Source organism: Corvus hawaiiensis, chromosome 11 (genome assembly GCF_020740725.1).
Source record: "Corvus hawaiiensis isolate bCorHaw1 chromosome 11, bCorHaw1.pri.cur, whole genome shotgun sequence".
In the NCBI taxonomy this organism is placed as follows: domain Eukaryota; kingdom Metazoa; phylum Chordata; class Aves; order Passeriformes; family Corvidae; genus Corvus; species Corvus hawaiiensis.
Window position 1 is genome coordinate 11693831 of NC_063223.1, and position 264748 is coordinate 11958578.

Consider the following 264748-nt stretch of genomic DNA (forward strand, 5'->3'; position numbering starts at 1 on the left):
GAGCACGTCAGACCCCCAGGTAAGGGGCAGCGCCAGCCCGAAGGGTGCTGCTCTCTACCCGGAGCAGGCTACGAAAACAATAAACCAAAATTAAAAACATCCAGAAGAAGGGCAGGGTGTCACTTTGGTGACGGAGCTGGAAGTGCAATCTCCAACGCGCCAGCTGCCTGAAGCGGGATCAGAAAGTCCTGTTTTGAAGCGGGATCAGAAAGTCCTGTTTTGAAGCGGAGAGCCTTCTGAGCGCCGGGAGCTGAGGGATTTTCCTGCCAGCAGAGGTCAGCGCTCGCAGGAACACCCGCGGCCCGCGGCGCCGCCTCCGGGGACAGGGCCCGGGAGCCGCGGCCCGGGCAGGGAGGCAGCAGCCGGACGGCTCCATGGAGGACGCCGGAGACGAGGTACGTGGGGGGCTGCGTTTGCACGGAGAGAAGGGAACCGCGTTTTCCTCACGCAGCCTCGCGGAAGAGGAAGCTGAGGCCGAGGCGTCCCCGGCGCCCAGCCCCGCGCTCCCCGTGACGCCTCAAGGGCAGCGCCGGGTTACCCCAACGCTGTGTGCCCGCCGCGTGCCCCCGAGGCTTTTCTCTCTCCAGCAAGACACCTTGGATTAAAGGCCTGAATATCAGAAAAAGCAGGAATTGATAACACATTTGCAGTGGTTTCCAGAGTTTGTATTTCTTAAAGTAATCTGATGTTTGGAAAGGGAGCAGCCTTTTTCCCTTCAAGGGAAAAATCTGATTTATTTTCTACTCACCACAGCTTTTGTTTTTACTAGTGTCCTGTGACAAATCTCACTAACACGGGCTTAGGGGTTAATGTAAAGCTGAGCCCCAAGGACAGAGGCAACACAGGCAGAGCCACCAGTGCCTGTGAGCCCTGGGCCAGAAACTCTCTTAAACATTAACACGTAGTTGTGGGATATCCCAGCATGAACTTTTCACAGAATATTGGGGACAGCCTGGGGAAAAGAAAAATATTTCATGTTTTAAAATACGTCATAAAACCTGCTGTTCGAGTTCTTTAAAGTGCCATAAATCTTGATTATCCATTGCAGTGAGGACAGCATAGTGCCTAAATATTCATGAAACCCTTGTGCAGGGTTGTATGAATACTGGCCAGCCTACCAGAACCACCCCTCACTGTGCCAACATCTCCATCAGACATCCACTGACGGGTGCCAGTGTCAGAGGAGCCCCATCCCTTTCTAGAGCAGCGCAGCCTCCGGGATGGCTCTGCTGGAGACCAGCAAGTACCCACAGGGCTCAGTGCTTGGCAGCGTGAACCCCGACCTTGCCAGCGAGAGGCAAACAGCCTCCTTCAGCGTGGAGAAGCTCACGGCCCTGCTGGATGGCGGCACGGAGCAGACGCGGATACGGAGGGCAGTGGGTGAGTGGCCTCACGAGGTCCTGGTGGGGGCTGGCACAGGCCATGCCTGTGTCCTGCTGCTCTGCTCCTCGTTTGCAGCACGGTGGGTATGTGCTCCTGGGCATTTGCTTGTTATCCATCTCTTTAAAGAGTGGGAGTGTGGAGCTGGAGTCTTCTCTTCATGTAAATCAGTACGACTCCTCCGCAACCACTCCTGCTGTCTGAAGCTTTTCCCCCTCCCTGCTCCCATTCCCTGTCTCTGTCAAGACTGGTTAAACTGGAATATAAGAACTGAGGATCGAGCATCTGTGTGTGAGGGAAATGCGTGCAGGGGCTGGTGCTGCTGTGCAGAAATGCACATCACATGTGAACCACAGCCAGCTTCCCTCCTTGGCACATTGGGCTCAGCCAGGTGGGGAATTTCTTGCGTGGGTTGACTCAACCAGGTTGAGCTGCTCTCACTCATGATGGGTGTGCCAAAAAATGACTGTATGCTCGGAAGAAACAGAGGAAAAAAACCCTCCCTGTTGTCTTTGTAACTGCATCCATGTTACACACTTAGCAAAGGAAAACAGCACAGCCACTGGGATCACCCCTTTCACAGTGCCACTGGAGTTCAGTGTAACCTTCCACATGAATAGACTCAAGGTTTTAAGGCAAAATGGACAAGGGGAGTGTTCAGGCTGACACAGAAGTAATGACTCTGTGTTGTTTTGCAGCAGTGCAATGGGCTGGTAATATCCCGAGTCAGACACCCAGCAGGCTCCGGCCATAAGCCACCCTCTGGCTAATGCAGCTCACCACAGCCCTTACTGCCCCCACAGCAATTGGAGGATTCTTGGTATCTTCTGCCAGAAGTCACCTCTCCCACCCTGACCAGGGACGGTGCCTTACCCTGCAGGGTCACCATTTCCACTGAACAGACCCCTCTCTCAGGCCCACTCCGTTCCCCTCCTGCCTCCCCAAAACCACTGCTTTGCAGAGTTATATGTGACAGCCATGGGAGCCAGAACTGGCAAAACAAAACCTGCCTGCAGGCACCCTAAAAATCACAACCTCAGTATCCATGAGTCCAGTCCTGCCTGCTCCTCCCGAGCATGGCTCGAGGCACTGCCTGCACTTTCCCAGCCCCCGGAGAAACAACTGTTCTGTGTTGCTTTGCAGTGGAAGCTATTGAATCCGACCCTGTATTTAGCAGAGAAAATCAGTATTTCCAGACCCAGAATGAGAGGTACGAATCAGCAGTCAGGAAGGCTGTTCATCTCCAGAAAAAGATGCATGAGATGGGATGGACTGAGAATGGACCTGAATATAAGTACATTTACAGGTGATTTCTTTTTTTTTTTTTTTTTTAATGTACAACTAAATTTTGTTAAAAGCTTTGTATTCCAAACAAGAATCAGCTTCAGCAAAGGCTGGGAAAGGCCAACAGCTGACAAAATAGGTTTGGATAAAAATGTACTGCAGGTTTTTACTTTAGCAGCACACTTGGGAAAAGGGAAAATGGTGGTACATGACCAGGAGCTTCTCAGAGAGCAGCACATGGGTACAGCATGATAGATCACAGCAGTTCACAGCCACAATATGGTATTTCCACTTCAGCAACCTCCTTACTTGTACTGCAGCTCTCATACCACCCCTTAGACATTTTTAAATGTATAACCAGAACTGGAAGTGGTGCTGTTTCAGTTACATTACTGACATCTAAATAAATTAAAGATTACATTTTATGTATTTAGAAAACACATATTTTATTAAGGGAAAAAAAGAAAACAAAAAAGAAAAAACTCACCTTAGTGAGTGTAGGTAAATGAGGATAAAATATTTTCACATTCCTTTCCTTTAAAAGTTTCCTTAACACTTTGTGTGGGGTTGAGCTCTACATTTCAGTTGCTTGCCCCTCCTTTCCCCCTTTGTTAAATCAATTCCTGGCTGGCTGTTGCCCAGGGCACACTGTGTTTGGTGGGGTCACGTACCCAGTAGGAAGGTCCAAGTTCAGCAGTGTCACTCAGAAGGGTAATGCCTGTCCCTTACACAGCACTGCCGACACTCAGAGCCACTTTTTGGCGTTTCATAGACTCATAGCACAGTTTGGGTTGGAAAGGACATTTAAAGGTCATCTAGTCTAGCTTTCTGCAATGAGCAAGGACATCTTCAACTACATCAGGTTGCTTGGAGCCCCATGCAGCCTGACCTGGAATGTTTGCAGGGAGGGGACATCCACCAGCTCTCCAGGCAACCTGTGCCACTGTTTCACCATGCTCATTGAAAATGAGTTCTTCATTATGTCTAGTCTAAATGTACCTTCTTGTAGTTTAAAACCATTACTGTTTCCCCTATGGTAACAGGCCCTGCTAAAAAGTTGTCCCCATCATACGAAAGATGATAATTTTTTATGCTGAGCTTTTGACTGCCTACAGCGAGTGGAACTAATGAAGGGCGAAATGTACCATGAAGAGCTCTTGGACCTGACCATTATATTTCCATTAAAAAGCAGCTCCCACTGCTCCCTCAGAACAAAAAAAATCCACCCTTTCTCCCACCCAGGTGTGCTTTTATCAGGCCCCCTAATGCCAAGGGCTGCGTCAGGGCCAGCCCTGTGCTGTCCCATTTGCTGGATTTGGAGCAGAACTGTCTGGCAGGGCAGCTCTTGCCTGATGAAAGTCCAGGTGAGCACCAAGCTCTTATGACAGAATCCTGGCTCCCAGTGCCCAGCACAGTGAATCACTCACACAATTTAAAATCCAGCTTTTCAAATAGCAGCTAAAGGAACATTATTTCTGGCCAGGCTGCCAAGGATTCATTAAGTCATTTTCTGTTAATCAAAGCAATTTCCCTTTAACGTCTTTGTTCATATTTCCCCCCCCACACTCTTTCAGCATGATTAATTCTCTCTCAGGGCTAGTATAAAAGAAAGGTCAGAGTAATTTGTTAACAATAGAAGGTATCTATGTGAAAGGAGATGCTCTCTAGAGCACTGCAGTAAAGCAATGCTAACAGCCACTCAGCTACTGAGAACAGCACAGCCACTTACTTGTACACGTACCTGTATCTGTGAGGTGATTCAGTCATGTTCTGAGGAATCCCAGGAAAAGGGATATAATCATATTCCTCAAGTTTTCTTATTATTTCTCACACACAAAAAAAGCTTACATAAATTTCTCATTTGTGCCATGGAAATCACTGTACCCAAGTTCCCATACACAGCTTCTGGAATAGAGCATTTTAGGATGTATGCAGATGGTGATGGCAAAGGACCTGACCAGACAACCAGGGGTTACTTGGATGTATTTGAATTTTTCCACAAGAAAATAACATCTCAATTCAGGCCAAATCTCTCTGAACCCTAGTATTGTTCACTAACAGCAATGGGCAGCAAACAAACAGCAAAAAGTACAGCAACAAACCCAACATACCATGGTATTTCTCCAGAATGGGAATGTTCAGGAAATCCAGGTCCCAGATACCTACCTGTGTAATTCAGTCTAATATGCCCCACAGTTGATTTGCTAGGGTTTGGGGTTTCTCAAGGAGGGTGCTGCTTTGTTTTTTCTTTTTAGTTCAGCCTGAAAATCTGACTTAAATAAAATCCTATGAAGTAAAATAAAAATACAAAATGCTCACAGAGTCTCAGGAGCTTTGGAGCTGGACTGTGCTTTTAGCTCAGCATCTGCTACTCAGAACAGATAATTCCTCCAAGACCAAGTGAAATAATGAGCGAGCAACACATAAGCAAACTCTGTTATGAAAGAAGAAACAAAAGCAGCTTGGAAGGGCATTTTTCCTGCGATGCTGTGCTGATGCTGGGTGCTGGGCAAGGTATGACAAGGCAGAAATCAAAAGGCAGCAGGTGGTACTGTCTGGTGACCGCTGCAGTGCCACTGCCTCATTCATCACATGCCTGGAACTTCATCCCCTTAGAAACGCCCCTTGTGCCTTCTCTGCAGAGCACTGGCAGGAGATGTTGCGTTCCTCCTTCACCGTGTCTTCATGAGAAGTATTTCAGTGCTGGGCTCTGACAAACAAATTGCCAAGTGGATTCCTCTCGCCACCCAGCACAAGCTCATTGGAAGCTACGCCCAGACTGAACTGGGACACGGTAAGGTTGCAGGAAAAACAGCATTTCTGTATGACACAAGGCTGCAGCCCAAATTCTCATGGGAATTTGACTCCAAACTGTCCATCCTTGACTGAGACTGGGGTGGTTGGGTTCTCATTCATGGTTCTCATCAGAAGGGTAAACCACAAAAGCCTGATAATACCCACAGCCAGCTTCCAGGGATCCTTCACTCTCTCCATCCCTGTGGTATACCAGGAGATAGGTACATAGATACATACATACATAGATCTTTTTCAAATTTCTTCTTTTAAAGGCACTTATCTTCAGGGTTTGGAAACAACAGCAGTTTTTGATACGGCTACTCAGGAGTTTATACTGAACACGCCAAAGATCTCTGCCATGAAGTGGTGGCCTGGAGACAGTAAGTACCACCAAAGTATTTTGGGTTTTGCCTCCTTCAGTTGCTCCATCTACCCTGGTTAAGCTCTGTGTTTGAGGGCCCAGGTGCTAGCAGAAGACTTCGATAAGAGAGACACATACGGACAAGCAAGTAAGAGAAAGGGGATTTTCTAAGTTCAAAGGCCACAAGGGAGCCACCATCATCTACAAAAACCCCTTGGGTTGCAGGCTGAAGAACTTCACTCAGGAAAGCTCTTGCCTCTGCAGGAATAAATCTTCTTTGTAAATAATACTCAGACAACCAAAGTGTGAAAATCTTGGCTCCCTTCAGGAAGATATTTCACAGAAACTAACTGGAGTCACTGCAACAGCCACAGCACTTCCCACTCAGCATTACATTAGCTCAAAACTGTTTATTTTTTCTCATATTCTGTTACAAAACTGTTAATCCAAGGCTCATGGGCAGCAACAGAGGCAGAATGATGGTGCAACTTGTGAGAGCTAAGAGCGAGCTGATTTATGTTTCCAGTGCACACCTGTGCTGACCCAACACATAATTAGTACTGACGTCTCTGAACGGTGTTTGTGCTCTATCTTATCTTAAGAGAATGGGGCTGTTTTTCTTCTCACAGTGGGAAGATCAGCAACCCACACAGTGGTCTTTGCTCAGCTGTATGTTCATGGGAAGTGCTATGGCATCCATCCCTTCATCGTGCAGATACGCAGCCTTCAGGACCATTCACTCTGCCCAGGTAAACGACCCCAGACACTGCATCACTTGTGCAGCTGCTCTGCCTGTTTTGCCCTTAAATGTTTTCTAAAACATTGGGCCCAGGGAGATAATATAATTGCCAAAACAAGCCAAGCCAAGCCAAGACAGATACCCAAGGTGTAGTTATCATTAAGCCCAGCCTTTTGATCTGAAGGGAAATTTAACATATCCTCAGCCATATCCAGACCAAGCCCTTGTCATAATCAGAATCCTGGGCTGCTCTGAGCACCTCAGCATTAATACCTCAGTTCTGACCCCAGCCAGCACAGATCCATCTGTCCATGGATCATGGCAACAAACTACCACTAGGCATTCGAATGCTTGTTTCATCCCTTGGGCAAGATCACCTATGCTGGGGAAGAAGCAGAGCTGATTGTGCCCTTCTTTTGAGGTCTCCATCTTGACACAAAATGGGGAGCAAAAAGTTCAAGTGGAAGTAAGCAGGCTATGTTTTCTCCTGCTGCAGGCGTAACTGCAGGAGACATCGGTCCCAAAATGAATTTTGAGCACATTGACAATGGCTACCTCCTGCTGAAGAATGTGCACATCCCCAGGGAGAACATGCTGAGCAAGTTTTGTGAGGTATGTGTGGACTCACATCACAAACTCGCCATCAGACTCTCATTCCACAGCCAGAGAGACAACAGGGACCTGTCTAAATTCAGGACAAAAGGCTTCCTTTGAGTGTCAGCAAGTCTCTGAGGTTTTATCAAGGGCAGAATGTACCTGAATCCTAAATGAAAGTCAGTGTCAAGAATTCCACATTCAGAAGCTGGGGATCATAGGGCAGGCAGAACCCACCTCTGCCAGAAACAGTAAGAATTTGTCTCTTCAAATGGGTATCTTTCATCTATCATACATAAAAGCATTGTTTGCATTCAGTGAAGGATTTTTATGTCCATTTTATTCCGTGCATAGTGATTACACAACCACAGTAGTACTGAAGAAGGCAGCATCTGACAGCTTCTCTCTACTCTAGGTTCGACCAGATGGCACCTATGTAAGACAGGGGTCACAGAAGATTAATTATTTCACAATGACAACAGTGCGCATTTCCCTCATTTCAGACGAGGTTCTGACACCCCTAATGAAGGCTTGCACCATCGCCATCCGGTACTCCGTGGTTCGCCGGCAGTCCAAGCTAAAGCCTGGGTAATACCATGCATCCCCGTGGGAAGGGGACTGTACACTGTGTTCCCCCACACCAGTTTGTATTTCTTCTCTTCATCTTATCTTTCAGCCCATCACTGGCTGATTTCCTGGCCCAGACAGGCCATGATAAACACGCTTCCCCATTATTTACATTAATGAGCTTCAGTCAAAGTACAAGAGAATGTTTACAGTTCTTTCCAAGATAAGTTTCGTACTTTTAATAGGTCAGTGGCTCACACAGACCTTATTTCTTTATAACTGGCTGTCCCCTGTAATCCCATAACTCAGCAGAATCCAGACAAAGTGAACAAGTTGCTGAATTCTTATTCCATAGAGTTTTACTAGTGGATGCAACATTAAAGTACCTTCCAACATCCAGAAATCCAATATCCACACTTTAATCACTGAATTGTATTCAGGGTTGAATCCCCATTATTTTTAAAGAGATACATTGATTTGAATGGATTACAAAGATTTCCATTTAAATCTCCTTTCAAAAGCAGAAAGATTCTAGTGAAAACATGGTTTTGTTCAAACACAAACCAAACAGAAGAGCACAGCAGCTGAACTATTGTAATAACCAATTCCATCAACTGAAGCCCTAAATGTACCAACCACAGGAGAAGTGATAAAGAACATCCAACAAAAGCTCAGAAGACTTCAAATAATTCAGAGTCAAATATTTTCAGGGAAACATTTCTATGCACCGGGCCACAAAGACTCCATTTGAAAAGCCAAAGTTTATCAGGGTGCAATGCCACTGCCTTTCCTGGAACACCTAACAACTTGCTGTCCTTGAAGGCTTCATTCTCTTCCTCTCCTGCAGTGTCTGTTCCCCTCTGTACTGACTGACCACACAGTGCCTTTTCTACACTGTTAGGCTCTTCTGGGTTTGTTTCTCCAATAGCTCAGCAAGCTGGGCAGATTTGCTGCCACACTGTCAGCTCAGTCCTGTTCACACACTGCTTCTTGGTAATGAAAAATGCCATTTCGTTCTGCAGCAGGTAAAGTAACAGTAGTTGTGACCATGTCCACACTTTCCCTGCTTCATCAGCTGTCTTCCAACAGGGAACAAGAAGCAAAAATCCTTGACTACCAGACTCAGCAAGAGAAACTGCTGCCCCAGCTGGCAGCAGCCTATGCCTTTCATTTCATCAATGACTACCTGCAGGAGCTATTGAACAGGGGGTACATAGAGATCCAGAAGAAGAACTTTGACATGCTGCCAGAGGTGAGCTGCAGCAGGATTAGCTCATTCAGCACTTTTCATCTCTAAATGTTAAAGTATTTCAGCAAACTGGACAAGCATTCCCCTCACCACTAGAGAAGTAGAGGAGGAAGCACTAAGAGCTCAAATGACATGTCCCAGGTCCACAACCAGTCAGCAACAGCATTCGCTCTACCACCCCAAACTTTTTGGTTTGGGAACCATTGCAGAGTGAAAAGTCCTTGAAAGGCATGCCCATTGGCTGAAAGCCTCGTTCCAAGTAGCTGGTGGCACAAAGTGTTATTACATAACTCCATCTACAATGCACACGCGCATACTTCTGAGCCAAAACCAAAAATGCGACTTTTTAGACAGAACAGAATATTTTGCAATTGGGTGCTTGAAATGAAAACACACTCTGAACAAAGGTGGCCAAACCCAGAACTGGCTGAGAGAAACCCAAAAATGTATAAACTGACCACAGTGTGCCTAGCAGGAGTGTGTGCAGCATTCCAGGCAGACACCAAAGGCCAGGCTCAGAGAACTGGGTGCTACCACCATGCAGGGGGAGACTTGACAGGGATTTCATGCCTAGACACTGCACAAAATTTTAAAAAATGAACTTATTCTGAGGATTCCACCAGTAACACTCTGCTTTTCCCTCTCATTTTTAATAGCTACATGCATTATCTTCAGGTTTTAAAGCTGTGATCACTCAGCACTGCACTGCAGGAGTGGAGATCTGTCTCCGGGCCTGTGGGGGCCATGGCTACTCCCTGCTGAGTGGACTTCCTTCCTTGTATACCAAAATACTTGCCTCTTGTATTTATGAAGGAGAAAACACCATTTTGCTCCTGCAAGCTGCCAGGTAACAATTCAAATATGTTAATCTAAAAGCCTGCCCCCTCATTTATTCAGCCTTTACCACTTCTCCAAAACCAGTAAAACAAGCTACTCCTTTCTCACAGCACCTTCTAAAAATACAGCTCAGGACATAAACTATTCATGTCTTCAGTCTAACAAGCATGGAAGTGTATGGGAACTGGATTATCTCTTCTGGTTTTGGTTTGGGGATGTCTGCAGGTGCTGTTCTGCATAACCTCATTTCCTCTTTGCCTGGTAGCACAGCAAAGGTGTTGCTGTGAAAGTTTTGTGGTTAATTTTTTAAGCAACCAATGTAACAATGGTATGATGTAACACAATATTGGTAAAATGAGGTCAATTCAGAGAAAGCAAAGTTGTTGGGTACTGAAAGTGGATGAGTCATGCTTCAAGAACATCACTTTCCTCCAAACACACAGACTGATGATTATCAAGAGTAGATGAAATACTGGATGAAGAAACTACAGCTGCTTGAACTTCTAATAATGTATGTTTTTACTAGAAGGAGAAAATCGGGGTACTTCCCAGGGTCAGAGCCATCACATAGCTCTATGCTGCATGCAGACATTTCTGCACTCATTACTGCTTTTTGCAAGATCAACAGCAAGGTCAAGAAAAATGCTGTACCCTTTTAATTCCAGACCTGGTCAGTCTAGCTCATAGCAGAGGTACCAAAAAACTAAGGGAGTGGGGAATGCTCCTTGTAAATTCTCTCCAAGGGTCTCATGTGTTAACATAATGTGACTGTGTGTTGGAGATCACAGAGGTGAAGACCAAATCACCATTAAAGCTCCAGAGCATTGAGACTCAGGTTGCAGAGTTGATAATGTATCTAATCACTACACTGCTGAGACTGCTAATAGCCACAGCAAGTTTCTGCTGAAAAAATTACCATTATGGATTGCTGTAGTATTAAATAAGGCAGACAAGCCACCCCTGAGACCCACCACAGGTCAGGTTATTGTGAGTAACATGCAAAACAAAAGGTCATTACTTGTTCATTCTGGGCCACTGAAGGGATGGGTCACACCTTGCTGCTGCTCACCTGAGCCCATTTACTTTTTGCATGACTGTTTGCTGTGAGGAGATCACCACCATACCCTGCTCTGACTGTTACCCTCTTCCCAGGTTCCTGATTAAGTGCTTCATGGCAGCCAGTGCTGGCCAGCCTGTGCCACCATCTGTCACTTACCTGGCTGCAGTGAAACACGGGAAGTGTCCAGCCAAGAACAAGTTGGATTTTCTCAGTCCAGATATTTACACTGAGGCCTATCAACACGTGGCAGTCAGGTCAGTACACAGGACGGGAGACAGGATTTCTCTCTTTGACATCAGAAATGTGTTAAGAGCACAGCTTTTTCCTTGCTTTAAAGGGACATAACGTAAGTTAAACAAGGATTGGCACCATCTGTTCCTGAAAAAGAAAAGGAAGGCTACACAGGATTAACAGCCATGTCAGATGTTCAGTATGAGGCTTTCACACTCAGAAGTTTTTAAGCCATGTGCTACCAAACGACTACATTTCACAAAGTTGATGGCACTATTAAAATAAATCCCAGACCACATCACTGAGTTGCCATCCAGTAAAATCTTTATTGGATGCTGAGCAATTCTATATAGAATGTTAAAATTTCACATACCTGAGAAAGTGATGTTCGTTTTCAGTTTAAACCATAGCAAGAACAGAGCCTCTCATTCTGTCTGTAGCCTTTCAACTACACATTCAGCAACTCAACACAAATTAAAATGGTACCATGAGTGGTCTCAGAATTATGTACACAGTTATGGGCTGTATAGGTGTCACCTCTGCAAATCAGGTAAAAGGACAACACTGCTGTCATTGAAACCAGTGTAAAAACAGCCACTATCCAAAAGCTTCAGTATCAATGGGAACAGGATTTGAATCCCTGTGTAGAAAAGGAGAAACGTAATGGAACAGCTGTCCAGTATTACTGTTTGTTTTGCAAACTCTCCTTACACACACACAACCCAAGAAAAGCTCAGCCAAACCCCTGGTAAACTACTCTGGAAGCTGAGAAGGCAGAAATCCTTCAGTACAAGGGTGGTCTGCATTCTTCTCACAATTTATACTTAGATTTTGCATAATCTAAGTTCACTCATACTGAGTGTAGATAACTTCAGATGTCAGAAATTCCAGTCTGCCATTCAGTCACACATCACTCCCGAGTGCAAATTCATGCATGTGGGATGCTACATTCACATACAATATACTTCATGCTTTTTCAATTTTCCAGGCTCACAAGCAGCACAGCAGAAAAGCTACAGGACTTGATTCAGTCTGGAGTCAAAAAGCACGATGCGTGGAACCAGTGCACAGTGCAGCTGGTGCAGGCTGCAAAGGTTAGCAGAATTTATCTGCATATCTGATGTTGGTCATTATGAAACAATATGCAACAGAAATGGCATGATTAGCTTAAAACCTCAGTGCTGTTTATTGTTTCCTGTTGACATCTAAGAGACACCACAAAGATTGTCACTGTGGTCTGCATGGTGGAAAAGTTGTAGTAAGAAGCAATTCCAGATCTGAAAAATTTGCTGCCTGTATAGGCCAGGTAGAAAAAGACTAGGAGAAATGAAAGGGAGAAAAAATACATTCACAGTTACGCTGCTACTACTGGCAGAATCAGACCTCCCATATCCTGCAACAAAAACCCACCATCTCCAGCCAACACTCATCTTTTTATAAGAATCCAGCATTTCTGGCTCCCAGAGAAGTCTTCCCAAAGCCACTCCACTGAAAGCTGATGGAGTCACAGCAAAGGGTGAAGCATGCCTGGTATTTCTTCCATCTGCTGGAAAGATAACTGCAGGGAAAAGCGTGAAAACCAGTGATAAGTGCAATGTTAACTACTGCTGAAAGATAAAACAAATCAAATTAATAAGAGATGCTTTCAGCTGAAGTACCTTTGGGACGGCAGCATTTGTTCCCTAAAACAAGGGTGAATTAGAGTTAAGCAGAAAAGAAAACAAGGAGATAAAAGCCCTAAATATCAATGAAAACTAAATCTGTTGATAGTTCTGTATCTCCAAAAACCAAAATTCTTTTTTTAATATGCAATTAAGTGCAATTCCTCTACAGTTGTGGTGAAGGCCTTCCTCCCTCCGTTCCTTCCTTCCTTCCTTCCTTCCTTCCTTGAGGAAAAGAAGATTTTGAAACAGGTCCATAACTTATTTTAACATCATTAACTGTTTCTGAAGAGCCTAACATATGCAGAGGGCTGGCTGTGGTATTGTCAATGCTGCTGCTAGACTCTTCAGAAAATGGGATCCACGCCCCCAAAGTTTCGTAAATATTTCAGGGACAGGAAAAAGTCACCCAAACCCCTTGAATTTTCCTCATAACTTTCAAATTTTTATATACTGCTGCCTTCTTGGGGCAATTCTCTATTTACTTCTTATTCCATACCTTCCCTGGAGATTGACCCACACATCTGGCATGGCAACTCTATGAACTGATGCCTGCCAGCTCTCAGCTGAGTGGCTCAGACACTGGGCAGACTCCACACAGGTTAATTGCTTGAGTAGCCACTCAGGGCCACTCAGCTTCTCAGGCAGGTTCTGCAGTTCACACTGGCCTCCACCTCTGCTGCTTCACCGTGCCAGCAGGAAGAGCTGCAGTGCAGGTGTGCCATGCTTACACCTACAGCTGGAGGGGAACTGTGCAGTGGGGGAGTGAACCCACACAGACCCCAGCACCACCAACCACCCACAGCAGTGTCAACGTAGCAAGAGTCACTCCAAAGACAGGTGGAGTCAGCCTAATTCATCTGCTCTGCACCTCAGCTAATATTTCTGTCATTTTTGGGTCAGACATTCTACTGGTGTCTGACCCAGAAATTACCAGTTTACTTAAAACCACAAAAGTGGGAGGTAAATTTGGTTGTTCTTCTGTGACAATGGTGTTTCTGGAGCTGAAGTCTCATAGACACTGATCCCAAAGTACCGTGAGTCTAAGGTCTTCAACAGAAGTTTTCTCCTGTTGATGTACAACCAACATTCACTTAGAACACAGCACATTCCAATGTGTTCCCTTCACATAAACTCTTAGGGAAATTCATCAGAAGTATTTAGAATAAGTACTACCATGATTTCTGAAGCAGTTTTCTGGAGTTTACAAATACCACAGTGTTGACTGTTTATACATTCTGTCTTCTGCTGTTGCTGTAAGCCAGGAATGCAAAAGGCCTGGTCACCCAGCAAACAAAGGATACAGACTGGAGAAGTGCCAGGGAAATGAAAAGGTTTTACATTCTTTGCAAGAACACTTGAGTCACTTGGCCTACTAAAAGTGTTTTGAGGTGCATTCACTGTTGATTGTATTTGTTTTCCAGGCTCACTGCCACTACATTGCAGTGAAAAACTTTGCAGAAACTGTGGAAAAACTCGAGACCAAGGCTGGCATCCAGAAGATTATGAAACATCTCTGTGACCTCTTTGCACTACATGGGATCTTCTCAAATACAGGAGCCTTCTTGCACGATGGATACACATCTCCAGCTCAAATGGACATGGTCACAGCATCCTACCTGGACCTCCTGGCTGTCATTCGGTGAGCTACTTTGGCAGTACACACACAGCTATGCAGTTTATCCCCGTGATAGATATAAAAGGGTGCTGCTGTACCTATGGCAACATCTCCACAGTCAATTCACCTCATTCAGTTTTTATTTTCATTGCCTGGCAGCACTAGAAATTGATTGAAACATCTACTCAGAGCTTGTTTCAATGGCAAAATAGACCCAAGTGTCCAGCTCCTCTGCAATCGCTAAAGTTCTGTAACATGAAATCTTAAATTATAAATGAAGAAGTCATGAACACTTTCTACCATCTGCAGTAGAGTGAAAGCAGGAAAATATGTAGTCAGAGCACACTGGCAGGAGGCAGCCACAGCAACCCATCACACATTGCAAAATCTGCTTAAGCCACAGCTAATACAGCCTACTCTGTTGCCATGGCTGAGCTGCAATTGGTACCCAAACAATCCTGCCTACAGCTACTTCAGATGCATCTGCTCAACACCATTTATCACCAACTCTCTGAATTCTGAATTATGTTAAGGTTTTCACTTACCACAACACCCATAGAGGCTTTTTGACAAAGGGTTCCGTTTTCACTACTCAGTGCTGTTTGTTTAGGACATAATAACTTATGGTGCACAGGAGTTGCTACTGTATGTAAAATTCTGCCTAAGCCACCTGGAGAGAAACAAGAACATGCTATAAGCAAGAGCTGAACAGAGCTGAGCCAAATAGCAAGGGTTTTCAGAACTGACAGCAGAATCTGAATTAAGTGATAAGTTTAACATAACATTTTCAAAAGCCTAACACACTGTCTTTGGAATTCCTTGCAATTTCTGTGTTAGTCCATGCCTTGTTAACAGGATTCAAGAATGGAGTATTTACATATTTACAGTTAGTAGAAAGGATACAACCACTTCCTGGTCTGTAGCAAAATCCCAGCCTTTCCCAAACCCTCAGACAGCTCTTCCCCAAAAGGAACTGGAAGATGCAAATGCCAACATTTGAGCAAACCACTTTGCATCCTGGTACCTCCGGTGTGAGGTACAGCCAGCACAACTTCTATGCCCAAGGTGATGGGAAGATGAGGAAAAAGAAACCATCTCCTGCTTAGGAGATGCTGCCTGTGCTGTGTCTCTCCATGCTGTCAGACTGGCCCCTGGGCTAGATGAGCCCTTGGATGGGTCAGGGTTGTTTTGCTCTTACAGACATGAACAGAAGACCTCAACACCTCGTGATGAGGTAACAGAAATACTGAAAGGTAGATGAAGGCTGGGGATCACCAAAGCAACTTCACAGCAGTCTAGTAGGAACCTTACTCCATTTTATAAGACAAACACATACAGCTTAAGAAAAATGAAAGACAAAAAGCAAAATAACAAACTGGCAGAGACTACTGAGAAAACATCTGACATGAGACTGAGTCCTGAATTAGGGATGGAGCCCAGGTGATTACAAGACCCTGCAAACACCCGCTTGGCACTGCAGACAGCTCAGGGCATTAGTAGAACATCACAGAATCACAAAATTGTTAGAGTTGAAAGGCACCTCTGGAGATCATCTAGTCCAATTTCCCTGCCAAGGCAGGGTCACCTAGAGATGCCTCTGAGGAATTAAAAGAAGCAGGATTTTCCCCCCCAGTAAAGACAAGGAGGACAACTGGCACATGTTGGGGAAGATGAAACAGGAAAGCCTTGGAAATATGATTGCCTGACAAAAGATTTTGGGAATATGAAAACTACAGGCAACATCGAAATGAAAGCCACTTTTGAAATACCAGGTCTTAGTTACTGAACAACTAGAAAACAATGGTATGGCCACTGAAGTAATCCCCTCTTGATGGAACAATACCCTCTGCTTGCAAACAGGTCCAAGGGTCAGAGCAGACCCTACTAGCTCAGCAGAAGGGGTCCAAAGAGTAGTTTTTAGAAGTTAAGATGTAACACTCTATGGTAATATAAGAACTCTTATAGGCTGTATGTAAATGCTATAGGATTTGTATCTTGTATTAGATTGGTTAGTGACAATTAGAATATTCAGTGCAGAAGATGATTTATTGTATTGTAACCAGGACTTCAGATTTTCTCATTCTCAATTCTCATTCTCACTTCTATTCATTCTCTCTTCTATTCATTCCTCTCTTCCACTTCTACTCTTGCTCCTACTCTCTCTCTCTCTCTCTCTCTCTCACCCGTTCACTCTCTTGCTCTCTTGGGCCTGCTCAGAGCTGAGTCTACCAGCTCTGAGCAGTGCCCCAATACCCACGCCCTTTACAATAAACCGGCTGTGTCCCAAGACCTGCCTATAGAGATCTCTCGTCTCCATCCGTCACCGTCTACGTCCGGCCGTCCCGACAGGACCCCAGAACCCCCGTAACCTACAGTCTGGCGCCCACCGTGATTGCCGAGCCCACACCCAGCACCTGCAGCCTGGCGCACAACGTGATTGAACGCCCGGTTCAGCCTTCTCCATCTGTAGGACTTTTCTCCATGGACGGTAACTAAAAGACCAGTTATAGCCACCTAGAACTTGTCGTGAGCACGGCATACCGATGCTGCGCATCGTAATAGCTGGAGCTCTGTAATTCTGCTGAGGCAGCCTTCGAGCACGGGGATTACCTGGAGCTCTTGGAGGCAATTGCCTGGCAGTCCTCGAGCACAGGCCGCCACTGCTGCGCAGCGGCCCCCTGGAGCTCTTTGAGGAGGTCTGCCGTATCACCCCTCGAGCACGGACACGCTGCTAAGCAGTACTGACCGGAGCTCTGTGGAGGGAAATCTGCCGCACGCCCCGAGCACAGGCGAGTAGTGCTGAGCACCGCCCGCACTGGAGCTCAGTGCGGACCCACCCGTGAGGTCCTGAGCACGGAAAGCCGTTGCCAAGCGACGACTGAAACCGGAGCTCTGGGAAAGGACCGAAAAGCGGCGTCCTGAGTGCTGAGTGGAGTGCCTGGCCAGCCCCCCACGACAGACATCTGAGTAAGGACGCTGCTCCTGCGACATCATCTAAGTGAGTATCATACTGGTCTAAAAAATGGGACAAACCCACTCTGCCCATGACAGAGATCTCTATAAGCAACTTAAGCATTTACTTATAAGCTCTGGTCCAAGTCAGTTGCCTAAACACGAGCTAAAAAATCTTTTAGAATGGACCCGACTTAATTTCCCAAATGCTGACCGTTCAGCCGTCTTTACAAGAGACTTTTGGGACACAGTTGGAGTTAAGCTCTTTAATAATATCTCCTACCGGGATATGGCAGCCGCACAGCTGCTCCCAGCTTGCAGAGCGCTGGTAGAGCTGTTTGCCGCGGTGGCGCCGCCCGCAGCAGTCACCCTGCCGAGCCCAGTTCCGGCTGCTAGTCCGCCCCTTGCCGTCGCCAGCCCGCAGCGGAGCATGGCCCCCGCCCCTCCGCCGGACCCCGCGGCTCCGATACCCGCGGTCCGGCTGACGCGCGCCGCCCCGCCCCCCGCGCTCGCGGCCCCCGTGCCCGTTACCCCGGCCCCAGCCACCCCACCGGACCCTACGGCCCCTCCCGCCATCCCCGCCATCCCGTTCCTCCCCGCTGCCCCATCCCCCGCGGCCCCCACTGCCCCATCCCCCGCGGCCCCCGCCCTCAGTGCCAGCGTCTCCGCGGCCCCCGCCCCTTGCCCCTGCCCCTCCGTGCCCCCCCCCCGGTTCCGTCACCGCGGCTCCACCCCCCCCGCTGCCGTCATTGCTACCCCACCCCCCCGCTGCTGACATCATGATGGCCCCGCCCCCCGGCGGTACCCCCGGCGGGGCCAGCGCCTACCCCCCTGCTACCTACGGGTGTTACCCCTCCCCCAGCCGCGCCGGTTATGGCCATGGCTGCCATTATAGCCGGCCCCCCCCAAAGCCAAGCGGCGACCCTTCTTCCAGCCCCCCAGGTCCCCCCCCCCCCCCCGGCGCCGATGATAGCCATTGTTCCATCCGCATCCGCCGCTGCTGCGTCTTCACAGTCCCCTGCTGCTCCCGAAACACTGGTGCCCACAGCGCCGGCCACGGCCGCGCTGCTGTCTCCGGCACCCCCTGTGCACGTTACCGCAGGAACCCTACCCCCCCACCCTGCCGTTCAAGCGCACACAGCACGCCCCGAGCGGTCCCCTGGCCCCTCGCCACAGCAGCCGCCTGTGTCTACTCCTGTCTCTGCTGCCGTTTCTGTGCGGTTCCCCGATCCCTGCACACCATCGCTTGCGCTGGGAGCGCCCCAGCTCCGCGAGCCACTTGATGCCGGTGCCGCGCTGCCTGCACGGAGGTCTGCAGTCTCCTCCGTTCCTGCCGCTGCTCCAGCCCCGCCTCCCGGCACCGCCGCCCCGCCACCACCCACCCCAGCCCAGCCTACAAGCTTCCAGCAGCAGCACGCCGCGATCCAGCCACCAGCCCTCCTGCCTCCCGCGGCCGCAGCCCCAGCCCCTGGTTCTGCAGTCCTGCCATCTCCCGCTCTGCCCGAACCGCCCGCCACACGGACTGCTGCCCTTACAGCCTACCGCGCGGACCTGATGACGCAACACGCGCATGCGCAATTGCTGCAACTCCCGGACCAGTGGTATCAGTCCGCTCAGACTTCTCCAACCTCAGCACCGCTCCCGGGACCAGCCGCGCATCCTCCCGCGACTCCGCCGCGCAGCTCCACCCTGCCTCCTCGCCCGCCGCCACCGAGATCGGCTGCACCACTCCCGAACTCTGCCGTGCCATCATCACCCCTGCGCCGCAGCCGCCCCCGCCGGGGTCCCCCGACACCGTACAGCCGTATCCCTCCGCGCAGCGCAGCCTTGCCTCAGAAGCCGCGAGCAGGGGGGGAACCGAGAGCAATAATGCAGCTCCAGTGGCAGGGGAGACGGAGAGCCCCTCTGCCGGAGCTGATGCTTTAAATCTAACACAAGTAAACTCTGAAAAGCAGCCAGATTTGTTTGCAATAAGCCCCAGAGTCCCGCCGGCAAGCGGCGGGGATCTTGCAACCCAGAAAGAGAAAACGAGTTCTGAAAGTTTGTCAGCGCTACCTTCTGAATCAAAAAATCCTCCAAAGTGCTCAGATTATTCTAAATTAACAGATTGCCATGAAATAAGACCCCAAATCTATAAAGATGAAAGTCTTAGTCTATTAACTAAGCCTGTGATAGCTAGCCAACAGCCTGACAGTCCTAAAATGTGGGCTCCCATCTCCACTCTCCAAATTAAAGAACTAAAAAGTGCTGTAAGATACAGTGGCATTTGCTCACCGTATCTTAAACAACTGCCAAAAAGTACCCTAAAAGGAACACATCAAACTTTAAAACGCATTTTAAATCAACAGAAAAGGGGAAAAGCCCAGGCTACACCTCAAAGAAGGTTGAATAAAGCCTTGTATGTTTTTAATTTCTTGAACAGCTCTGCAGAAGAGCCTGAACCCCCCATCTATAGACATTTCCTAAACAACAAAAAAGCAAAACTGAAAGAGCACCCTCCAGTTTTAATTAAGAATTTAGCATCAGGAAAAATAGAAAGACCTTATGATCTTATAATGTGGGGGAAGGGGTTTGCATGTGTTTCCACAGGTGGAGAGCTCAAGTGGGTTCCAGCAAAAAACGTGAAGCCATACCACACATCAAAACCTGCCGACGCCTCCACACCAGCCAGTGACCCTGCAAGTGGAAGCCAGGAAGCAAGCACCCAAACCTGAAGTACGCAGAATCACCAGAAGAAAGCGATCTGCCAAAAACAGCTCAAGAAAATAATGGAGCTTTCTCATCTGTGCGTGTGCATGTTGCTTTTATTCTTATGTTTTAGTTTTTATAGTGAAGCTTTACCTGTAAATCAACGAAAGACAAATGTCTGGGTTGCTTTAGCCAAATCTGCAGGCTCCGATACCATCTGTCTATCTGACTGTCTCGGTTTTGAAAGACAGGTGTCTGCTAAGGAAGGCAGAGGCCCCCCTTGAAGTGGCAGATATAACCCCTTTTCCCTCCAAGTTATTATATTTTGAAATCAAGAGCCTTTAGGCAAAGATGTGGGAAATAGGAATAACAGTTCTTTATATATATATGTATATAACCAGTCAAACAAAACAACAACAACTATGGCAGTAACAGCAATCACAAACCCAGTGCCAGCCTTCTCGGCTGTCGGGCCCTTTCCCCTCGGGTGCAGTTCCGCTCGCAGCCGGCAGGGGCGCTGGCGGCTCCCGGTGAGCAGGGCAGGTGCGATGGTTCCCCCGCGGCTGCAGGGGGCGCTCCGGAGCGAGCTCGGGAAACCCGTGGCTCTGGTGCCCTGGGATCCCGGGAAGGATGGAACAAAGGCTTCACAAACCGCTGGGCAGCTGATCCCGGACTCTCAGGAACAGCAGGCTGGAATGGCAGGGACGAACGCAAATCCCGGGTGGCAGACGAGATGTATCCAGATGGGAAAAAACCACGGAGGCCCAGGCAGGCAGGGCGAGCAGGGCTACAGCGTAGCGAAAGCTCGAAGCAGCAGCGGAGCAGGACAGCCACAGCTCGGTCTCCAGCAGGGCAGGGAAAAGCGGCTTTTGGGGTCCCGGCGTTGCTTCCAGCAGGAAGAAAGAACGGCCAAAAAGAAAGCAGCAGCAGCTCCTTTCTCTGCAGCTTCTCTCTCCGGACGCTCAGAGCGAACTGTCCCCACACCCAGGTGTAGACAAAAGAGTAGCCAGGCCCGCCCCACTCCCCTTTTTGTCTTTCTTAAGTACAGCTATTTGTCCCCTAGCAACATGCATATGGGAGAAAATTCCTTTAACAGGAAAACCTAAGACTAAACTAAAACCCCAACATTATCCACCCCGAATTTTTTCCCATACTAACATGTTACATGAAACTTAACTTTTTTTTTAACCATATAAATCTATGCATTACCCAAATTATATACAAATATACATGCTGATACTGATACAAGTACAGAGCCATGGGTAGTTCACCCTAAAACAAGGTCCTCTTGAGGTAAGCATCGGGTCTCTCCATCCTTTTGCATCACCCACCAGGTGCAACCTGGTCCCTGAGCAAAAACAACCCCACGGATGGGTTTGTCTTTGCTCAAGGCAGACTTCACCCAAACAGTTTTTCCAAGCATACCTCTCATGTGCACCACTGGAACCTTATCTCCATCTGTTGTTTGTAGGGGTTCGGATTGGGCAGGGCCTGCTCGGCTGGTGGAACCTCGAGTGTTAACTAACCAGGTGGCTCTTGCTAAATGCATCTCCCAGTTTTTGAAAGTCCCCCCACCCAGTGCCTTCAAGGTGGTTTTAAGCAGTCCATTACACGGCTCAACCTTCCCAGCTGCTGGTGCATGGTAAGGGATGTGGTACACCCACTCAATGCCATGTTCTCTAGCCCAGGTGTTTCTAAGGCTGTTCTTGAAATGAGTCCCATTGTCAGACTCGATTCTCTCAGGGGTGCCATGCCTCCAAAGGACTTGCTTTTCCAGGCCCAGGATGGTGTTCCGGGCAGTAGCATGAGGCACAGGATAGGTCTCCAGCCACCCAGTGGTAGCTTCTACCATTGTGAGCACATAGCGCTTGCCTTGGCGGGTTTGAGGCAGTGTGATGTAATCAATCTGCCAGGCCTCCCCATACTTGTATTTGGACCATCGCCCGCCATACCACAGAGGCTTCACCCGCTTGGCCTGCTTGATCGCAGCGCATATCTCACAGTCATGGATAACCTGGGAGATACTGTCCATGGTTAGATCCACCCCTCGGTCTCGTGCCCACTTATAGGTGGCATCTCTGCCCTGATGGCCTGAGGCATCATGGGCCCATCGAGCTAGGAACAGTTCTCCTTTATGTTGCCAATCCAAGTCTATCTGGGACACCTCTATTTTCGCAGCCTGATCTACCTGTTTGTTGTTACGATGTTCTTCATTAGCCCGGCTCCTGGGGATGTGAGCATCTACATGACGGACCTTCACGGATAGCTTCTCTACCCGAGTGGCAATGTCTTTCCACTCTTCAGCAGCCCAGATTGGTTTTCCTCTGCGCTGCCAGTTTGCCTTATTCCACCTTTCCAGCCAACCCCACAGAGCATTGGCTACCATCCATGAATCAGTGTAGAGGTAGAGCTTTGGCCACTTCTCTCTTTCAGCTATGTCCAGAGCTAATTGGACAGCTTTGAGCTCAGCAAATTGGCTCGATCCACCTTCTCCTTCAGTGGCCTGTGCAACTTGTCGTGTGGGGCTCCATACAGCGGCTTTCCATTTCCGGCTAGCGCCTACAATTCGGCAGGAACCATCAGTGAAGAGGGCGTATTGTCTTTCACTCTCTGGTAGCTCGTTATATGGTGGGGCTTCTTCGGCACGTGTCACCTGCTCCTCTTCTTCTTCAGAAGATAACCCAAAAGTCTCACCTTCCGGCCAGTTTGTAATTATTTCCAAGATCCCAGGGCGACTTGGGTTTCCAATTCGGGCGCGCTGCGTGATGAGGGCAATCCATTTGCTCCAAGTAGCGTTGGTGGCGTGATGCGTGGAGGGAACCTTTCCTTTGAACATCCACCCCAGCACCGGTAGTCGGGGTGCCAGGAGGAGTTGTGCCTCTGTGCTGATTACTTCTGAGGCAGCCTGGACTCCTTCATAAGCTGCCAGGATTTCCTTCTCTGTGGGAGTGTAGTTGGCTTCAGATCCTCTGTAGCTTCGGCTCCAGAATCCCAGTGGTCGGCCCCGAGTCTCACCAGGCACCTTCTGCCAGAGGCTCCAGGACAGACCATTGTTCCCGGCTGCAGAGTAGAGCACGTTCTTCACCTCTGGTCCTGTCCTGACTGGGCCAAGGGCTACGGCGTGAGCAATTTCCTGTTTGATCTGGGCGAAGGCTTGCTGCTGTTCAGGGCCCCAGTGGAAATCATTCTTCTTGCGGGTAACCAGGTAGAGAGGACTCACGATCTGGCTGTACTCGGGAATGTGCATCCTCCAGAAACCTACAGCACCTAGGAAAGCTTGTGTTTCCTTCTTGTTGGTCGGCGGAGACATTGCTGTGATCTTATTGATGACCTCAGTGGGAATCTGACGTCGTCCATCTTGCCACTTTACTCCCAGGAACTGGATCTCTCGGGCAGGTCCCTTGACCTTGCTCTTCTTGATGGCAAAACCAGCTTGCAGGAGAATTTGAATTATTCTCTCTCCTTTCTCAAACACTTCGGTTGCGGTGTTCCCCCACACAATGATGTCATCAATGTACTGCAGATGTTCTGGAGCCTCACTCTTTTCTAGTGCAGTCTGGATCAGTCCATGACAGATGGTGGGACTGTGCTTCCACCCCTGGGGCAGTCGGTTCCAGGTGTACTGCACGCCCCTCCAGGTGAAGGCAAACTGAGGCCTGCACTCTGCTGCCAGAGGAATGGAGAAGAATGCATTGGCAATGTCAATAGTGGCGTACCACTTCGCTGCTTTGGACTCCAGCTCGTACTGGAGCTCCAACATGTCTGGCACGGCAGCGCTCAACGGTGGAGTCACTTCATTCAGGGCACGATAGTCCACAGTCAATCTCCATTCCCCGTCAGACTTGCGCACAGGCCAGATGGGGCTGTTGAAGGGTGAGTGGGTCTTGCTGACCACCCCTTGACTCTCCAGCTCACGGATCATCTTGTGGATGGGGATCACAGCATCTCGATTTGTCCGATACTGCCGGCGGTGCACTGTCGAGGTGGCAATTGGCACTCGTTGCTCTTCCACTTTCAGGAGCCCAACTGCAGAAGGATTCTCAGATAGTCCAGGCAGGGTGTTCAATTGCCTAATGCCCTCTGCCTCCACAGCAGCAATCCCAAATGCCCACCTGAGTCCTTTTGGGTCTTTGTAGTAGCCATTCCGGAGGAAGTCTATGCCCAGAATACACGGGGCCTCTGGGCCGGTCACAATCGGATGCTTTTGCCACTCCTTCCCAGTCAGGCTCACCTCAGCTTCCAAAAGGGTCAACTGCTGTGATCCCCCAGTCACCCCAGCGATGGATACAGGTTCTGCCCCCACATGTCCCGATGGCATTAAAGTACACTGTGCCCCAGTATCAACCAATGCATCATATTTTTGTGGCTCTGATGTGCCAGGCCATCGGATCCACACCGTCCAGAAAACTCGGTTCTCCCGTGCCTCTTCCTGGCTAGAGGCAGGGCCCCTCTAGCCCTGGTTATCATTCTTTCCCTGGGCGTACATGCTCGAGGTACCTTCAAGGGGATCCGACATATCATCCTCCCTTCTGTAATGCCTGGCAGCTCGGTCACGGGAGGCTGAGGCTACCTTCACCTTAGCGGAACCCCCTCGGTTAGTGCCTCCCTCCTTGAGTTCATGCACCCGCGCTGCCAGGGCAGAGGTGGGTTTCCCATCCCACCTTCTCATGTCTTCCCCATGCTCACACAGGAAAAACCACAGCTCAGCTCGTGGGGTGTACCCTCTCTCTCTCGCAGGGGGACGACGGGCTCTGACTTGGGGGCCTGTGACTCGCACTGGTGCCACACTGACCCTCCTCATCTCCTCCCTCATCTCCTCCATCTTCTCCTTCATCTCCTCTTTGAGGTCCTGGACCACAGCAGAGACATGAGCTTTCAGCGGGCCATTGATCATGCTGTCATAATGCCTGAGCCTGTTGGCAACAGAGCCCACTGTTTCTCGGGTATTGTCAGCATCAATCGTTGCAATGAAGGTGGTGTATTGCGATGGCCCTAGCCTTGCCAGGTTCCACATCATCTGTCCTGTGCACCTGACCTTATCGGGGTCATTATCATGCTGTCCATCCTTCCCAAAGAGTACCTCTAATATTGCCACCTCTCTTAGCTGTTGGATCCCTTGCTCGAGTGTCTTCCACTGCATTCTATGATGATACTCCTGCATTCTTTCTTTGTGAATGAACCTTTCTCTCACACTCATTAAGAGCCGCTCCCAGAGAGAGAGAGGCCCTGGCTCCCTCACAAATATCTGGTCCACACCTGGGTCCTGGGTCAACGATCCCAGATACCTTGCCTCACCACTATCCAGTTGCACACTTGTGCCCATAAGGTCCCAAACCCGAAGCAGCCAGGTGGTATAAGGCTCACGCCCCCTTCGCACAATGTCGTTTCGCATAGCACGGAGACTGTCGTGCGACAGGGACTCAGTAATGATTTCTGGCTCTGGCTCTCCTGCTGGTTGTGAGGGCCCTGGTTGCCCATCATCATTAACTGGTCGTACTGATTTGGTCTTATACTTCCTCCTTTGCACAGGGGCGACTGCTGCTGGCTGTGGTTGTCCTTGTGGTTCAGCTGAAGCCTGGACGGTTGTAACATCCGTGGGTTCCACTGCTGCACCATCGGACTCACCCTCTTTGGGGCAGGGAGAGGGTTTTTCACTAGCTGAGGAGGTGTATTCCCTTAGCAATTGGCATATCTCCTGGCGCACCTGGCCCATCTCCTGGCACATCTCCTTGCGCACCTGACCCATCTCTTGGCACATCTCCTGCATCCCTTTTGCCAGTACCCCCACCCAGTTTGGGTAGTCCATTTCTGAGGTGGACTGTTGGGCAGTATCAGTCTGTGGGGCGGGATCTCTAGTGTCTGGGGCTGTGGCAGGCTCTGGCTCTGGGGTAGGATCTCTAGTGTCTGGGGCCGTGTCAGGTTCTGGGGTAGGATCTCTAGTGTCTGGGGCCGTGTCAGGCTCTGGGGCAGGATCAGGCTCTGGGGTAGGAACTCTACTCTCTGGGGCCATGTCAGGTTCTGGGGCAGGATCTCTAGTCTCTGGGGCTGGTGTCCGGGTAGATATCCAAGCCAATCTCAACTTATCCTTGAATGCTAAATAGAGTAGGCCTATCAGCAGCAGATGGTTAGTATTCAGAGGGAATTTAAACCCTTCGAAAATTGATGGGGTGGGCCCAAAGAACTGGTTGAGGGGTTGGGAGAAAACTTCCCCTGGTGTCATTTCCTCACAGAAGGTACCATTGTTAACATAACCCCAAAAACATGTGCTCAGTGTGTGATAGCTGTTTATCCATGTGCCCACATTCCGGAGGAAGTTAAAAACCCATGAATTCCTCACCTTCTCGACCCATAACGCAAGCTGGATAACAGCAATGGTAGCCTTAGTCAGAGGACCCATATTCAAGTAAGGAGCTGCAAAGGGGAAGAATATAGCCACGGCTACATGCCACCCAAACCAGGGTAAACTAGACCACATAGTGCTGCCTAACAAGGTTCCAATATCCAGCACACAAAATAAAGTTATCCAGGAACTGTTATTCCTTTTTCACCTCTATTTCTTAATGCCCTCAGGCCGCACGTTGGGCGCCAAGATCTGTCTCGGTTTTGAAAGACAGGTGTCTGCTAAGGAAGGCAGAGGCCCCCCTTGAAGTGGCAGATATAACCCCTTTTCCCTCCAAGTTATTATATTTTGAAATCAAGGGCCTTTAGGCAAAGATGTGGGAAATAGGAATAACAGTTCTTTATATATATATGTATATAACCAGTCAAACAAAACAACAACAACTATGGCAGTAACAGCAATCACAAACCCAGTGCCAGCCTTCTCGGCTGTCAGGCCCTTTCCCCTCGGGTGCAGTTCCGCTCGCAGCCGGCAGGGGCGCTGGCGGCTCCCGGTGAGCAGGGCAGGTGCGATGGTTCCCCCGAGGCTGCAGGGGGCGCTCCGGGGCGAGCTCGGGAAACCCGCGGCTCTGGTGCCCTGGGATCCCGGGAAGGGATGGAACAAAGGCTTCACAAACCGCTGGGCAGCCGATCCCGGACTCTCAGGAACAGCAGGCTGGAATGGCAGGGACGAACGCAAATCCCGGGTGGCAGACGAGATGTATCCAGATGGGAAAAACCCACGGAGGCCCAGGCAGGCAGGGCGAGCAGGGCTACAGCGTAGCGAAAGCTCGAAGCAGCAGCGGAGCAGGACAGCCACAGCTCGGTCTCCAGCAGGGCAGGGAAAAGCGGCTTTTGGGGTCCCAGCGTTGCTTCCAGCAGGAAGAAAGAACGGCCAAAAAGAAAGCAGCAGCAGCTCCTTTCTCTGCAGCTTCTCTCTCCGGACGCTCAGAGCGAACTGTCCCCACACCCAGGTGTAGACAAAAGAGTAGCCAGGCCCGCCCCACTCCCCTTTTTTGTCTTTCTTAAGTACAGCTATTTGTCCCCTAGCAACATGCATATGGGAGAAAATTCCTTTAACAGGAAAACCTAAGACTAAACTAAAACCCCAACACTGACACAAGCCCTGACAAACCTTTTTCAACCTGTTTAGTTGGAATGCCTTTTCCAGAAGGTTTTGGTAATGTTATTCTTGATAAGTATTAGCCATGTGATAATCATCACATTTCTCCAACTACCAGCCATAAACACCAAACTTATATTGATAACTCTAAAATTGATAAATCTGACCTTCAAGAGCTAGAAATCCTAGGCTCGTTAACTATGGATACCTGCTATTTCTTTCACTTTCTAGGAGAAAACGGTCCTCATTTAAATGTTACCCCATATCACCCAGCTTATAGCAATGTAACTTCTTGGTGCAACCAAGCTAAGCTTCTTATATATGACGAACCTCATGCAGATCGTTTTAACAAACTTCCTATTCGATTCCCTAGAGGAATTTGGCTCATCTGTGGAGACAGAGCCTGGCAAGGTATACCTTCAAAAATAGATGGTGGCCCTTGTGCTCTGGGACAACTTACAATTATTGCTCCCAGTGTCAAAGAAGTAATCAAAAAGAAAAACAGAAAAATTAGATCTTCCTGGGGACATCAGTATGAGAGCGACTGTGATAGTGACTTTCATCCTTGGAACTCTGAAAAATCAATTGTTGCGAGCATTTTTCTTCCTCAGTTAAGTTCCTCAATTGCACTAAAACAGTTAAACAAGTTGGGGTGTTGGCTCAGCAAGGAGGTAAATGCCACCTCTACTATGATCAGTGATTTGTTAACTGATGAAGAGGCAGTCAGACATGCCACTTTACAAAATAGAGCTGCCATTGATTATCTTTTATTAGCACATGGGCATGGCTGTGAAGATTTTGAAGGATTATGCTGTATGAATTTATCCGATCATTCTGTTTCCATTCACAAACAGTTACAAAACCTAAGGGACCTAGCTAACCAAATTACAACAGATGACCCGTCTTGGCTAGACAGTTTGTTTGATGGTTGGAGCTTTGCACCCTGGCTAAGGGAACTCTGTAAAATAGGCTTGATTATTCTAGTAGTAATAATTATAGTTTTAGTAGCAGTACCTTGTATACTTCAGTGTGTGCAAAAAATGATGAGTAAGACTATGTCTAATATCTTAATTGTCCGTCGAAAAGGGGGAGATGTTGGGGAAGATGAAACAGGAAAGCCTTGGAAATATGATTGCCTGACAAAAGATTTTGGGAATATGAAAACTACAGGCAACATCGAAATGAAAGCCACTTTTGAAATACCAGGTCTTAGTTACTGAACAACTAGAAAACAATGGTATGGCCGACTGAAGTAATCCCCTCTTGATGGAACAATACCCTCTGCTTGCAAACAGGTCCAAGGGTCAGAGCAGACCCTACTAGCTCAGCAGAAGGGGTCCAAAGAGTAGTTTTTAGAAGTTAAGATGTAACACTCTATGGTAATATAAGAACTCTTATAGGCTGTATGTAAATGCTATAGGATTTGTATCTTGTATTAGATTGGTTAGTGACAATTAGAATATTCAGTGCAGAAGATGATTTATTGTATTGTAACCAGGACTTCAGATTTTCTCATTCTCAATTCTCATTCTCACTTCTATTCATTCTCTCTTCTATTCATTCCTCTCTTCCACTTCTACTCTTGCTCCTACTCTCTCTCTCTCTCTCTCTCTCACCCGTTCACTCTCTTGCTCTCTTGGGCCTGCTCAGAGCTGAGTCTACCAGCTCTGAGCAGTGCCCCAATACCCACGCCCTTTACAATAAACCGGCTGTGTCCCAAGACCTGCCTATAGAGATCTCTCGTCTCCATCCGTCACCGTCTACGTCCGGCCGTCCCGACTGGACCCCAGAACCCCCGTAACCTACAGGCACAAGCTTTCCAGGAGAAACCTGGGCAAATGACTTTCAAGTTTATTTTCCCATCTTGCAAAGCAGTACCCTCTCAGTAACAGGAATGTGACTCCTGTGCTCCGTAGGAAGGACGCTGTTCCACTGGTGGACGCTTTTGACTTCACAGACAAGACCCTGAACTCTGCACTGGGCAGCTATGATGGGCAGGTTTACCAGCGGCTCTACGAGTGGGCTCAGAAGTCACCCACCAACCAGGTAGGGATGAACTAGAGCTGGGCAGCTTCCCCAGCAGCCAGACCAGAAACTGCTTCTCTTCTAACAAAAGCAATATAGATGCGAGACAAGAGCTTTTAATTCCTCTTTGTTTCACGGATTTGTATCACATTGTACAGAATAAGCTAAAATAAAAGTGTATTTACTTATTATGGAACAGCACTAAAGGCAGGGTATTTTCTATACACTGATACTTTTACTAGTGCAAAACTTGGGAGTTCTAATAATATGTTTAATCAGAAAGAGTGTAAGTGCTAAACAAGGCAATTTGATCCTTCATGGTCTTTAGCACTTTGCTTTCTCAATTCATCCATACTGTGGAGTAATGTAAAATTATGTGTGATGTAAACATGTATTGCTCTGTTTGAAACTCATTTGGCCTTGAGTGAGATTTTTACTGTGGTAATCAGTATCCCTTTGAAATGCTACAGCTGAACACAAAATTTGCCTTCAGCAAACATTCAACTCCAAGCATATTTTCTGAGGTTAAATAGTATGCTGTCCCCTTTGGGATGAGTATGGTGTGCTGGTTATGAAGAACAGCACATATAGGGGAAAAGATCTTACATATAGTTGAAGTAGCTGGTGGTTTGTTGGTTGGGTTTTTTTTTAATAGCGTAGCTTTCTGTATTTCAGAGATTGTTCTTAAGAAAAAAATTACAGCCTTTCCCGTCTTAATTGCCATTAATTCCCTTCCACATTCTCTTTCTGAACAGATGAGCCCAGCCTACGAGAGGTATTTGAAGCCACTTCTGCATAACACACTATCGAAATTATGAAGACCATGTTCCAAGTGAAGGGCATGCATTTCCTCTTGTTCTTTGTGCAGCAGTACATTTATGAAGCATCAGTAATGACTAATCAGAATTAATAATCAGTAATCAGTTGCTTACTTACAGTTACAACAAGTAGGAAAGATTCTCAGCCAGCCATTTGCAATTAGACAGATGCCAACAGCGCTGAGTGGTACCCGCTGCTGTGAGACAATCTAGTCAGGAATGGTCCAGGGTTCACTGTTTTCTATCCTTTCTATCAAGTGTCTTGACAGCATCAAAACTCTCGCATTTGGCTTTCTTATTCTTTTTCTAAATCTACTACATGATGATTGAGAAAAAAAAAAATGCCACCACACTGTGAACCCTCTCTCAGTGTGTTATAACCATACAGTGCCTTCAAAAAAACCCAAACCAACCAACTTCACTGAAAAATCCACAGTGAAATTACGATCCTGCATTTTTAGGAACAAGTTCTTCTCTTCGATCAGAAAGTGTATTAGAAAGCACATCTGTTTTGACAATTAAAATAGCTCTTGATTTGCTCAGTACTGGAATATTCCTGCCTAATGAAGATGCAGACAAAGCTGATGCCATCTCCAGTCTGCAGAATTTACCTTCCCATTACTAGAGCTGCTCATACTGTCTTTCTATAAATCCTGAGCTCCAATAAAGTGTATTATTTGGAATACTGCTTCTCTTAATTATTATACTTCATAATTATGGAAAGAGCAGGCTGATCCAGGCCAGTCATTAATTTGCTAGTAAATGAAGTGTTGCAAGGAACATCTTGTGATTATAATTCAATGCCAGTTAACATGGATATTTCTTACCACATGTTGCAAGAAAGAAACAACTTTTCCTGAGCTTCATCAGTTCTGCTTCTCTTCCCTCCTTGATAGCAAGAATAAAGCTCTCACTGCTGCTCTTATTACATAAGTCAAAAACCTGCAATGTATGAAGAGACAAAATATGACAGAGAAATACCCCCCAAGACAGGACTTTAGAGCCAGATATGTGATGGAAAGCTCCCAGCTGCAATCAAGTTAGAGCATAACCAGAAATTCTATTAAAAACTACGACGAAGGGACCAGGATAAGTAGAAATGCCTATATGAAATTGAATAAAGCCAAAGAACTTGAGTGCCTTGACTTGAACATCACCAGAAAAAGCTTTCTGCAGTTAAAATTATATATATAAAGTCAGTAGATAAAGTGCTGACAAACCAGGCAACTCTATTAGCAGCTACAAGTATTTAGGCTCTGTGTTCCCTCCATCCCTACCCCTTTAGCCAGTACAAATATTCGCCATCTATCAATCTAAAGCAGTTTTCAGAATACAGGCTTTGTCTATAATAAAGACATTTTAATCATCTGATTAACATAAAAAGGAACAAATTACATCATTAATGGAAGAAAACAGGGCCGTACCAGAACACCTGAACTACTCTGCAGCACAAAAAACCAGGATTTGGGTGTGGGGTTTTTTGTTTGGTTGGGTTTGTTTTTTGAAGTATGAGAGTTCTAAAAGACAAAAAGAAAATACAAAACAGTATTCTGTATTTCACATTTTTATTAGCTTCTTCTGGCAGGCATTACACTTGGGAATAATATTGCACCAGGCATTAAAAATATGAATTCTACCACAGGGACACTTTGCATTTAGAATCCAATATAAATATTTGTAATCATATTTCCATGGCTACAGATAATATTTGGTTGCTTGATTTATATGCATAGAAAGAAACAGTTGTCATAACTGTAAGAAACTGTACTTATCAAGTACTTTTAAAGGGTGGGATTTGTTTTCCTAGAATATTACAATACTGTTTATTGATTTATAAACTAAATTAGTCTACACAATAGCAGCTTCTCCCCCAACTGCATTTTAAAATCTTTTTTGTTTCTTGCTCCCAGTGTCATAGCATTAGATGGATTAGAAACCATTTAAACAAGAGGTAATTTTAGCACTTTGAGTTGAGTCAGAGAATTGTGTTAATGACACAAAATACCCTATCGTACTAATTCTTTGGACTCCCTCTTTCAAACAAAAAGGTGTCTTGACTGAACAGGCACATGCACGGTTTTTTTTCTGAACTGCACAAAAGAACTGAGCTGCTAGAGAATGAAACTCCTCCAGTCCTCACTGATAAACAATAAATAGTCGTATAAAAAAAGCCCATATTGTTGCTTTAGTCAAAATCCAGACTCTCTTGGGTTTACTGTCCAATTAAGTTGCTAATCACTGAAGTGGCTCCTGTGGAGTCAGAATCAGTCATCTGTTTTCCGTGCCAGTCTACAGAAAGTCCAGTTATGCTCCACTGTGTTTTCATTGGCACGCTCGCTCATGTGATGGACTCTGGTGTTCCTGATCGTGAAGCCTTGCTTTGTGATGTACTCCATGAGATGGACTCGGAGCGACACTTCCTGGTGGTAATCACATGGCCCAAAGGTGAAGGACACCTGGCAGTCCCTGGTGTCCATCATGTGCTTATTCCACTTGGTGAAGTGGTTTGAAATGCCTTCCAGTAGTGCATGGACTTTCGTCGTGATGGTGAGCTGCGTGATGATCACAGCCACCGGGTTGGAGTACTTGGAAAGCTTGCGGGTGCTGGACAGCTCCACCACCTCCTCAAAGGTATCCACAGGATACAGAGGCTTGGGGTCATTAAGACACTGAATTAAGGGTTCAATCTGATAGAAGTCCGCTTCCTTCCGGAGCAGGTCAAACTCCTTGAAGTCCAGTGGCAAAGTGAGCTCTGAGGTCCTTAAAAAGTTAAGAACATAACGGAAAAGTGGTCCATCTCTGTCAATAAAGTAATTGCCCTGAGAGTCCCTGGCAGTGGGGAAGTCTCCCCTGAACATGGCCCCGAGCATTGAGTCAGGATATCTCGTTAGAGTTGTGAGGGAGGTCGTATACATGTGTCCACCCACATTTAGCGTGACTGGATCAGTCATCTAGAAAGAGAGAAATTGGAGAGTTTATCAAGCCCCAACAAGAAGATTCGATCACCTCACTGACACACATGGCAAATACTGCTGGGAAACTGGAGAGAATCACACTTCTCCTGTTCCGTGCCTCTAAGGGCTGTTCCAACCTGAACAAATCCAAGCCACCTAGCAACAAGGCACAACTGGCAACTAGACAGGATGATACTTAGCATGCAGAACACACATTTCCAGAATGCTTTAGAAATCTTAACAACTGAGCTACTGTCACAGGAGCAAGTTTTGCATTTGGGCAGCAAGTTTCTTCCTATTCTACAGATGGGGAAATGAGAACAGAGAAATTTCCTGAAGAACAAGTTAGTCAGAATGAGGCCCAGCTATGTTCCCTACTTTCACAATCTGTCTCTCATTCTAGAACAAAACCAAAACCAAAAAAAAAAAGAAAAAAATCAGCCAAACAAATGTTAAGCCTCTTTTTCTCCCTCAAAAGAGGAAGACGATGCAAGTTTAAACATAGGTCCAAGAGCTCACAATCAAAATAATCCATGCTTTGGTTCAGAGGCTTCATTAAAACAGGCAAGGGGAAAAAAGAACTTTCAGCTTTTAACTCTAGAAAGAAATATTTATTAATAAATTAGCATGTCTCATAGAAGAGGGGGCCAGAGCACAAACCAGTCTGCATCAGATTCCAGATAGCACATGAGGAAGCAAGAGAGAAAGGAACATAAATCCCATCTGGCCACCAACTCTAACAACCAGGACTGCAGCCAGCCAGAGAAAAGAGACATATGCATGGCAGCAGAATGAGAAGGGGAGGAAAATAAGATGTGCTTGTCTAGTTTGAGACAAGATTTACAAGGAAAAATATTTTTCTTTATAAATAAAATGACAAAGTCCTTAAAATGATAAGTAGAAAGCACAAACTATTTTTGGCCTTTGTGTTAGGAAAACGATAGCAGTGAGCTCAAGGCATCAGTTCAGTCCTGGCTGATTGTCCCTAGGAAATGTGAACCTGGGCACTGCCCACAAACTGCACAGGAGGTGCAGCACTCCAAGGAAGGTGAGTAAGCTGTTGTAAGGCTGTTTTAACAGGCATAGATTTCCCTCTCACGACTGAAGCTCTGGATCTACAGAAGGCAGATCTGGAAGGATTTTTGCTGCAAGACCTCGGAAGCCCAGTTGTAGCACACAGCGCACACTTGCACTCACCATATATCCCCAGTCTCCATTATCCATCTGTTCAAGTGCTTGAACTGTGGTATTCCAAGTTAAACAGAAGGCTGCTGAAAGGATATACGATTCCCCTCCTCTTACCTCCCTGCAGGAAAAAGCACACACAAACACAGAACAAAACATGGCAGACCATCAGTACCTACAAGAACACCAAGGGGAATGCTTTCCAGTCAAAGGCAGGCTCTCTGCCAGGAAAGCATTCAGCTACAAAGTCACATTAGCAGGAGAATCTGCAAACCCACTTTTTCCCCCTTCTCCCATCACGCTACCCACAGGACTGTCTCTGAAGCACACAGGTAACCATTCCACCAGTTGCCTGAACATCCCAGTTTTCTTGAATAACAAGCAATGTACCTCTGAGGGTAATACAACTGCACAAGCAACCTTTCACCTGGGAAACTGACTATTTTGAAAGACAGATGTCATTTTCCCAATTAAAAAAAGCTTCTTTAGCCACCTCTGAGGTCACACATGCGATCCATTAATATTAGTCAACATTCCCATGCTCCAGTTTCAAACTGCTCAGAAGAATAAATCATGCATGGAAGTCAATGAACACTAAGAAGAAAAAAACTCTCACTGCAGAATTAATAATTCAGTAGTGGAGAAGTGCAACTGATAGCAAGAACATTAATCTACAGACAAAGAGTATGAATGGACTTCCCAGACACCTACTCTCAAAAGCAATCTCTGCAGGGACAAGCCAGAGGACATCTAACATGTTGTCAACACACTCCAACAAAAGCAATTTGAGAAGAGATTCATGCTGTGACTTCCCAGAAGATGCTGAACTGTTGACTTGCATAACAAGGGGACTGTCCATATGAGCACAAGGCAAATCCACAGCCAGGTTGTGCAACTCGGGGAAGGGGGAAGTGAATGACCTCAGACACCACTGTTGATTTGCCAAAGGTGGCCTGTCAACCATGTCAAGCCAGGGAAGGACAGGGAAGCCAGTCGTCAGTAAGCCTTTATTCCTACCCAGAGCCTGCCTCTCTGCTAGAATTGCTGAAAATTTAGGTCAGCCTGTTTTAAGTAGGGTAGAGCTTCTCAGCTTTATTTTTACATCTTAAAAGACCACACAGTTCCCAAGATTCTGGTCCCATCCTCTTTACTAACAAACTTCAAAATACAGCCACCCAGCTAAAGACAGCACAAAGACTTAGCCAAGCCAGAGCCCCACATTCCAAAACAACTGAAGGTTCACAGTTAATTCCCAACCAAGTAAGATAACTTGCCCTTATCAATCCTATGAAATGAGGTTGGTTTCATTCACCACAGAACAAGGCAGTACATCCCACCTCTCTGTGCTCTGCTGCCCTGCCCAAATCCACAGCCTGAGCTAAACAGTGTCCAGCAGGTCAGGTCTTTGGGACCCAGCAGCACAAGCATAGCCTCAGCTGCATCTCAGGTGGATTAAAGAGTAAAAAAACCAAAATCAGTGTATGAAAATAGTGAGGTCAGACAACAGAAGACTTAGGAATACTAAGATACAGAACAAGTCATACCAGGATCCTATTTTTACAAATTAGAGACACAGCATGCCTCAAGAGAGTACATTAAAGCACACCCCCCAACAGCAGATAAACCTGGAACACCAGCTCTTTTGCCAACCTCTGTAATTATTTTTTTTAACTGCTTACAAATCAAGAAGTGAATTCTTTCAGGGTTGGTTTTTTTGTTGTTTTTTTTTCTTTTGTTGTTTTGGTTTCGTTTGATTTCTTGGGTTGGTTTTTTTTGAACTGTCACTCAAGTACAGTTTGTAAACTTTTAGCAATAAACCAGACTTTTTAAATTCCAGCCCTTGAAGGTGCTATTCTGGTCAAGTACAAGATGAGGATAACACGCAGATGCATTAAAACCATATGAGACTGGTACAGGTTTCTGATACTCACTTGAAAGTGAAATGATGCAGCCAGCCAGAAACCTCGCCAGTAATCATGACAGAAGAGATCTGCAGTCTTAATAAAATTAACTCAAATTACACATCCAGGATATTTCAAAGACAGAGAGAGATGTCCATCAGTGTTATTTTAACTGGTAAATATGATGTTATTTTGTTAAGCATGTAAGTCCACTACAGATGAATCAAGACTTCATGAGGGAAAGAAAGAGAATGACACTGCAAGCCTGTGCAAAGGCATGATTTAATCTTTGATCACAGCACTGCGGAGTAACACTGGAGTGAATAATTTACAAGAGCAATTATCGGAAACAAACCTAGCCCTCAACATAGAAGGGGCAGGGAGAAATCTCGGTGACCTTTGCGTAAGGACCCAGAACCACAAGGCACACACAGGCCTCCCCAGAAAACCAGTGCTGGAACGAGATGCGCCGCATGAAAGGATGATAGCAGGAGGCCATCCTAAAATGCCCTAGTGTGATCCCAACTATTCACTACTTCCCTCATCAGCCTGGGAGCTCTGAATTTCTAGACAACTTCACAGGTGAAAGTAGCTTAGTCTGGGTACAACCTGAGCTAATCACCAACCACATCACAGCAAGGCTGAAGATGGACGCCCTTCATGACATGTGCCCTTTTAACAATGCTTTAAATCTTCCTGAATGGAATACAGTGATCATCAGTGGGGGTGGGCAGACACTCCATCCATCTCCCAGCACAGGCAGCCTCAAGCCAGCTCTGTCCTTGTGTCACACATCAATGGACTGCACACAGGGATAGCCCTGCCAATGCAGCTACTCCTGTCCAGACAGCAAATTACAGACAAGACACAGTCATATCCCAAGGCAGCCTATATTTAATAACCACAAAAAATACTTGAAGTGAAATTCAGTCAGACAAATTGCTGACACAGTTAAGCCAAACGGGATGTCCCTCTCTGGTAGGAGCAGAAGTGCACGGATGGTGTCAAACCACAGTCCTGCTGTCGTGACACTGCTCTGCATGCAGGGAGAGGACACACAGCAGTGACACGGTCACTGGGGCTCCTGCCACAGCCCAGTACAGCCAGAACTGGAATGGCACAATGAGAAGCGAGAAAACGACTCAAGTCATCACTTTACACTCGACACACCAAACTGGATACCTGCATTTATAAAACGCTCACTCTTATTTCATATGTTATGACTCAGAGGATTACAAGGCTGTTTATCAGCAACACTGCTGCAACAGGTAGTGCCACTAACTTCAGCAGGGCTTCTCCCAGAACAGAGCTGCAAACCAGTTTGCAAGCTGAAATTCAAAGAAAGCATTTAAGAGTCAGATGAACATCTGCATCTGGGGAAACACACACACACACACACACACAGAGACACAAGCTCAGGCCAGGCCAGGGGATGCCAGTAGCACTGCCAGGCATTTGCACTGCTGGGACTACAGGCTACCACCGCTCCTGGTGAGACCCCCGGCACTGGTGTAACACAGGTACTCAAAGGAAGAGCAGAAATACACCCAGCAGTTGTAAGTCAAGAGGCACAGACCACCTGATTTGCTCTGAATGTTCTTCATCTAGTTTTTCAAACAAAAGAATTAAGGGATTCACTTGTAGCAATAGTCTTCCATGGACAGTTTGGTAACTATATTATAGCACAGACTGTTTAACTTCAAGCATTACCTTTGATTTCTAGGTCAATAGAGAGATGGAAGGAATTCTAGCAATGGCAACTTAAAAATTTAAAAGAGCAAGGTAAGACTCCAACATACACTTGGCATTTTAGCTACTCACCCCCTTTGTGAGCTCCCTGCCTCTCACACGTAAGATCTCACAAGATGAGAAGAAACTCCATCCCCCAGCATAGTTACACTGTACAGGGACAACCTCTCTCTTTCCCAGCCAGTCAGAACATTTGAAAGGCAAGTTCTTACTGTAAATTATTGGTGACTCACCTGAACTGACAAACACTGAGCAGCACCAGTGCTGACTGTTGTCCACCGAACTACAGTGAGCTGAGGGTCTGCAGAGCAACCCCTGAGCTCCAGCTCTATGCCACCCTAACCAGGGGAGTGAGGAGGAGGAGCACTCTCAAAACAACTAGTTACCAGATCTTCTGGTAGTTCAGCAGATCGGCTTCACTAAAGAAAGCACCTATCACCTTCTACAAGTCCAGTTTATAATGACAAATGCAGTTTATTAGAAGTTAACTTAGTTCTTGCTTTTCTTGAGCTGTTTTTTACTAATACTCAGTCTTTACCTCAGGCAGGATGGGAAAATGCTCACGCCAGCCACTCAGCATTTTTACTCCTTTATTTTTAATTGCGTCACTATAAATTCCAAGCTCCTGAAGTTTCCTTCCCTCCTCCCTCCCAAGGAGCTCTACAACATCCTAAGTCCAGATTTCAAACCTTTATTTTAATTGCTTCTTGTTGGAAGAGCTCACATCCCAGTATGACTTTGGCCCTCCTATCAGAGACCCAAAGGAAGACTCTTATATCCAGCCTGGTCCTGCTGAAGCAACCCAGGGCACCCACGCTTCCAGGACTTGTGATAATAATTGGGGTTTATCCATGTACTTTGCTTCTGTGATATTAACCAGTGTTTTTCCAATGAGGAAACAACGCCTCTGAACAGTTTTGGCGGCAGGCAGGTGTCAGAAACACCGAGCCTCCCTGCACACACTGATGGGGCTTAGCACACACACGGACCAAGGAGTGACAGCAAGATGGGACAGAAATCCCGTCAAGATCCCCCCCGAAAGCCCAGAGTGGGATTCAGGGCTTCAGCAAGAGCCGAGAAACAGCCGTTTCCATCCCATAGGAGCCAACGAGTTCGTGGTAAAAGAACTCTCCACCGGATCACAGTGATTCAGCAAAGACGCTGGAAATGAACCCGTTCTGCCTCTCTCCCCGCAAGTGACCCAAGAGGCCACGGCCTCACCCCCATCCCAAAACAGACTCCCAGCTCTGCCTCCTCTCCCCGTGGGGCAGCAGGACCCGCTCCCCTCCCCGCCCGGAGCGAAGCCCATGGGTCCCAGACCCTCCCTCCCAGAAATCACCGCCGGGCACCGCGGCTCCCACCAGGGCATCCCCACTGCGCCCTCCCCGAGCCCGACCGCGGACAGGACCCCCATAACACCTGTCCCATCCCCGCCCAATCACGGGCCCTCCGCTCCCTGTGCCCGGCCCGGAACGGCCCCGGGAGTCCGGCCCGGCCCCGGGAGCCCGGCCCGGCACCTGCCCCGCTGCCCGCCCCGTAACGCGCTCCCCACCGCGGCTGCGGCCCCCGCCCCGCACCACCGCCCCCGAGCCGGGGCAGCCCCGGGCGCTCGTCCCCGCGCCTCCCGCCCGGCCCGGCACTCACGGGCGCAGCTCTCGGCGCTGAGGCGGAGCCCGGCGGCAGCAGCGACGGGGACTGTGCCCAAGACCGGAGCGGAGCCGCCGGAGCGGAGCCGCCGGCGCGGGCGGGGACGGCGCGGGGGAGTGTCCCGGCGAGCCCCGCCCCGGCGGTCGGTGACGGGGCGGGGCGGACGGGCGCGGCCGGGACGCGCGTTCCCGCCGCCCTCAGGGCCGCCCGGAGGTGCGGGCACGTTCTCGCGGGCGCGTCCCCGCGGGGCTGCGCGGGCCCGGCCGGAGCCGCGGGCGGGGCGTTCGGGCGCGCGCCACGCGCGGCCCCGCGGGGGTCCCCGCACGGCCCCGGTGCCGGAAATGGCGCGTAAAGGCCGCGCGCCGCGGGCGCTCTCGCGAGAGCGAGGGAGGCGGGGTCAGGCGGCCGCAGGGCGAGAGGACACGGGCAAGATGGCGCTGGCTGCGGCGGCTCTGCGGCACCTGGCGCTGGGCGCCCGCCTCGCTCCGCACGGCCGCAGCGCCGCGCCCCCGCTCCAGCGGCTCCAGCAGCGCAGGGGCCTCCGCCTCTCCGCGCCCGCCGCCATACAGGTAGCGGGGAGGGCTGCCCGCGGAGAGGGGCTCGCGCCCCTCAGGGAAGGGTCCGGCCCCGGGGCGGGCGGGCGGTGAGGTGACCTCGCCCGCGGGCTGAGGTGACTCCCGGCGTGTGGGGAATGTGTCCCCGCCCAGCCCGCCTACCGCTGTCTCGCAGGTGACGGTGCGGGACGCGCTGAACCAGGCGCTGGATGAGGAGCTGGAGCGGGACGAGCGCGTCTTCCTGCTGGGCGAGGAGGTGGCACAGTACGATGGTGCTTACAAGGTACGTGGGAGCCGTTAGCGGCCCGGGAAAGGGCCTCAGTCGGGCCCTGACTCCTTTCTCCTGCCCTGCAGATCTCCAGGGGTCTCTGGAAGAAGTACGGCGACAAAAGGGTGATCGACACCCCGATATCCGAGGTAAGGCTGCCCTGTCTCCTACCCTGGTGATCCCTCCATCATCTTAAGCTCCCTGATCCTTACCCCTTGGTTTCCTTCTCTTTCAGATGGGCTTTGCAGGAATTGCTGTCGGTGCTGCTATGGTTTGTACATTTGCATTTCTCTACTTCTGGTTTTAAAAATTAAACTGTTTTTATGTAAAAACATGCTAATACATTTCAGTATATTTTACAGGCAGGGTTGAGACCAGTGTGTGAATTCATGACATTCAACTTCTCCATGCAAGCAATTGATCAGGTTATCAACTCTGCTGCCAAGACCTGTTACATGTCTGCGGGATCCATCGCTGTTCCCATCGTCTTCCGAGGCCCCAACGGAGCATCAGCTGGCGTTGCAGCCCAGCATTCCCAGTGCTTTGCAGCCTGGTACGGGCACTGCCCCGGCCTCAAAGTTGTCAGTCCTTGGAGCGCAGAAGATGCCAAAGGGCTGCTGAAGGCATCAATACGGGATGATAATCCAGGTGAGCACAAGCAGGTCATGGCAATACCTGGCACTCAATCCTAAGGAATGTCTGTTTTCACCACAAAAACAAAGATTGGTTAAACCCTAAAGCACTCAAGGTTGATTTACTGCTGTTTTAGGGTACTTAAAAAGACACAGAGGGCTTTATGCTTTCCCTAACAGTCCCCTGCCATGCTAACAGTAGGCCGATTTTTGTGCTGCTGATGGGTACACAGTTTTAGTGCTAGTTTGGTATCAACCAGGAAATCTGGAAGCATTTGTAAATCTATCATAAAGGGATTAAAAAGAATGAAAATGAGTTAGAAGGAGGTCTTGTATATATAGCGCCTATGTAACTCAATTTTACAGATCATGAAATTCAAATGATAAATTCAGAATGTCATTAGTTAAGAGCAGGGAAGCCTTTGTCTTTATTTTTCACAAACAGTAATTAAAAATGTGAGACCTTTCTAAAACTAGCAATTGTACTGTCATGTACCAAAAGTAAAATACCTGACCTCATTTCAGAGTAGCTGTGGAAAGTTTTTTAAATAATTCATTATTGAAGTAAAGACTTAGATTTGTTTTTTTTTTTTTTAATTGCTTCTGCAAACATAGTCCTCACTCCCTTGTTGCCTGGATGGGTTTATGGTCTTGAGCTGCTGCAGGACCATTAATGGTCAGTGCAGGCCTGTGCCTGCAGATGTACACATTAATCCAAGTATGTTTCCTTCTAGTTGTGATGCTGGAAAATGAATTACTGTATGGTGTTCCCTTTGAAATGTCTGAACAGGCACAGTCAAAGGAATTTGTTATTCCCATTGGAAAAGCTAAAATAGAAAGGCAAGGTAAGCTGAGAATACATTTGTTTCCTTATTAATTGACGTGCTTGGGGACTTGTCTTAACTTCTCGGCTGTTCAGGGTGCTGCTATCACTGGGCACAGAAAAGTATTTCAAATGTTAAGTGTTCAAATGTTCTTTTATCTAGTAGTGTGGTTTCATGTTCTGTTGTCCTTACAAGGAAATATCACCTGATTGTCCATATCTCAGCTAAAACTATACCCTTCTAAAGGATTCCATAAAGGATTTGTTCTGTAGTATAGAAATTGGGTAGGTGATGGCTGAAACAGTTTTTTCCACACCTAAGTATGTAATTTTGGTCAAAAATGCAAAAAGAGAGCACTGTAGTGTTCCAGCCCACTTGTTCATAATTTACCTCTGAATTATGTAAATGTTTGAAAAGGATAATCTGAAAACTGTATTAAATACCTCTTCAGTTCCCTGAATTCAAGGGTAAAGTTTATGTCTTAATGTGGTCCTTCCTCTCTTCATACTGTGTCTGGGTTCAGTATTTCAAACAAACCTATGAACCTTAAATTTGCAAGTGAATCCTAATGCTACCTTGAAAGGAGCTTGAGGTCTAGAAAAAAAGCTTTAAATCTTAAAGAGGTTTTTTCTAACACTTGTTTCTGTTCTAGGAACTCATGTTACATTAGTGTCACACTCAAGACCTGTTGGCCATTGTATGGAAGCAGCTGCTGTACTTTCTAAAGAAGGTGTAGAGTGTGAGGTGAGTGGGATTTGGGTTCCTTTCTCTTCCCCTGAACTGGGGGAAAAAAGTTCTTGTTCAGGTTCTGCAAAACTTCAGTGTATTAAGTACAAGGGTCTTAATACTTCTAAGTACCTTAACAGCATGTGCCTTTCACATTTCCGAATCAAAAATTTTAGTGAGTCTTGTCTTTAGAGTCAGAACAGCTGAAAGTGCTGAAGGGCCCTGTACCCAAACAGTTACAGGCTCAGATCCCACCAAGGCTCACACTCTCCCTTTTTCCCCCAGGTTATAAACCTGCGAACCATTCGACCAATGGACATCGAAACGGTGGAAGCCAGCGTGGTCAAGACAAACCATCTGGTAACTGTAGAAGGAGGTTGGCCCCAGTTTGGAGTAGGAGCTGAAATCTGTGCCAGGATCATGGAAGGTACCGAGTTTCACAGTACATTGTTCTCATTCCCTACTCTAAATCCTCATTATTCTTGATGAAGCCAGGCAAAGGCAGAGTGAGAGGTTACATCAGACGAGCTGGAGCTGTCTTGCTCTAGGGATTTTCACAGGGTAGATGAACAAACCCCAGAGTGCATGAACACAAACAAGCCAGAACACCACTCTGGAATATTAGAGCTACAGGAACAAAATTGTTTAAATAGAGTAAGATTAAGAAATTGAATTAAGGCAAAACTGTAGTACTTGGCAACCTGACACTGTTTTCTGTTTCAGGACCTGCCTTTAACTACTTGGATGCTCCAGCTGTGCGTGTCACTGGTGCCGATGTCCCCATGCCTTACGCAAAAATCTTAGAGGATAACTGCATACCTCAAGTGAAGGATATAGTATTTGCAGTGAAAAAAGCTTTGAATATATAAGTTGTAAATACATGTTTTAAAGTCCTGCTTTACAAGGCATTATTGGTGTTGGGCACGTTGTATGCATAATTTCTGTTGTATAAGCTCCATGAACTTTTGTACAGTGGGGAAAGTATAGTGACGTCCCAAAATATTTATATGGGGTTACCCCCAAAGCCACACTTCATACATGCAACAATGTGGTAATGCTTGTTTGTTCAACAGTACAGTTGGGTTAGTGCTACTGTTTGTGGAGAAATGCTGTTCTAAATTCAGAGCAAGGAAAAAATCCTCTGGTTTTGCTTGGCTGGTAAGTACCAGAGGAGCTGTGTTGAACTTGCTGTAGCAGTGATTGAGTACAGAGCTGCAGAGAGTAAGAGCAGGCCCTGAATGCTGTATGGCTGTAGGAGCCCATGGTTGCAAGGCTCATTAAAAAGGAATGATCAGGCTGATCAGATGAAGCCCAACCTGTCAGTGCAGCAGTTCAGTGCAGCTCTGAGCAGAGGCTGTGGCAGCCCACGGGCTGGGTTAAGAGAAGGTGGCTGGTTTGAAGAGCACTCTGCACATGCAGAAAGGCTTCTGTACAAGAGCTGAAATAAAAATTGTGAGTCTTTCCAGTATGTGATGGGAAACACTACCTAATTTTTCTTTACTAGCTGCCACATAACAGTGATAAAAAATATGTGCTCAGATGCTTTGCTTTTACTGTTCAAATTTTTTCTGGTTTCATTTTTTTTAACTCTTCGCCTGGGCTGACAACAGCAGACTCCAGCTATAGTTCTTGCAGTGCAAAATGAGTTAGTTTATTCAGCTGCACTGAGCCTAAGCAGCAGGTGTGTGGATTGTGTGTGAAGAGCTTGGGAAGCAGTCAGAGCAGCCTTCTGGAGATCACTGCCTCCCAGGGAGCTCTGCCAGGCTTCCCTCGGCAGCTTCTGGTACACAGGGAAAGTTGCCCTGAGGAGCCTGTGCAGTGGGGCCTGCTCTGCACCTCAGGTGAACAGGGGGAGAGGAAGTATCTTTCAATCAGCAGACAAAAGAGCTTGGGTCCTGTTTCTGAAGAGCCAGGAGTATTTTCCAGGGTATTTCCTTTAGCAGAGGTGCTGTTCGGTTCTTGGGAAGTCTGGCTTGGAGGTTCAGTCCCAGCTGAACATACCCACCACACACTGCTGAAGGAATTCCATTAACATTTTAATAAAAATGACTGAATATCACAGGTTACATGAAACTTTGTACAGACATTCTCTGCATAGTAACAAACACTGATGTACTTGAATTTTAAAAAATGGATTATCTATAATCCTTTAAAGTGCAATTTCTTTAAGGTTTTAAATCAAAAAGGATCTTTCAATAAAGTTTAAATGATAGAATTAGCTTGAAGTAACTTTGCATTTAATTAAATCAACAATAACATCCCAGTGCCCTATTACATCCCACTTCAGCTGCTTCCTCATTTAAAAACACTTGCCCCTAGAGTTGCAGGTAGGATGTCCATTTAAACAAGCTTAATGAGACAGCATTTTAACTCCACCAGCAAAGATGATGGGAATAAGATATAATTCTCCTGTTCCCTCACCTGTGCAGTATGCTTTAAGAGTTGGATTATGTAAAACAGACTTGCTGACTCCATGCAGCAAGACTTAAGATGAGTTACAAGTGCATGAAGAGAGTTGAAAAATTGAGCAGACTAAAACTACATTCCTGTAATTTGAAAAAAGGGGTGGGATGGAGCTAGGAAAAATGCATTAATTTGCCATCATCATGGTCATTCCTATTTTCAGATTTTTTTTATTCAGCTATATAGAAGTTGCTGTACCCCTGAAACTTTAGCTAGAGAACACAGGTTCTTGCAGCCAAGTAAAGACCAGAGTACTTATCCCAGCACAGCAAAGCAATTCAGGCAGGGCAGTGCTGCTACTCGAGGAAAGCTGGAACCGGGGAGCATGGAGCTGCAGCTGCTCTGTGCTGGTGGGCCAGTTGCTGCACAGGAGGGGGAGAGGGAATTGAATCCTGGAGTGACCAGTGGCCTCAGCTGATCCTGGGAGCACTGTAGTCACACGTCTGTGTTTTCTTCAGAGTTCCTTTCTGAAAGTTTTGAATGGAGCTGAGCAAGGCTCCTCGGCTTGCGTCGGGCCGCGACGTCGGCACCTCTGTGCTCGGGGCAGGAGCTGCTGGTGGCAGGGGCGGTGCTGGGGGTATGGACGATGCTCCTGTGAAGTTGGGGAGAGAAGATGGAGTTTGATTATGCTGGGGATGTCCTGCCACAGAGGACTGCGGCTGCTTGGCTGGACTTGGTCAGTCCTGCACTAGTCACGTCATCCCTTGAATGCCAGTGGAGTGTGAAGAACAGAACAGATGGAAAATGCCAAAGTGATCAAATCTCTCTATCTGCAGGCAAGTTGTGACATCTGAGATACCTCTGAAATGAAGCCTGAAGGGCCTCAGGACTCAGATGCAAAACATGACTCACATGTGATCTTGTACCAAGGAAAACAGAGATCACTTAACAGAACTTCCCAGATTCAGCTTCTCCTATTTGGCCCTAGGGAGGCAGTTTGCTCTTTGGGACATGAACAGTAACAAAGACTGGAAGCAAATTTTACTACCTGTTCTTACTTATGTAACTCACTTTACATTCTTATGAATGAAGGACCACATCACTTGTATTTGTGATGACCATTTTGCTTGGTCAGATTATACTTCCTTTTAAAAGTACTGACTGCAGATAGAGTTTTCTGGAATTGTTTTACAATTCCACAGTTCCATTTGACTTTCTCCAAACATGTTGTAACAAATGGTTGTTTTGACAGACTGAATGAATCACAACACTGTCACACACACCTCCAGCCTGCCTCTCCTGTTCCCACCAGCGACCTTTGTACTCTGTCCCTTGCTCTCTACACCAGCCACATCCACTTTGTGCTTTTCATCCTGCCTCAGCCTCTATGTCCTGACTCCCTGGGAAGCCAGAGCCCACAGTGGAACATGCAGTTGGTCCAGCAGTGAGGGCCTGCATGGAGGTGTTTCCTGGCAGTTCAGATCCAGGCAAGTGGCCTCATTTGCCCCAGGCGCTCTTCCAAGCACCCTGATCTTGTGCAGTTCTGCTGCTGCACATTGCACCATCATTGCTACACAAGTAAAATAATGGGCCTATATTGTCTCATATTCTGGAAGGAGTAGGGGCATAATGATTCATATCTTGGAACTACTCAGCAGTGAATGTCAATTCCATCATCTAGATCATGAGTTATGCCACAGGAAGACTAAAGAGACAAATGGCACCTATTAACACTTGCTTCCAGTAGCTTTGACCGACAAAGAGGAATATACTGCTAAGTGGCAAGAACTGTGATACTGGGCAAGGTAAAACAACATTAAGGTAACCAAAAGACTGTTGTTCCTGAAGGAGAACTGCTTGTTAGAAGTGAGCAAATATCAAGCAATTAAGCAACATTATGCCACTCAGACTCAAAGGGGATTTGATGAAGGATAAAGCTCAACTACAGAAAAAAAGCAGACAAAAGTTCTCTGTGCTCCATTTGCCTCTCAATTCCTCACCAACAGTTGTTTTTAGACTAACAAGTAACAGTAAAAACAGAACTGCTGTTATTAAAACAAGCAGTTATACCAGATGAAAGACGTAATTCAAAACTCCCTCATTTTCTATTTGTGCCAGTCTTTGAAGAACGACTTTTCCCATATGGGAGCAAGCTCAAAATGCAGAGTATTCACCCAAAGCATCCAATTTTGCCAGTGTACATTAATAAGTGCTGTGATTGTAGCACTTCCAGCTCTTCAGGAGAAATTATCATTGGCATGAAAGCCGCCTGTGAAAACAAAGCATGGAAGTCCATATTGAGCTCATCTTTACTCTCTTCCCTTCCAGAGGAAATACTCAAGTCCTAATAGAAATACCAGAGATCAACTGAAACAATTTAACTTGCCTGTTGCATGTGGATCAACTGCTTTCTGAAGTAACCAAAACTTTACAGGATGGCAGCACAAACTGAAACAAATTGCATATTGGGGCCGCCTAACTTTTCCAAATCTGCTTTTTACACTTGCCAAAGATGGGCATCAAGTTACTATTAGAAATACTGAAAAAACATTCCCAGCATTAGAGTGTCCTGTGTCTCTTGTAGATGGACTGTCAGGAAAGAAATACTTGGCATTTGGCCAAAGGAAGAACAAGACCAAGATCAGTCCAAGTATCCATTTAGTGGTTGAAGTGGTCAGAGCAGGACGCTGTAGGACTGGTGCACCAACCTACGCCCAAACAGATAAGGTGAACTGCTGTAAAAGCACTGAGAGCAGCTAATCACAAAAGAAATGGCTTCAAAGAGATGCAAGTGCAGAGAACAAAGACAAGAATTTTGTCTGGAATTGCAAGGTGAGGCTGAAAGAGACTATGCAAGTAGTTGTACAAGATGCAATAGGGAATGGCCATGAAAGCAGTGGCCAGGGAATACAAATACGATGGTAACACATGCAGTGAAGGAAGGCACATGTTTGACACACTGAGGGCAAAAAAAACACAAAATGCTTGGATCACTCAGTATTATTAGGCCAAGATTCCATGTGTTATCTTGAAATTTTGATCTGGTTATTTCACAAGACTAGAAAAGACAGGGAAGTAGGGGCATAGATCACCTTTCTTCCTGGAAAATTGTTAAATTCCTCAGGACTCACTATTATTGAAATTGAGCTGCTGACAACATCATGTACTTAAACTCTTAGAAAACATAACACAGAATTACACCCTTACACTTGAGCTCCACCTTAAGACATAAATACACACAGGGTTCAGAATGGTATTTGACTAGCCGTGAACACATTACATGTTGAACCTGTTAATTAAGAGCATGATTCAAAAATCTTCAAATCCATTCATTTCAGTTAGGTAATCAAAACCAAGCTGTCCTTCCCTTCTTGACACAAGTGATGCAAAAGAAATCTTAGTTCAAACACACGTATTCATATACATTTACATCTACAGATGAAATTGTTCTGCCCTACAGTGAAATATTTTCCTGTATTTACTAGAAAAAACATTTGAGACAAGTGCTCAGCTATCACAAGACACTTCCAATACATATGTTGAAAGATGTTGCCTGCAAACACACATTTTATTCATTCATGCATTTGTAAGAATAAAACACTCAAACAAGAACTTACCAAGGGTTTTTACAGGGACATTTTTGTTAAAAGAGTGTGTTAAAAGGAATAGGAAGTAAATCAGATGCTGTAAACTTGATGCCTGAATTGAAACAAAAACTTAATTATGAATATAAAGTGACAGCAATTGTGCAAACAGCATTAAAAACTTGGCTGAGAATGGGATGCAAACAAAGAAAATAATTTTAGTGATAGTTTTTAAAGATGCTGTATTTCATTAAAGTAATCCGTAAGAACATTCAAATTTTTTTTCTTCTATTCCCTCCCAATACTAAGCAACTTCAAGATTTGCATCCAACTTTCCCATTCAGAAACAGAGCATCTTTAAAGAGATAAATCAGCATTAGCTTACTTTTCCGAAAATTCACGTTCAAAATGATGCATGCTCTATTGAAGACAGCAGAGAAAGAGAGGACACAATCAATCATCCAGTTCTCGTGTCAAAGGAAAACAGATACTGTTAGCTGAAAAGTTAGTATAGAAGTCAATACATTCTTACTCACTGACAAATATGAGGACAGCAGACTGACTATTTCATATTACATTTACAATACTTCATCCAATTCTGAAAAATGAACCACAATTTTCCATGCTCTAAGCACTATTATACTTGATCAACAAATACAACATACATGCTTTCAGTTGCACATGCCATAATTCAAGCTTTACAGGATTAAAGTGCATTTAGAGAGATTTAGCAAAAAATCTGCAGGAAGATTAGCCACAGAAGACAAAATCCATTCAGTTCAAGAAACACTTCCTGCTGTATTAACACCTGAATTCACACTTATGGGTCAGAGACACTCAGGAAAAGCACTTCCCAAAGCATTCCAACTGTTTTACAGAAAGGTGAGGGGCAGGAAAGATGCACCATATGGGTGCCAATGAAACATATGTCATACTGAAGGATTCAGAATAACTGGCACAGGAAAAAATTGTTAAGTACAACTCTTTCACTATTCCTGCAGGAAAGCCCAGAGAAGCGAAAGTGACACTCTCCAAATTTTTCTCCGTTGAAAGAGATCTTGCTGTATGTTACTGGCTCATTTCAGTGAAATTTTAAATAACCCATACCACGCTGTTCTGCATCCCTTCTGATCCTAGCCACAAAGAAAATGAACAGGTTTTCACAGAAGCAAAGAATTGTGGAGAAAAAAAAGAACCGCACCAGGAGAATGTCAGAAACACACGATGTTACATTAGAGTCACTTGCATGATTTAACAATCGTTATTTAGCCAAGTACCTGCAACACCACCAGCCCAAAACATTCTCACCAATGAGAACAGCCCATGAGAGCCAACGTTTCCAGAAGGTACCATTCCCCTCAGAGCAGGCCATGCTCTCAGTCCTACAGCCGCAGCTGCCATTAGACAGCAGAAGCCAACCATCATTTTATTCCTTAGTCTGTTTTCCATCGACTCTCCCAAGCACTCTGCTGCAAGCCAAGCCTCTCAAGGCCTTTGTTCAGAGACAAAGCACCTCTCAACATGTGAGAAACCCCAGGGCATGTCAGCCTGGAGCCCGTTCCCCCTTGGTCAGTGTCTCTCACTCTTCACATACCTACACTCTACATGACTAGTTACAGGCCAGGACGAGAGCAAGAGCTTCTCTTGAGGACACTTTTCCTCATCAGCCTTAGTTTTGCCATGGTATTGTATCAGCAGGATGCTCTGTGGTGCCACAGTTCTAACACAGCCATACCAAACCAGACAGACAGACTGAAAGCCTCAATGCCTTTTTGAGAATCATCTCCCCACACTGGCACCCATAAGCAATTTTGGTATAGAGGTAAATATCTTTAGTAAGTACAAGGAAACCAGAAGAGAGAAATGCACGCTACAGATGCATCACTTGCCACAAATAAAGTCCTACCATGGGACCAGTGTGTCTTTCCTCAAGGCAGTAATAGCATGCTTGCTTAGAACAGCTAAAGCTACAACACTGCTGGTGAAAAAAAATCTAGTTTTCTCTTAGAATTAATATCTGAAATTTCTTCTATGAATTCTACTCACAAAAGCATTCCTGAAAATGTGACACTTGGCTTTACACCTCATAAACAGCATCCAAGCCATCAGCTCATTAACACACTTCCCAATGTGAGGACAGGTAGGGCCACAAGCACCATTCAGACAGGGCTGATCACCACAAGTCATCAGGAGCACACTGGCACAAGATGACCAACAAACACACTGTGACAATATGGTTTGAACTGAGACAAGTTTTGAGCACAAACCTGAGCTATTTTGATCCCCATCTGCACATAAACCTGCATCCCATGCTTAAAACTTGAAAAAGCTTTCAACCAAGTTCCAACAAGTCCAAGTCAAAACATAACTAAATGGTAGTTTTATTGGGAAAAAAAATGCTTTCTAAACATCTGTCCATTTTGGAGGCACATTTCAGCTACTTCCTTATTAAAGCCCACAGAACTGGCAGCAAATCCTCCAGCTCAGAGTCAGTGTATCCAGAGAACAGCACTGTTATGTGCAACACAGTCATTATCCTGCTTAGGCTAACTGGGAGAAGTTACTTCCTACAATACACACTTCTCATGCCCTCAACTTGAAGGAGAAATTACTAATTTGAATTTCAGCATGACTGATTTGAATTACATCACACAGACTGCAGTGTCTTTTGAAAGACTATCCACAGCAAACACAAATTTGATTGCATTGCTTTAATTAATGAGCTGTGCTGGGTAGAAAGTTCCTGGGACTAGAAATCCTATGGCAAGAGTCACCATAAAAAACAGCAATTTCATGAGCTGCTTCCTCTCTAGAAATGTACTCTGTTAACATCTTTTGTTATCAATATTTGCCAGTGCTCCTCTTCCAGCCTTTCAGACTGAAGCACATCCACTACTGCTCAATATCCAGATTTGTAATTTAACTTTCAGAGCATTTCTATTGCCCACTCAAGCAGATTCTTCACCACTTCCCACCCCTGTCTTAAACATTAGCAAAAGTCTCTGCACAGCCACCCAGCAAACTGAAAAACAGAACTGGCCAAAAATAATAAAGGTATTATTTTTAACTCCAATCAATCTTGTTTCTAAACTTGTTTCTACCAACTCTACTGGGTTATCAATGGGCTGTAGCAGAACTGGGGAGATTTATGAAGCTTAAGCCACTGAATTTGTCACACCCAAAATTCCTGAAAATACATCACAGCAGTACAGGAATAAAGAGACAATACAAAGAAACAAGGGATGAACAAGCAGTATTTCAGAGTCAACAGACCATTAACACCAGAACAAATACATACTGCAACATGAGGCCCAAAAAATGCCTGGAAAGTAGCAGTGTGGGTAGGCCTGGAGTAATACAGACTTCACGGCAAGCATGTACACTCTGGGTAAATCACATCATGTATATCTCAAGAAAGGTTATTAAATGAAAAAGAAAACTATAAAAAGGTTCTCTATGACCCTCAAAAGAGAGCACATGCCCACACTCAGGCTGCCACAAGGTAACTGTCATCTCCATGTTCCATCCTTGAAAACCATCATCCCTTAATCATCCTTGGGAATAACATCCACCACTGAGGGGCAGAGGGGAATAAAAAAAACAATATAAAAAAGATAAATACTGTAATGATTCTTGAACTTACCTGCTGTGGAGGGTGGAGTGGGGGATGATGGAGATGTTAAAGGGGAACTCGCCCCAGAGCCTGCTAAATAAAACAACAGTCAAGTAACTACAGCTGTGACATTGCAGTTCAACACAGACAAGACAGATTGTTGGAAGCAGGCCAACTTTATTGACTGAAGATCCAATCCTGTTTCCTCATCTTTTGTGGAAGATTCCCATTCACAGTAACAGTGCCTTTACAGTACAGAATATCAGAGAAGCCCTAGACACATAGGAAATGCACTCAGTATTTCTCAATGGGAAACATTTCTTTTTTGTTGCTTAGGCTGTTGGATTTCAGCATACAAATTCTGTTTTCCTTAAGAGTTGTGCCAATGCATGGATGGCACTCCATCTCTCCTAAGAGATGATTTTCAGTCAATTGCTGTACTCCACAACAAGCTTCTTTTGGACACATTTAGCCAAGCAAATCAACTCTGGTAATCTGTTCCCTAGTACCAACCATGCCTTTTAACTAAACGAAGGCTCTTGTTTCAGACTTTGGCTCTTGTTTCAGACTTTGGCACTGAAGCAGCAATTAAACAGACAATTTTCTCATTCATTGTAACACCTTACTATGGAATATTGACCACCAGAGAGTCTCCCTGAAGACTGCATTATTTAATGGCTGCAGTAATGGATGTTGTTGTTATTCAACTCCAGTATCAAACAGAATGACGAGTCTGGTAATTTTTTTTGACAAATGGGGCACAGAAGAAAGGAGACATTACTTTAAATTAGGCAGCTGAAAATATAACATCAACAATATTTTTAAGCCCTCAATTTATCTATTATTAAATACCCAAAGCAGTGGTATCAGACTTTGGTAGTCAAATATTAATATGTAAAGTGTTGGCAATCCTAAATCTTTTCAGACAGAAAATGACAGTAATAACAAAAAAACTGACATAGCTGTGTAGAAGCAAATTCTTCTCTCTGTAGTTACCTGAGTTATTTGAGTTGCTGTATTTGGCTGAGTGTTCTTCCCCACTTTCATTGGCAGAGCGTTTTGACTTCTTTAAAAGGGAGCAGACAGAAAGGAATAGAAGATAGGAATGAATAATCACTTTCAATGGTAAGGATTGAACTGACACAGATTTGTAACAGCCATCCACTGTATCACACAATGTTCTTCAATGCTCAGCATCCCTCTCCCCACACCCAGCACACACTGATGTGATTACAAGAGCAGCAAGGCTGTTCTGTGCTCAAATATCTTTAGCCAGGCACCAGGGAACTCCAGCGCCCTCTGACCTCAAGGGAAAGGCAGAAAACTCATCCCCCCCCACCCCAGAAAGGAAGAGCAACACAGACAGTTCCACAGGAGCAGAGTAAAACAGGCTCCAACACCTCCCCAGGGAGAAGGACAGAGCAGAGCAGCTCATCTGGGTACCAGCTGTTAACTAAGACTGGTTTCATACAGCAACCTCAAACAGGCTGCACCAATATGCAAGTCAGCTACCACTGTAACTTAAACATTTTAGTAAATCTACTCCTTAGCTAAAGAAGTGAAAACAACCAGGAAGTAGTGCAGAAAACACAGGAAAGAGTAGAGTCATGTACCTATGGCTAAAGCTGTGCACGGTAAACATTTAAAAAATGTTTCCCACATCTTTTTCTGTGGGAAAAACCTATTTAAAGATGGCTTACTTTTCGTGCCAAGATCTTCCTTTTCTTTTTTTCTTCTTCAGAGCCATGATGAGATTGAGCTCTTGTCAGCCTTCTGTGCTGGTGAATCTTTAAAATTAAGGAAAAAATAGAAGAAGACCATATTAAGATCTTAAATGTTTAAAAACAACATGTTTGGGGTACAAGAAAACACTGTAGTCACTTTGCATGTTTGGATTTCCTTTTTTTAGTTTTTATCTTTACTGTTTCTGGTAGAGGATGAAGGCTCATACTGAAGTTAAAATTATCCTCTAACTTGGGAGCCACTACCTGTGAAGCTGCACCACTTAAAACAGTGAAATGCCATACAGCCAACAGCTGTTATAGAACTCCTCATATTGCATTTTTGGGAAAGCAAATCTGTTGATGAAAGACTTTATTACTCAAAATCACTTTTGAGTAAAAACTCACTTTCTGCATGTAAAAGTGGTAAGAGGAAATGAAATGTCTGTTGGAAATAAAGAAATGCAGACATTACCAATTTCTGTTCTTCTGTTAATCGCTTTTCTATGCATTCCTTGGAGATTTTCAATGCCTCTTTTAGCTTAGTAGGAATCTAACACAGAATGGGGAACAAAATCATAGCACAAAATGTGATAAAGGAAAACACAACTTCACTGATCAAAACTCACCATTCATCTAATCACATTTCTCATCTAAAGCCCCAATATGTGACACTGTTCCTTTAGTGAAGCAGAAAAGACGACTCTAGATGCATGTTTTTCTACTCCAAATCTAGCTACAGATCAGCAGGGACAAAGAAACACCAAACCCTGGGAAGGGATACTCGAAAGGCAAGGACTGATAACTACTTTGAGACTCCAGTCACATCTCCAAACTTCCATGAGGCTGACAACACAAGACACAGGGCACATACCCTCCAGGAGAAGTGCCCGGGGCAGCTCCCCAGTGGGACCAGACATGGCTCCTGAAATGCCCCAATGCTGGAGCTGGCAGCAAGGTGCTGATGGTCTTATGTAGCAAAATCAGCTTCCACAGGCCTTTGCAATGTGTTTCCTCTCACTGCAAGGGACCCACAGGACTCAGTCTCTCTGCTCAGACAGAGTATCACCATCAGTTACACAAATGGGCTCCAGTTCAGCAGCTGCTCTTGAACACTCCTGGACCACATCGTGCCCTCCTCTAAGGGGTGGCACGATGTTCTCAGGTACAATTTGGCAAAGGAATCCAAACACTGATGGCAATAGCCATAGAGACAAATAAAGCCAGCTCTCCTCAACCCCTTCTGTCAATTAATATGTAGCTACCCACATCCTGGCACTTCCACAAACATCAGCAAATCAGTGGTCAACTCTACCTTAAACTGTGGTTTCTCGGAGTTTGTTAGCAGGACATCACTGAATAATCTGTGAGTTGGTAAAAAAAAGAAAAAAAAGAGGACTATTATTCCCAAGAGACAGGCAAAACCATAACGAGAATACTGTTGGTACTGTTCACTTAAACCCCTCTTTCTCCTTTTGCTTCTCTGTCCTCAACCCTTGGCCACAGGTTTCTACATATTGCTTTTTATTTTCTAAGCACTGCTGTAAAATTAGCAGCACCCAACCCTCAGAATGTAGCCACTACTTAAGGCAGAGAAAACTGGTTTGTGTGAGATATTTTGAAAGTGGATAGGATGGGTACAGTTATCAAAGGCAGAGGAGGGTTCCCCTCCAAAAAACAATACCTTTTCCTTAAAAGTATATGGACTCTTTATTTACAAAAAATTTCCAGGGACTTTATTTTAAATTTCACCTAAACAAAATCATTGCTCTTGTTAAAAAACATTCTCTTAGCACAACTCTTGTCTTAGAATTAACAAGGAACATGTGAAAGATCAAGTGAACTTAACATTTGAAAATATCTGCATTCTTGTCTGTCCTCTAGAAAAGACAACTAAAGCAAATATTGTAATATTTTTGCTCTCCCCTCTATGGTGTCAGCAGAAACAGCATAAATGATTAATCCTTTTCCATCCAAAACAAAGACACTAGAGGGCAATAGTAGTCTGAAAATAAACTGGTTAGTCCATTCCAAGATACTTTGTCCTGGAGAACATACTAGAAAACTGTCACAGAGAGACCTCAATCCTGGTTCTAAGATAAATATTTCTGAGTTGTTGTTCCCTGTGGAAAACTATTACAAGCTTATACTAGAGAAAACAAATTCACATCTAGAATCAAGTTAATTAAGGAGAGTATTCAATGAATACTATTCAATGAATAATTATTCAGAAATAAAGCAAATTTTAAAATACTTCCAAAAATCCATGGAAGTTCATCCTTGTTTACAGGACTTTCTGACCCTTTCAGATTACATGTTCTTATGGCTATAATAAATAGATATTTAAATTATGTTAATTGCTTTAAATTACATTAATTGCATTGCATATCTATGTAGAACACTTTTGTAAAGAGTATTGGTATAAAGGGAATGAAGTTTAATATCTTACATATCAAAAGCAGCTGGGCATAGATTGTTACTCGACATCTTTAAACACCTGTATATTTCTTTATTCACAGAGTTTTCCTATAGTATTTCTCCCCTGCTAACATTGTTCTCTCTACTTCCCACCTTTAAAAGCAGAGGAAGGGAGCAGAAGAAGGAATTGAAGGCTGCAGTGACTCTTCCCAACCAGGAAATTTGAACCTCAGAGCAGGCTCTAAATGCACTGCAATCTGTGCTGTGAGATCAGACCCAGATTTAGGTATGGACAATCTGCCACTTAGAAGACCCCAACTACAGCATCCCACATTAAGAAATAATAAAAGAACCTCCCAGCAGAACTGTGGTTCCATGCTCAGCATGCTGGTGACACGTCACAGCACGGGGACGGCAATTTCCCTGGAATGCTATGCCCTAACTGCAGGCAGGGTGGGTACTGCAGGCAGGTGTGGTCCCCACTCAGTGACACACTGACAGTGCTCCCTTTCTGCACCCTGGCCTTGCCCCATGCTTGCCCTCACCCTTTCACTGCATACTGGGAAGGCAGCCTGTAAGGAAATGTATTCTGTCTATGCTTCAGAGAATCCCTAAGCAAGCCCTGCAAGAAACCAGACAGAACTTCCATACTACATTTCATACCCAGAGCAGGTCTAAATGTCACTGCTGAGCAAAGTAAGAGATCTATTTCACCAGTCCTAAGTAAACTGATAGCAAAATCTACTGAAGTAGGTCTGAAGGGGACATGCAAAAAGACTCCTTATTCTAAATCCTTTAAACCAGTCTGTACATGATCTCAATCATGCTTGCATTATTTTAATGGCTGGATTAATTTAAACCATGCTAAATAAGGTGCATACATAACAGCTCCAACACACCAAGAGCCAAAGAAATGTTAAATGCACATATTAACAATGGATGGGTTCTATGAAGCCTATCAAGCTCCACTTGAGACACATCCCTCAGAAAAAGGAGCAAACCTTTCTAAAGGGGAACAAGAGCAGAAAGTTTCTTCCTCCTAAAATAATTTAAAACGTTGCTATGAATATAAAACAAGTCAAACAGGACTTACGGCATCTGTAAGAGCCGTGAGACAGCTGGCATCCCATTCTTCAGAGCTTCACAAGTCAGAATGGACTCCAACACTGACACTACCAAAGAAAGAATAAGAATGAACACATTTTTGCACAGCAGGATAGCAAATGATTTAGAATGAACGTCTGGCACTGCTGTGTGATGCTCCCCTAAGTATTGCATCAACCAAGCAGTGATGAAGTTCTGTGGCATGTGGTTTTTATTATAGCATTACTATTACACATAGAAGCTTCTCAAGAATGTTAGACATGAGGCAAGGGAATCCAGGCATCTCATTACTTGCTAAACACTGCTTTATCACTCAGCTAAAAAGGTTTTATTCATACACTACATATATTTCATGAAGAACACATTTTCTATTTGACCAAATTACTAATTCTTTCTGGTCATAATGCCTTGAGGTAAAACCTAAGGCATCAGTCACAGGGTGCAAAGATCTCAGGCTGCTATTTCACAGCACTTCAGCATAGGTAAAGTCTAAGAATGTATCCAGGCAGCTGTGACTGAGATATTCTGCACTGCATACTAACCAACAAACACTGATGGAGCAGGGGGGAAGCTCTCCACTGGAATCGTGTCTGGGGGTCTTCCATAGGTCATTTCATACAGTAAGTGTCCAAAGCAATGAACATCAACACCCTCTAAAGTCTGTGGGGGAACAAAAAAGTAAAACCACAACTTGTTAGTTTTTCTCAACTGGTTAGACCAGTGATCTTGCATGTTAAGATAGAAAAGAGGAACCATTAAGGCAGCTCCTAACCACAACCATTTCCCTGCATAACTGTAGCTCAGATGAAATCTTCACACCACAAACTAAAGCAGCCTCTGTTGTCTTTCTGTACGTGATGGTAAAAATGGGAGAGCAGTGTAGTTCTGTAAAAATGTGTGAAGTAGTAAACTCTTCACACAGCAGTTTAGAAATTCATACACCAACATAAACCCCAACCAAGCACATTTTCCTAGCTAAGTCGAACAGCAAAGAATGAGATTCACAAAATGACCAGCTGTCACTTTACAAGGAAGTAGATAAAAAGATGGGAAAAAATGCATACCAAACTTAGAAGAGTCTCTTTTGCTCCTCCTTAGGCATGTGCAAGCTGTACATACATGCAAAGCTCCCAGACAGCATATTTCCAAGATTTCTGAATCATGTTTAAACAGAAGAGGCTCCTCTTACTTGAAGAGGCTTTGATGGCACTAACAGATTTGGACTAACCATGAACTTGTGATTGTTTCTTTGACAACACAGTAGAACTTGTTTAGCAAGGCCAGCAAGCAGCTATCTCGTGATGCTGCATAGAATTTATTACAATGAGGGCCTAAAGGCAGGGCAAGACGTTGCTGCAACAGGGCAAATTTGTTTTCATGTTTTTGCAGTAAGATAAATATTTTGCTTTGCAAGCCTGCAGTCAAACAGACACCCCTCAAACAAATAAAAATAACCTTTCAATAGCTACAGATCTGCAAGCATCTGATCAATTTTCACAGTATCTACCAAAGACAAGGCTGAATACTGCTCCCAGCTAAGCACAAGTAAATAGCTGTGCTCACTGTACAGATATACAAGTGAAACTGTAGTAGACAATATGCACATTCTGACAAAATACAGACCAGGGTGCAAAGAGATTTTAAACCAACTGCACTTTACCTCTATTTGTGCTGGCACTGTTGTCATAAAAACACTCACCTGCACTCCCCCTCTACCTGCTTACCTTTGGCCTCACACTCTCTCCAGTGTGCTGCAACAAAACTGCTGTGCAGCCAGACAGTGGTTTGGAGGAAGCAGAAAAGGGATTTGATGAAGAAAAGCTCAGATTAAAAAAAGGGGGCTTGAGAGAAGTTTTTTCATTCTAGTCAGTTCTCCAGAAACAAAGGTGGAGAATAAAGATTTGCATAAGAGTCGGATGAATTCCTTGTCTGAACCTTACATTAATTTTCCGAAACTGTGAAAAGTATGATCGATAAAATGATGGAAGTCCCAACAAGGAATTTTCTAGATCCAGTAACTTGCAGGTATCCCCATCCAGCATCACATTGGCAGAGTGAAGATGGCCATAAGGAAATCCTTTCTCATGCAAGAATTTTAATACCTGAAAAAAAAAAAAGCAATAGAGAAGCACTATCACAAGATGCTCTGATGATCTCAAGATCATAAGATCATCAACTTAAATGCTCCAATACTAAAGCAGACACATAATAAACGAGGCTCCCATTGGAATGCTCACTCAACCTGATCTTCTATCTACATCCTCTTTGGCTGACTATTCATTCCCATATCACTGGTAGCACTTTTCACAAAACAAATATTTGATGCTGATCCTCAAAGCAGGCTTATGGACACCTCCCAAAGAGATCTGGAAACTAAAATTTAAAATTCTACTGAATATGATCATTTGATTAAAAAAAAAATTTTAAAACACACTAACAACCATGAATTTATGGCACATGTTCTGCAGGCTATGAGTTACTTCTTTCCCTTTTTACACAAGGAACAGACTATATTATCACCTCTCTCCCATTTAAGCTCCACTGCATTTTTTTGGGGGGTCATAAATGGTCTTACACATATATATCTAAATTCAACTGAGCAGATTATCTCAATTTACATTTAGCTTTGAAGTCTGCTGCTGAAATAAAGCTTGTGTGCTCAAAAGTTTGTCCACTTTTTGTAGTTAGACCAGTTGGCCTCCAAAACAATAAAGCAAAAAAGCTGGTAAATAAAGCAAAACAAAAAATGTACCTCTAATATTTGCCTTCCATATGTTTTTATTTGCTGAAGTTCAAGACCTTGAATTTTTTTAGGATTGCAGTACTTCTTCAGGAATGGATCTTTTGGCTTTGCCTTTAAAAGAAACACACATATCAAGTATCATGCCCAGAAAAGTCAGTATTTGTTTTAGTTTGCTTAGCAATTGATGGCAAACACTTGTATAAAAAATATGTATGGTCATTGCAGCATATGTTCTGCCATTTGAGTTGGGGGTAGGGGGACGAAATTACCTTATAAATAAGGTCCTTTAGTGTCCCTTTTTCACTGAATGGTCTAATAACCAGCGCTGAAGATTCATTGGCAGTGGCAAAAGTGATTTTGTAAATATAGGGATGCTACCAAAAGAAGAAACTGTAGGTAAATTTTAGATGATGGATTTTCTAAATCATTTGTGTTCAATTCACAAGTAAGAAAAGATCAGCCTGAATTGTATATTTACGGTAATAAATTGGATTCTGTCAGTGACACTGAATAACTCAAGTTATTCAGTCTTAACCTGGTGTAAATGCAAAGAAAACTTCACAAAGATATTATTCAATTAACATATAAATTAAAAACAAATCCATTTCAGCCAGTCTTTCATACGGCTAACATCCTTAAAGAGAGACTCCAGAGGCTCCTCTGGGAGTCAACTGCCAGTTTTTCCAGGCAGAGATGCATATCGGATTTATAACGTGGAGCTTAAATTGTACAGCCTCCATTGCAGCTCTACTAAGATGCTCCTGTCTTGAGTCCAAAGAACTGAAAAAATAATGATACTCATTCCACTGCCTCATCCACTGTGCCTGAGAATATCCCAGCTCACGGGTTAGCAATTACACCTAAATTGCACCATCCTAACAGCCTAAAGGTGTTGAGGAGATGAAATAAAAGCTCATGATCTCACAGTACTGCACAAGAAGAAAAAAATCAAATTAACCACAACACTGAATCTCCTGAAATAATCCTGCAAGATTATTATTTGTGCTGAGAACATGTTACCTCATAGTATATGGGAAATGTAATTAAAAGGCTTGCAAATCTTTAATGAAAGCAACTCTAAAATTACAAACTATGTCAACTAGGCTACATGTGCTTTTCCAAGATCAGTCCTTGAGACACATTTTTGTGCTAGCACAATTTAAAAATCGTCAAGTAATACTCACAGAACAGGAAGAAAGAAGTTTCACAGCATACTGTAAGTCTCTGTCAGACAAGTACTTATCAGGGCCAAGATCAGCCTGGAAGTAAACAGGAAAAGAATGGCCTCATAATGCATGTTGCATTCCATACAGAAAATGTGATCAAATGTTCTACCCTGGCAAATTAGGACAGATGTTTGAAGGCATATTTTGAAGAGCAAGCAATCAAATTACACATACAGAATGAAACCTGAAGAGGCTGAATAAGGCCATGGCTTTACAATACAAACAGTCTGACCATAAATAAGTATTACTGCCTCTCTCCTCCCACGGACCTGACATGCATTACTACCACTGAATGAACTTTGCCAACCCTAAACTGGGGGACTGTGTACATTAGGAACTGATAAGGCACCTTGTTCCTCTGCAGCAAGAAAAACTTCCCCCTCTCCCACAGGCTTTAGTAACCTCCACTCTCCAGTGAAGTCTCACAAACAGCTGTGATCATACAACTAACAGGGCAACACATTTCAGCACAGGAGCAAAAGCAACTGTTGTTAAAGGAGCAATTCATGCCCCTCTCACCCATTAGTTTGTCAGAACAATTAAAGATCCAAGGAGGAAAACCTAAGACTTTAAAAAGGGTCATCTCATTATTTTTAGTGAGAAAATTTATATTGTGGTTAACAGCCACATCATTACAACTAAAGAATCCTGAGGTGTAGGTCTGGGAACAAACGACCAGGCACAGGAACTTCCAAACTGGATCTGGCACCAGAGGAAAGAAATACAAGAAATTCCCACACCACACATCTACCTAAGGGCTTCCAAAGCTCCCTCAAAGCCTGAGCTCTTCAATCTCTCTCCCCCATCACTCACACATGGTAGTCAAAATCAAACTTTGAGAGAAATTGAGAAAGACTTAGGTATTAAATGAAAACATAGATACCCAGCTTAACACTAGCCGTTCCTTTGGTTGATTCTTAATTTTCATTAAGAAATACTTCTTACGTATTCGCCAACCTACAAAAAAAGTAAAGAAATAAGTCAGCAGCAGCTTTAATTAAACACTGATAAATCACACAGCTTACAGGCAGGACAAGGTCTGCAAGCAAAGACAGTATAGGAATCTTAGGACAACTCATATAGTTGGGAAGAAAATCAGCTAAGTTTTCATGCACACATGCCCTTCTTACCTATATCTTTTAATGGTTCAACTACCTCCCACTTTGGCTCTGATCGGAAGAACATTGAAACATGCTGTAAGGCAATTTCTGGGAAAAAAAAGGAGACAAAGAGGGAGAAAAAGAAGAAAAAAAAATATTTTTAAGACACTGTATAATGTAGTTATCCACATATGAGGTAAGGTTCAATGCCAGAAAGAAGCCTTCAGGAATTCAGACTAAAAGTCAAAAAAATCAATTCGAAAAGAAATCAGATAAAAACACGGAGGGCATTTGCATTTTTAACCCGGTAACTCAAATCCAGAGAGAAAAAAGAGAAACCACTGCTTGGAAAACTTAGCTTACCAATCTCTATTCTATCTGTATTGGATCTACATTTCCAAGTCTAAATCACAGCTCAGATTTCCCACATTAGGTGTACACAACATTAGAACACCAAGTGTTTCTGCTATACTTGTAAAAATGCTTTTATCTCTTTAACATCCATCTATGCTGCTATTACTAAGTGTAGTTTATGTAAACTAATTAGTTCTGTTTCACTATGTGTTACTGTGCCCTCTTCTGTGCAGGCAGAGGTATTTGGCCAGCTATCATGAGTCTTCATACATTTTGGGGGCCCAGGGGAGGACACCCATCTGGTTAGTGAATTCTCCCACAGCTGGGAACACAACCGGTTTATTCATGAAGTGACTTGAGGGGAAATCTCAATGAGAAGTGGGGGGGAGAAAGGGAATCATGCCAACAAGGAATTTTCTCTAACATGGCTTATCTTGGCACAGAAACACAGCAAAAAGGTAAGGATGCTCTGATCTCGCTGCATTGTATCTTCTTTCTTTAGAAATATGCTGGGAAAAAAGTGCAATAAATACCATCTCTCTGCTCCAGTATTTAAGAAATTACAAATTGGTGGTGTCTCTAAACACCACAAGCAATGACATGTGTCACCAGCTTCCCAGCAACTTGCAGGAAAAACAATCTTGGTGAAAGTGCTCAGAATTAACAGAAGTCACAATGTCTCCTTGAGAATTTATATTGCTTGCTCAGCACTAGCCAGACATACTGCATCCTTAAAGAGTCACTAATAATTTACAACTCCTGCACAGCTTATCATAAACATCCAGGAAATGTTCTTTGCACTTTGAAGCTGAAGACACAAGAATGTTATATAAAGAGAGAGAAAAAAAAGACAAGTGAAAAGGAAGCAGTAAGTTCCTCCTTCAATAGGCTCTGCTTCTAAGAAAACAAGTTTTGCATTTTGCAGAGTTGGTTTGCCTATGAACTAAATTTGTGGAGTGGGTTTCATCACTAAGAGGAAAATTTCTCAGTCTGTAAGACAAATATTTAATGATATCCAATGGCTGAAGCTGAAGTAAGACAAATTCAAAGAAGAAACAGTTAGTAATGAAGAAAGTGATCACTGGGATATCATTTTAAGGAATGAAGTGACTTCCCAGTATTTGTGGGAAGAGGGTGACTGGCTCAGTCTAGCCTTGAAAAAGTACTCAACCTAGCTCAAACAATTAGTTCTAGAAGTCTCACACACCATAGCAAGGGTAGGAGCTGGACAAGATAACCACAATTCTTCAAAGATTTCAGTGTTCAGAAGATGGGCTGTTTTAACAGAACACTAAGCTGACAAACTTAACTCCACCTTACACTCTGGCAGACAAATTATTTCCCAAGAGCAACTCTTTTCATTTTTTATGAATTGTGAAGAGTAGATGTCACTCTCACCAACTACCCCTCCTCCAAGTTCTGCTTATACAGATCTTGACCCTCTTCACTCCTCTGTGAAATAATTCAAATATTTAGATTTGACAATCCCAGCAGGATCCATGCACAGAGCTGGAGAAGCATTATCATAAATAGTCACACGCACAGTATGATAATTTTGAAGATTGTTCCCCCATGCTTCAGTGTAGATCCTGGCCAGCATTCACAGAAGATACACAGCACGTGCTGAAGTCAAATGGTAACACAGTTTTGTATTTCCTACTTACCAGTGTAATTTACAGAATAGCTGTTTGGGTCCAAGAATTTCTTTACCAGTTCACAGTTAGACAGTATGTGATGGGTAGTAATTACATCCAGATAGGCCTGGAGTCCCTTCTGTCTTTCAGCGATGAATTCACGCTCCATATTTCCAATCAACTTTTTTGGAGGAAGAGGTAGACTTAGAGCTGAGATCTTAAAAAGAGAGGAAAAATTACTAACCTTGCTCTCAAAATGCCTAAAGGATATAAAACTAGCAACCCAGAAAGTAAAAGACTCTCAGCAACAAGCTAACTACTGGATAACTCTTTTCGTACTGTGTATGTACAAGCTTTTATATTTTTCCTAAGCATCGTTATCAGAGTCAGATGACAGCTCGCATCCCACTGTGAAGAGATTAGTAAGTGGAATGACACTGAAAATACAAGGAGACAATTTTTTCCTAGTGAGTCATATATTTAAGATCACTACACAAAACTTTCAGATACTAAATGGCTACAATTTTCAGCTAGATTCTTTCTATGACATACTTCTGCCACAGCACAAAAACAATTCCCACCTTACCATTTTTTCCGGGTAAGATCTATGCTTTCTTATTTCATCAAGTGCAGATTAGTAACCTTCCTCTGCCTCTGTGTTTGCAGGTAATGTAAAGCCCTTTCTGTTAGTATTTTAAATCTGTAATTTCAAATATAGTGCAGCTTTTCCATTTTATCTTCTGAATTTGTTCCTGTACATTTTTTAAACCCATCTTCTAACCCAGAAATAGCTGCAGTCTACCAGGGGATGTACAGTAATTGTTTTATACTGACATAAGAGATCCAAAACTTCGGAAAAAAATCAGAGAAATCCTTCAAAACAGGACAATGAAAAAAAATCCAAAGCCTTGTGTAAATCAGATCAAAGAGATCATCTTCAGTGTTTATATTCAATTACATCATGTGAATTACCAGAATACATTTTTCGTGTTGTTAACACATCGTTGTCCTGCAGATCAAAGCACCTGCCTTCGGTAAGCTGAATCTCCTTGGGAGTTATCTTTAAGAACTGTGTGTTGCAGGAATCAATTAGACCAGATGCAATAACCTCATTTCTAAAGCAAACAGTTCACCAGGGAGAAGACAGGGACTTTTGGTGTTTGAACAACTTTCATTTTAACCAGTGGAAAAGGTAACAGATTAGCACAACAAACTAGGGCAGAAGTAGCATTCCCCTTCCTTTCTACCTCCTTCATTTGCACAGGAGTTGTCTCCTACTAACTTTAGCACTTCTCCGACTTCTCGTTTTCTGACTTCAAATTATGGACTGAAAAAGAACTATAACTATGTCTGAATTACAAGAAGCCATTAATAAAAACCAGGAGTAAATCCAAAAGCAACCATATATCATCTACAGCCAGTAATTCACCAAATTAGTTTTAACACCAGAGGCAAACAACTCTCCTTTGGCAGACCACTCTTACTTCAATTCAAAACTGAGTTTCTAAACAAGAACTAAATCCTTTCCTAGTATTGCTCACTTAAAAAGCATGTCAAATCATAATCACCTTTTACCTTCTTGACCTGACAGCTAGCTACCATCAGAGAGAAACTGACTCTAATTCACATGTTTTCCAACCACTATTATTTGTTTTAAAACTTATAAATCAGACTTCTGCTATTTTTCAGCAGAAATTAACATTCAGGCCCAGGTTTTTGTAGCAATCTGCCAAAACACACAGCACAGCACAGCAAGAACACTTCACCACAGAAGAACACCTCACTGAGGGCCTGACCTTGCAAAGACCTCACATGCTTTCAGACACTACTTCTCAGTGGCCCCAGCTCACCACTGAAGCCAGGATGGGCTTTTCCATGGAAGAACCTGGGAATTAACATTCTTATCTTCAAACCACAGCCTGCTCAGGAATGTCTGTTCAAAGCTGCAATAAAATGCTTCACAAAAGCCAGATGTCTTGCTGTGAATTCCAGTACTTCCAGTACCAGCACTTCACTTGACAAAATAGAAGAGCAGCCAATGATCTCCACTGATCTCTGTCAAATAAGTAAAGAGGGAGAAATGCAGAACCGACTGGAAGAAGCTTTTCAATCCAGTACAACTGAGAGTTCAGGGAATCTATCTTGAAACTTTCTTGATACAGATCAGGGTCACATACATGTACCTCATTATTTTCCAAGGTATTTGGCAGGACTGCATTCCCTAGCCTAGACAATTTTGAAATTCTCAATCCTTACTATTATCATATAGGTAGTACCAGATTAACAATAGAAAATTCACATTCCAACTCAACTGCAGCTGTGCTCAAACACATCCACACAGACACACAGAGAGGTCAAGTATGCCACAAGAACTTGGAGAACTTGGGCTTTACACCCAAAAGAAACTCCAGCAATTTTTCCAGCAGATTTTTACCTTTGAAGGAAAAAGATTAGGGTTTGGTATCTTCTTATTGGTTCTTTTGGGAGGGTTGCTTTGTTTGGAGTTTTGTTTGTTTACTCTAATTTCAATATACACAAAATGGGGGTTTAAAGAGTTTAAAAATGTGTCATGGTACTTGAATATTGTGATGGAATATTGTTGCTTAGAGTTTTGGATGGAAACATCTGAGGAGTGTTGCATTGTCTTAATGGATGAGGAAACTTCAGCTCCAGCACCACAAAGAGTAATTTATAAAAAACTCTGAAACAGTGAGAGAAAAGAGCCATTGGGAGGAGACCAACTGCTAAAGCACATGGCCTTCTAATTCAGCCACCCTCTCATATCCTCCCATTGAAGTGAGAGGTACATTTTGATAATCCTTTTTAATATCTTCCAGTCATCCAAGCAGCTAACATTTTTGTCCTGGATCTTAGTCTCTCTTGTTTCAAATTTCCCCTTTGTCCCACTCCGCAAATTGCTGTCAGATAATTTCCTGGACCCTACACTTCTATCATTCACCTCTATTTCAGATACAAAGGCCTTTTCTTTCTAAACTCCATCATACATAACCGATTTACCTTCACTTTATAGACTTGCCACACAGGCCTAACTTGGCAGCACCTGTCATTTCTGGATTTTAAGCCTTAAAGGTCCATTGCCTTCTCTACTAAAGCTGCCTCATTTGAAAGGTAAATGAGAAGGCAACAAAGCCTTTTCATGCCTTAACACACTCCATTCCCTCATGGTTAAGAGTAGCTTGTTATAGGTGGCTGCAAAGTGAACTCTTCCTTCTTTTTAAAACTTTCACAAAATTCTCTCTGTGATCTCTATCAAAACTATGGTTAAGACCACAATGACCCCAAGGTACTCTGATGACTAGTACCATCTCAGCTTGTGTTCCCGTGGGTGTTTGTCTAATTTTAAATCTTGGATGCCTCTGGAGCAGGAGACACCTCTGTATTGCATTTATTCAGCACGCCACAGAGAAGGTTTCTAGGTCATGATAGAAGTTCCTACGTGCTACTGCACATTTAACAGAGTAATTCCACAAGGCAACCACGCTGCATCTGTTGAATTATGACTGATTTGCCCCCATCCACCTGCAGCACAGGAAGCAGTTACAGCGGGCACTCAGAGCACACAAATCAACACCCTTACAGGGTTTTCCTCACCGAGGTTCATCAAGCACATAGTTGATTTGGTTTGATTTGGGGAGGAGGGAAGAAGTGGAAGCAGTATTAAGCTCTTGAGTTCATGCAACATTTAACAAGGGAAAAATTTTGAAGTCACAAGAATCTATCCTCATTCATTTTTTGTCTTGTTTGACCAGTATGGAAACCTCAAGTAATGAGTTTGTCTGCTGTAGATGTTAATCACTGTTGCTTCCCCTGTGTTCCCAAACACATTCACATACCCTGCTTTTTCCCACACAAACTAAAAAGAAATAATTGTCCTAAAAAGCAGAAGAAAACACACAGTAAGTCCAGTGTCTGACCAAGGAGCACTCCTCAGTGACACAGAAAACCATCACAGGAGAAGCAGCATCTGGTAGTGATTTAGAGGAATATAAATAATGAGACACACAGCACTTCAATGCTGAATTTATAAGGTTGGTATGTGCCTTGGCTTTCCCCAAATCAAAGGAGGAACAAATAAAAACACATAAAACCGGAACAAGTCACAGGACTGAAGGGAAAGATTCAGTATCTGCCAATTTCCTCCATTTCTATATAAACTGATCCTTTTGATGCTAAAATTGAAATTTTACAAGAGAAAACTTAAGGGTGAAAAAGTACACATTCAAGTTACATTTGAAGTCACAGTTTCTCTTTACAGCTACATGAATTTTTCTTTTTTCTTCACCACAATCTATAAAAATATCACAAGACATTTTGAATATATCTTTCTAATGACATTTTTAATTTATATGAGGAGTGAAAATTACCTGCAGGCTGTTATTCAGTAAGTCAAAGTCACTATATCGCCTCACAATCTGTAAAATAAAAAACAATGTTCAGGAAACAAATTACTTTTTCCATTAGCATTTTACTCCTCAAAATCCCATCAGAGAAAAGTAATTCCCATTTATGATCATCTTATTTTACAATCTTTGTACAAATGCCTAACTGCTGGATTTATGTCACACTGCCAGAGAGCAAAAAAGAGTTTTTAATCACAGCTCGATCAGACAGAAAATGCATTTCTAAAAATTATCTTAAAACAGTATTTGTGAGCAAAGTTGTCTGCAAACAAGGCATTTTTGCCATATTAGATGTAACAACTTTTCATAGTCATTCATCTTCATTACTACTTCTTGGTTTCATTGGTCTCATACCAGCAGAGCTGTAATTTTAGCACTGAGAAAGGCAAACTGGCATTTGAGATTTTAAAATTATGGTTGTACCAACACACAGTAGAAACATATGACAGGCATTTTCCCTGGAATATTCGGAATAGCAGCAAACATGCCTTCTGTAGCTGGCAGCAATACTGTTTTTCTCTTAGTTTTGACCAAAGGAATTCAAGCACTTCATGTTCTCAATTCCAAATCAACATTTCTCTTTTCAGCTCAAATTTTAAAAGCTAGGAATAGACAACTTTCAAACTCTTCCTAAAAAAAGAATCCTGGTTACACAAACCACAACTTAAGAAATTACCTGCCAACTGTTTTCTGTTGAAACTCCTCTCTGGACACGGATTATGTATTCCTAGTAAAAGGAAAAAGTCATTAGAAATGAGAACTAATGAGCTGAAGAAAGTTATTAGGTACTTCTTCAAATATGACCACTAACATTCAAACCCAGAAAATTCATATCCAGCACCTTGGGGAAAGTCAGAGCTGGGTTTGCTCACACCCGTCCCTAACAGTTGTTACGCTCTGCTTTCCCAGCATAGAAGACAAAAGAGTTCCAAGAGCTTGCAGACGTGTGGAGCACTTGAGCAGTTTAATTTAGTTATAGAAAAAGCCAGCAAAAGCATACTCAGCACACATCTCTACACACAACAGCTGAAGAAACCTCTCTCTACTCACCTCCAGTATCTAATAAGTACCCCCAGGAATTATTGTCACCACCATAACAAAGTAAAATGCCAGTCAATACCCATAGCTGCACAGCTTTTCATTATTTTTGTACTACGAAGGTTACCACAAAAGCTTTGGAAGATGCTTGAGTAACTAGAACATATCTGTTTCTCATGATGTTAATTCCTCATTTATAATGCACGCTTAATGTTAAATATTTATATATTAGCTATGCAGATATATCTAAATCTCAGTGAACCACTTTTAAATTTTAAGAATTAATTATTCTCCCACCACAATTATATTCATAAATCCCAATTCTTTTCAGTCTCTTCATTTCAAGTTCTACTATACCTTTTGTAGACTAATACCGGGTCAATATAGCAATATCATAATTTGAGATTTATCCAGTTATCTCAAAAATAGATATTAAGTATTTCCCACACCTACTCAGACATACTTCAAAAAAGTACCCTACTTACCCCTACTCTGTTTCAGTTTGAAAACACTTTTGATATTTCAAAGATCATAAACAAGGCAAGTCCTTTTTCTAGAAAAGGAAATCCTATAAACCTATAGGATCGTATAGATATACAGAATTCTATAACACAGAGATACTAGAATATAGATTATACTATATATACAGATCAGAATATAGATACATAGTCCTATAAGATCCTATAACCTCCATTTTAGACATTGTTTAATTAATAAGGAAATAAAATTAATCTGGGCTAAAAGTAGTAATAGATACTTCTTTGTCATTAGTATACATAAAACTCTACAAATGCAGCTCTTTTTGTCTAAGTCTTATTGCACATATAATTCCATGGCCACATAATTTACTTTGAGAACCATGAAACTGGAGAGCCAAAAAGTACAATGCTGCTGGAGAAAACGAAACTTCCAACCGTGAGGAGAGCTGGAGAGTGCCCAGAGCCAGATGAGGAGGAAGTAGCCACACCAGAAGCTGTGCTTTTACACTTTATTCTAATTGTGCCACTCTAAAGCTGTAGGAAAAACCATGTCCCCAGTGCCCTTTAAGCACATTCACCATCCCTACCATGCTCAGCCAGGGTGCAGGACCTGCCCCGGGGCTCAGGGTGCCACCAACCCCCCAGGGAACACCCAGTCACACCAGGCACCTGCAGCCACACAGTCCAAGTGAGAATGAGGAATTCTAACCCAAACACAGACTCCCTGCACAGCATTCCCAGGCTGGGACATGCAGGAGGCTCCCTGCACTTGTGCCACCAGCCCTGCCTGCAGTGCAGCAACACGCGGTGCATCGCTGCCATACAGCTCAGGTGACTTCATTCACCCCGGGACAAGCTACCAAACGTGGTTTATGTGAAGTGCTGAATAATTTTTCAATTTCAAATGCCACCAAAATTTTGCTGAACTGGTTACATCAATAGGGGTCTTAAGCAAACAAAAAGGACTGATTAGAGCATTATCTGCAGGTCTTTTCAGCTATTAAAATTAATGCTGCATTCCAAATGATCATGAATAAACAATAATGAAATAACAAGTAAAAAAAAAAAAAAAAAAAGATACTTCCAGCACCTTGTGCTTAATACCAAATTTGTCCATTCTGTAACAATAACTCTATCTGACATGTACCTGCATACCAAGTAGATAATCCAACTAAGTGAGTGTTTAATTCATGAAGAAGTAGAAATTCGGGTTCACAGTTAAAAATCCACTACATGCATTTATAAGTAACTTCTTTCAGGTACCGGGAAGTGTCCTCTGGTTTTGGAATTTGCCTTCTGAACCTCACAGAGTTAATTCCCCTCTCAAATGGAATTAAATGAAAAGCTGTAACACTGAAAAATAAATAAATAAATATACCATTGGATGCAAAAAATGTGGGGCACATCAGAGAATCCCTCCACAGAATTAAATTCTCATTTAACATCTACCAAGTAAATACAGTAAATCAAGAATTACGACAAGAGGCAAAAGCTACAATTACCAGCTGGCATTACCTTGTGTATTCAACCTTAACTAATCCAGGTTTTATTTACTGAAATTTCCTTCCAAAGCCCAGTGCTGCTGAGGCAAAAATGCTATTCTATTTTCTAAAATTCACTTAAAATGTCCTTTATTATCAGAGCTCTCAAATATCTGTAGCAAGTTTGAACCACTTAGCCTTGAGAAGAAACAAGTAAGCATGAAAACCAGAGTGATTTAAAATACTTCTTGTCCTTGCAGCTTAGTTGAAAATAATAGAAATCCAAGATGTCACAAACCAAGACACATAACTGTTAAATTAGAATTAAAGTGTCTATTTTCAGAAAGTCAGCCTGACATGCTCCCTTCATATTCCTTCCTCTTACCCATTTGAAATCATAATTATGGTATCTTCCCGCAAAACAAGAAGCCCAAATTCCCATAAATAGGAACATAAATCCACAGAGCAGATGACATTCAACCAATGCAATTATCTTTGGAAACTGTGTGACAGAAATCAATTCATGGGATACCTGGAAACCCATATTTGCCACCAACATAGCTTTTCTTGTTTTGTGACCATTGCTGCATTTTGGGAAGTAGGAAGAGGCTACTTCACGCACAGACAAAAATTTGCAGCAATTGCTTATTCATCAAGTCTCAAAGGAACATTGGCTGTTTCTCTGAAAAACCACGCCAGTGATGATTCACCACATGCAGTCATTCATCTTTTCTAGGATTTTGAAAGAAGCAGAGTTATTGCCCAATCCCTTGTAGCACTTGCTCTTTATCCAGTAATTGTCATTTTCTATCGTGCCCCGAGAAAATGCGCCAGGACAGGCAGAATACAAATTCATTAAACAATCATCAAAGCATCTTATTGCACACAACCACCCTGGTGAACATGGCTCTTCTGGAGAGCCTCGTGATAAACAAGTTGGGGCTCAGAGATCATTCACACAATAAAATTATATTAAAATAAAACCATATTTGGGCCACAACTATCTGTCCCCACACTCACTCAAGCATTTTCCCATCCCATCCATATCTGCTTTTGTGTCCTAAAGCACCAATCAAGTCCCTTTTTTATGTCACAGGGTTTGCAACTGGAAAGAGAAGAGCAAACACTCTCCAGGTGTGGTCATTAGTTCTGTCTGTATGGAAAAGGTAAGTCCTCACCACACTCTCCATCAGCACTGAGCATAACGAATCATTGTCCAACTCAGCACTACCCTGTCAATACAATTAATGAAAAAGCCTAAATGGTCTTCAGGGTTGGTTAAGGGTTTTTTTTTCCCAAAGCTGGTAATGAGATTGAAAGTCAAAGAACAGCAATAGTAGAAAGCCAGGATAAGAAATACAATCCCATTCCCGGTATCTGCCATGGCTACACATAATCAGCAGACCATAGCATGCTGAGTTCTAGTGAGAAGTTGATACTTCCTATTGCCTCCATGTGGCAACAAGCTTGTCGTGGGATTATAATTAGCACCACTGATATATGCTTCCCATAGGAGCAGAGAAGAGCTTTCAATTCTTCAAGTCTAAATGCACAAAAGCCTTTATTACTCTGCCAAATTCTGTTTTGGTTAGGAAAAAAAAACTGAATTACAACAATCTTCTTCAGAGACAGCCTGATAGTGGGACTGAGATTGTGCCCATAGGAAATAAATGAACGCATAAGGAAAACAGAGGCACCCTCAGGATCATCTCTGTTTAACAGCATCATCTAACATAGGAAAACAGGGTGGAAATGCCTTCAGAAAAAGCTAGTAATTACCAGAGTTCACTTCTGCAAACAATTTTAGGCATCAACAACCAGTCTCAGGGAGGTCTAGGTCAGCTACACTCATGCAGAAATTCCCATCTTTCACTCCTACATGAATAGCTCAGAATTTTTCCTATGACTCAGTTTACCAAATAACTTCAAAGGAGCCCTAACAGCTGCTGGTTGGGAAAGAAAGGTCTCAGCTTGCAGAAGAGAGACAACCTCCCGCTCTGATTCTGCCCACGGGCAGCAAGGTCACTGTCAGCAGGAGTCTCCAACAAGACAGGCCACAAAACCATTCCTAAAACAACCTCCCTGCGTCCCTCCACACAGGTAAGGTTTGTACATCCGCTGCTCTTCCTATCAGTACTGCCAAGCCACTTCATGACACAACCTTGATATTCCTGCAGCAGATTAAAATACATTTTTAAAGATGCCAAGGAAAGTAGTTTTACCTATGGGATCATTTCCTGGCTGCTCCAATTAGTCAAAAAAAGCGGAAAGTGGTGCTGGGAGGAGGAGGTCAGGAGCAGGGAAAGCTGTGTGACCCCAGTTGCACACTGTCATTTCCTAAAATCTTCCTAGCACTACATAGCTCTGGATAGAATTTCTGAAAAGGAATATTTTCCAAATAGCCACATGGATCAGTGACAACCACACTGCATTTCTCCAATCCTTTGCCAGTAACAGTTTCATACTCACTGTGTGGGATTAATGTTATCCTGAACTTACCCATTTTCATGCAGAGCCAAGATTTAGGTGGGGGTTTTTTTCCAAAATTTACCAAGATTAGTCCCTGGTATCCAGCACTTATTAAAACATTAGCATCAGCAGCTCAGAGCTCCTTCCTCAGCAAAATTTTGTTAACATTCCTGGGTGAAAATTGCACAGCAAAGCACTCCAAATGTTTAACAATTGCTCTTTATCACCATTCCTAGGTTTTGAAACAGGAAGCAAACAGGAAAGAAGGCTTTTGCAGAGACAAAATAGGGGAGAAAAAAAGTGGTGAGTTAAGAGATTCTTATAATAAAATGTAGCGTCTCAACAATACTGGGTAATACATGCTGTTTCCCCAAGCAAATAGTCTCTAAATTTCCAACTCAGGATAGCCAGTCTGTTTTTCCACAGATTTCTGCTTTACATCTGTTTAATCCAACAAGCTTGAAAAGCCAACCATTATAAAGATCCAGGTCACCTTCAGGTCACATCAACTAAAAGTTTGAAAGGGCTTTATTTTATAAGCATTAAAGAGAGGAAAGCCTAATTAAGCATGAATACAATCCCTGCTTAAGTAGGCTGGATTGGAACAATTTCTAGTAAGAAGCTCTTTTAAATGTTTATTTAGAAAATCTTCCATGTGAAAAGTAGCAACAACATCAGGAAAGCTGCTCAAGCTCAGAGACCTCTCTGTTACAGAGCACAGTATTTATTTGCTATTGAACAATCTGCCATTAAGCCCATCTGAGGCAGGAGCAGCAGCCATGGTTGGTGTTTCCCTACTTTTTAAACAATGCAGGTGTGTGTGTGTTGCACCACTCACACACTGTATCACTTCCGTAGTAATGAGTCAGCCATTCAATAAGTGAAAGCTATGAAGTAGGACAACTGCAGGGAAAAAATAGGACACACATTTACATGTAATGAAACTTAGTGAACACAAAAAGCTTTGGAGAGAGATGAGAAATCACAGATTTTCAGTGCTCTGCATCACCATGGCCTACACCAGAAAGGCAAATTACTCATTATTTTTCAGGAAATACTCAGTAGCCAACAAAAATATTCTAATTAGGATTTACTGAAGTATGATATGGAAACTAATATTTTGACTACAATCTTCGCAGAACCTACAAATGCAATATTAATTTAGTAACATTGCCAGTGAAAACTGTAAGTTTGGAATACCTAAAATTAGGTGTGATGAAAGAACCATCTTTTGTGAGCTCAGGCTGGAGGAGAGGTGGGAGTAATCAAGCTTACTAAGTCCAGTGGAGGAACTGCATTTCTGAAACCTCAAACAAGTGAACTATAACAGTTCCCTGTGTAAAGCCATGTCTAAAAGTAACTTCATGTTTGTTTTTGTCCAAAGTAAATGCAACTTTGGAAAGACTGAATTCCTTGTAAAATAGATGTGCAAAGTCTTTTACAAGTTTTTAAACTAAACCCTACAGTCCTAGAAATATGTGGCTCCATTTTTCTATTTGGAATAATATAGGAAAAATATAAATGCTTTTCCAACATTTTTCTGATCTAAAAGCTATGAGTGTCAACATTCATCATTGTTTAAGGAAAACTAAAAACTCTGAAAGTCTGTCAGGAGAGGGATTTATTTCAGCTTTTCATTTCCAATTGCCTTTAAGACAACAATGTGCTGTAGCAAAACTGGCTGTTTCACTACTTCAATTTCAAAATATGAAACACATGAAAAAGGAAAATCACTTCAGAAAAAAATAAAGAAATTTTCAGAACATGTACAACTCACCAGTAGTTTTACTGCTGAAAAGACTTGAAGGTACAGATATGCAGTTCTTTATAAGGAAAATGCCTAGATTATCATGGAAGAAAATAGCATCCTATTTTAAGGCTTAAAAAGAAAGCCACTTTTAAATAGTGAATACACAGATAAAATATTGCAATATGAGGCAAGTTTAACAGCCAAAATTTATTAAAGCTTTAGTGCTGAAATTGCCTCTGTTGTCAGAACACAACATTTGGCATCAAGATGAGACACTTGCAAATGGCTTAATATATTGGACGTAATTCTGCTCCTGTTGAAGTCAAGGAATGCAACAGCAACAAAACTTCACTTTCTACAAAAGAGTTGGTACACAGACCTATAAAGGGACTGACTCATGGCTGTGGAAAGGTGCCCAACACACCCCTGGAAGTTACATAGTTACTCTCTGATGCAGTGCTAGTGATTGAAGCATAAAGCAGGAGACAAAATGAAGCCGACAGGGCTTGCTCTTGTAATTTCCAATCTATTAAGTGAGATGTCATTGTGCACCTGCAATATGTACTTTTTTTGGCTTTCAAAATGAAAAGGACTCCACAAACACCACATTATAGGATTAATTGTATTTAAGTGCACATTCCAGCAAAACTCAGACTGCTTGTAACACACTTACCCAGGGAAATAACTTTTGCAAACATAGAAAGGCATCATTTTCATCTTCGAATTATGGTTGGAAATAAATACACAGAAAGAAAACCTTAGTGAACAACTTCATTGTTGCAACACAAAAACATGGAGATTATGTTCCAGCTCAGATGTACTAACTCCGGTAAGAACTTCTGAGCTCTTCTGACTTGAACGGAACACGGAGAGCCTGTGAGCCTATCAGAGAATTTTGCAGTTGGTTCCCTAACAATCTAAAACCCCATTTACAGGGAGTTGACATACTCTTACTAAGAAAAAAGTGCAAATCCTCAAAAGTACATTTTCAATGGTAGCTTAATCTCTTCTTAAATTTCTGGAGATTTCAGGTAAGAACATAGTAGTTTCAGGTTTTGTTTTCAGTTCCATTTTTTTTTTTAGTTTCACCTTCAGCCTCAGGAAACAGAAACTCAGCCTCTGCCAAGTACAGCCCTTGATTCAATGCTATGAAGTTTACACCTACCCAGTCTGTTGTACTAAATTTAAATTAACAGAAACTGCTTAGAACAATACACAAGCAAACTATTCATTTGACACAAGCTTTGGTCTTCTGTGTGATATTTCACCATGTCTACAAAGCTTTTCCTGAAATTCTTCACCTTTTCCTTAGCTGTTTTTTCAGAAGACTGACTATTTTCAGCACCAACAGATGGTTTACATAATTACTAGTTCAGTTGCCACGTTAAAGTTGCACCTAAACTCAGCCTAAGCCATCTTCATATGAATGCTTTAAGAAGCTATGATCTACAGGAAAAAAAAATACAAACCCAAGTTTAAAACAACTCTTGCAACACTAAACAACATTATAAAATCTTAATATATGCTGCTGAAAAAAAACCAGAAAATTTTTTCATGGCTGCTTTTGCTTTAGAACAGGCCTAGTTCTCCAAATCTTAGTTTGGGATAAAGGACTTTTTTAGATCTAAATCTTTTGAAGATACGGCTTTGAGGTGGGATGAGGAACAAACCTAAAAAGCACTCTGTTAACGACAACCTACTTTCTTCTAACTATAATTTAACAAAGTAAAATACAGTCTTCAGGCCCCACAAAAACACTTCAACCCTTATTTCTTAGAGGGGCTTTATTTACAAACCTTTTCAGACACAAGTATTTATTTGTGCAGCTTATTTTTAATCAGGAAAGTTCAAATCAGGGATGGAATCACCCACCAATATGCAAACTATTCAGACACCAGAGACATAAGATGAAGTATCTGAAATGACAGAATAGTCCACTTACATCAAGTAAGAAACCAAGTCTCTGTTAATGGCTTCCTGTATTTTGTTATCCCATACTGGCTCTATATAAACCATCTGTGCTGCACACACTTCAAGCCATCTTTCAGCTATCAACAGAGCTTCTGCAGTAAAACAAACAATTACTAATAGATGTATCTTAGAGACAGATTTTAAATCAAAAGGCATGGTGCTCCAGCATTATGTCATTAACAAAAGATCAGAACAAAACAGAGAAAAGAAGATAATTTTTTCTGCACACCCTTTAGTAACAGAAAACAGAGATGAAAGATGGAGGGCAGCAACATTTGCTATTGCACTCCCTCAGACAAGACAACACAAGAAGTCTGGATTGAAAAAGTTCTGCCGAGTGATCATTCTGAAAGAATTTTGTGACATTTTCTTTTCTAACCAGAATCATGCAAACCAAAGGAAAGAACACAAAAAGCTATTGTCATTTGCACTAACAAAAAGCATAATAAGGAAACAAGTTACTAACGAAAGTTAATCTGGTCTACTAACTGGGGAGTATTAGGAGTTACACAACTTCTCACAGGACTTGGCATACCCATCCCTCAGCTTTTGAAACAGGTAAAAAGTATTACACTTGCCAGAAATTAAACCTCTTTAGTCTTACTTATAAAAAGAGGAGTTGCAACAATTGAGAGCCACAGCCTGATAGATTCACAAGATCCTCTAGACAATTTCTCATAGGTAACTTCTGTTCAGAGAAAGACCAGAACATCAGTAAATGCGAGTTCCTCACACAAAAAATAAACCACTTCTTAGGTGTGAATTATTTATATGAATAGTATTTAGTAAGACAGTCTGTAAATTAGTTGTATACCCCGTGGTGAACCTAGAGTTATTGTCATTCAGGTTAAGAGTATGCAACAGATGCAAAGAACAAGGAAGAGATCCACAATGCAGGAATCAGAGCTGTGTAAGGGACAGAAGGAAACTCTCTCTCCATTTAAAGCACACTTCCCACTAGCATACCTGCTGCTGAGGTACCTCTGGCCTCCTCTCCAGCATCCCTTGCTCTCAGCTAAAGCAGGAATCAGAAATGACAGCCAGTTGTCTGATTCACACTACTGCTTGGTCATACCAAAAGGAAACCCAGTTTTTATAGTGGAAAATAACTGCAAACAGGACATTATGAAATTTGGATTATTACTGTATGCTCAATTCTCATTCTTATGGAAGCAGTGTGCAGGTGTCCTAGGCATCCCAGAAGAATTAATCTGTGACACCCAAGTCATGGCAGGGCTTGTTCTACTGAGTGTCACCGCTCCCCACAGCAAAGAAGTGGGGCTGGGGCTGCGGGGTCTCTGCAGCTTCACAGCCTGCGCTCAGCCACACGGCAGGACCCGGAGGCAAATGCAGCCCATTCACGTGTAACTTCAGCACAGCCACTGAAACGAGGCAGCCAGAGCCCATCTCTGCTCCAAAGGCTGCAACACCCCGAGGAAAGCAGGAATTACAGTAACTCACAGAGCCTCGCTCGGGGCGGACGCGAGACAGCGCGAACCCCGCAGCGGCCGCCCCCGCAGACCCCCGGCGGTCCCTCCCGGGGAGTGTTACCGGCTGCCCCCGGGAACCCCGCGGACAGAGAGGGGGCGAAGGAGCCGGACGACCCTCGGCTCCAGGCGGCGGCACCGCCGCATCTCACCGAGGGGCTCCGGGGCGCTACAACCCGCGCTGCGAGGTCGCGGCCCCGCTGCCTCCCGCACCGCTGCCCCCCGCCCCCAGCCCACCCCGCACTGCCCCGGCGCAGTCCCCCCCCCCCCCCCACCCCGGCCACCCCCAACCCCGCTGCCGCGGGCTCAGCGCAGGCCCCCGCCCAGCCCCGCTCTCGCCGTGCCCCGGCCAGCCCCGTGGACCCCGGGCACCCCTGGGCACCCCCCGTTACCGGCTCCCTCCATTCCCTCCCCCCGCCCCGGCCGCTCCCGCCTGCCCCCGCGGCCCGGCCTGCCCCGCTCACCGTGTGCGAGTGCAGGCTCTGGCTGGCCTCGATCTGCGCTGTCAGCGGCACCGTGTCGTCCAGCAGCACCTTGCCGGGCGGCGGCTTCTCCATGAAGGCCATAGCGGAGCTGGGAGCGGAGAACCGGCGCCGCCAACCCGCTTCCCCGGGGCTGCTCCCGGCGCGGCCGCCGCTGTCAACACGGCAGCGCCGCCACCGCCGCCGCGGGGCCTTAGCGCCGCCGCCCGCCGCGGCCGCCGCCCGCCGCCAGGGGGCGCCGCGGCCGCCGCTCCGCGCGGGTCCCGCCCCGGGAGCGCGCGCCGCGGGCGGGATGGGGACACGAGGAGGCGGCCCGGCCCCGCAGGCAGGAACGGGAAAGGGGCTCGACGGGAGGCTGCAACGCACGCGAGTCGCCCCGCCGCACAAGCCTTGCACGCCCGGTGCTCCTGGTGGCACCGACAGCGGCGGTAGCAGCTGCAGCCCCGGGGGGATCAGCCCCGAGACACTGCTGGTCCTCCCAGAGAGACCGGGAAAATTAAAAGGGCTGGTACACTTGCTGCTCTTTACCTTTTGGGGTATTTCGTGTAGTTAATAAAATAATTAGAATATCCCATATATTCTACTTAATTTCTAGATTTTAGGGTTTGGAGTTGATTTTTTGTGGGGTTTTGGTTTTTGGTTTGGTTGTTTTTCAAAACACAGACTTAAAGTTGTTAGCAACTGAGTTCCACAATGTGTCTTTGATTGCAGCAGCGTAAGAAACTTTCTATTTTAATACTACCACTTAGTGCTTGAGAACTACAAGTTGGACACCTGTCTGCATTTTCTCTTTTTACACCATAGACAGGAATTACTCACACGTAAGATGTTGTAAGACTGCAGAGCTGGAGTTTGTTGTACACCTGGAGCAGGTGTTCATGAACAGCCTCATCCCTCTGTCCTGCAGCTCCATGATGAGAGGAAAATGGACTGTGTGGCTGTGGTTCAGCAGCCAGGCTGGAACAGCAATCCCAACTCCCCAGACTACTACTCCTGCAAGTGACCCAGGAGGTAAGGCACAGATCTGATTAATTTTGTTAATAGGACTTAATAAGACAACTTCCCCCCTGGAGAGGCAGGTGAACAAAGAGCAGGGTAAGGAGGGGGCCTGCTTTGACAAAGTGCTTTGTCCAGCAAAAGCCAGTGATAGGCAATGACCTGAGGCAGATGGAAACGGGAAGTGAAGCAGCTCCTACAGACAAGAGATAAGGAAACCTCTTCCTAATTACTGCTTCCAGGTTGCAAACAGGCCAAACTACAAGCTTTGGAAAGGGAAGGCATGGATTCAAACACCTGAAACATTACCCCTCCCTCTGCTCCAGTGTCACACTAACAGCTGGGGTTAGAGTGTGCAGCTGTTTTACCAGTAGTTTTCATCACAGGTTGAGGAGAAATTCTCTCTTCATAGCAGACAACTTCTGAGGTTATTTGGAGTCAAGGGAAGTTTCAAATGCATTTCTGCTGCAGAGAAGATGGGGGGATAATAGACGCTTTACCAGAACGTTCTATGAGCCACCAATTGGAGGCCTTACTCCTGATGGCCTCAGTCATTCCAAAAAAGTTTTAGTGTACAATAATCTTATGCCAGTATTAAAATAATTTAACCCAGATGATTTACTAATGAATTCACCAGAAATCTACTTTACCAAGGTACTTTCAGTGGACAAAGGGAAATCCATGTTCACACACTCAAGAGAGGATATAGAAGCCATTTAGTTAGTACTCAAATCATCTGCCCTTGCTTGTCTTCCCTTAGGAGCACAAGTACCGTAAGTACAAGGTGTGACAATATATTTTTTTAAAAGCCTCCTTCACTCTGTTTCTGGGAGGCAAGTTTCAGAGGAAACACCACCTGGAGCTGTCATGGAGATTACAACACATCTTGCAGTACTCATGTGTTAGTACCTCCACTTTTGTTCAGCCTGTTGACCACAGCACTGTCCCCTCCCCTGGTGCTTATTGGCAATACAGCTGCTTTGTACAGAAGGAACAAGTTTTAACTGAACTTTTCTGGTGTGGACTGCGATTTTACCAGAAAGAACAGCCCCAGTGTAAGCCCTACCAATCCAAACTTCCCACTGTGGCAGCACAAAGGCCTGTCTAAATGTGCCACTTTGTCACAGCAAGCGCCTAGCTCTGTTGGTTTCACCTTGGCAGTGAAATCCATCACAGTGAAAAAAGGAAAAGCTCTAATATTCATGCAGTTCTAGTAATGTTAAGTTTGTGCACTGTCTTTCAGAAATTTTGAAAGGTTTTTATTGCAAATTTACTGGTTTAAGTGATGTCACGTAAAAAGACAGAGTCAAAATCAAGTGTACATTGGTTCTGGACTTTATACTGAAGTCACACATGATGAACAGCTCTAACTCTCTGGCACCATGACTTTCACCATCCCTTCCATAACAGTTTTCCCACTTTCTCTGACCTGACATGATACAGAAATGTGTGCAACAGAACCCTTCAGTCGTTTCACTTCTGCTGCAGCTGTGACTTCTTCACCAACATACAAAGGAGCTGGAAAACGGATCTCCTGGGAAAGAAATATACATCCTTGACCAGGCATTTTGGTACCCAGAACTGCAGAAATAAGCCCATTGATCAGAACTCCATGGACAACAGTTCTCCCAAACCTAGACTTCTTCGCAAACTCTTCATTTAAATGCAAAGGATTTGTGTCACCTGTTAAATAAGAAAAAGTAACTACATCATTCTGTGTAAAAGCCTTGCTAAGTTCAGCTTTGTCTCCAACTTTTATGTGTAAATTCTGAAATATGGGATGTCCAAGTAGTGAGTTGATAAATGTTAGCTTTGTCAAGGCTCTTTGTTGGAAAATCCCTCCAGAAATCCCATGCCTGAAGGGCTGAAACATTTCCAGGAACTCCTTCTTCATGCAGCCGAACCAACAACCGCATTCAGTCCAAGACTAATTCTCTACTGTTGCCAGATAACGCAAGTAGAAACGGAGATGTCTAGTTTGGGGAAAGAAAAAACCAACAGAAACTGAACAGCTAAAGCCTTAAAAAACCCCACCATCAAATACACTCGAAGTTGAAAATACTTAAAATTTTCCTTTTATATGCTAGATTAAAAACTTAGAGCTATGCCTGAGCAGATTTTTGTCTAGCCATGGCTTCAGAAACAAAGAATTCTCAGAACTCATTTTATTAAGCAGCATCCTCTGGAAAAAAATAAGCTCTGGAAGTGCATGTTCATATATGCATTGTTAAAGAAGGTCAGCTGACAGTGACCAATAGAAAGGCAAAAAGTGGGGTAGGGAAAATAAAACCTGGACCAACATGTGGGCCATGAACAACACTTGCCAGAAACTATTTTCTTGCAGATACATTAATGACATCAGGCTTGTCACTGGACAGAAACCATAAAGTAATGAGACAGCCGCTACTGTCACATTGTACAAGATTCATTTTAAGATCAGAACTGCTCAAACACAGGCCCACACACCTGCACTGACAGGCACTTTATTCCCAAACCAAGGCATTTTTGCATCTAGGCCATCTTTCTATGAAAAGGCAGCAGGCTTAGGCAGCCTGCCAAGCTTAGAGCCAGAGCTGACATCTGGGGGAAGCCACCCAACCCCGCAGGGCTTTACCTGCAGCACCCGGAAAGCACACCTCCTGTTCTGGTAGAAGCCAAGCAAGGTTAGAGCACTCCACAGCTTGACAAGGCCACTAAATAAAAAGAAAACAAAATATATTAATAAAATTTGGGGGGTTTTGTTTTCCTGCAGCATAGACATCTCAAATTAAAAAAAATGTTATGCAAAGAGTAACAAAACCTTAACAGTTTAACAGCAGATAATTTCACCAGAGAGTTCTAGCAGCAAAACTGTATCTTGAAGGATTATTGCAGTGGCTGCAGTCTCTTGTCTTTGACACAGAGATATGTACTGTAACCTCAAGTTCACTTTACCAGCCCTGTTCTTGTTCCCTCTGTGCATTTAAGCTCCTTCATCACCTAAATCACCTGCAGTTGTCATCACCATTTAGAGTAACTATTCTCATCTTTACTACACAAAGAGATTTAAAGTCACTACTTCAATAGTGCTTCCTTCCTATCTTAAACCATTAAAATCATTCTGGTTTAAACCAGGAACAATGTACTGATGCACGAAGTTACCAGTAATTATTTTCTGCATGCTGTATGCACGTATCTGCAAGTTAGGCTTAATTCTTCAAAGGCCATTCTTAGTTTAAGAGTTCTATTTTCTTATGAAAAATACTTTCATGGCATGGAAGCTCGTACTGACTACACCTTACCTGCTAATAACTCTTAATATGGCAGACAGAGTTTTTTCCTCATATGTTAAGACATCAACAGGCAAAGCTGCTCCAACCTATGAAAAAACATGGTTTTTAGTAAGTATCACCCTATGTTCTTATCATGGTTTATAAGTAACTGATTTCACCCCCAGCATGTGACATCATTAAAGGTGTTACAATTACGCTCAAATCTCACACAAGTGTTTCAGCTACACCACCACTGGAATTTAAACAGCACCCTTCCTCTCAGAGTTCTTTAGAAGCCACTTTTATTTCCACATTACACCTGGAGAAACACAGACCCAGAGGTGATGCAACCTGCTTAAAGTCACCCAGCAATAAACAGAACAAAAACAGTACTGTGGACCTTCCCATCCACAAAGTTGTTCCCTTTTTAAAGCCTCTCTACAGCAAAAGCATCAATACCACAAATTCTTAAAAACAAGTATCAAAGAATGGCTTGAGCGGAAGAGACCTTAAAGTTCATCCAGTTCCAGCCCCACTGCTATTAGACCGCTTCCACTAGGCCAGGCTGCTCCAAGCCCGGTCCAACCTGGCCTTGAGCACTGCCAGGGATGGCTGAAGCCGCTTCACTATGGGCACCGAACAGAAATGCACAGCTTCACTAGGAGCAAGTCAGAACGAGGGCTGGCGAGCAGGTAACCGGTTACCGGAGGGTCGAACCCAGAACATTTACCCTGCCTCGCCTGCTCCTTCGGCCCCTGTCCCCCCGCTCGGACACTGCTCTGCAGCCAGAGCGGCCGTTCCAGGAGGCAACCGCCCGCTCCCGCAAGGCTCTCCCGGCCGAGCCCGGAGCCGCCGGCCACGGACAGACCCCGATTCCGGTCCCGGTCCCGGTCCCACCTCTCCGTGCAGCTCCCTCAGCGCTGTCACCACGAGCTGCTTGAACTGCGCGGCGTTCGGCCGGGCCCCGCCGTCGGGCAGCTCCCTGCAGGACGGAGAGCACAGGGGTCAGGCGGGCTCTGTGGGGGCTCTGTGGGGGCCCCGGCTCGGGGGGACGGGGGTGTCACTCACAAGCGCACGCGCAGGTAGTGATGCTCGGCCGCGCGCCGCAGCACGCGCCGCTCGAACGCGGCCTCCGCCATTCCCCGCCCCGCCGGGCCGCGCGCGCCGCCAGCCCGCCCCTTCTACGGCGGCCGCGCAGGGTCATCGTCGCCAGGGCAACCGCGCGGCGCCTCCTGCGCGCGACCGCCACAGGCGCGGCCCGACCGCCCTGAGCCGTGGCCGCTCCGCCGAGCGCCGGGCCACGGGCCCCCGGCAGCGAACGCGCCGTGACCGACCCGAGCACAGCCCTGCAGACGGAGGAGAGCGAGAGCAGTGTCTGAGTCTGAGACGAATCTCTGGGAAGCGGCGGGAACAGATAGTGTTTCCAAGTGCTGCACGCAAGCTTTTAACTTCACTAAGGCAAACACGGCACGCTGCACCACAAACATGCTGTTGGAGACGGGCACGCAGAGATGCTCCTTCGCTTCTCCAAATAAATGTGTTGGTCCCGATGCAGTGCCTGCTGAAGGTGCTGTCTGGCACCAGGTTACAAACACTGAGGAGCCTCTGCTGCCCCAGCCTCGGTTTTGCAAGGACACACAGCTGAAACAACTCGAGAAGTGCACAGAACGACGCTGGCAGCCTGTCTTTGCACCTCACCAGTCAACAGCTGTTCAGATGATAAAATAGCACAATTTTAGTAGCTTGTACCTGATCTAAAGATTGGCGTGAAATGTATCCTTACCAGAGAAACAGCAGAAAGGATGGAAGTACGTTTGCTCTGCTGAAATAATTAACATCCTCAAAAGAAATTCAGAGAATCTCCCTTCTTTTACCAAAAGGTTTATCCAGGAATTAGCACCGACACCAGCACGGTAACACTGCAGTAGCCCAATGGACAGATGACGTGCTTGAGTCAAGGCCCAACTCACAGGACACCTTTTGCCTGCACCTTCACACAGCTCAGTCTGTGCAAAGGTCCTGCATGAACTTTCTCATGCTTAGCACCACAATCCACCTGAACTCCGTTCCTGGGCTGACTTAAAAACAGGACATAAACCACCGGACATTCAGAAATAAAACTTCAGCAAAAGCAAATTCGATTTCACATGTACCACAGTAATTTTCAGATTGTTAGTTAGGTTAAATAAAAGGCAGCTTGCCACATAAAATTCAGTAGCTTTAAGTGTAGGCTAACACGAGAGCTTCAGGAATACTGTGTTTCTCCGGGGAACTGAGAACCAGTTATTGCAATGCTCAGTAAATCAGTTCTACGATAATTTGGCAGACTTATCAGAGCAGCCAGTTTTATTGGGACCAACAGTACCTACAGAAGTTGGTATTACTTTTAGGATATTAGTAAAATTTCATCACCAAGCAGCAAAACTTGGAGATCAGGTGCTGTACAAAATCTCTTTTGGTTATTGCAGTAGGGCAAGTGCTGCTCTCTATGAGGCTCTGGCAACAGGAACTCAGGCATTCCAAGTGTATCCAGGGAACTGTTGTAAGGCTGGGGGTTGTGTCAGCTGCAGCGAGTCAATAACGAGCACACACAGGACTGTACAGGAAGGCTGGACACAACAGGTCAGTTTTTTATTAACCAAAAGTGAAGCTGAACCCCAGAGTGGTTTAACTCGTTAAAACCATATGTTTATATGGCAGATATTTTTCTTTCATGTTCGACACTACAGTGCAAGAACCAAACTTCGCAGCTGTTCATCCTTTGAGAATCAAGTAGTAAAAATAAAATGAATTAAAATAAGGGTCCCTCAATGAATCAATTAAAAAAAACATTTAACTCAAAAGAACAGACCAATTTTAAGAACTGTCTTATTGAATTCTCCCAAGTGAAAGACCTTTAAAAGCACTTGGAGCCTTGAGGTAGCAACTTTATGCAGAATTTAATTCCCCTCCTGCCCCACAGAGGAAAATTAGTAGCGCATTATTAGCTCCAGCCAGCTAAGCTGTGTTGAGTGTCTCCTGTGAGGTGACTTTCTCTTGCCTCTTGAAATAGCAGTGTAGTGCTGCAGAGCGCCAGGAGGAATCCACAGGGAAGGCCTCTTGAAATAAAATTTATGGTTTGAAAAAAGTTAAAATGATCAGCAACGACTGTAACAATAAAAATTATCTGAAGTGAAAAAACCCAACGTGTTTGTATTTTGGCAAGACTAGTTTACAAATACAAGTCAAGAACAAGAGTCTGCTTTCAGCCAACGGAAAATAAAGAATGGAAGTGACATTCAAAGGGGTTTCGGAGGTTTTTTGCCCTCTGTGCAAAATTGCACTTTGTTTTTAAAGTTTTAAGTTTTGCACTTTTATTTCTAAGAAAAGAGCACTTCTGCCCTTTTTTCTTCTTTTACATTGTCAAACCTGTGCTGTGACATTAGACAGAAATACCACGTGCCAGGATATTTAACCACTGAAAGCTCCTCTCACTGACTTCACAACAATCACAAGCAGGGAATCACAAACAGGAGATTTGTCTTCCTCTAAGCCCCGAGAACATGATCCTCTGTGCCCACTTTGCTGCTGAGTTGTTTTATTAAAAACTAAATCCCTCTTTAGTGCCAATTTCAGAGACTCTGTGGTGGATTTACTGAACACTGAGCGGTAACAAAACACCTGGGCTTATTCTCAGTAACAACTGCAATGAACAGAGTGTAAAGCAATGAGCTGAGATACAGGGATGGGGCAGATGGTCACAGATAGGTGCTGTACTCGCTCCCTGGACTTGGTATCAGCACTCGCACATGGCCCAATTTTGCTCACTGCTGGTGCTCTAACCAGATTCCTGGCAATATTGAGTATCTCACCAAAGCTTCTTTCACTACCTTCATGCTCCAAAACTGTATAAACAGGCTGGTTAAACTAGACTAAACTAATCAGGCACATTGCACATTATCATTCTTAAATGGATCAGCTCCAAGTCAGCTGCCTCTCTACACCATGGAATGATGCTGCACGGACCCTGGATGCAGGATGGCACTGCCCAGTATACCATTGCTCCAGGGAGCCCAGAGAAAGGTAAAATTTCAAAAGCTTGTTCTTGTTCACATGGGATCCCAATCTTTTGATTTTATATTCTCATCTTTTCCTTTGAATTTTAGAAGCCATCAAATCCTGCCTTCCAGGCAGAAGTATCTCAAGAATCTGACATCAGCCTTGCCTGGTTTTTGGTTAAGCTTCGGAACAACTGCCTGTGTTTGCCTGTGCTGAGGTTACAGTCCTGTCCTGCACAGAACCGAAGGCATTAAGAACCAGAATCCATCTGTAAGACAGCCCAACCTGCCAGTCTCCTCTGGATAAAGGAGAGGATATTCTGCCTGGGAGCAACAAAGGCCAGCTGGTGATTATTCACAGCAAGTTTCTCTTTAGCTCACATGACAGTTTAGGCAGCACAGAAGCTCAGGCTGGTTCAGAGACCAGTTCATGTTTGGTTCACAGGACAGTCACAAGCTGGCTTCAGAAACACCCTTTGTCATGGAGCCCAAAGTATCTTAAAGTTGTATCTGCTATCACTGCAAGGAGCTGATGAGTGGTTTTTTTCTTTTTTTTAGTCTTTTTTTTTTGTTGTTGGTTTGGTTTGGGTTTTGTTTGGTTTTTTAAATTCTGTGATGAAAACAATTATTTTTGTCTTTGGTGTTAAACCTTCGAAGCATGAGTGAAAAGTACCTGCTGCTTCTTTGGCTGTAATTTATGACAAAGAAACAGCCCAGGAAAGCAAGGGAAATTCACTGTTCTAAAATACATGCAGTTTGAACAGCCACTAGACATCACGACCAGGACTTTAATAATATGGAAACACCAAGTTCAGTGGTGTCCATTACAAATCATTTGCATTATATAAAAATATGACTGCAATTACAGTAACTGGACAACAGTCATTCAAATTTATCAACTTTCCATCTTACTCATATTGCAGGAAATGGGAGAAGCTCATCCAGTATGGGGAAAAAAGTGTCCAGAAACCAACTCTGTGATGCTAAGCATCTCATGTCTTAGAGAAATGTCCACTGTAATAATTAAAAGCAGGAATTCAAGATTAGCATCCTTCCATTCTTGCTTACATGGCCGTGAATAAAAAGAGCAGGTTCTGTTACACTACTATTCACAATTAAAATTTTATAACCCCATAAAACACCAGTATGTTTTGCATGACCTGTGGAAGAATGCAAACTCAAAGGGTTACTAGATTTATTACCTCCAAATTCAATGTCTTAATATATATATTCTATTTGTACACCATAAAAATGTCCTTCTTATGGTCTGACTCTTATTTAGATAATACCCTGATAAAATCTCAGCCATATGCCAATTAAGGTCCTTAAAGCTATTGAAACAGAATCTACCTAATAAATGCTGCAAATTTAACAGGTATTTTAGATCATTAGCTTAGTTATCACCTAAACCAAAAAGACTCCTCAAACACACCAACTGCGTAGTTAGCAAAGACATTTGCTTTACAAAGTCAAATGTTGCCAACTTTTGAAAAGTATGGCAAATCAACGTGATATTTGGAAGCAATCAAGTGTCTAATGAAGTTAAAATACTGTGAAATGTTAGGACTAGGGGAAGCTCCTGCAAACAAGTGCAGAAGTAGTCTTCATTTAAATTACAAAACATTCACCTCCTTAAAAAGCTTTAAAACTGACCCAGTCAACAACTGCACCCTGGGAAATGTAGCAGTATAAAGGATCTCTGTAAGCAAGAGAAGGTCATATATTGTGATCTCACCACCATAAAATGTACTTAGTGTCAGGAACAAGGAGCAAATTTGGGGAGATGACAATTATGACACCTTCAGGCCATTTGATCTGAACCACTGCACTTTGTTGGACACCATAGAGTAAACCAATTTTCTTTGCTGCTCAGAAAACACTTAAAATACATTTTCTGCATCTGGTTGCTAAGCAGACTCTCCCATGTCTCCAGCTCAGTTTACTTGGTTTAAAGAGCTCTCTATATTTATTACCTGCTCCTTTCAGCAGGTGGACCAAAACTTCAGTGCCATCTTATTCATTGGTTCCATTGATACTTTAACTTCAAACCCAGATGCTACAATTAAAAGCAAATTTGACATTGTGTAAGGAAAGCATCAGATGAGGGAAATCAGCCTGTAAAAGGCTTGTATTCCACAGGCCGCCTCTGCAGAACAGGCAACCTCCCACTACAGAATCTGATGGGACAATTTATCCCAACAGTAACATCCAGAAGGAAGGAGGCTTCTATATCTTGCACACTTTGGGTTTCGTATCAGGCACTTGAACTGTTGGACAGATGCCATTCTGAACCAAGTGAACATAGGGTTAGAATCATCTTTAATCTAGGTCTAATAATGAAGTATCAGCAGCAAAGTGGAGGCAGGGAGTGAGCAATCCATCTGTGCTGAGACTTGTTTATGGTTTCTAAAATGCCCAAGAAAACAGCAGAAGTAACTGTTCCGTAGTGTCCATTGTCCTTGTGAGTTGTGTTGCTGATAGGAGGCTTTTCTGTGTCTTGAACTAAGAAGGCATTGAGGTACCCTGTGCCTAATTCCCTGGATCCATCAGGTCCATGCTAGAGCCAAACATTGCCACCAGTTGCTCCTCGTAATGTGTTATATTCCTCTTCATAATGTCCATGCAGGGTCCAAGCAACCTCTCAAATGCTTGCACATCCATGACTGTAATGGAACAGAGGTGAGAACAAGACTGTGTCAAAAAGGATACCAAATACCAATCTGGTTTTTGAATTCAGAACACAGACCTTCAGTTGAACCCACTTAGGGCTGAGGCTTCAACAGAAACCTCATTCAACAGAAACAGAAATCACATTTCTGATTTCCCTCTGTACTGTTATTTGGAGAAACAAGATTAATGAAATAGAAACTTGATCTCAAGGATAAATACAGAAGCCAAATACACCCCACAGTGATATTAAAAGATGACCTAAAGGCTATGTGTGACAAGTACAGGCCACACACAGAGAAAATAGAGAATCTGCCATGAGGAAGCAACTTCCACTTGGAGCTCCACTCCAGCCCATGCTCCTGGCTTCTGGAATCTGACTGCCAATTACCAAACAGTTGCTGGGTTTTGAATGGCTGCTCACTCAAGCACGGACCATGACACAAGCAAAGAACAGAAAAGGATGACTACAAACATAGACCATCTGCTTACCTAAACATTTGACCTCCCCAACAGCATAGGCAGAGGCTGCTCTCGGTTTGTTGGTAACAAGTGCAAGCTCTCCAAAATACTGCCCTCTGTGACACCGGGCAATCTCCACTTCTTGATTAGCTTCTTTACTCGTCATAGTCTGTCAAACAGTGCAGTTTCATTATTTGCACACAGTTCTGTCCTTGTACAAGGCTGCAGTTAATCCCAGATACTTTACACATGTACAACAGCTCCTTGGTTTCAGGTCTTTAACCTAGCTGCTCCCAAGTCATGGTGGAACACCTCAACAACATGTTCAATTGGAAGCTTGGTAAGAAAAACACGTGCCAGCCCACAAGTTTTGAGACTGGCAGGTATCTACTGCTACAGCTTTGGGAACTGCTGTTACCTAGCCTAACACAGGCTTTATCATGCACCACAGGCTGTTCCCCTGGCTGCTTCAGACTGTACAGAGATCCATTCAAATGCCAACATCTAGTGTGTCACTAGAGATAACAGACCCCACGTTTTGTAATGTGCAATCTTCTATAATCATGGAAGAAAAGTTTCATCTCCAACCTTAAGGCCAGGGAGAATGTATCAGGTTAGCTTGCAGAGCAGCAGACAGAAGCAAAAGACCTTTGCAATTCAGTAAAATGACTTCTGGCTGCTTCAGAACGGATATGGGAGTTTACAACCTACATCACATGAATAATGATGATCAACATAATAAATATATGTTAAAATAACTCAGGGTGGACTTTTTCACATCTCTTGTATTAATCAGTCAAATCAGGGATTGATTAATACAAAGCCTAATCACTCAATTTGATCTCACCTTGCTTTTAATCAAGATTTTTACTTCTCCAGATTCTACAATGTAAAAACAGTCTGCTTTGTCGCCCTGTGAAGAAGAAAAGGTAAAATAAATTCTTTTTTACTTGACTGTGAAAGTATGCATAAATGGTATTAATGCATTCACTTTGAACTATGTCTTCTGCAGAAATCTGCTAGAATTGACAAACACTCAGATTCTTAACATTAAAAGGTGACTGGTTGGGTAATATACCAGAGGAGCCCACAGGGAAGGAACTATTAGTGCACATCATTCAGTAAGAGGGCAGGAGAAAAGGAAAACACAAAGGAGATTGATGATATATAGCAAAATCACTTAAATGCAAATCTTCTGATCCCAATGGAAGTAGGCAATAGTCAGTGAAACTAAGCAGAACCTAGAAATTCCAGAAGCAAATTTTAATAAAACAGGGTTTTAGCAACTGTGTTTCTTTCAGCAGGAAGAAGGTTCCATTAAACTCTCCGTGGCCCTGCTTAAGCAGAGGGGTTGGACAAGGTGACTTCCAGGGGTCCCTCCCAACCTCAACTCTTCTGTCATCCTGTGAGAGGTTCTGGAACATTTTTCACATCTCTCTCAACCTCATCATGTGTCAAATCCTCAAGTGATCCCAGTTTACATCTGCTCTGGATAGCTTCACCAGCACTTTATAATTTTAAAGTTTTATCTGTGACAGAAAGGACTTTCCCTCTGTATTTGCCCCTGTGGGCCTGGCATAGGGCGGGAACTCAGAGTGGAGATCTGCAACATGCCTCCTGCTACAAACCAAAAGCAAAGAGACTAAAGGCTTCAGGGAGACAAAGGCTGGAAAAGGGACTGATAAGGGAACAGGAGCAGCTCAGCAGAAAAACCTGAAACAAAGTGAGGAGAGAGAGAAATCTGACATTAAGTCAAGTGGTCAAGGAGATAAATGTGATGGGAAGGATGGAGAGAAATGGTTGTGACTGGAGTATGAAATATGGGCTGGGAGAAGATGATGTAAGATTTAAACATGGAGTTATAGAAAAAATTAGGCCTTTAGCTAAGCTTCCTGGGGATGGTCATAAGTCATCCAGTGCAAACTTTTCATTCACCGTTGCCAACTATCACAGCATGAACTAATGCTCTATGATAACTTCTGAAAGAGTAACTACTGAAAGAGTACTTTGTTTTTAAAAAGAATGGAAACAAACTGAGTGGGAGACACCCTCATAACACTACTAACAATTTTCAAGTGCTTTAAAGCTTACTGCCCTTAACTGAAGGGTCAAATTCCAGAAAGGTAATTAAAATGTAAAACTACTCACAAGAGAAAAGAAGTTCCTGGTATTGATGCAACTGGTGTAATGTAAGAGTTATCATATCTTTTCCAAGCACAGAATTCCATCGTCTCTAACAGTGTATTACCATCACCCAGACCTACCCAAACTATTAATTCTCCTTTTAAGGATAATTACATCTTTGTCCTTAATTCAGTTATTAAAAAAGATGAAAATCAATTGTGTAATTGGATCACTGATGGTGTGAATTCCCAGTTTTGAGACTGATTTATAAGCTCTGATTTTGCTGAGAGTTCACTTTTCTCAGGGTCTCAAGCAACAAGAGTTTCAACTTTAAAAACTGAGGATATTTTTGGAGTGAAGTAATTTGACAGTTATCAGCAAACCTGTTTCCTATATTCAGTTATCTGACATTCAAGATAATTAAGATCAATTATTCAAGACACTATCAAGGAGTCGTATTCTGTCTATACAACAAGAACAACGTTGTAACCAAATCTGCAGTTTCAGGTAAGCCTTTCTTGCATTAACTTCTACTTGAACTAGAGCACTTTTACAACACAGCAACCCACAGCTAAACTTGATGCAAAATTACAGTATTTCATCAGTAACAGTGTTCCAAAAAGTTATTTGTGTCACAGCCAAAAAAAAAAATCACATAGCTTGAGTTCATCCAGCTTCATGTTCCACTTCCCTGGCCTTGATCTACTGCAGCAGACAAAACATTCACCAGCCACCAAAGGATGTCAACTGAAGCCAGACCACACCACTGAAATACCTCAGGAAAGCACAAGGAAAAACAATGGTTTCAATTAACCCTGACAGTTTCTTAGAGCTAGTGACTCCTTGTTTTTTCTGGTCATAGGGGCCTAGGAAAACTCTAGATGGGGGATTTCATGGAAAACTGCATAGACATTTAATTTCAGCTTCTGAAGGCACACTCATCTTGAATCCATGCAAAGACTACTTATAAAACATAGATGAGAGAAGACATACCCAAAAGCTAAAGTAATAGAATAAATTTGCAGCAAAATACATACTGTCCATTCCCCAAACATTCAAGAAGTGTTTAAATAAATGAGAAATATTAAAAGAATAAATGCCAAGTTGGTCCAAGTAATAGAACTCTGCAAGTCAATTCCAAACAGAAAAAAAAAAAGGAGAATGATAAAGAGAAGTTTAGATTTCAAGTACCTGAGAAATGATACGTTCCCCATCTTGATACACCTTCTCTCCTATAACATCCACTATCTTCATTCGCTCTGATGCCTAGAACAAAGAGGAAAATTAAAAATAATAATCAATTATAGTTCATCTCTATGAACTCTCCTGAATCTCTATGACCCCTCCTGAAATGAACAGGCACTCACTAGACACACAAACACAAAATTTATAAATACAGCCCCAAAATGACATTGTTGTAGTACTGCAACACAGGTCTCAAGACAACCATAATCAACAGGGAAATAAAATGATCTAGTGTCCCACCCCTGTGCTTGTCTTACCCCCCACGTTAAAAAGTACCTGATTTGGCTGGTTTAGAGCAAAGGGGAGGGGGGAAAAAATAATTTTCTTTAAGATTCAGTTGAAAATTGAAGAAAACACTCAGAAAAAATGTTATAAACTTCCTAAGAACAAACTTAAATGAGAAATACCAGCAAAACATTTTTTTAAATATTTTAACCACCATATACTTGAACATGTGTGTAGGAGGAATTGTGTCCAAGAACTCATTCCAGGAAGGTGACATGACAAGGACAAGGGCTGTGAACTGTCGGCAGGCCCTGCAGTGGGATGCCCAGCAGCAGGGGCAGGAGGCCCCACCTGGCATGCCAGGAAACATGCTTGACTCTTCACAAACAGGAAGGGGGAAATAAGAGTTATCTCCAGTGTTTCCCACCACCTATTTAGAACCCCGCAAAACAATTTCATTGCTTCAGAGCAGTGCAAAAAATCATACCAAGAAAGGAAGAAAATCCTAACAGTTAAAATTCAGCAGATGATTCAGTTGTAATCAATCCATTCATTCCCCAAATGCACCTTCCTCTTGCCTATGTTTGAGAAATCAAATTCTGGTCCATGCATGATTCAACTGAAATGTGTCATGCAAAAAGCCATCCAGTGCTAATGAGTTATTTTTCTGTATCTTTAAATATTTGAGTCATTTCTGTGCTCAAAAAAAGTCACATTGATGGAACCAGTTTAAGCCAGGCACTGAGAGAGAAGGTGTTGTATAATCTACCCCTTCCACAGCTACAACATATGTCCAAAATAATACATAGTAGAGGCTGTTGTTCACACCTAATGACACTTCACAATTTTGTAATCTTCTCCCAAAGGGATTAAGAGCTCAAATACTAAAGATTAATGCTGGAAAAGATTTTCTTATTATAAGAAAACAAAGAAAAGTTAAATTATGGTTTAAGGCAAAGACAGAGTAATGCCAAAACAAACTGGTCAGTTCCAAAAGCCCTCTGACAATACAGGGTAATCAGTGGAAGTGACAATTTACACACTGTTCCTAAAGTCAGGCACCACACACCCCAACAGGACAGTGTCATTGTGTTCCCAGGTAGCAGTGCTTCCCTTTAGCAGTTTAACTCCTGAATATCAGTTAAGCTTAAAGCAAGACAACCACAGCCCACACCTTTGTCTCAAATTTAAAACCATTTCTGGCTGATAAAGGCCAAATATCCCAGTGACTGTATCCTTACTTCAGGATCACACCCTCACAGGAAACCACAGCCCTGAGTTCCAAACTACACTTTGATACCTGTTCCCTGATACACATATAGGTGTTTTTTTGTTTTGGGGGGGGGGGGGGGGGGTTTGTGTAAAGAACTTGAAAAAAATCAGACTGAGATAAAAATCAGCAAATTGCTACCATGATTAAAGGATCTGGGGAAAAAAAAACCAAAACAATTTCAGCAATACAAATTTTTGCTCAGAACAAAATATTAAGTGCTGCTTTAGTATCATATATTACACAAATTAACAAAACAATTTCAGCAATACAAATTAATTTGTATAATCTATGTGATACCAAATCAGCACTTAATATTTTGTTCTGAGCAAAAATGACAGGTTTCTGATATAACAGGAATACTGACTGGAGCTACTGCTAATGCAAGAATTTGATGTAGATGTCTCTGAGAGGTTTTACCTCCAAGGATTTAAGAAGGGGCACAGACTCAATAAATAATTCATATGTCTTCCTCTTCTTCGCGTTGTTTTTCAGTATAATTCTTCTGAACGTCACCCGATCCTGCAAGAAACAGCACAGAGAAATACATTATTCCTCTTCACTGAAATGGTCCCTGTTTAAAGAACTGACAAATGTGAACGAGTATTTACAGCAAACACCAGGGCTGGGAAAGCAGCTGCTAAAGTGATACCAAAAGTGACTGCAACAGCTCCTGTTAGAGTACTTCTGGCAATAACAAACTGAAAAACAGGGAGCTGTAAGACCTGGTCCTTCTCAGACAACCATTTAGGAATTCAATTTTTATTCTATCTTATACTGTTTTTCTGGGTTGAGTTTTGGGGTTTTGTTTGCCTGTTTGGTAATATATCTTTCATGCATCTGCATTAAATGAAGAGGTTTGGCTCTTCCTGCTGAAGCCAGTGAAAACTGGCATTTCCAGCATTTGTAAACTGGCGTTTCCAGCACTTGTAAACTGGCATTTCCAGCACTTGTTAAGGCAGCTGCAGAACTAAGTCTGAATTGGATTCTTCTCTACTTGAGTCACAGAAGGCAAAAGTTGGAGATTCATACGGGTCTCAAACAGGTCAGGAACCGAATATGAAACAGCAGCATGCTTGTTCACTCCACCGTCTCAGATCCAAGAGCCGGCTTCTGGAAGGACCGCTTCCTGAGTGCCAGCTGCCCGCAAGGAAGAACGGCTCGGTGCGCTCGTGAAGCGCAAACGCGGGGCAGAATCCCCCTCCCGGCCCCGCCGCGCCCCGCGGCCACAGGGCGGCGCTGCGGGCGCCGCACCGGGGCCCGGCCGGGCCCGAGGGCTCGGGAGCGCCGCGGCCCAGCGGCAACAGCGCGCCCCGGGACCGCCCGGACAGCGCCGCCACCGGCCCCGGCAAACACCGGCCCGAACGGCCTCGGGAGAGCTGCAACCGAGCCGCACGGACAGCCCGAAGGGAAGGGCACCTGCCCACCAGGTGTTTCTCATAGCGTCTGCCCCGTCTGGATCCGCGCAGGGTCATGAACCTAGCCAGAGCTGCGGTTTGCCTTGCACAGGTGGGGCCGTAAGTGTAAAAATCAGGAAGTCAGAGGAAAGGAGCAGAAATTTGGCTAGGAAAATGGTACCAAAAAACCTACAGTTAGTAGAAACATCCTAAGAGCCGTTCCTCTGCTTCCCAAAACCATCAGCTGGTACCTAAGCAGCAGCATTTTGAGGTGAAGAGGTATTTTCAAGTAAGCGGATATTTTTAAGGGATGCATGCTGCAAATACGTGTAATAAGGACTAACAGAGGTGATACCAGTGGAACTTTAAAATTGAAGGGTGAGGAAGATGAAAGGCAGGGCGGTATTACTGTTATCCAAAGGAGAACAAGAGATGATAAAGCATAAGGGATTTTTCAGTTTTTAAAGGCATTTTTCAGTGGTAAAAGTCTCTTCAAACGTTTGTTTGGAGAAGCAGAAAGATGCAGAAACAGTGGGGGGATTGTAAAAGCATAAAAAATCAGAATTCACCTGCTTGAGAGTATCAGTGAGGGAGGAGAAGCAGCAGTATTTGAATTAAAAAAAGCCAAGCCGTGAAGGCAGTATGTGAAGGCAGTATGTGAAGGCAGCATGTGTGGTAGTGAGGTTCCCCCAGACACATTCAGCAGCAAAGGCTGAGGATGCTTCCCTCCTCCAGAAGGGACCCACTGTGATAACTGCTTTGTGCTGAGCCTTCCAGATTTCTGTTGGCCTAAGCCTGCAATGCAGCAGGAGTAATCCACACTTCCCAAACAGCACATAACCAAAGAGCTTTAGCAATTTCTTCTAACTTCTGCAGACTAATAAAAATATGTTTAAATTACATCAGGGACAAAATAGTACAATAAAACATGGCAACAAACAGAATAACTGGAAGAAATAACTGAAGTTTGAGAGCAAAATGCAGCCTTAGTTAATAAAATGTTCACATAACAGATGACTAGCAAGAGGTCCCTGTTCATCTACACCTTGCTAATTAATAGAACATAATCACAGAAAAACTAAATCCAAAATTAACCCAATTTATGCAGTTCTTTTCAAAGGCAAACTGGAACAAAGAATCATCTTCTCATTTTCTTCCTTTTATAAATGAGCTAGTTTGTAGCTAGCTGCTTTGTTCTGTCTTCTTCCAGAAATGAGATTCTGACATTACTCCCTGGTTGATTTACCAAACTCTTTTCTTTCACCTCACAAATAAAAGAGAAGTCAGATCTCCCAGCAAGCGTTGAGATTGCATAAACAGCCATGTGTAACAGCCTATCAGTCCTACAATCAAGGTCACAACACACAGCCAACCCCCAGCGATAGTTGCCGAGGAGCCCAGGGCACACAGACAGCACACAACACTTGTTTGCTTCAAAGGCTCGGTTGATCGCACAATCCACTTATGCCAACCCTCACAGATGAGTAAGAGAGCACTGGGAAAATAATCCCATCCAAATAGTGCAGAGAAAAGAACTAAAAAAGGAAACTAATGGCTACAGCTTCACATTCAGCACTGCTGGGCTAGAGACAAAGCAACACCATCATTTAGCTTGGTATCTCATAGGTCATGCTGACCCAAGAGCCTCTTCCAAGGTAACAGAAAGGGACCAGAAACATCATGATAGTTTATTGTGAAGGAAAACAAAGCTTTGGGCAGTTTTCTGACCTCTTCAAATTACTAACATCCTCAAGAAGATATGTAACACCTTCCCATTCCATTAAGAGACAAAACGGTAGGAAGGTGAGTTGAAAATAAAGGACATCATTCAGATATTGTTTCCTCCTCCCAAAAAAAAGTGCATTAATGCCTCCACTGTCCTCTGCAGGATGAAAACAAAACCAGGAGGCTTTTTTCCCCTCTAACAAAAGCCACAATTACAGCAAAAGCAAAACTATAAAGGGACAGATAGAACTAGTGATATAGTTTTTACAGACAAGTTGTTCCAGCAAGTCAGCCAAAAAGATTTGCACAATGGATCTATCATGCCAGGAGATGAGATAGCAGATCCTGATAAAATACCTATGAGCAGAGGAGCCATACCAAGAGAAGCTCTGGACACAGTGAGTTACTGCTTAAAATATTATGCATGTAAGAGCAACTTCCTCTCCTTACCAGTCCCCAAAGGGCTCCTTCTGTTGTGGCAATAATGGTGGCAGCTCTAGGAGTGTTGTACATCAATGCCAGTTCCCCAAAACTGCCGTGATTATCGTAGCGGCCCACACAGCGAGACTGGTTGTCTTTTGCTACAACAATATCATACAGTCCTCTGGAAAACAACAGAATAAACACTTTTTATTAGACAACATTCCAGTACAAATCTTGAAAACAGCTTTTTGCTGTTATGCAAATGGTCCTTTTATTGCTGTGTGAGATGAAACTTTTTGAGCTTTCCAATTGCCTGATTCTCGCCTGCTTCTATCTACACTATTTTCACCATAATTGTCTCTTAATAAAGCATTTCACTGTGGATAGATAGGGGCAGGATCTACTCGGTTTCCTCTGCACAGTATTTTGATGTTGTTGTTCTGGCCAGGGTGAGAAGTAGTTTCATCATCTTTAAAGAGTGACATTTCACAGCATGTGTGTTACCCAGTGAGGCCTCTTTAGAGTGACTCAGATCCATCTCTACCCATTTTCTCAGTGACAGCATTGCTGCAGGACCTTTGGGACACACTCAATCCAACTGCTCACTTGCTACTATGGGTTTGTCTCAGCTTGGGGTATATCATAACCCCAAGATGCTCTAAACCCTCTGATATCCAGCCAAGATCTCTGAACAGATCAAGAGGAAATGTCCAGCCACCGGAAATCTCCTTGCACTTTTTTCATACCCAGCTGTAACCTGTTAAAATTTGAAAGGCCTCCCTTGCCCTTCCTACATTATAATGAAGTTAAGAGAACATTATTCCAGAATTTACAAAGAATAATGAAAGGCACCCTTCCTACATTATAATGAAGTTAAGAGAACATTATTCCAGAATTTACAAAGAATCAAAAGATTACTCTGATGAAGTGCAGGTACAAGTACAGCGAGTCAGAAGTCAAGACACAAATCTGCATCAAACTACACCACAGGAACTGCCTATTAAAAAAAAAAAAGCTGTGCACAGAAAGCTAGCCCTTTGAAAGTCAAACAAGCGTCTGTAACACCTTCAGGACTGTCATGCTTGGGGCTTTAAAGAATAAATTAAAAATACGGTTGGAGTAGGCTTGATTAATTCTTAGCTATGGCAACAAAGATTGTTCAGGGACTACCCACTGGCTTAAGACACTTCACAAAATGTATCATGCCCAGGAGAAAAGCAGGTAGGGAACACCTTCCTGGCTTTAAGCAACTGAATACAGGTATAATTTTCCTGACAACTTTAGATCTTTGTCAGAAGAAATAGTATTATATCCCACAACATCACCAGGCACATAAGAAGAAAAAGGAAAAAGAATGACCAGAAATGGTACTAGGTGAGGAAGGTGAGGAAGGCAGGCACATGAGACTGTAACAATCCTAGCAGACACCTCTTATACTCTACTGCTTACTCACACCTAGGAGAGTAAGAAACCAGCAGCATACTAAAAGTAAACTAGAAAAGGATTAGTGTCGATGGAAAGTGTCACTAATTCTTGTAATGTCTGATATCTAGTTAATGATTCTCTGAGAGGCACCAGAGGCAACAATCTTCAGAGCTGTTTTTTCGATCTGGAAGAGCCAGATGTGAGCACCTTAAGCAAAAGCAACAACAACTTCTCCCCATCTTTCAGCCTGAAAGTCACTTACTAGTGCCATTTATTTCCAAATAACTATAGCCACGTAACCTTCAGTCAAGCATTCAGCTGTCTTTAGCCCAAGGACTAAACTGGTGAGGCAACACTGGGTGACCTTGGCTCAGCTTTACTGAGAAAACTGTTGCTGAGCTGTGAGAGAGTCCATGAGCTAAAGCCCTGCAAGATAAGAAGAATAAAAACAGACCAAAGTGTAATTGTTGAGATGGTAATCATTACAAGCCCAAGGACTCAAGTGAAAAGTACTGACATGAAAAAATATAAAACCCTCAGGCAAAAAAAAAAGCAAAAAAGCAGCTCAGCAAGATTGTAGATCAGTCTGTTCCAAGAGACAGCAGAGGCCAATGCTGCCCCACCTGAGTGATGACTGGTCCATCAGCACAGACCCAGCAGGTGCCTCCTCAGCAGTGATGAGCATCCCATGTTCAGCCATGCAGCACATTCCTCTGAGCTCTCCCCTCCATGCAGAGGGCACTAAACACCTGCTGCATCCTCAGGCTGCACCTGCCCTGCCTGCTGCCCCTCTGTGCATGGCGAAAGACACTGACACGAGCCATCTGGTGAGGAAGTACTGCAAGCACAAGGAAAAAAAGGCCTGTGCCAGAACACAAAGTCACTGTTCATTTAGACAGAAAGAAACCAATCCTCAGGAATATTTAGGCATTAATTACTTGGGAGTAACAAGACATGCCTACTCATGAAAGAGCCAGAGTCCTCCGAACTTGCACTTGCAAACAAGTGGAAATATTGTGGTTTTCCATAAGGTCCAGTATTCTGCTATTCTTTTGCATGAAAAAATAAGTGAGTGGGAGGTGGAGGAAGACTGGAAAGGGAGAAGGGACTGAAAATTCCTAACTGCAGAAGTTATTCCTAATAACCAAATAGCCAACAAAAGAGTTACAGCCGAGTTACTTCACCACAAAGGCTGCTATGGTGTCACTAGACAACACCAAATTTAATTTCCTCCACTGTACAACCTTTCTGCCACATACTTTTAACTTGGGAATAAAACAAAACAAAAACCTAAAAGCCTGAAAACCAACACAACTATCTCTTGACAGAAAAAACCTGTTGTGGAATAACATTACATCAGTAGAACAGAGACCATAGAAGCATTTACCTGAATATCTAAGATAAGGTTCCATTTCACTTCCTCATTTTAGGCTAAAACTCATAGCAGGGAGCTTTTGATAACCAACAGGATAAGAGCCTTGCACAGAAATAAATCAAGATAGACTGATGGTATCTAACATTTTTGAGAGGCTGCCAAACCGAGTGTATGTTTCCTCAAAATTATGAACCACTGTTCTGCACAGATCTCATCTTTGCAGAACTAGTGGCTCTGGCTCCCACAAGATCTGATCTGCAGTACCTTACTCTTATCTGTAACAGCCTGATCTCTCTGGTGAATATGGCAAGAGCAGGGACTTGGCCTGCCTAGCCAAAGACATAGGATTGGATTGAGGGAGAGCAGTTGAGGAAGATACCAGAGTGCAGAAATGGGGCACTGGTTTAGGCTAAGGGGTTGGTACGGCAGAGGACAGGGGAATGGGCATATGGTTGGAATATATTTGCTGCAGCCTTATGTTCTGTAATTACACTAATCAGAAAGGGGAATGTCCTTAAAATGAACACGAATCATTTCAAACGAACAATTTCTAACCTAGAAATTCTTCTGCAAATTCCTTAAACACAGCATAAGTAGCAATTCAAAAAGCAACAACCTGTCTTGAAGACCTGCTTTGAAAGCATTTCATACAATATTAATGGTGCCATTATTTCAGTGATAAGCAAGATAACAGTGCACCAAAAGCAGTTTGCTAAGATCATGTTCCAACAGACATTTATAAATCACTCAGTAATATTCTGTTTAATATTACAGTTGTGCAGAAGGAAATAAATCCATGTTCTTAATTACTCTTTAGATATGGTTATTCAAAGTAACATTAGTCAGATTTCTTTTCAAAAGGGTAAAAGATACTCAAAATGTCCATGCACACATGTATCTATTATATGCCTGTTGTACATATAAGTGATCCCCAAAATTATGACGTGAATTTGCTTGATGCAAGAAATTCCAAAATGGTACCTTAAGCTCTGCAAATACAAATCACGACCAACAGAGGCAGAGCAACCCCAACTCTCTCTGAAGTCAGTCATCAAAACTAATTGGATAAAGTCGAGGTTGTTCCATGGTAGCCACTACCATGGATTTTTATTTCCTATATTCTCCTTCCTGAAAATAATCTCCTACCCCTTCCCCTTACCACAGTGCTACTTTTGCTGGTTCTCCCCCTCCTTCCTTCAGAAAAAAATAGAACCTGCTCTAGAGACAACATGTAATATGGCTGGTGTTAAGCTGTGCTCATGCTGATGGGCACAAAAATTGAACCGAACAAATAATTTTCCTTCAGAAACTGTCATGTAGAGTAAACATTCCCTGCCATTTCTAAGAAGCTGAAAAGAAACATCCTCTATATTTTACAGGCACAGCTGCTTACCGCTCAACGACATAGAAGTTATCTCCATCATCACCTTGGTCAATCACATGTTCCTGAGGTTTCACCTTCCTCTCAAACATGGCATCAAGGACCTGAGACAGCTGCTCCTAGAAAACAAACAGGAGGGGAAGGGGAAAAGTGAACTATCAGAAAACACACCTTAGCATTACTGCTGGGCAAGGGTGAGTTCGTTTCATTTGGTCTGGATAGTGAACTGGAACATGCACCATGCTTTTGTACATTTTACTGTACAAAAATACAAGTAATACTGATATTACATGTTGATTTCCACTAGCACCTCACTCCTTTCCAGCTTATTAATGTAAGTTTAATAATGCAGACAACCAGACTTCTATCACAGAAGAGCCATTATCTCAAATTTATGTCCAAATGGCTCAATTTTCATAGTATTTCAGCGCCAAAGCACACACATATGTTTGGTATAATCTTCACAGCTTCACTGCAATGGACACACATCAATTCCTGTCGACAGTACGTGTATTTCATTGTATGTATATCTAGAAACTGCACCATGATCTATTAGTCAATTACCTGTACGGTCACCATCTAAGAGCCTCAGTCATGATCAGGAGTATACTGAACAAGACTCTCCATAGACTTATCTCCCCAGGTAGTCTGTGTCTTAGGGAAGCTGCAATTCCAGCCCCAGATGAGACAGGACAGGTACAGATGTGGAGCCCACACAGAAAATGGGATAATGCTGGTCTGCACAGTAGGCTCCAGCTGGATTTCCCTGATCAGCCACAACTAAACTTCCTTTTTTTGCAGGCAGCACAGCCAGGGAAGCTGTGAAAGCCAAGAAAGATGACACCATATAAATGCCTTGCCTTGATGCTGACCTGCTTTACCATCTTTGCAATTCCCAAGCCCATTAACAATATACTTTCACTGCATTTTCAATGACCAGATGTTCAAAGTTGAAGATGTAGATCACAGCTGAGTTTCTAAAAATACACTGCATGAACATGCAAGCCAGTCTTCATGCTGCTGATACACTTGAAATATTTACTGCGCTCCTGAAGTTGGAAATTATCATTGCAGTATCTCTAGGCACCACTACACTGAAAATATTCTTTATCTTTTAAATAGAATCCTACCTTCTTGTCTTTAAAAACTGTGTCTAGACTTTTAGATCATATTAACCATACCTAACAAAAAATTAACTGAATTTAAGATTTCCTTAAAATGCTATTACCTGATCTAGGTTTTTGAAGAGCAGGATATCTTTACATGCTTCCTGCAGTCTGCATCGCTGTTCATCAGTTTTTGGATGAACTACCTTTAAAACAAAGTAGAACAGAACAGTCATGACAACAAAGAAATATGATTACAAACTAAACTTCAGCATGAAAAAGCAGAACACAATTAAACTTTCAAAAGTATACAGTCCTTTTCTCTTGTTTGCATAAACAGTATTTTTAATATATATATATGTATATATATATAAACACAATGCAAAACGGAATTAAAGATACATAAGAAAAATATTATGCTGACAATTAACATACTAAAAGTAAGTCACAGAAGACAAGAAAGAAGAGGATGCCTTTTCCATTCCATTCCCTTCCCTTCTAACACAGCCACAGCCGCAGTCAAAGCTTGAGAGCACATGAAACAGAGGAAGAAGTGAACAGTTTTCTTCCTAAACTCTGGCTATATTAGTCCCAGTATACTTACTGTTGGCCCACAGGGAGTTTATACCATATATCACACGTATGAGTCTCAACTCATCCAATAAGAAGTTACTGAAGAAGCGTGGTTTTTTCTAACAAAATTGCTTAAATAAAAGCTTTGTTGTTTGAGATCTTTTGTTACTTCCTTCCATTTATAAACATCAGGTTAAAGGAATCAATACTCACTGTATCATAAAAATGTTCATATATGTACTTGTTAGGGTCTAATCATGAAAATACATTAAAAAATTAATTACCTGACATGCACCAAACTAACATTTCTTATTTCTGGAATAACAAGAATCCCAAAAACCAGTTCTATCAGTAGGCATTTCTAAAAAGTTATTTTCCAAAGTTAAGCAGGTCTCAGATCCTTGTTTAAAAGAAAATGGAGTACTGAATCATCAGTCAAGAAAATTAAGACTTTTGATGGAATAAATGTGTCCAAGTCTACAAACATTTAGATAACCAGACAGATTCATGGTCTTTTTTCCTTTTTATAGTATATAAAAATTATTTATGAAGTGTATTTATGAAGTATCCCTTCTTTTTTTTAGAGAAATTAAATTAGATTTTCATTGCAGAAGTGTAAGCATCCTTGCGACAGAATGTGGAAAGGAATGCCAGAAGTCCAGTAAAAAAACATTGATTCTCACCAACCATGCTACAAGATTTGGCCACACAAACCCATCTTTAAAGAAACACAGTTACAGTATCTGGATTTGCAATTCCTAGAAATTCCCAGCTTTCAAGAACAAGAGAAAAAACAGGTGGCTGCAGACTTAAAATATTTCAACCAAGCATTTCTCCTACCCAGGCAGAACTGCTCTGACAAGAAAGACAGTAAAAAAGCATGTGAGGAATTTTAAGCACCCATGAAGAAACAGCTGTGGTAAAGCTTAACTAATTCTTCTCAATAGCATCGATGATCTAGCAATTGCCTCAACAAGCCTTTAAGAGAATTAAGAAAGGAAAATAGCCAAAATTTTAAACATGTTAGACTTAAGCACAGCTCTCAAGTCCTTTGAAGTAAAATTGTATTAAAGCTGTAGTGACTAAAAAAGTCTATGAGACAAAGTGGCTCAAAATTTCCAAGCAATGTCACTTTATCAACGTCACCACACCACGCTCAGCACAAAAAGCACAAGTGGTAAGAAAAGGCAATGTACATCTGCCTGTCAATCTGTAGAGAGAACCATGCATGGAGTGATTCCCTCACTCTTACCCTTTGTTCTGTATCTTCTTCCTCTTCATCTGGATTGAAAGCTTCAGCACAAACTTGGAAGAAAAAGAGAGAGGAGGTAAGTAAAAAGAAGTAATTACATGACAACAGCAAACAAATCAGTTTAAATACATTTCTTCTATTTTCCTACAGGAAAAACAAAATCACTTTTCATTTTGTCATAAGTGTCAGAGGCTCAAATCCTGTCTGTTCTCTGAGCAGGCACAGCATGGCTGTTCTCAGACTCTCATGTAAAAAGTCTGTGACTTAGTAAATAATCTTGCCTAGCAAGTACTCTGAAGCATGGACACAGATTTCCTTTCAGCTGGTATCAAAGCATAACAATCTCCATTCAGATTCATTTACAAGCATCTTCTCTAAAATGCAGGGGGAAAATACTGCTGCCACACTGCTTTGTTCTTTGCAGAGCAATGCACAGAGCAAAACACTAAAAAAAAAGGAGCACAAGGAAGGATGAGGCACTTGCTCCACCTCAACTCTGATTTGCAAGTGAGTATCTATATTTTGGGAGGTTTTTTCATACAGAGAAATAATGTTTTCACAGAAATCAACCTGGGAAATTAACAATCCACTTCACCATAGTATAGTCTATGAAAAAATAATATTTAGTCACATCCCCCACATGTTCCTCTATCTTACTACATTTTAACCAAATTAACATCAATTGGTGATATAAAACCAACTCCAAAATTTACACACAGTGGGGTTTTTTTTAAAAGGATGAGAACAGCTGTGGAAAACCACACATTATTGTGCTTTGGAACACGGCTCTGCCAAACATATCATTATACCTACAGGATCAACTGGAAGAGAGGCAATAATGCAGAGCTGCTGAAACTTCAAACCGTTTTTGTTCAGTTTTAATTCCTCAGAAAAGGCCTATCTTCAGTTATCTTAACACTTACACTATGACACAGTTTTACAATACTAAATACAGACACTTTAGCTGCCAAAAGCCCATGGTTCTAGCTCAGATTTTCTTATTAATTCATGGATATTTACAGTTCTTGCATGTTGAGGTGCTCTGCACATTCTACCCACCTGTACACACAGTCAAGGAAAGTGAGTCAGTCCTGTTTTCATCTAGCTGTGTTCTTACTTTAATAAGGGTGGTCTCACTTCTGAGGTTATACATTACTTACAAAAGTTTACAAGGAAACACAGACAAGCATTTTCCCTTGTACTTCATCCAGCATCCTGACAATACTGAAGACTTAGCAGAATGCCCAGAAGCCCACTGCAATGACATCTAACTGCTGAATGGACTAAGAAAGCATCAATAAAAATAAGCAGAAAAAAAAATCCAGAAAGTCTAGAATTCAGCAACTTGTAAACAGTTCAAAAATGTACACATGCCTGTTGACCCTGTCACTGTGCACTCAACAGGACTATAAAAATGCAAAACTCTAGCATAATTTACTAGGAAAAATTTGGTTGGCTTTGTGTGTCTTGATTTTTTTATTTGGATTTTTTTTCTCCCTACCTAAAAGATACAAGTCTGTCCTAGGACACTGGATTTTAATTCTTTTTTTTTCCTGGAGAGAGTGAGGAGACTCAAATACAACAACAAGCACTCCATTTATCAAACTACAATGTAAAAACACAATCATACAATCATTAGGCATCAGGCATTTATAGAGTAAGTATTGCTCATACAATAAACCCGTTTAACAATACAGAAACAGTGTATTGACAGCGCACCTACCACACACATGCTTTTAGTTTAACAGAACCACCCACACTTAGGGCAGATACTCCACAAAGGATAAACAGCATTCTTCCCCAGCTGAAAAAAAGTATAGTCCACACCACAGTCCAAAGATGACTGGTTTATGGGAAGGTGGATGCCTACAAAGCTGCAGAACATGGACTGATAGGCTGATCCACTTAATATGCAATACAAAGGTACTTACAAAGAGAACATTATTAGCATTTTGGTGTGAAAGCTTTCCTCCTCCTTCCATTTTACACTAAAGATCAAAGTCTATTGTAAAAGCTTTGGGTTTTCTAATAAGGAACAGTTACTAAGAAGAAAGGCTCCATGGTTTAAACAGTATAGTGAAACTGGAGACAATAAACTCTCTTCTTATTGTACAACCAGTGTATCTTACAAGAAATTAGAGTCCAATTCTCTATTAAGCACAATATTACATACTATAAATGCACTTCTATACCTTTCTGAAAGTAACTGGTGCATAAGCAAATTCAAGATCTATGAATTTAGAGATCGCTGTACCACAAGATCATTCTATCATTCAAATTTTAATATTAAGCTTCAAATTTGATTTTGTTCCCATCTCAGCTGCAGGGAAGCTATTGCTAAAAATGCTTTGTAATTCAAGAAATTCTATTCAAGATTTCCTTGGGAAAACAAGTTTTATTACCAAAGCTAAAACTACGGCATTAAAGCAAAACCTTATCTTAAAATACACATCAATCAAAGCAACACAATCGTCTATAACTGCAGTATGAAATGGCTTTGGTTAAGGTTTGTCCATGTAGGTTTCCCCTATTTCATCTTACCCACTAAGGGTGAAAACAGCTCCCAAAGCCCACCAAGGATACAGACTGGGACTTAGTGCCCTTCCCTACATATGGAAAGCACTTCTGTAATGCCCATGAATGGGCACCACAGAAATACAACAAAAATGTGGCAAAATACCACTTCTTCCCATGGTGTCACATAGAATGCCTTCCCATTATACTTTTCATTCTTCAGCCTCCTGCTGGGATTTCTTTTTCCATGGAGAAGAGTAGGCCAGACATTTTGACTTCAATTTTGGACAGCTCTGATTGACAGGACCCTGTTTACTTGCAGGCAGAGCTGTCACACTTAATGTAACATATCTGTTGCGGTATGGTTAAAAATGGGGAGAGACACAAAATTATTATTTTTGATCTCAAGCTTAATTAATATTGTGATATACTGGAAAGCCAACAGAAAGCTTTTCAGACTACTCATAACAACCAACAGTATTTTCCAAGTACTTTAAAACACGACTAAAGAAAAAGCAACATTACATCAAACCCATCCCATGTTTTATGTTGCAATATGTCCAATTTTTCTTTCTACTATTTTTAATTGGTAAATCACTTGGGAAAGTCTGTACAGTTGAACATATTACCTTTGTGTCTGTCTTACCTTCAAAATATTTCATGTTATCTGTACTGCTTTGCTATTCTTCTGGCTGTGAAGGACTCCCATGACTACCCTAAACTCTGCCAATCCGTGTCAGAAATCTAGGGAATTTCAGGACTCCTGAAGGTTATTCACTTGTGCACTACAGTACAGCCAGTCCTAATGAAAAAACATTTGATCTTTCATCTTGACAAAGTGAAAACGTCCTTGGCCCATTATTTGATACATGACTGAATTCACATATTAACTATTTAAGTGTCCCAACAAAACAGACACTCTTGAGGCAAGCTTGTTCTCACAAGATTCTCCTGAAAAGTGTTGTTTTTCAGACTCATTGAAATAGCAGTTGGAAGGGATCTCTCTCTGAATGAAGGTCATCCAGTCCAACCTACCCCTCCAAGGGGAGCTACTTGGAATGCTAGTTTGGGGCTGACCTAGAAACCTCCCAGGGCAAAGATTGCACATCTCTCTGCTAACCTGCTCCACCACCCTCCCGGGGAAGACGTTTTCCTAATGTGCAATTTAAAGTATGGTGTGCAATCTAAAGCTCACCAGTATCGTCATACAATTTGAAGTGACTTCTGAAATCACACCTTGCCTAGGTGAGATTTTCAGCACAACTCTGCCCCTGAGCAAGTGCTGAGCAAGAATTCATAAGTGGAAGTTACACACCAGCGTGACACATCTACAGCTCTATCAGCTCACACCATGCAGACCAAGCTTCCTTCCAAATCCACCCATACATAGTTCAAATAGCTTTGGAACATAAAAAAGTTCTCAATTTTATGAAGCTTTGAGATAAAAAGAAATTCAGGCTTTTATCCTACCATCTACATTTAATCTCTCTTAGCTTCTGCAGCTTCTACAGCGAGTTTAGCTTTCTCTCATGCCACACCTTCTTTGGCTTTCAAGAACATCTGTTAACACTTCTGAAGGCTCAGAAATGATACAGCTCCATCGCTGCTTTGTTATGCAGGTGACAGCATCTGAAAGCAACCAAGATCTCTGTAGCTGCAGCAATGACATCAGCAGTGGATGGGTGAGGGGGAAGCAAGGGGTGGGGAGAGTATGAAAAGCAGTAAGACAAGTTTGCCAGTACAAACACCACCTTTGTTTATGCAAGTTTTAATCGCTCTCAAGATAATATTGTTCTGCAAAATATATGTTTTGTCAAGATCAAAGTCCTTGCACTCTATGCAAATCTGTATGCAAATAACAGTTGAGCATTTAGCTCTGGCAAGCAAATTCAGCCTCCAAGAGAAATGCACACCATCCCTGTCCCTGAAAGATCAGGTTTTTTCAAAACAACAACCAAGAGGCTGAGGCCTGAAGACCTTCAGACACACACAAAAGAAGGAAATTAAAGTTCTATGTTTTATGTAAGGTGAATGCATTATTAATATTTCTGTTGCTACTGAAACAAGTCGCAAATAGATGCCCTGTCATACTCTCTTTTCAATTTTGGATGCCACCTTCTGTACTGCAGAGTGAAATCCTATTCACTCTTCCTTACTTATGAGGATGCATCACCTCCAATTGATCCTATCAGACCCATTAATGAAAATCCACCCAGAGCAGTACATACAGAACCGCTTTTCCAGTTATCTATTCAGATGAGTAATCTTAAACTATGTTTAAGGCAGTGTTCTTTGCATTTGAGTTTGTCAAAGCTTCAAACATTTTCTGTCTCTCAAGGGACAGATGCATAGCCTCTTCTGGGAGCACTATGCCAGCTGGAAAGGTGACCACTTCCAGTGGCTTGTCATTCTCTCTGACAGCTGAGTTGCACTTCAAAACGATGCAGTCACATGAATTAGGAAGCTTAAACAGCACTTATACATAGGTCTTTGCTGGCACAGCTAAACGTGATTTTCCACACTTGGGAAACAACTTCAAGTTTCCTCTCACTTCTACTGCTGGTTAGCTCAGAACTTTTTGGTTTAAAAATTGCACTTTGTTTCTCAAGTGAAAGATCTCACCATGTCAAAGCAGACGACAGATTCATACCTCGATCCAGCAAGTAGGAAACAGAACCTGCACCCATTTGCACCACCTGAGCCATTTTCACATTTATGACAGGTTGGAAAGAAAAGCAACACTGAAACCCAAAGAACAGTTAACATGTGCAGGAAAATCAGCGGTTTCAGCCTTCAATTCACTAATGAGAGAACTGACTGAAATCAAGGCTAAATTTTCTTGTTAAAACCAACGTTGCTGCATCAGGCCAAAACTCAGATCTTGGGTCTTAAAAAACTGGTCTCCAGATGCAGTACCACCTCCTGACTTCATTCTTAATTGTCATAGAGGCATAACTGAGACATGATTTACAATGACCAGGACTTGAGCAAACAACCCCCCCCTTCAAACTTTGTCAAACACCAAAGCAGAATATTCAAACGTGCAACCACTTGCATGGCCAAATATGTCAAATCAAGTGTAAGATTTTTTTCAGTGGAGAAATATTTATAAATAATTCATTTCAGGGGGAAAGGAAAAGAATGGATTTTCAGTTCTTGAAACAGCTTCAAATGTCATTTAAAGTTAAAAGGAAACTAAATCAAGTTGGTTCTTCACAGGCAGAGTTCTTCTGTATTACAGATTAACTACAAAGGCACTCAGACACAGTATGGCTGTGCCAAACCAGCTCTGTCCAGTCAGGATTACAGGTTCAGGCACACTCCACTGGTCCCAAAGCCTGCTCAGGTTGAAAAGCTGCACAGATCAGGCAGCTTCTTTTGTCAGGCAAAGAAGCCTATGACCACTGATGGAGCTTAAGGCCCTAAAATCCTGCACTGCTGAAATGCTCAGCTGGCTCTACCCAAAGCCTTGCTTACAGCCCCAAGTCAACCTGAAAATGCCCCCCTCTGATATGGACACTACCTATGCCCATTACTTTAACAGAGTAGCAAAACTGAAGTCCCAGGTAGAGCTTGGAGAGACTCCACTCTAGCTCACAGCTGGATAAACCCTTTTGCCAAGAGAAGTGCATGATGTGTCACAGTGCTTGCTAATCTTGCCTTTAGAAATCTTTGATAACCATTTCCTCACCACGATTATGGACGTTCCAATAGGATTATCTAAATCAGACTTCTCCAGCTTGTTCTCTTTCCATCAAAAGAGAAATGCTATAGTTCCAGCGACAATGGCTTGTGACAAAACTGTAACACCATTGTCACACACTCCTACTTCATACTACTTTTCAGTAGCAAGTTCAGAACAGACTGCACAATCAATTATAAATGCCACCTTTTATGATCATGGGGTTTTTTTCTTCACAGGAAATCCAACTTTACGTGAACAGACAACTTTTCTCCCAAGATGCGTAAGTAAAGGCAACATAATAAGCCCTTTAAAATTATGATAATTGGTTGACAGCTATTTCCATATGTGCATTTGTTTTATATATTCTGAATAATGCAGTTTTCAAATATTCTTATTACATTCATACAGAAAATCTGGTTTTAAGTGTTTCTTTAAAAGGCTTTATCATCAGATGTACAGTAAAACAATTGAGACAATGCCTTACAGCAGAATAACTATTAAAATATTTTTTTTTTCCCTGCTACAGGAAGATTTGGCAAAGTATTTAAAATTACATTTCCCTAGGGGCAAACGAGAACTTTCATGATGAAAGAACTAGAATAATAAACAGAAAGTAAATAATCACAATCTCTTTTAGATTCATATCTTTACACACATATCATGAAAGCATTACAAGCAGACAATACTTCTTCAACTAGATTTTAAAGACAAGCATAAAGCACTTATAACAAGATACAATGCATTCCTACTTAATTATTATTCCTAGGTAGGCTTTGTTCAGGGTTGGTTTTTTGTTTTGTTTTGCTTAACTCCTTCTGCAGCCTGCAGGATCTGGCCTGGAAACCATCCCCAGGTTAACTGACTCAGGGACACAGCACCAGACAAACCACGGACGAAAGGCTTCACAGCACCCCGGGAATCTGCTCCAGGGACCTGTCAGGAAAAGACATTCCCTATCAAACTAAGAGGCAACTTGCTGAGGGTCTTACTGAACTGCATCAAAACTTCAGAAGACAATCCTCATCCTGTATATCTTTATTTAAATCTTCCTCCTACTCAGGAGCAATTAAAATAAAAAAACTTGTGCCAGTGTAGGACTAGAGACAGAATTCTCCTAAGCATTTCTCCTACCTCTTTGGCATAACCAAATGAACATGACATTTGCCTTTTTTTTTTGGCAACTAAACCAACAGCTGTTTATCATTGTATTTGCTTCATGTGGTTGCCTATTTAATTATATCAAGGTGCAACTTTTACTTAATGCCCTTATTATACCAAATGTTATAGCTATAATAATGATTATAATAAATGTTATTATGAGTTACATATAACATGTTATATATATTAGTTACATATAAATGTTATAATGAGTTATGCCAAATGTTTTAGCTTATCCTTCCTCTCTGCATGCTCACACATTGGAAGGGTTATACTCTCGCACCTCACTGAAGCCACATGCTGCAGGAGAATGATGATAAACTCATGAGGCTATAATTCCCAGACTGCAGTTTTTGATAATTTGAAAATTTACAATTTCCAGAAGACCTATGACGAAAGCACTCCGGTGATAAAATAGAGCACTCTGCAAGTCTCTCCTGTACAGCTGGAGGAGCCAAGGGACAATATTGCCTGATTTCACAGAATCATCTGCTAACTAAGCCACAACTGGGGCTCCTGCCCTTTGGGCTTCCATGTCTCAATTCACAACAAGAGAGCCCAACATCCCATCAGACACTGGTGTGCTCTGGGACTTGCAGTAAGAGGTAAGTCGGCATGAAAATTAAAACAACAGAAATACTTCCATCATGGTAGAGGACTAAAAGAAAAGAAGGTTTTCCATGTGGCTGATCATTGCAGTAAACAGCTCTGACATAGTAACAACCAAAAGCAAAATACTGCCCTTTTAATCTTAAAACAGTAATTTACAATTTGCTACTTGTGTTTCCAATTCCCTTTACTACATATAAATAGAAATCTAAAATGGTAGCAGGGTATTTTGGAGTTACACATTATTCCATGTGGTGAAGCCTGGGAAATTCAAACGGAGCAGGCTTTATTCTTGCAAGTTAAGAAATCAGAAGACTGAAATGGATAAACATGCTGCTGACCTTGTTCAAGCCTTCTAAGAGAGCCTTACCGATGAGATAGTCATCCATAAAAAAGGTCTCCTGGAAAACATGATGCTACTACTATTTCAGAGCACACAGATTCACAATTGTAGAAGTATGCCTTCTGCTTTAATGATCTTCTGGTTTAGCCTATCACATAAATCTTAACACATTTCCAAATGTGTTACGTAAGCAAGGCAGATAAAACCAGAAATTCAGCATCAATAATGTTTATGTGCCTGAAACAGTGATACTTTCTCAGTTAAAAACAGCACAGAGAATGTTCATTTTACATTCAGTTTACATCAGAACAGCACAAGTTTCCAGAAATGGCTCAAATATATACCTTCCCCCCGCAAAAAAAAGGCACGTAGCTTACAGGCTTTTAGTTGCAAACTGTAGATAGAAGAGAGAATTTAGCTAGGAATAAAACAGGAAAAGTGTTTTTCTAGTATAGAAATAAGAAATTTTCTTTCAGTTTACAGATAAGGCATTTTTTGCTTTTATACTTGCAATTCTGCCATATGAATTGCTAAAACTGCAATAAGTCAAATAATATTTTAAAAGAACCTCCATCATCTTGAGAAAGTGTAGTGAAGCACTCTTTGCCTTAAAATTTCATTTCGCAATGAAGATTACCTGTATCTTTCTGACATCTATCATGACAGAGAACCAAAGGATGTCTAAGTGTTAGAAGGCACTTCTGAAATCAATGGTTCAGCAACCTATATATGATTTTTAAAGATTTCTAGAGAATGTCCAAATATATTAAAAACCACATTACCCTGAATAGAACAACTAACACCTATTTACCTGTAGCAACAGGGAACAGTAAGAAATTAGCGTGGCTTGACACAAAAGGATTGTGTGCAGAGGAATGATGTGGAAGCCCCCAGGTCCCAGTGCTTGGAAACTACTGCTTCCTTTCCTAGCACACCAGAAAAGCAGGAAATGTGGGAAGTTACTGTCCAACCTCTTGAAGAAAAACCTGGCAGCTCCCCTCATTCCTGTGTGGCTGCTGAGCAATTCCAGTGCCCTGGTGAGCACCAGCCATGGCAAAGGTGTAACTCTTTCACTTGATGCAACTCATTCGTTTCCAGCCAGCTCTGGACTTCAGTGTCTCACTGAATAAATGGATTGTCTTTGCAGGAAATACACAGTTGAAGAGGTCTGGCAAAAGACTAATACTGGGTAGGACTTCATCAGTTGGAATCTGTGTGATTTACTTATGACCAGTTTTGCGTTTTTCCATTAGAGAAAATTAGTGAGCTTAAGAAAATTATGCTCTTTCCTCTCCCAAATTTTGGAGACGTGGGAAAAACACACCAAATCAGGTAAGTGCTTCAGGCAGCCAAGTACCCACACACAAGCCACCTCCCAAAGTCAAGCCCTGATTCAAGTCTCTCTTCAAATGAGAACCCTGTAAAAGTGCTCACAGCAGTTCCTGAGATTGCTTTAATATTTCCTGTAGTGAGTTTTCATATTGCCATTCTATTCCCTATAGTGAGGTTTTTTGTATTCTTATGAAGTTTTCTGTTATTCTGGGGTACACACAGACTCAGCAAGGTTCTGGTGTTAAAAACAACTGAGTAAAGTTTCTGAAATTATAACCTTTCATATTTAAATCAGGTCTGTTTAAACTTTTCTGTTCTACGTGGACTATTCAATCAATTTCACATTTAAACTGAAGTTACAGCAACCTAAACTTGCATGAGTGTAATAATCAGTACAGGAGCCTAACAACATCTGTGACTTTGAAACTTTATATTAAAATAGGGATGAAGTGCAGCCTTACATATTCACAAGAAAAATACAAAGCACATCTGACTCTGAGGTCACTCTAAAAATACATCACAGCACCAGGTTTTGCACCAAGTATAAAACTGCCTTTTTTAGCCTGCATTGTCACAGGCAGTTTGAGATTTCCTAAGGTGTGTTTGCTTTCTGTCTCTTGTGCAACAAACCATATTGTAATATTTTCATTTTGGCTTTTATTCCCATGTTAAAAACCATCTTGAGTTCAAACCAAAAGAAAAAAAAAAACAATTCTTTGTCACACAAAAGAGAAAAATTAAATTCCAACCACCAAAGGGGAATTAAATTTTGTTTAAACAATCAGCTAAAAGCTGATGTTTTCAAAAGTATTTATGTATCTAAAGACATGGACCAGCATTTATGTAGGCTTTTTAAAGATCTTTAATGTAAAACAATTAATGGAAGTTAATCATTTCCACCTTTTGCTACCTGAATACTTTTGAAAAACTGATCCATACTGCATTACTTGCTTTAAAATGTGCAGAGCTATACTTATGCTCCCACTTAGTAAGGGCTAATTTCAGTTAAAACATTTTACTTTGGACAACTTCTAATTTTTATGTGACACTCTAGCCATGAACTATTATTAAGAAAGAAAAAAAATTTTTTAAACATTAAATATTAATTAATTCCACTCCACTGTAGCACTTATGTGCATTAAGCAGACTGGATCAGATTTCTTCTGACCACGTATTGCACTGACTTAAATTTTAAGTAAGGATGCTCACAGTGCTGTATTTCTCTTTATGTCATTAAAAAAACCCTGCAGAATTGTTCACAACACTGTGAAATCCAACTAACTGTGAAGTCATGACTATTAATTTCCAAAAATAAGCTTTTTATTATTCACTGAATGTCAATCACATGCCAGGAATTTTTAAATAAGTCCCAATATTGCAAACAGAGAAAACAAGCTTTTTTTGTTTAACGAATAATGATTCAGACACTTTCTTACAGGAGAGCACCCACACAATTTATCACCACTTTCATCTGTCATCCCACATGCTTGGCTTTTGCTCATATCAACATTTTTTAAAATGAATTATTTTCACTCTAGTTATGATATCAGTTTTGCTATCATTAGGGCTAGCAAAAAATCATAGAAGCTTCAGGTTGTTGATACAGGAAAACTGTGCCATTTGTAAAAATGTGAATTTTTGAACTCTTAAGTGTCTTATCATTTATCACCTGCCTAAAAATCTTTCAGCAGAAGTTATTATGCCATCAGTTTTGTAAGATGATGAATAATCAATACAGAAATTCATTAAATAGCTTCAAGAGAAGAAACCAGATCCTGACTTTCAAGTCAACCTAATAATCAGATAATAATCAGATAAATATACAGCAAAGAGAACAGCACAGAGGAAGTCCATCATCACTCTCCGTCTTCCTCCCTTGATTATTTCAAGTGATGAGATTTTTATCACTGAAGTAGTAGACAGTATTCTGCAAGAGCAAATACTCAAAACAACCTCCCAAGAGAAGTGTTGCTTCATTGCTGCTACTTAGATGTCCTAATTTAACAGGGTTCCAAAACAGTATTTTTTACCAAATACTAACATGCTGTGTGGCAATAATTAACAGAAAAGTTTTATTAGAAAATGACTTTTGTTAAAGCTCCTAAAAGAAATTTACTATGTGTAATATTATCACATCCTGACATCTCATCTTGCCAGGGTGTGAAGAAAATGCTGTATCGCACTGAAAGCACAGAGGAATATCAGACTTTAGCAACATATGTACGTTATGAGATGACTGCTCATCTTTGGCAGGAGCCAGACTAATGAAGAGTTCAAGGTAAAGAATCCCCACCATTGTCAAAATAGAGAAGAACCAGTGAGTTGGAAGAATCAACAGTTCAAGGCCTTTTACGGAAGCTTATGTGATGAGGAAAGAAAAAGCCAGAAACTGACAGGGAATATTGATTTACACATTATTCAAAACACAAAATTACTCAAATACAAAAAAAACCCCAAAAAAAACTCCACAACACCAAACCATAGTGTCACATCAGATTGTTAGAGGCAAGAGAAATATCCAAAGTACTGATTCTGAATCCAGCATCTGCTGGGGACACTGACAGTTGGCGACTGTCAGGGTCCCACACAATGCTAAGGTTTGTTCCACAGAGGAAAACAGGATTCAGTAACATTTAAACAAAATTAACCTCTACATACAAAACCTTTATTCAGCAACCCCATCTTAGGGGAAGGTTTAGCACCCAGCTCCAGGAACAGATGTGATCCTTCTCACTCCACTCAGTCTCTGCTGAAAGCTGCCCCACCAAAGGGACCAAATGAGGCAAGTCTTGTTCATCTGATTATTTTCCATATTAACATGAAAACAGGCACAGACCCTGACAGTCATGTTACTATTAAGGAAATAACTATCATATATTGCTTCCCTAGATTATATAGGTCAATTTTCTGCTTATAGCTGTTGAATGTGAAAACTGTAATCTCATCCCACTGGGGCCAAAGAAAGGCTCATGAGGGAGTACAGGCAAAGGCAAAAGAAATATATTATACCAGTCACGCAGATAAACAGAAATAATTGGAGAAAAAAGCTTAAAACCTTCTGCGACATATGTATGGTACGGGTTTCATTTTGTCAGATTTTCCTATCCCAAGAAGAAATCAGCAAGTCTGCTGGAGAGTGGGTGTTCTGCGGAATGAATCAAAGGTGTCTAGAAATGGCAATACAGAAATCTATCAAATAACTTAACTTTTCTGAAATATGCTAAAACTAAAAGAGGAGAAACTATGCACAAGTGAGACTCTAGTGGGCGTCACACTCTTCATTCCAAAAACACAATTACCTTTTCATTCATATCCTGCCAGGAGCAAAATTCTCCTCAGTGTTACATACCAGCTGTTATAATGGGACAAATATCAATGCTCTCTTCCTCTAGTTTTGAAACAGCTTTCATATAATCAAGAAAGGAGGTATCACTGATTTCTGCCACCTCCCTGCGCCGTGTAGTCAGTCCTCAACCAAGAGCAGAGATACAGGCATGCTCTGCAGCCTTTCATTACAGAAAACTAAGTGACTAACATAATTAAGCTTGTCAGGAGCCCCTATGCTTGGAGGAAAATCAAGGCACATAATGAAGCAAGTATGAATTTCAACCCAGTCCAGTTCTTGGGAGGAAGGAATTTATAAGGGTTTCAGGCCATTCAATCCAACCCTGGGCAAAGGGAGTCAGTCAGCAATCCGTGTAACACAGGTTACACTGGCAGAAGGCTCAGACTTTGCTAACTCACTTAGAGCCGCAGCAAGACAACAGCTCTACTGGATAATTAGCACTGAAATTGCACCACAGCCTATGGCACCCTAGAGCTAGGAGGTTTCCAAATTAGTGAGGTGTTTTTTTTCCATTTTAGTTCCTACAACAGATATAGCTTATGATTTTACAAACAGATTATTTTAATGAAGTCAGCTACCAGCTCAGATACAAATTAGAGCTGACCAACTGTTTGTGCACACACTGTGGATCTCAACAAGTTACATGGCCAAACATGCCACACACAAGCCAGCTATTCACTAGATTAATTTCTAGGATAACATCAAGCTCTCATTTTTCCTTCTCCCTCCAAGCATTCCATGGAAAAGGCTGTTTCTCTTCATGAGAACACTACTTTACCACTCTGCACTTCTATAAATAATTACATGAACATGATTAGATAAGTCCCCCTTTTCCAGGATGACCCTCCTGCACAGTCCATTTTGAGTAAGTTTTAAAGAACAACAGCTAAATATTTACAACATTGGCAGTATTTGCCAAAACAGTTTATATGTTTCATAACTAGAAATAAACACCTAAATGAAAATTTAGTAATCATTAGAACAGATTTATTCTATGGGTTTATAGATCTCTAAAATTTGCAATAGTGCACCAAGGGAATCATGATCATCCTGTTATCTGCAGGCAACTAATCACAACAGACCAGCAGAAAACACTCCAAGTTTAATATTATGAATTAATAAAGCAACTTAAAAGAGATTCTCTAACTGCTATGTGTAAGAGAGCATAATAAACACTTGTTAGCCTCCAAGAACATATCTCTAGTTGAATGTTTTACCAGAACAATTATTAGCCTGTCCTAAACTGTATGTATAACATAGACAATTACTTTATCAACTTTTCCTTTAATTAAAACCTAGTGAACAATGAGGACAATGCTGTAATTTCCTAGGCAGCCAAATATTTAAAGAGAAAATTCTTGCTTGAATTTTTCTTCAATACATCCCATGTTAACTTTTTAATTCTCTGTAAATCTGCAATTTTGAGCATGTAAATGTTGATAGCAGCAAGCAACTGAGCTCTGCTCTTCATTCCCCTTACAAACACACACTGCACTGGAAATACAGAAATACTGGTTGGACTGACAAGGTTCAACATGGACTAGCCGAAAGCTCTTCTGAAGAGAAGAGCAGAAAAGAATACACTAAATGCAATTACAAAAAGAATTACATGCCAGCTTTTCTTCTCCATGGTTTGTTTTGCTTTACTTCATTAGTTAAATCCAGAAACATTTAGCTACTAGGCTGAGTAATCTGTAAGGCAACATTGGTTTAGTGTTTGCTGTTATTTGCTGGTTTATAAAGACAAAAGCTATCTTACAAAAATTGCAGAATGAAAACTTGCTTAAAACCTAATGCATCTAACACACAAGTCAAACCAAATTCAGAGCACAAACCCAGGAAATCAGTCAGTCATTTTATGCGAGGGACTGTAAAATGTGGTTGCCTATGCTGAGCTTGGTAACCCAGCAGAGCCCAGGCAGTCTCATTGCTGTGTAGGTTTTGACAGACACAGCAGGTACAGAGTGAAAAAAACCACCCCACCAAACCCCCCACCCCCACCCCAAACCAGCTGTTTCTCTACTTTTCCTGCCAAGAGAAGGAAAACTGCATCTCTTTGTATACACTTGGATGCTGTTTGCATTGCCTGTGCATTTTAACAAATCCCACACTGATCATGACCTATACAGTGTATACAGAGAGAAACCGGATATTTTTTTTTGTAGAAAGTATTTAACACACAGGAGTAATATACACATATTCTATTATTGTTTGTCTCCATGATAATTCTAATATGAACTGTAAACCCTGAATTATTTTAGCTCTTCCCGAAGCAGGAGCATTATTAAGCAACTAAACAGTCCTCCTTAATCTAATTCCACAACTTAGCAATTCAATTTTACATTTGCCTTTTAGTTGTTCACATTAACCTTTAGACTCTCTAAATGACAGAACCTGTTTTTTAACTAAGAGCAACTCAGTGCTGTGTGAGCACCAACACTGCATTTCAGTATTGCAAAGTCAAAAAGATTACAAATGCTTTCTGATTAAGGCTCAATTTTTTAACTTTGGGAATAACTCAGCCTTTATTTAAATTTAAATCTGAGATGTATTCACTCCTCATTTCTAAGATTTTTCTCCATCAGTAGGTTCCAAGATGGATTCGTTTAATTAGCAGAGAAAGTGAAGTGTCTTGGGCCTCTCCAAATTAAGATACTATACAATATATGACTTTCAATATTTACTATCAGAGTATCAAACTCCATCATTCAAGATACAATTTTTTCCTGCCTAGATTTCTCATGTAATCATATCTCAAAATGACCAGCACTGTCAATTTTTAAGAGTTATGAAATTCTCATACTCAGTTATTTGTTTGTAGTGGCATAAATACACAATCATACCCTTAATCATATCCAAGCAACCAGTACAAAAGCAAATGAACTGCATGAGTATAAGGACATTTTGCACATAAACATGTATTTATCTTACATTTATTTATATACCACATATATATATTATCAACAATGTCCCACCATACTAACATACTCAAAAACATGTCAGATCATCTACACAAATTACAAACTGAGTAGACTTGAACTCAAAACTAGAGAGAAAACACTGAATACACTGGCATTTTCATAAAGATATTTGTCAAATCAGAACCATAACTTTCTAGACCAGCTAAATGTTAGTAAAATATTTGAAGACAAAAGAAGTACCACATGCAAAGTAATTCACACTGTACCTCAAATGAAAAAACAATGCAGTAACTTCTCATCTACAAATAACATTTTGTTCATGTAATAGTCTTCAAAATCAACTTGTAAAGAAATTTTTTGGGAATAACAGTTTCTCATTAAAGCATTTCATACTGGTTGAGATAGAAAACAAATAAATAAAAAAGTATAATCTGTGTCTCTAGAACAAGTGAACAGTCACTAATTCAACAACTATAAATATCAGCTGCACAAGCAAGGGACTAAAACAATACAAAAAAGGAGCACCCCCCCCCCATTTCTGTTTTCTAACTACTCTAAATGTGTTGCCCATTGGTGTCTACAGCGAATTAAGAAACAATTCTCATTATTTTAAATAAAAATAATGCAAATATTTTGAGAAATAAGGCAATAAGAGTAAGGTCATTTTTAATGTAATTCCTTTAGTCAGATACACATTTCAAAACTATTTCAGATACTTTACACTCTTAAAAAGAAACCATACCTGATACTCTTCTGTTGTATCGGTTAACAACTGGAGCTGGAAAAAAATAAAAATAAATCAAAATCACACATTTGTATTTATTATTACAAAGTATAATGAATGAATTGAATAATCATTATATACTTTTAGTACACAAACCCCATACAAATCTCTTTTAAAAATGCTTCAGTATAAAGCTTTCATCCATTTACTTGCCAGCCAGTAAGTGTTTATTCAAAATAAACTTCATATTCCTGAGGGCCATTACATGTTAAGATGGATGGTAAGTAGTTTTGGGTTGAGGGGGGTTTTTTACGTAATTTTGAAAAAATATACCTCTACACAGATTATCCAATCCTAACCTATCATCAGTTACCAGCCTCATTTACTTAGTAATATTGCAAAGCATTGCAGCACTTTAGGTCAGCTGTACCTACTTAACGTGGATCAAAAGCCAAAGAACTTATTGCCAACCCATTCTATGCTCCCACACTGCACAGGCTGTGGAGCTGCCAAGGCAGTGCTCCCACAGCAACTCCAGTCATCCATCCCTGGCCAAGGCTGTCTCATACAAGGGCACACACTGAAATTGGAAAAGGCTGAGATGGAGGACCCATTGCTTCTTTGTTCATGCTGTAGCTGCACAAGGTACTTGAACTTTAGATTGGGATGAACTGCCTGGCTTCCGCTATTCACATACATTTCGACATTAAGCCAACCTTCAGCAAACAGCACCTTTTCCCCTTTCACGGTAACCAAGATACTGTCTTTGAGAGTTGCTCCAGACTTAACACCAAAAAAAAAAAAAAAAAAACCAATCAACCTGTAAAGTTTCATCCAGAACAAAATCAAAGCACCCTGCTGTCCTTCACCTCTAACAACCAACATCATTCTACTCCGAGTGCTTCATGCTTTCCCACTTGTCTTCCCTTCAACAGGCAATCCTGTTTTTCCTGATACAACCTGTAACCTTTCTATTCCATTCTTTAAATATTTAAAAATTAGAGGAGCCTTTATGCCCCATCAAAGCACATGCATCACTGAGCCAGATTTATTGAATGCCACAAAAATCTTAATGACCCGTCATTTGTTAGACGTTAGAAACTTTTGAGTATCTCAGCACCACCAGAATACAGAGAACAATGATTTCTTAGCAAAGACAGAAGAACTCAGCTTCTTTGGAGCACTTAGAACTACCCTGCATCTGTATGAAAATGCAAAACTGAGAATAATACCAGAAAAATAAGATCAAAATTATTATTGTGTATTTTTTTGTAAGAGTAAAGGAAATCAAAAGAGGTTGGGGGGGGAAAGGAATAATCAGACTAATTCGATCGAGTTTTCAGCCAAATCTATCAACAGGGAGACAGTGCTCAGCCTCAAAAGATGGTCAGGATTAAAAGCAAGATTATTCTGAATTGTACAGTTTAGATCTTAACTTCTATAATATGACATAATCCTAATAAAAATAACACAGTGTTTCATACATCATGCTTGAAGAGGTTCAAAAACACTGAATAATAAACCTGAGAATTCAAGCAACTTTCTCTTCAAATCTTTAAGCAATTTATAACAGTAGCAACCCTTCCTGCAAATAAGGGAGGGATGTATCTTGCTTGCCAAAAGACACCATGGATGTGAGAAGTTTACCTCACCTTGAGGGGAAACAGGCATTGGGAATATAGATCCATTCAGGTTTATTAAACAAACTTGTGCAACTTCCTGATCTGAAAGCGTTCATACATTTTGCCCTGTTCTTAGCTTTTCCTCATGGGTCTGCCTGTGGCCACCAGCAGTGACACAAAACTGCTCTGGACAGTAATTTGCCCTGCAACAGTATATTCACTCTCATCTCTAGTCTAACTGAGTAACTACTCAAAATTGACCAGTTTGGACCGGAAGAAACAGAAACACTCACTACTTTTGTCCAGAGACACAGTCAAATGCCTACCAGTTCTCTAAGGTTTTGAAGAATGAGAGAACCAAAACCAATTAGTTCAGTTTCCACTACAAAGTGACTTATTACAAAAGAAAAAACTACATTCAAAACATAACTTGATAAGTTTGCTGTGAAAGCACCTCATCAAGGTCATAATAGTTTTAAGTAAATGTTTAACTAGCCTCATGGATAGATTTGCATACTTATAATCAACACCATCAGTGAGTAAATACATTATTTCGGGCTCTATCTTGCACATACAGAATTTTTTCTCCACCTTGTGACTTCTACACCCATTTCTTGCTCATGTTTAAGAATAACATTTTCATGTCTTTGAACAGAGTTAATATACTACAGAACACTCTGGCATACTTTGTGTAACATAGAAAAAAAATTCAACAACTATGGCTTCTTTTAGAATCTTGACTATTTTATCCCATAGCAGGGTTCAGTGTAATCAAAACTGCATCAAGTTTTCCAGTGTTAAAAATGAGAAAAACACATACCCTTTTAAGGACAGTTAAGAGAGTACTATTATTCTGCCTCCACAAACCTTTTAAGATTAAAATGATAGTTTGCATCTCTTACACCAGTGACAGTTCTAACATGTATAAAATTCACTTTTATGTGTTGTCAGATTACTATTTTTATGCTAAAGAGATAAAACCTGACATTTCCTAGTAGAGAAGATTAGTTGGGTTTTTTTCCTTCTGGCTTACCAATGAAAAGCTCTCTTTGCTTATGACAATTTTCAGTATTGCACAGTCAGTATAGCCACTCCTATGGCATCCTTGCCATCAGAATTACATGAAGGAAAAGCCTGGCATTGAGCACTGCTAAGAGAAACAACTCCTGAAGGTCCCACATACCCCTACACTGGTCTGTGGACAGATTCCAAAAAATTAGGTGGGGAGGAAGGGAATAATACATTTACTGTTAACACAGCCTACTTCCTAGACTGACCACCAAAGGGCATCTAATTTAAAGCAACAGTGATGGACACACCAGTAACAACCTCTTACACCAGCACAGCCCTCAGAGTACAACTCTGCCTACACTGTGACAAGAATCCAGTGGATCCAGCACACCGACCTGGTACGACTCAGCGATCTGGGATCTCCAAAAGCAAGATTAAACTGCTGCTTTGAAAGAGGAAACAATTACCTTTTTTTTAATCTCCAATTAGAACTCCCCCCGCCCGCACACCAACGGGCCATGGCTCAGACTGAACCACAGGCTACGTCTCCGGTAATGACATGAATGTTATTATACGTTAATTGCAGAAACTATAATGAGATTAAAAGATTTTGCTGTGAGATGATTGCATTGTAAACTCTCCATTATGTCAAAACCTCAGGTGCAGCAATATTCAAGTTCAAAATGTCTCATACCTTTGGCACAGCTCCTGCTTTTACTTGGCTCATGGGAACCAAGACACAGTAATTGGGTAAACACAACAAAAACTGAGGTAAATTAAACCATTGTACCAGAAGAGAGCAAAACGGCCCAATTTCCTCCCTGGCAGCCAAAGGCAAGTGATTCTGGCAGTGGAAAGGCAGATCAAGCTGTGCATTCCACAGTTTTGCCAGAAGTGACTCAGGACAATGATCCTACTCCACTGTTCAAGAAAAATCAGGAATGTCTGCTCAACATGTACATGTTCTCCATACTGTGATGAGGCACAGACTGAAGTAAGCACTAGATAGGAACACTTAAAAGGCTGCTTCAGACTGAAAAACCTTTCTTACTCAAAGTAAAGGAATGTCATTACATTTATTTAATAGAAAATACTTCAATAAATTGCATAAATAAATCAATACTGTACATTCCATTACTTAAATTCAAAAATGTTTCTTACATCAAACAGCAGTAGTGCCACGCAGTTAGTGGCTACTACTAACTATACTGCCACTTGCCAGTGGCTCCATTTCATTCAGTTTTCTCACTTGAAAAATTAGGGATGTAAATCAGACACTGGGATTTTTTAATTTTTTTTTTTTTAACTTTCCATAAGTGACAAAACAGGAATTTCTCCAGTATCCTTCTGTGTGCTTTGGCATTGAGATTTAATTTGAAATATCTGACACTCAATTGTGGCTCACTATGCTTAACTTACAAGAGTTCTGACTATGGTTATAAGCAGGTATAAAATACAGCCCCATAGGTGAAAAATGGACACAGATATTACTCTTTTTACTGTGTTCAAACCAAACCAACAATTACAGTATTTAAGGCAAACAAGTGACAGCAAAACTACTCTTTACAACCAGACCTAAAAGCATGCTTTTCCTACAGTGCGTGGGCTCCCTTCTCTGTCAGTGACTTTGAAAAGTGACTGGTAAAGAAACACCATCAGGCTTTTTTAGATGTACACTACTACCATAACAGGGAAAGCTGTTTCTCTACACTACTCACAAGACTGAAATTACCAGAAGTACAACCATCATTCTCCCAGCTACTGCTACCCACTTCTTACACATCCTAAGAACATTAAATTCTTACAGAAAAAGACAAAAAAACCTCAAAAGATCAATTCAGGGTCACAGGAAAAAAAACTGAGGGACAAAGGACTGGTATTCCAGGCATGACAGCAGACGATTAGGTGTTACTGCCCTGTTCTAGATACCTTGAAAACTTACTTCTCTTTCTTCACCAGCACTTTGGTTTTTACTAGGATCCGTGAACATTTCCTAATTACAACTAGGGTAAAAAAATCCCCACGTGACTGTTTGTGATCCTGAATACAATTTATAGCAGCGTACCAAGTTAAGCTATTGTGCACATAAATATTTAATACAGCTCTTTTGTGTAACTCTAATCAACAACTTTTTGAAGGTTTCCTGATGGAAGATGGAGCAAAGCTCATAGTAGGTGGCATAAACTTAGTACAGTACTCAAAGAGCATAGGCACAAAATACCAGCTTTATTAAAACAAAGTAGTCAAATCAGTGATTTACAGAGTACTTTCCCATCAAATCATAGCACAAAATCATCCTATGTGAAGAGAGACAAAAAGAGAAACAGAATGTAAACTGTTCTAATTTAACAAGTCAATTAAGTTTATCCAAACAACACGAGTTCACACTATAAACCATTAAAGCCAAAATACCAGAAGCAGAGTGGAGTATAAATCTGAGGCGTGACTGTCTCTATGGAATGTTATATCAAGTTACGATAAGGAAGTGCCAGACTACAGCTGTCAAACTGTTTTTCTACACACCAAGATGTTAATGGACTTACATAAATAGGAACCATCACAACTCTGAGAAAACTCACAGATTCAACTATCAGCTTTTTAGGATTCCCAGCAATTAAAAAGTAATGCCAGAGCAGAAAGAAGAATTTTCATCATCAGATATGCAACTGTACCTCAATAATTACCAATCTGAACCTTTTATTTCAACAAGTAAAACAACAGAGTTCCCTGTGACTGTTACTAACATAACAGTTGTGTATCCATGATTTCCGTCAGGATGTCCTTGCTGGATAGTGGCAAATTCTCACTTACCTCTTCCACATCTCTGCTTTATAAGGTGGGGACCATGGGTGGGGCTACAAACTACTTTGATTTTTTCAGAGGCAGCTCTGGAACCCAAGAGCTCTCCTCATGGCTTCTCTCAGAAGAGCAAAACAGACAGAAACAGGTCAGAGTTTTACAGACACCCTTTTATTTTTCCTTCTATTCCTCTGCCCACCCCCCTGCCAGAGGAGGATGGAAACTCAGAACCTGGTTAGAGACAGGCAGGAGAGACCCTGATGGTGTCAGCTGAAGCATGCCAGACATTTGGAGGAAGACAAAAGGTCGCGAAACACTAGGGAAGAAGTGAGTTTTCAGAAACGAAGAGAGGTGCACAGAACATTAAAAAAATAAAAAGGCAGAAAAATGGAAACCATGATCCATGATTGGGTACACACAGGCTTTGCTCTTCTGTAATAGACTTTTACATCTATTAAGTTGGAAAACAATAACAAAAATTATATTGTTATTAAACATTGTTTCCCTCTCTGCTGCAGCAAAAATAACAGAGACACAGACACCTCGTTATTTCTCAGTATTGAAAAACAGCTGTCAACAGTAGCAAGAGATTAAAACATAAAAACAAAGTTGCAACACATCCTGGTCTCCAATTTATTTGATATTTTAAATTTGGATTTTAAAACTACTGACACAAAATGGAGAAACGCTGTCTGAAAGCCTCGTTTTAGAAAAGTCTCTGACCCTTGCTTTCCAAGTTTTTTAGAACCCCTCTGATAGAAAGAATGTAGTAACTTCTGAAGGGAAAAGTTGACTCAACAAGCAAAGCATTTATGTCAGTGAAAGAAAGACGTTTATGAAGTTAAAGCTGTTGTGCTATTTTGGGTTGGCTCTTTTTCGCTTTTTAAATACAGTAGAAAAATGAATATGCACTCTGGAATGGACAGACTTTAAAACAGCTGATAAATTCAAGAAAGAAATCACTGCTTGACTAACTGAAAGGAATCTGGGTGAATCTCTGGTTATGATGGCACTTCTTGACAAAGGCCTTAAGAGTTTTGCTTGTTTTTAAATCAAAGATCCTTTTTTCCAATGTATCACTATTTCAATATTCTCTTTCCACAACTGAATCTGAATAGTCATGCATGGTACTATTTTCATTACATTTCTCAGCAGATATGAATTCTCACAAAAAAGGACCATAAACCTGCTCTCAGAATTCAGGAGTTAATACAGCCTGACTGAAGCCTAAGTACAGGAGAACAAATACCTGTCAAGCAGCACTTCACATTATCTGACATTGCAATGACATGACCCACACAGCCGTCTCCTATTTCTTGCTGACATGTCTCAGATCAAGCCAAACACAGCACTTTTTTTTTTGGTGTTGATTTTTTATGAGTGTAATCTATATTATGAAGATCAAAGACAGAGCAACAAGGCATGCATTTGCTTTACAGACATGAAATTAGAAAAACTTCCCATGCTAAGGTACAATCTCAGCTAAAAGGACACATTTCGCAGTGATTAAAGATATAACCATATGCTGATATTAAAACAGAGATTGTCAGGGACTGAAATGAGACTTAGGAATGTTTTCAATTATTAGAAAGACAAATCTATGCACTGCACAGAGAAAGAGGAATGCTGCAAAGAACCAGAAGAGTCAAGAAGCAGCTGACAAATCTTCAAAGCATTGTCAGAAGAGGCAAGACATTGGAGGGTACAGCAAAGCAAGTGAAAAAGAGAAATTTGCTTGGGCTTTTAGGAGCAGGCTTAGAGAGGAAGGCATTTCAGAGAGAGGGAAGCTAAGGAGCCACATTAGTAGTATCAGAAAAGTTAAGCTTACAAACCCAACATTAAGTAGATAATAAAAAGAAAATATCCTACACATATTTGAATGTGACTTTCACGGGGATTGTCTGACAATGGAAAAGCCAGAAAGGGTCAAAGATGAGAATGAGACTACAGAGAAACAGAAATATCATCTCAAGAAGAAATAACTGGAAGTTCCCTTAAAATAAATGCTTCGTACAGAAAAAGACAGCGGCATCTTATCTAGGGAACCACAAGGCATTTCCTAATCAGCAGGAAACATGGGCAATTCACCCCCATGTCCAGATGCAGTGGCAGAGAACAGAAAGCCGCCTCCTTTTCCAAGGCTCTTGACTAACTCTTCCTATCTTACCAGTCCTGCTTTCAAACCTCATCTTTTTATTTACCAGTCTCCTGATCCACCAGAGATCAGAGATGGAGGAGGCAGAAGGATTAATACCTCAGGGTACTCACGATTTTTGAAACATAATGAAGACAAATTTTGTCTGAAATCTTTTCATTAGAAACTTCGGAAGCACCATTTAAAGCAACATTCAATTCTGACAAACACAGTTCTTTCAGAGCAACGCTTTCTGTATTTCAACTGTTTTTTTACTGTGGTTTTGATTTCTGAGACTTAACTCCACATCCTCATTCCTTTTAAAACATCAAACCCCAAAGACTTTTGGTTATTTGGAAAGCTGAATTCCACCAAACATACTTGGAAATCTTGGAGATAATTCCTAAATGAGTCATAAAAAACGTCATTTAACTATATGTAGCACATCAGTCTATTTTTATTATTTCCAGCTGTGCCTCTTGCATAAATCTCTTTCTACAAAATAATGAACTGTATACAGGTGAATGCAATCTGAGTAAGCTAAAAGATGTGAACAAGCCAAAAAAATATCAAACAAAAAACCCACAATAAACCTGAGACAATTTTTTATGTTTCACTATTATTAAATTTGCATTCTATCACAGTACAGAGCCACTGCTAAGTATATGTCTACGGTACCGAAGTCATTGCTCCAAAGAGAACAGTCTCAGTCCTGATCTGCCACTGGAATCAATCAAAGGGACTTGTTTTTCAATTTTCAGAAGCCTAATTAAAACTCCCGCCGTTATTCTGAACATCTGAATGCATTAAACATTGTAAAAACTAACAAGAGCAACAACCCACTGAAGGCCTCTCACACCAGGAGGTTAGACTCACCAGGCAACTCCTAAACTCCTCCGTAAGTGAGATGGTCCCCACATCTGCAGTCTGGGACATCACCATCAAAACCAGCTTCAGCAAGGTCCAGACACAGCTCTTTCTCACCCTGACAGTGCCCTCCTCTCCCAAACCTCATGGGCAGCTCTGTTCTCAGTCCCAGTGTGGTCTAGATTTTTAAAACACTCTTACCAAATTAATATTATCCTCAGGAATAGCACACACTCAATTTCTCTGAAAGTAGGCATGTATCAAATAAATACCATCAGTGAAGCCAGGAACTTTTTCATAGCAGCTTGGCCAGTAACTGAGAGAAATATTAGCCAGGCAATATAACTACAACAGACAAATATAATCCAAACACAGATCTGGGGGGAAATCTTCATAAAGCAATAGGGATGAAGTAGAAAATGTTATCACTGGCACTGGCTTTAGTGTTTACATAGCCTCAGATATAAGCAGTTGTAAAATTAAGTTTGAAAAGAGTGGAAGACAAGCATGTCACAGCTATGGTAATGGCACAAGTGAAGCACTGCACTGGTTCCATGTATTTCACACCTCCTGTCACTGCCTTTTCTATAACCTCTGCCCCCTGTACACTCCCCTCACACACCTCCATTCTGCCCAGAGAAAAAGACAAACACAGTTGCAAATAGGAGAGTTACAATTCCCACTCCCACAGAAACCCTTCTACTTTCAGTTTCGATACCACACTTAACCTGCCTGTTTTTAAGGCCTTAAATCTATTCCTACTACTACGGCTTTACTCCGTGTCTTGTGAACTGCAATGGATGCATAAATATTTCAGCGACTAATACACACTTTCCCAGCTGGATTGCTGCTCTCTTCTGACAGTTAACTTCGGGGTTGCAGTGCACCACTGATATTCTTGTCATTCTCTACATTCCCCAGTTTTGTTCTACCCAGCCTGTGCAGGATGGACTTTTCCTAATACACCACACAGAACACCTCCTAATCCCAGTTAAATACACACACCTATAAATACTTTTACAAAGCCTTTTCCAATGAGCAACTCCTCAAATAACTTACAGACATCCTACATTTCAACTATTATCTGCCCTCTAGGCAGAAGCAACAGCAAATGTTGCATGTGTTCCTAATACTTCTCTAGGTACATCTGGCATTTGAAAAAACTTCAATACGGCATAATGCTGTATTTTTATTTGAATGCATAATGAAGAGTTGATTTCCTCCTATATGTAAAGAAAGATGATGATGATGCACAGATATTCTTGTGGGTTAGCAATGAAAAACAAAGAAAAAAGAAAATTTTTGACTGCCTATTAGTTTTTCACTAGAAACACAACCTTAATTTTACATTCACTGCATTGTATTTTAAAGAGATTCCATCTGCTCTGTCTGTAATGAGCATTAATATTCAGAAGACATCTGCAGTGTACAGACCAAGCTTTTAATTGGAATCGTGTCACAGCTACCATCACACAACACTGAATGTAAATGTTGGCTATCTGCACTTGGCAGCTGCTTGGCAGGCTCAGTATTAAGTCCTACTGAGACCGATAGTGTCTTTAAATAATGCGGTATCAGGATATAAAAGCTATCTTGAGAAATCAAATATTGACTATCATATCCATAACTAATATAATTTACTAGCACCCTAACCTACTTATAAGCAAAATATGGTTCATATTCAGCCATAATTTTCAAAGAGAGACAACAAATTGATACAACTGAACACTCACATCTTTCACTATGATAGATAATTAAGCAAGTTTAACTTGTATACAAAAGGAGACAATAACTGAACTTCAGTCAACCAAAATGGTGTAATGAAGCTCAAAGCATTTATAAAAATCTAGAACTCAAGCATTGCTAAGGACCTGAGAGTACCTGAATAAAAATTCAATTAACAGGTGTGATCAGTGAATTAAGATACTTTCCTACGTCAGACTAATTATTCTAGAACGAACAATATAGTTACCTTTTATTGGAATAAAAAAAAAAAAAAAAACAACCCTGAGTCAACAGCATTATCACTTGCTTCAAATTCTTGCCAAACCATGGCAACACAAAATTACATTTTCCCAGTCATCTGCATATTTTCTGCTTGTACTCTGCTGTAAGTTTCTGACAAATGGGGCAGTAAGCAGCAATCTACAGAGAGAAAACTGTGTGTGTGCATGTGTATACACACAAACCAAAGTTCCGTCCAATACAAGCAACTGGTTGTTATACTGACACACTGATCTTAGATACCTTGCAAGAAATTTCAGTCTAATCAGTACGTAAGAATGACAAAGGAACTCTAAGAACAGCAACACTTGCTTTTCATGAAATATACATTTTCTTGGGGAATTTATATTCCACCACCTTTGCCACTGTATTTTAACAAACACAAATCAAACCAAAATTCAAGACCACAACTCATTAAGGTACACAGTTACACTGCCACGAAAATAATTATGCAAGTAGAGGCAACATCAGAACAGAGAGTCATCATAATCCAGTGCCCTCCTCCAATAGACTAATTGGATTACTGGATCCTCCTAGCTTCAGAGCAGCTCCCAACATAGATAAGGGAAATTACACAGAAGGGGAAGACGTAATTGTTTGTGTTCAGGGCATACATGCATGGTCAGTTTCAAGCCTATACTTGCAGATCTGCCACCATTTCAGAACACATTACAATGGAAAGGTAAAAAAGTAAAAAAACTGAGAAGGTAGAGCTAGGTTTCAGTCCCAAACCTGAGCACACAACAAACCTATCACTGACCACTGATTGTAGCAGCACTTCCAATCTGTGTCAATGCCAAGGAAAAAAAGGGCTGGTCTTAGCATTTCATCCATGATGTGCAGCTTGTCTGCTTGAGTTTGGACTAGAACAGAAAGGAAAAATTAATATGGACAGTCACGGATGAGATGCAGAGTAAGAAGCTTTTCCTTTCTCCTCTTAGCTGTTTAGTCTCAGACAAAACACACTGGAATCACTCTCAGTCAGGTGTATCTCATGTGACAGTATGAAACAACTGTAACTGAACTACTTCTACAAAAGAGCAATTTAGAAGAAAAATATGGAACAGGAGATTTGAAGCTCAGCAGAAACAACCAGCAACACAGAGAGGGCCTGGTGTTTCGTACACCCAGCAGGCATGTTACACAGCTATACCTGCCAGGTCAACCTGAGTTCAGGACCGTTTAATTATAGGTATGTAGGCAGAATTTAACAATAGCATCCTACACGTAAAAGAAGCACATAAAAGCCCACAGTTCTTTGCCTGGGTCACTTCACATTTCATTACCAATTCCAGCTGACATGACTGATTTGAATGATGAAACATAGTGTGTTTTAACATAAGGCAAAACTGCAATAGGTTGTGCTGTCATCTGATTTGATCTGAATAAAAGAGCACAAGGAATTTCAATCAAGTGTCATTTCAAGCTGATTCAGAGCTTAATCTCACACATCCACATTTAACTCAAGGCATAAGCACACCTGTATGTGCCACGCAAGGCACGCTCGTTCCAGGGTATTCTGGACAGCTTTTGATGCAACGTTTCCATGTCAAGGGAGGCGGTCCTTCCCTTCTACTCAGCCCTGGTAAGGCCAGACCTGGAGCAGTTCTGTGCCCAGTTCCAGGCTCCCCAGTACAGAAGACTCACAGACATACGGGACAGAGTCCAGCAAAGGGCCATAAAGGTGATGAGGGGGACTTGGAGCATCTCTTGTGTGAGAACAGGCTGAAAGAGCTGGGACTGTCAGCCTAGAGAAGATAAGGCTCAGAGGAGTTCTTATCAATACCTGAAGGGCACTGAAGGACAATGGAGCCAGTTTCTCCTCAGTGGCACCCAGTGCTAGGACAAGAGCCAATGGCACAAAGTTAAATACAGAAAAGGTCCACCTGAACATGATGAAACACATTTGTGCTGTGAGGGTGAGCATGCACTGGCATAAATTGCCCAGAGAGGTTCTGGAGTCTCCATGCTCTGAGATACTCAAAAGCCATCTGGACATGGTCCTAGGCAACCACTCTAGGCAGCCCAGCTTCACAACAGGGGTCAGGCAAGATGAGGCCCCTTCCAAATTCAACCATTCTGTAATTCCACAAAGATACTCAACAGCTCATTAAAATTCATGCTTTGCTTCCAGTTTAAGTTCTGATGGCCAGAAGGCAAATAGAAATAAAATTCACCTGCAGGTAGATGCATCTAGTTTCAGACATCCTTCTTCCAGGTAGGTAACTACAAACACTGACACAGCCATTGCACAGATTTTGGGCTGCTGGGGTTTAATTTGTTTGGCTGGGTTTTTTTAAGGGGAATAAGGTAGGAAGAGCGAGGCTGAGAAATAGCCTGGACTTCTACAGGTTGTTACTATGGGCATGTTCCTCGTAACTGCAAACTGAGCATTTTCTTGGGCATTTTTAAAAATGTTCAATGTTGACACTACTGCAGTATACCAAACTAGTTCTTATTCTAGTAATGCCACATAAAAGTAGCATCCACATCCTGGACAAACCTCAGCAAGAGTATCAACCAGCTTAGCCAGTGTCACAAAAGGCATCTATTATCAGCTGATCAGCTACGACATCAGCTTTCTATGGTTTAGCACTCTATCTTGCACACAGAATCACCTCTGAAGACTCATTCTTGCTTGAACAGTTTGTAAATGCCCTTTCTCAAACCAGTCTTTCTCAAAAGATCAACAATTTAAGATGTCTCAATTCTTCTGGAAGTCTGACTTTTACAGTTTTGGGGGTTTTTTATTAAGTGCTTGAAGTCTTTTTTTATAAAAAAGACTGACAACATGTTGTTGATCTGTGAAATTTTAAAAAATTTATTCAAATAGCTAGTGTTCCCATATGTGATATGTTAAAAAAATTGCAGAAAAAAACTGTATAATGTATCACACCACATTTTTAATAACCCAAACCAGAAAATGTTGGTCAGTTGCTTATAAGAAGTTCTACATATACTTGGAACTGAAGTGATTTGCTTTCCAGTTTAAAAAAAAAAAAAAAAAAAAAGGCAAAACAAAAACCAACACACCAAAACCCCCACACCAATCCACAATTTGTGTCCTTGCTATATATAGATTTACCTACAGAAGTGACAGAAGAGGTACACTGGATTTACAGGATTTTATACTGTAGTTGGAGCTTCAGAGTCACGGCACTGGACAGCAGGTTTTCTGCCTTGCTTTCCCTCATCTCTAAGGTGCAGGATCCTCTGTGTAAGCACAACTGACTCTACAATTCATGATCATTTTCTTGTCGGGTGCTTTTCTAGTGACAACAAAATGTGAATTGCACCCAGTCCTTCCATGCCTCTCCAGCAGCCAGCACAGCCCAAGCTCTGCAGGACGGTGACAGCCAGAGGACTGAGGGGTGACACATACTGATCAGGGAGAATGTACACAAGAGTATGAGCAATTCCACAGAAGCATCATTAACATCTCCAGCAATTTATGATATTATGAGCATACAACATGAAGTACTACTTCATTGCCAGTACAATATACTCATCAGTAATTCACAAGTGAACCTTGTTTCATTGGTTACAGCTCCTTTTAGTAAATAAAGTATAAACAAATTTGACTGGATTATAAATACAAATGTTTTAAAATTTAAAACTGTTTAAACTTCTAATCTGGTCAATCTTTAGGCTGTGGTACACAACCAAATTCATGAACAAAAACAACTTCTGTACCACATCTCAAAAAAAAGTTTTGTAGCTTTTCTTCCTTCAGATTTACACTTCTAACAACATTCAACAGTCACTTAAAACATATAGCTGTAAAAAGAATCATCTCCATGTGAAAACATATTTTGACAAGACAGCCCCCCACACACACACTTCCAGTAATTGCATCCTGTGCACTTTCACAGGAAGAGGATTTTTGGGAAAGAGGAAGGGTGAAGACAGACATATGTTCTCTATCCTAAGAAGGGTTAATAGTAAAAAATATCAGTGTGTTCTACCCAGACCAGGAAAATCCGCTTTTACAGAGTCATTTAGGTTGGAAAAGACCTTTAAGATCATTGATTGAGTCCAACCAACAAACACAACACTGCTACAATCCACCACTGAGCCAGGCCCCTAAGCACCCTGCCGAACCTGCTCATGGATGCCCGAAGTCTCGGCAAGAGGCTTGGACAAATAACATTCATTCTGACAACATCTGGATGTAACAATAAAAACTTCCTCGACCAAAGTGAGCTGCAGCAGGTGGCAAGTGCTGCATGGTTCAGCTTCTAGATGAACTGATTTTTAGTAGCAGAATTTCTAGGATACAACTCCCCCGAGTCACACAGTGCTTCACAACAAATGTACACACTGCAGATCTTCCAGCTATGAAAAGCTAAGTGTCTGCATGTAAAAGCTAAGAAAAGCTAAAACCACTAGCAAAAACAGTACACATCATCTAAAGTTACATTATTTCACAGTGCTATGAAAAAAATGGTAAAGAAGTTAATTATTAAATGTTTCCAGCAGTAAGAAATTAAAGTTACTTCACAGGGATATAAGAGATGCTAGTAAAAAATACAAGTTGTGTTTATGGCTTTTTGTCATAGTTACACCATCTCAAGATTAGAATTAAAAACATTGTATCCAGTGATATTTAACTTCTATACACTACAGAAGTTGGTCTCCAAACCACCACTGAATAGCATTGATTTTTAGCATTTTGTAACAAAAATACGCATGGAATCTTTCCCCCGCCCTTCCCTCAAGGTGTGAAAGACAGAAGACTAAATGTTAATCTATTCTAATAAGACATCTTTCATAATTTAATAACCTGAGATACCTTTGAGTCTTACAAATACTTTAAAATTTTAATTAGAAACATGGATAACATAAAATGTTTAAAAACTGTTTCTGAACAATTACTGTCTAAAAATAAAAAATATTTTTAAAAAAAGAGGTAATTCAATCTTCGAATTTTCATTCCAGGGGGCTGTACTGGAGACATCCTTCAGAGAAGGGTACCCCCCATACCCATGACAACCAGAGACTGACCAGCTCCTTGCACTACAGATGTCCTTGAGGAAGCAATTCTTCCTGAACAATCATAATTAGCACAAGTGTTGCCACAGAAGTAAGTGTTTACTGGAGCCTCACCAGGAAAAATAATACAAAAATATTTGTGGGGTTTTTTTTTTTTAATTTCTTCTATGGAATACAGTTTTCTCAATAGGAAGCAGAAAACAATATGCTGTCCCAAGGGAGGAAGAACCAAAATGGAAATGAAGAGCCATTGTGACATCCTGCTTTATAGCAGTTTGTCAATATGCAATCACCAAGAATGAGGAAATTGGCACTACAGTTGATTTAAAAATACAGAGGAAAACTACAGAGCAGTTTCTCAACCCTCATCCAAAAGCTGCATTTCATTCCCCACACAAACTCCACACATGTTTTTACAATGTTCTGCAACAAAACCGCTCAGATCCAGAAGGACAGAACAGTGACTGGTGGGAGAACATGCACTTTCCCTCCAACATGCAATCCTAACCCTTCTTCACACAACAGTTTAGAGTGAGATTTTGTGACTATTTGCTCAGTGCTGCTGGTCAGGCCCCTGATCAGACCACCTTGGTCTGGACTTCACTAATACCCAAAAAGGAATGCAGGGTTCCAGACTTCTGTAAGATGACCTCACACCAAAAGCTGACATCATGCCAGCCCCTGCAGGCTAGAGACCATTTCTGAACAGAAGCAAAGCTGTTCTGCAAGCCACCAGGAAATAAAATGAAAGAACAGAGAGTGCCTTAACATTTCTTACAAAATAAACCCCAATATTGTTGTTGGTTTTAAATGACAATAAAAGCAATGCTACAGAAGGAATACCTGCAAGTTCCTACCTCATGCCTCGAAGAGAGGCTGCTCCTAGAGATGTTTTCTCCCCTAAAGAGAATTTCCATGTCTATGCACAGAGAACTGCCACTCTCAATCACTTGACATTTTTACACAGAAAAGAAATGCCCCTGTATGGAAAGGACTAGAAGCAAAACTGCTACTAATACAATGCCAGCCTTTATTATATACAATTTATTGTGTATTTATGAAACAGAGGCCAAATCCTAGCAGTATGAACACTGTAAGACAGGGAGCTTTACTCTAGATCTCCTCTCTCTTCTAAGTATCCTTCCCACTACAGCAGAGAACACTGCAATCATCTCCACAATTCTCACAGGCAAAACACCAATGACCACAAAACAGCTGCTTGTTCTGCACAATGGATTTCTGGAGTTTCCATCCAATGGCCCCGCTTTCAGATCCATATTTTTAAAAGAAAAATATGCTTTTTCATTAAAGGATCTCATAAGCACACAACCTTTATTAGTATTACTATCTTGGTGCAAGTCCTTTATACATGAGCATTTTGTCCACACTCAGGTTTCCCAAATTCGCCCAGAGTTGCTTTTCTAACCAATGTTTTAATGATTTACTATTCCCCTTGTTTCATATTACAGTGGTGTATAAAGACATTAAAACTGCAGATTGGAGAAGAGTACACACCATTTGCTGTGGAACTGACAGTACCTCAGGAAAAAAAAATTAAATCTACATGAATCAAAGAATCTCAATGTATCAAAAACCACCAAACAATTATTACATACCAAAAAAGTACTGATGCAAAGACAGGCATGGAACACAAAGAAGCATAACTAAAGGAATCTAAAGGACCATTACAGAGGAAGGAATAACAACCCTCTAAAAGAGGAACCAGTACGTTTGTGAGTTATATTTATTACTGTCTCCCTCTTCTTTCACAAGAAAATATGAATGATCATTCATGAAGCTGAAAATGTTACTGAAACCAGTGGGAAACATTCATAGCTCATCTTGGCTACATTTCCAGTCTTCATTTGAATAATGAGCAACTGCTCTGTCAGACATTAACGCTTTTTAATGACTGACTGGTGAATAGCTTGAAGTGAGCTTGTTCTCTGCTGTCTCCTCCTCTTCCCCGAGATCTCCATTGTTCTATTTATAGGTAAGAGGGTACAAGAAAACTTCAGTATGAGCACAAGGGGAACACTGACAGAATTGCCCCAGCATTCTAACATTAGTTTATTAAATGAACAAAAAATAGCAAAGTTAAATAGAAGCTAACGTTCAGTGCAATGTCTAGTACTGATATACGATATTTTCCTTTAGCTTTATTTTAGAACCAGCTAGAAGAATATAATTTCAGAAGTTTCATACAACTTTTCTTACCATTAACTTCTTCAACACAGAAACACATGCTTTTAAGAATTCAGCGTTATCTGTACAGTTATAGCAACTATCTAAAGCTCTTTCAGAAAATAACAAGCCTAATAGTTATGTGAAAAGTTACTGGTATGCAACAGACTACAAACATTAATTTAAATGAAATTTTAAACAAACAAACAAACAAAAATACTGCATGCTTCCTCACATTTTAGGACATACTGATCACTTAAAGCAGAACAATTATGTCAAGCCATTAACTGCAAACTGAAACGAGGGTATCTTTCTCAAGAGCTTGTAAGGAATATCTAATAGATGCTACAGGAATATTAACAGTGCTGAGGGAAAGACGTTACAAATAACTCTAAGTATACTATGTCAAAATTGCAAGAAACTTAGTTTTTATAATTAACATAGATGTTCATCCTTCCTGATGTAAACCAACATACACTTAGCAATATCCAGGGATATCTGAATTTAAGTCAACCCATCTACAATTCTCTGTTTCTCAGCCAGTCAGCACCTTTTATCCCTTTATTTCATACTTTTAGTTCTTTTACTATCTCAGGTAAGGATGTATTACACACACATTCTGATTACCTTTCCTTTGTACAGAGGATTACTGATGAAACATTCCTTCAAGCTCCATTGAGCTACAATTGGTGGCTTCCTTAGACCTACATTATTTAATTCAAAAAATTCCTAGTCTAACCTTGTAATACAGTAATTGCAACCTTAAGAACAAATGCTGAAAAGCTGTTTTATTGTGATAAACAAAAACAGAAGCAAAAAGGCCTCCAGGAAAAAAAAAGGATTTCCATGTTCTGTCCAAGCAACTAAGCCATTAAAGAAAAGTAAAATCAGTCTTCCTTAATACTTAGTTTATCTTCAAAATTCCCCCGTGAGAACAAGATAAATATAGGGAGTGAAGTTCCATTAGTACTAACAGGGGCTACTCTACTTAATCCTTCAGATTTAAGTCATGGAGAACTGCCTCTGTACAAGCAAAGACGTGTGCAAGTATAGCAGCTGCACAACAGCAGCCCTTCACTTTGTATTTTTTGTTAGACTCATTCAAGATACTATGCTGCCAGAATTAATAAAATTAGAAAATTAAATGCAGAAATATATTCCTCTTAAAACATAGATGCATCACTAATACTTTGCTTTATAATTGATGTCATGTCATTGATGGAGATCAAAGAAAAAATAAAATTCTAAAGCTTCTTCCATACCTTCAGGTCACTAGGCTTGCTCGAACATACCTTTTAAAACTTAAAGCAAGAATGTGCATTTCTTTTCTTTGTATACCAAATTCAAAGGTTTAATACAGTTAGATCATAGAAGTGTTTAAGGTGGAAAAGACCTTTAAGATCATTGAGTCCAACCACTAACCCAGCGCTGATCTATAGCTTTTTCCTCCACCTCCCTAAAAATCTAAAGACTACTTAAGTAGAGCACAAACATCTTTGTTATAACAACTATTAAAAAAAAAAAAAAGGTATGCAGAACTAGTAATTATCAGATTATGAGAGTGCTCACTCTGCTACCTAGATTTTAAACACAGTAGCTACTCTTTGGACTCAATTTGTATTGCACATTTTAGAAGAGAGCTACTGTGCTTTATTCCCAGTTAATTAACAGTTAAGGATGAAGTAGGTAGGCGAAACCACTAGTAAAAAGTTCAAAGTACTTTAATTTTAAAGCTGATGGTATCTCATAGCAACATGTGCAGTATCCCATGAACCTGAATTACATCTGAAAACTTCAACAGTATTTTTCAACAGGACCACTATTCTTCTTATGCTATACTGCAGAAGTCTTAACATCATTCAACTTCTACAATTCAGTAAGTTTCATTGAAATATTTCAAGGAAACAGCAAGGAGTTATGCCTGACCTGTGAATTGATGTAGGCAGAGCATAAATGCTTTGTGATTGATATAACACAGTGATTTCTGAGGAATTCCAAAGGATATCAGTTCAGAATAAGAAAGCATAAGCAAATGATGTTTAAGAATAAGAAGACAAGCAATCTAAAACAGGTTTAATATCAAGTGTTTCCATTAACAATTAAAAAGTTAAATATTTCAAAGATGCACTGAACTCATTCTGTATCACATTCAAGATCTAACGATGTAAAAGAGCATTTCTCTACTCCCTTCTGCTCAGACATTCTACTGATGTTTTAAAGATGACATTTAGCAAATCCTCGAATTTTAATTGAGAAGCTCAGTGCAGAGCTAAAGAATCTTTTCACCTGTCCATGATTCATATGCACCATTTCCCTTCACAACAAGAGAGCATACTGAAGAGGATTATTTCAAAAGCAAAATACTAAGAAGGGTTCTCTTTTGCTCAGGGAGCAGCTGAAAAGCACATCATCTTTCCTTCAATATCAAGGCGAAATCCTGAGAAGGAAAAATTTTATTTGCAATAAAATACTTGTAATTACTTGAAACATCTGAGTTGCTCAAGTTAGCGTAATTCCAAAAATATTTTAGTTCCATTGTTAGTTGTATTTAATACCTCCAACAACACATACAGGTGTGGTTTTATTGCTACAAAAGATAAGACAAAGCAGCAAGTTAATGGTGCAGCACTTTGCACCTTTGTGCAGCTGTCTCACGGGACAGGGAAGCAGAGCCTCTGCCTTCCTTCAGGTGTGCTCCTCAACAGATTTCCCAAAGCCGTGACTCAAACAGTGAACAGACCATATCTCTGGCTTTAATTTCACAGCCTTAGCACATCCATTCAGAGCCTGCTTGTTAAAAGTACAAGTGTCATGGTCAAGGACACACTTTAAGAATACTCATCAGTCCTTGGTTATATTCTCAGCCTGATTTTTGAAGGTCTTGCTTTGCACCTTTCCAACCCTCCCAAGTTCTCAATTTTGCAGTTATACCGATCAAATAAAGGCTCTGAGGAAAGCTTTGCATCTCTTAAATTCTCTGCCACAGCCCAGTGGATAAATGTTTCTGGAGGTTCCTCCACAACTATCATCAATTTTATTTCCACACATTCCTTACAATGCACTCTGCTGAACAGCCACATCCTGATGTCCTTAAAATGAAGGATGAAACTCCAGGGTGGTCAGACAGGAAACAAACCTGGAAATCATTTCCTAAGCATCACAAGAGAATAGAAGTCTTTTTTTTGAAACTAGCTAGCCTAGCTAGTTTCAGTGACTTTTACCACATGGATGGAATGCCACTATGGCATCACTATGACTACTCAAAGACATTTGCCGCATGGACTACACCACAGGCCAAGATCTCCTTCTGACTTATTCTTGCTTCTATTAACTATGCACTCAGAGCATACAAAAAACTCCACATAACTTATCTAAAACGTTCTCTCAGTCCGAGTGTGCAGGTGCAGCCTAGCGACATACACAGATTTAATACTGGGCCAGAAACAGACACATGAAGACAAGCACATTATTTGTGAAGATCTTTCCTACTCAAACATATACAATAAGGGTAATTATTTAAACTAGCTTTAAGTTTCCTTAACGTAATGATTTACAAAATCAACTGCTCCATTTCATCTTTTTATTTATAAACAGACATGGAAACATGTTTAAAACATCCATTTGACCTGTCACAGCAACTCAAAGGTAACAAAGCATAACCTAGGAAAGAACAGTGAAATTCACTGAAGTCTTTCCTAAATTGTCTAAGATGAAAAACTGCAGTCTTAACAAACGGGACTCTGGTCCGTCCAATGAGATTATCTGAGTCTCTTGTTGTGTGTGTTTTCCCTATCTCCACATGTTCTTTAAATACTAAGCAGATATAAGCACCCAGGATCTTGTCTTCCACAAGGCACAGGTACTGTCCTATCCATGACAGTCATCAGATATCAGAACCTCTGACTTAACATTTTTTCATTGATAGAGATAACAGTTACAACAGAAACCTAATTAACACAAAGCCATGGTTGACTGTCACCCACACTGCTAAACAACGTAAGAAACAATTATTTCTCTGACCCTACCGAGGGATCCTCACCTGCTGTTACAGAGAACATGGCACTGCTCCTGAGAAACCACAAGGAGGGAACAGCACAGGTTTTCAGAGAGGAAGCAAAACAGCATTACTGACAGTGGCACTTGCCCAAAGGGCTCTACTACAACAAGTGACAATGCCCAACCTTGTTAATTTAATTTTCTCTGTAAGATAGAAAGATGATAAGCGGGAACATGAAGCAAAGGAACCACCCTTCTGCTTTGGACAGCCTCACCATGTAAAGCTGCATTTGAAAAGCTATATGCCACCATCTAATTTTTACATTTTTATCTGGAAACATTTAAACTTCAGAGGATCCTTCCAGCTGAAGTTGCAACATTCAAAAAGAAAATTTTACACTTACTTCTGTGAAAATGGTAGTTCAAACCACAAATCTAGGTAAACTGATCACAAAATAGCAAAATTGCACTCAAAGACATTAGATGTTTTGGTGGAGTGGGTTTTTTGTTTGGTTTTGTCAGTTGGGGTTTTTTTTGTGGTTTGGGTTTCTTTTTTTTAAGGAAAATATTAACTACAAAGACATTGAACATTTTTTTAAAATTACATCCAACTATCTACTGCAATTTTTCCAACCTGGAGTTTAATTTTAAAATACATTCTGCAAGAAACTCTATCTTCCTTCATATTTAGAGATGTTTGAAAATACCACTGACTTGGCTGCAGGGCAAAAAATCACTTATAATTTCCATAAATCTCTGCTCATACTTGAGCATTCCCTTAACTTCAATTCAGTCACCACCAGTGTCCACGTCTTTACCCTTCGCCTCTCATCTTTTCTTCTTCATGCCCTAAACAGAGCTTCTGCCTCATGAGAAAAAACATCCAAATCCAGACACTGATGCAAACTGGTTTTTAATTCATTCTGACTGTACATTTCACTCTTGTCTTCTCATACATTCCATGTCCTGTTTAGGTTGTCTACTTTGAAGAGCTTAAGATGTGTTTTACTTTGTGAAGTTCCCAGACTAAAAGCGCTGCAAAAATAGCTGGTGTCTCAATGCTTCCTTAATAAAAACAATTATTTGTTCCATAGCTTAACTTCTCGTTTCTCTAAAACTATTAACCACGGAGCAGATGTTAAGAGCACACTTCATCCACAAGGTGACATCCAGTAATTGGTCTAAAAGAGGATCCTCTATCAATAAAAGTCAGAAACCTTTACGTTATAGGTCAAGGGCACAAGACCTTCAAACGAGGGCACTGAAAGTTCAGGGAAAGCATGCCTTTTCTCACCTTTCCCTCCTCTTTAAGCTACTTTCTAATAATGAGAAAGTACCCAGTGATTTCAGGTCCAAAATTCTGGGTGTGCCAAGTACCACCATGCACAAGCATTTTAAATAACTTCTCACACTGAGGCTCAATTACAGCCCAAATTACAAACACTCTGCATAGCACAACACACACAGTACAATTCTGACAGAATAAAAATTTCAGTATTGCAAGTGGCATTTCATTGTCCAGCTCAGGTTAAGTATCTTTTCCATCTTCGAGACTGGCAGTATAAACAGCAATATACAGATGGCTTTGAATTCTAATATGTTGCTAAATAGCGAAAGTTATTTCAGTGCTTTACAACAGCCACTTTAAATACACAACAGCAGCAATAAACCACCCCAGTTTCAGTGAAAAAAACCCAACACCACTCGTCCACAATGATTTAAAGACAGAAATGTAAAGTACAGAAGAGGTTGCTCAATAACACATGATCTTCCCTATCACATGCTTGGCAGCGCGCTCGCTGCCCGGCGATACCCGGTCAGACCCCGGGGCACTTCGGCGGCCCAGGGCAGCGCCAGACACTCCCGGGACGGGGCTCTGGCCGGAGTGTCGGGGCGATCCGGGGCTCCCGGAGCACCGCCGGCGGCCCGCGGGGAGCCCGGGGGGCGGGAGCGGCGGCACAGCGGGGCTGCGGGAGCCGGCGGAGCCTCTCCCCCATTCAATCCCTCCTTGCTGCCCGCTCTGCCCAGCGGCGGCGGCCGCGGCAGCGGTACCGGGCACGGCGGGGAGGCGGCCGACGGCCCTGGGCTGCATCCCGCCGACAGGACCCCGCGCTCCCGGCGCCTCCTCAGCGGCAGCGCCGGCACTTACGCTCGAAGTCGGAGTCGGACTCGTCGTCGCCGCGGTCGGGTTCCTCGTCGCCGTTGGACTCGGTCTGCATGGGCTCCCCGTCGAAGCTGACCACCCTGCGGCCACCGCCCGCCTCCTGGTCGCGGGCATCCCGCAGGCGGGCGAAGTACTCGGCGGCGAAGCCCAGCAGGTCGGACGGCCGGTGCCGCAGCACCTCCACCGTGTAGCCCTGCAGCAGCTCGGTGAGGCCCGGCGGGATCTCGATGCTCATGGTGCCGGACACCCGGGAGGCCGCCTCGCCTCCCTCCCTCCCTCCGTCCCTCCCCGCGTCCGCGGCCGGCGGTGGCGGTTGCGGTGCGGGCTCGGGGCCTCCCAGGCGGACGCGAACCGACTCCCGCCGCTCCGGTCACACGAGCCGCGGGGCGCGGAGGGGAGGGACGGGACGAGGCGGGAGCGGCCCCGCGGCGCAGGCGCGGAGCGGGCGCGGGAGCGGGCGCGGGGCTGCGGCCGCGCGTGCGCGGGGCGGGGGGGGGGGCGCGTGCGTCACCGCGGGGCGCGGCGGGGCCGGGGCGGGAGCGGGGAACGAGAAGCGGGCACGGGGGGCGGCGGAGGCTCGGGGGGAGATGGGGTGGTTGACTGGGTGTGTGCGTAGATGGTTCAGCTCTTTGGAGAGCTGATGGGCGCCCGCCGTTCTGCGCCCGCCGGAGTCGTTAAAGCCCGGTCACGGCGCGTTGGGCCGGGTTTGAGCGGGGTTGGAAAACCTCTTGACCAGAGCTGGCGGCGGGATGTGTGGAGCGGTGGAGATCAGGCAGGCCCCTGGCCGTTGCTGCTGCGTTTTTATTTTTCTCTGATTTCACCTCAGTGACCCCGTACAATCATTTCTTGTCAGAATCACAGAACAGTTAGGTGGGAAGAGGCCTCTGAGATGATTGAGTCCAGTCGTTGACCAAACACCATCATGTGTAGACCATGACACTGAGTGCCACATTCAGTCTTTCCTGAAACATGTCCGGGGACGGTGACTCCTCCACCTCCTTGGACAGCCTGTTCTGTTCCAATATCTGATCACCTTTTCTGTGAAAGAATTCCACATAATGTCCAACCTAAACCTCCCCTGGCACAACTTGAGGTCACGTCCTCTTGTCCTCTCGTCGGTTGCGTGGGAGAAGAGACCAATCCCCACCTGGCTACACTCTCAGGCATGTGTAGAGAGCAGTAAAATCCCTTCCGAGCTTCCATTTCTCCAGGCTAAACACCAGCAGCTCCCTCAACTGCTCCTCATCAGACTTGTGTTCCAGACCCTTCCTCAGCTGTGTTCCCTTCTCTGGACTCACTCCAGCACCTCAATGTCCTTCCTGAATTGAGGAGCCCAGAACCAGACACAGCACTCAAGGTGTGGCCTCACCCATGCCAAGGACAGAGGTTCTCTTTCTTCACAGAGCATGTGGGGGTGTTTCAAAGCTCCCGCAGGAGCAGGAGAACAAGGGGGTTTTGACCTGGGTCAGATCCAATCAAACTTCCATCCAATTTTGCTTGGAGTTGGATTTAGGACCTATGGCCCCCCGGTTCTTGTCAGAATGACATCATTAAAGAACAGTCTTAAGTCAGTGCAAGAGAAGCAACGTGCAGGTAAATGCTGAACAGAGCCATGACATAGTCTGAAAGGGTGGCAGTAGTGCTGATCTGATAATAATAAAGCATTAAAGATAAAGAATTTCAGGAAAATGAAACACAGAATCATAGAATGGTTTGGGTTGGAAGGAACCCTAAAGGTCACCTAGTTCCAAACCCTCTGCCATGGTCAGGAACACCTTCCTCTGTACCAGGTTGCTCCAGGCCCCATCCAATCTGGTCTTGAACACTTCCAGGCATGGGGCATCCACATCTCTGCACAACCTGTACCAGTGCCTTGTCACCCTCATAATTGCTAATATGTGTGAGCTCTGGAGATACCCGTTCATATGCTGTTAAAATGTGCTTTATTCAGATTTTTGCTTGTGTTTGTTGTACAAAACCTGTTATCTGTGTGTTCAAGGGAGGTTTGGCAGATGCCCAGGGGCTGCATGGAGTGGAGCCATCGGCCCTTAAGGTTTGATGTTGCTGGGAAGCTTGTCTTGGGAGAAAATAGGCCTGTGCAAACATGACTCAAAGGGAATACGGATGTTGGCTTAGTGACACTGCTGCGTGTTGTCAGTGTACATATTTTTATTTAATTCTTCTTTTGTTTCAACAATAAAAGAGCAGAAATCAACTCATACTCAAAGTATAAAATTTCACTTAGAAGCCCAGAAGTGTCTGAGGCAGTGTACTGTGTGTTTTGGTTTTGTTTGCTCGTGTGCCAAGGAGTCCCTTTGCTCATCCAGATGGTTCTCACTGCGCTCCCAGATAAAGGCAGCCTGTTCATCACTGCTGCACAGAGGGCACAGCAGCAGATCCCTGAACACCACATCCAGTGCTTTTACTGGCTGTTCTCAGTGAGGGAGGCCAGTTGCAAATCTTATGGCACATAAAGGTGTTCTTTGTAATACAGATCCCATATTTTCATGTGAAGTAAGATTACATTGTGTATCCATACAAAGAGAACAATTTTTTTAAAAAAGCACAGAAGGTTGATTTGCCACATCTCATCAGTTTATTCAAAGATCTTGTGTGAAGCTATTTCTCTTAGTTTCTATTCTTTTCTACAGCAGGAACAACTGTTGCTCCATCACCTTTTTCAAAAGTTTTCATTTGCCACTCCTACCATTAGTGTCTGTCTGATGGTCTCAAACATTACAAGAGCACATTTCACTGCTCAGTATATGTACTTCAGCTACTGACAGAACTGGTGCAGAGAAAGGTTCTGATAAATGAGAAAACTATGGTTAGTCCCCTCACAAAATTAAGATTTCGGATGAGAACTTTGCTGGTTGGGTGCTGAAGATATTGCTGGTGGTAAAGAGGTAAAAATGAAAGTTTTAAAATGCTGTAGAAATGGTAAAACAAAATACCAGTAAAAAACACTGGGAAGAAGGTTCAAAGGAAGAAAGGGAAAGTCTAATTCCAAGGGAATACACTTACTTTTCTTTCCCACTTTTTTGCACAACAGCCAGCCACTTGACAACTGCCTGCTTTTGGCATTAGTCAGCTCTTGTGTTAGCTTTTAATGTTTGTTGATAATTTTATGTCATTTGTGTCTGTGAATATAAATCTGGTTATTTATATGAAAAAAATGTGTTACTAGTAAATATTGTTAAGTCTCTGAAGGGCTACATTGTATTGGCCTTCTGATATTTATATGTCCACACACAATTAATCAGCTTCAGAAAAAGTAAGGAGCAGAGCTCTGTTTATCCTCTTCCTGAAGGTCAACCGACAAAATCAAAAGCATCCAAGGTCACACGAAGTACATTTTCAAGTTGATTTATGCCACAGTTTATCCTTTTTCTTTATATACTTTTTTTTCGGTGAGCGTCAGAATGGATGGCACAAATACACGAGAAGCTCATCGGTGATCAAGTTAATTGTTATAGTGCCTGCTGTGCATACATAGAGCTCATCATACACTTTCCTTCTCCCTGAATTTGCATAACTTTTTAAATTATTACTGTAATAAGCATTCACATTAAAAGAATGAACTTGAAGAAAATGAACTTGCAGCCTTAATTTGATCCCCTTTATAATAACATTTTTAATTCAGGCATCATGACCAATGCAATTTCTTTCCTCTGGCTTCATGGCATGTTCAGCACCCAGTATGTAGTTAGATTAAGACTTATGTAGCTGATGAAGCTGGTCACCACAGTATTCCTATCAAAAAATACATATATTTCAGAATATAGTTCTCCTAATAATGTCGTAGTGGCTGAAGGCTATTCCCATATATACCACGTGTCTGTGCTCCCAAATGGTGAGGTCTCTTCCCTTTACCCTGCCTGTTCTACCCAGATCCATGTGACTTTGATGTGTCATTAGTGAAAGTGTTGTGGAGCTTCATTGCTTGTCCTGCTCAGGCAGGAGCAGCAAAGTTGCCAGCAGAAAAAGCAAAATAGTCTGTGTAGTCCTGAACTGGGGAAAAATAATCAAATTAAACCTCCTGACTGGCTCTTTAAAAAGTAAAATAAATCCTTTTATAACAAGTAATATTTCACTTCTCATAAACCTGTCAGCACCAGCCAGAGCTCAGACACTATATAAACATATGTACATCTTGGATTAATTACGCTTGCCTTCAAACTCCGTACAAGGATCATGCAAGAAAACACTAAATATTCTGATGACAGTTATTAGTGAACACAGCTTCATGTTTTCCACATCCCCCTGGTGCTGAAGCCAGTGACCAAGGTTTCTCAAAACAGCAAGTTCCAGAAGTTAAATACCTGTTAGATAAAGCAGCACTTCTTTTTCTAAGATCTGGAGCATTCTCCCCAGATGCCCCCTACTCCTGGTATTCCAGGATTTGGCAAATTATATCTACCTGTGTTTTTTTGCTACTTTGTGATTTTTGTAAACCTCTTATCTTGCTTCAGCCCTCTCAAAATTAAGGTCTCACAGTCCTACCAGTCTCTCCTCCAAAAGCAGCTGCTTCCCCAGGATCACATTAAATTCTCCTTTCTGTAGCTGCTCAACTTCTCTGTGCCTTTCATGAGCACTGTGTGCAGTTCTGGTCTCCACATCCCAAAATGTGGGCTCACCCTGGTTTTACACAGCAGAAAAATTATTCTGTCTGTTTTGTTCTCTAACACGTTTCCTTAGGTTTTTTTGGCTGCCACATCATTATGAGCTGAATGTATCCAGTCTTCATTTTAAGATATAAAGAGATGAAAAAATTCCCACTTCTCCTGCTCTGTTTCTCCTGTGGCTGACCACCCTCACTGCAAGAAACATGCTGAGTTTTAAGTTTTGTATGTTTAACATTCAAATGCTTTTCTACACACTGCTTGCTCCTGTTGCTGTAAATGTGCATAAACTTCATATAACTTTGTGCATAATGTACACAAACCTTCTGAGTTTGCCTTTTACCAGAAGTAATAGTAACAAACAAGTGATCCTGGGCTTAACCACCAGGATGCAGAGATCCTTGAACACCATATGCAAGATGAAACTGCTTCTCCTGCCTCTCTTTGGTTTCCTTCTCAGGAAGGTGCTAAACCTCAGAAACCAAACTTTGGTGCTCTAACCAGCTGGTTTGCTTGTGACAGTAAGCAAGATTTAGTAGGTATTTTTGTTAGCCTTTAGAGTGAGTAGCTTGAGTACTGTGTACTTCAACAAATCATATGGGACTGTGTTGGGGAAGATGAAACAGGAAAGCCTTGGAAATATGATTGCCTGACAAAAGATTTTGGGAATATGAAAACTACAGGCAACATCGAAATGAAAGCCACTTTTGAAATACCAGGTCTTAGTTACTGAACAACTAGAAAACAATGGTATGGCCGACTGAAGTAATCCCCTCTTGATGGAACAATACCCTCTGCTTGCAAACAGGTCCAAGGGTCAGAGCAGACCCTACTAGCTCAGCAGAAGGGGTCCAAAGAGTAGTTTTTAGAAGTTAAGATGTAACACTCTATGGTAATATAAGAACTCTTATAGGCTGTATGTAAATGCTATAGGATTTGTATCTTGTATTAGATTGGTTAGTGACAATTAGAATATTCAGTGCAGAAGATGATTTATTGTATTGTAACCAGGACTTCAGACATTCTCAATTCTCATTCTCACTCTCTCTCTTCTACTCATTCTCATTCTCATTCTCTCTCTTCCACTTCCACCCATGCTCCTACTCTCTCTCTCTCTCTCTCTCACCCGTTCACTCTCTTGCTCTCTTGGGCCTGCTCAGAGCTGAGTCTACCAGCTCTGAGCAGTGCCCCAATACCCACGCCCTTTACAATAAACCGGCTGTGTCCCAAGACCTGCCTATAGAGATCTCTCGTCTCCGTCCGTCACCGTCTACGTCCGGCCGTCCCGACTGGACCCCAGAACCCCCGTAACCTACAGGACTGTCTATCAATAGTACAAAGGAGGAAAAAAATCAATCTTTTTTTAAGTAAATGCATATAAGTATTTGTGTCAGCTGAAATTTTTTACCTTGACACTACCTTTAGTCCATCAAAAATATTTTGGATAATTCTTTGAAAGATGCTTTGCTGCATTTGTTGATAAATGTCAAAGTATCAAGTTGGGAGAAACATCTGTATAAATGTCCAGATTTTCATTGGCATAATTCAGTTTATGAACACAGAAAGCACTGATTCTGTTGGTAACAATTACAATTTTTCAGGCAGTAGAAAATGCCAACTTTAAAACACCTGATTTTGTAAATCATTTGTCCTATGTGTTAGCTAGATGTAAAAAGGAATACCTCTAACTGTCATGTCATACTTGTGACGTAAAATGGCACGTGTCTGAATCTAGATAAAAGTAGTATCTGTGACATAAGACATGTGGGCTGACCATGTTGTTTAAACTACCCTGAGCAACACTACGTAGCAGATGCAGAGTTTATGGTTCCCACGTCAGAGAAGCCCTAAGCAACGGCACTGCTGTGTAAACAGGGGATATTCAAATAAGGACTTAGCTAAGCACTTGGTTCTCTTGCATACAAAGCAAAGCTGTACCCATTTTGGTTGTACTTTAGTGTCTGGCCCCAGCACTTAAAACGTTATATTAAGAACTTCTTCACAGACGCTGGTGTGAATTCTGGGCAGAGGGAGCTGGTGGGAACAGACCTTTGTGCGTGTCCTGTGGTAGCCAGTCACTCACTGGGTAGCCCTGATCTTGCTGGATGGCTTTGTTGGCCTTAGAGTACACAGACATTGCTACTAAATAAAGGTAGAAGGTTTTCAGATTGATTGGTTTTAAGAGAAGAAAGAAAATTAACCTCCCTGTGAGTTGTTCTGAATCCAAACTAACAATTTCTGTCTGTGTTTTCCAGCAGAACCTGTTCAAACCCAAGTTTGTTGATGTTGAGGGGTTTGTCATACGAAGAGCTCTGAAATTTATTTCTTCCTTGAGCCTTTGCTTGCAAATGTGGAATTGTCTTTTGCTCTATGTACACACTTGTGCCCTCCCCATCTTCTCACATTTCCACCTGATGCAGTTCAGGTTATCAGCATTTCTGTACTGGGTCCCAATCTGCCACTACTCAGACGTGTATTGCTCTGTCACTGTTGGTACAGCTCTGGTTTTCACATCTTCTGCTGTCACCTTTGTCCTTTGAATGTTATCAACCATTTCTCACACGTGGCATTTGCCCGTTTGTCATGTATCTTCACTAGATGCTTGTCAAACAACAATTGCCCTTCCCTTCACCTCCGAGGTTTACCCTATATCCACAATCTATCCCTCACCCCTTCTTGCTTGCCTCCCCTGGGGGGACACCTTGAGCCTCCTTCCAGGCTGAGCCTCAGTCTCTCCCTCCTCTTACAGCAGCTTATCTCTCGCTGAGACAGGAGCCACTGCGTCTTTGCTCTTTGGCAATGTTTTTTGGTGTCCACCAGAAGCCATTGACACATTTCACTGTTCCCAGTGTTTGTGTCCTGCCCTTTGGTGCTCACAGATCCATTGCAGGCACAGAAGTGCTGTACACAACCATGGGGCAATACTACAATGAAGGGCTCATTTTACAGGTTGGCATGGTGTGTTAACTAATTCCAAGTGCTGAAATTGCAGTATTAAATGTAGATTGCAACAGTAGAAATGAGCTTTATCCACCAAATCCCCAAATTTTTATATTTCCACCTGAAAACCCTTTTATGAGCTTTATTACAGCTGTTAGTACTTGTTTAAATTAAACTCATACTGCAGCATGAAGATCAGTTAACCAGTTTTCAGAGAAAATCAGTAAGCAGTTCCTATTGTATTTTACTGTCATTTTTCACATCTTGTGCTTTGGTGTACATTATGAAAATGTTGATAGAGGATTCTATCATATCTCAGGGGATATGATATATTCTATCTATATCTCAGGGGAGGATAATGGGGACGTGAAACTTCTCACTTCTAGGCTGGTTTTCTGATTCAGTTTAGGTTCTTAAGTTTTATAAAAGTATTTGATGTCTGACTGCAGCTTGGATGTCTTCATTCAAGGAAACAGGTGGTTTTATCATCCAAAGCAGAGGATTATAAGGCCACCTCACCATTTCCAGATCCCTCTTTGTCAGTCTCAGCAAAAAAATGATTGGTTTGTAGAGCTGAAAAATGCTTGCTGCCTTCAACTATGACTTAAATCATGTCTGCATAGGAAACTAATTGAATGGGTGTTCCGTGTACAGTGCTGCTCCTGAGGGGGTTTTTCACTTTAATTCCCAAGGCTATCAGCCCAGAAGAGCTGCATTAGAAAAAGAGGAAAAGAAGAATGTGGTTTTAGAGAAATGCAGCAGCATTGCCTTTTGTTGCAGTTGCTTTGAAGTGTCTCTCCATTGACATCTAGTGTCCGTACAGGAAGATCTTTAGATTCCTCATAGCCGTGCTGGCAATATTTATCTATAAATTTTTAAGGATTTTTTCCTTGTGTAGTTATTAAGAGCTCCTATTGATCATACCAGGCCAGCCAGTAGGTGAGACTGATGGTGCAAACACATCATACAAACAATCTCCCTAATCCTAACAGTGATATCAGAGACGTGCATATACGGCTATGTTCTGAATGGCTCCAAGAACCCCGTTCAGTGCTTTGCAGTGCAAAAATATTATCCCTTTTTAATTTTTTCTGTAAATACCTGTAAAATATTTTCAATCTGTATCTCTTTCCTCAGAGCATACAAGCAATTGTGAACCAATGAATATTCAATACAGATCTTATGAAGTATTGTACTTCGTAGTCAGGCATTATTCTAAATATATTTAATTAAAGAAGAGTATTTTCAATGATAGAAATATTTTTTACACTCCATTTTATCACTGAAAGATACTTAATAGAGAATTGTCTTTATTCTTAAAATGGTGAGATTTACTTTCATACTTATTAATATATACTGTAGAAATCCCAAGTTTTTCCAAAAGGATTTGTTGTTCCACTTTTGCAAAATTTTGAACAACGGCAGTGAGCAATTAATCATGTTGTTACTGTACACTTTGCTCTGTGAACTCTTCCTTTGCAGTACTTCCTCCTGCTCCTTCAGCCAGCCTGAAGTGCTTCTGTTGGGGTGTGCACAGAGGGGCGGTGCCAGAGTCACAGCCATACCATGCTTGGTCCTAGACTAATGTGAAGTCCTTCCCTACTCTGAAAACTCCCTGTACATTCATACTTGGATAATTTCCATTATTATCTGCTCACAAAGGCAGTTATTCCAAATAAATTATGTTGTGAAAGCTTAACAAGATATGTTGTCCTAATATTTGTGTTGCAGCTTCAGGAAAAGACAACTGGTTCAAGGATGCACACCAGGCACTGCCTCTGTCCATGATGGACTTTGTATATCCAGGGGGCTCATGGACTCCATCATTTCTTGGCAGTGTTTTATGATTCATCCCTTTCCAGCCTTTCCTCAACATCTCACGAGGAAAGACAAGCTCTCTCTTGGATTGGTGATACCTGACATGGCAAGGTCCTGTCCTTGCCGGCTGGTGGAAGCTACTAGTGTGAAAATAATAGATCTTTGCCTTGGAACAGCAGGAAACCTGCTGAAAAAGAGCTAGAACAGCCTTGAACTTCTCCTGTGAAGGTCAGAGGAGAGTGAATCAGTATTTTCCACCATTCTGGAAAAGGAGCAGTCATCAGTTTCTAGGGACAGTCACATATTTTCCCTCTTTCTCCTTTCAGTGTTCTGTTATTTAAAAATGCTCATTACATTAACTGTCAGAGAGTCTGTGTTGAAAGAACCTGCTGAATCAATACATCCAGAATAAGAATGACAGCATCATTAAGATGTATCCTGCTTAGATTATTCATAATTTAACTATAAAGCAAAACATGTGATCATGAGTAATAAAGGAATGTGACATAAATGATTTCATTCAGAGCAGTGCATTAATGTAAGCACTGGCAAAGCTGCTGCAGCGGCAGCTGGAGCCTTTAATTGCAACTGCTTATAATTAGGGTTACAAATAGGTGTTTATGTCTGTCTTTGCCGCTCTCCTTTGGTCACCCCAACTTTTCATCACCGATAGGACTCAGGGCTTCCAGCAGCCCCAGATTTTCCCTCCATGGCGTCAATGGAAGGAGGCTGAAGGCAAGAGCATTGTGTTGCTATGGCAACACATCCCACTTCCCTGGGGATCTTGTTGCCTCGGCGACATCGGGCGGGCAATGCCTGTGGATCAAATCGACTCAGAGCAGCTGCCCCCTGAAAAGCAGGACAGCTCTGGCCTCCGGTAGCATGGGAGCCCAGAGCTTCATGGCCTGGCGGGTGTAGGACCCTTCACTCACAGCAGGGTCTGGGCCAGGAGAAGGTGGCCCACGTGTGTGGCCCTTCGGATAGTGAGACAAGGCTACAGCCAAAAGCAGCTTCCCATTACCATCTAGCATTTTAAAATAAGATGGATGGCAGGAAAGCCAATGTCAGTGGGAGGAGTTTTGCTGAAGGGACCAAATGCTGGGGCCACTGTCCTTGGTTTGTGTGATCAGGACCTGCAAACATACCACAACATCAGAAGTCATTGCCTCTTGTTACATAATCCATCTGTGAAAGGAGGTGAGCTTGTACATTGATTTTAGGGTGGTCCAGTGCTGCTTTTCACTATGTCACATCCAGTACCCAGCACCACATAGGCAGCAGATTAAAGACCAATTTGCATAGGCAAATGCCTGTGTTAATGCTGTGAGGACAGAGCCTCCCTCTTGTGTGCCTGCAGGCACTCCAGCGACCAGCTCCAACCCACAGGAAAGCAGTGACATGATCTCAAGAGCCTCCAGATCCTTTGCCACAAGAGTGGTTTTGGATATCTGCACCAAACACCTTCTGTGGACTTCACTGGACCCCCCTATGTAACTGCCAGTAGGATGTGGGGGTTCAAACCTCAATGCATGGACACCAGTTCTGGACATCAGTTATCCACAGCACTTGGAGTGCAATTTGAGAAGCAGGAGGATGATAAAGGACAGACAAACTTGCACAAGACAGGTAAATTCCTTGTAATTTGTCGGTTCCTATAGGAATCTCTTCTCCCTTCACACTGTTGCATTAAGAAGCCTCTTGCCTACTGTAATTAGCCCTTGAATAAACACCATCTCTGGAACACAAGCCTCTGTTGTGCTGATTTTGCGAGTTAGCAGTGCTTCACTTCTTTTTTTAAGCCTTACACTAATTATTGCAGAAGAGCAGAGCCTGCTCCAGGGAGCCTGGTGTTACTTTTTGCCTCTGGAAATATTACCATATGCTGCAGAACTGTATCTCAATGGTGTTAACATACCTGGCTTTAAGTAGATATTGTCTGTACTTGCAGCTACACCCTACTGCTTGCTCTATCCTTGTATTTCTGACATTAGCCTTATTTTCACCGAGCCATTCTGTGTGCATTTTCCACACAACATTAGCTGTCTTTCTTCTCACAATCAGAGCTATGGTTAATTGTGTTTACAAAGGATTCCTGAACCGTGGGAAATGTTTCTCAGAATGTGCGGTTTTGCATCGTTTAGCCTTGAAAGGATGCTGCTTTCCCTGACCTCTTGTTGATTTTTTCTCAATGACTCTGGTAATTGCATCAGTAGCCCTAGGAGTCAAATTTTCCTTTCACATCTAGGAAAGATCCAACCTTTCCTTACTCTTTCCCAGCTGAATCACATATCCAGTCCCTCCTGTTTTCTGTGGCTCAACCACACCAGCTCTTTTTCTGACTTCTTGTTTCACCCTTGTCCAGAATAAACTCTGCCACTTTCCTGGGACATCATTTCCACCACTCTACTTTTCTATGAAATTCTCCGTCTTTCTTCTCCTCTCCTGCATCAAATTCATTTCTTATCTTCTCCATCAACATCCTTTACAACCAATCTTCAGTCAGGTCCATCAGTATTCATTCTGACAGCATTGTCCCCAAAATTCTGACAGCATTTTGACACCATATCAAACAGATATGTCAGTGTTTTTTCCACACCTCCCCAACACAGCTGGGCAGAGCTCTCCAGAAACATCTGCAAAGGGGGTTTGGGGCACAAAGACCAGCATGGTACCAGATGCTCCCTCCTTTTGAGGCAATTCATCTGCTGTTTCACTTATACTTAAAACCAATCTGCCTTGAGAAAGACCTTTTTTTTGTTTCAGCACACTGAGAAAGTGAAAAGTGACAGCCAGGAGTGCACCCCAAACCCACACATTTCAGGTTCTGATGTCACCTCAAAGCCACTCGGTCCCCACATTGATGTTCCACGTTATCTGCAGTTGTGTGGGGGGGTTCCCTTTCAAACGCACGTAAGCAATGTCAGTTCCTTGAGGTTAACCTGCAGTCATCAAGAAGCTGTAGGCAGCACTCAGAGGAAAAACCTGTTTCCTCTCTCTCTTCACACCTCTTTAAAGGGGACTGGTTTTTCTGAGTCACAGCTAACACAAACCTGTTGGAAAAGATTCAGCCTAGATTTATACTACTGCTGAGAGGAACATGAAAGACCATTTAGCGTTCAAAGTATTATTTTGAATTATTAATCAAGCCCCCTGTCTGGCTGAGCTCTGTCACGCCCTTCTTTGGATTTTGTAGAGTTTACTTCTCTTGTCATCCTGAGCAGACTTTGACATGCAGAACACAGAGTTGTTGATGAAATGAGAAGATTGCTGGCAAAGTTTGGCTCTGTCTCTTCTTTTGCAGTAGGATCTCAGTGCAGGGGATATGCAGTGCAGTAGTTCTTTTGTTCATATTTAATCATACGAGAAAGAAGAATGTAATTAAGGCCTGTCTCCCTCAATCTCCTCCCTGCCTCAGAGTTTTTCAACCCTTTGAGATAAAGGAAATGGAGCTTTTTCTGACAGCAAAGTGCAGCCCAGAGAACATCAGGAGTGATTCTGCCCCCATCACTCTGCAGTTTCCATTTGACAACGTTTTCCCTCTGAGCAGTTTCCCATGTGAAGGAACACAGCCATTACAAACAGCATTGCAAGTCCCAAATCTGATCAGAGCTGGAAGCACAGTGTTTACTCTTGGTTTTCTTTGCACCTTTGACAGTTGCAGCTTCACTGTCCCCCTCAATAGCTGGCTGATTTGTCTTTATCTGAAAACACCCTTAGGCAGTTACTAGATTTGAGGATGCAGCATTGAAAGGGGTCTCGGCTCAGAAATAGCCTTTTTTTTTTCTATTTAGCTATATTAGCTGTTTATTGTCTGTTTAGCTTTGTATCTCAAGGTAAACTCACTTCATTTGTACTCAAAACCTACCAACCCCTTTAAAGCCCAGCACAGGTTTACGAAAGAGTTGCTGCCAAAGAATCCTGAAAATTGGAAATGTCTCATTGAAACGGGTGTTTCAAGCTTGCAGTTTTGGTTGGCCTTGGGCTGAAATGAAACCATATCAGCAAAGACAAGAAATGACTGGAAGGGGCAGGGGAGGATGGGTCGACCCACCCGACTCCAGGCCAAGGCCTTGGGATGGGAGGTGGTCCAGGATCCTGAAGGGGAGGGATGGTGCTCAACCAGACCAAGGAGAAACATCCCAAGCCTGAGTGAGCCCTGCCAGAGAGCTACAGAAAAATAGTCAATGAGAAGACAGTTGATTGATGAAATTGCCTTAAATGAGGAAGGAGGGAGGAGGCTCTACTATATAAACACTTTAATTGCAAAGTTGTTTATTCTGAGCTGTCCTAAGAGCTGACAGGGTAAGTGTTATTGCTGCTTCCCAGGCTATGTAACAGGCACAGAGACTGACAGAGAAGTTTTCTGCTTAGTGGCAGGGTTATTAAATTATAAAAAAGATAAGAGTTTATCACAGAAGCAATAAGCTGCTATTCTCTCAAGACTTTGCTGCTGAACTTTAGAAGAAATACTGTGGAAATCAAAGCAGTGCTTAAAAGGGAGAAATCTGCTACAGAAAAAAATACTGATTTAAATCTTGTTTCAATTTGCAAAACTGTTTTTACCTACAGAGAGTCTTAAAACAAGGGGAAAATATATTCCAGTTGCTCGGGATCAAAATCCAAGTCTCAGACACACAAAGACTAGTCTAGAGGGAGAAGCTGCTGTAAAAAGCTATGGCAAATGAGGGACTCAATGGGTGTGTAAAGTGAAGGGGAAAAAAGGACGAAATAATAGAAAATGTTCTTGCAATAGCAAAAGTGCAGCTAAAACATGAGATTTGACTATGTGGGGAATAAACAAAAGGTTACATGGGAGGATTTCTTGGGAGTTAGTGAGTCTGAAGGTTGCACATTGGCAGTGTTGGTGCTTGGAAGGAAAGCTGCAGGAAGGTTGGTTTAACTGGGAAGAGGCTATTCCCATGGTGGAAAAATACAGACACGATGAGTCCAGGAAAGACGAGGTAGAATAAAATGGAAAGGATAAAATGGAATGGAAATAGGGGCCAGTGCTGGGTGCCCACAGTGGGAGTGTGTCCTGCTGCAGCCAAACACAAGGGGAGAGCATGGCCATGACTGGGGTGTGGGTGGGGGCAGCGGGGCCGCAGCCCAGCACAGCAGGGATGCACGGGGAGCTGGTCAGGGCTCTGCTGCTCAGCATCCTGCCATTGTCATGGTCCTCCTTGTCTGCTGCACACCTCCTTGGACCCCACCCCAGGGATGGGGCAGCCCCTTCCCTCACAGGGGTTGTCTCTATCCAAAGCAGCACATCTGAGGCTTTAAAAACACCCAAATAATTATTAGTTACCTTTAAACTGAGATATTTGAAGATCAAAGAAATAAACAACGAAGGCAAAAATGACAAAACTGTAAATCCATTATCCTACTTCCAGAAAGTATTTGATCAAGTGCCAGACATGGAAGGTCTGCTCCAGCTGCTGTTTGCTGCAGCTTGAGCAAAGGAAAGACTTGCACTGCACTAGTGGCCTTCAGACTGAAGCTGTGTGTAAGAATAGGAAGTGATGGTATCTCATGTTAAAGGACACAGTTGCTTGCCCAGTTATCCCTATCACAGGATTCAGATTCTGCTCACAGTCAAAAGCAAATAGCTTAAAATACACTTTAAACTAGGCCAGTACTTTGGGAAAGGTCAAATTCTTGTTGGAATCCTGAGCAGTATATATTTGTACAGGAAAAGACACAATAAAGAAGGAAAAATAGGGGAGGCAGCAGGCACTCACTGTATCAGCAATTCAAGTTCCCAGACTGCTGAGACAAATTCCCCTCAGGGAAATGAGATTATACTTTACTTCTGACATATATAGAATAACAGATTTTTCATTCATCTCTAAATTCATATTCAAACCGATTAGGCAAGAGCTACTGGAACAGGAGGAAAATCATGACCAAACCTTAGAAGCAGTGTTCGTTTGCCAGATGAAGTCTCAGGGAACATTCTTTTGGAAATGAATACAGCAGTCACTGGAAGAAGTTAGAGAAGTTAAGGATGACTGCTCTGTGCTTTCAGTAAATGGAAACCTATTTATTTATTTATTTTTATGAAGACAAGTTGCTTAAGCAATATTTAGGGCAAAGAAGGTCCTAGACAAAAAAATAAGAGTAATCAAGAATAAGTAAAAAATTAAATAGTAAATAAATTCTTTACATCAGAATTTTTTAAAGTATATTTAGAATTAATTTAATTTGAGCTTCATGGCATATGACAAGAAAATCTGATCTCTTACGAAAATGGAAATCAAATGGTAAGGATCATTATTGTCAACATTCAAGAGTACCAGTGTTTTCAGTAAGATAGTTACATATTGTAGCAAAATGTGTACTAGTGTTGTTTACTTATTTGAGAAAAACTTTTCTATTTGAGATATTTTGACATAAACAAAAAAGATGCAACAATTTATCACTGTTACATTAGTTAAACGTACAAAGAATAACAAATCTCAGAGGAAAACTAGAAAAAAACAAATTTAGAATGTCATAAGAGCATAGGAGGTTGCAGATTATGCCTTTCCATCTGGATTCTACCAAGCATTTTAAATTTTGAAGGGCACTTGAATTGGCATCCTGTATGCAACAAGCTTGCGTGTGAAAATGAGTCTTTTTTTCCCCCAAAATATGTCACCCCCTTCTTCACTTGAGTCTTAGAAGGTGCCGTGTCCTGCCAGAGCCAAATATCACTGCTGGATCCCGAGGGGGTCACGTCTCCCACAGGAGCTGCAGTCTGTGGTCTGGGTTTGAGCACGCTGGGGTTTGACCTGGCTCTGCACAGCTGGGGCAGGGGCCAGGTCGTGCCTGTGGAGGAAGGACCTGCAGCCACATTGCCCAGAGACATTTCTGACATTTGACACAGAAAAGGCTCTGAAGGGCTGGGGCAGAGTCCCCTCCAGGGCATTTCCTCCTTGTCCTCTCCATCATTAAATGATGCAGGCAAAGTGGGTCACTGGTTGACAGCACTTCAGCCAAATGTTCTGTGGATCTAAGGGTTTATGAATCTCAGAGTTATTCTTCATGTCCCATTGAAATCATCTGTGTACATAACAAAGCTGAATTTCATATTTTCATCAGCAGGTCACCCAGGGAGGGTTGGCACTGCAGTTCACCTTCACATTCCTGAACACATACATCCCCGGATATTAGTGACTTTGGAAAGATCTTTCCCTTAAAAGGTAAATCATAGGAAATTTCAGAAGTGACATACAATTGCCAAAAGATCTTATTTGGGAAAATACTTGTGGGCAAACATTTAACAGTTTTCAAGGCTCCTAGCAATCATGTTTCAGGGAGTGTAAAACAGCCATGTGACTAATGTGATTAGCTGCTCTGTCAGCAAGTAAAACTAGACACGAAAATCTAGATGAGCCTCTTCCATAGACACCTCACTTCAAGATCTTACCATTATTCTCAGCAGAGCTTTAGCAGGTGAGTTGAAGTGTGAATAAAAGCGACACAAAGCAAGAAGGAAACACCCTAAATACAGCAGGCTGGACACTGTCAGTTTTGCCATCACCAGCAACAGAGTCAGGATGGAGAAAGGCTAGGCAGTCTTTTGTTTAGAAAAACAGTGCTTGTTTATTGATGGTGTAAATGTTGCTAAGCAATATGGATTAATTTAAACCCCTCATCCTTTCCCAATGTGTACACCACCTTCAGCAAAGAATGCTCTGTGAATATAGTAAAAGTTGGGGGGATTATTCCAGATCAGTCAAATTTAATTATAGAAGAACCTATAGAAGACAGATTATCAGCCAGCTACTCAATAAAGAAACTTTTAAGCATATTTAGAAATCAATACCCATTTTATTAACCAGATGTGCCAGTGCCCAGAGGAAAATAATAGAGAGTGGAATAGAAAATATCAATATGGCTGATAGAAACTATTATCTTTTCATTGAAAAATGGCATGTAGAAGAAATACAAAATAGGGGGGAAGGCATTATATCAGAATAGGTTAAATAAGACATCAGCTTGGAAAAGAACCCAAAGGAGAAGGGCCCAGAAAGTTAAAAACTATTTCAGGAAAGATGGAGGGGAACAATGTGTTATTATTTCTCACAAGACAAGATTTAAGCAACATCAGTGAAACTATTCAGCCAATCTGAAACAAAGCAGCACATAATTAAACAGTGTCACTCACTGCCATCAGATACTGGAGAGGCCGAACCCAGAAAGGTGTCTGGAAGGTAATTGTATTGAAAACCAAGCCTAGAGCTCTGGGTGTGGATGGATACAGGCTCCAGCCCAGTAAATGACAGTCTGTGGCAGATGCTGGTGGCAGCACCCTGGGGAGGTACAGCTGGGTGCTTTGTGCCCCCTGCTCTCCCCACTGCAGGCAGAGCTTTGGGCTGAGAGACCCTCGGTCTGAGGCCCGTTCTTAGTGACACAGCCTGCTTTTATCTTTTCCAGAAAGAGTACCCTTAGCTGTATTAAACTCTGGTTGCTGAGGGAGTGAGGTGGAGGAGCCGTGCTTCACAACCCGGTTCCCTTTGGGACAGTTCTCTACAGACATTCTCACCCTCGCCTGTGCCCGGAGTAGGAGCATGGAATGAAGCAGGGGGAGAGAGGAGAGGTCAGCACAGACCCGTCCCTGGGAAGGGCTGCCTTCCTGGGAAGGGCTGCTCTCACAAAGCAGCAGGCAGCTCTGGCATCTCTGGACATGCCCACACTGGAGAGCAGGACAGCTGCATGTTACATTTCGTGAGCATTAATGAGAGAAATGCCAGGAACAGTCTGTGCTTTTGGGGCAAACGGCGTGTGGATGCTTCATCCTCTGAGCTGGACCCATAGGGAGGAAAACGGGGACACTCCCAACAATTTGTCATCAGCACCTAAGAGAATTCATCCACATCACAAGGAATTGCTCATGTCAGGGGAGACAGACATTTCACGCCAGTGCCATGTGGCCGTGCCTCATCCATTTTCCCTGGCAGGCACAGAAGCACTGCCAGGTGCCTCCCCAGCCCAGGGAAACTGAACTTCGTTGTCCGATGGAGTTTTGCTGCATGGAGGCGGGCTGGGGGGGATCTGGGACAGTGTTCCACCTGGAGCGGATGGGCAGTGGGCAGGCACAGCGATCGGGAGGAGCACCCAGGGCTCTGCCCACGTACATTCCCCATCTCGGCAGCAGCAAATGCCGGCCCGTTTCCTGGGATGCTGGCAGAGCAAGAGGAGACCCTGCTCCGGCCTCCTGCCCACCGCAGCTTCAGGCTCCTTCCCAGGAGAAGCTCTGCGGTGGGAGCCAGGGCTCACCCCCCCGCAGGAGCTGGCCGTGCCTCGCAGCTGAGCACGCCTGCTCCGATGGGGAGATGGATGGTGGGGCTGGGAGAACAGCGAGTTCCCTCCGCCGAGTGATCTCCTGCCATCGACTGCCAGATCCTGAACTTTGGCTCCGGCCAGGAGGCAGTAAACGAAGCAGATAATTGCCTGGCAGTGAGTGATAGGGAGTCAAGGGTGAGCGGGCAGGGAGGGGCGGGGGATGAGCGGGAGGATTATGTTTCAGAGGGAAGTATTTTTTTAGGATTTGTCTATGCAGGCATTCAAGAGCTTTTCTGAATCACATGGGCTTAGCCCCAGGAGAAGGAGGACTTGCTGTAATTTTACACCTTTTCAGCATTTCAGCTGGTTCTGCTGAAATCTGCATAGCGATTAAAGATGGGAAGGGACAGAGAATTGATTTCCTTGCCTTTCATCTCCAGGACAAACATTCAAAGCTAAATCACAGTTTAGAATTTTTTGATGGCATGAGTGGAGAGAGGAAGGAGCCAGCAGCTGACAGTAATAAATAACTATTAGGAAACAGTATTAGGAAATAGTACCAAAGAGAAATGTCGCTGCTGGGATATGCTTTCAGCCTTGGGGAATCCATATCCAGGCAGCTCAACATTTACTTTAGTATCCAGAGCTTGTATGCAACTTCTCTCAGGCCCAGAGCAGCAGCAGCGCTGAGGGAGAAGCCTGAGCTCAGGTCTCCAATGAAGAAGGGAAGTCAGCTCATTGCACAGACAAACATCTCAAACTTCCACCCTCCGTGCCAAGGGTTAGCAACAGCACTGTGTCCTTCAGCAAACTGACACTCAAACTGTCACCTGCAAAGGGAAGTGGTGCTTATCTATGGCCTATTGCTAAAACTTTGATACTGATCTTTATGGCCATGCTTCTAGTAAGCCTAGGGACAACCTGTGCATCATAAACTGCTGAAACAGATCTGTCTGAGCTGAAACTGAACTGTCTGAGCTTAAACTGAACTGTCTGAACTTAAACTAGTGTCTGAATTCAGAGACACGTTAGTAAAAATCCCATCCAATGTCCCCTTAAAGTTTATGTTTTTACCAGGTTTGAGATACACTTGCAGAACTATTCTAATCCGCTGAGGTAATGGAAAATGTCTTCAGTTTTATACACAAATCTCCTTAAATTAGAAATGATTTTCCATTTCAAGCATCCAGCATCAGGCAGCCTGTTTCTCCCCTTCAGTGGACAGCTTTCTCAGGGCAGGGTCTGCTGGGCAGAAAGACAAAGTGCGGTGTAAAATGGCATCAGACAGAGCCATGTCCAGAGCCTGACGTTGTGAATGAGCACAGCCGCCTGGGATCTGATCACCCAAAAGGCATCCTGGGGAGCAGAGAAGAGGCAGGAATCCCAGCAATCCGTACACCCACCCTCCTGGGAAGCCCCCGGCTGCAAGGCAGGCATCTCCCTACCATCATCTGAGTCAGGAGCAAAAGTCCCCAGGATGCAGCTGCCAGGGCAGCCGGATCTATTTTCAGCCGGGATAGTTGGGCAGCGCCATCGAAGCCCTTCAGTGCAGAGCACACCCGGTGCCACTGTCACAGTGCCACAGCATGCATGGCTTCCTGCCACTGATTCAGCAGGCATTTTAGCCTGTGGCCTGGACAAGCCAGTAGTGCAGTCACACATTACGGTTGGAAGCAGGATGTCATGAGGAGAAGAACATGGGCCACCAATATGCCGTTGTGGCAAAGAAGGCCGCCAGCCTGCTGGGCTGCTTTAGGAAGAGCATTGTCACCAGGGCCGGGGAGATGAACCTTCCCTGCTCTCAATGCTGCTGATGCCACAGCTGGAGTGCAGGGTCCAGTTCGGGGCTCCCCAGTACAGGAGAGGCATTGACATACCAGAGCAGTCCAGTGAGCACTGCAGAGACGGTGAATGTGAGGAGATATGGAGGTATATCTCCATATATGCAATATGAGGAGACCAGGAGAGATGGAATTGTTCAGCCTGGAGGAGGCTTCATGAGGATCTTACTGATGTGTATGGATCCCTGATAGGAGAAGGTTTAGAAGATGGAGCCAGGCTCTTCTCAGTGGGATCTAGTGACATTGAAATACATGAAGTTCCTCTTAGACATAAGAGAAAACTTGGTTTTCTGTGAAGCTGGAACTGGTTGCCCCAAGAGGCTGTGAAGTTTCTATCCTTGGAGATACCCAACTGAATATGGTCCTGGGCAACCTGCTCTAGTGAGTCCTGCTTTGAGCAGAAGGGCTGGACTGGGCTGTGTCCAGAGATGCCTTCCAGCCTCAACTGCTCTGTCATCCTGTGAACCGTGTGGTGGTGAAAACCACTTTGCTCAGGCTGTGTGCAAGGCTGGTCTCTCACCTGCACAAACAGGATCTCGACATAGGAGTCCTCTTACCCAAGAGGCAGCAGATAATAAGAACAATGTAGAAATGGAAAACTGAACCAATACAGGCCAGCTGGGCACATGCAAAGCTATAGGTGGTGCTGTGCCCTAGTGTATGTTGTTATTTGAAGGTACACGGCCAGCCCACCCTCCTCTGTGCAGATCCCACAGAACTAGTCAGGGTTTGCCCATAATTTTGTAAAAACACCAGACAAACTGACAAAGATCAGATTTGAGGCGTGTCTCTTCCTCTGCCAAACAGTGTCCAGCAGCAGATGCTTACAGAAATAATACAAGAAATAAAACACTCATTGTGCCTTCCCTAGCACACCCTCCAAACCCCATCAACCAGCAGTTCAGGGACATCCTGTGCCAAGGCTTTGCAGCCCTATCAGTTTTCAGTAGACCTTGATGAACTGTGATTTTTTTTTTTTCATTCTGTTTAAATATTGCTTGATCTCCTCACTGTATGTCTTGTCCCATGAGAAATATGAGTAAATGCACCCTCTTGACATTGTTCACCATTTGTAAGATCTACCTTGCAATGTCCTTTTCCAAACTGGAGAGTCTGTACCGTATGTCACTCCCACAGGCACCTTCCTTTAATCAGGCAAATTTGATCAAGACTGACTTGTCAGGGGTGTTCCAAGGACCTTTCTGTCACTATAGCAATGCTGACTGTGCACAAAAGCCACTTGCACACAATGGGCAGAGAAATGCAAGCACAGAAGATTTATCTGTCAGGGATTACTTCTGGAATACTTCCAGACACCTCAAATCACCACTGGAAAAATCACTTGCATCAAAGCAGAAGGGCCAGGAGGATATACAGCACAAGCAGCTTGGGGCATTCTATGCTGATTTTGATATAGCAAACCCAGATGTTATCAGTACAAGGAGCATGAAGAAAAATATCATTGGTATCACTTGCTGGCACCAGTGTACCAGCTGCTACTGTGTGCCCTTAAACTGCAGATACACTGCCTGAATACCCACAAGAACCTGGGCAATTAGAAAATAACATTTGAATGCAAATCTGGGCCTCTGAAAGCAAAAGAGTCCTCAGGGTATAGGAAATTATGCCTGTGTTAAAATCCTCTCTTTCTGAGGCTGCACACATTAGAGGCAAGGAATTGGCAAATTTTGTATGGCAGAATCTTTAGAAGCATGAGCAGCTTTTAAAGTATTTCCAGGGTGCCTGGGTTTCAGTTTTTGAATAAGCAACCAGATGTGTCTGATGAGCCTTTGCAAAGCTCTTCTTCTCCTGCCACTGCTGTTGGAAAGCAGCCCCTCATTCGTGATTGTCTTCTGCCATATTTTACTTAGCTTAAAAACACCAAATGAAATCAACCATGGTAAACAACAGAATGTTATCATGCAAAATACAAAGCTCTGCAAAAACCTTGGAGTGGGGAGAATATAGAATATAATTAGAATAAGTCAGGATCTGAAATGTTTAAGAAAAAAGTATTAAAAGGGATAGTTGGCAGAAGGAAAAGAGTCTACAGTTACTAGTAACAACTGAAGTAGTAGAGAGTGAAGGGAATATTTCAGTCTTCCAGAGAAAGTACTGCTTAAGACTGGTGAGGCTCAGCTGGTGACAGCAGAGCCAGGGTTAGGTGCTGAGCACCAAGCCAGAGGCCAGTACACAGACTGAGAGTGGGCTCCTTGCTGCTCAAGTGCAGGAGCCGTGCTTTTAAACCCAGCAGCTCCGTCTGGGGCACTACTAGTCCCTGATTTGGTCTTCAAGAATTTTATGTTTTTCACTATCTGCAGCACTTAGGATTGCTAGGACTGGGATGGGAGGGAGCACTAACCATAGTGCACAGCTCATGACCAAGCCTTGGGAATCTCAGCCTTCCTCTGCTTCAGCTTTTCCCAGCTTTCTGGGAGCTCAGGAGGTCAACAGGATGCAGTTAACAGGGCAGCTGGAGCAGGCAGCTTTAGGCATCACTGTCTGGAATTTTATGAAAGAATATGCACTTCTGTCCCTCCCAAGAAGTGTATTTCTGGAGCACGTAAACAGAATTGAAAATAAGATTCAGCTTTATAGCACTTCTTAAAATTGGAAGTTGCTTCTAAGTACCACAGCCCCAGCATGGAAATCAGAAAGAGGCCAGAGCAGCCACCAAAGCCACACAGGGCAGCATCTGGTGGTGAGGCAGCACAGAGCCATCAGAGCAGACCTGATCTGCTTGAAACTAGCTGGGATTTAGCCTCAGTAAACCCAGAACAGTGTTTAAAACCATATGAGAGGTTCATATCCTGTAATCACTTCTCCAAACCAGTACTAACTCAGTGTTCACACTGTCAATATTGCATTCGTCTGAGCAGGAACAGCAGCCACTCCTGAGCACTGAGGAACAGGGAAGGCCCATGGTGGGTACGGCAGCAGTGAGAACGTGGAGGCAGCTCCATGTGACTGGAATTTTCCCACACCAGGGGCCACCCCTCCTGCCCTGTAAAACACAAGAGGTGGACTCTGGGGAAGGCAGGTTTCCCTTCTGGTCTTCCCAAAGAATTGGGAAGGAAACTGCGATTCGAGACTTCTCAGCAGCACAGAGTGGGAAGTTTTTAGGGCTGCCCATGCCTGTGGAAAGCCAAGGTGAAGGCTGTGTCCTCATGGTACAGGTCAACAGACCACGCCAAGTACTTTCCACAAAGTATGTGTCATTTGTTCCAAGATGTGTTATTTAGTGTGTTGCTTTATAGTTAAAAACTTGCATCCACAATGCAGCACCTAACAGGACTTGTATGACAATATGCCAAATGCAGAATATTCTTTTCCACAGCTCATGTCAGAAATTGAAAAGCTAAAAGGCAAGGGGTTAGCAATCAAAGATAGCACAGCACAACTTAATTCCCAATGAATCTCAGAAGTAAGAATTGGAAAACTTTTGCAAAACCGAGCATGCATGACCATGCAAAAAGTAAATGAACGGAGGCACACATTCTAGCCAAGCAGCAGCTAGTTTTATTGAGTTCCAGTAACACTGCATCACAACCAAAAGAAATTAAAAGTTGCTTTTTGCTTCTCAGTATTAGACATTTCTCAAATGAAAATGTGATTATGTTTAATAATAGTAAGAGAAAACCAAGGAACAGAAGAAAGAATAAAGTTAAACAAGACTGCACAGCCAGCATCCTCTTCATGTGTTCCCCTTGTGTCAGAGAAATTCAGTTCTTGGAAGTGCTGTTAAATTTTCTCACATCAATGTCAGGGATTGAATCCCAGGACACAGTATTTGATGAATCAAATATATCACAGATTGCTATGAGCCATGCTGTACTTTTGAAATCACATTTGGGCTCTCTTCAGTGGGACAGAAAGGGATTTGAGAGAAAAGTTCAGGTTAATCAAACACATTTCCCCACTGGCTCCCTCAGTAAAGCTTAGCTCAAATGTTAAACATAATGCATTTTGTGTCCTAGTTCCACAGAAAAGATCAGCATGCAAGACCTGATATGGTACCTGCAACACCCCTCAACCCACTCAAACATAGCTCTGGCCTCCCCTGCTGAGCTGTGTTTGCTGCTGTACACGCACAGAAGATTAAAACCAGTGTTAACACAGAAACAGCCACAACTGAAAAACGACAGGAGATGAGAACATTGTCTGACATTGCTTGCAGACACGACCATGTGCAGCTGCTGACTTATGCCCTGAGAGTTAAGTACATGCTGGCAATTATTTTAAGGAAGTTTTTCAGCCTTAATAGCTACATGTTTCTTCAGTAAATAAAGAATTACATTTTAAGATGTGTCCCCTTCTTCATGAGGAAGTACTTAAGGTAGGGTGTGTGACAGTGACAGCTGTCTGTTAGCAGCGTTACTGCTGTGGTTGGCTCAGAAGATTTGTCACCCCTAACTCCTCACCAACTCTGTGTCACAGATACAGCTTGCATTCCTGACTGGCACATAGCACCACCTAAAGAATGTGAGGAAGGCAAAAAGGTATTAGGCAAACAATAATTCCTGAAACATTAAGTGATCATTCATTTATTTCTTTGAGGCAGACTTGCGCTCTCTTCCTTCTCCTCTCTCGCTTCCTAGTCCTCATAGACCAGGTGCAACCCAGTTAAGAAACTTCATAGCAACTTCAAAACCAAGAAAACATGCCTGGAAAAGAGAACACAGAACAAATAAGGATTCTAAAAATCTGTTTCAAACAAGGCGCTTGAAATGCTGCACTATGAACACCTAACATGGTTTATTATGGAAGGAGGAAGAGGACAAAAAAGGTCTTCAACCAGAAGCAAGAATTCTACTGTATCCCTCCACACAAAGGCAGAGCTTTGGCTCTGTTAGGCTCATTATTTATTGAAGAGGAAGAGAGTCCAAACTCATTCCATCTTCTACAGTTGGATGTACAACCAGTAGAAAAAAAATATCAGAGAAAGTCAACAAAGAGCTTTCATGAAAAGTTTTGAATAATGATTTACTCCTAGATTAAAGTACAGTTTTAGAATCTGGACATCAACAGTCAAAAGTACCTGCAGTGACAAGAACCTCACTGAAATGGTACAAGAGTAAACAGGCAGTCATGTCCTCTCCAGACTGCAAACACTCACTGTGAGCAGCCATGTCCCCAAAACCCATCTGGAATCACAACATACTCACCGCGTTAGCAGGAAAGGCCCTGATCATCACGGCTGTGAACCCCTTGTACAGAGATGCAACTCCTTCCTCTCTGATGAGTTCCCTCAGCACATCTCTAAAGCCATTTGGGTATTTTCCTTCAGGAGCTGAAAGGGATGCACAAGGCATTAGCTCAGATGTGTGGCAGTGACAAGGGCTGAAGGATGTGCCATATGTAACAGCCCAGGATTTTCAACAGGTTCACACTGCTATAGCAAACAAACAAGACAGCTCAGTAAAGGCTCAGTGAACAGAAGCTAGGTGCTCACCATCACCAAAGAATTTACATCATCAAGTCATTGCAAGCAGGGAAGAAAGGAGAACAACTTTTGTCAGGGTTGGAAGTCTGAGCTGTTATTTGCACTGCTGATCACAGCTCTCCCAAGAGCTGCACTTAGGTGATAGGAATGTCAGATATAAAAACTGATGAAACTGGTTAATAAGAAAATGATCCTATCACATGTCCCAGCCAAGAACAGCAACAGGCTTCAAATGAAAAGCACAGGATGTTCTAATGCTGATGTTACGTGGATTTCCCGAGGTGTTTTTTAAAACCTCTTCTACTCAAAAAACCATTTCTTCCTTCTCCTGACACTGCCCTGGGAAATATTGCCTCTGCCAGTCCTCCGAAGAGGTAACCCACAGATCAGCCCAGTTAAACAGAACCACCATGGACCCACATCACCCACACAGCAGCACTAGAGACTGGCTCAGTGGAACAAGAATAAAGCTGTGATGTGTTTCCCTCTTGGCCTTGGTATGGTACAAACAACCACAGTAGCCATTGCTCAGAGAAAAAGAAATTAAATTTCCTGCACTGATTATCATGATTTGTGAAAAGAATGAAAAATGGTCACTGTCCAGTGGAGAGTTGAGTCCACAGAGACGACGGGGAGCCTTAACAAAAATATTCATTGACAGGACTGGCAGAGAAACCAACGAAAAACCTGTCAAACTCTGCTGAAGCACAAGGCCTGGGGCCATCTTCCCTGTAATTAGGCCACAGACATTAAAGAGCAGAGCTGCCTATCCAAAAGCAATGCTCTCAGCAAGTCACGCCCTATTACTATAAACTGCAGATAGCACAGGCTACAATTTACACAACTATGTCTGAAGCGAAATAACAAAACCTCTCAAAGAATTACATTTGTAATAAAACAGCTATGACAATTCTATTCTGAGTTCTATGCTTAGGTTTCAAATCAGGTACCTCAAATCAGGATCAGAGAGGCAGAAACAGAGCAGTGCAGCCTGATGTGCCAAAAATTTGTGAGGAAATCAACTAGAATGCTAGGAACACCCTTGAGTTTTTCATGCACTTGTCTCAAGCAGTGCTCAAGACACGATTCTTCCCAGAAGGCATCTTCCATCACTGCCCAGCCCATTCCCAGGAGCATCACACTGAGTGTGGCTGTGACACACTGGAATGCAACTCACCTGTCTGGAAACGGGATTTCAGCACATCTGGTGGAATGGCAACTACCCAGTTGAAGATCCCAGCCAGGCCCCCAGCAAAAAGGATCCTAGGCACACTGAGGTCACTCACACTGTGGCAGGATCAGAATGGGGTGGGAGGAAAAAGTTAAAAAAAAAAAGACAGAAAAAGGAAAAAAAAGTCAAACTCATTGTTTTGACTAAGGTGACAATCCAAAAGCCTGGCTGGCAGCCAGAAGGCAGCACAATGCTGCAGAGACAGAGTGCAGTATCTGAGCAACCTTTCCAAGATGGACCAACTCTACCCTAAAGATTCAATTTTTTTTATTCAGCAGCACACACACACATGCTCTGGGGAAAAAAAACCCAAGCCAACCAACCAACCAAACCCCCACAGAAAATTCAACAAAGCCCCCTAGCATTTTGTACACATACAGGGTTGAAAGTGAAGAGACCTATTGTAAGTATTCCTTGCTTGGCTAACAAGATCTAAACTGGAAGCTGAGAGAAACTCAGAGCATTATTTTAATTTTCAGTTAACCCCAGACCAAAACAGCTTAACTCACAAGATGAGCAACCATTTTTATTTTTTAAAAATTTGTTTAGCTACTGCTCTAAATCTCTTTGTAACTGGGGAGATTAATCAGCAGTGTCTGGGAAGTTCAGAAAGTGATGACTGTGAGATTTCACTGACCTCTTTCCCTGAGGGGTCAGAATGTTCTTCAGCCACTCATACGTCATGAAGTACATTCCACTGGCCGGGACGTCTGGTGGGTAAACAACAAAGGCTGTGAGGAGTGGGAAACCAAAGGAAGCCCAGAGGCACACCAGCCCCATGCCAACACAGCAACACCACTAAGTACATCCAGATTCCTTTTCTGAATCTCTTCTACAAACAAAATAAAAATCTGCTGCTGCCCTAGACATAGGAGTCTGAACTTTCCCATGGAGAGCAGGTGCTAAAGGCAAGAACTGGGAAAATAACGTTTCTGTCAGCAGCCTTTCAAACCAGACTGTAACCTGGTTACATGACACTAATGATGAGGGAGCTCTAAACTGTCCATATTGCTGCATAGCACATCACAGCAGCACAGGAACTTCATGAATTTTGTTCATGTATTAGTTCTAATGATTCTACTTGAGGATTTTTTTTCTGCAGTTGATAGGTCTTGTTGTGGTTTTCTTTTAAGCTACTCCCACAGCCTATTCTTAACCCATACCTAAACCAGAGAACCATCCCCTATCTAGGGACACTGCCAGAGTTACACTGCAGGCTGCTACACTTGTGTGAGAAGCAGAGGGTTGAACAAAGTCCTAAACTGAAGTAACAAAATATAGAAATTTCAGCTTTTCAAAGGGGAATTACTGAAATACGTAAAGGATTCTGGGTCTGGCACAACTACTTAGTTGTTGTATTGAGAGAGGGGTCATGACATCCCAGTCCAAAATAACCCAGACTCAAAAGGGTAGAAAGCATAACTGCTGCCACCACGTATTTTAAAGCAGCCAATATTATACAGCAACAGTCACAGACAGGCACAATCCTTCTCTCAAGGAGAAAAAAAAGAAAAAAAGAAGAAAATAATTTAAAAAAAAAAAGCCCACTTCTGTACTTTCTCTTCTCTTTGTTCTCTCTGCTCCTCTCCTGAAGTCTCTCATTCCTCTTGGCTTCTCAGATCTTAATTACTTCCTATATCCCTCTGATCCTTGTCATCTAATCTCTTCCTCACTCACTGAGAATCTCATGTTTATTTCTCAGGCCCTTTGAGGCACTGGAGTAGCTCTGCAGACTGAAAAAAAAAAAAAAAAAAAAAAGGAAAATGGGTGACACAGCCCCTCCAACTGGCTAAAGGAACTGTGAGATCTCCCATACTGTGTCAGACTTCTTATCCTGCAGTCCCCCTGCATCAGGGACCAGGACAGCCCCATCCCTTACCTCTCATGAGGGTCAGCACCGTCCCCTTGTACACGCCCCGGATCCCAGCCTCGCGGTACAGCTGCTTGGCACAGTCCAGGGAGCCACTGTACTTGGTTTCACCTGTAGCTGCCTGGATCTGCAGGATTAAAGTGAGAGTTTCTGACCAGTGAAGGTTTCTGGTCAATGTAGAATCATTCAGCCAAGGGTTAAAAAGCCACACGTGTGTTTCCAGAGAGGAAGGAGCACACGCTCCTGCCTAGGGAACCTCTGCCTCACTTCCTCAAGCAGCTCTAACATTGAAGCTGAGGCTGTGGTTACTGTTCCACACAGAGGAGAAATTCTCCTTTAGTTTTCCACAGTGTAAGTTTGAAACAACTCCAGTCAGTTAGGTAATTCCACACTGACAAAAAGTAGTCTTCAAATAGTTCAGTGAAATTCAAACCATTTGTATGTGTATAAAAGCTCCCATGATAATATCCTGTCTGTCAGAACTAACATGTGACCACCCATCACCATATTAACAGAGTTCAACACAGTCTGAAACAAGCAGAGCTTCCCACACCTGCTAAAGATGTCATTTCATTTGTTCAGGTTTACATTTTCCAACAATACTTTAAAACCCCCGCAGGAGGTGCAGAGCTAGCAGCCACCCAAATGTCAGAACACTGTTTTGAAATGAATTCCTTAGCTCTGCATGGGGAACTGTCAAAGTAACAGAACTTCTTTACACCAGAAAGAGTCTCATGATCTTGCAGGTTTACACTTTTTTTTTTTTAGGAAAAGTTTCATTCAGAAAAAACTGACTTTTCCATACTTTGAACTGGACTGAGGCATCCACGGATGCCTCATATGATGCCCCATAGCATAAGGCTTGTGCTCTGTAAAATGAATAGAGCAATTAATGCTGTGTGTACTTATACTGCCATGGTGAGTTTGTTTAATGCTTCTTCGTGACACAGCTGCATTAAATGACAGTTGTCTCAGTCCTGTCAAAAAACAGAACAGAGTAAATGCACTAACCAAAGAAATTCCTGCTATGGAAAGACAAGACCCCTAAAATTAAATTCCCATCACTACCATCCAATGCCTTACCTGCAAAAGGCACTTGATTCTCTCTCCTGGAGCCATGATTACTGTTGTGAACACTCCTGACAACATGCCAGCAGCAAACAGCTGAGGATATCTGCCCCAAGGAAACAGAAAAGACCCTAACACAACACAGCACACAGGAAACAAAGGGCAGAAAGACTCCTGCATCACCAGATTATGCTGTTCCACATGAACACAACAGTGGAACTTGAAATGCATCCACTGCTTTTGATCAGTGCAGAAGTGCCTTGTCAATGCACAATTAGAGCTAAACATTTAAGATCTCTAGGACTCAAAACACTGGTTCTTACAGCAACCACAACTCAGCTCTTCATATCCATTCTATTTGCTAATATTCCTTCTACTTGTATTTTTTGCTATAGCACTCCCCATTCATTTTCATTCCCAACAGTCTCTTCCTCCTCCAGTCTCCCATACTCTCTCAGTGACCCCAGATTCCACACATATTCCTGCTTGTGCAGCCAGAAGCCTCCTTTCCATAACCTCTCACTCCCTCACTCCTTCAGTCTCTGCCATAGTCGAGTCTGTCCTACCAACCTGCCATTATCCCACACATTCTGCACCTGCTTTCACGTGGCAAAGTATCCATGACAAAAATCCCTTAAACAAGCTGAATTTCTCCATCACATAACAGCCTCCTGCTACCTTCCCTAATAAGATGACCTAACATCTCAATTTAATCCAATTCCACACCTCCTGCTTCTCTCCGCTTGCTCAAGAGATGGCATTCTATTCCAATTCTTACACCTCTCTCTACTAAAATTCCCATGATATCTTCCAGACCACTCAGACCTCCCTCACTACTCCACATGCACCTCCTGCTTAAACTAAGCTTTGAGGTTTTTAGCTCACCTTGGGATTATTCAGCCCCAGAAAAGGCAGGATAGGCTCCTCAGGTTTCTCTCCACCTTCTTCCTTCCACAACTTCCCTTCACAATGAGCATGGGGAACCACAACCATCCTGCCTGCCTCTAGACAGACTCCTAGTCTGTCTGACCTTTATTTTTGGGTCTCATGTCCCAAGCACACTGTACCTTCACTGTGTCAGGTCTGCACCCACAGAACAGCACAGCTGGGCACAGTGACAGTACACACACTGTTTGTTCTTTTCCACTGCTCTGCTTGAGAGGAATTCTACATAAAGGCTCAAAAAACTACACTGTCCTTTTCCAGCTTGCTCCTTAAGACTTCCTGTTGGTACCACGTGTATGAAACACAAGGCATTGAGGCGATCAGGCTGCTGGGAATAAGTTCATGGTGCATTTGTTGTTCAGTCCCTACTGTTCCCCTGGTCTTTCCCTTCAGTCTTGCCTGCATGGGGACACTGCCATGGTATAACAGAGGGTACGTGAGCAGCTCCCCAGCACCTCAGCACTGCTTCCCTCTGGGAGCTGCGTTTGCAGTGGCTCACATTGCAGGGCCAGCTGTGCTCACATGAGCCCTGTGTAGGCAAGGCTGCAACAGAAACCAAAACACCCCACCACAGCTGGCTCCACACAATGGGCTCCTGCTTTCTGACAGAGCTCCTACCTAGCAGACAAATAATGGGATAAAATGTTGCTAAGCTACAGCCCAGTCCCTGTAGAGCTGTAAATCACAGCTCAGCAAACCCATTACAGGAGTACTTTAAGGGTGGGGGGCCTTCTTCATGCACAGGTTGGCTTGTAGAAAGCCACACCAAGTTTTCTCAGCTTCCTATTGCTGTTCCTGAAGGTCAGACATGCCTGAGAGGAGGGCTGCTCATAAACACCTCTTTTCATAAATAATAATAAAACATTTTTATGGCTGTTTTCATATCCTAATGAAGGGACACAGGAAGACTCATAACTAACAGGAGAAAGAGAATCAGGGCTGTGAATGTTGTCAAGACTGCTTGACCATGAACTTATTGCTCCCATAGTTTCTGTTAATAGCAAGACTGTTGGCAGGCAATCATTATATAACTCTCACTGTACTCATCTAAACCGGAATTGTTCCTTAATGGCTCCTTCTTGCGTAGAAAGGGAATTGCATCGCACCTGCCCACACAATGTCTGTTTTTAGCCTGTGCTATCAGCCCCACGCTTCCAGAAGCATTAAACATGAGTGTTTTATTTTTTAGAACTGTATTTATAACCTAGGAGAAGACACAAATTTGCGCCACAACTCAACGTGTGACAATACAGGAACAGCCTCAGGACGCCTTTCCCAACCATCTGATTAACCAGGAACTCACGTCAAAACATCATCAGGTTTTCTCTGCTGGAGTCTTTTTCCCAAACCAAATCCAAAGAAGCACACAGCATACATGGGTGTCACTCCAATGATAGGAGCTGCCATTCCTCTATATAAGCCTCGGACTCCCTGCAAGAAACATTATCACAGAAATTACTTGGTTTGGCATAAACTTTGCACATATTTCAACTTGTTGAGAAGAGACAGGTGACAATCCAGGATAGGATCCATCTAACAGTCAAATTGATCAGAGGACTAAAGGGGTTTTTTGTTCATTTGCAGTTATACGTGTTTAGCTGAAGCTCAGGGACTACTGCAGAGGAAAGTTATCCTTCCTGGGAAACACTGGCACCACGAATGCCCTTCAATAACAATACTCATCACCTGCATGTACATCTCAAGTACGAGGAAGTGAAGTTAAAATCCACCCGAATAAGAGCCTTAATAGATTATGTCAAGAGAGAACACTCTCAGCTACACACAGAAATGCACCTGTATTTTACTGGTAACTTGTCAAATGCAGTACTGTAAAATCCTGACACTGAACTTGAGAACGCTGAAACGAATTCAATCTTTGACTAAAGGAACAGCCAGGGAGAGCAACCTGAATTCCTTCACTCCCCACATGAATTCACTTTGGAACAGGTTCAAGAGCAAATTATTTTTTGTTTCCTACCCTAAGTCAAAACTTTTTTCCCACACAACATCACATTCCTGATGTTTCCCTTTATGGACTGCACATATGAAAAAATTCTAATGCAGACCCCAGCAGCTGTATTTATTTAATTTCTCTTGCCTTTAAATTGAACTTTTTTTCAATAAAAAGGATAGTTATCTTCTAGATAAAGGCTAGACACATAAATTAAATATTTTCTGGTCTGTGCACCCCTTTCTTCCCCCTGCTCCAATAAACCAGTGCATCCCAGTACATGCTGAAGTCTTACCGGCACAACTGGCTCTGCCATGAAATTGCACCTGGTTGAGAGATCAGCCACTGCTGCTCAACCTCCCCATGAGCAATGGGAAGCAAAAAACCTCTCTTGGCAGAGGTTTAATAGTTTTCCTTAGAGAAACGGATGAGTATTGAGTAGGTGTAGAGAAGCAGCACTGCTTTTGAACTTCCCATCACAAGGCTATTATTATGGCTCAGCTCTGACGTCCGTGCTGCAGCAGGGGTGTTAAAAACTGCCAGGGATTCAGAGCTGGCACAGCATTCCAGTTCTTTGTGGGAGAGACCAGGGAAACAGGATTTTCTTTGGTTATATAACAACCTGTTAATACCACAATGGAACTGGATTTCAGATTTGAGGCAGATCTTTCATTTAACAGGGAGTTACCTAACGAGATCCAGCAGTTAGAAAAGAGACTTCAAGCAAGCGGAAGAACAGTTGTGCTTTACAGCCATTGTTTCCAAATGGTAAAGAGCTGCTGAGAAAACTTAAAAAGCAGAAAACTGGAGTGTCTGTCACTTAAAGACTTTAAATCAAGGCTGTGCCTTTCTAAAAACAAAACAGACTAGCTCAACAACATGATAATAGTGATTCAGGAATAAAAAACACTGTCCCCCTTCTAGAGAAGGTTGAAAAACTACTATAATTGACACTCTGCTCTCAAAAAAAGAAAAAGAGAAAAAAAGTCTATAAATTAATGATCCTCTGCCTTCTCATAGCTGGCATAACACCTTATAGAAGAAAGTACTTGTATCAACAAAAGTCATTACCCATTTTAGGATTTCCAGAGGTGACTCCAAATACCAGCAAGATTTCACCAACTACAACAAGGCCAAAAAACAACTGCCAACATTCACTCCAGTCTATAACTTCAGACATTAACATCATGCTATTTTGAACCAAAAACATTTCTTAGCAAAACAGAGACATGTACCTGGAGCACGTGCATGCTAAGTATTCCCCAAGCTTTGTAATCTGCTTAAAAATGTTAATGAGAATCAATTTAACTGATAACCCAGGAATTGTATGGTCTCTGGGGGGCACACGATTCCATTTCTGCGATGTACAGAAACAACTGATACATCTGGCAGGTGTCACAGTACCTCTCCAAGAAGAGTCTTTCTGAAGCAGTCAAATGTCCCAGAATAGAGTGGGGCCTGGCCAGGCTGTGGCTTAGGCTGGGTTTGCAGTCTGACCTAGTAAGAGGGAGAGGAAAACTTTATTTTATTAAATATTACAATCTAAACTTTGATTGACAGAACCCCTCTGGCTATTATGGTGTTATGTTTTGTGACTAGACCCGAAGATATTGATAGAAATATTGACATCATTTTAGCCCTTTGCAAAAGAGAAGAGGTTGAATTTTAATGTAATGAGTAGTTAATGTATTTAACTAATCAACTGCTGGGATGACGTCCGGATGACGACCCCAGCTCCCTCTGGACGCTGAGTTCTGCTTCCACAGGGTCACTCCTGGCCTCCCCCTGGCGCAGGGGCACGGGGCCCCGCCGCAACACGGGGTTGGCGGGAGCATCCCAGCTCCCAACTCCTTCCAGCACCGGGACACCGACGCTTTTTTCCCGATTTTTCACTGTGAACCGGGATTGCGAGCCGCTCGGCCGCCGCGCCGCCAGGGGGCGCCCGACAGCACTACGGACACCCAGCCCAGCCTCCCCGCGGCGCATACCGGAAGCTCCGCGTCCCGCGCAGTGCCTGCCGGGAGCTGTAGTTCTGCCATAGCGCCCACCAGAACCCGTGCCGCTCCCGCGCAGTTCCTGCCGGGAACTGTAGTCCACCCCCCGCTGCCCCAGACCGCACAGTGCACCGGCTGCCCCCCTCGTCCCTGGCCGCCCCGCGCCGTCTCACCTTGATGGTGTCCAGCGGGTGCCCCACGAACACCAGGCAGACGCCCCCGAAACCGCCAGCGAAGAAGTTCTTAAAGGGGCTGATGGGCTGCGGCTGCTTCGCCATGGCGGCGGCAGAGGGTGAGGAGCGGGACTGGGACTGGGACCGGGATCGGGGCGCTGCGTCCCTGCCGAGCCAATGCCGCCCCCTCCGCACCGCGACCTTTAGCCCAGTGCGGGGCACGCCGGGAGGCGGGCGTGGGGCGGGCCGGGACCGCGGCGGTGCGAGGGGCCGCTCTGGGCGCTGTCACCGCCACCGGGTGCTGTCAGCGGCCGAGCCCGGCCCGGGGGCCGCTCCCGAGGGCGCGGGGCCGCGTCCCCCCGCACATCCTCAGTGGTTCAGCCGTTCCCCCCCGCCCCAGCGCTGTGGCCCGGCCCGGCCCCGCCCCGCCCGGCGGAGGTGACGCAGCGGGCCCGGCGGTTCCGGCGCGCAGGAGGAGCCCGGGGCGCCGCTCTCGCCGCCCGCCCGGTAAGTGCCGGGCCGTGCCGGGGTTCCTGGCGGGGCCGTGCTGGGGCTGGGGCGAGCCCGGCGGGAGGGATGTGAGGCTGCTTATCCGTGCCCAGTGCTGCGCTCGGCGCTCCGCCCCGGCAGAAGCCGCAGCCCGGGAGCTCTCGAGCTCCAGCCGGCCGTGCGGGGGCCCCTCCTCGCCCCGCCGCCGTTCGGGCTTTCCCCGCACGGCTTCTCTCCCGTGGTGTTCCTGCTCTGCCCTCCCACAAGTCTGTGGCGGTCTGGCTGTGCGGGACAAGCGCGGGGGCTGGTCTCGCACGCATTCCAAAAGAATGGACCCGAGGTAATTTAAATGCGCTGGGTCCCGCTCTGCCCGAGCCCAGAGATGCCGTGGAATACGTAGGTATCCCTGAAACAACTCGTAAAAAGCGACGATAGGTTAGAAAGGGCAGGAATGAAACGAATCAGATGAGCTGGGAAGGACAAGGCAGCCGTGATAGTGTGAACCAAGGCTGGCAAGAGGAAGGAAAACAGGCAGTTCACGGGGGGAGTGTGATATGGCTGCAAGGAGGTCCCTGCAGAGTCATCTGTGGTGAAGAGGATAGGGCGTCTTCTGGTTTCTCGGTTTTGGATGAAAAATGCCTTACCTAAAAAACAGTGGAGGAGGAATGGCGAGATGTGCACTGCATATGTGAGGAGGCAGTTGGGGATGATCCACAAATTATGGGTTTGGGTGACATAGGTGAAGATGCAATTAGCATTGATAGCCAGTGTGGAGCTGAGGCTGTGGATGGTTTCAGGGAAGAGGGAGAGTGTTAGCCTGTCTAAAGGTTACATGGATAAGGAGTTCAGGAGGCAGACTTGAGTTGCACTTTCTCTGTTTCAGATAAATAAAGAGGTGAAAGAAGAAAAAACCGTATGGAATGGTTGTGAAATATCAACAGAAAAAGAGGAGGAGCATTCTCCAATTGGAGGAGTCTCCGCCAAAAGAGTCATTAGAGGAGTCCCACAAGGGTAGGCACAGAAGGCAAGAAATAGGAAAAGAGTGTTGTAGTGGGATAAGGAATGAAGTGGGATCTCATAATGTGGTGGCATGATGGAAGGCATTTTGAAGGCATTTTGTTTCAAAAGACCTTGTTAAGTATTGTGTTGCAAAGCAGGAGTCATGGAAAGGGCATCACTGTTGGAGGAGACAGCAGAGGGTAGGGGTGGGTATGTTTAGGAGTTCCTGCAGGAGACTGGAGCAAGAGAGGCGACTAAATTGTATCACTGCTAGTAAAGATACAGGAGTATCTTGGATAAAGATGGTAAAAGAAGGACTCATCCTCCCTTTGGTAGGAAAGTGATCTAAGTATCGTTTAAAATTTATAATTTGGTTTTGGGAGTTATGGTAATTATTTAATCTAAATAATCCATGCTTTTTTGACCTTATCTTTTGAGTTTAACATCTCTATTGTCTTAAAAATTAGTGCTATCAAGTAGTAGCTCTGCCTTTGTATTCAGAGGGTTTGATTTGGGCATTGGGCTGAGCATAGGTGGGGTGAGTTTTGTTCCTGGTTTTCCGAGTACCCTCCTTTGCTTTGTCCACAGAGCATGTACCTTATCCTTCCTCTCCCTCACTTGTGTCAGTGTGGTGTCCAGTTATGCTGGAAGTGAGCTCTTTCCTAGAATGTTGGGTCACAGAAGTCACCTAGTCCTGCAGACTGTTTTCTCCTTGATAAATCGCTATGTCCATTTACCTCTGCAAACAGTTCTTCTGTTTGCTCACAAAACTGTGCTGGTGGCACAGAGAGACATCTCTGCACTCCTCTGACCCCCTCCCCAGTGACTGGTGTGTAACTGGGAGGTACTGGGCAGGCCCATTATTCTACTTGGATATCTACAAACATCTCACTCCTTGGATGTGACTTGTCATGTGTTGGAATAGCAGAGGACCCAGTCTTTTCATTATTTTTTTCTCTCTCTAGAGTGTGGAATGATCTGAGTGATTTTGAGAAGTTCCCTGGCCTGTGAAACTTGCTCAGGCTTTGTGGTGGCTGAACAAACCTGTTGCGCACTGGGCTCTCGATAGTCCACAGTGGGATTAGAGGCTCAAATAAGTCATTCTTTTAACATAAGTTTTAGCAGGTAAAGATCCACTGCTTCTTTTATGCAGGAGCTCAGTGTCAATGCAGATTAAGCCCAGACTCTAAGCGGGGTAGAGGGAGGGACGAGGGTTTGCCTTGTGTCTGCCAAATCAGATTTCACATCTGTCTCTTTCCAGTATGGAGAGACTGTGTGTCTGTTCCTCTGAAGTCCTGTGGAAAGCAGTGCTATAAATTATTTGTGTGCTACGTATGCTGTGGATAGCTAAGGAATCAAGAGGCAAATGAAAGGAATGAAGACCAGAATTCAGGGAGCAGTGTAATTAGGTACTAGTCTTCAACCTCTCTGGAGGTTTGTATCTCCTGAACTCACTGAAGTCCCTCAAATTAATTGTACATCACATCTCTTCCTGGTTATTCTCTGCTGCCTGGTCAGGTGACTGGAAATGGAAAACAAATGAGTTGAGGAAAAATAATGAAAATTTGTGGTTGAGATTTCCTGTACTCTAAAGTCAGGATTCTCAAAGCTTGATTATGGTTTCCCCAGCAGCTACAAATTGCAATACTGAGGGAATATATTTGAGGAGCAGAGCTGGCAACGTAGTAATGCAAAATGGGAATGTATTTAAGGAACCAAATACATGCTGCTTGTGGAAAATAGAGCTTTGATTTTAATATGTGTTTTTATATGTAAAATTTTGTTACAGCATTGTTTTAATTCTTCTGTATTTAATTTATTCTCTCTAAATGATTTGGTTAAATTTGGTTAAATTTACTACTAAATATGAGATGACCATAATTCAAGGTTGATTCGTGCTTTAGTGCTGAATCTTTCAGAGCTCAAATTCATATGGTTCAGTTACACAAGCAGAAGGTTTGTAGTTCAGATAACTATCAGATATGTGAATTTTCTAAAACAAATGAGAATCTTAAAAACAAAGAAAAGTTAGCTGTTCTGATTCTTTTTCAATAGCAGCTGTCAACACCTGAGCATTTCTACATTCAGAAGGTAATAAGCATATATTGAGAAGGCAATATAATGAGAGAATTAATTTTATTTCCCCCTTCAGATATAAAGTCCAAGCCACATCCCATCCAATAGAACCAGTTTAAAGGGATGAACTAGTTTCACAATTTCTTTTTCTTGAGATGGTATTGAAGGCTGTTAAATTGTGTGTATGTGAGAGATCTGTTTGCTGGTCTTATTTTCCTAAGTCCCGCTTAATGTCTGTGGTTCTGAAGCAATATGGATTTGTACAGAATATCACAGGTTGTACAGGGTATCACAGTTTGATGGATTTGTACAGAATATCACAGGTTGTACAGGATATCACAGTTTGCGTTTCTAGCTACTATAGTCATAGTTAAGAGGTTTGTGTTTTTCCTGTTAATTAAGTGGATAGGATGCTGTTCGTCAGCACTTCAGGCTGTTGATAAAAAACTTTGTCATAAAATCTGTTTTATCTCTGAGAAGATCTGTAGTGAAAGTTATGCAGCCAATTTCCAAATGTCAGAAGTCTCAGGGCCTGCACTGAGGACTAGGATGCAGTGTAATAACCCAACCTCCGAGGTTTTGGACCTGTCCTGTAAGAGCAGCCTTGGCTTTGGAAGTGCAAGAGTCACAATGGATCCAAACCAGGGACATGCACAGCAGAATCTTCTTTACTGGGCCGTTGGGTTGGTCTGTTCCTGGCTGTTTGATCACCTGTTTGATGTTGAGATGGAGCCTCTTACAATTTCTTAGGCACAGAAAAAATTGTTTTTCCTCCCATAGGAGACAGAGCTCAGATGAATTCAAAAGAACGATAAAGTTTGGAGGAAAAAAAAGAAGCTGCGCTTGCTTTCCTGGTCTGCAGTTTGGCAGGGCATTAAGATGTCCGTGGACATGAACAGCCAGGGCTCTGACAGCAATGAAGAGGATTATGACCCTAATTGCGAGGAGGAGGAAGAGGATGAGGATCCTGGGGATATTGAGGATTATTATGATGGGGTAGCTAACGACGTGGAGCAGCAGGGAGCAGATGCCTTTGATCCAGAGGAATATCAGTTCACCTGCTTGACTTACAAGGAGTCGGAGAGCACTCTGAATGAGCACATGGCCAGCTTGGCTGCCACGTTAAAGGTGAGGAAAGGTTTCTGCATTAACACAGGTGTAAGACAAGTCTGTGGTTGAACAGGCAAATGCTGACAATACAGTTTGTGATAAAAGCTGTGGCAACATTGCTGTTATGGGGGGTTGGAGGAGCATTATTGAAGGTCCCTTGTTCAAAACTGACTCAAAGGTTTACAGTTGTTATGTACTGGTTCTGGGGCCTGAAAAATCTTCCTTACTGAATGTTGATTCTTTTTTTTTACAGAACTGAGCTTCATGACCAAAATTCCCGAGTTATAGCTCTTTGCATTAATGCAGAGAGGATATATAGAAAAGAAATCAAACCATAAATGGTGCAGTTTGGTACACCTGTGTTTGAGAAGATAACTGACAAATAGGAAAACATGCTAAAACTCTGTAATTCTAACAAAAACACTTTTCTTGATTGGTTCTGAGAGAATAATCATGGACTTTCAAAGACAGATCAGCTGTCATGCCAGGTATTAACCCTACTGTTGCAGTGACAGCAATTCAAGTACAGTGAACTTGCTAGCTCTTGGAACAGGTGTGACTTAATTCATTTCACAGAAAAGTCATACTCAGAGTCAGCTCCCTGGTATTATGCTCAATAAGACTTCTGTGAAGTTTTCTTTCTCTTTTTGTAACCGATTACTGTAGTATCTCAAAAGAGGAGGCAGGCCAGACGAAATCAGTTTTCTAAACTCTAGATGTGGATGCTGGGTTGAAATTGCTGCTGCGTCAACTTTGTAACAAACCGGTGTTCTAGTCTTCTAGTGGTTGCTCTTCTCTGGAACAGCCCCTGAAAGCAGGACAGGTGGTGACTGCAGCATGTAAAAAACCCATGTTGGGTAGGTTTTGATACCAATTCTTTCAGTCTGAATCCAATCTAATTTTTAAAATGAGAGGGATCTCTTGATCTTTATTTGCACATCAATGTCCTGTAGAAACAGTAAAGCCATAAAGCCTGAGGACTGTGGATCATAAGCAACAGGCTTTAAAGGGCACCCATAATTTGATGATTTTGCCATCTGTTGTGCTTGTTCTCAGCATTTACCACCTCAGAAAAGGAAGTTTTTCTTGCTCTTAAACTTGTCTCTGTAATTACTTCAAAATGTGCATTCTGAGCTCTGAATGCCTGTAGTTCCCTACAGATTGTCAGAAACAGGAGACAACAGAAAAGTACAAATGAGAATAGTTGGTCAGTACTTCTGATCCAGCTTCCAGTTGCTCTAGGTTCTTAGCAATTAAGATTTAGAACAGCTTTTCTGTGCCTTATTGTCTGCCTTCAAATGGAACACCCTCCAAAAAGGTGACCCCTGCCATATTGTTCTCTTGAACTAAATTACAGAAAGCAATACTTTCAGTCCTTAAAATCAGGCTTCCAGAGTTAAAATAAAATTTTCAGAAGGTCTGAAGGTCTTATTGAGCATATATTATAGTTGCCAGACTATACCAACCTGCTAGCTCAAATCTCATCCCAAATTGGACCCAAGGAGAGAAAATTTGGATTTCTTTTATATCAAGAATATGCCTGCATATTTACTTTTAACATTAAGTGCTACGCACTTTGGTTTGTGCATGAAAAGATGAAATTGAATATGAGTAGCAGTTTGAAAAGCTGTGATCTTGTAAGCCACACACTCAGGCTTTAGCCTTTGAAGTGCCACATTAACTCTCTTTTCTCCAGCAGCAGTAGTCCAACAGTTGCACTTTTCTTGGATATCTGTTGTGTATCTGCAGCATTTGCTTTTTGTTTCCTGGCATACTTGCTTACAATTCTTCAACAACCCTGTCTTCCTTCCCCTCTCTCCCCCACCAAGGAAACTTGTGATTTTGTTAGTTTTCTAAGACAAAATGTAATAGAAAGAATTAATATTGAATTAGAAAGCATAGAGAAGAAGGAAATGGAATGGAGCATGCTAAAATATTTATCGTCATTATTTTCCATGGACCTAATGGATACGAGTAAACAGGGATAGACTTTTAAAAGAATTTTATTAATTTCTTTTCTATTAATTTGCTTGAGCTCTAAAAACTGCTTTTTCTTTTTAAAACTACCTTTCACAATGTTTTGGGTTTCCTTGGATAGTGATGGTTGTTCTTTTTGAGCATCTAATTAATTTTGATTTCATCTCCTTTGCCTTATGATAAATACTGATTACGTGGTGCTTTTTCAGCATTAGCTCGTACTTCAGGCAGAGTGGTTGCCCCAGCAGGGAAAGCTGAAGGTAAATTAAAGACTGTCTTCAGGAGGTACAGTGTTGAAGCCAATGGATGACTTGGTATCTGAGTGATTTACTATCACAAGAAATTAATAGATTAATATAGTTCCCTAAAGCAAATTAAAAATAAAAGCAATAAATGGGCTCAAAGCTGTGTTGGAATGTTCTGCCACTGTCTGTTGTCATTAGGTGATTCACTTTCTGAAGGTTAAACTTGGGGACACACACACATGTATTGAGTGGGTTTTTTCTCTGTGACATACTGTCTACACACTTTAAAGACCAGAAAGGGAATTTCAGAGCTTTACATCTTCGTATTTGCAATCTGTGCTGTTAATGGCTAATAACAGTTTAAATAGATAGTATTTCATTTGTTCTGCTCACTAACTGTTTTTCAAGCTGTTTTGCTCAGCTATTTCAGACTGATTGTTAAATTCCTATTTTATTTTAAAGTGTTGTGGTAAAGGATGGTCTCTGGAAACCTTCTTGGCTGTTTGCATTCCCCATGAGTTACAGCTGACCTTGTTCTCATTCTTGCTGGAGGCACTGAACTGAGCAAACCTTGCATTGCCTGGTTAGCTTCAGGTTAGGTGTGAACACCCTGCACGTGGTTAAAAGTTTGCATGCAACATTGAAAGAGAAACTCTTCAACAAAGTGCTTGTGATTTGTCTATCCCAATTAGAGACAACACTCAGTTAAAATCGAAGGTCTGATAAAAGCATAAGACCATGCGTGTGGGTAGATGTATGTCCTTGTATCTCTTACTGTCGTAGGAAACTTTTGCCTCAAATTCTTCTGACTTGCTTTTTGTCAGGCAGGGAAATCTGAATAGAAAATCACTGCAAACAAGGCAGCAGTAGACTAAACCAGCTGTGCTGTGTCACAGGCCTGCAACTGCATTAGTGGTTTTTCCAGAACCGTACAGAAGCTAGAGAGTTTTAATAAGTGTTACTCTGAAAGTTTCTCCTTAATTTTGGTTTTAGTAAGAACTGTGAGTTCATTGGTTTTCAAGGAAAAGAAGAGGAAATCTTTGCTCTTTGGTTAGTACTGTTAATATGAAGATCTGAGGAAGGTTCAGTTAATACCCTGACTAAATAGGACAGGCTATCTCTGGTGAAACATGTCAGAAGAAAATCTCGAATTAATACCCAAAACTGTGTTTTTCTGACCAAAAGGCCTATGAATTGAAGTAGGTCACTTTTAATTCCTCAAAAGGTCACTTGACCACAGTCAACACTTGCGAAGAACAATGCTCTCAAAAGCAGAGTGGCCTGTATTGCCTGCAGACCAGCAAATGAATTTACAACAGTTCTTTTTAAGAAATAGATATAATTATAAGATACAGCATCTTTCAAAAATAATGAATTAAAACGGTATAGTAATAACTTTGCTTTTGAGATAACTCTGTGAGTTGTCATTGAGTGATTATGGGTCCTGGAGTGGCTTATCAGTACATGCAAACAGTGTGATACTCAGCAGTTGTACAAACAAAGCTGACCCTGTCACTGGCAAGCAATTACGTGTATGATGATGTCATATTGTTTTTGTTTGTGAATGACGCTTCCTGGCTCTGCTGAGGGTCTCCATACATGTCTGGAGTATCTGTAATGTTTCAAATAACTGGAAATAGTTTCTCTGTTTCAGTGATGAGGTGGAGTTTTCTAGTGTTACCTTTTTTTTTTTTTTTTAAATTGGTGTTATAAACCACCTGATAAAACAGTTGCAATTAGAATTTATGAAAGAAAAACTACCATGACTTTGGGCCTTAGCTGATTGTCAGTCATGAGGAAGCTGTGATGTTTCTGCACATGCAAGCTAGCAAGGGAAAATAGTCATGTTGTTTTACAGGCAATTGGTACTGACGTCTTTCTATTAAAACCAAAGGAACTGTAAGACTGAAGAACTTATACTTCTCACTTTGCTAATTTGAGTAATCTGGTAATATTTATCAGAGAGCAAAAAGCTTACTTCCTATGCTTCCTGAAATTACAGCTTGTGATGTGAGTTTTTTAGCCCTGTCCCTTGAAGAGTAAACCTTGGTAGATGCAAAAAGTATTTGATATCATTATATAATTCTGAATCTCTTAATGCATGTTATCACTACTGATCTTTCATAGATAAACCAGTTTTTCGTATGTTCTGGCTCACCATACTGATGTTGCATCTTTTCATGGAACCAGATTAGTAATTGCTCATGAAAACACAGCCCTCTGAGGCTGCTGCACACACTCCAGTAGCGCTGACACAGAGCAGTTAGTTTGTGGAGCTGCTTGGTGAGTGCTGGCAGTGCTCCTTTGCAAATACCATCTCCAGCAAACCCAGGGTCATGTGCATGGGGGCTGGCAGCCCATGTGAGCAGCCCTTCCTGAAGGAGCCTGTTCCCTGCAATCACAAAGTGTCTGTAAAGAGCCACATGTCAGGACCCTGGTGTATGTGTGCCCTGCTGTATCACTGTTCAAACCATGGCCCAGAGTGTGCTGTGGGGTGCTGCTTATCTGAACCAGCCTGCAGTGCTGCAGTGTCATCCTTTCAATGCCATAATGACTTCATGGAACTTTATGCAATCTAAAATGGCAGGATTAAAGCCTCGCTGTGCCTGAGTACCTCAGGTGCAGGAGAGGAATTAAACCCCCTTGAAATATTAAAATGCATGTACATAACAGTTTCAAAAATTTATGTTTAAAGTCCATGAGCACCAACATTGGTAAGTATCAGTAAGCAGTAAATATTTAGATATAATTTATTATAAATGGTAGAACCCAATAGGCAAATTTGACTTTTTCACAGAACCCCTGTGGTGCTGTTTGGCAGAGAGAACACACTGTTTAAGTACCCTTAAACCACTAGATTAGTCAGGACATGCAGGTTTATATCTGTACTGTGTTCTGTGTTTTTTAGCACCAAGCCAACATTATGTGGGACATCCAGTCCAAAGCTGTACCCCTTAGGAGCACTCACATTTGAGACACACCTTTATCCTTTACCTGCTTTTTCTTCCCAAACAGAAAAATCCTGGAAGTTCTGCTATGTGTAAGTTGGGTTTTTGCCTACAGATTCACAATTCAGTAGTATCAAGAGGGCATGAGTATGACTGTAACGTCAGTGTAACTGTCTTCAGTGTGTTTTGGTTTGGCTCATAAAAGTATTTTTGTATTTTAAAAATGCATTAAGTTTTTGTAGACTTTTGGTCAGCAGAATAAGAGAGCTGGCTGGAGAGCCCAGACCATGCAACCTTGTGACACCTTCCCAGAGTCATTTGAGGAAAGAAAACAATTTTGTTACTTACTGCCCAGGACTGCTGAAATTCTCGACTGGAAAAATGAGCCACAAATGTGGAGGGTGATTATAGCCCACACATTTCTTTGTGATTCACACCTTAAGTGTATCTTACAGCCAGTATGACTGCAGTGAGCAAAAAAATCTGTTCGCAGCTGTTGATGAGTGTGATCTTGGTGGGAGGTAGAGGCAAGACATAAGTCATTAAAAATGCCAAAACAATCTCTCGGTAACTGTTTCATGTTGCAAGCTTACAGCTGGACATCATGATCACAGGACCAGCATGAAGCAGCTGAACACTTTGCCCAATTTGTGCTGTGCCTATTAAGGATGGTGCAGCAGAAACAAGCTGTGTTGTGCACTGTGAAACACTGTTTTGTAAAGCAGATGTTCCTCTTCTTCATCTTTGTCTAACAAAAGAAAAATGCCCTTAGAGCTGCGGTTGTTGAATGAAGGACTCTGTTATTTGGGATTTAGCAGGGATTACTCATTGCAAAGTTACCTAAGCCCTGCTCCACTGTGGCTGTGTGCCCACACCAGTGCTCCCAGTTTGGGTTGGCTGCCCAGTGTTCTGAGCTACTGGTCACGATTGTGTGGATTCAGGTTATTACACTTCTTCCCTGTGCACCTTCTGAATCATCCTCTCTCTCAACCAGAAGGAATTGTCCACTCTTCCTGTGTTTTGCTGGGAGAGCACCTCGGCAGGGGCTGTGCAGTGGGGTGTGTTGCTGGGTGTTGGCAGCATTCAGGGAGCGCAGTGCAGCGCGTGCTGGGCACTGGTGCTCTGACACTGTGTTACTTTGGAAGGAATAACTGCAGGGAGGACAGCTGGGGAGTCTCACGTCAATCTTATATCCGTGTGCTGTCTTACAGCTTTCTTGCTGCATTTCTTTCGCTCTAAATCTTTCAAAGAAGGGATCTCATAGCTGTTTTGTAATGATGCCTTCTGGCATACCAGCTTGCTGAAATGTTTCTGTTCTTTTAATATTTATTTCTGAATTTCCTCAGGAAGAATAGCCTAACAGCTTGAGAAATACGTATGTTGAGATTTCCTAGCTGAGTCCTACTGATCCTGTTTGTTGGCAGCTGCAGCTGAAATTGTTGCTGTCCTGTGTAGGATAGTGGGTGGATTAAAGCAATGTGTAAATGTGAAGATCCAGAATTTAACCCCAGATCCCCTTTCTTCAGTGTGTGGCCAACTAGGTTATGCACTGACAACTTCACAACCGTGGTGTAACACCAACAGTGTTTGTCATTCCCAAACTGCACTCCACCTCCTAAATATGCTTCTAATCTTGCAGATTGACACCTGCATGCCAGAAGGTGAGTGACGGGGTACAGATTAAAACCATGTGATGAAGCAGAGCTCATGGAGTGCTGTTTGACAAAACCTTTCTATGGTATTGAGAGTGCAGCTACAGTCTCTTAAATGGCATTTCTTTACCTGCTGCAGCCTGCAGTCTAATCAGGAGAGGGCCTGAAATGTCAGACAAATCATAATCAATCCTCTGTGTGAAACTTAAAGGTGGAGGGCTTTTTCTCATTTTTTAAAAAATTTTTTCTGAACACAAGAAAAAAGAAATGCAGTATATATGATTTTGTTGTAAGATTGTCTGTTTTTCCTGTTAGGTGAAATTAATTCGAGTTCAGTTTTGAAAACAACATTCTTATGCTCAGAAACCTGTAAGAGATACAAAAGATTTTGCTACAAGACTTTGAACACTTGGGGTGTTTATGGCAGGTGATGTGAATCATATCTCAAGCCCCTGCAACCTCCTGAGTTTTCTGCTAGGATTACATATTGGAAGTCTGCTTACAAGAGGTAGATCAAAGGAGAAAATATGGTCCAAAAAAACCCTTTTGGTTGCCCTTTCTTAATTCCTGATACTTCTGCAGTTTTCTGAGAAACCCTCCAGTTAAAACAGGGCAGTCACATAATTTTTCCAGTGGGGCACGGAGGGAGTCAAATCTACTTTCCACAAGAAAAACAAGTACAAAATGAATTTTTTTCCATTTGTGGGGTCACTTTCCTTACCTCAGCATCCTGAAGTAAAGCATGTCTGAAGGGATTTTTTCTTCAGTGAAATTACTCAATACAAATAATGGTTTCTTTCTAAGGTGCTACTCTACTGCCAGCTCAGCTCAGTCTCTATTTTGCCATAGTTTCTCACCAACAGAAACAATTGCAGAGGCTTTTGCTCTGTGTGCCTTTCCTGTTTTAAAGAATTTTAGTGTGTTTTTAGAGGTTTGGATGCAACACACAAACTAGTATCTTTTGAAGTTCATCCTTTCATTGCAGAACTAATAAAAACTATTTGTGGATTAAAACAAATGCTTCTCAAGATTAATCCTATTTGTTTCAATCTATTTGTATAAAAAGCTTTGATTAGGGAAAATGAAAGAAATGGAAGCTACATTTCTTTGTGCCACATTTGTGTTCTTCTTGGGCAGACATTTCAGTGTAACCCTGATCTAACAGGAATTGTCAGCTTGGTGCAAAGCCATGGGATGTCAGCTCCAGCCAGATCCTATAATCTACAACTCATTCTGAATTGAATCTCTTTGAGAATCACATGATGATCATTGTTTTAAATTCCTGATACCATATCTCTGCAGAAATGAGGATTGAAATACACCTCCAAAAAATAGGCCTTCCCTTTGAGAAAAGTGAAATGAACTCATGAGATATGCATGCAATATAAATATGCATGAGCAATTTCTGTAGAATATAAGCTCTACAAAAGATGGAGGTTTTTTAGCTTTTAGGAAACATTTCTGTCTGAATTACCAACTGTCAAGGCAGCATGGTTGAAAAGATTTTCTGCTGTAAAGAGATGAAACATCAGCTCTCCAAACACCTTGGCTTATCTAAGGAAGCAAGTTAAGACAATTGTTTTAGAGCCCTCTGAACACAGCAAGGTACCTGCAGAGATTCTTTGCAAATTCTTTTGATATTTTCTTGTCCTAAAGGGTGCCAGACTCTCTTTCACACTTCAGAAGTGTGAGAATTTTGCTTATCTTGGAGAGTAAAGAACCTAGGAGATAAATGGAGATGGAAGTAATAAGGAAAAAAATGTTGGGCACTCTTCCAGAAAATGGATAGATTTGTGTTTGATGCAATGGCATTACTTTGTTCCAGTTTCAGAATCTAATTTTGTTCAGCACTATGTAAAATCTTCAGACTGTTTTTACAGCTCCTGTAGAATCTTTTCCTTATGCAGAGCAGTTTCCTCTTTGCACCCTTGCTCTGTGCATAGGCACTGTGCCCCTTTTCCAGTGCACTGATCAACATTTGGTGCCCATTCCTGGCAATCAGCAGCCCTCCATAAGTCAGATTTAAACTGGTGAAGGTTTGGAAGAGGCTTTGGAGGTGATAAAATTCCTGTTTTAAAATAAAGCTGGAAATGGCAGATTGGATGAGATTCTGTCTGTTCAGCTTTGCTGCCACATCATGAAGAAAGAAGTCTGGTCTTCAGTCAAAAATTTTCCAGGTTCATATTTTGACTGAGCTGATTTTTGATATTAAAGTTTCAAGCTGGTGATGGAGAAATGAGAATGAGGAAAAGAAAAAAAAATTAGCATGACTATTGCTTTCAGCTTCTAAACTTTAATAAATTTAATCCCAGATAGAGGAGTTCTGGAGAAGTCAGGCTATGTAGGCTGTTGGCATAATCGATGGGTTGCAGGCAAATACTGAAATAGTGCAACATATAGAATATGCATTCCCCTCTGCACTGGGTTCTGTAGAAGCATTTCACTGAAAGGAGCTGCTGCCAGCAAGACACCAAGTGGGCTGTGTTACTGCCTTTTTTGGTTCTTAGCATTCTGAAATGAGAATAGGAAAGTTTAAACAAAGCAGACAATTTATCAGAGGCATAGTTTTTTTTTTAATGTGTTTTGTGTCTGAGTCAAAGCATTACTGTTCCTGAGATCTTGTGGCACCCAGTGACTGATAGGGGACTGAATCAGTGCTCTTTCTGAAGTGTTTTATAAGTTTGAACTACTTCACTTTGTGAAACTTCTGACTGTCCAGGAAATGCTTTATTGGACAGTGTGCCAGCCGTATCAGCTTCTGTACTCTCCTTCTTCAGTACTGTAAGATAATGAATTATGTACGCATGGACCAAACTTCTGATTGCAATGGTGTTTTTCTGTGCTCAGCATGCTTTTGCTCCTGCTTACAAAGAAATACTTCAACTATTCTGGGGTGTTATTGTGGAAGAACTGGCTGACTTGGTACAATCATTCAGTCATTGTGAGTCTACAGTCATTGAGGAGAGGCTGGGGAGCACTGCTAATCAATAGAAGCAAGCTTTTGTTAAACATTTGTTTTTCTTCTCATGCTTGTTTTCTGGAATCTCCTCAGTAGTGTTGGCCCCTGATGGTATTTACATTTGTCTTCTGAATTCCCAGCCTTGCTGTTGGTGAGCAGGACATAGCATGTGGTGAGACTCCACTCAGCAGGCACAGCCCCAGCATCATCAGTTGTTTGCTCCTCTTTCTTACAGTTTGAATGTTACCTATCTTTAATCTGTAAGAACTGGTAGTTCTGTGCCAAGGAGACTGTGCGTATGTTGCTGAAACTGTCTGACTTCTGTTTTGCAAGATCACATGCACTCTGATCAGGTAGTATCAAAACTTTTTCTGCTTCAGGGCTTTTATGAAAGTGGTCTCATGTCATGAATCAGGCTTTATGAATTGAAAATGTTATAATTTTGTGTACTTTTATGATGGAAGTACTAAAGTTAGCACTACAGCTGATCCAGTCAGTGCTTGTAGTTGGAGTTAAATAGGAATAGTCACAGAGGCTTTGTTATTCTTCTAGATCTGTTAGTCTGGCATCCTTCTGGAGCATTAATTCCACATCTTGCCTGACATATAATTTGGTTTAAAAGCATTTGATTGTGTTAGGATAGTTTGTTAGATTTCAGAAATGTCTGCTGGTATTTGTCTTTCTCTTTCCATACATCTTCAGTCTTGAATGTACTTGATTCCTCCTCAGGGAATGAGTAACTCCATGGAATTGTGAAGCTGCAACAAATGCTATACCTCAGGCTCTGAAAATCCAACTGAAAAATACACATTTTCCTATGTTACAAATCAGCTTCCCATTTAAGTCCAGTAGTTTGTTTTCTTCTGTCAGGATGGTAGTTTTTCCTTACTGCTACTGAGAAATAGTTTCATTACTGTTAAAGAATGATTCATTAGCATGTGGTTTGCATTTGTAGCAAGCCAGTCTTGTAGAGACCACATTCCTGATGGTTGTTTGTTTTACAGACTCAAATGCAGATGTTTTCCTTGTACAAACAAGTCAGAGGTGTCTGTCTGGGTCTGCCAGGCTGGGGGCTTAAGATAACAACCCGTCCCAGGCTGGCAGTGGCACTTCATCCATGCAGACTGTGTGTGTTGGCAGTAGCAGCCCTGTGTGCCATTCTCCATCTAATCACAGGCTTCTGTGCCAGGAGGGAGGGCAATGCTGCCTGGCAGCCTTTGTTTTCAGAGGGTCATATCACATCCGTGGTAAAGTTGAGGAAGGTGACATGCCAGATCTTACACAGCATGAGCTGATGCTTTGGTTCTCCTAGAAAAAGGGTTGTTTGTACCTTGAAAATTGCTCTTTTATTGCTGGGATTTCTTAGTGGCCAGCAAAGTGGGCACATCAGAATGTAGAGATGGGTAAGAGTCAATTAAACACCACATCTGCTTCGTGTCCTGGTTTAATTTGCTGACCCAACCGTCCAGCACTGGAAAATGCCAGTATCATGTGGCAGCAATAGGTCAGTTGTGTTGTGAAGCTGCACCTTTTCAGCAGGGTTGACTTAGAAGAGTAATGAATATTCTGCTCCTAGGTGTGCAGAGCCCAACTGTTTTTGTAGGAGTGACCATTGCTTGGTTTTCCTTCCAGGATTGTGTTGGTGTGCTGTGTGTATTACATCAGATACTGTGATTCACCTGTAGCATGATTAAAGAAGGCCTGTGACATTTCAGCCAATGATTGGGACTGACAGCTTCTCTAGGAGAAAAAAAAAAGCAGCTCTTCTGCAGCTAGAACAGAAGGAGTTGTCTTCTGTGAGCAGAGTAGGGAGGTGCCTTGGTGATAGCTCATCTTGGAGTGCAGGAGGCAGAGCCCTTTAGTGTCAGAGGGAGTTTGAATGCAGAATGTGCAGACACCAAACTTGCCCAAGTGCTTCCTAGCACAAATGGCAGTGAGGAGACAGGCGTTGTCAGCCCTCTGAATTCCCATGGAAAAGGTCTGTTGTTTGGAGGACACCTGCTTTGTTTGAGCTCTAGGACCTGAAGGGGTTGAGAAGCAAGATGAAGGTCCATCAGCAGATGTCTGTCGTCTTGGTGGGTACGAGTCTTTTTGTGCAACCAGAGAAGTCTGTTTTCTTCTGAAATAAACTAATACGTAAAATGAAGGGGAACTTGTTTGCTTGTACCCTTGTAGCGTGACTTTTAAATGTCATGCTGCAGTACTCTGATGGTGCTCAGGCTAGCACGGATTGTGCTAGTGTTTGCCAAGAGTCCATGTAATGCAAGCTCTACATGGAAACAGGTCCTGTCACGGTAGTTTTCTATTTTTCTCTCCGCTCCGGTGTATAACTTCCTTCTCTACAGTGAAGGGCTGGCAAAATATTTTGTGTTTTCCCCATACCCTTTGCTGTATGGGGAAAGCCTGTTGCTGCTTCTCCACCTCAGTAAGTGGTATCTGTCTTCCCTGGGGTTCCAACTTAGTGCATTTAGTGAAGACCATGGTCCCAGTCTAGTCTGGCCTTCCAGAGTGGTGATGACAGTCAGGACTGCATGTGGGGCTCCATGAGCAGTTAAGCTAATCCAGTGCATTTTTGATTCCTTCCTCTCTGTGCTATTGTAACGAAATACATGAGTTAGTTTTTGGTACATCCATACTTCATTCCAACTTTTATATTGCAGATGTACTGGCTGTGAGCATCATGTCTAGTAATTTAATGTGAATTGGTTATCACTGGGATATTGTGTTTATACAACTTTTATGTGAAAATCATACTCCTAAGCAGAGGTGTGGCTTCAAAATGTGAGAGGTTTGACTTTTCTTTGTCTTTTATTTTCCACCTAGGTATCACATGCTGTTGCAAAGCTAGTATTAGTTAGTTTCCACTGGCAAATCTCAGAGATTTTGGAAAGGTAAGTGTAAATAGTCTTATCTCTTCTGTGCTTAGTGCTTTCCCCCCTGGTTTTGTAGAAATGCTCAGGGTGCTCCATAGGTGTATTTTTTGGCAAGTGTCTTTGGACCTGGAAGCAGGACATGCAATCCATTTTAGGGAGCAGGGGAAAACTACTGATTTATTGAGGCTGCACTGCCTGTAAGAAATTTTTAAACAGGGAGAGGATAGTAGCAGTAAATGTCTTTCAATTAGGAATTATTGTTATGCTAGGAACCCTCTAGATAGATTTGTCTTAAATTTTGAGATAACAGATTGAGAGTGCTGCATCTATATTTATTTAATAGACATGAAGATAACATATGTTCTGCTTTGAACATAGGAGCCATAAATCATAAAGGAGAACTGACCCTATACTGATGTAGTCTTTAATGGTACGTTCATACTGAAGTTTTTGTTCCTTTTAACATTAAGTGATTTTTTTTTCCCCAAACTGGCCAGCAGTTGGAGAGCAGGAGAAGATAGTGTGAGAGAACTGAGCACTGCAGCTCCCTTGTTTGGTCAGTTGTCACTGTAACAAAGCCCTCCAACTGATTTCAAAAAGAGGACTCGGACTCTGCCCAAACATATGCGGGAAGTGTATTGGGAGGCACTGCTGGCTGGCAGCCCCTCCACAAAACACTGGCTCAGAACTGAACATTGTCCGAAAATAGAGAGCATATCAGCTTGACTCATTCTGCCCAGACATTTTTGGCCCTGTAGCCAGCAACTTCATCCAGAGAACGTATGGAAAATGCATCCTATGCATAGATGCGGTTGCCTCCTTGATTACCTTGTATCCTGTGAAAGTTTTTCAAGGAGGGTGAGATTCCTGCATAGCAGCTCAGTGTGATCCTGCAGGTTAACTGAGGAGACCTAAACAAGAGGAAATTCGAGGAAGGGTTTACTTCTAAAGCGATTAATTTGGAAATTGTTCTCCAGTTGATCTAGTCCTCAAACTTCTCTCTTGGTACAAAATGACATTATCAAAAGAAAGCTCACTAGTACAACTAAGAAGTGCTGGTGAGGAGGGAGGACTTACAGCAAGGCCACAACAGTGATGCTGCTGTTTCTGAATTCAGTGAGATATAAACATTCATCCACAAAGGAAATCACAAACAGCAAAATGTGTTTAATTCTATGGCTGCCAATAGACAGCTTCATATACCTAAAGGGTGATAATCTGTCACAGAGTAAATGCTTAACTAGACCATAATCTGGAGTTAAAGTGAGACTTAACCAGGACAGCTTGATTTTACAGAGGAATAGGAGACAGTCAGGAGCCTCACTGGTGTGTGTTATTGTGGACAGGGGCTTAGGACTGCTCTAGGAGTGTGGATAGAAAATCTTAGCTTAAAAATAGTTTTACAGGGGAGGGAGATAGTTGTAAAAAACTATTCCTCAAGATGTATAAGGGAAATGTTAATCCATTACCAGGAGAAATAGTATTTCTGGTTCTGAATAAACTCTCATACAAAGTTTTGTTGATGGGAGCTCAGCTCACTCTATGAAGGAGCGTCACACAGGAGACATTTCCACTTTCCATGTTGAAAACTACCCTACTATTTGCACAGAGCCAACTGTTTATTCAGGCAAGAAGGATCAATTTAACAATGCAAAATGCACTCAGAAATTGATTTAATCATTCTTCAATTGCCTTTTCAGGCACAAGTCTAATGCTGCCCAATTGCTAGTAGAAGCACGAGTTCAGCCCACCTCATCCAAACATGTAAGTATGCAAACTATCCCGTCTGTTCCCTTGGCAGACACCTCTGACCCCCCTCATGGGGGATTGCATTACTAATGGTGTACTCTCTCCAATGTTAACCCTTTGCAAACTCAGGTCTGACACCCTAATTCATTGCTGGGTTTACTTCTGAAATGAGAATGCATTCAGGAGGTCTCTAATATTTAAATAGCAGCTTTGCTGTTGGCTTGCAGGTAGTGTTTGAGAATTACTTTCTTCAAGAAAATTAGGATCATTTTTTGGCACACAATGGAAGGAGCAGAGTGCCTGGGCTTGGCTGTCTCTTGAGATTATGTTCTTGGTAAAAGACACTGAAAGGAAGTTCTGGCTGTACAGAGTGAACAGAGCTTGTCTGTGTCTGGAACAGATTTTTAAAATTTTTTTATCTTTTTTTTTACCTGAGGTGACTGTTTCCACTGCTCACCTCAGAGATGCTTAGGCTAAATCTCCCGTGAGTTGTGTTGCTGCTGAGTCAGTTCAGTGCTGATATTTTAACCAAGAACTTGTGTTTTGTAGCCAGTTACACAGATCTTCAGATACTTTCCCCCCTGCCTTTAAATAGAAACTTCCTGTTGCATTTTTATAGATTTCATTCATGGTAGGTGTCTTGGTACAATGCAGAATTACCCTAGGAACACATTGCCACGTGTCAGACTTTGAGTGATAAAATACTACATCTGGGAAGCACTCTAGATTGTGGTTGAGAGAATATCTCAGATTTGGCATCTGAGCTGTCTTGTAACTAGCAGATAAGGAAAAGCTAAGCTGACAGGAATGTAAGCTTCATGGGTTCAAATTACCTGCCTGCAGTCCAGAAGAAAAAAAATCTTTCTAATTTGACATGCCTGCAAATTAGTCCATGTATTTCAAGATTTATCTGAGTCTTGTATCAGCTGTCACTTAAGTATTCCCCCTGCAATGGGCCATTCCAACCTCTTTGGCAGGCAAGGTGAAGACCCACCAGCACATCATTTCAGTCAGGGTCCTGGGGTTTGGGCCAAACACTTTCACAACTTTAATTTACAGTTTAATATTTTGCTCCAAGGAGCTAGGAAGTGGTATAGGAATCTTTTTCACCCAATTCGGCAACCTGAAACAATGCTTGAGGCAAACTTCTATACATACTGCAAAACTGAGACAAAACATTACAAATATAAACATGACAAAACTACTGAGACAAAATGCCTGCAAATAATTGATGCAGTGAAGAACAGTGTAACTCTTCAGTCCTGTTGCCACTTCATTTTCTCATGGCCAATAATCTTCTCATGAAATACCTGTAAGAGGAGAGAGAAAAGAAAACCCAGTCCCACTTGGACTGGTTTTAAAAAGAAAGAGCTCTCCATCTGGTGTTAATTTTGTGTTCTCTCATGAGCGTCTGTGGCTACCCATACATTCCCTGAGCTTCGCCCTTTGGACAGCAGTCTGACTCTTCATTTGCAACAAACCCTACCTGTCTGCCATAGGTTACCAACTGCCCCCATGTAAGACTGGGTCCTGCCTGCATTCAACCCCCACGAGCAGCTCCAAGCTCTAAGCAATTGAGTTGCCTAAAGCTTCAGTGAGTCAGGTAGTCCTTTAATCAGGGGGTTTATTCTCTCTGGCTCAGCAAACAACAGCATGGGAGAAGACTGACAGGTTAAAAGACCCCTCTCATGTATTAATTGGAGGCAAGCAGCCTATTGCATACTCTCTCTGAGATTACCCAGTGTTGGAGTGGGGATAGAGATGGGTTCTCCCCTCTCCAAGGGGTCTAAACCTCCTGCCCAGTAGGCTGCCCTTTGGGCTGTCTGCCATGGTGCATTGTGAAGGACACTCTGGGACCCCAAGGTCCTTGTGCTTCCTCCTCCAAAAGCTTTATGCTGTCTCCCCCCATCACTGAAATCCTCCAAACATACTGTTTCAGTTTCCTTTGCATGCCTGCTGTATTTTTCTTGCAGATGAGCCAGCTCAGTTGCAGAATAGGGCACTTGTTTTGTTGTTGCAGTGGGTGCTGCCTCCTCACACTCCCTGTCGTAAACAGCATCAGTCTTTATAAGTGGGTAGAGTTTAGGAAGAGGTTGGGGGTCTGGCTTTGCTGTATCAAGCTCCTCCCAAGGATAGAGGCAGGTGAAATCTTGATCAGCAAGTTCCACCTCTTTAGTGAGGCTGGAAAGCCCCACCTCATTCTTCAAATCCTCCCCCTTCAAGCAGGCAATCTGCAAATGTAATCCTCTTTCTCTTACAAGGGATTCATTTAGTCAAATATGCAAGTTTTCTGTTAGTCTCTTTTCAGCATTTAACTCATTATGTGTTTTCTGCTGGGTATAGTGTTCTGCCTCCAAGGTCACCTGCAATATTTTAGCCAATTCAGTCACAGACCCATTCACCACACTATCTCATTGCTTAGCTCTGTGCTTATCTCTTTGAGGAGCTATTAAAGCAGCTCCTAAAAGTGTGCAGACTATGGATTTGCCCTTACCAATTTTTTTTCTTCTTTTTTGCCAAATACTTTATTTTTTCCACAAGAGCACCCAGAGAATGCCAATTTTCCTCAGCCCAGCTCTGTCCATTCAAAGCTGGATGAGCTTTATAATCTTTTAGCAAGTCTAGCTCAAGATCACACTTTCCCAGGTTACCACGATCTCTCTGCTGGAAAATTCGGCTTTGACTGAGTAACAGTTCTCCTTTGTCCAGCACTCTGTCTGTTATCCCAGTAGAAAGTAGCTCCTCACTGTCCTCAAGGACACCCTACTCACTGCACCTGAAAAATTGTCACACCCTGAGCTTGCTCAATGACTGTTTGAAAGGGGCTTAGGTACTTTGATACCCCTGGGCAGAGTGCAGGAGAAGACAACAAACTTCTCAGGAGGTTGAATAGCAACCTTTTATTTACAAACTTTGGACCATAAGGGACTTGGCAAATATTAAAGCAACATCCAATTAAAGTAAGGCAAGGCACTGACTTAGCAAACTCTAATCCATCCAGATTTCACGAAAAGGAAGTTAGGAGAAGAAAGAAGAAAGAGAGAGACATCAATAGTCACCACCTTGGATCCAGTGCAATCTCAGCTGCTGTAAGGTCCAAGGCAGTGGGACTCATCAGGGCTGCACACCCTTGTCATGGCTTTTTATCTGTTCTGGTCCCTCCCCACAGGTGGGGCTTTCAGTGTTCCAGTGGCTTGGTCCACTTTGGGCCTGGACCAGAGGCTCTGGGCTCCGGTAGGTGGGATGTGGAGCGGTGATCACTCCACCTTTGCAGAACTTGTCCTGCCCCCACCCAAACACACGCTTCAGTTGTTTTGAGCCATTAATAATTTCTCCAGTTTCCTACAAATGGTGATTTTATTTTAGGAAGAAAGGTATTATGGTTAAAACATTAATTTAAACTTGATTTGCTCGGCAATTCATTACAGTCTGTGTGCTAGAACAAGGTGCTGTGTGCTTTGGCTGGTAATGCAGAATGATTTTGGGGACCTGCACTCATAGTGAGTGTCTGTAGAGGGACTGGCCCCATAGGGAGAAGCCGTAGTGGTGAGCTCAGAGAGGCAGCTTGCAAGGGTTTGAGGTAGCACATGCGCTGTTCAGGTTGAGCAGCTAATCCAGGCAATCAGTGCAATCACAGACTCAGTGAATATTTTTCTGGTCCGTAAGTGAGGCCACTTAGAACAAATTTGCATTACTTCCTCTTTCATGTGGCCGTGCCATAAATCCAGCTCTGTCAGCCATGCGGCTGCGTGTCGTGGTGCTGCTGCTCCGCGTCTCTGGCATCCAGGGATCGGCATGGAAACCGAGGGCAGGCTCACACCAGCTTCTCCACAAGTAGCAAAGTGGATGAAAAGTGATTATATGACTTCCTCTGTGAAGGGAAAAACTGGAGCATAAACTCCAGCTGACAGCTTTGTAGAGCCTTGGTTTTGATGATGCTGGGCTAGACCTAGTTCTGCAGGTCCCAAGGGTGAGTGGAGATGTGTCGAAGGCTGGATCTGTTGTCTAGGGATCAGCTCTGCACTACATAGGGAGAAACCAGACTACTCTCAGTGGTTTGGCGAAGTAATAGCAGTTATGCCTGATTTGAAACTAACCCTCTTAATCCTTTCCAGCTGACAGGAGGATGCCTGTTTTGACAAATGTAGCATAGGCAGAAGATAAGAGATGGGAGGTGATAGTTTGTGAATTCACTTCCCTCTCTGTATAAACGCTCTACAATTGCATCTTCCATTACCCAAAATTACTGTCTGGTAAAAGGGCATTGCTAAATCTGCTTGCAGTGACAGCTGCTCTCCAGAGCCTGTGGAGATAGTCTGGCCTAGCTAACAAAGAATATTAGTAAATCCAGGGAAGGACTAACACAATGATGTATTTCAAACAAGGAAAGAGTAAGAATGAGAAAAGTAAAGGTGAGTTTTGGGCAGCACTAGAGGAGAGGCAGAAACTCTTCAGTGACAGTCAACTTGTTGTGCTCTGTGAGATTAGAGGTTCTTGAGAAGGACTGACTCTTCGGGGGCAGTGCAGCACCTTAGCACACCAGCTGCTTATGGACCTGTTGGGGCCTGGAGCTCCCTGGAGACCATTGTCACAATGAGGGTGATGTATGGATCTATGGATGAGCTGGAAATGCTCTGGGAGATCTGGGCTGCTTTCACTGTACTGCTGGTTTGTCTCTCTCCCAGGCAATGGTACATTCCTCCCACCACTGCGCAGTGTGCATGCAGTTTGTCCGGAAGGAGAACTTGCTCTCTCTGGCTTGTCAGCACCAGTTCTGTCGCAGCTGCTGGGAGCAGCACTGTACAGTGCTCGTCAAGGATGGTGTTGGAGTTGGTGAGTTCAAGGTGGATGCGGTGCTGAGTCTGTGTTTGCCTCACTGGCCATTCTGATGAGTCAAGACCATGACTGTAACAAGTTAGAAACTGCAAATCTGTTGAATTGAATTTGCATCTGTGATGATGTACTGTTGCAATGCCCCTGGAGTGCTTGTGGATGCAAACATCTGTTCCCTTTGTGTTGGGGAGAAGCCAGTAGTTGCCAGAGTTGCTTTGGGCTTTTCCTAGCCTGTCTTTCATGCTGGCATGGCAGTAACATGTAATATTCTAATTTGAGTATCTGACCTTGTGAATACTGGTTGAAGCACTCACTGGTCCTGGATACACATGTGCCCTGTCATCTTTTGGTGAAGACAGTTGGGCTTCAGCTTTTCAGCAGCCCTGATTTGTTTCACAGTTGTATCCCTCTTGCCACAACAACAGATGGTACCGAGGAAAACGTGCTGAATACCCTCTGTGCATTCACCCCTTAGTATAAGCTGCACTGTGCTAAGATGTTGCTTTCTCTTCTCAGGGGTGTCCTGCATGGCTCAGGACTGTCTACTCCGGACACCAGAAGACTTTGTGTTTTCATTGCTGCCTAGTGAAGAGCTGAAAGACAAATACAGGCGCTACCTCTTCAGGGACTATGTGGAGGTAGTAGATTTTTTTCAGTTTTAAAATACCCTGGGTCAAGTCACAAATGACTTGCAGAAATTTTGTTTGAAGTGTCTTGCATTTTTGATTAGAACTGCAGTAACTGCAGCAAAATTGTCCTCAATAGGCATGATGTGGCTGCTTCTGTAGGACAGCCTCGCTGACAAAATGCTCTAGCAGGTTGCCAAAGTAAATTCTGCTGTAAGGTCATCCACTAACTCCTTGGCTGGTGCTTCAGAATTCTCATTGGTGCAGCTGAGAATTTCAAAACTTCAATCTGATTATTCGAGTCCTTCTTGTTCTTACATAAATATTTTTAGGTTCAGAAAAATAGGTCCCTCAGCTTAGGGTAGCCCAACTGAATTGGCTTGCTCAAGTACATTTTGTATGAGCTTTTTTGAAATTAAAGCAGCAGTTGTTAAAGTTAAATATGCAAGAGTATTCTGGTAACTGGGAACAGACAGGGAACACTCAAAAAGCAGCAAAGCAGTGTGAAAGCATGGTGTCACCTCTTCTCGATAAGAGACCCTTTGGGAAGGAATGGCCACCACAGGAGAGCAGCTGAATAGCTTCTGGGACATAAGGAGAAGATGGAGAAAGAGCTCAAATGGAGTAAAATAGTTTGTTTAGTGTCTTTGTGGGGTTTTGTTTGTTGTGCTGACTTAGTCTGTAGACATCCATTTGAATTCCCTGTTCTAGAAAAGCTGTGAGTAAATAAGAAATCTCTTCCATATTAGGAAATGCAGGATCTGCTCTGGTAGCCAAGACCTGGTGACACTTTCCACTCTTTTTTAATACTAAATAACTGCCTTGTATGTTTTTGAGTATAGGAGTGGTTAAAGTTGAACAGATAATGCTCTTCTGTACCCACTGCTGATCTTACTCCCTTGGTGTGTCCACAGAGCCATTACCAGCTGCAGCTGTGTCCTGGTGCAGATTGCCCTATGGTCATACAGGTACAAGAGCCAAAAGCCCGGCGAGTGCAGTGCAATCGTTGCAATGAGGTCTTCTGGTAAGAAACAGAGAAGGTTACAGATCACAGGGAAAGTGTGTGCTGTTCTCAAAGTCACTCCCTTTGCTTGCCAACAGTTTCAGTGTGTAGAAGTATCTGAAATGCTTTGCTAGAGTTGTTTGTAACTTGAGTTAGCCTGAATAATTGGACACCTGTGATCTGACTTCTGCATGTGGTCAGATGTCCCCTTGCTCCCTAAACTCCTGGGAACTTGGGTGTTCTGACAATCAGGGAATGCAGAGCTTGAGTAATCAAGGGGTTACAGATCTACCATTCTCACATTTTGGCTAGGTTAAAAATTTTCCTACAGACACAGTGATTGGTACAGATTCTGGTAGTAAACATGGAGTCCTCCTTGCTATCTGCTGGTATTGAGTTTTCAAGTTTATTAAAAACATTTGACTCCCAGTTTAAAGACCCAGCTTTCTGGTATCTCCATGCAAATCGCCCTTACTGAGCTAGGGCTGTCAAGTCGTGCTAATTGAGGTGCCTGATATCTGCCACTGGAGTCAGGCTACTTTTAAGTGACTGGTCTGCCCCAGAACTCTGCGGTCACGTTAGAGGAGACATAGGTGGGCTCTAGGAAGGGACATGTCAGCCCTCCAACACATGGTTTGTCAGGCCTGGGTTCACTTTCATTCTGACTCTGGCTTTTACACAAGAGAGGGGGAATTGTAGTTCAGTCTTGGTCTCCGCGCTCTAGTAATACACAAGAGCATTTGCATCCCTTACTGGGCCCCCCAGATTTTGATCAGAAAAACCTCAATCCTTGAGTCATTTCCTTGGAAATTGATATGTCTTTTTCTTTTTTTCTCCCCCCTATTAAGCTTTAAGTGTCGGCAGATGTACCATGCGCCCACAGACTGCGCTACCATTCGGAAATGGCTCACCAAGTGTGCAGATGACTCTGAAACAGCCAACTACATTAGTGCTCACACTAAAGATGTAAGGACAGGCACCTGCATGTTATTTCTTGTTCTCTAGCCCTGCCTGAAAAGCAGAATGTAATTCTCTACACATGTAGCATTGTGTTCTTCTTTGTCACAGACTGCAAATTCTCACAGCTCCCTAGGGACTGTCAAGAAACTTCTGTCAGGAGCTATTGTCATATGTGAACGAATTATGTCCCTATGGCAGTGATAAAACTCAATTGAATGCCTTGGGAATGCTTTGTGTGGGAAGCTCAGCTGCCCTCCTGCAGTAAGGACCTGGTGGTCCTTGTTCCAGACCTGGTGTGAATGTCTTTGACAGCCAGGTGCACTGTCCTCCCACAGGCAAAAGAATTGTGGCTACTTTGAAATGCTCAGTGGAGATGTATTTAAAATGGAAGGAGAGGGTGTTGTAAGTGCGAAGTCAGTACCAAATAAGGCACCAGTGGTGTTTAAGCCTGAACAACTTTGTGCAGTACTGTGAACTGAAGGGTGAGGGAGAAAGTCTTGATTTGGCAAGGACTGCAAAATGGGCTAGTTGAAGTCTGTAAATTAGACATTGGAGTACTTATAGTAGATTTAGACCCAAGACAAAGAAATAGTATTACATATTGTGCATGCAAGCCTACCTATAGAATTATTGTATAAATATACTATCTTTATCCTCTAAATTAACAGTCTGAGATTGGAACTTTTAATATCTTTTGGGCATTTTGTGGCCCGACTTCAAAACAGTTCTTAGCTACATTTGTGCTACCATGGCCAGTGGGAATTGTGACAGTGCTGATTAGCTGCAAGCTTCAGTTGTGTTAGGAAAGGGGGTACTTGGATGGACCAGAGATTTCAAGTTCTCTTCCTTCTCTGGAGAAGGTGTCAGCATATGATGGTATTGTTTCTGCTATGCTTGTTTGTAGAAATAAGATTCTGTTTTATTGAGCATTGTCCTGGCATACATTTTGCCTGGCATGAAAATTTATACAAAGTAGCAAAACTCACTTCCTCCTTTGTATCTGTGCAACCCAAAAAATATATCTGGACACTCCAGGGTATCTGTGGAGTTGGGGTGTGTGCAGCTCTCCTGTGGTTAGGCAGAGTCTCTGCAGGTAGCTGAGATGTCATTTGTTAGTGGCTGCTGAAGGCAGAATACAGTGACAATTATCTGTAATCAAAGTAGCTGTGATACACCATCATATGTGAACTGATTGTGTCCCTGTGCCTGAGTAACTGCAAAGTGGTAACTCATCAAGACCTTGAGTTTTACAAGGAGTAACAACAAATTTGTTTTCTTCAGCAAACAGTCCAGTGCTGCAGTGCAACTTCCTGACTTTGCCTTTACCTTATTTTAAATGGAGCTGTCAGGAGATGGTGGGAAGCAGGGTATAAATGCTAATATTCTCATATGAGATGTGTCTCATACATGAATGCATATTTTAAAGAAAAAAGGCAGAGAGGAATAACCACACAAGTGCTGTCATTCTTCAGAAGGCTGCTAGAGTTGGATCTAACAATTGCTTCTGTTTCCTCAGTGTCCCAAGTGCAATATCTGTATTGAAAAGAATGGAGGCTGCAATCACATGGTGAGTAATTCCCTGAACATGTCAAACCTCCCTTGTTCTAAGTGGAATTTTATTCCCACACTTTCTGCTAACCAAGTGCCTCTTGTCTTTTCTTTTTCAGCAATGTTCCAAATGCAAGCATGGTAAGTTGGATTTGGAAGCTGTTTTCTCTGCAATGTTTGTCAGTGGTGATGGTCCCTTCTCTTTTTTTTGTGATATGAAGACAAATTGTGAACATGGGCTGAAATATTTTCCCCCTACTAAAAGCTGAACAGGATATTAATTACACATTTCTGTGTGATAGCTTTTTTTCCCCACGGTTGTGATCTCAGCTGCCTTCTGATTCAGTGCTGGTTTGGCTCATGCCCCCTGACATGTCTATTGTATAGAGAAGTCTCCAGAATATTAACAGTGGAATCCATCTCACAGGAGAGCTTTCCATGTAATTGTATTTGTAATCAGCTGAAAATACTGTCAAACGTAGCCATTTACTCAGATCAGCTGAAGTCCTTCTGATTAGTCATGGAAATAATGAACTTCAACCCAGAGGAAACTGCAGGAGCTGTGAATTGTTATATGTAACAGCAGGTGTTGAGCTTCAGTCCACCCCTGTGCAATTAGCAGCCTGGGTGTCTTTGGCCCGTTGTGTGGCCCTACAAAATGATGGCCTGTTCTTGCATTTATCTTTTCATGGCGGGATTAATTTCTGTTGCCTTGGAGTGAGATAGTTGTATTCAGCCCTCTGAGTTAAGTGTACCACTAGAAATTAATTGTAATATCAGAACCTTACTGGGAAGATGATTAAAGATGACTGTCCTCTCTCATTTCCTTTGCTTTGGGGTTCTCGGCAGCCCTGGACATGCTTTGATGGAGCTCTGTGGCAAGGGAGAGCAGGCAAGTGCCAGGATACCATGGTGACTTAGCACTCAAGAAGGCTGATGAACTCAGGAAATACGGATTTTGGTCTCGTTATTATAAGTAACACAGAAGGGATTCTTATTGTAGCAACTTAATCTCCATCCTTTTTCCAGCAGAACATTCACAGCCTCGCTCTGAAATCAGAAAATTGCCATGTTTTGCTATTTTTACTATTGCTCTCTTTACTCCACCTTCTTCCTGTTTCAGCAGCTTCTAACTTGAAGTGTCATAAACCACTGACATCTGATGTTACCTGGGTAGTTGCCTCCTGGAGAGAACTGAGGGCAGACTTTCTTTTGCATGATTTAGTTCACTTTTGGATCTGATTGTTCGTGTTTTATTCAGACAGAGGTTTGCATGGGGCAGTGTGCCCATGGTGGGGAGGGTGCAACTCACAAAAGAGACTTGCAGCCTCTTCTCTAACCCAAAGTAACTATGTGCAAGGTGCAAGTGCTGTTCTGCCCAGTGGTTTTGGTGTACAGGATGCAGAACTTCAGGGTTTACTTTCCATAGCTGAATGAGAGGCTGTGCAATTAAAATCTTCAAGACAGGCTGGTATTTTTGGCTCCCTGTTGAGTTCTGTTTTGCAAGATGATACAAAACGTGTGTGTTTCTTGGCTTAGCAGAAATATCTGAAAACAGATGGGCTCTGTCTCCTGAAGCTTTTCTTTCTCAGAGGTTTTTTTTCTGTGCATCACAGTGGGTTTTTTGCTGTTTTCTGCAGACTTCTGCTGGATGTGTCTGGGAGACTGGAAGACTCACGGCAGCGAGTACTACGAATGCAGTCGGTACAAAGAGAATCCTGATATTGTAAACCAGAGTCAGCAAGCACAGGCCAGGGAGGCCCTTAAGAAGTACTTGTTCTATTTTGAGAGGGTAGGAGACATCTCCTTGGCCAGAGCTGCTGTAGCCTTTTAATGCTCCCTGCCTGGTGCAAAGGTCATTGCCAGCAATCTCCATGCAAGAAACTGCCCAAAGAGAATCTCTGCAGAATTTTCAGGCCCTGTTGTTTTTCACTCAAAATCCTGCCCTGAAAGTCCCATCCATACCAGTGGTGTCATACCCAAAGCAAATCGTATTCACTCCTATATTCCCTTGTGCCAGAGAAAATCAGTATTACCTGTGCCACTGTACCATGTACCTGCAGGCTGAGTGCTGCTGCAGTAGATAGATATTGTTCCAATGATTTCCTTTCAGGACTGGGGAACTTCTGTTCCTTGCAGTATGTCTTTATACAGACAAAAAGGAAATAAACTCTTCCATGTTCAAAGTTCCATTGGCTGTAGCAAGGTTTTACTAAAATTTCATGTAATCACATTTTTTTAAAGTTGCCATCAGAGCATCTCTGTCCACACAGCAGGCTCCATGCACCTGGCCATGCAGAGCAACTCTACAACAGCATCTCTAGAAGAGAATGTGGTAGAGGTTAAATACTGCTGCATTTCAGTTTCCCCATTAAAATGAATTTATTCTTCACAGCATGAGCCAAGTCCTGTCATAAAATAAATGTCTTCATTCCTGGCTCTCCAGACCAACAGGCTTTGGGAAATAGCCATGTTTACAATGTGCACATGGATGTTGGAGTTCACTGAGCCCATGTCAAATATTAATTTAAACTCTTGACCTTCCTATGGAAATCATTTAAGTAGAGGAATCACCATGACTTTCCCCCTTGTTAGCACAAGGTCCCTGTGTGACCAGAGGGCATTCCCACTCGGAGGAGGTGGGTTTGCTCCCTGCTCTTGCTGCTGTCAGTCTGTTGTCTACAGCCTCTGCCACTTGCTACTGGAGGTGCTGCCTTGCCTCTTTCCCACAGCATGTCTTGCCTTGCTGGACTCCTGCCCCACTCCAATTTCTGCTTGCTAGAGCTTGTGCTTTTACAGCAGTAGTACTCTGTTCTCATGCCATTTTTTTCTTTCCCTGTCTCCCCACCCCTTGCAGTGGGAGAATCACAATAAAAGCCTACAGCTGGAGGCACAGACATACCAACGAATCCAGGAGAAAATCCAAGAAAGAGTTATGAACAACTTGGGAACATGGATAGACTGGCAATACCTACAGAATGCTGCAAAACTACTTGCAAAGGTGGGTAATTGTATCTTGTTGGGCAGAGAGAAGAGAATACGTGCCAGAATGCTAAATTCATAACACCAGGTAAGGAAGGAAATTTTAGAGTTGTGGTTATGTGGGACAGTACCTCTGGTCTAGGACGTGAACTAACCAAAAATCATCTGGAAGTGACCTCTGTGAAGTTATACTCCACGATATACAGACCTGCATAAGTTCTTCCAAGGAAGGTGTAGGAAATTCTACCAGGAAGTGTCCAGTTGTCAGGAGGTAGCTTCTTAGCCTGTAGTGATAAATGTGACTGTGCTGACTTCCAAGACTGAGACTCCTGTCCTTTTCTCTCTCTCTTCCTCCCGCTCTTGGACAGTGTCGTTACACCCTGCAGTACACATATCCATATGCCTACTACATGGAGTCTGGTCCCAGAAAGAAGCTGGTAAGATGTTCTGTTCTTTTTTTGCTGTTAACTTTTTGGGGTATAGCTGGCAGCATGCTGGGCTGAATTCCAGAGCTGGGCAGTGTCTGAAATATTACTGCTCAGTCTGAGGTAAGGACAGGATAAATAGGTGGGTTTGCACCTTCCCTCTTCAAGTCGACCAGCAGCTCTGTCCTCTTATACAGTACATTATTTTCCCAGGGGACTTCACTTTCACTAACAAGCCATTTATTCAGAATGTTTTGAGGCTGGAAGTGTGCATTTATTTCTTGGTAAGATTTATCACGATGCTGTGGGCCATATTTCATGTGAAGAGCTGCTGGAGGACAGCTTTTCCTTGGATCAGGTTATAGCTTTGCTTTTTATTCCTGCTGTAAGTTCCTTGCTGGCTTGGTGCATCTCATGGGCTGAAGAAGTACAAAAATAATCTTGAATTCAGTGAAGAGATTTTCCTTTGACTCAGCTGTCCTGTAAAACCTGTTACAGAATCTTTCTTCATGGCATCATATGTTCTCTAAGGCTTTGGATAGATGTTCTCTTCTGGATCTGACTGTGCCAGTGGAACAAGTTGCTGCTCTCAGCAGTGGTTAACAATCCCCTCCACTATGCCTGCAGAGCTGCTTATGAGAGCATTTTGTGACCTGTTTATGGCAAAATAAAATTAATTAGAAGATATTTGTCACTTGCAGTGTTTTTAGGCTGACTAGGTTAATTTTGTGTGATGCAGTTTGGGGAGTTTTTACACAAGAAGCACCCAGAAGGGGTGACACCATCTAGGTGAAGGTGGATAAGGAGGAGACACAAACCTGCTCTGCCAGCTCTGCTGTCAGCAGAACACATTTGTCTGCTCCTCAAGTGCAATGTGTGGTATGAAACTGCTCCACTAAACTAGTTTCTTGTTGATGTCTCTAATTTTGCTCTTTGCAGTTTGAATACCAGCAGGCCCAGCTGGAAGCTGAAATTGAAAATCTCTCATGGAAGGTGGAGCGAGCAGACAGCTATGACAGAGGGGTGAGTGTTCTGCTTGCTTGGGCCTGTTGGCCAGATTTTGCTTGTTGGGCTTAACACTTCTGCAGGAGCACTAAGGCTCTCAGGTGAGGGTTCTGAGAAATACATCCAGAAACCACCTTTAGCCAGCAGATGATGTAGAAGCAGAGCGCTCACTGCCTTGTGGGAGAGGAGGGAGGGCTGGCTGCAGGGATTCCTGCAAAGTGGAACAAGTCCCATAGAACTCTGGAGGAGACTGCATGCAGCCTTCTGGTGAAAAGCAGGATTCTTAAGTGTGTAGCATTTTAAACATAGAAGGAGTCAGGTAACTGCTGAGGAAGCCACATAAAAAGGAAGAGGATCTGGGATCTTGTAATGCAGAGTGTGCATGAAGTGTGTGATGGTGGGTGCTTCTCAGGCTGGAGTTTAGTGTCTCCCTAAGGAAAATGAGGTCTTCTCCAGGGAGCTTGTGCTAACAATTTGTACCTTCTCTTTTACCAGGACTTAGAGAATCAGATGCACATAGCAGAGCAGAGACGGAGGACCCTGCTGAAAGACTTCCATGACACATAAGAGAGGAGGAAGTGACAGTGCAGGGGTGAGAGCAGCGAGTGAAGTGATGGCAGCTTCACTGGGATAAGCAGGCACTGCCTCTGGGAGAACACGGCCAAGGACAAAGCCACCCCTCCCCTTGCAAGTCAGACACATGCAAACACCACCTCTTAGTCCAGTTTGTTCTCTTATCGTTCTGTTTCTGTTTCTGCCAGGCTAGAGGCCAGAGCTCAGATTGGCATATTTCCTGGGCCATTTCCCTCCTGCCCTTGATGGTTTCAGAACGGGAGGGAGTTTTTTTCTGAATGGCTGTTAATAGTATTAGATCATTACAGTTCATGTAATTTTCAACGGTTGTACAAATATACAGACAAACCTTAGAATAACACACAACCCTTTTTAAAAATAAATTGGCAGTGGAGTGTTTTTCCTTAATCTGCTTGTAAATTTAATGGGCTTTTCCCCCTCTCCCTTCCTCTGACCCAAAAATCCTCCTAGTTACTGAAGGAGGTTACAAAATGTCTCAGCTCGATTTTCCAATGCTCCTTTAACCAGGGCATTGCAGCGTTGGCGTTGCATGAGGAGAGTGGCTGGTGTTAAGGGTGGCTGCTGCTGTGTCTGGCCTGACAGTGCCGGCAGTGGCCTTGGTTCAGTATGATCACATGTGACATCTCTTTTTCTTGTATATCAGCTGTGCAAAATCCAGCTACACAAACAAAAGCAAACAGAGGAATTGCAGGGGACAGACCACGTTAGCATTGGGGGATATGCCTTGAGTTTGAGAGAAATTGAGAGAAATCAGATTCTGCATTTGATGAATTTTAGGTCTTCCATGTAGATTTTTTGCTTTACTTGTTTTTGTGGGAGGATGTTGTATTGCCAAAGTGAGTGATGAGGGAGTAGTAGCATACAGTTGTTAATCAAGGCTTGGGGCTTTTGCAGAGTGAAAGAATCCATGTTATAACAGTGCCATGCAGCCTGATAAAGTTTATTTGTGCCTGCTGGGTAGCGTGGCTGAGAAAATTTGATCTCATTCATCAAAGTGAGACTGAACACCACTACATTATGAGGAGGAAAGATTATGTACAACACACTCCCTGGCAGGTGTTGGCAATGTGGACGGGCACTTGAATACAGGTGCACTGCTTGTGCAGAGCCTGCACCAAGCCAGGCAGAAAATTAACTAGCGAAATTAATTTATTTGTATATTAGTATTGATGCTGGTGGGAACTTATCAGAAAATTGATTGTTAGGAGCATGTGGAGCTTTTTTATTAACATTCTCTTTTCTAATGTAAAATATACACTAAAATAAAAATATGAAAACCTAGTTCATCTTAGTAGGGGTTAACATGAAAAAGGTTACTTAAATGCTGATCCTTGCCTGTTTGCTACAGGAAGCAGGCCACATATTAGGATTTCACAGACATCTGTGTCACCTGCACCAGGAGCTTGTTGTTTGCAGCCAGTAAGGTGCAGCTGGAGTCTGATCTGAGGAAATTTTCACCTCTGTGGGGAACTCACGGGGTTCTCTTCCATGCTGTATTTGGAAGTGTTGCCTTTGATGCATCCCTGTATTGTTCTTATGCAATGTCACTTGATAAAGATTAAACTGGAGGGGGGAAAAGTGCTAAATTCCTGCGTGTCAGAATAAGCTAACTCTGCTGTTGGAGCCTCTTTCATGTACCTGAGACATGTGGCCCAGGTATTTGCAGCAGGTGTAATTGGGCTCATAGATTTTATCAAGACTGATGACTTGGTTTAAACAAGGAGTAGCTGTCATAGGAGCTAATCCTGTGGCCATGCTTGTTGTACACAGCAGAAAATGTCAAACTGAGAGGCCTTTTCCTTCCTCCCTCCTGGTGTGGGATCTATCCTCAGGGAACAGGGGAATGCACTGCGAGGAGCTGCTGGCCGTGGAGTGAGTGTTACAGCAGAAGCAGCTGAGGATAGGGCAGGCTTGTGGAGAGATGGCTGGAGCCAGCGAGCAGGGCAGGGAAGGAGTCTGCAGTTTCTGGGAGCAGCACTGCTTGCTGTGCAAGAGATCTCCATAGCCATGGCTCCTTGTGTTCCTGCTCTGTCCTGTTCTGGCCCCCCTCAAGGCTGGAACCATAGAGATAGATTTGACCTTGCTCCAGCCACTGTCTCTTGACTTCATTCCTTACTCTGCACCCAGCAGCAGCCTCTCTGTGCCCTCCTCATGATATATCCTAGAGGTCAGTCTCTCCTCCCCTTCCCAAATGATTGGCTAAGTCTTGGCATGCTGCTTCCACGGGAAGGGATAGTGGAGGGGGGAAGGTTTGCTGGGACCCAGCAGTTTGCAGTGAATAGAACCAATATTTAAGCTGTTCTTTAAAAATGTAATGTGCAAAGTACTGATTAGGACAAAAGCTGGTGTTCTTGTCTAAACATAACTATCTTGACACCTAATTCCTTTGCAGAACAGGTATGTGGAGTTTCCTAATCCCAAAGAATTTTCACTTCTGTTACATAACTGTCCAGCTTTGAGCTAAATGAGAATGAGGTTTTGTCTCCCTCCCAGCCTCCTTCCCTCCCTCCCTTTTCTATGCCCCAACAAAATATTTATCTTTGTTTGTAGACAAGCCAGACCATATAGCTGTGGCCAGGCTTACTGAACAGGCTGCTGAGATGCTTGGCTGAGGAACAGTAATAAGGATTGCACAGTGCACCCACTAATTCTTTCAAATTTTCTGAAGCTAGAGCTTTGTCAACAGTTCCATTTATTTTTAAACAAAACATTCTTTCTGAAAGTGGCGAAAGTCCTGCGTTGCACCCACAGATCCTATTGGTATACTCTGGGAAAACAACAGGACTTGCTCTTGCCCCCCAGGCAGGACCATTTCTGTATTGGTGTTGTGCAGAAAGTCATAGACTTCAACACGAAATGTGCAGGGCACAGGGGCTGCTGGCTCTGTGTGTAAGGTGAATGACACTGCTCAGAAGGCAGGTGACAGGAAGGAAATGGGGGTTCTCAACACCAAAAGAAAAGGCCACTTTTTTCCCCTCTAATAAGTACATGGCCCTCTTTGAGTTAGCAAGGTTACATAGGTGTAGGTAATAAAAAGTGGCTCAGGAGCCATTAATTCTAAGGTACGAGTTTCCCTTTGATGCATTACTGCTACAGACGTGGAATGTTTGCTTTCTTTTTTCTTTTTTGCACTTGTTTCCAGCTCCTGCGCCAGCCTGACACCTCTCCATCCTTGCATCTGGTACTCTTTTATTTGGGCTTCGCTTGCGTTAGTGCATTGGCTGCCTCATCTCTATTCGTCCTCAGGCTTCCCAGACTGTAACAAAACGTTTTCTACTGACACTATATATAAACTGCATGACTGCTGCCCTGTGCAGCGAAGTCACTGTGCCCGCCCGCAGATGGGGCAGCAGGAGGTTTCTGTACTATAGTCTTGCACTCTAAATTTTAGACTTTTTAAGCAGGTAAAAAATAGAACTTTATTTTTAAATGAGGCACTTGTTCTGGGAATTCCTTTCTCAGCCCCGGTCTGGTTGGGGTTGTGGGACAGCGTTGAGGTGTGTGGGAGGGCACAGGACTGCTTCCACCCCTCGCTTTTCTTCGCAGGCACCGGAGAGGGGCATGGGCGGTGGAAGCCGCCCGGGAGACGGTTGCCAGAGGTGTGCCCGTGGTTTATTTGAAATAAATTGTGACTTTCTAACTTCGGCGGTGTCCTGGCTCTTCTTAGCAGCGGGATGGGGAGGGGCGGGGGGGGCTCGTGTCGCTGTCCCCGCCCGCGGCCTCTGTCCCCGCCCCGCGGTGACGCAGCGCCCGCCGGGCCGTTGCCGTGGTGACGCGGGGCCGGGCGGGCCGGGGCGATGGCGGCGGCGGAGGCGCGGGCCGAGGGGCCCCCGCTGCCCGGCCCGCCGGGGGGCCGCCCGCGGCCCGTCTGCTCCCGCCCCTACTTCCTCGTCCTCATGGTCTTCGCGCACCTCTACGTCCTCAACGTCCTGGGGCTGCTGCTCTTCGTGCACCTCAGCGCCGGCGAGCCCGGCGGGCCGCCCGCCGCCCCCCCGCCGCCGCCGCCGCCGCCCGCCCGCGCCCTCCCGCGCCTCGAGGGCATCAAGGCAAGGCCGCGACCGGGGGCTGGGGCCGGGGCCGCTGGCTGCTGACCGCTGACCGCTGCTCTCCCCGCAGGTGGGCCACACGCAGCGGGTGGAGCTGGTGCCCGGCAGGGCCCACGCCGTGCGCACCCTCAGCCTCAAGCCGCTCCTGTTCGGTGAGTACCGGCCCCGCCGGGGGCAGCTGCTGCCGGGCCCGGGCACGCCGGTAGCGGGGGGATTTCCGTCCTGACGGCGGAGCGGGGTGTGTGTGTGTGCGTGTCTGTCTGACACCCGCCGCTGTCTTACACCCACTCGGGGGAAGATGACTTCCCGCGTGTTGGCATCACCTCCCTGTGCTGCTGCTCCCTGGGGCTGCGTTAGAAAGAGTGTGGTATCGTTTAAAGTATTTTAATGTAAAATTCGCAGAGGTTACTTATTCTGGATGGCTCACTTTGAAGAATTTGGAAGATTAACCTTTCCAGGTTTTTCAGATTATCTGTGAAATACTAGGAATAGACAGCAGATCACTGGCAAGAAGCATGAAGAAGATGCTCAATGTAAGGAAAGGACAAGAGATACCCAAACTTTTGTTAATAAATTATGAAAAAGCAATTTAGTGTTGGTGCTTCAGCACTGAGGAAACGAGTAACAGGAGAATTGATAGATTTTAAGTCTTCCACCATTTCATGTTCTGTTCTAGATTTATCTTTATTTTTGGCTTCTCTGATACACCACCACACAACATCTGCCTTTTTGATATTTTTAAATCTTCTTTACCTTTCTGTGAGGTTTTGCTGTCACTGGTCAAGTCTCACTAATTGAACTCTGTGTTCTGGAAATCCACTGACAATGTAATAATTTGGGGGGGATCAATCATTACAAAATTCCTACTACTGCAAAGTCAGAGAAAACCTGTTCTTTCTGAAAAGAAAGTAGAGAATCTTTCAGATGCTTTCTCAATAATATAAATAGAGGGGGGTTTTTTCTGTTTCCAAGTAGATCATACACACTGAAAACCTCACCATGAATTTCTTAGTGGATTTCTGACATTCACTAAATAGACACACCAACCTGGATCTGATAAAACCCCACAGCATCACAAAACTGATATCATTACCAGAACCACGGTCGAGGCAATTGCTCTGGTTTTCACTCAGGAAAACCCCTGTCTCCTTTTTCCCAGCTTTTCCAGTTCCACTGAAGTGAAACAGTTGGTCCTGGCCTGCAAGGAAGGTGCTGAGGATGATAAAAGGCAGGTTTGTCCTGGCAGCAGTAATCCTGCAGTTTTTAGTTTCTTGTTCCAGCACCTCCATTGGTTTTGAGGGAAGCTTTGCTCCCTAAGGATGCCATCACAGACTGTGACAGACATTCACCATTTGAGATGCCACAAGTCTGTTCTCCTTTGTCCTCTGATAAGGAGTCCCTTATTTAGAAACTGCAAGTTGCAAGACAATTCTTATCTCCCGGATAAACCTGCCAGGAGCCAGATCTGACTTTAAAAGACTTCCAGAGACTTCTCTATCTATGCAAGCAGTACCAATCTAATTCAACTGGTTTAAAAAAACTAATGCATTGCATCTCTGTTGCTTAAATTAGTGGAAGTGTGTATTTAACTTGGTTGTGTTTGGTAAATACAGAAGTCCTTAGCAAAGACTCTTGAGTTTCTGGGGATTTAACACGAAGTGCTGCAGCATACAAGAGAATTTAAGGAAACAGTCCCTGGTCTATCATCTTTGCTTTCAGCAGAGCAGGCTGCAGTGGGACCACAGGAGCAGGCACTCATAAATGATTTAATGTGTTCTCTGGGCTTCAGAGCATGGGCTGGACATCGTAGGGGAACTTTAGGTTTGTTTTTTAAGTGTGGCTAAGTCACATCTGCATGAAACCCAAGTGTATTTTATGGAGCTGTGAAAAAAACCCTGCCCTATTTTTTCCGCCCTCTGGCTACAACGCCTCTTTTCTAAAGCTTGTAAGTCAGACCATCTGTGGATTTTCAGTTGGGAAACACTAGTAACCAAATAGCCCTACTAATGGAAAAAATCAGACAAAGCCTTTTCAACCTTCAGAGCTTTTATGTGTTCTGTTTTACAAACGCAGTCTGTTCAGAAGATATTGCCATTGCAGGGACCACCTGACAGCAGATTCTGTGGATTGGGCAGCAGTTTTTAAGACAAGACAGTGGGGAGGAATAAAAATAGGAAAATTCGCTGTGTTTTTCTTCTGAGCCTCAGGGAAGAAAAGTAATCACTGCACAAATGTCAGGGCACAGCTGAATTGCAGTGTGTCTGAGCGCTCGTTTCAGCCCACACCAGTGTGAGGAGGAGCTCACAGCGTGGGTTGTTGGTGTGCCTTGTGAGCACGGGGAGGCAATATGTCTCCAGCAGACCGATGTGTCTCCAGCAGCCTGCAGCGGTCTGTGCACAGGCATCACCAACAAGGCAGAAAGCATTCCTCCCAAAGGCTGTTTTTTCCCCTTGTTTTCTTTTATTTCAGCCACAGGTTTAAGCCAATATGGAAAACTTTCCATGGACAGTGCTTTGTTAGGCAGTAGAAATCCGATCTGTTTTCTCATTTGGGGATTTGCTGTTTTCTGCTCTGTCGTCTGGAGCACAGTGCATACCCCTGCAGGGAGTGACAGTCCTGCTTGGGTGAGAGAGTGAGCTGCAGAGAACTTGGTGAGACTGAGTTTTCCCATATCTTCTCTCTTCTCTGTGTACAGGTGGAAGGCCAGGCAGCTGTGGAGGGTTTCTCCCCTGCTCCCATATCGGAACTGCAATATCCTACTGTGCTGGGGCTGGGACTCGCCTCCCAGTCCCAAGCAAAGCTGTTGCTCACACCAAAGCAGAGCTTTGAACAGCTGATGTCTCACTCATGCTCTGCTTTTCTCAACATTCTTGTGATATCCCCAGTTACCAGAATCTTCTGATCCACACTGAATTTCTGATGTGGAAAAATAGTTTTCCCTGTTATGCAGAAACCCTCAGCTATCTGCTCTGTGCCTTTCCTGCTTGAGAATGGCTGTTTCCTTTTGCCTGTGTGGATGCTCATCAACTCTCAGCACAGGAAGCTGAAGGGACAGCCTGACTCAAGAGCAGAGTTCAGCATGTAGTTTCTAAGGGGCTGGGCATAGCCGGGGTGGGTTCTTCTCCTGGTTAATTTACCTCAGACTGTTCAAGAGTAAAGTATTTGCTCCATTACATAAAAAGTATTACTTCGCAGTCAGGGAGACTTTCATGTAATCTCTGGACAGAAAGCAAGCAGGCACTTGGACCGCATCAGTGTCTCAGGGTCAAATAATGAATCTGAAATACCAGTTCTGATAATGAGAGCTAGAAGGAACTGTTATTAAAGGTTTCTTCTAGTTTGTCCTCACCTGCATAGTTAAGTTTTGTTGTGATGTTGGATCCTACACAAAGCTGAACATTGCACATCCAGGATCTGCAGAGCCTTGTGAGAGGAACATGTTAAACCTGCATCCTTAAGCTCTGTCTTGGTAAAACGGGATCTGTAGTGAAGCCCTATCTGTGCACTATGACTGCTTCAAATCACCTAGAAATACAACTGTACATCTCCAAAACACCACCTGCCAGGGAAAGGAGTTTTCTAGCCATAGGGAAGGGAGCAGTTTCTTGTTGCTGGAATTGAGATTTTTCAGACCTTCTGTCCCGCCTGTTCGGGGCAGCGGTGATGTTTCCACCTCCGCACCGCCTGGTGCAGGTTCCTGTTCCTCTTCTGCCAGGCATAGGCCTTGTTCACCACCACTTTGTCATTCTGTACTTCACCACTTACAACAAAGACCCCTGCATGAGTGCCTCGCATGATGTTGTGGGCACAGGTGGCATCTATGTCCAGCCACTGCTGGAGCCTGGCAGGGATTTCAGTTCTGAGGAGTGGGCCATGCTTCAGCACCTCCAGCTTGGAGGAGTCCAGATCGAAGTCCGAGATGGTGGTGGTGCTGGTGGTGTTCTTCCTCAGGATTCGGATTTTCACTGCTGCAGGGGATGGAAAAAGAGCTGTGAGTTCTGTTTACTCTTCATAGCTCTCACCAATTCAACACATAGAGCCAGCCCAAGGCTTCTCTGCTGTCTCTGTAATGTGGGGAAGTATCTGTCCGAGCTTTTGTAATTGCAGTGAACTTGTAAAAGTTCTCATTTGAGGTTAGTTTCCAGTAGTGAACACTGTTCTTAGAATCACAGAATTATTTAGGTTGGAAAATACCTCAGAGATCAAGTTCAACCACTGACCTAGCACTGCCCAGTTCACCATCAAACCATGTCCTCAACTGCCACATCTACATGTCTTTCAAATACCTTCAGGTGACTCAACCCCAAGCCTGTTCCAGTGCTTGATAATTCTTATGGTACAGAAATTTTTCGTATTACCCAATCTGAACCTCTTCGTTGCAACTTGAAGTGATTTCCTCTTGTCCTTGTTACTTGGGAGAAAAGACCTCCTTCTCCCTCAATCCATTTCCCTCATAAGAGTGGCAAAGATGTATCAGCACCACTCCAGAAACCCTGGAGGAATCATGGGCACAGGCAAGCAGATGCATCAAAGTCCTGGTCTGCAAATTACTTTTCTCTGAGCAGGGATTTCAGGAAGTGACATGACTGACAGCTGCTCAGGATTTGTAACCTTTTTGCTTTTATTGAAAAATCTTTTTATTTTTCTATTTATATGCCTGAATTCAGGACGGTTGCTTGAAAACTTCCTGCCAGCTGATTGAGCAGAGCCAGTGCTGCGACTTGCTTGGGCTAGGAGAGGGAGAGTCACAATACTAGAACAACAGTATTAAAGTTTGAAATAGCTGGCATTGCTAAAGATTCTTATAGGCATTGATTGAAATGTTTGTATGCAAGGGAAAACCAGAGTACTGCTTGTTTTTAGCAGTCACAGACCAAAACCAAATCAGAGCCCACAGAAATAAAGCAGGTCTTCACTTTCAGTGCTGCCAGGAGCTAGGCCCTCCTGCTACCTCACAGGTAAGGTGGAAACTGAAAATCCCTGGTATCTGCTGTAAAAGCTGCAGTTTCTCCAAGTCAATATGTTATGGCAAAGCTATTTTCTGTCCATGACACTGTTTGGCTGCTGGAGGGAATGGCACCAATTGAGAGGAGAAGGAGGGTACTCACCGAAATCATTGGCACAGAGGCTTTCCAGGATCTCCCTGGCAGTGCTGGCCTCCTCAAGCTCGCAGTCCTTGCAGCTGGCTCGGGGCACTGCTGCAGCAGAAATTAGGTTATAACACCCTTGTCAAGCTACACTAGAAAAGGCACAATGAAATTTTGAGATCTACGAGTGGTGGTTTGCTGTTTCTTAGTGATGCTTCTTCCTGAGCTACCCAGGCCCTGGAAAGATAGCACAGACAGGCAGGGTGGGAAATGTTAAAACTCTCCTTCCTGTGACTGGGGCAGACACTGCTTGTGCTTTGTTCAGGCTTGTGCGCGTTGCTGCATGTTAAAGCAGCAGTGAAAATGCTTAGTGAAGATCTCCTAATTTGGATGAAACAGCAAAACCAGTGGTATGGCCAGACTCCATTCAGTGATGCTGAAATGATATTGTTGAAATATCTGTTCTTCCCTTAACTGCTCTTGAATCTCCCCCAGTATTCATCAGTATCTGGGTGTTAATTTAGTCTTTCAGACAGACTTTTTTCTGGTGTAACTCATGTCTGCAGAGGCTCATGTCCCTTCATGGTGTTTCTAATGTTTAAAGAGAAGGCTTGCAAAACATTTCTTTTTGCATATTTTTAAGCCCTAGACAGAGCTGAAAGATCAGGGCTGCAGCTCTGTAGCTCCACTGGAAGCACGTCTCGCTGCTGGGAGTCTGCACTTCATGAGCTCTCCCACTGTGCCTGGGCTGGAGGCTTTGCAGCCTTTCCTTCCCCCTACCCCAAACCCTGCAGGATCTGATGGCACCCAGAGAGCTAATGAATACAGCTGAGAGAGGAACAAGCCACAGTCAATGTTATGCTAATTTTCTAGACACAGTTCCCAGACAGAACAAAACTAGAATTTGTAATTTTTTTTTTAAAATACAGCTTAAAACCAGAAATATGCAGAATAGAAACAAGTCGTAGGATCATCCTTTTGAGCTTTCAGTGTTACATATGGGAAAATACATGAAGACAAAACCTCTTACTTCTCCTGCTTGAGGAATTTTCATCCATAGAGACTGCTGCGATGCACAGTTCATGATCTGCAGGGAACTTGTTGCAATTCAGGATTTCGGGCCAGGGGTAGCCGTAACAAGCCATGACGGGCGCGCAGCTTCTCTTGACGGCTTCGCAGAGGCTGCGGCAGGGATAGATGAGCCTGGGGAGGGGATGGGCTGTCAGCACCTCCGTGTGCCTGGCAGGAGGCTGAGGGTCGAGCCCTGGCAACACCGCTGCTGCACAGGGCTGTGTTAAAGGGTTAGCAGGCAATTTTGGGATCTTGGATTTTTTTTTGAACGTTCATGTCCAGGAAGCAAGCAAGGAATTTCTGAGGGCAGGAGGGATAAGGCTGTTCAATACAAGGCAGCTGCCAGAAGCCCTTCACCTCCTTAGGGAACTTCTCTAGTTGTGCAAAGGCTGCTTATCTTTGCAGGTGCCTGATTACACACCAAATTTCCTTAGCACCTCTGCTTTGAGACCTGCACCTCAAAACTGGGGATTTGTTTCTGCTGCTGGAACAGTTGGGAAACTGAGAAACCATGTGTTTGGGGCGGGAGCTGGGGTCCCTCTGCACCGGAGGTGGGAGGTGAAGCGGGTGTGTGACAGCAGCTACTGCAGTGTATGAGGGGGGAGCCAGGTCATGTGGCAGCAGTGCCTGGGGTGAGAGAGCTGAAGAATCCCGAGGAGGGAACATATTTCTGCTCCTGTGATATGAAATGCTCATGTTTTGCTTTCAGAGGGATGTTCACTGTTGAGTAATCCAATTGTCCCTTGCCAAGAGCAGCAGCACTGCTTCTTGGGGACTGCACAGATCACATCGAATGCATTTTCTCTCAGGAGGCACATGTAGTTGTGCTCCTGTGGGGAGTTAACTGTTACAGCTGAAGTAACTCGTAAAAGCATCTTACCTGTCCAAGCAGATCGGTGCAAAGAGGGAGCAGAGAAAAATCCTAGCATCTGGGTGGCACTCCCTGGCCAGCAAGGGCAGCCAGCTGGAAGACTGCTGGATGACTTCTGTCATGGTCTCATGCTCCAGCAGGTTGGGAATCCTCATCTCGGAGTAGCCGATATCGTAACACAAGGCCATGCGGTGTGGGATGGGCATGCAGCTGGAGGATCTCCTCAGGTAGCTCGCCCAAGCACCCGGAGAGCCCCAGAGCAGCAGCCGTGCCAGGAGACCCAGCAGCCACGGGCCACCCAACCTCGAGGGGTGCCTGCGGTGGGACGTGACCATGCTTGGAGCGAGTGAACCAACAGCACACCCCAGACTGAGCTGCTCCTGACTGTGGGATGCCTTTTATAGCCTACGAGCCACCTCTTTGTCAATCCATCCTCATTAAGTGCGGCCCTTTCAGAGCCCTCATGGGGAAGACAATGCTCCAGTTTTCATTTGCCAGCGGCCCTGATTGTTTGTATTTTAGCAGGGGTTTGGCTTAGATCAGCAGGTGTGGAAATGAGGGCAGTTGGGGAGGGATGAATGACTTGGCCCATGTGTCTTGGGGCTCTTTCAGCCAAGATTGAATCTCTGTTTGACACCAGTGCTCCAACCCATCCCCTTTCTCTTGCTCCAGGATTAGTCATTATTTCATAAACCCTAATGTTTTCCTCTCTTTTGTTTTTTGTAAAAGCAATCAAGTGTTGCTTAAAGTCAATTAGGAGGCATTTGTTTAGCTGGATCTATTGTTGAGCAGGCAGGGAGATAGGATGGTCTCACAGCCAGAAGTTAACTGTTTAAGAGAGCTGAGGGCAGAGAGGAACTAATTTGCAGCTGTGGAGCCAGGTTGTTTGCAGACAGGATTGGCAGCACTCAGCTGGAAACCCCCTCACCTTGCAACCTGCATGACCACACACTTTCCAGTTAACAGAATTCCTACTTCATTCTGAAATCCCGTCGCTACCACTGAAGAGTGGAATTGTCCTTCCTCCAGCACATAATTAAGATTCCATAAGCATAAGCCATCATTATTGTAGCCCAGTTTGGGGAAGTGGAAATACTGGGGGTGCTGGTTGCCAGTGCACACGGTTCATTTGGACCTGGTGCTGTGCCATGAGGTTCAAACTGGTCAGTAGAAGCTCCAGTTCTGAAGCATCCTCTGGCACAAGGACCCTGTGCTGCCTGTGGCGGAAATTGTTTCCTTGGAGCGTGTTACGGATACAGCTGGCTGCATTGTGTTCCTGGGGCTTCTCAGGAACAGCTCATTTTCTACAGGGCTAGTTCTGGTCTGTGCTTAGCAGGAAGCCAACTGCTTATTGACAGCTTGAGCTGATAGGGTTGATTTCAGGTCATGAAAGTAATTAATTTTTTCCCTCCATTTGAGGATGGCTGCTGTAGTTGATCTATAATGTGTCCTTGGCACATACCTGCAGGAGCTCTAGGGAGCTGCAATTTGGAGAGCAGGACCTTGGGTCTAGGAGTACTTAACCTGTCCTGCGTTGGTGGTTTTTCTTTCCCTTTTCAAAAGTCTCAGCAGCTGGTAACAAGGTCACCCTCGCTGTGACAGACACCAGCCAGGAGGATCCTCTCAACTTCCTGGGCCACAGTCGAACTGGGCTCTGGGATGGAACCTTGCCAGTGCTTTCCAAGTGCATGCCCCATGTACCATGCAGCTAAAAATCTCCTAGCCTCATGGTCAGCAGTGTATTTCTCTGCACTTCAATTTGCTTGGGATTGTGCAATTGCCTGATTGCGGCTGGGTTGGTGCTGCAAAGGAAAGCTGGAGGTACCTGGGTGTGGAGACTGGCATCCTCCCTGTCCAGTATCTTCCTCTTTAATACTACATTTGAAGAGCATTTTTAGTGGGGGATCAAGAGAATGAGAGGGAGTAAGTTAGAATTTTTCTCCTTTCTGTTTGAGTTTCACAGTAGAGCACTGTGCCATGCTCCCCTGAAAGGGATTTGGTTTTGTGCAAAGTGCCAGTGCAAAGTGCCATCCTCTCCACATGAGAGCAAGGAAGTCTGAAACCCTGGCCATCACCACTGCCCACTGTAAAGATTTTTGGCCTTCCTTCCAGTAAAGCAGCAGTTCCCAGACTGTGATCCACATGGCACCTTTGAAATGGTAATATGCAGTGATATGCACATGTTTGTTCACTCCTTTGTCCATTGTGGTATCTGTGGGAGAGTTTAAGGGCTTGACCCCAGGATCCAAACATTTAGGAACTGCTGCTATAAAAATACCTGCCTCCAGCAGCTCAGGTGTGTGGTGTATGCTCTTTGAGAGCCCTTCTGGTAGAAGGGTGGCTGTTTTTGAATGTCCCAAACTTAGCCAGTTCCTAAATTTCCCCCCTACCTCTTTTGGTTTTTTCCCTGAGTCTCCTGCCACCAGCATGGGATCCCACTGTAACAGTTCCTCAGTCTCTGTTGCTGCTGACACTTTGTTGCAGAAATTCCTGACTTCCTGACAGAGGAGGAGTGCAAGCTCATTGTCCATCTGGCAAAGCTGAAGGGGCTGCAGAAGAGCCAGATCCTACCAACAGAGGACTATGAGGAAGCCATGGAAATGATTGAAATCAGCCAGATGGACATTTTCAATCTGCTGGATCACAATCAGGATGGGCAGCTGCAGCTCAAAGAGGTAGAGTGTGGGACAGACTGGGGGAGGTTTGCTGGGGACCCTCTGGCACATCCCCTCATCAGATGCTCTCTTGGTTACTCATGTGCTCAGGTGGGGCCAGACCCCAGGATATACCAATCACAATTAGCTTAATTTTAGGTCTCAGAACTTGTGCTGGCCTTCAGAATGGGAGTTTCTGGGGCAATGTGCAGTAGTTGTCATGCTATTGGGAGGCAGCAGCAGTCCTTGGCAGGACATGTGTGTTTTGAATATGCTGGATTAAATGTTTCTGTGCTGTGGGTTGCCTCTTGCTGTATGTCTTGGGAAGTGAGTTTGTCACATCGGCCCTGCTTTGTGCAGCCTGTGGGGAATTTACTCTGTGAATTCACAAAGCCACACCTATTGATGAGCTGAGGGGGATAATGAGCACCTTGTCCACAGCTCTTCAGCACCCTTGCCCTGTATGGCAGGGTGCATCAGGGCAAGTCCTGGCAGTTCAAGTGTGTCCCTCCTCGGGCTCCCATTTCAAGTGAAACCAGGAGTCTGAACTATCCCGTGCACCATGAGTGCTGTGGAGTATGGGGAGCTGTGCCAGTGACAGCCCAGGGCAAGGCTGCTTTCTCTGAAGGTCAGAGCCTGCTGAGAGCTCTTCAGGCTTCTGCATCTCTCTGTACATGTTGAAGGGAAGAATTTTGTTCCAAGCCCTTACTTTGGACAAGTAAAAGCATTCACTTTATCAACAGCTTTACTTTCCCTTCAAGAGGAAGAGCTGTGCTCTCTCCACCTCAGGGCTGGTTAACCAAGTCCCAGCAGTCATTTGCCATGACCTAAACTGGAAATAACAGCACTCATCAGCCACACTCTGTGTGTGGCTGCCAGATGATACTCACTGCAGTCGTCTTTCTGCAGAGATGTGCTGCTGCCTGTCTGGCTGATGTGCTGTGGAGGAGATCCCACCAGGCCTCATGCAGGGAATCTGTAGGGGCTCAGGAGTGCAAGAAACCAGTGCCCTTTTTTAATCCATTTATGAATTTCAGGTGTTGACCCATACCCGCCTAGGGAATGGCAGGTGGATGACCCCCGAAAACATCCGGGAGATGTATACAGCGGTCAAAGCTGATCCTGATGGGAATGGTAAGAGCAGCTCCATGGAAATCCCTTCACCCTCAGCACCCTGGACACCTTGCACAGCCATGTGGGGGAGAGCATAAGCCATGTCCCTGCCCAGGCCTGTTTCTCTAGCTGAATTCTTCAAAGGGAAGTAACACTTCTAGAGACCTTCTCAGGAAAGTAAATGCAGTGTAACCCTCTTACTGCAGCACTCCTGCCCCTGCATCACCACTCTAGCAGCTAAGTGGTCCCACTGCCTGGGCTTGGATCTTGCTGGAGCAGGACCAGACCACAACTCTGCACTCCCTCTTCCCTGTCAGACCTGCCTTGGTTCATGCCCTGCTGTAACAGGGTCTTAGGGCTATGCTTCTGCTCCCCTGGTCTGAGAGACTGCTCAGGTTCTGACTACAGAGCTCTTGTTACCTGGGATGCAGATGTTCAGACACACATTGCATGCCACCCCCCTTTTCAGGGAGACTTTTGCAGCAGGCCAAGAGCCCCATGTCACTGTGAGGGGAGAGTGGAATAAGTGGAGGTGGGGGTGATCTTATCAGTCAGCCTTTGGCGCTGACCCCCCTCTCTGCTGCTGGAACCTCTCTGTATTCCATGAGGCCACTTCTGCCCCTCCTGCCCCCCATCTCCCAAGGGCTCCTGCTGGTCCGGACATACACTCTAACCTCTGCTGCTCTAATTAGAGTGGCCTCAATTAAGCAACACTCCATTTCCTAATCAAATTAAGTGAATGCACAGGCTCTGCACACTCTTCCAGTGACCTGGCATTGAGAGCTGCCCAGGAGGAGCTGCTTTGGAGTTGAAGCAGTAGCAGTGTGAATGCATAAATATCCGGAGGGCACTCTCCTCCAGGCTGGTGGCATTCTTGGCAGGGGTCTGACTGAGTCCTCAGTGGCTTTTCCACCATTCTGGACATTAACAAATGAAAGATCCTGTTAAAGAGCTATTGGCAGGACCTTGCTTCCAGAGTGCTGCTTCCCTCTGTTATTAGATTGGTACATGACACTGAGAGACCAGGTCACAACCTGGATGTGGCACTGTGTCATCAAAGACTGTGGGGAGTAAGGGGAAGTGGGGACAGAGAGACAGTAGGAATAATAACAGTGGATCATTTGGTCTTGACCACTTGCACCTGAGGAATTGTCCCTGGCTGACCCTTGTGGCTGGTCCCTCCTCCTGCCAGGGGGTGCTGGTGCCCAGGGAGCAGAGCTGGCTCCCAGCAGCACTGGCTTTGCTGCCTGAATGAGCTCCTCTCCCAGCCCATGGTGTGTGCTGGGCAGCCCAGGGCAGCACACTGCATGCTCGTGCCCAGGGACCTGTGCAAGGCTTCCCTTCTCCAGAACAGGGAAACAGCAAACATGAGGAGTTTCCTGAAGCTGACAAAGGCAAGAGTCCTTGCTGATTCCAGTTGAGTGCAAACAAGAAATACCTGTTTTAGAAGAAACTGCTTTATACCTCTTGCTTTTCTGTTATTTCTACTTATGCAAGACCATGCTGTCATGCATTCCTCATTTATGTGTTGCAATTACACGAATGCAGGATAATGCACTGCTTGGTTTGTGTTTGGCTTTTTCTTAATTACCCTGCAAGGTCATATAGAAAATGTAGTCTGAGGTGTCCCACTCTGTCCTTAAAGATGTTGATTTAAATATCTAAGTAATAAGCGTCAAGAGATTGGGTGGCACAGACTTTCTTGTGTATATCAGAACTTTGGTGTCTGTTTCTCTCTTTTGATGTATTGATTTGTATGTTTTAGGAGCTTTTTAAAGTTTAAAATGGTGTTTTGCCTGTCCCAGTTCTGACCCTGCACAGTTCACTTTGGCAGGTTGCTCTGTGTCCTCTGCTGCAGGCGAGAGCATTGCTGGAGCCCACGATCATGGGCAGAAGGGGTGCAGCCTGTGATGGACACAGTGGACCCTGACTGTGAGGAAGGCAGTTTGTGCAGTGCTCTTAGCTGGTGTTTCTCCAAGTACAGGACACAATAACTATTACCTGTGCCAGAGTCAGGTGGCTTTTCCTGTGTTCCCATAGGTGTGCTAAGTTTGGAGGAGTTCAAGCAGTTGAATATCCGTGATTTCCACAAGTACATGGGAAGCCAGAAGGTGAAGATGAGTGACTTGGTTCGCAACAGCCAGCACACCTGGCTGTACCAGGGCGAGGGGGCACACCGGGTCATGAGAGCCATTCGGCAAAGGTAAGGGCCAGGCAGCTGAGGGCAGGTTGGGTTTGGGTAGGCACAAGCACCACCTGTGTGCTGGGAGAGGCAGTGGCAGACTTGCTAATATTCACACTTCCTAATTGTGTGAAAAGTCTTTGGAGTATAAAGAGCAATGAACACAGACACAAAATGGAGAGAGGAGGTTTTCATTAGAACAAGAATTTGTATTGTCCTGTGGAAAGGGAAAAAGAAAAATCGAACCTTTCAGCATCTCCATTCACTTTTGGGAACAGCCCTATAAAACCAGGAAGATTTGGCAGTATATGAAATCATTCATTCTAATTAGTAACTGAGCTTACTGGGAGAAACTGCCCATTTCCAATGCTGTCTGGGTGCCAGCAGTTACTGTCGTTTGCTTTAGTTACTCATGCATTTCACTGAAATCTGTCTTTGCTGTTCAGAGCTGACTTTTTAAAAAGCAAAACTTCACCTTAAATAAGCCAAGTTAGTTTAATCCTCCGAGCACACATACTGTAAGGCAGCTCATGGCAGATGGGAGAACCTCTTACCCTTCCCTTCGTCTCAGATTTGATACTGGGAAGAGCTGAAGCCCAGCATGAAGGCCAAATCATGTAGTTGTGGTGAGTTTCAGATAATTGGCTGGAGAATCGCTTGTTCTTGTGGTGTTGGTCCTCACCCAGAACATGGGTAAAACCTGTCCTGAGGCCTGAAAAACAGCTGTTGGCCACTCCTTTTCTGCAGTGCATTCCAGTAGGAAAATGGGGTTGCATATTGCCTTGATTAGAGCAGACTGTGGCTGCCACCTTCTCCATGCCAGCTAGCCAGCACACACAGCATTCCGCTTGTACGCTTTCCAGTTGGTCGCTATCAGGAGGACATGAAGACACAGCACTGAAGGAGGCTGTTAGTCCTTCCTGGGACCAGGCAGCGCCTGCAGGGGCTTTGCCATCCTGCCCGGGTGCCACATTCTCCTTGCACCTGCCCCAAGGGCTTCACTGGTCCAGATTCTCAGAGCTCTGAGTGTTCTTTGGCAGGTCTCAAGACGTACCTGCTTGCCTTGGGGATGATCTCAGATGTAGCAGTGGAAAAATCCCAGAGCAGGAGGGCTCCAGTCTCCTTGATCACTTCCAGTGCCCCTCTGCCCTGGGGGAGGCTGCTGAAAAGGCAACAGGGAAAGGTGAGTTAGGTGATAAGACTATTCCTAGAGCTAGTCTCTCATTCACTCTCAGCAGGGGCCCTGTGCTTTGCTAACTGTCCCTGAGGTCTGTAGGTGGTGTGCAGGAGTCCAGAGAAGTGATGAGATGGCACATGAAGGCTCCAGGGACACGCACAGAAGGGATCTTGCTGAGCAAGCAAAGTCTTCCTGAGAGCTGGAGATGCTTCCATCAGTTTTGTTCTGTTTTTTCTTTTTCTTTAACCTTGATGAGGGCTTTCTGAGCCGATGCTGATGGTCCAACAGATCTGTAAGGACCTGGTTGTCTCTTGGCATGCTCGCTGCAGCCCATCCGTCTCTCTGGTCTTTTGGGGAAGGGGCTTCTCTTTCTCTGGATTTATTCACTGCTTGGGAGTAGTGGCTGACCAGGGTGAGGATGCTTTCCACTCACCTGCTCTGCTCTTCCCCAGGGTAATGCGCCTGACTCGCTTGCCCCCTGAGATCGTAGAGCACAGCGAGCCCCTCCAGGTTGTGCGGTACGACCAAGGAGGGCACTACCATGCCCACATGGACAGTGGCCCCGTGTTCCCTGAGACTGCCTGCAGCCACACGAAGCTTGTTGCCAATGAAAGCGCTCCCTTTGAGACCTCCTGCCGGTAAGCTCTGCCCTGAACACGTTAGACAAGGGGTGTGGAGGGTTTTCAAGGTGTGTGGAGCCATTTCACCTCATCTCACCTGAGACTCAGTGCTCAGGTTGTGGGCTCACAAACCAGCTCAGGACATCACTGGCATGAAGAGGTTTTAAAGGGGAGGTGGGCAAATCCTGTGGGTCCACACAAGTAAAGTGGAGTGGGTGGGCCATCCCCAGCAGAGCCTACAGGTCCATTCACTACTCTGGGTAGGGGTTTTCTTTGCTGTCCTTGTGTTAACTCTTGGAGAAAAGCTGACAGTGTAAATCATGTGCCATGTGATGTCTTGGAGGAGCCACTGTATTTATGGTGGAGGGGCAGGGCATGGACAACCCCTGTGCATCTCCTCCTGCTCCAGGTGTGTCTCCTGACAGCCTCTGTCTTGCAGGTATGTGACCGTGCTGTTCTACCTGAACAATGTAACTGGGGGAGGTGAAACAGTCTTTCCTATCGCTGATAACAGGACATACGAAGAGACGGTAAATGAACCTCGCCTACATGTTACCCCTGGAGATTCTGAGTCCCTTTTTGAATGTCTTTATTCACTATGGCTGCAGGAGGGATCTGGTGCATGAGGTTGGCGTGCAGTAGCATTTGTAGCTAGAGCTTTGGGGAAACCATGCTCCACTTAACAGTCTTTTTGCTCTGAGGACAAGGGAAGAAGCACAGGGATTTGACAGCTCAGCTTTCCCTGCTCAGAAGTGTGAGGTGTCAGGCAGTGTGTTAAGAAATGGCAGCTGCTCAGAAACAGGTTATGAACATCCAGGGGCTTGAAACTGGCTGCTCCAGTTGGGTTATGAAAGCCCCTGCATCAACCTTAAGCCATCCTGTGGGACACTCAGGCAAGGGTGAGGGGCAGGGTCGTACCAGTGCATGTGCCTTGTTCCAGCCGTGTTCGTGACATCTTCCCTATGGTTTCTCTCCAGTCTTTGATCCAGAATGACATTGACCTGCGAGATACTCGGAAAAACTGTGACAAGGGCAATTTGCGAGTGAAACCTCAGCAAGGCACTGCTGTCTTCTGGTACAACTACCTGTCAGATGGAGAAGGTACCGGCTCACTTCAAAACTGGGCTCTTGGGAGGGGTAGGACTGCAGTAGGTGACAGCCATCATCTCCTTGCTGCAGCTGGGAGCTCAAAGAACAGCCAAAAAAAGGGTGGTAGCTGCCTGCTAGTGGGAACTGTAGAGTCTACTTGTCACCAGCTGGGTAGGAGCTTCCTGACTCTGAAAGGCCTTTGTTTACAGGCAGTAGGTCAGTGGCTCCTGATGTCTTTGGGGGACAGGACTAGCTAGCAAACAAAGACCTTGGCTGCACTCACCATCACCAGCTGCCTTTCATCCTGCTGTGCGAGCTGAAACTCCTGCTGGAACTTGGTCTGCAATTCAAAATGTGTCACTGATGTGGTGTTGCCCAAAGGGGTGGGGAGGGGAGGTAGACAAAGGCACGGCCATCAGCTCTGCAGCACTGGGACACATGGGCCACCCCATGCCACGCTTGGGGCCAATGCCTGCTTTGTAGCTCAGCTGCAGCCCCATGATGTGTCCTTGGGGCTGTTTTTGTCACAAAGCGCAGTGCGGTTTTCCCTGACAGGCTGGGAATCGACATGAATTTTTAAGGCTGCTGGTGAGTATGACTCCAGAGGGTTTCCATGACAGATTTTGAGCTGTGGTGGGAGGAAGGAGTGTAGCATCCCAAGTCCCCTGAGAGCAGCCCATGTTTCCATCTCTAGAAAATCCACTGAGGTCACAAGACCAGTGTTTGGGCTGTTGGGTGATAATATCAAGACTGTCACTCTCCTGTGAGAAGAGCCCTGTTGTGGTTTTATGAGCAATTTGTTCCTAAATGGAAAGTGGCTGCTGATGCAAGTCTGCCACAGAAAAATGATAGGATCATTGTAAACAGGTCATTTAGAACTGCTGAAATGCAATCTCTAAAACGGCTGCAAGCCTCTGGCTTCCATGGGCCTTCTAGTGGCAGCACCATCTCTTCCATGCCAGCCTTACTTTTTCCAGAAGAGCTGAGAAAAACAGCTGCTGTGATCTGGATTGTGAGAGCCACTTGTGCTGAGTGGAGACATGGAGGCAATGGGCATTTTGCACTTAGGAAGCCTGCCCTGATGAACTAACTCCTTTTAACTGCTAGGGTGAGATGGCCCCAAGATGGAGGGAGTGCCCGGAAAAGTAACTCCTTTAAGATGTATGTGAGCTCAAATCCAAGCAGGTAGTGCAGGCAGGAGAGATGGCATTGGTGTTTGCTGGCTGTATGTCCCTGTGCAGTCCCAGCTGTGCCTGCCCTCCTTGCCACCGCCTAACAGGGCTCTGCTCCGCAGGCTGGGTGGGGGAGCTGGACGACTTCGCTCTGCACGGGGGCTGCCTGGTCACCCAAGGCACCAAGTGGATCGCCAACAACTGGATCAACGTGGACCCTAACCGCCGGCGGCAGCAGCAGTTCCAGCAGGAGATGGAGCGCTTTGCGGGGACTGGGGCGGCGGCGGGGGCCGGAGCCCCGGGCGAGTGGACAGTGGACAAGGCCTACAGCGGCGTGCACCTGGAGCTGTAGTGCCGGGGGGGTGGTGCTGCCGCTCGCACGTGACTTTTTCCCGCGCAGGGCGGGGGGGGCGGGGCCGCGTCGCGCGCCAATAAAGCGTGGAGACACGGGCGTCGCCTCGGCGTGCTCTGGGGCGGGGCTGACCAATGGGCGGCGGGCTGGGCGGCGGCACGTGGGATTCGGCCAATGAACGCTGGGGGGGAGCGGTGGCGGCGCTGCTGCCGCCAAGATGGAGTCGGTAGCGCTGGTGGCGCCGGTGACAGCCCTGGAGTTCGCGGGGGACACGCTGCTGGCGGGTGAGCGGTGGGACCGGGACGGGGCGGCCGGCGGGACCAGCGGCGGCGGCTGACGCGATGTCCCACAGGTATGGGCCCGGAGGTGGTGGCGTTTCGACTGAGCGGCAGCGGGCCAGCGGAGGCGGCGGGCCGGCGGAGCGTGCTGCGTGAGGCCAGCGTGCAGGGGCTGCGGGCCGAACCGGGGCCTGGGCCGGCGGCGCGAGTAGCGGTCTTCGGTGGGCGCTGGCTGGCAGTGCTGGCAGTGCGGCGCGACGGAGCGTGCGGCGGGCCACGGCTGGCGGCGTGCGGCGGCGGGGCCGCGCGGGAACTCGGGGCGCGGGTGTGGGAGGTGCGGTGGATGGCGGGCGGGCGGCTGGCGCTGGCGCTGGGCGGTGGGACCGTGGCGCTCTACGAGTGGCGGGGCGGTGGGCGCTGGCTGCGGCGGGCGAGCTGTGGCGGGGCCGGGGCGCTGCGCTGCGCCGTGCTGGCGGGGGTAGGCTGGGCGCGGCTGGCGCTGGCGGCCGGCACGGCGACGGGGGCCGTGGTGGTGTGGCGGGCGGCGGCGGCGGCGGCCCCGCAGCGGCAGCTGCGCGGGCACCGAGGCGCGGTGCTAGCGCTGTGCTACGCGGCGTCGCGGGGGCTGCTCGCCTCCGCCTCCGAAGATCGCAGCGTGCGGCTCTGGGCCGTGGGCGAGTTGGGCGGCGGGGAGGGAGACGGGGCCAGCGCCTGCCTGCTGGTGTGCTACGGGCACGGGGCGCGAGTGGCCGCCGTGGTGCTGCGGGGGCCGCTCCCGGTCAGCGCCGGGGAGGACGGCGCCTGCCTGGAGTGGGGCGGCGGCGGTGGCGTGCGGCGGGCGCGGCGCGGGCACCGCGGGGCCCTGCGCGCCTTGGCCCTGCGCCCCGCCGGCGGCCGCCTGGCCACGGGCGGCGACGACGGCGGCGTCCGGCTCTGGCGGCCCCGGCGGGCGGCCCCGGAGGCGTTCCCGGTGGTTGCGGCGCTGGGGGCCCCGGAGCGCCCGCGGGCCGTGCTGCTGGTAGGGCCGCGGCGGGTGCTGGCGCTGGGCGAGACGGGCGGGCTGGCGACGTTCGAGGCGGCTCAGGGGCGGTGGGAACCGGTGCTGCACCCCACCGCCAGTGGGCCCCGCGCCGTGCTGGCGGCCGCCCCGCTGCACGGACGAGACGAGACTCTCTGCGCCGTGGCCGGCGGCGACGGGCGCCTCCTCCTTTTCGCCTTGAGCCGGCCCGGGGTCGCCGCCAAGCACAGGCTGTTCGAGGGGGCAGTGCACGGGCTGAGCTGGGCCCCCCGCCCCGGGTTGCCCCCCGCCACCGCTGCTGCCCTTCTGGCCTCCGGGCCCGACGGGGAGATGCTCTGGCTGGACGTCACCCACCGCCCCGGGCAGGCACCCTGGGTGCGGCTCATGGGTCGGTACCTGCTGCCCCCCTGCAAGCAGCGCTGGCACACCTGCGCCGCCTTCCTGCCCCAGGAAGGGCTCCTTGTCTGCGGGGACCGCCGGGGCTCCCTCCTCCTCTTCTCCTGCAGCAGCTCCTCGGGGTCAGCTGCAGAAAGCACCAACATTGCCAATGGTGGCACTGACCCGGTCGTTGAGGACTCCAGCAATGAGTTGGAGCCCTCTTGCTTGTTGCACAAAGGGGCTCTTCCTCTTGAGTCCCCACTGTCAGTGCTCTTCGGACTCCATGGGAAGACAGGAGTTACCTCGGTGACCATCCACAGGGGCTACATTTACAGCACTGGCCGGGATGGTGTCTACCGCCAGCTCCGCCTGCAGGACCAGCAGCTGGAGGTCCTGCAGAAGCACAGGCCCTGCAAAGGGCTGCAGTGGATTGAGGAGCTGCGCTTCACCTCAGATGGGGACCTGCTTGTGCTGGGCTTTCACGCTGACAACTTCGTTGTGTGGAGCAGCAGAACCGGCGAGAATCTCCACTGCATCCCCTGTGGAGGCGGGCACCGCTCCTGGAGCTATTACAGCAGCCCCTTGGCCGAGGTGTTCGCCTTTATCAAGTCTGGGGATGTGATGCTGTACCACCGCGAGGCTGAGCCCTGCGAGCAGCAGGTGCTGCTGGCATCCCTGCACGGCCGGGAGATCACCTGTGTGCGGCACCTGGGGGCCATGGAAGTGCCCGGCCATGCCACCCTTAATGTGTTTGTCACCGGCAGTGAGGACACCACAGCCTGTGTCCTGGTGCTCAGTGAGAACTCTCGGGCAGCCATGCCCCTTGCCCGCCTCAGTGACCACATTTCCAGTGTGAGGGCATTGGCATTTGCCATGGGACCTGGAGATGAGGGTTTTGGTGATGAGGGCTTGTCTGCCCTGCTCTTCTCTGCAGGTGGCCGGGCACAGATTGAGTGCTACCAGCTGCTGTGCACTGGGGACACAGTATCTAACAGTGCTGTGGCCTGCCAGGTCATCCATGTGGCCTCCCACCGCCTGGACAAGCACTGGGAGCAGAAGAAGAACAGGCACAAGCTTGTCAAGATGGACCCAGAAACAAGGTGATGCTCAGGGACTGCCCAAGGCAGGGTTAGTAGTGATCACAGTGTGGGAGGGTGCTGGGAACTGCATGGGCCTCCACTGGAATACTTGCTCTGTGCAGCTGCAGGCTCACAGCAGAGGCAGACAGGGCCAGTGTGGCTTCATATATGATTCCTGGTGTACAGTGTCCCGTGGGCCTCAAGGGGCTTTTGGTGTTAGGGAAAGGCTCAGGGCTGCTCTCCTGGGCCACCCCCCTCCATGGGGCCACAGAGGTGTTGGTGAGCGCTGTGTCTTTGCTGCAGGTACATGTCCCTATCAGTTGTGCCTGGGACCACCACCAAGCAGCTGCCAACACCCTGGAAGTTCCTGGCTGCTGCCTGCAGTGATGGATCAGTCCGGTGAGAAGCCATCATGGGGCCTGAGAGGGAGAATGGAGCTGGTGGTGGCAGCAGAGTGGGCTCCGCATGGGAGGCTGCTGCCATGGATGTGACCTGCTCTGAGCTGGGCATAGGACAGTGCATGGTGGGAAATGGGACAGTGGTGTCAGGGGCTCCTATTCTCCCACAGCCAACTGCCCTCTGCTCCATTACAGGATCTTTGGGCTGCTGGAGGCTGCTCGGAAGTTGGTGCTAGTGGCAGAGTCATTTCACCACCAGCGCTGTGTACTGAAGGTGGAGGCGTTCCTGCACACATGGGCAGAAGGGGAGAGGTGAGCCCAGAATGCTGGGCTGCAACCGATGGGTTGTGGGCAGAAATGTCTGTCCTCACAGGGATGGCAGCTCAGCAGGTAGAGGGAAGGGAGAAGTTAATCCCTGGGGGCTGTTCTGCCACTTCCATGGATCTCAGTGGAGACCCTCAGGGCTGCAGCCAGAGACTCCCCCTACACCCCCCTTCTAGGAGGCACCTCCTGTGCAGTGCAGCCACTGATGGCAGCGTTGCCTTCTGGGACATCACTGGCCCCATCGTGGACGCGGTGGATGCCCTGCACCAAGCAGAGGGAGAGATGCAGCCCTTGGGTGAGTGCTGCTGCCGGGCAGCTCTTCTGCTCCCTCTGACCAAGGTGAGAGTTGCTCTCCTAACTGAGCCTGTTTTCCCAGCCCTGGACACCCCACTGGTCACCATCATGGCCCACAGCTGCGGAGTGAACAGCCTCCACATCCGCAAGACACCCGAGGGACAGTACCTGGTGGCCAGTGGCAGCGATGATGGCTCCATCCATGTCTGCCTGCTGGAGGTGGCCCTGGGCAGGGGTGAGGCCGCAGCAGGGACCTGCCTGCAGGTCCTGGAGCGGGTGTCTAGGCCCTGTGCCCACGCTGCCCACGTGACGGGGATCCGGGTGCTGCGGCCAGACCTGCTGCTCTCTGCCTCAGTGGACCAGCGTCTGACACTGTGGAACCGGCTCCCGGGCGAGCTGGTCCCCCTCAGCAGCACCTTCTTCCATGTGCCTGACCTGGCCGAGCTGGACTGCTGGGAGGTGGTAGAGGCCGGGGGCGAGCTGCGGTACTACTGTGTGCTCTGTGGGCAGGGCCTGGAGATGCTGTGTGGCACAGCCCCCTCCAAACCTCCTCCACAAAGAGGCTCCCCAGTAATGGGGTAGGTGTGTGACATATCAAGGTCCCTTCCTGCATTGGGAGGGCACCCTGCGCTTGGGCTCTGCCCATCACTGCGGCCCCTGCCTTCAGCCTGCACACTGATGTGTCCTGTCCTGAGAGGACAGGCATGTTTGGCTCCTTTAGGGGCAGCACAGCCATGGCTGCGGTGCTCAAAACTGGTGGTCTCAAGGAAGAAGGCAGATGTGATCCTGCCTGGACAAGCCTGGGGCTCCCCATGCAGTAAAGAAGTGGGGTTGTCAGTCCCCCTTGCCCAGGAGAAGCTCTTTCTCTCCAAGGTGTGAAGGACTCATGCCTGGGCTTTCCGATCTTGGTCACAGAGAGGAGCTGTGCAGGGGAAGGCACTGAGGCCATGGCCTGGCCCTGGTAGCTTGAGAGCAGGAGGAGGCCAGGAAGGGTCCAGGCACTGGTGTGACACATGGTGGGCTGCAGCCTTGTGTGCCCTGAGACAGGGCCCTGTGTGATAGTCCTGGCCCTCCAGTGCTGAGGATGGTGCTGAAATGCACAAGGATGCTGACCCTCACAGCAGCACCCTGTGGTGTGAGGGGGTGGCTGCCCACAAATGCCACGTGGGTTGTTCCTGCACAGCAGAAGGACCCAGGACAGTCAGATTGAAGGAGGACAAAGAACCCTGATGTCAGACACACAGAGCATTTGTCCAGCAAGAAGTGTATTGGACCCCAGTACTGGGGCCTGGCTCAGAGCCCAGTGGGAGCCTGGAACCTCAGGAGCTCCCTGCCAGCATGGAGCTCCCTCCAATAAACAGTTTTTAGGGAAGTGAAGTTGGTGTCTGTCTGACTTTGTCATGACTGGTCCCTGGTGCCACCTCCCTCACACTCCCAGCCCAGCTGCTGGGGTGCCACACAAGCTTTTTTCCCTTCTGCTGCTGTGGATGTGGAGGGGCATCCATGTCCCACACTGGACACAGCTGCAGGGAGCACAGACCAATCCCCAAACACCATGGGCCCTGCCTGCCACTGGTGCAGCCCCTTGCCCTGCCGGGAGAATGTGCCCTGTTCTCCCCCACAAACTGTGGTGTGTAGGTGACTGTCACACCATGGCACAGCTCTTCAGGGGTGGCTCAGATCTGGCTGAGAGGAGGGAGGTGCAGAGTTGCCAGTGCACTGTGGAACACATCCCTCACTGCTCCCAGCAGCTGGAGGCGGGCAAACATCTGGTCAAAGAGGTGAGGGAACGGCTCCTGCAGGAAGAAGGGTGGCAGCTTGGGGCTGGTGGCCAAACTGCCCCTCGACAGGCTGGCCATGCAGGCATTGCTGCCTGTGCACCCTTGGAGGCTGGGGCAGGGGGAGATCACACTGCTGGCACCATTCCCCACATGGCTGCCCCCCAAGTGCAGTGCAGCCCCAAAAGGACTGCAGGGCCACAAGGCTGCAGGCTGGGACATCCAACTCACCCCTAGGATGTGCACCCGGTTGTAGTAGGAGCTGAAATCCATGCTGAGCTGGATCAGGAACTTGCATACCTGCAAGGCAAAGACATTCTCACTGCACAGTGAATTCTGGCTGCTCTTGGGCCCTTACCCCCCCCAGCACAGCAGAAACTGCCCCAGAGGCATTGCAATCTATTCTGTAAGCATCAGCCCTGTGTTGCTCACCAGTGGGCAGTACTTGCTGGTGTGGAGTTTTGCCCTAGACTGGGACTGCTGGAGCAGTATCCATGGGTGCTGTGGCACATGGCACTTACTGTCTCTGTGTTGGCAGTGATCCGGATCCCCTTGGAGGGTGGGGGCAGCTGTGCTGCCTGCTGCAGGACTTCAGGGAAGGGCAGGAGATAGTTGAAGAGCAGGAGCCATTCGCCCTGTGAAGGGATTACGCGTCTCAGTGTCAGATTCTCCTGGGCCAGTAGCATCCATCACCAGAGCCAAGGGTGCACAGATCTCCCCATTCCTCCTCTCAGCACTCACCTCTTCTCGGAGGCAGGAGAAGTTCAGTTCAGACACTGGTGGCAGAGGTGGATATGTGCCTGGAAAGCAGGGAGACTGTTGTGCCCAAAGAAGCACCTGTGACTCCAGGAGTGGCTGTCAGAGGAGAGTGGTGGGGCTGATGCTCACCCCGCTCCACAGCCCGCTGGAAGGTGTTGAAGAGTGTGGCCAGCCGGGCACAGTTGTACATCACAAAGGCGCCGCTCTTCGTTCCCTTTGTGGAGATGCTGTTGTTCTCCAGGTCCAGGGTGATCTGAGGGCAGGGAGAAGTCACAGTCCAGGCTGCTCATCACGGATTCACTCTGTACCCACAGCCTGCCAGCCCTGGCTCCATGCAAGCCACTGTCCTACCTGACTCCGATGAGCAGTGCTCAGCATCTCAAACCTGATGGCAGCCACTGTCAGGGTATCAATCACCTCTGTCCAGGCCTCATCTGTGGAGAATATAGGTGCCATCATGCACAGCTTGCTCCATTCCCATGTACTGATACCCCCCAGCACCCAGGCAGGAGACCACTGCCAGGACCAGGTAGTAGTGAGGACCACCACACCACTGGCTCTGGCTCCCATCAGAAGGAGTTGCTCTGTGCCAGTGCCCTGGATATACAGATGCCTTCCCAAAGCAAGGGCAGCACCTGGCTCAATTCTGGAGGGGAGAAGGAGCACCCTGCAGGGGTGCAGCCCAGGCTGTGGACTCATGGGAGCAATGAAGGTGGGATGGAGCAGCATCCATACATGCATGGAGCCCCAGAGCAAACTCTCACCTTGTGCAAGCTCCCCATACTTTATCACGGAAGCTTCATACATCTGGTGCTTTCGGAGCCTGGGAGAAACACAGACAGAGCCATCCACTGTGGGCTGAGCTGGCCCACAGGGAGCCTTGGCAGGAGAGAAAGCAGCAAGTGCCTTGCACACTAACTTACTGGAAGTACTGGTCTGCTCCAATGGGCGATGAGGGGTTAGTCACCTTCACTGGCCCACAGACAAGGTGTTTCTGAAAGACAGAGAGGCTGAGGCGGGGAACTGAGTGAAATCCAGCCCTGTTCTAAACCTAGTCCTGAACCAAGGATGGATGCTGGGGGCCACACTGAGGAGGGTCAGAGGTTGCTCTTGCTCACCTGCAAAGCTGTGTGGACTCCCGGATCCAAAATCCTCCAGAGCACATCCAGCTGCTGCTGCTGGAATTCCTCCTCACAGTTCACCACATGTATGATGCTGCAGCAACTGCTCTGGCCTTTGGCCTGCAGCAGAGCACAACAGGGAGCTCAATCCTATTGCCTGGCAGAAGGGAAGGACATTTGGGAAGCGAGCGGCAGGCAGTGCCGGGGGTCACTCACTGGGCACTGCAGAACAGCTTCCTGCAGCTCAGCCAACGACCACAGTGTCCCCTCCGTCACTGAAAGAAGGAGGGACACAGTGGGACATGGGGTTCTCCAGCCCCCGCCATCCCACACCATTGGGACTGCCCCAGGCTCAAACCAGACTGAAGGGGAATAAGAGGGGAAAGCAATTTGTGTCTAAACCCCCCTTATTTTTGTTAAAAAACAACTGAAAGGAAACAGGCCTATTTGCACCCATTCAGCCCCCACTGCCACACCTGAACTGTTGTATACGTGAGGCTCACCGAGAAGCACATCTAGATTGGGGTCGTAGCCCACCAAGCCCTGCTGCTCCACGAAGCTCTTCAGGTGCACCTTAAAGATGACACCCTCGGCTGTGCCCGGCCCCTGCTCACAGGCTGCGGCACAGGGGCACTGGCCTAGCGCTGCCTTCAAGGCCGAGACGGCGTCAGGGAGGGACGAGCCAACGGAGCCGGAGGGCCAGCAGATGCGGAGCTGCCGCAGGACGTCCCATCTCCTGTCCTCGGTGAGGGCAGGGACCAGGCGGACGCCGACCCTGCGAGAGAGGGCGAGGCAGGCAGTGGGAGCGGCGGAGGCTGTGGCGCGGGGCCGGGAGGAGGGCGGGACAGAGGCACTCACCCCTGGGCGCGCAGCAGCTGGGCCAGGTGGTCGGCCAGCAGGACGGAGCGGAGGTGGCGGGGCCGCAGGGCAGCGGCGCCGCGCAGGGCCGGGCAGTGCAGCACCACGCAGCCCGTCCGCGCCCCCGTCGCGGGGGAAGCCGGGCCTTGCAGCGGCCCCAGCAGGCGCTGGAAGGCCTCAGGGCGCCGCACCTGCACCGCCAACCCCGCCGGCGTCTGCCGGCAAACCTGCAGCGGCAGCACTGCTGGGCCCCGCAGCGACGGCACCGCCGACACGGCCTCGGGGGGCACCTGCGGGCGGAGTGCGAGGAAGGGTCCGGGCTGCACGTGCACAAGACAGTTCCACCCTCGGCCCCATCAAACAGTTCCCGCAAATCCCCGCTCCCGACCGATGCCTGCCCGCGCCGCCGCGGCCTACCTGCCCGCCGGGAAAGGCGGCGCTCAGCGCGGCCCGCGGCGCCAGGAAATCCCGGTGGCGCAGGTTGCGGGCGCCGCTCTCCTTCACCCAGAGTGCGGCGGGCCGCCCGAGCGCCCCGTTCAGCGCCCGCAGCGTCGCAGCCACCCCCGGGCGGCCCTCGCCCATCTCCATGGGAGCCCAAACGCCGCTTCCGCCACCGCGACCGGAAGCGACATCCCGCCTCGCTTCCCCGCTTCCCGCAGGTGGCCGCCATGTTGGGCGCGGCGCGCGGCGCTCCCGGGCGGCCATCTTGGTCGCGGGCGGGTTGGCCGGGCAGAGCGGCCATCTTGGGGGACCGGGCGCGGGGCCACCATGGTGGGTGTGGCGGGTGGCGGGTGCCGCCATGATGGGTGTGTCAGGTCAGGACCATGGCGGAGGCTGCAACCAGGCACCCCGAATGGCCCGGGAGGGTCTCAGTCCTGCTCAGCCTCACCCCAGCAGGGCCATGGTGTCACCTTGAGGTGCATAGGAGTGGTGTCCTCTCTTCTCCAACACTGGGGTGCCCAGATCTAAAACCCTCAAGAACCGAGCGGGAGCAGGAGCCAGAGGCCATGTCGGGGTCAGACAGGCCCGGGCAGGAACGGGCTGCCCAGGGCAGGGAGTGTAGCCTAGCTGAGGGCACGGCCCAGCGTAGAGCATGGCCCAGCTGTCCCTGGGCTGTTGGGGACAACGAGGGGCCCTGGGAGCAGGTCCAGCAGCCTGTGGTGGAAAGGGAGGTTTAGATGGGCTGGAGGGTGTGAGGCAGACCCCAGCTGTGGCATGGTGTCACTGGCAGACCCTGGCTGGCCAGTCCAGCCTGTCCAGCACGAGCCCCAGGGCTCGGCTGGGCTGTGACATGATGTGACTGAGAACACCAGCGGCACCCGTGTGCTCCCAGCATGGGCTCTGCATGGCACAGCGATGAGCAGCTGTGGGTGCAGGCCCTGCGATGCCCCCCAGGCCTGCCCCAGTGGGCTACTCCTGTCCAGCACATGAGCAGCGTCCCACTTATCAGCGCCAGGAAGAAGGAAGTGGAAGCGATTAGATCATGCCATCGTGGTCTTGATTACATCTGCAGAGCTGAGCTGCTCCACAGCAATGGTTCCAGCACAGATCTGACAGAGGGCTCACGCTGTTGGCCAGCTCCCTGAGAAGCATGCTGGGGACTGCTGAACTGGGGACAGGGCAAGGGCCCAGCACACCCCCAGCCCCATGGCACCAAGCCTGGTTGACAGGAAGCAGGAATCCAGGAAGCACCAAACCCCACCACAGCACGCACCCTGAGGAGCTAGGGACCTCCCTCTCTACCGTGCCCTTCCTGCCCTCGCTGTGAGGCCGGGGGGGGGGGGGAAGAGCTCTGCCCGCAGGGCCCAAACCGGTTCCTCCAGGGCTTGTGTGCATGTGGGAAAGAGGGGGAGCAGGGCGAGGGCAGATCCTGCTGCGTGGGCTCTTCCAGGAACACAACTCATTTTGGGCTTCCTCAGGCAGCTCTGGAGCCACGGGGCTGCAGGCCACAGCCCATGAGAATCTGCAGCCTCAGGGCAGGAGCAGGAACACATCCCCCAGCCCTGCCATGGTGGGGTGCTCCCTGCACCACCCACAGCCAAGAGGTGATCTGAGAATCGCTGCTCACACCAGACCAACTGCTGACTGTCCGCAGGACAGGAGCTGCCCAGACCCCTGCCTGGCCAGGGCGACTTGTTGGACCTTGTGTCACCACTCAAGGTGGGTCCAGGCTGGATCCGTCCACATCCCTAGAGCATCCCTGCAGGCCACCCACATGGGCCCTGGCAGCGCAGCGGCCTGGGGAGGGCTCTCAGAGGTGCCGAAAGAGCTTTGGACAGACACGACATCCCCGATGGCTCTCTGGCTGCCTGCTCAGCGGGAGTGATCGTGTCATTCCAAAGCCATCTCTCTCCAGGGGTTGGATCCTGCCCACCCCTGAGGGTGCTGCGGGGGCCAGGGAGAGCTGGCATGGGCAGGAAGTTTGGCAGTGTCACACAGCCTGCACCACCCTGGTGCAGGTGACCACATCCACCCTGTGGCCAAGCAGCCATGCTCCCCATACTCTCCCAGGAAGCCAGCTGCTATTTTTAGCTGCTGGGGCACAAGAAACAGAAGAGCCCTCAGCCCGGTGCAGGGGCTGAGCAACGAGGCTGGGCACCGGTGAGCCCCCATCCCGATACCCCCCTTCTCCCAGTGTGGCCCCAGGCGCTGCCCCAGCCCCAGGAGAAGTTGGAGTGGGACACGCGGCTCTCGCCCAGCACAGGGTGGTGGGCAGGAATGGGGGGCGTGGGGGGCGAGAGCGCGAGCGCGGGTAACGAAACCCCAGGGCAGCTGGGCACAGCGGGAACAGCTGCTTTTGGGATTCCGTTGCCCGCGCTGGCGCCGCGGAGGGATGGGCACGGGCACCACGCCATGCCACCCCGACCCTAGGGCAGTCGGTGGGCCAAGAGGGGAGAGGGCGACTTACCAGCGGGGACCGGGGCGGAGGAGATGCGTGGGAGCCGCCGCCGGGCCGTTGTGGCCGGGGGTGCTGGCAGAGACTGGGGTTGTGCTGCCGGCTCCCCCCGCGCCGCGGGCCGGGTGCCAAGGGGAGGGCGGCACGACCGAGCCAAAAGGAAACGGCTCCGAACAAAGCCCCGGTGGGGCTGGAGCAACTGGTGCCACCCCATCAGCCCCCAATGGGGCCCGGAAACACGAGCCGTCCCCGAGGGAGGGCACCTGCCCCGGCACCTGCGCCCAGAGGCGGCACGATCCGGTCCGGCCCCGCCGCTGCCAGCGCCCCCAGCCCCCGGCAAGAACCCTCGGAACCGCCATGGGGGGAATTGAAACCGCGTGAGGGACCCCACCGGCCCCATGCGGAGCTCTCGCGGTGTCGCCCGGGGATCCCTGGGACCCTGCGCTGGCCAAGGCTGCCGGCTGTGGGAATTCCTGATGCCTATGGCACGGCACGGCACGGGCACGGCACATGCCCCGCCGCCACTGCCGGGGAGCTTCCCCGCAGTGTTAGGCTACGGCTGGCCCCGGGTGGGTGACACAGGTAGGGGACATGGGTCCCCTGCCCCAGGGTACCTCTGAGCCCGCAGTGCCACCGGCCTCACCGAGCGCGGCAGGAGGAGGGGGGAGGGTGCAGCGGGAGGTCCCGGCGGCGGCTCGGGGGGTTCAGCCCGGACTGGCGACAGCCGCCTGCAGTGGGGCACGCGGGGAACCGGGGCGCCGCGCCGAGCCTGGGGCAGCCCCGGGACACCGGCGGGGCCGAGCCAGGAGCGCAGCCGAGACCCGGGCCCGCTTCCTCCCGCCCGGGGAGCCGCCCGCTCCCCTCTCACCTCCGGCCCCGCAGCCTTCGGCACAGCAGCCCGGGCCGGTCCACAGCCCCTCCCGGCGGCGGGGTCGGGGAGGCTCCAGCAGGACACCCCGCGCCCCGTTCCCGCCGTGCCGCTACCGCCCCGCCGCTGGCCGCTTTCGGTTTCGCTCCGGCGCCCACCCGGGCGCTGCAGGTCGGGGCACGCCCGGGCCCGGGGGCGGGGTGTGTGTGAGTGTCGCTGCCCTCCCGCCCCTCAGGACCCGCGGGCGGGGGGACCCCGAAATGTCCCCGGGAGCCCCGGTCCGACCCCGCTCCCCGGGTGGCGCTGTCCCGGCCCCGGCCGCCGGGGGGCGGTAGCGGCGGGGGCGGGGCCGCTCGGCGGTTCCGGCGGGGTCGCGGCCATGGCGGCGGTGGCGGCGCTGCGGCGGCTCGTGCCGGTGGCGGGGCGGGCGGCGGGCAGGTACCTGCACCGGCAACCGGCACCGCGGCTGCCCTGCGACCGGGGGCGGTGCCTGTAGGGTGCCGTAGGGTCTCCGAGGAGTGTCCGTGGGCCCCACGTGTCCCAGCTGCTCCTTGTCCCCGCAGAGCGCCTTGCCGGGGTCACCGGCTCACGCCGGCGGATGATGAGATGTACCAGCGAACGCGGGTGATGGTGCTGGAGCCGGAGTCCCCGAACATCATGTTCATTGAGGGCTACAGCACCCGCGGCTTCACCATCAGCGGAGACGTCGTGGTGGGGCCCTGCGCCGTCCTGCCTCGCAGCATCCTTCAGTGGAACGTGAGTGCCCGGCGGCGGGACAGGGGCTGCCGGTCCCCACCGCGCACCGGGGGAAATCCCCCTCAACGCCCGCTGTGTTCCCGCAGGTTGGGTCCCACCGGGACATCTCGCACGAGAGCCTGTCGCTGTTCCGGCTGCTGGAGCCCCAGATAGGTACGCGGGGCAGGAGGGGCGCGGACTGCCTTCCCTTCGGGCCCCTGTCGGGGTGGCTGTGCGGGAGCCATTGGTCCCTGCAGGAAGGGCAGGTCCGGGCCGAGGCAGCTCGAATGCTGCCCTGCCCACCCTTGTCGTGCCCTCGTTGCAGAGATCCTGGTGCTGGGCACAGGGGACAGGGTGGAGCGGCTCCACCCCGCCACGCTGAAGCAGATGCGGGAGTGCGGGATTGCTGTGGAGGTACAGGACACGGTAAGGAAGGGTGAGCACAGACAGCACCCCATTGATAGGGAGGGAGGGGGTCATATACCTTATGGGGAAGAACCGAGTCTCCTTTTTGAGGGCTGGAGTTTCACTCATTCCCTTTTCTATTCACAGGCAAATGCATGTGCAACCTTTAACTTCCTAATGAATGAAAGGCGCGTGGTGGCTGCTGGGCTCATCCCTCCGCGGGGCACCTACGGGATGTAGGCACTGCCTGCCATGCCCATGTGGGCTCAGTGGTCCTTCCCCTGCCTGCCTTGAAGCCCCCGACATCACCACTCCCAACTGAGAAACGCTCCAGACTGAACTGTCTGGAGCTGCCAGCTGGGTGATGGCTCTGCACACAGGTGGGCTGTGAGTTATGTGGGCTTAGCTCTTCCCTGCATTCCCTGGCTTCTTGGCCTCCCTGCCCAGTCTGGGCTGGGGACTGTGGGGCACAGCACAAGGCTTTGCTCCCACAGCCCTGCCAAGGTCATACCCCCACCTTGGCAGCAGAACGCCTCACCCTGAGATAGGGTGAAGGCTGGTGTGGCGAGCTGTACACCCCCGGGCACATCGGGGGCTCCATGAAGAAAATACATGTAAATGGGAAGTACAAGAAACTGTGTGGTGGTTAATGCACAGCACAGTGAGGCTGTAACAAGTTGATGGGGCATGTGCTCACCTTGGTCACTGGGCAGCATGTGTGGTGGTGGAATGCCACATAGCAGCTCCCTGAGCACAGCCAGCACCAGCAACTGGTGTGTCCCAGCTGGTGCTGGCTTGGCTTGGACTTTCCCGTGGGGCTTTTTACCACCCCAGCACCCCTGTCCCTTGGGTGGTGTTGGTCCAAGGATGCTGCATCCCCTCTCCTGGGAGGCTCAGCTCCAGCAGGGGACATGGAAAGGGTCACTGTCCTGTCCCCCCATTGGTTGGTTCATGGTTGGGGATGTCACCCCTGGGGAAGAGGGTACATGGACCTTACGGAAGCCTCATGCCCCGAGCTCTGCCACCTTAGCAGGCAAAGGCAGGGGATGCAGCTGCAAGGTTAGGGTAGCTTTGCTTAGCAAGTGTCTTAATGAGCATGTTAATGAGTGTGTGACACCGACACAATGGCATTGTAGTCAAGGCTCTGGTTTTAGTGTGTAAATCAAATATCACATCCCCAAACCACTGATGATAAACACACACTCTTCAGCAGGAGTGATGTGTGGGACATGTACGACTGATACAGGTGTAAAATACTTCTGTCTCCTGGTGTTGCAAGCACAGGTAACCTGCCAAGCCAGGGAGGTTTACACTGCTGAGGCCTGCAGAAATGCAGACCAGCTCCTTTATGAACTTGTGCCCCTCCCAGTGCATTGCCCACCTTCTGGCAAACAATCGCTCTGTGGAGCCTGGGCAGGTAATACACAGTGAACAGCCCAAGGGGGTGCAACCACTGGACCTGGAGGTATGGCAATTACAAGAAGTTTAGGGGAAGGAGAATGCAGCAGCTGGACCAGGAATGGGGTCCTGCAGCGTCCTGGCTGCTGCCACAGCTGGGTTTGGCAGCTCCCAGCAGGAGATAATGGCCCTGTAAAACGATTTGCTTTCTTGCCCAGCAGCCCAGCCCTTGTTTTCTGCTCTCAGGAAGGATTTTTAAAGAAGCCATACTGTGTTACCCACTCAACCCTGTCTCAGGGCTCTCCCATCCCTGTTGCCCTTCACATGCACACAGTCCCTTTCTGGGGTTATCAGCTGCTCCTGAGGGTGTGGGAAGCAAGGGACAGAGCCAAGGAAGGAGAGCAAGAGAGATAAAGAAGGAAGAGAGGCTCTGGGCTAACACCAACTGCACATCTTTTAATTTTTTTATTGTAAAACATGGCCAACATGTGCAAGGCTCCAGCCCAGGATCACAGCTCCCAGGTGGAAGGTGGGCCCCGTGGGTGGTCAGAAACCTAAGATGGCAGGAGCTCCAGGCAGCCCAGAATAATGGCACTTCTGCAGCAAGAGCAGCTCCCGCGCGGAGCAGCGCAGAGCTGAGTGGCACAAGGACAGACACAGACGGATCTCTTCAGAAGAGGCGCTTCTCGTACCTGCGAGGGAAGCAGCACCAGGGAGCCCCTTTACTGACCCACCTCACCCAGGGCAGGGACAGAGGTGCAGTAAGGAATGGATCCTGCCAGCCCAGGGAGGGGGACAGCCTCAGCTGATGCAGCTGTGCAGTGCCAGGGCAAGCCAATGGCACACCAAGCCAAGGGCATGGTAGCTGAGGTACAGGGTGGCTGTTTCAAACCCACAACACCCCCCCGAGGTGACAAGCAAGGATTCTGCCAGAAGCACTTACGAATGGAGGCCGTGCACCCCTCCTTCAACCTGGGCAGATGTCGTCCTCTTCTCAAATTTCAGCTCTCCTGAATACATCATGGCTCTGAGGGGGAAGGACACCCATCACAAGCCAGGCAGAGTCCAGGGAAGACAGTGCTCTGGCACATGCTCAGCTGGAACAGCTGGGATGAGGGTCATTGGTTCCTCCAGCCGTGGCCAGAATGGTCTTTGCTGTGCTCCCAAGAACCAGGCTGGGTAACGTAACCCAAACATTTTGAGCCCAGCCAGCTGAATACGCAGCAAGAGACCACACTCCTGCAGCCCTGGGGCTGGCAGATCCATGATGAAGTGCCCACTGGATATGAGGGAAGATGGCTACTAACTATCCAGAACACACCACAGCTTGAGTACAGCTGCCCAGGGACTCCAGACAGCAGGACCATGACCTAACAAGGGTACAGGCATGGGGAAGCACTCACCGGACTTGGGTCAGGCTCTTGGCACCGATATCCTGGCAGGAATGCTGGATCCCAGCAATTAGGTATGGAATGAATTTATGGATAGAGCCCTTGTCTTGCACTGCACCGGAGACCCCCTGGGCCACTTTGATTTTGTCTGTCTCACTGCATGAAAGCACATATCAAGGATATTTGTGAAGCAGAGAAGCCCCAAAAGCTTGATCTGCTGCCCCAAAGCACCATCTCTGACCTGAAATACCGATTCTGGCTGCCCAAGTTCTTGTCCATGGCATCTAGGGAGCCCATGCCGCGGTATTTCTTCAGCCTGATGCCATCCGAGAAGAAGTACTCGCCTGGGGCCTCCGTGGTGGCAGCCAGGAGAGAGCCCATCATCACTGGCACGAGATATCACCAGGAACAGCACATCAGCAGCAGTGGTGGCAAAATCCCTCAGGGTCGCTGGGCACAGCATTGGCTGCAGCTCCCATGCCTCCAGCAGGTAAATGCCCTCATGCCCAGTGTGATGCCATATGGAAACACTTCCTAGGAGACTCCTACAATGGTGCTCACCTGTGGAGGCCCCAAGTGCCAGCGCCTTGGCGATGTGCCCAACCGTCTGGATCCCTCCATCGGCAATCACAGGGACGCCGAACCTCCTGGCATACTCGGACACCTTGTACACCGCGGTGGCCTGGGGACGGCCGCACGCCAGCACTGCGGGACAGAGCACACACAGGATGAGCTCCACACAGCAGCACATCCCTGTCCAAGCAGGCCCTTTCAGGCTTCCAGCACACACATGCTCCAGCACTCAGAACACACAAATCCCTGGATGCTCCTTCCCTAGGCTGAATTGCAAGAGAAGCAGATGCCCGGGAGATGCCTGCTGAGACGTCCTCACAGCCCTTAGCTCCAAGAAGCTGAGTGACCTTGGGACTGGGGTCTTTGATCAGATGCTTGAGATCACACGAGACTTGTGGCTCATCCTGGTGCACAGCAGATGTGTGGGGAGCTTGGGAAGGAAATAAAGCAAACTCCAAAAGCCCCTCTCCAAAGCATCTCTGGCATGTAGCCATGTCCCACTGCTTGCTCTCTCCTGGAGCTGCCAGACCCCTTGTCCATGTACCCAGCATCTGTATGATGTGTCTCTTGAATGGAAAGGCAGTTGGCTGGGAGAGAGCTGGTATGCTTGTATATGGTATAGATATAAATATATCTATACATACAGGTCTGCATACACACACGAACACACATGCAGCAGTGGAAAAGGAAACGGGCAGAATGGTTTGGTAATAATTTATGTTCCTGCCCTGCAATATAGCAAGGATTCCATCAGGTTTAGGTGTCCCATGGGGAGGGAGTTACCAGCTTTGGATTTACTTGTTCTTCCCAGTTAGTAGCAGTTAAGAGGCTTCCCATTATGTGAGGAAAACCAGCACAAGGCATGTTTTGTAACACATTTGTCAGCCACAGGCATGCAAGAACACTGAGATAAGCTTTTCTCAGGGAGACTTCCCTTCCCCATGATCAGCTGGAAGACTTTTCTCCAGTCATGGTTAGTCCCATAAACTGGGTAAGATTAAGGGCATGCAGTATTAGTACTTTGGAGTGTGAACTCCAGGTGTGGTTCAGCCTGCACGGCAGCAGTGCTGGCAGCACGTCCCTGGCAGAGGCGTGCTGGGGCCAGGATGCTGCAGTTCCTCTGCTCCCAGCACTCAGCAGCAGCTGCTGAGGGAGGGAAGCCAGACTCCAGGCTGAGATTGTTAAAGAACTGAATTTAATCAGACCCCAGCATTCAGCTCGGGCTCAGCCAGCCAGGGAGAGGCTGCCAGCTTTATCATCAATGCCCTTAAAGAGATGGTCTCGCACAGTTCCGCACTGCTGAAGGCCACACTGCAGCTGCAAAACACTGCCACGGAAGAGCTCTGTGGAGAGAAACACCCATTTCTGGAGGTCTTGAGTCCAGGGTCTATGGGATCGTGCTATAGACAGTGCAGGGCCTGCAGAAACCTCTCAAGCGCAACCACAGAGACCAGCCCTTTTAAAGCACAGCTTGGCTCAGGGCCCCTGGGAGCATCGCACCTCTCCGACTGTCCCAGTGCCCAGTGCCACAGCCCCGGAGTGCAGGCTTCCCAAGCAGGGTTCTGAGCACACACACATCACACAGTCGGGGTGAGGGTTTGTCCCTTTTAGTGCATTGGCAAAGGGTGGCCCTACAAAATCATCTGCTAGAGAAAACCTTCCAGGATCTGCAAAAGTAAACCTCTCCCTTTGAGGTGTGTCACAACTAGGAGAAAGGACAAAGCCTAAGGCTTGCCTTGCAGGGGCTGCTTGATCTGGTAGCATCAGAGCAGAGAACACTGCACCTTGTGCTGGGCAGGCAAGAGCCCCTTCTCTCCAGACTTGGTGGGGAAAGATGGGACACAGCTGCCAAGGTGGCCATGCACGGTGAAGTCCCTCCATAACTCAGGAGAGCCAGCTTCATGGGAAGCTTGGCCAGTGCACAACTTCCCCAGAACTAGGGTTACATTTTGAGCACGATTGAGGACTGCTCAGGGATCACCTCCCAGTACTGGATCAGCAGGAGCATGCCTGGCTAGGAATCCAGAAAGTGCAGTCAGAAAGCCCAGTCAGGCTCCTAACTGGATTTTGGAGTGGAGAGGACAGGCCTGAGTTCCCTCAGCTTGGACACTTCAGATTCTGCTTTACAAAATCAGAAAGGCTTCTCAGATTTCATTTCAGATTCAAAACCAGTATCCAAAGCCACAAAACCCCAAGTGCATCTACAGCTAAATTATTCTCAAACAAGCAGTAGGGCCATGTGCAGCCAAATCAGGGTCCTGCTTCAAGACACATAATTAGGGTTGGGAACAGGGCAAGTGACTTACTATAGGTGCCCGTGACAGTAGAAGGGCATTTGGGGCTGTGGGACTTTAGGTCTGGAGGGATCTTTGGAGCAGCTAAACGAAAACAAACACACACATTTTAGAGACAGAAGAACAGCAGCAGAACAAAGGACCCCAGAAGTGACCTGCTACTGGGCAGAGCATACGGTGTGGGACAGAGCTGACTTTGCAGACCCTTCCTAGCCTAAGCCAAGCCAGAGGCCAGATCCCAGGCAGCCAGGCCTGCCTATGCACAGCACATGCTCGCCCTACCCCAGCAGCCAGCCAGAGAGGTGGCACCTACCCCAAAAAGACAGAGTTCTTGCCCTTAACAGGGCCAAAAACCTGGGGAGCTGCAGGCAAGAGTTCTGCAACCACATCTCCTGTCAAGCACCATGCTCTACCTCTGCTCTGCTCCTTTGCCAAAACCAGCACCCAACCCTATCTCCTGGGGCAGCTGGAGGAACCACCGGGACATTCACCTCGCTGCAGATCAGAGCGTGCCTTTGCCTCGGAGCCTGGGTAGGACATGTGTGTCCTGGTTGTGTTCTGGCTATGGAAGTGTCAGCCCAATGATACTACCCCCCTCCTTAGAAAGCTGACCTGAGACAGACTGCCCTGACTGGGAATCCCCTGCAGCCAGGCAAAGCGGGAATGCAGCACAGGTCCAGGGCTGCTCACAGGCTCCATGCTGGAAAGGGCAAAGCTAATGCAGCATCTTCAGCCAGCAGCTGCTCACTTGCTGCCTCCTGTGGCACAGACCAAGGACGAAAGCAGAGAGAGGACGTGCTTGTGGACTGCAGCACCTTCCTGCACCACCTCTCTGTACCCCACCAGAGGTTCAACACTCAAGGACTGAGTCTGTCCTCACGACAGACTTTCTTCAGGCCCTAGGGGATGCCCCTCTTGCCTTTTAACTAAGGGTGACAGTCTCTGCCTCACACAAGCTCTGTCTAACTGCAGAGACAAAAGCAAGAAATCCCATTTTGGCCTGGAAATTGCAAAGGCACCGAGCCCAGATCAATATTCAAGCATCACGCACACTGCTGCCAGAAGGGAAAATGGACAGGCCAGTGCACTTCACCCATCAGCACTCGGGATCCAGTAACCCCCTCTCCCTGCAGAGCTGCCCGCCAGCCCCATCCCACACTGAGCCAGCAGCTCCCCTCAGGCAAAGCCGCCATCTGCCACACCGGCTCTACTCAGTCTCGGTCAGTACTGGGAAATGCCTTTGCTGCTGCTGCCACCCCAAAGGTTGGAAGTCCTGGACAAAGCGGGTGGAAGGCGTCTTGCTGGTCTTGCTGTTGGACACTGCCCTCACAATGGGAGAATTCCATCCCAGCCATGCTGCTTTTCAGCACGGAATTTCTACTAATAGGTGTCTTCAGCCTATTTAGGAAGCAGCTGATCTCTCTTACCTTCCTGTGTGATGCAGATGGAACCACTGCCCATTCCGACCCTCAGGGCATCAACCCCCGCGTCAATGAGGTTCTTGGCCTGAGCAGCAGTCACCACTGTGGGGAGCAGAAATCGGTTTGAAAACAGACAAGCACATTTGCAAACAACACTTCTCTGCCCTGGAGGTTCCCCTCAAGGCCTCCAACATCCCCTGCCCAGAGCAACAGCCTGTGCCAGAGCCAGGCCTGTCTGGGAGGAGCAGTAAGTTTCTGCCCCAACTGTCCCCAGTGGGTGAGGTGACACTGCCCCCTTAGGCTATTCTGCAACACACTTCCACCCAAAGGCTGAGGCAGCAGAAGTCACAGCATGGTCCCAAGCACTCTCTGGGCCACACGAGGTAGGGAGGGCAGAGTACAGGGTAACAGCAACATCAGGTAAAGACAAGGACCACTGGACTCTGCTGTCAAAAGGCAGGGAAAATTGCCATTAGATTTCCACATCAAGCAATATTCATTATTATGCAAAATTTTAAACTGGTGTGTAAAATAAGCTAATGTGTAATGTGCTACAGAGGACTGTAGCACACTGTGCTGCAGAACAAAGGTTTCCAAGTATCTGCAGCTGTAAGGTACTGCCCTGTGTCTACAGTGGTCTTGCTCCATTCCACAAGCCAGAGGAAACCATTTTAAGTTCATAGACATTTACCAAGATGACCATTCCATTCATATCCCTGCAGCTCCCTCTGTGTCTAAGAAACAAACGTCATTTAAAGACAAGCAGAGTCTTCAACACACGCCTACCATTTCCTCCAATAACTTGTAGGTTGGGATATTTCTCCTTAATGTACTTTATCATATTGATCTGGAAGATGGAGTTCCCCTGAGAGGAATCCTGCAACAGAAGGAAAATCAGTTTCAACCAGAATTTCTGCAGATTACAAATGCAGCTTCAGAAAAGCTTCAGATCTTCACTCTGCTTGCTGGGGTCTCTGCTAAGCTGGGTAAATGGGCAAAATGACTCCCCACATTGGGCATAGAACCCCAGGAGAAGCTGCTGCCTAGACAGGAATGTACCTTTCCAGTACAGTTTATTGTAAAGTCAGTTTATTGTAAAGTCTTCAGTAATATCCTTCATGTTTAATCCTGTAGCTTCTACAAACTACAAGCAGAACATCTGGCTGTGGATAAGAACCATCTGGCTCTACCAGCAGGACACTGTCAGTCCTGTCTCAAACTACAGGTGAAATGGAGAATGTTCCTTGTGAAACCCAAGAGGGCTGGGGAGGGGATACACCTCCCCACTGTGCAGCAGAGCAGCTCGAATACCAGATGCTGAGCACTGAGTACTCAGGCCCTGCCAGCCTCTGTGACCCAGTCAAATCGTGTCTGTTAAACATTTCCCACTGCTCAGCCATGCCCTCAGAGCACACCGGACACACAGGATCACGATCGATGAGAAAACCATGTGCAAATACAGGCAGTGACAACTGTGCCCGAAAGTTTACAGGCCAGAAAGGGAAACCAGCAGAGCAACTCTGGGCTCACCGATCACTCCTGAACATCAGTAAGAGAGTAACACAGTAACAAACACCAAAGGGATAAAGGGAAACTGTAAGAAGCCGAGCATTCAAAATTAGTCAGGAATATCAGAGAGGCTGGTGGCAGAGTGCAAGAGGTATTTGTAGATGATTCTGTATTAACCGACAGTGTTTCTCTTCTCAGCCTTCAGGGCTTCAGTGCACCCTACAAACTCCCTCCAGGTCGCATAAGTCTCCAGGCAAGAGGAAACCCTGCAATTTGGCAATTCTAACCTGAACAAGACTGAGAGGTCAACCAACTGCTATATTCTAACACGTAAAGGCCTCTGACAAAGACAGCGAGTGCCACACTGCTGCCACACTGTCAGAGACATTCATCCAGCCCGGGGACTCACCCCCAGTGTCCCAGGCTGACACAATGCCCATGGGCGCCCCATGGGTGCTCACCAGCACGACAGCGTCCACGCCAGCCTGCACCAGCAGGTCCAGCCGGTACTTGTCATCCTCGTGGGTCCCGATAGCGGCACCACAGAGCAGCTGCTTCTTGGAGTCCTTAGAAGCCAGAGGATAGTCCCTGTTCTTCTTGAGATCAGTGCGGGCAATGATAGCCACCAGCTCATCATCTTCATTAACAATTGGCAGCTTGCCTGGAAACCGACAGGAAGAACATTATTGCAGATTTCTGCAGGAGACAGACGTTAGCTCAGAGCAGTGCAGCAGACCAGGAGCAGTGGGCAGGCAGAAACTGCCAAAAGATGGAGACTCAGAGGTGTGTTACCAAATCTTGACTGGCCATGGATGCCAGCAGCCCTGGCTCAAGAAACAGATAAAGGAGTTTGCAGGATTGGAGAAGAACTCAGTATTTTTACATTAACCATAGATAAAGTGTGTATTTTTTAATAATTAGACACACAATACCCTATTAAAAATCAAACTAATAAACCCTAAGAGAGCAGAACTGAGTGCTGAAATGTGAAGGCCAGGAGAGAAAATCAAAGACAGTGGATGGACAGCCAAATACTGGGCTGCCAAGAATCCCTCAACTCCAAACACATTTGAGATGAAGGCATGTGAACTCTGTACCCTGGCAGAGGGCTGCAGGGATTCTCTTCACTATCCTCTCCCATGCTTCACCCGTGCAGGGACTGTGTGCACACATTCACCCACTGCTGCCCCAGCCTAGCGCTTCCACAGCTCTCTCTTGTGCCCCAGATGGCCACAGGTACCTTTTTTACTCCTTTGCAGAATTTCATTTGCTTCTTTCAACATTACGCCAGCTGGGGCCACAACAAGATCCTCCCGCTTTGTCATAATCTAGTGGGTGGGAGAAGATAAAAAGTTACAAGAACTCCTTCACATTGATCTGAAAATATCAAACCCCCCCTGCCCACGTGAAACGCTCTGCAGCAGCCATGCAGGAGTGCTCCACAAAGAGTCCACAGCACAGCAACACGCCTCCAGAAACACACAGGAAAAGCCTCCAGTGTGCTGTCCCCATGTGAGCACTGGCATCAGGCCCCAAGCCCATTAGTGCACTGAAAACAGGAGATGGCAGAAGGCCTCAGGAAGACAAGTGAAAGTACCTAGAAACAAGGGACAACTCTCAGATGACCCTTATTTGGGACATCACCCTAACAGCCCTCCCTTTTAACTGAAGCACATGCAAATAAGGGCTGGAGACACCTTCAGAGTCTCATGCTGTTGTGGCAGAAATGGTGCCCTCGATCTCGTTTTCAGGCAGCATTTCCAGTGCACAGGCCCTGGAAGGGCTCTGCCCAGAATAACCCACTGCTGCTGCTGGTAAGGTCAGTGGGGCAAAGGAGTTGCATCAATCCAAATATGCTCACCCACACTCACTCTGACAAACATGCACCAAAACACGGTGGAAAACAAAGGGCAGTGCTGGACAGTGGGCAACAGGGGAACATCTGACCTAGTATGGTGGCTTTCACCACAACAGTGGTCTCCCACTGGGAGAGCAGCCCAGAGAGATAATGAAATCTCCCTCCTTGGAGATTTAGACACAGCCCCACAAAACCTGCTCCAGCGGAACATGCCTCGAGCAGGTGGCTTGACAAGAGACTTCCAAGTCCCCTTTCCAACCACAGCATTCTGTGATCACCAGGTCCCCATGAAAGGTTATTTGAGAAGGCTGGGCAAAGCTAAAAGGAAACACTCTGTAACCCTTCAGGAAGGTAGATCAGTTGCGCACAAAGAAAAGAGGGAACATTTTAGTTATTTATACTGTAAGAACAGACATTTTGCATCGGGAAAGAGGCTGACCATGCCTGCATCTACCCAAAATGCTGTGACAGAACCCACATCTCGGGAGAAGCTAATCCACACTTCCTAAGTCTCTGGGATTCATGCGCTTCCTATGCTACAGGAAACCCATGTGTTTAAGTGGATGGCAATGAATGGCTCAGTAAGATGACTGCCAGTGGAGAGAAGATTGAGGAAACCATGCGTTCCCCTGGCCTTGCCTGGTGACAGGGACAAGCACCAGACACTGACAGCAGCAAGTCTCCTGCTCTGCAGTGCTGAATGACCCATGTAAAGGATGAGGGAAGATTCTTATCTGGCTCCTCTGAAGGGGCAGCATTGCTTTAAAGGGCCGTGTGCACTTTTATAACCTACTCCTGGTTTAAGGCTTTCGTATCAGGTATTTGTAGCCGATTTCAAACCAAACAGGGATCAGCATGTGACATCAGGTTTGGTCAGCAAGAGCTAAAAATATTTGTGAGTCAAGAGCAAAGCGTGGCCAAGAGGCACTGGGGGTGTAACCTGACAGCGCCGCAGATCTCCAGTTACACAGCTTGTGTAACAGGGATCACAGAGAACATTCTCCTGCGTGAGGGGAGCCTGACAGCGAAGCATTATGAAGGCCAAACTGCCAGACTGCAAGTTCAGGGGGTTCTTTGAAAGAGCAAGTAACCCAGATGAGGCATATAGGGAAGGACAGCCCAGAAAAGGAAGATCAGCACTTAGAGGGTTTGTTGGGCAGAGTACAGCTGCTACAGAGCTGACCAGTGCCAGCGTATGGCACTACAGCAGCAGCCAGGAACACCAACAACTAATTAGTGAAGCAGAGGAGAGCTTCCACAGCACTGAAAGATAACCCCCATGACTCATACAAACTGCATGGTCTGCACTGCAGGAGTCGCTCAGAGAGTGCAAACGAACAAGACACTCTTCCCTGGAAATACACTCACAGACAGATCTGCAGAGCTAAGCTGGAGCTGCTCCCTCCCACTGGCAGAACACCCTCACAGCCACTCGCTCACCCTTCTCCTCATCACAAGCCACATGGCTTCCTAACATAGTGCTCATACCCATCAGGTACTCACAAGCCCTTCTCACCTCACCAAGGGGCAGGTCATGCTCTGACTCTTTCAGGAAATCAATATCTCTGGACGAGATGATCCCAACCAGCTTGCCCCCCATCTTCCCATTGTCCGTGATGGGAATCCCACAAAATCCATGACGAGCTTTTGCTTCAAACACATCTCGTACTCGGTCATTGGGGCTCAGCACCACGGGGTCTGTGATGAATCCTTGCTCGTATTTCTGAAAGGAAGCAGATCCAGCAGCCAGGCTGAGCAGCACTGCCAGGCCAGACAGGAGCGAGGCACATGACCATGGGTTACTGCAGCCACTCACACGGGTCTGCAACCACCCAGCCCAGCCACATGCTCACCAACAGGACGACTCTCAAACCAGAAACAAGTCTCACCTAAATGTTAAAATCCAAGTGTCTCCAGGCTAACCTCCTCCCTGAAAGATGGGGAATATTCCCACACCAGGAGGACTCAAGTCCCAGGCTGCCCATAGAAAGTGCCTGGCACACAAGAGGGCTGTGCCTGCAAACCCTGGCAGCACTACAGCTCTGAAACACCAAGATCGGGCACAAGTCAGCAGTCTCCTCATGCAGCTCATTCAGCGAGGCCAGACCCGTTGCCCACCTCCACGGAGGACCCTGTGCCAGCACGGTTTGGTGCTGCCGTTCCAGCCACTCACCTTCACCTTCCGCACTTCGTTGGCCTGGAACTCCGGGGTGCAGTTGTGGTGGATGAACCCAATTCCCCCGGTCAGCTGGGGACACAAAGGCGGCCGTGAGTCACTGCAGACACTGCCCTGCGCTGCACCAATGGAGCCCTCGGGCCCGGCCTCGCCCCGAAGGGACCCCCGGGCAGACACACGGGTGCCTCAGGCAGCGTTTCCTGCCCCGCCAGCTCGGTGAGGGCGGCACACGGGACCCGCCCGCGGGGCGGCACTCACCGCCATGGCGATGGCCATGCTGGCCTCGGTGACTGTGTCCATGGGCGAGGAGACCAGCGGGGTCTTCAGGGTGATCCTCTTGGTCAGCGCCGAGGTCAGGTCCTGGCGGGGAGGCAGGCGGCGGCGGCGGCGGCGGGTGAGCGGCGGCACCGGCGCAACCCCCGCCCCGGCCCCCCGCCCGCTCCCCCGCCCCGGCCACTCACCACCTGGTCCGCCGTGAAGTCGATGTACCCGGGGAGGATGAGGAAATCGCTGCGGGGTAACGAGGGGAGACGCGTCAGCGACCGCAGCGGCCCCGCGCCCCGGTCCCGGTCCCACCCCCGTGCCGGCCGCACTCACTTGTACGTGAGCCCATCGCCGCAGCTGAAGAGCTGCTGCGCCGTCAGCCCGTCGTCGGGTACGTAGCCGGTGCCGCCACTGATCAGATAGTCCGCCATGGCCCCGCCGCGTGCCCGCCCCGCCACTCCGAGCGCACGCGCGCCCCGACGGCCGCCGGGAGGGACCCGCTGTGACCGCCCCGCGACGGCGTGGACAGAGCGACTCCGGGAGGGGCAGGCGCCGATAGCGCCCCCTGGTGCCGCGGAGGGCCCCGGAGCGGGGCACGGCCCCGGCTCTCGCTCTGCGTTGTGCCGGGCGGTGCCGGGGACACTCCGGGCCCCGGTGTCGCTCTCAGCCGCCAGCAGTGCCTCTTGAGCAGCTTCTCAGCACCGAGCCCGTGCGTGTTCAGCCCGGTGACATCGGGTCATCGCGGCTGTTCTGTGTTCAGGCCGAGCAGCCGGGTCCGTGTACCGGTAGGAGGCAACAGGAGAGAGCTGAACTCCAGTACAGCCCAGTAGAGCCCTGCGTGCCGGGCCCTGGCTTGGCTGGCACCAGCTTGTGGCACCAGTACACTACTAGTACCTGCTAGAAGACCCTAAAAAAGCCCAGCTATGGGTGACATGGTGACATGCACAGAGAGACACTGCGGGTTGGGAGCCAAGTCCAACAACACCAGGTACTCCTGCAGTTTCAGAAGACAAGAATGGGCTTGTTGGGTCAGTGGTGGATGCAGAGCTGGGACAAACCAGCAGAACCCAAAGCAATTTTGTAAGTCAAAGGGAGCTGCACAAAGGATGAAAGTCAAAAGGCAGGAGCGAGGCAAGTCTTGCACCTCGAGGGGAATGAAAGGCACAAAGGAGAGAGGCAGCAGTCTCACCGGAGAGGATCCAAGGTGATCCCAGCTAGGCATTAGCCCCCTCTTCCCGAAGCCACCAGGCCAGGCTGTACAAACAAGCAGTGTGAAGAGGATAGCTGCACACTGGGGATTGCAGTGTAGCAGCTTCACATCTACCACAGATCGGGGCTGGAGGGAGGATTTTGGAGAAGAGCAGTAGCAGGAGGAGGGGAGGACTGTGCCTGGAGGAGCAGAACAGG

At 45.0% G+C, this 264748-nt stretch overlaps 15 protein-coding genes across 38 annotated transcripts; 6 read left to right on the plus strand and 9 right to left on the minus strand.

Annotated features, from left to right (window-relative positions):
* Positions 1–287: 287 nt before the first annotated feature.
* Positions 288–31044, plus strand: ACOX2 (acyl-CoA oxidase 2). Of its 3 annotated transcripts, none has more exons than XM_048315703.1 (15): positions 288–395; positions 1203–1380; positions 2524–2686; positions 5307–5458; positions 5733–5840; positions 6451–6570; positions 7057–7172; positions 7570–7742; positions 8811–8973; positions 9627–9817; positions 10960–11121; positions 12087–12192; positions 14184–14401; positions 29435–29564; positions 30299–31044. In XM_048315703.1, the coding sequence occupies exons 1-15, from the start codon at positions 375–377 to the stop codon at positions 30359–30361; spliced, it is 2064 nt and encodes a 687-aa protein (XP_048171660.1). In that variant the 5' UTR covers positions 288–374; the 3' UTR covers positions 30362–31044. The 3 variants fall into 3 exon arrangements, with proteins under 3 accessions (XP_048171660.1, XP_048171661.1, XP_048171662.1); XM_048315704.1 differs by having other exon boundaries at positions 294–395; positions 1155–1380; XM_048315705.1 differs by having other exon boundaries at positions 314–395; positions 1094–1380.
* PXK (PX domain containing serine/threonine kinase like) lies at positions 12513–80475 on the minus strand. Of its 13 annotated transcripts, none has more exons than XR_007206103.1 (21): positions 80262–80475; positions 69799–69849; positions 69087–69134; positions 64732–64918; positions 62744–62821; positions 62497–62570; positions 61572–61646; positions 60657–60761; positions 60397–60498; positions 59585–59746; positions 58187–58304; positions 57634–57712; positions 55438–55486; positions 54598–54675; positions 54102–54188; positions 53398–53467; positions 52432–52491; positions 34513–34621; positions 31189–31303; positions 14923–15047; positions 12513–12656 (listed from the first exon to the last, which is right to left on the minus strand). XR_007206103.1 is itself a non-coding variant. In XM_048315709.1 (19 exons), the coding sequence occupies exons 1-18, from the start codon at positions 80361–80363 to the stop codon at positions 48848–48850; spliced, it is 1581 nt and encodes a 526-aa protein (XP_048171666.1). In that variant the 5' UTR covers positions 80364–80475; the 3' UTR covers positions 45769–45856; positions 48822–48847. The 13 variants fall into 13 exon arrangements, 9 of the variants coding, with proteins under 9 accessions (XP_048171664.1, XP_048171663.1, XP_048171666.1 ...); XR_007206101.1 differs by having other exon boundaries at positions 52432–52494; XR_007206102.1 differs by lacking the exon at positions 14923–15047 and having other exon boundaries at positions 52432–52494.
* On the minus strand, positions 31910–39928 carry KCTD6 (potassium channel tetramerization domain containing 6). The gene is made up of 4 exons (XM_048315716.1): positions 39795–39928; positions 36432–36497; positions 34513–34621; positions 31910–33312 (listed from the first exon to the last, which is right to left on the minus strand). The coding sequence occupies exons 2-4, from the start codon at positions 36476–36478 to the stop codon at positions 32626–32628; spliced, it is 843 nt and encodes a 280-aa protein (XP_048171673.1). The 5' UTR covers positions 36479–36497; positions 39795–39928; the 3' UTR covers positions 31910–32625.
* PDHB (pyruvate dehydrogenase E1 subunit beta) lies at positions 40124–45019 on the plus strand. Its single transcript, XM_048315715.1, has 9 exons — positions 40124–40366; positions 40527–40634; positions 40706–40768; positions 40855–40890; positions 40982–41267; positions 41986–42096; positions 42728–42819; positions 43087–43228; positions 43525–45019. Exons 1-9 carry the CDS (start codon positions 40139–40141, stop codon positions 43668–43670), a joined length of 1212 nt encoding a protein of 403 aa, XP_048171672.1. The 5' UTR covers positions 40124–40138; the 3' UTR covers positions 43671–45019.
* A 2037-nt stretch (positions 80476–82512) lies between the features above and the next one.
* On the minus strand, positions 82513–83169 carry HTD2 (hydroxyacyl-thioester dehydratase type 2). The gene has a single exon (XM_048316183.1). It carries the CDS (start codon positions 83167–83169, stop codon positions 82642–82644), a length of 528 nt encoding a protein of 175 aa, XP_048172140.1. The 3' UTR covers positions 82513–82641.
* Positions 83160–85673, minus strand: RPP14 (ribonuclease P/MRP subunit p14). Its single transcript, XM_048316184.1, has 5 exons — positions 85595–85673; positions 85424–85508; positions 84557–84633; positions 83890–83968; positions 83160–83248 (listed from the first exon to the last, which is right to left on the minus strand). Exons 1-5 carry the CDS (start codon positions 85663–85665, stop codon positions 83192–83194), a joined length of 369 nt encoding a protein of 122 aa, XP_048172141.1. The 5' UTR covers positions 85666–85673; the 3' UTR covers positions 83160–83191.
* Positions 85674–87125: 1452 nt separating this feature from the next.
* PRKAR2A (protein kinase cAMP-dependent type II regulatory subunit alpha) lies at positions 87126–148031 on the minus strand. Its single transcript, XM_048315535.1, has 11 exons — positions 147604–148031; positions 123864–123899; positions 107214–107266; positions 105511–105594; positions 104295–104401; positions 100129–100282; positions 96977–97078; positions 95008–95082; positions 92540–92605; positions 91723–91861; positions 87126–91226 (listed from the first exon to the last, which is right to left on the minus strand). The coding sequence occupies exons 1-11, from the start codon at positions 147851–147853 to the stop codon at positions 91093–91095; spliced, it is 1200 nt and encodes a 399-aa protein (XP_048171492.1). The 5' UTR covers positions 147854–148031; the 3' UTR covers positions 87126–91092.
* Positions 148032–171602: 23571 nt separating this feature from the next.
* SLC25A20 (solute carrier family 25 member 20) lies at positions 171603–182973 on the minus strand. 2 transcript variants are annotated; one of them, XM_048315273.1, is made up of 9 exons: positions 182782–182973; positions 182019–182111; positions 179967–180094; positions 177734–177824; positions 176660–176777; positions 175418–175490; positions 174727–174836; positions 173272–173396; positions 171603–172770 (listed from the first exon to the last, which is right to left on the minus strand). In XM_048315273.1, the coding sequence occupies exons 1-9, from the start codon at positions 182884–182886 to the stop codon at positions 172708–172710; spliced, it is 906 nt and encodes a 301-aa protein (XP_048171230.1). In that variant the 5' UTR covers positions 182887–182973; the 3' UTR covers positions 171603–172707. The 2 variants fall into 2 exon arrangements, with proteins under 2 accessions (XP_048171230.1, XP_048171231.1); XM_048315274.1 differs by lacking the exons at positions 182019–182111; positions 182782–182973 and adding an exon at positions 180910–181048.
* ARIH2 (ariadne RBR E3 ubiquitin protein ligase 2) lies at positions 182815–219477 on the plus strand. Of its 4 annotated transcripts, none has more exons than XM_048315271.1 (16): positions 182815–182900; positions 184464–184469; positions 187126–187473; positions 200060–200127; positions 201810–201873; positions 206544–206691; positions 207208–207329; positions 208232–208341; positions 209169–209286; positions 210797–210847; positions 210948–210969; positions 212469–212620; positions 213686–213829; positions 214179–214247; positions 215175–215258; positions 215736–219477. In XM_048315271.1, the coding sequence occupies exons 3-16, from the start codon at positions 187225–187227 to the stop codon at positions 215805–215807; spliced, it is 1473 nt and encodes a 490-aa protein (XP_048171228.1). In that variant the 5' UTR covers positions 182815–182900; positions 184464–184469; positions 187126–187224; the 3' UTR covers positions 215808–219477. The 4 variants fall into 4 exon arrangements, with proteins under 4 accessions (XP_048171228.1, XP_048171229.1, XP_048171226.1 ...); XM_048315270.1 differs by lacking the exons at positions 182815–182900; positions 184464–184469 and adding exons at positions 183205–183288; positions 184154–184281; XM_048315272.1 differs by lacking the exon at positions 184464–184469 and having other exon boundaries at positions 182819–182900.
* A 154-nt stretch (positions 219478–219631) lies between these two features.
* On the plus strand, positions 219632–237367 carry P4HTM (prolyl 4-hydroxylase, transmembrane). The gene is made up of 9 exons (XM_048316000.1): positions 219632–219880; positions 219951–220032; positions 229394–229584; positions 230601–230697; positions 232717–232879; positions 234488–234673; positions 235095–235185; positions 235633–235756; positions 237039–237367. The coding sequence occupies exons 1-9, from the start codon at positions 219632–219634 to the stop codon at positions 237266–237268; spliced, it is 1413 nt and encodes a 470-aa protein (XP_048171957.1). The 3' UTR covers positions 237269–237367.
* LOC125331589 (secreted frizzled-related protein 5-like) lies at positions 221909–227317 on the minus strand. 2 transcript variants are annotated; one of them, XM_048315768.1, is made up of 4 exons: positions 226919–227317; positions 225998–226170; positions 224989–225075; positions 221909–223848 (listed from the first exon to the last, which is right to left on the minus strand). In XM_048315768.1, the coding sequence occupies exons 1-4, from the start codon at positions 227242–227244 to the stop codon at positions 223508–223510; spliced, it is 927 nt and encodes a 308-aa protein (XP_048171725.1). In that variant the 5' UTR covers positions 227245–227317; the 3' UTR covers positions 221909–223507. The 2 variants fall into 2 exon arrangements, with proteins under 2 accessions (XP_048171725.1, XP_048171724.1); XM_048315767.1 differs by having other exon boundaries at positions 222453–223848; positions 224989–225078; positions 226919–227244.
* Positions 237368–237450: 83 nt separating the features above from the next.
* WDR6 (WD repeat domain 6) lies at positions 237451–242414 on the plus strand. The gene is made up of 6 exons (XM_048316001.1): positions 237451–237552; positions 237621–240042; positions 240325–240420; positions 240615–240731; positions 240920–241038; positions 241120–242414. The coding sequence occupies exons 1-6, from the start codon at positions 237486–237488 to the stop codon at positions 241617–241619; spliced, it is 3321 nt and encodes a 1106-aa protein (XP_048171958.1). The 5' UTR covers positions 237451–237485; the 3' UTR covers positions 241620–242414.
* On the minus strand, positions 242286–247592 carry DALRD3 (DALR anticodon binding domain containing 3). Of its 3 annotated transcripts, none has more exons than XM_048315678.1 (13): positions 245971–247592; positions 245554–245843; positions 245172–245470; positions 244912–244970; positions 244693–244815; positions 244498–244568; positions 244339–244397; positions 243926–244008; positions 243704–243827; positions 243557–243615; positions 243337–243450; positions 243047–243115; positions 242286–242833 (listed from the first exon to the last, which is right to left on the minus strand). In XM_048315678.1, exons 1-13 carry the CDS (start codon positions 246352–246354, stop codon positions 242714–242716), a joined length of 1854 nt encoding a protein of 617 aa, XP_048171635.1. In that variant the 5' UTR covers positions 246355–247592; the 3' UTR covers positions 242286–242713. The 3 variants fall into 3 exon arrangements, with proteins under 3 accessions (XP_048171635.1, XP_048171634.1, XP_048171636.1); XM_048315677.1 differs by having other exon boundaries at positions 245199–245470; positions 245554–245873; positions 245971–247591; XM_048315679.1 differs by having other exon boundaries at positions 245199–245470; positions 245971–247590.
* Positions 247593–248134: 542 nt separating this feature from the next.
* On the plus strand, positions 248135–251088 carry NDUFAF3 (NADH:ubiquinone oxidoreductase complex assembly factor 3). Of its 2 annotated transcripts, none has more exons than XM_048315683.1 (5): positions 248135–248154; positions 249881–250073; positions 250160–250226; positions 250378–250478; positions 250605–251088. In XM_048315683.1, exons 2-5 carry the CDS (start codon positions 249924–249926, stop codon positions 250695–250697), a joined length of 411 nt encoding a protein of 136 aa, XP_048171640.1. In that variant the 5' UTR covers positions 248135–248154; positions 249881–249923; the 3' UTR covers positions 250698–251088. The 2 variants fall into 2 exon arrangements, with proteins under 2 accessions (XP_048171640.1, XP_048171639.1); XM_048315682.1 differs by lacking the exon at positions 248135–248154 and adding an exon at positions 249698–249755.
* Positions 251089–252291: 1203 nt separating this feature from the next.
* Positions 252292–263814, minus strand: IMPDH2 (inosine monophosphate dehydrogenase 2). 2 transcript variants are annotated; one of them, XM_048315680.1, is made up of 15 exons: positions 263675–263814; positions 263539–263587; positions 263336–263437; positions 263075–263149; positions 262418–262624; positions 260284–260371; positions 259505–259704; positions 258321–258411; positions 257541–257636; positions 256126–256197; positions 253808–253951; positions 253488–253632; positions 253259–253402; positions 252799–252882; positions 252292–252547 (listed from the first exon to the last, which is right to left on the minus strand). In XM_048315680.1, the coding sequence occupies exons 1-15, from the start codon at positions 263770–263772 to the stop codon at positions 252526–252528; spliced, it is 1617 nt and encodes a 538-aa protein (XP_048171637.1). In that variant the 5' UTR covers positions 263773–263814; the 3' UTR covers positions 252292–252525. The 2 variants fall into 2 exon arrangements, with proteins under 2 accessions (XP_048171637.1, XP_048171638.1); XM_048315681.1 differs by lacking the exon at positions 256126–256197.
* Positions 263815–264748: the final 934 nt, after the last annotated feature.

Excerpts from the sequence above, each read along its gene's own strand:
- NDUFAF3 (XM_048315683.1), top strand. The coding sequence starts at position 249,924 with ATGTACCAGCGAACGCGGGTGATGGTGCTGGAGCCGGAGTCCCCGAAC. Across the intron at positions 250,074-250,159 it reads GCAGCATCCTTCAGTGGAAC|GTTGGGTCCCACCGGGACAT; the intron begins GTGAGTGCCCGG and ends GTGTTCCCGCAG. Across the intron at positions 250,227-250,377 it reads GCTGCTGGAGCCCCAGATAG|AGATCCTGGTGCTGGGCACA; the intron begins GTACGCGGGGCA and ends CCCTCGTTGCAG.
- RPP14 (XM_048316184.1), bottom strand. The coding sequence starts at position 85,665 with ATGGCGGAGGCCGCGTTCGAGCGGCGCGTGCTGCGGCGCGCGGCCGAG. Across the intron at positions 83,969-84,556 it reads ATATTAAGAGTTATTAGCAG|TGGCCTTGTCAAGCTGTGGA; the intron begins GTAAGGTGTAGT and ends CTTTTTATTTAG. Across the intron at positions 83,249-83,889 it reads GTGCTTTCCGGGTGCTGCAG|ACATCTCCGTTTCTACTTGC; the intron begins GTAAAGCCCTGC and ends TCCCCAAACTAG.
- LOC125331589 (XM_048315767.1), bottom strand. The coding sequence starts at position 227,244 with ATGGTCACGTCCCACCGCAGGCACCCCTCGAGGTTGGGTGGCCCGTGG. Across the intron at positions 225,079-225,997 it reads AAATTCCTCAAGCAGGAGAA|CAGTGCCCCGAGCCAGCTGC; the intron begins GTAAGAGGTTTT and ends TTTCTGCTGCAG. Across the intron at positions 223,849-224,988 it reads CCTCTGTGCCAATGATTTCG|CAGTGAAAATCCGAATCCTG; the intron begins GTGAGTACCCTC and ends CATCCCCTGCAG.
- ARIH2 (XM_048315271.1), top strand. The coding sequence starts at position 187,225 with ATGTCCGTGGACATGAACAGCCAGGGCTCTGACAGCAATGAAGAGGAT. Across the intron at positions 210,848-210,947 it reads ATGGAGGCTGCAATCACATG|CAATGTTCCAAATGCAAGCA; the intron begins GTGAGTAATTCC and ends TTTCTTTTTCAG. Across the intron at positions 212,621-213,685 it reads ACTTGTTCTATTTTGAGAGG|TGGGAGAATCACAATAAAAG; the intron begins GTAGGAGACATC and ends CACCCCTTGCAG.
- PRKAR2A (XM_048315535.1), bottom strand. The coding sequence starts at position 147,853 with ATGAGCATCGAGATCCCGCCGGGCCTCACCGAGCTGCTGCAGGGCTAC. Across the intron at positions 123,900-147,603 it reads GTCCGACTCCGACTTCGAGC|CTCCAGTTGTTAACCGATAC; the intron begins GTAAGTGCCGGC and ends ATTTTTTTCCAG. Across the intron at positions 91,862-92,539 it reads AAATCTTGATTAAAAGCAAG|ACTATGACGAGTAAAGAAGC; the intron begins GTGAGATCAAAT and ends ACTGTTTGACAG.
- ACOX2 (XM_048315703.1), top strand. The coding sequence starts at position 375 with ATGGAGGACGCCGGAGACGAG. Across the intron at positions 9,818-10,959 it reads TTGCTCCTGCAAGCTGCCAG|GTTCCTGATTAAGTGCTTCA; the intron begins GTAACAATTCAA and ends CCCTCTTCCCAG. Across the intron at positions 12,193-14,183 it reads AGCTGGTGCAGGCTGCAAAG|GCTCACTGCCACTACATTGC; the intron begins GTTAGCAGAATT and ends TTTGTTTTCCAG.
- WDR6 (XM_048316001.1), top strand. The coding sequence starts at position 237,486 with ATGGAGTCGGTAGCGCTGGTGGCGCCGGTGACAGCCCTGGAGTTCGCG. Across the intron at positions 240,043-240,324 it reads AAGATGGACCCAGAAACAAG|GTACATGTCCCTATCAGTTG; the intron begins GTGATGCTCAGG and ends TCTTTGCTGCAG. Across the intron at positions 240,421-240,614 it reads TGCAGTGATGGATCAGTCCG|GATCTTTGGGCTGCTGGAGG; the intron begins GTGAGAAGCCAT and ends GCTCCATTACAG.
- PXK (XM_048315706.1), bottom strand. The coding sequence starts at position 80,363 with ATGGCCTTCATGGAGAAGCCGCCGCCCGGCAAGGTGCTGCTGGACGAC. Across the intron at positions 59,747-60,396 it reads ATGGAAGGCAAATATTAGAG|GTATTAAAATTCTTGCATGA; the intron begins GTACATTTTTTG and ends TTTTTTTTTCAG. Across the intron at positions 54,189-54,597 it reads TAACAGAAGAACAGAAATTG|ATTCACCAGCACAGAAGGCT; the intron begins GTAATGTCTGCA and ends TTAATTTTAAAG.
- IMPDH2 (XM_048315680.1), bottom strand. The coding sequence starts at position 263,772 with ATGGCGGACTATCTGATCAGTGGCGGCACCGGCTACGTACCCGACGAC. Across the intron at positions 259,705-260,283 it reads TCTGCAAAGGAGTAAAAAAG|GCAAGCTGCCAATTGTTAAT; the intron begins GTACCTGTGGCC and ends GTCGGTTTCCAG. Across the intron at positions 252,548-252,798 it reads GGGGTGCACGGCCTCCATTC|GTACGAGAAGCGCCTCTTCT; the intron begins GTAAGTGCTTCT and ends CTTCCCTCGCAG.
- HTD2 (XM_048316183.1), bottom strand. The coding sequence starts at position 83,169 with ATGAAGAAGGAGTTCCTGGAAATGTTTCAGCCCTTCAGGCATGGGATT.
- P4HTM (XM_048316000.1), top strand. The coding sequence starts at position 219,632 with ATGGCGGCGGCGGAGGCGCGGGCCGAGGGGCCCCCGCTGCCCGGCCCG. Across the intron at positions 232,880-234,487 it reads ATGAGAGCCATTCGGCAAAG|GGTAATGCGCCTGACTCGCT; the intron begins GTAAGGGCCAGG and ends GCTCTTCCCCAG. Across the intron at positions 234,674-235,094 it reads CCCTTTGAGACCTCCTGCCG|GTATGTGACCGTGCTGTTCT; the intron begins GTAAGCTCTGCC and ends TCTGTCTTGCAG.
- PDHB (XM_048315715.1), top strand. The coding sequence starts at position 40,139 with ATGGCGCGTAAAGGCCGCGCGCCGCGGGCGCTCTCGCGAGAGCGAGGG. Across the intron at positions 40,635-40,705 it reads AGTACGATGGTGCTTACAAG|ATCTCCAGGGGTCTCTGGAA; the intron begins GTACGTGGGAGC and ends CCTGCCCTGCAG. Across the intron at positions 42,097-42,727 it reads AGCTAAAATAGAAAGGCAAG|GAACTCATGTTACATTAGTG; the intron begins GTAAGCTGAGAA and ends TTTCTGTTCTAG.
- KCTD6 (XM_048315716.1), bottom strand. The coding sequence starts at position 36,478 with ATGATTACTGGCGAGGTTTCTGGCTGGCTGCATCATTTCACTTTCAA. Across the intron at positions 34,622-36,431 it reads CTGCATCATTTCACTTTCAA|GGAGGTAAGAGGAGGGGAAT; the intron begins GTGAGTATCAGA and ends TTTTTCCTGCAG. Across the intron at positions 33,313-34,512 it reads ATGGAGACTGGGGATATATG|ATGACTGATCCAGTCACGCT; the intron begins GTGAGTGCAAGT and ends CTCTCTTTCTAG.
- DALRD3 (XM_048315677.1), bottom strand. The coding sequence starts at position 246,354 with ATGGCGGCACCCGCCACCCGCCACACCCACCATGGTGGCCCCGCGCCC. Across the intron at positions 244,816-244,911 it reads AAGCTGTTCTGCAGTGCCCA|GCCAAAGGCCAGAGCAGTTG; the intron begins GTGAGTGACCCC and ends GCTCTGCTGCAG. Across the intron at positions 243,616-243,703 it reads CCAGCGGGCTGTGGAGCGGG|GCACATATCCACCTCTGCCA; the intron begins GTGAGCATCAGC and ends CCTGCTTTCCAG.
- SLC25A20 (XM_048315273.1), bottom strand. The coding sequence starts at position 182,886 with ATGGCGAAGCAGCCGCAGCCCATCAGCCCCTTTAAGAACTTCTTCGCT. Across the intron at positions 180,095-182,018 it reads GAAAGACTCTTCTTGGAGAG|GGAGTCCGAGGCTTATATAG; the intron begins GTACTGTGACAC and ends TGTTTCTTGCAG. Across the intron at positions 177,825-179,966 it reads AAACCTGATGATGTTTTGAC|ATATCCTCAGCTGTTTGCTG; the intron begins GTGAGTTCCTGG and ends TCCTTGGGGCAG.